The sequence below is a fragment of the Psittacula echo genome, assembly GCF_963264785.1.
Source record: "Psittacula echo genome assembly, chromosome: 2".
In the NCBI taxonomy this organism is placed as follows: domain Eukaryota; kingdom Metazoa; phylum Chordata; class Aves; order Psittaciformes; family Psittacidae; genus Psittacula; species Psittacula echo.
In genome coordinates, this window is record NC_137737.1 from 132804950 (window position 1) to 133093307 (window position 288358).

General features: G+C 38.2%; 1 protein-coding gene across 1 annotated transcript; it reads left to right on the forward strand.

The window, feature by feature from the left end:
- Positions 1–47276: 47276 nt before the first annotated feature.
- RALYL (RALY RNA binding protein like) lies at positions 47277–229150 on the forward strand (the record flags this gene model as incomplete). Its single annotated transcript, XM_080610904.1, has 6 exons — positions 47277–47532; positions 167948–168023; positions 196984–197016; positions 216266–216313; positions 219384–219547; positions 228430–229150. The coding sequence occupies 6 exons, from the start codon at positions 47277–47279 to the stop codon at positions 228549–228551; spliced, it is 699 nt and encodes a 232-aa protein (XP_080467030.1). The 3' UTR covers positions 228552–229150.
- Positions 229151–288358: the final 59208 nt, after the last annotated feature.

Consider the following 288358-nt stretch of genomic DNA (forward strand, 5'->3'; position numbering starts at 1 on the left):
CAGAAGAAACCTACCTGCTGAAGTATGGATACCAATGATGCCCTTCACCTGAGCTCATTGTACTAAGACAAACAGGGCAAAGCTGGGCCTTTACTGTTGCCAACTTCAAGTCTAGTGGATTTCCATTCTGAAATATGTTAGAAGATTGTTGTTAGACACTTTTTATTTAATCATTGGCCAATTAATTTAATGTCTGAAAACTGTGAAAGGAGACTTTTTTCATTTAATCTCATTGATGGTCAGCGTTTCTGCCATCCAATTTTCAAAACCTTATGGCTTTGATACAGGATTAAGTATTGCTCTGAGGCCATGACTGAATTTTAAATAATGATAACTCTCAACAGCCTCCAGGGAAGGAGTTTGAATGTCTACTTCTTCCCACTAGTGACCAATTAGGGAGGCAAAGTACAGTGGTGGAATCTGTGCCTGGGAAAGTTTTGGCATACTTTGTTTTTTTCATTCACGTTAAAAGAAAATGCTACCCCCTTCAAAGGCGACATATAGGAACGGATTCACTTACCAAATGTCTCGCTGCAAGAATGCAGAATTTTGCCTATATAGGTGCATTTAATTAATCTTTTATTTCTGAAGGTCTTAAAAGAGCAGAATTTAATTTCTGCAAATACATTCCCAAAGCAAAGACATGAAGAGAGCTTGCTTCTTAGAATATTCCGCACACTTCTATTCACCTCAACATATTGATATAAAAGTATCTGAAAAATGTAGGCACACCATTAAAGAAAAGAAGGGTAGTCATAGTGGGGGACTCGCTTCTAAGGGGAACAGAGGGTCCCATATGCTGACAGGACCCAATCCACAGGGAGGTCTGCTGCCTCCCTGGGGCCCGGATACGGGAGATCACCGAGAGACTTTCTGGGTTGATTAGGCCCTCTGATTATTATCCACTGCTGATACTCCAGGCTGGCAGTGAGGAGATTGAAAGGAGGAGTGTTAAGGCAATTAAAAGGGACTTTAGGGCACTGAGTCAAGTGGTTGATAGGGCAGGAGCCCAAGTGATCTTTTCCTCGATCCCTTTGGTGGTAGAAAAATTTAATGGAAGGAACAGGAGAGCCCACATTATTAACAAGTGACTCAAGGGTTGACCATGGGACAACCTTTACGGCACCTGGCTACTGGACATGGGTGGGTTGCATCTCTCTGTTAAGGGTAGAAGAATTTTTGCTCATGAATTGGCAGAACTCATTGAAAGGGCTTTAAACTAGGTTTGAAGGGGGAAGGGGATGCAGCTGGGCTGACTGGAAGCAGGTCCAAGGGTAATCAGCCTGCGTCGGTGGTGAAATCGGTGGACCAGATGAGGTGCATGTATACTAATGCATGTAGTATGAGGAATAAACAAGAAGAGCTGGAAGCCATGGTGCAACAATATAGCTACGATGTAGTCGCCATCACAGAATTGTGGTGGGACGAGTCAAATAGCTGGAACATCGTATTGGATGGCTATAAGCTCTTCAGAAGAGATAGAAAAGGGAGAAGGGGTGGAGGGGTGGCCCTTTACATTAGGGAGGTCTTAGATGTTATAGGTATTGAAATTAATGATGATGAAGTTGAATGTTTATGGGTAAGAATCAAGGGGAAGGCCGGTAAGGCTGATATCCTATTGGGGGTCTGTTATCGTCCACCCAACCAGAAAGAAGAAGTGGACAACTTGTTTTATAAGCAACTGGAGAACGTTTCTGGATCTTCAGCCCTTGTTCTTGTAGGCGACTTCAACCTACCAGATATATGTTGGGAATTTCATACAGCTCAAAAAAGGCAGTCCAGAAAGTTTTTAGAGTGTGTGGAGGATAACTTTCTGTCACAGCTGATGAGCGAGACTACTAGGGAAGGGTCTATGTTAGACCTGTTGTTCACTAATAGAGATGGACTGGTGGGTGAGGTGGAGGTTGGAGGTTGCCTGGGGCACAGTGATCATGAAATTGTAGAATTCTCAATACTCAGGGAAATCAGGAGGAACATCAATAAGACCTATACCTTGGACTTCCGGAGGGCAGATTTTGGCCTGTTTAAGAGACTCATTCGGAGAGTTCCTTGGAAAACTGCCCTTGAAAACAAAGGAGTTCAGGAAAGATGGGTGTGCCTCAAAACAGAGATCTTGAGGGCGCAGGAAAAGTCTGTTCCTGTGTGCCGTAAGATGAGTCGACGAGGCAAGCGTCCAGCCTGGATGGGTACTGAGGTTATGAAGGAACTTAGAAATAAAAAGAAGGTGTATTATCTTTGGAAGGAGGGTAGGGTTTCTCAGGGAGTGTTTAAGGAGGCTGGTGGGGCATGTAGAAAGAAAATTAGGGAGGCCAAAGCTCAGTTTGAACTTGAATTGGCAACTTCCGTAAAGAATAATAAAAAAAGTTTTTATAAATATATCAATGGTAAAAGGAAGGGTAAGACTGATCTTTGCTACTTATTGGATGAGGCAGGAAACTCAGTAACTAAAGATGAGGAGAAAGCAGAAGTGCTTAATGCCTTTTTTGCCTCAGTTTTCAGTAGGAAGACACCTTGCCCTCAAGATAACTGTACTTTGGGGTTGGTAGGTGGTGTTAGGGAGCAGAATGGTCCTCTTGTTATTCAAGAAGAGGAAGCTAGAGAATTGTTGAGGCACCTGAACATTTACAAATCAATGGGACCAGATGGGATCCACCCCAGGGTGATGAGGGAGATGGCCCATGAGCTTGCAAAGCTGCTCTCCATCATTTACCAACAGTCGTGGCTCACTGGCGAAGTTCCAGATGATTGAAAGCTGGCCAATGTGACGCCCATCTATAAAAAGGGTAGGAGGAGGATCCTGGTAATTACAGGCCAGTTAGTCTGACCTCAGTGCCGGGAAAGTTAATGGAAAAGTTCATACTGAGTGCTATTAAGCAGCACTTAAGAAATGGCCAGGGTATTAGACCCAGCCAGCATGGGTTTATGAAGAGTAGGTCATGCTTGACCAACCTGATTTCCTTTTATAATCAGGTGACCTGCCTGGTGGATGTGGGAAGGGCTGTGGATGTTGTCTATTTGGATTTCAGCAATGCTTTTGATACTGTCCCCCATAACATACTCCTGGAAAAGCTAGCAGCTCACGGCTTGGACAGGAGCACTCTTTGCTGGGTCAGTAACTGGCTGGATGGCCGGGCCCAGAGGGTGATGGTGAACGGTGTTGCATCCACCTGGCAACCAGTCACCAGTGGTGTCCCTCAGGGGTCTGTGCTGGGACCGGTGTTGTTCAATATTTTTATTGATTACATGGATGAGGGTATTGAGTCATTCATCAATAAGTTTGCAGATGACACTAAGCTGGGAGCTTGTGTCAATCTTTTGGAAGGAAGGAGGGCTCTGCAGAGAGACCTGGATAGGTGGGATAGATAGGCAGAATCCAATAAGATGAAATTTAATAAGTCTAAGTGCCAAGTCCTACACTTTGGCCATAAAAACCCTTTGCAATGTTACAAGCTGGGGACAGTGTGGCTGGATAGTATCCAGGCAGAAAGGGATCTGGGGGTATTGGTGGATGGCCAGCTGAATATGAGCCGGCAGTGTGCCCTGGTGGCCAAGAAAGCCAATGGCATCCTAGCCTGCATTAGGAATGGTGTGGCCAGCAGAAACAGGGAGGTTATTCTTCCCCTGTACTCAGCACTGGTGAGGCCGCACCTTGAGTACTGTGTCCAGTTCTGGGCTCCTCAGTTTAAGAAGGACATGGAAATGATTGAGCGCATCCAAAGGAAGGCAATGAGGCTGGTGAGGGGCTTGGACCACAAGCCCTGTGAGGAGCGATTGAGAGAGTTGGAGTTGTTTAGCCTGGAGAAAAGGAGACTCAGAGGTGACCTTATCACTCTCTACAACTTCCTGAAAGGAGGTTGTAGACAGGTGGGGGTTGGTCTCTTTCACCAGGCAGCAACTGACAGAACGAGAGGACACAGTCTCAAACTGCGCCAAGGAAGGTACAGGTTGGATATTAGGAAGAAATTTTTCACAGAAAGAATAATAAAATATTGGAACGGTCTGCCCAGGGTGGTGGTGGAGTCACCATCCCTGGATGTGTTTAAAAAGAGATTGGATGTGGCACTTGGTGACATGGTTTAGTCAAGGTGTAGGGCATGGGTTGGACTCGATGATCTTGAAGGTCCCTTCCAACCTGGTAATTCTGATTCTGATTCTGATTTGTAACAAGGGTCTACTTTGGACATTGATTACTGCACATTAACTGCCAGTTTCTAAGCCAGTAACAATGGGATGTTTACAGTGTAAACTTAAACCAGTATGGAGTTTAACTGAAGGCTTTAAGATGAACATTGTATGAAAAAAGATACATGGGAGAAAATGTTAATTGATTGTTCCTAATAGAGTTATTCCTAGTATTTGAGAGGTGTTCAACTACATCACCTCTTCCCATATGAAAGCTGTAAGTTATAGATCTTCTAACTCTGTGGTTTTGTCCTAATTTAATACAGAATTTCAGGCAGAATTTGCCCTTCTTATTGCTTTTGGATACGACTGTTTGGATACTAAATGAAAAGTATGTCAGACTTTGTCAAAGACATTTGCAGTTAATGCTTCTAATATGATAATCTTCTCTAATTTTCTAATACACCTTCTGATTGATTGTTTTATGTATCTATACATATATATGCACACAATATGCACACACATGCCCATATGGCTTACTGCGTGATTCATTAGAATTTAACCTTCTATTTAAAACAAGCCAATGCAAAAATAAAAACTGCTCTCTCAACATTTTATGTTCAGAAAAACTGACCTTGAGCACATTACCTGTGACCCAATATGGTGAGCAAATAAAATAAATGTCCTAAAACAGTACTGGAGTTTTTTTATCACTTGTATAATTTATAATTTCTATGGTTTGACTTCTGATTTTTTAACTATTTTGTGGTGAACTTGGTATTTTAACTGTATCCTTGAGACAGAATTCTGGAGAAAATGATCAAAAGTCTTGATTAACCTCTTTGAAGATTATTGTTACTTCCACCTTAAAACAAAGATTTCTTTGAAGTTAATTTTAAAATATACATTAAATTAGTAGCAAATGTATGTATTTCTGCTGGTAATAACACAGAATATTTTCCTCCACTGTGATATTTAAACAAAGTTTTTCTGGAGAGTTTGAAGCTTGACTCCTGATTAACACTACATACAGTTGCAGTGATAGCAATACTATTGTATGTCTGTCATTGAGGTTGGGCAGCATGTCATCCTCCTGCTTGTATAGGTCCATTACACAAAATGTTAGCCTGGGACTTGGGTTGTATCTTGTTCCATGCAAGTTTATAAACCGCTGAATCTTCCTGAGTGGAGCGATTTTCTTTTTATCTCATTTTTTTTTAAAGAACCTGTTTAGGGGTGATCATCTTTACCAAAATGGAAAATAAAATATGTCAAATATTATCTGCAACTCACAATTGCAATTTTCTCACTGTTTTCTCTAGACACTCAGATATGGCGATAATGAGTAATATTGAAAATAAAATATACCAGTTTTGTTCCTTTAAAAGAATTTTCCTTCTTTCATATTGCTTAAACTTTTCTAAGGCATCTAACTTGTCAAAAAGTATGAATGTAGAATATCAATAACAGTCTTCAAACAGGTCCTACCATAAATTATGGGAACTCCAGAGATACAAATATGTAAGCATTTTTCTTCCTTTCCTACATTGAAAAAAGATATTCTTCTGCCAAATGCACATGTAGACATTGTTCTGAATGAATTAAGGAAAAATTATGTCCAGTCCACTCAACTCTGTATCCTTGATTGGAAAATGAATATGGATTGTCTTTGCTCTAAATAGATTAATAAAAACTCCATTCGAAAGTAAAGATTTTAATGTTAATTGCTATAATTTTTATTTTCAAATCAATTTCATAGTTTATTAATACAGGTTATACATACCTACTTTGAACTGATAAATCTCTTTTCCGGCTTTGGACCAAACAAATCCAAATATCTTTAAATACAAATTCAAATAGTCCACATCTATAAGTTACATATATTAAAGTTATAGATCCATCTTGCAATTTATACTGCATTATTAAAATTATTAAAAATAATTGTGTTCTTATCTGCTGGATGTTATTCTTTTACAGAATTTGACAATAATGAAATCAATTGATCCCTGTAAACTTGATAGCTATATCTGAGCAAATGATAGCACTCTATAAAAATACAATTTGAAGTCTGGGACAAACCAGCTTTTATACAGAAGAGAAACTAAGAGTCAAAGTATCTGGCAAACTTAGGTTACAAAAACGTTGTTGGTTATAGCATTTTAGTTCGAGTGTAGATTTATATGTATAACCAAATGTATTTAACATATATATATTAACTCTGTGTGTGTGTATATATATGTATAACCAAATAGTTAGTTATAGTTTCTTAGTTGCAGTAATTCAGGAAAGCCTTTTTACTTGGAAAACACCTTTTGAAAAGGGTAACATTTAAGCATGGCAGCTTTACAGACTTCATAATACCAGGACTCCACAGTGAAATGCAAATTGAAAATCTCTCATATTTTAATGGAAATAGGACTTGCCCTTGTCTACCCACCTGGTCTGGTGACCCAGGTGAAGCTCCATTATGTAGCAAGGTGTTAGAAAGGCAGAATACTTTTCCATCTCTGTCACATGTTCATGGTTCTCTCTTCTTGGCAGCTTTTGCAGCTTTTCTTTGATTCCTCCATGCAATTCAAATAAATAGACAAGCAGTTTTCTCGTTCACCCCATAGGAGTACCATTATTTTTATGCTCAAAGACATTTTCTTTCTGAGTTTGCCTGTCCTCAGAGACAATCTGAATTATCTCATATAATTTTAATTCTAATCCAGGCATTTTTTGAATGTGTACATCAACATGAAACACTTTGTAAGCCACTTCTACCCAGTCTAACGACAAGGATAATACTGCTCTGACAGAAGATTTCTGACAGGGTTGTCTACAGTACCGGGCAACATCTCATGGCTTGCTAGTGGTCCCTAGTTCTCCTGTCAAACATACAGAGCTTGGTGGGGTCCTGATCAGTGACTCAGAACTGCAACAGCCATGCAACAAATGTGAGCATGACTAGAAAAAACATTCATCAAAAAATTGAGTTTTCATCTCTCTTTTTTAAACAGTATTTAAAATCCCTGTTTTCTTGACACCTTTGTACTGCTACCGTTTGAAGTGTGATGGTGGTTCTGGAGTATTGCATATGATTCTTACAGAGTAATTATAAACAGAAAGAATAATAGAAACAGAATATAGAAATAGAATAGAAAGAATAAATAGAAAGCCTACTGAAGATGAACAGTGCATCTCAGGGCCTCTACAGGGATCAGAGTTGCTGAGATACCAACATGTCAGCTACCAGAGAGATTGTGAAAAAGCAAATATTTTTCATATGTTAGTAAAAATGTCTTAGTCATACCAATGGATGAAAGGAGATAAAGACAACCTCCTAGTTCCACTGTGTTAATTCTATAAATGAATGAGTCTTATCAATTGAACAAAGCTTTGGATTTTAAAAAGTTAGGTAGCTGTCAGATATGTAAAGTTAGCTTATTTCGTGTGCTTTGCATTTCAAAATCAACTTTCATAACAGTTGCCACACATAAATTCAGGCTAATACTATGTGCCCCCAAGACAAGGGTGCTGCAAATTTTCTGTCCTACCACTGGAGATAAATATCAGCAAAATTGCATAGGTAGCTATTCCAAGATAAGGGACACAGGTGATGATCTGATGTATTTATTTCAGAAAACGTGGAATGTTTGTGGTTTTTTTTGATGTTAGTTTATATGTTGTGGGAAACTACTGTCTTAGGGTCAGTGTTTTTGTAACTTAAAAAAAAGAGAAAATACTACTAATAAAAATAATAGCAGCTGCTCAGAGGTTTAACTCCCTTTCCTGAAGTTAATAAATATTCTAAATAAAGCTTTGTATTTGGAGCTACGAGTATGAAGAGGAGAGTGTTGATCCAGCAAGAGACACTAAGGGGAAACAAAAAAAAAGAAAAAGGAAATTGAAAAGTATTTCTTTCTCCACAGGCTGTTAGAGAAGCAGGGAGTGATGGAGTGGATGTTCAAGAAAAGCATCAAATTGGCAGGATAGCAGCTAATCAGGCAGGAAGATTATGGATGATTAGGGACCTAGGCAAAAGCTGCTTATGGAGAAGGAGACTGGAGACCAGACGTGACATATAAATGGCCACTTCTTTAAACCTCCTGTATAACAAAGCAGCCAGACTGTAGGGGAACTGGATGGGAGAGCGAGTCATGATGGCATGGGTGTGGAATGATTATGGGAGGGAAGGAAGCTGAATGCTGCTGGAAGGAGCAGTGACGGGGGATGCTCCAGATCTGTTTGGAGCAAGGAGCTGCATTGAGTATCTGCAAAAAGCAGCAGCTCTAGCCAAGCTGTCTGTTTCACCTCTGGCAGAACCATGCAGAGGCAGCCTGGTAACAGTTTTTCCCAAAGGCAGGAAATACAGAGGTTGCAAATTACAGAATCATAGAATGGTTTGGGTTGGACAAGACCCCAAAGATCATCTCGTTCCAAAACCCCTGCCATGGGCAGGGACACCCTTTGGGAGAGAGATTACTCCCTGTCCCACCTACTTTGCTAGCAATGGCTGCAGCAAACCAGGGTCCACATCCCACACCATACTTTTCTGCCTTGCTGCATCTTCAGCTTCTTTTATTTCTCAGAATAGCAGCAGCAAGGTCTGTCCCTCAGGCAGCAAAATTCAATGTTGCCTTGATATCTCGCAGAATGAAAGGAGGTGGAGTGGAAACAGATTTGGCGCAAGATATAGAATGAGAAAAGGTTGAAAAGGGAGCTGTAGAGACTCAAGACAGAATCATTGTCAAATGAACAATAGCCTGACTTTGAAATTAAGAAGAAATGCATGCTTCAGGCTATTTTCACTCTCTTAGGCTAAATATTCCACTCTTTTCCTTAAAACTTTCAACTACTATTTGACTACACGGCTTGCTTTGAAAGCTCAGAAGGAAATTGATAAACATATTTTACTAGTCCTTTTATGATTCCATATCACAATTTGTGTGTGGTGTGAGCTCAGTTATAGGCTACTTGTCACAAAGGAGTAGAAAGTATTAACAATTATGAGATATTGACATCTGTTTCTTAAACATTCTTTAAGCAGATGAGTAGTGTGTTAATTTAATAATTAATTTTTGCTGTCTAATATCTTTCAAAAAACACGCCTTTGTGTCTTCACTGTTAGCAAGCCTAATTTTCTGCTGAGACTTTGCTTTTTGGCCGTTAGTATTCGTCTTCCTCCTTTCTCAACAAAATTAACCTGGACCTAAAAATTTCAATGGAACTTTATATAGTTTTTAAGCTTTGCTTCCTATAGCTTTAGATTGAGTTGAAAGTGAAGGCAAAAGCACATCTGTTGTGAGTAGGCACAAGTGGCACTGTTGTTCAACACTTAGCAATCAGCAAAAGAAATAAGGCATGAAGAAAAGTAAATTTTTTTCTGTAGAATCATAAAATCATAGAATAGTTAGGGTTGGAAAGGACCTTAAGATCATCTAGTTCCAACCCGCCTGCCATGGCCAGGGACACCTCACACTAAACCATGCTGCCCAAGGCCTCATCCAACCTGGCCTTGAACACCGCCAGGGATGGAGCATTCACAACCTCCCTGGGCAACCCATTCCAGTGCCTCACCACCCTCTCAGGAAAGAATTTCTTCCTTATATCCAATCTAAACTTCCCCTGTTTAAGTTTCAACCCGTTACCCCTTGTCCTATCACTACAGTTCCTAATGAACAGTCCATTTCCAGCATCCCTACAGCCCACCTTCAGATACTGCTATGAAGGTTGCTACGAGGTCTCCACGCAGCCTTCTCTTCTCCAGGCTGAACAGCCCCAACTAGCAGTTCACAGCTCTGTTGTAAAATCAAATGTTTATGGTGGTTTTTTTCTGAAATTATACACTGCTTGTCTGCCTGTTTAATGTAAGTTATGTTCCTGTCACATTCCTCATTTTTTCCCAGTAACTCTTGAGATTGTGTAAGTTATGTTCCTGTCACATTCCTCATTTTTTCCCAGTAACTCTTGACATTGTCATTTCCTTTGATCTTTTTATAGTATTTCAGCAATATTACAATGAATCACAGTTCTTACCAATCATCTCACCTTTGGCTTGTGTTCAATAGCCTGATTTTCCAAGTCTGAAAGTTATTTTGTGTTCTTTTTTTTTTTTTTTTTTGTTTCCAATTCAACACACATTGTGTTTAATTGCAGGGTAGAGTGATGATTACTCTTCAAAGAATTACAATCAAACTTGCCTTGTTAGTGTATAAAGCTCTGGCTGTTAATCACAATCATTTAAGCAGTAGCTAACCCTCACTAAAACACAGATGGCATGTTGTTAGCATTTCAAGCTACCCAACTCAGTCATTTTTGATATATCCCTGAGAGGACTTTGTTATGATTTTCAATACTGCTTCTCTTCTGTAACACTGAACAGTATCTGCTGGGTTTGATACCCTCTCAGACACTTAGAATGAACACATAATACTGTACAGCTGTAGCAGCTCATGCAAATAAAAATGCATATTTTTTTTCCACTGAAAATGAAGAATTTAACCATACAATTCAGAATTAATATAAAAAGGAAGTCTATGAAAGAAAAAAAATATAAACAGGAAGTTGTCTTGATTAAAACTAGCAAGTGAGTTTAAATATGTACATACGTGACTTTGTGACTTCAGAAAACCTCAGCAAGCTTGATTGGTATTGGCAATTTGAGAAAGTCCACTGTTCACTGGCTGAGTCCTAAGGTCTGGTAATTTCCAACAAGCCATAAAATAAATAGATAACTAATTTTTCAAGTGCTACCGGCCAAAATAAAACCTGAAATACTGTGTATCAAAGAGTAGAACAAATAATACTATCAATGCCAAGCCCCTAAGCAAGGATTTTTAATAAGAGTGATTAAATGCTTAATACGATATGACAATCCACTTTATAAAATCGTGTATTTCTTAAAAAACATGTGTTTTGCAAAGGTTTTAAATGACTCCATGCAAAAAAGTTGAATTCTTACATTGTAGAAAAGAATTCTCTGATAGGCCAGGATGCACTGATGTAAGCAAAAGAGAAGACAAAGATTCTTGCTACTGCACAGACTCAGTACATGTTTGTCTGTCATTCTATCTCCTTTCAGAAGTTTCACTACCAGTAAAATAAAATTGCCTTACTCAGAAGTTACCTTTGGGAATTGAATTAGTGTTTTGAAAAAAAATAAATTTGTTGTTGTAGATAAACTCTGAGGAAAAGGAAAAAAGAACAGTTCTCAAATGAAGAATTTATTATTTAACTGGCACTAACTGTGCATGACTTTTCACGAGTATGCATTAAGTTATGAGCTCAGAGGACTGGGCATGTGTATTCCAGTACATGAGCATTTTGACCCTGTACCTCCCAGGGTGCAGTGAAAGGGGTAGGGTTCACAGAGGAGCATAATCAGTGAGACATCCCTATTTGAAGATTCAGCAATGTATTAGGTCTGGGAGTTTTGTTTGTGAAATGAATAAGACTTTTCTCCTCATCTTGTACCAAGTTTGTTACTGTTTTATCTGCATAGGTGCCATTCCATGGTGAAAAATATGCACATCAAATCAGAATGTCGGAAAACGAAGTGTGATTCTTATCTTCTCTTTGACATGCAGTTTGCTAAGAGGCAATTAGTCTCTGGCCATGCTCAATTTCCTTCTACCACCACCATCATTTGTATATACTCCCTAGAGACTAGTGCTTGAGCAGGCAGAGGAGAGATCTGAACTGGCATCAAGACATAGATGGATCTTTTTGTCATCGACCAGACACATTTTCTAGTAAGCAATATCTCTGCTACAAGAATGGGAGAATTTAAATTTTCATTCTAGAATCATAGAATCGTAGAATAGTTAGGGTTGGAAAGGACCTTAAGATCATCTAGTTCCAATCCCCCTGCCATGGGCAGGGACACCTCACACTAAACCATGTCCTTGAACACCGCCAAGGATGGAGCATTCACAGCCTCCCTGGGCAACCCATTCCAGTGCCTCACCACCCTAACAGTAAAGAATTTCTTCCTTATATCCGATCTAAACTTCCCCTGTTTAAGTTTTAACCCATTACCCCTTGTCCTGTCACTACAGTCCCTAATGAATAGTCCAGCTCTAGCATCCCTATCGCCCACCTTCAGATACTGGAAGGCTGCTATGAGGTGTCCATGCAGCCTTCCAGTATCTGAACTCCTTTTAACTCCTTTAGCACTTACAATTTCAAAGATATCATTCACTTAGCACAAAATGTTGAGAAGCCTAAGGGAAATTGGATTTCTAGAGCAGTAATTCTTTCTTATTAGCCATTCTCCAAAACACTGTTCATATCAATGAAATTCTTTACCAATTTTTAATTAAAGTATTTTATAAAGAGCCATCTAAGTCATTTCTTTGCAAAGATGTCAAGGCCAAATGCCATCTTCCACTTCTCTTTCATCCTTAAGGTTTGGGTAAAAGTGAATTGTCCCTATTGAAATAAAAGCACTGAAAGTAACGTCTGTCAACCCTGCTTTGTTAGCTGGGTTTGCTGCAGACACAAAAACTTGTTCTCTTTTTGTTCTGGAGTACTATGTGTGCAGAAGAAAATCACATTTACTAAGAAGCTGTGGTTCCTGGTCCTGTATTGTATGATTCTTAGCTGTGTAATAGGTTAAAAGTAGTCACGGATGTTTTACTTGTGGAATTCACACTCAAGCCACGTTACATATATGGGTTGGAGAATTTTTTCCCAATACAGTGGCACAGTGCAATGAACATAAACATCTTCCTGTTCTTTCCCAGAGATAATCTGGGAATTTATAATATATTTTGAGATTATTCCTTATAGCATTAAACACCAGAAGTACCCCTTCATTTAATTTCAGATAAAGTATAGGACCCACATAGTTGTCTACAAAGAATATACTCCATATCATATATAGATGCTTTTCCACTTGCAATAGGAATGTAATTTCTCTATTGTACTCAATGTTTGTCTTGATTTCTTTGATCTGAAATAAGAGGTGATTTGAATATAATATTATTTTAATCCAGCATCCTCATACCACTTAAAACAAAGGTATGGCTTTTGTTACCTCAGCAATGAAGGAACTGAAGTTTTAAGACAAATTCTGACCTTCTTGTAATGAGGGTTTCTACATCATACACCTTGAAATTGAGTTTATTTGTACAGCAACAAGTTTAATGTCAAGTGCTCAAATGAAAATTGAATTAATTTATTGCTTTCATTAATTGACCTCTTTTAATTTTCAAACTTTACATGTTTGTTTAATCTTAATAACTTTTGTTTTATTCATAAAATGTTGCTCTTCTGTGCTTATAATTGTCTCTGTTGATTCAAGCATTTTCTGTGTGATATTCTCCTTTGCAAGTTTTTAATGAAATTTTTGAAATAAATATCATGGACTTTTACATATATATAAACTGAAAAGATATATATTGACTGCATATTAGAAACCATGTATAGTTAGGAAAATCTCATCAATTTAAGGTTCCAGAATAGGTCAGCAAGTGTCATTCCAATAAAAATGAAATTCGCATGCAATGCTTTTTTTTGCAAGGAGTGTTTGTTTATCTTCTCTGGCATTTATTACAGTGATCAAGGAACTGAAATAATCTGCATATTATGCAAACCAGTCCTTTTCCCAGGAAAGTTTTCAGGCTTTTTATATTAGGAAAAAAATTAATGCAAAGGCTTCTTGTAAGATAGCATGAGAAAAGTATTTGATCTTGTCACTAGAAATTCTTGTTACTGTCATTGCAGGTGACTAACCTATTTTGGGAAGTTAGAGCTTCTAATATTATGGGTTACATCATTGAAATGTTGTATTATGAGTGTTCTTAGCAGCTTGAAGGACTGCTCTATTTGCTTCCTGGCTAATTGGATTATTGTCCATTCTACCAGTGTAACCACAAAGATGACTAAAAGAATTGAAGCTTTAGAAAACGGAGATTTAACAATGAAGTGAGTTCTTTGCCAAAGAGGATTGCAGCTGAAAAGGTTAGATCAGCTGGGAAACGAAAGCTAACAGTACCTGTTTCTTCACAGTCAAGAGTGTGAATATACTAAAGGAGGAAAAGATTTGTGGCAATTTATAGAAAATCACTGTCTATAAACTTTTAAAAGGCTCTTTAAATCTTGATTTGGAGACATCTTTCGAAAAAGCTTTTCTTACCAAAATTATTATTTTTAGCTTTATAAAAGCAAAACTTACTACTCTATTAGAAGTAAGTAAACTCTTCTCAAATTATATGTCTTGATGTGCATGTTTGGTGGAAAGCATTTGGGGCAAGTGCTGCAGAATCTGGCTGCTTTTTGTTCAGTACTTGCTGCAGAATTCTTTCTAACTCATGATAACAAGTCTTATGTAAAAAAAGGAAACTTTGCAAAGGAACAGACCTCCATTAAGTAAAAATATACTTCTTAGCAAAAGGCAAAGTTCATGTGGCTTTAACTACAACCTGGGAAAGAACGACCTTCTTGAACTGAAACTTTAACAAATACAATAAACCACGTTTCCATTCTCTTAGTTTACCCACTTAGTCTCCCTGACTTCAGTATGGAGAAGTTGTGGCAGTCCGGTGAAGTTCCCACTCATTAGAAAAGGGAAAACATAGCCACCATTTTGTAAAAAGTAAAAAAGGAAGACCCAAGGAACTACAGGCTGGTCAGTCTCACCTCAGTGCCAGGAAAGATCATGGAGCAGTACCTCCTGGAAACTATGCCTACAAGAGGCCAGTGACTCCTTTACTGCTGGAAAGGGACTTTTTATAAGAGGAGGTAGTGATAGAACAAGAGAGAATAGCTTTAAACTGGAGAAGGGTAGATTTAGATAAGAGATTATGAAGAAATTATTTGTAGTAAGGTTGGTGATACACTGGAACAGATTTCCCAGAGAAGCTGTGGATGCCCCATCCCTGGATGTGTTCAAGGCCAGATTGGACGGGGCTTTGAGCAAGTGGAAGGTGTGCCTGCATGTGGCAGGGGCATTGGAACTAGACGGACTTAAAGTTCTTTCCAACTTTAACCATTCTATGAATCTATGATATTACAACGGAGACTGAATGGAAATTATTCCCCGTGGTGATCCACACTCCTCAAGCTAATGGGACTATTTGTCAGAATAAACAGTAGTTACATGGATTTTGCTAGAGTAACCCATCACTCAGAGCTATATGGTTGGCAGATCAATGGTCATCTCTTTCATGAAACCATCTTTTTTTAAGAGCTTTTACATGATTGAAAGCACAAATTGCACTTTGAAAATAGAATGTAAAGTTATTGTCTGTCACTGTTGTGCCATCTGCCATTCCTTCAACTGCTCTAACCTCTCCTTGTATCATATCTGAAATGAGATCATAAATTATCCAAGAAAGGAATTGTCTCTTAAAATAGCATTTGTACAGCAATTAGCACTTTAGGTTGCTGAACTTTAATGGAGTTTTCTGATCTTGCCATAACATCGCAAATAGTCACTGAAGTATGGAAAATAGATCCAGAAGGGTTTTTTGAGACTATATAATCTGTTCTCTACTCTGAAACAAGGTTAAAATATATGTCAAGAATTGTACTGATATATGTCCAACCTTAAACACTTTCGTTGATGGAGATCCCACAGCCTCGTACAAGGTTGGTTCAGGATTCAGTGGTTTCAGTGTACATTTACATAGTCTTTACTATAGACATTTTGCTACTGTTTTTACTGCATTCCTTGTTGTATGTTATTTACCTTAGCATTCTTTTTCTTTTCCATCAGGGCTATGGAGAGTACATTATTTTTTCTACAGCAGAAACCCTTTATGTATTTGAAGTCTGACCATCTTCCTACTTGACTGTCTTCAATTGACTGAATTAAGTGCAACTAGCAAATAAAAAAACCCCATGATACTTAAAAAAAAAAAAAAAAAAAAAAAATAAAAGAAAGTCTTATTAGGACAGGTAGAGATTGGGCTAGGCAGTATAAAGATAGCAGATAAGACAATGAATTCTTCCTTCTAACCCAGCGAACTCCAGAGGCGCAAACTGCACAAACTGTGTGGGTAATTGTTTCACTTGCACAGTTGCAATAGAAGGTGCCTGACAGTGCTTTGTGGACTACAGAGGATATCACAGGCACGGTCTCAAGGGCTTTAGAACTAATGTGGATGTTTCCACTTCATTACTTTCAAAGGACCACGGTCTTATCTGTCTGCATTAATGAATGGTTACCCCTCTGGAAGACGTGTTACCTGTTATATTCTAACGATGACATAATTAGGAAGCGGAAATAGATCTCGATGAGAAGACTGCCTGTAGTCATGACCCATGGGCTCCTTGGTTTGATTGGGCACAAATCCAGGATTACTGAAGCATGGAAAGATAAACTGTATGATGTTAGAGCAAGTGTCAGAGCAATAAAAATTATTATCTGTATTTTTTTGGAATACTTTTTGTACTGCAGTTTTGGAAGGAATACAGAGTTTTGGATGCTGATTTTTCAAGAACAATTTCATTTTAAGATTATGTCTGGAAGGTATGTTGGAGATCACTGCAGCAAGCTGCATTAGTACCTTTAGCATTAGGAACATTTCCTTAGGTTATTCCAAATTATATTTAAAAGAGCAATTTAATTAATATGTTTTAATAATAGAAAAATAATGAATTACAGTATCATATAAAGAAGAGTGGGTGTTTTTTTCTGGGAATGAAGTTATGAATAGAAAGCCAGCATAAGCTGAAGGAGGGTAGATTTAGATTGGATATTAGGAAAGAAATCTTCACTATGAGGGTGGTGAGGCACTGGCACAGGTTGCCCAGAGTAGCTATAGATGCCTTATCCCTGGAAGTGTTCAAGGCCAGGCTGGATGGGGCTTTGAGCAACTTGGTCTAGTGGAAGGTGTCCCTGCGTGTGGCAGGGCAGTTGGAACTACATGATCTTTAAAGTCCCTTCAAACCCAAACCGTTTTGTGACTCTATGATCTCTGGATAGTAAAAATGGAGCTGAAAACTGAACATTGGTTTGAATAGGGCTTACCAATAAGCATTAGAATAATGCTGTGGTTAATAGAACAAATCAGATAACAGGAATAATACATGAAATATACACTGGCTTTTAAGAATTTGTCCAGAAAAAAACAAAACAAAACAAAACAAAACAAAACAAAACAAAACAAAACAAAAAAAAAAAACAACAAAAAAAAAAAAAAAAAAAAAAAAAAAAAAAAAAAAAAAAAAAAAAAACGTAAAGCAACTGTACAGGCCACACCATATCTCATGTCTTTTTCTTTGCATGGCTGCGCCAACCTGCTTGCAGTTATTACTCTTTATGAAAAAATAAACCCTCAAACCAGAAAATGTGCCCAGTGCTGAACTATGAGATTCAAATGCCCTTCTGTGTAGTATCATCTTACTTTCATATGTCACAGCTCATAGCTTATAAATTTATCAGATTATACATTTCATATTTTATTGTTCTTCAATGAAGGAATACAACAGCAATTTAACTGGCACTATGAGAAGTCTAAAATATGCTAATACAGTAAACTAGCCATTCTAAGACTTTTTTTTTTATTATTATTTCTATTATGGTAACAAATTTTAGATACTTGCAACTAGAACTGTCTGAACACACATTAGTCTTTCTTCTCTTCAGACACTTTGATTTTTATGCTGCCTATGGGAGTGAGATATTTTTCTCCAATTTTTGTGAGTTCTGGGAACCAAAGAATTGAGCTGCTTATTTGATAAGATGTGTTAATTAGCACTGCTAGTCATATAATTATGATTAAATGTAATTTAAATGTCTGTTTAAAAGTAAGCAACAGAAGTTTCCTACCATAAGTACCCATATAATAAAAGCAGCACAGAACATAATGTTATGCCAAATTGCCAGTTCTTACCAGATCCATGTGTAAACTAAATGTCCTGACTAGCTATCCCTGTTTTTTCAAATAACATATTTGCTTTGGATTTGAAGCTTTTATTTTCATATATATAGAACCAATATCATTAGTTGAATAATGCCAGTAGAATAAATTTAATTATTTCATCTCTCCCTTTTGAAGTTATCAATGTCAAAAGTACCATTTTGATTTTTGCTGTGATCTCTGTGTTCACATATTCTACAGAACTGTCCTAATTATTTATTGCGGTTTATGAATTACCACAGAAGTCTTCTCTCTGCAACTTGGTTTGCTGTTTGTAACTATTTGCTTTTTGATTTGGTTACTGTAGTCTTATCATGTTGCATTTGCTCCTGGCTATCCCCCACATCCCAGAGCAGTTTCCAAGCAGGGTGCTGTACACTGTCAGCCCAGATCCTCAGACCAGTGCACATCCATATGTATATTTATGAAGTTTTTTTAGTGGAATGACCACAAAAAATAAAACTGTTTTACATCCAATTTTGAAAAAAAAAAAAAAATAAAAAAAAAAAAAAAATTAATACCTCTTTGTGAAAGAACAACTTTATTTTTGTAAAGTTCTTGAAATTCTGAGATGTCTTTATGTTGTCACTGTTTTGTATCTTCTGTTACCATATCTCTGTATATGCCTTAGGAACTTGTATGTGAAATATTATGATATATATATATAATGAATATATTATATGAAATATTCCTGAACTCAGGACATATCTTCATCTTCCTTTTGCCCTCTGCTACTCAGACCGAGTCTTTAGAAGTAATTTAACTAAATCCTGCAGTTTGTACCCGGTGTAAGTACTGTCATACTCCATAGTTCCCTTGAAATAATAGGGAATACTTGCACAGGAAGCTTTTATTCAGCTTGACTGAAGGTAGCAGAAATGATCTCCTAGTTTTTATGGAAAAGGTAAATTCATCTATGGTATATCAGATTTAGTGGTATCCTGTAGAAGTTATTAATATCCCTAGCTACTTGCAGGTAGAATTTGATACTTGCAATACACATTTAAAACACTTAACCTGAGACTTGAAGCAGTGTTTAAAGTAGGGGAGGGTGTCATTGCCATCACCCAGGATAAAAAAGTGCTCAGGGCACTGTGCAACTATTCTGGCACTAAGTAAGTGACCTGCAAACAGAAGAGAGACTAGAAACTAGATCGCTTGGAAGAGCACTTTAATCCATATTCTGTTGCTCAAAGGACTGGTGGCAACAGTCAAACCATGTCAGCTGGTTTCACTCATTATCCCATTGCAGCTTCCCTGTGGTCATGACATGAGATAAATAGGCTCTCATCTCTTCAGAGCAGGTACTACTGGCAGGCCAAGGAGGTTATGTTTGTGACTACTTAGCTGTGGTTTTGTAACTTGTCTCCAGTCTTTTTTTTATAAAAGTATTGTAATAGCTTTTCTGCAGATTTGCAGGTGTCATTCTGTTTACTACATACATATATGTATCAATTACTTCACGTTCTTAACACTCTAAACCAAAATTATTTCTATTTATATTTCCCCTGTTATTCTGATACAAGAAATGAAGCTGAGGGAAGGGAATTTCACACCCTTCATTTTGGAGTATAATATTAGTACAGATGAAAGGCAAAGTAAGCACTTTCTTTGATGGCTTCTATGATTTTGGGGAATACCTAAATTATGTATGTGTAAATTTGGCATAATTTCAGATACAGAAGATAAAGCACATTAAGAATAAGTGAAATTTCTTCCAATTTCAGGTGAGTAGCTCTGTTCAGTTCCTACAAATGCTAGAGAGAGTATATGTGCTTTATACTTTCCCAGTTCCCACTTTGCCTTACTTCCAGGGTAATTTTCCCAATAGCAGGGGTTATTCTGAAATAGGGATCTTTAATTTTTTGTTACTTTTATTACAAAAATGAGAAATTCATTAATATTCATGCCTGAAATCTAAATCTATCTATATTTAAACAGAATTGAATGCAATTCTGTTATCACTAAAAATGCAATGATCACCAAAGCTGTGAAATCAGGAAGAATTATTGTGCAAGTGATTTTTATGTGACTGAGAATATGACTATAACTGACCTGGGTCTAAAGTCAAATTGTGGACTGTTTTCAACTTTCCATAAGGTGCAGCTTGAAAGTGTGTACTGAAATAGAATGTAAGCTGCATTCTAATTCAGGATACGAAAGTACAGTTTTTGAAGAAGCAGTCGCCTGTGCTAAACTAGACTAGAAGCCCAAGCTGCCTGCTTTACTAGTTGACTTCAGATGCCTCTGAACTCACTGGACTGGCAGGGCACACACTATGCCCAGCTCCAAGTAACCAGGCTGGGCCTCATTTCAATATCAACAAAGGATATTTCATACTGTCATATACATTTCAATGTAATCAGTCATTTTAGTCTTGATTGAACTTTTCTGAATTAGACTTTATTCATTATTTCTAATTTATAAATGTAATAAGCTGTTTGATGCCTTTTGAAAGCAACAGATGTAAAAGGCATATTGTAGATTATTCTCTGGTTGTGCTTTGCTTCTATTGGCCATTCTCAGTAGAATAAACTTTAGAGCTAGATATGCTTTTTGTACAGATTTAAACAATTATTTCTGTAGTTTGCTGCTCTTTCAATGATTCAACATATAGAAGCTGGAGTCTAGAGCACAAATCAAGGATGCTTTTTTTTTCAGGAGAGAGGAATTTTGAGTAATAAAAGGATTTGAGGGAACTTATTTAGGACCTATATTCAAAAAGCACCCTCAAAGGTTTGGGTTAAACATCTATGAGATAACCACATGATATCTACCCCAAGCTGATTTTTTTTTCTGATAATTTCATGAACATATCCTTGTTCCTCATGCACTTACATATGATATCTTAAAAGTATCTTTCTAGCTCAGTCTTATTTTCCAGTGCTAGAAGACTAGAAGTATTGAAGTATTTCAGGGACACTGCTTTGTAAGTGCTAGACAGATTTCTAATATATGTTTTGCTTTATTTCTCTGTGGAGCAAGAGGTAGGAAAAGGTAGAAACATGTAAGGAGTTATAGACTGAGGGTCTGAAAGAAGTCTCGGGGAGGTTTAGATAGACAAATAAAGATTGAAACTAATTCTTTTACTGTGTAACTTGATTCCCCAAATCTTCGATTTGCCACAGTGCAGCTTTTCTGTCCTCTGTGAAAGCATTATTAAATTTGAAGATTTTCTGTTTGACATCTCTCATGGACACTAAATTTTAATAATTAACAGGGAAAGGTCAAAGTCCACTACATAGCTTTTTCTAACTACCAAGGTTTATTTTGACAATATTTAACATATATAAGCCATGACCTGGAAGAATTACTGTAGATCTATTTATGCTTTTCTCCTATTGCTGAGAAATACAAGTTTTATGAAAAGTTTAAAAAATATGTTCTTTAAAACTTCTTTTTCTCTGTGCCTCAGCTTACAATATGGTATGATAATGTGGAAATACTGGGGGGTTTCCTTTTTTTATTTTTTTTTCCGCTTAATCAAGTTTTAAGTCCTACATATTTTGTTAAAAAACAAAACAAAAGAATCAAAAGCAACCAAGATTTAAATTGGAAATTGTAAAGTTTCAAACTCTGGGAGGCACATGCAGGGGATTCTAAAAGATTTAAAGAAACTTTCATATTTAAACAATTTCATATTAACAAAAATCTCAGAAAACTTTGATTTTTTGGGTTTTCATACCTTTTAAACCCTGTTGGAATAAGCTATTTCATCTGAACCCATTAATAACACAAATAAATACAACAAATTAATACATAAAAAATACTTCAGAAATGGAGTGGTTTTTGTAGGGATGTTTTACTTTAAATATTGGTTAAGATCTGTGGATGTAAAATGTGTTTATATTATTCTTCTTTGGGTACCAGAGATGGTGGTATCCAGGCAAAGGTTTAAACTTTTAATAAATTCTGCCCAACTTTAGTCTTAAGAAAAATTTTAAAAAATATGTGTTTGCAAATCATATACAACTACAGAAAAATGCCTAGAAGAAATTAAGTGCAGCTGCCAGTGAGAAGCTTTGAAATCATATCTATTTTGTGGAGAATTGGTATCAGTGCTTCAGTGCTATTTCTTGAAGTAAGTGTGCCTTCAGAGATCTACCAAAGAGGACCATGCCCCACAATGTTTCTGGCATATGTGATGGATTTATACTTGTTGAGTATTCATAAGGGTGACATAGTGATGAATAGCTTTGGAAGTCTGGGATGTGTGTGTGTGATGAGAGGAACAGGGCGAGTGTGTATTGATTTGTTTCTTTGGCGTTTCTTTGTCAAACTAAAGTTTGTTTATTTGGTTGTTTGGGCTTTTGTTTTTGATTTTATTTTCTTTTTTTTTTTTGGTTAAAATGCAAAGTCAACCTCAGAAGTTTGGAAATTACAGCTTTTATCTCTCTACTCTTTTAATTCTCATTTGCCCTACTTTGGGCTATGTGACATCAGGTAGACTTTGGATTAAATGATTACATACAGGCTTTATTCCACAGGATAACTGCTTCATTCAGTTCCCAGGACAGATGACAGCATTCAGTTAATTATTGGTGGTCAATAGCTTTTTCTAATTTGTTGAAAAAGTGGTTCTTTTGCATTCAAACTGTGTCTTCCATATGGAATTTCTCATTTGCTCATCCACTTTCCTATGGCACTAGCCACTATATTAACTGAGTTCTCATGCATATTGCTGGGGGAAGACATTCTATTTTCCTAGGGGAACAGAATTCCAGAAATACTAGAGATCAGAACCATCTCTGATTTAGAGTTAAAATTCGAGGCATTTAGGTCTGGATTTTTCAGAATATGTAATATTATCCAGAGTTTTGTATGTTCTAAGAGTTGTTGATTTTGCCAATGTGTTTGTCCTGGACAAGGAGGAAAAGCTATTCAACACAAAAGCCCAGCAGGTCACCAGCAAGTCAGGACAAGCCTAAACTTCACTGAATTTGAGATGAGAAGCAGAGAAATAGAGATTATGTTCCAAGAGAAATTTGGCTTAAGTACCACATTTTTCATCACAATGGAACAGGAGGAGGCAGAAGAAACAGATTTTCTGAAGTGGCATTATTTTTATTCTGAGTGTCCACATTCATACTGCAGCCTCTTATTTACTTTGCCACTTCCAGCCAAGGAGAAAAGAATCACAAAAGCAATAATTTTTGTTGTAAAACCTGATTCACTAAACTACAGATGCATATACAACACACTCTGTTATGTAAAATGATAGGTTTAATATCTTTATTGCTTTTCTAACTTAGGATTTTGTTTGCACATGATGAATGTTTGCAAATGGGTAACAGTTCTTACCATAGTTATAAAGCTTTTGAATCTATTAAAATAACTTTTCTTGGGCAGGGAGAGACCACCTAAGAAGCTTGTTGTGAGAGACATTTTTTGTTTTCGCATTCCTGAGAGAAAAATTACTCCATCCATAAATGCTTTTTTCCTGGATTCAACTTGTTTTTCCATTGTGCTTTTTAACCATTTTGATACTCCCTGTGTTGAGCATTCTGTTTCTTTTCAAAGTTAGACCCCTAGTGTTTCAGAGTTTGAATTCAGTATATTATGTTTTTACTGTCAGTTACTTGCTTGAAGTCCAGAGCTTTTGCTGGTTACATTACACAATGGAAAACACAAAGGTTTCTGATGGGGTCTTCTGAGTCTCAGGCTGCTTTCATAGTCTTGTAGATGAAATAGTGACATCTTTTACTATTTAGTAATAATAGTTCCTGGGCTGCACAAATTCCCCTGCTTGTTAAATACTTTGTTTCCTTTGGTCTTAAGGTGTCAGTCAACTGAGAGGGAAAACATCTTTAAATAAAGAGGTTCTGCCTGATTCAAAGAGACAACAGAGATCATAAAGGAAAATTAAGCAAAGAAGTTATTACATCTGTTAAAAACATGAGGAGGGAAAAGATCAAGAAGTTTAAACTTATTTAACTTCTAGAAATCCTGTTAAACCAAGTATTTTTTCAAATATGGTTATGTTTCTCTGTTTTTATCTTAATTATTTTATACTTGCCAGGTGGCATCATAACTCCCCACCAGAAATCAATAGAAATGTGATGTAAGGAGACTGTCCCACCATGATTTTAAAGAATAACCTTTTTCCTTTGGATGGCCATGGTTGACACCGTGTTCTTAGGGTGTCAAAAAAAGCTCCTGCCCCTCTCTTCTCTGTCAGGACTTTCAAGTGTAAAGAAAAGGGGGAATGAGAAGTCAAAATATCAATGGTGAGAGCCCATAGAGCAGTTATGCTAGAGGTTCCTTCTGCGCTGTAGGTGCAAGTTCCAGAGAAGTCATTTTTGGGTTTGTCTCCATCTCATATCTCCTAAATAACATATTTGCAATACCAGCCTCATGCAATCACAAACATCCTCTGAAAACATTAGCAGAAACATTAGTTGGAAACTGGGACAGGCTGGACAATGAGGAAAGTCATGTAGATATGTTTTCTACTTTTTAGTTTTTCTAAGGAAAAGGTTGTGATGGGGAACAGGAAAGCTGTTTGCTGTACTGAATGCTGTTAGAAAGAAAAAAGAATACTGAAATAAGCAGTGGGTACAATTCATTGCACTATTTCAGTCAGAAATTGCTGCCACATGGACTCAGACTTTCTAATGGCTCTTCACAATCAACCATCTATAAGCCTCCAATTAGTATGGTGCCTGCAGTTTTGAAATTTTGAAATGCTATATAAACTCTCAGCATCTGGAAAAACCCACACTACATAATGTACCACCATAAACTACGTAAATATTGGAGAGGACTCTTCTATAAGTTTTATCCAAGTGTAGGTGACATTGTATTCATCCTTATAAAGTTGCCTTATCATTGTGGACAGTCTCATTCTTTGATAAATAATCATAACAAATGTTGGTAACAACTTTAGCTAACAGATATTAAAATGGAATAAACCAAAATATTCATGAGAGGTTTTGTGAAATGTGACAGAATGTTATTATAGTGTTCTCCATTCTCATTTAAATCTTTTTGTTAACCACTTTGGCTATATTTCAAATGGAATTACATGTTTGTACAAATACTTAAGGCTGAGTACATATGTCACAGTATCACAGTATCACAGTATGTTAGAGATTGGAAGGGACCTCAAAAGATCATCTAGTCCAATCCCCCTGCCAGAGCAGGAACACCTAGATAAGATTACACAGGAATGTGTCCAGGTGGGTTTTGAATGTCTCCAGAGAAGGAGACTCCACAACCATGTCTATAAAGATATTTTGAGAAAATTTTTTCAATTCTAGAACTTTGCTAGTTTGTGGTTATGCTGGGATAGGGAACCTCATTCCCAGCAGGAGACATCATGAAAGCAACTTCGTTAGTATTTGCGAGGTGATGCCACTTGACAAATGTGGAATGATCACTGAAAAACTGCAAAATTTTCAAGCAGCTGTACTTAATGTTATGTCAAATTTATTGTATTATTTCAGTGTGAAAAATGGAGAAAAAAAATCAAAGCATTTTATATGGACACTTCCTAAAGTAGCTTTGAATTTCCCATACACTTACGTTTAAAAATGTCTGTCTTCCAGTCTTGTTTTGTCTTCTAGCTTTTATCCAAGACAGTGTATTTGCCACAGATTCTCACTTTGGTTTGAGAGGGGGGAAATGTTTTTGTTTTAAATTGACCTGAAACAATTCTTTTTTCATTTCAATCAGAAGCAAATTGAAAAGTCTATGCTCCACAGCTTTTTCCTGGAGCAGAGTCTGTTAAGAACAGGTGGAACAGGTATTCTCTGGCACACTTTATGTTATTTAGTTGTACCTGTAATTAAAGATATATTAAAAATATATGTCAATTTGCAAACTGCTAGTTTCTAAAGATTCTTCAGGTCTTAGTAGCTGGAAAAATTTTTTTTATGCATTTTGCAACATCCATATATTAGACTTTTTAAACTGTATATGTTTGACTTCATAAACTATATATTGAGAGAAAGAAGGAGGATGTATATTTGAATTTAGAGGATCATTAACTAAGCCCATAGCAGTTGCTTTATAATCCTTACAGCTGAGTTGTCTGAGCGAATGCTAATATTTTCATATTCTCAGCATATTTTTTTCTGCTATTTATCTTAGATATTTACTGAATTTGTAGCTGTTGTGGTTTAAGCCCCGGCTGTAAATTAGAACCATGCAGTCTACTTCCCCCCACCACCCCCCTAGAGGGATGGGGAGGAGAATCTAGAGAATGTAACTCCCACGGGTTGAGAACAGTCCAGTAACTAAGGTATAACACAAATCACTACTGCTGCCACCAATAATAATAATGGTAAGAGAAATAACAAGGGAAGAGAATACGATACCGCCCGCCGGAAAAGAGAGCCCGACAGAAAAGAGGACGTGCCCTTCCGGGTAGCTCCCAGTTACATCCCCAGGCATGACGTGCTGTGGTATGGAATACCTCTTTGGCTAGTTTGGGTCAGGTGTCCTGTCCCCGCTCCCTCCCGGCCCCTCCTCCTCCCTGGCAGAGCATGAGACTCACAAAGTCCTTGGTCAGTCTAAACATCGGTGTTATCAGCTCTGTTCCCAGGCCGAAAGTCAAAACCACAGTGCTGCAACAGCTACTAAGAAGGAGAAAAACTGACTGCTACTGACCCAGGACAGTAGCACAGAGAAGGAAAAAGATTCTTGAGTTTTTCTGAAAAGATAACTAGATAGTTACTGAAAAAGGTAGCATGCAAATATGCTTTTCTATTTTGGGGCAAAGTTTGTATTACAGAAAATTATGACTGCATGTGGATTTATTTCTTTATTCTTTACTCACTGAAGTGTAAGATGAAGGCAAAAGCCATGAAAGTATTTATGTTGGCACATACACCAAGAATCAGGAGATGATTTTTATACATATATGGCATGCTTTTGTTGATGGTACTTTGTGAAATGGTTCACTACATATCCATAACAAATTCTGCCATCAAACATAAGAACATATGAAGAGATTGATAATGTTATGATAGATATTTTCCCATTTTTCTATGGAAAATTTTTGGAGGGATTGTCTTGGTAGCCAGAGACTGAATTGTGCAGGAACACTTCTAAATGTTCATGCTTTGCAAAGCAATTGTTCTGGACAACATTATTTCAAATCTCTGCTTTAGCTACTGCAACTAGGCTGTCTGTATTGTTCACACTTTCATGTGGCCCCAGGAGTGGGGAGGAAGAAGAGGAGGGAAGGAGTGAGCTGCTGCGTGGTTCTGAGTTACCGACAGAATGGGGAGGAGAATCACAAGAATGTAAACCCCGCAGGTTGAGATAAGAACAGTCCAATAACTAAAGTGTAATATAAAACTACTACTACTTCTACCACCAATACTGATGATAAGGGAAACAAGGGAAGAGAACATGAAACTAAAAAGGGAAGGGAAAAAAATCCCAAACAATAAACAGCAGTGATGCACAATACAATTGCTTACCACTCACCAACTGGTACCCAGCCTAACTCAAATAGCATTCTGGGCTTTCTGGGTGACTCCCGTCAGTTTATATACCAGGCATGACGTGCTGTGGTATGGAATACCCCTTTGGTTAGTTTGGGTCAGGTGTCCTGTCTCTGCTCCCTCCCAGTTTCTTGTATGCCTCCTCATTGGCAGAGCTTGAGACTGAGAAGTCCTTCATCAGAGTAATCATTCTTCATTCATTCAAAACACTGGCTGTGTAGTTCTGAGTTTCTGTCTGGGCTTAAACCATGACACTTAGCAACAACTAAAACATTGGTGTGTTATCAGCATTGTTCTCAGACTAAAGCCAAAGCGCAGCACTGCACCAGCTACTAGGAAGGAGAAAAATCACTGTTACAGATGAACCCAGACACCCTTCAAGCAGTCCAAATGTGCAGGTTACGCACCTAAGGATTTATAGGTCAGACAATGACAAACAAGAGAAGAAAACTTTTTATTTTGTCAGACATTTTGGCTGTCCTTAGATCATACTTTACCTTTCATTTCACAGGTCTCTGGTATATTGCTGCAGTAAGGAAAGCAGAATTTGTGCAGGTCTACATAATTTGTTGCTGTTTTGTAGATGCATGTACACACAGAACTCCTAATTCATCTTGGACTGGTAGTAAAGACCTCAATTTCCAAAAGAACTTCAGCATTTTGGAATGGCTGGCTTGTTCAGAACATTTTCCAAATATTCATAAGACAGGAAAATACATCAAATAGTAAGTTGTTATCTTTAGATTACAAGTATATAAAACACAGAGACTGCTGCAATTTTCCGCTCTCTTAAATGCGTTTCTTTAAGCTCTTTTTATTATCTCTTTCAGAGGAGTTGACAGACAGAAAAAGGAATAGCTCAATAAAAACTACCAGAAACATCTAAGGAAATCGCTTTTGAGAAATACTTATGTGGTGAAATTTTATCCAGATTCTTCTCCTAGCCATGACAAACATGTAACTTGTGAAGGTACTTTTCCTTTTAGAGAAGCTGATAGCACTTGACTTGCCTTTATGTAAATATTAAAGATAGGGGTGAAAGTCACATATTGATTAAAAAGAAAGCAAAAGAGACTAGTAATCATTTCATCAAATACCTTTTCTTCTTAAGGTTCCTAGCTTTTTCTACAATGAAAAATAAAAAAAATTGAACAGTAAAAAAGTGTTAAATCATTACCTTTTTGCTGTAAATATACAGATAATTTTAAAAGCAAATTCTTATATAATTGAAGGCAGGCTAGTTTAAAAGATTTTATTTACAGAAGTAGATGCATTCCAATTTCTCTTCCAAATGTACCTATTGATCTGCCGTTCTGTTTTCTTATTCCACAACAGCTGGTAAATTTTCCCAGTTATCAGGAGCTGAATAACTTATCAGAATAGCTGTAATCAACTTATAATCAGTTTTAAAGAAAACATGGCAAGGATGGATAAAAATAGTAAAAGGCTATTTTAAATGGTACAGTTTAATGCTGATGACTGAAGTTACTCAGCTACAGATTACTCTTAGAATTTAAAAAAATTCCTTTTTTTTTTCAAAGAGTTCGATGTAGCATGTTTAAGAGCTGACAAGCAGTTTCTTCCTTACATGACAGATTTCATCACTTACTTACACAAATGAGATACATAGGAATTGGTGTTGTACTGCTAACAAAGCAGCTATACAGTTTTGAAAAAGAGTAAGATGATCTTTAGTAGGATTTTTTTTTTTTCAAAAGGAATATAAGAATACATAATCACATTACAAGAATAACTAATACTAGAGGAAATCAAAGACTGTATGTTGAATGCAATGTGTTTGGGTAGCTAAGACTTGCATGTTAAAAGACCAGTGTGGTCCCTGCTGGGTATATTTTGGTTTCAAAATAATTATCTCTGTCAAATAATTAATATTTATTGACAAGACTAAGTTAAGCACATGCAGCATCACACGTGTTATAATTAAGTGGGATAAGAAGATAATATGGACTGAAAATAATCAATTTGAGTGCCAAAGCTGATCACTTAAGCCAAGTGAAAAAAACACAAGCAACTTTCCTCCACAGCTTCAATACACACAGGTTTTCCTGCTTCTGCGGTCTCTTTATGTTTCAGCTACGAGTAGCCAGATTTCATTGGTGTGAATATTTTTGAACATTTATTTGAGTTTCCTGAGCAAACTTGGTGGAAGAAACACTAAAATTAATTGGAAGCAAATGATAATGTTGGGCATACTAAATCAAATTCAATCTAGGTAAACTACATAAAATTAAAGAATATTTGGAATATTTAATATTGAAATTTGAGTGCTATCAAAAAACTGTTTGCAACTGATCTGTATTTACAAGGAAAAAGATCCTTAGTCATTGCAAGCTGTGGAATGACAAAACGTAAAGTACATCTATTCAGATTAACTTGCAAGGATAACACAAAAACAACAGCAAAACCCCTCTCCTTTCAATTTATGCCCTTTCCTGTCCCAGTTAAGTAATCATAGAATCATAGAGTCATAAAGTCATAGAATCATAGAGTGGTTTGGGTTTGACAGGACCTTAAAGATAATTTGGTTCCAACACCCCTACCACAGGCAGGCACACCTTCCACTAGGTCAGGTTACTCAAAGCCCCATCCAGCCTGGCCTTGAACACATCCAGGGATGGAGCATCCACAAGTTCTATGGGCAACTTCTTTCACTGTCTCACCACCCTTACTGTAAAGAATTTCTTCACAATATTTAATCTACATCTACCCTTTTTCAGTTTAAATACATTCTCCTTTGTCCTACTTCCTCTTATAAAAATTTCCACTCCAGCACTCTTGTAGTCCCCCTTTAGGTACTGGAATGCTGCTGTAAGGTCTCCCTGGAGCCTTTTCTTCTCCAGGCTGAACAAGCCCACCTATTTCAGCCTGTCTTCATAGGAGAGGTGCTCCAGCACCGTGAACATCTTCATGGCCCTCTTCTGGACTCGTTCTGATACTTCCACATCCTTCTTATGTTGGGGGCCCTAGAGCTGAACACAGTACTAGAGGTGGGGCTTCATGAGAACATAGTAGAGGAGGAAAATCATCTCTCTCAACCTGCTGATCACAATACTTTTGATGCAGCCCAGCATATGATTGGCTTTCTTGGCTGCAAGCACACGCTGTTTGCTCATATTGAGCTTCTCATTGATCAATGCCCCCCAAGATTTCTACTCAAGGCTACTCTCAATCCACTCTCTGCTCAGCCTGTATTTGTGCTTGGCTAGTGAAACCTATGCTGAGGTTTAAAGCAGATTTACCTTAGTAATAAATCCGTCTAATAATATCACCTTTTAGAGCAGAGGTTAGATATGGATAGATAAGGTTAAATATGGACAGATATGGTTAGATAAGGATGCTGGGGAGGGACTCTTCATCAGGGACTGTAGTGATAGGACAAGGGGTAACGGGTTGAAACTTAAACAGGGGAAGTTTAGATTGGATATAAGGAAGAAATTCTTTCCTGAGAGGGTGGTGAGGCACTGGAATGGGTTGCCCAGGGAGGTTGTGAATGCTCCATCCTTGGCGGTGTTCAAGGCCAGGTTGGATGAAGCCTTGGGCAGCATGGTTTAGTGTGAGGTGTCCCTGGCCATGGCAGGCAGGTTGGAACTAGATGATCTTAAGGTCCTTTCCAACCCTAACTATTCTATGATTCTATGATGTTTCTACGATTATGACAGCAAGAGCTATAGAAAAATCTTTACAGAGTGGAAAATTTCAGGGATAAATTATTCATTGTAAATCATTTGTTCTAACCAGTTTTTACTCCACTCTCATCAGATGCTTTACAGCTCTACATGATGATGTCAGAGATAGGATATAGTCAATAGAATAAAGTATCTAAATAAAATATAGAATAAAATTAACCTCCTCATATGGAGGTTTCTCTAGAAACAAATTTTTTCAATCTCCTGTGGTACAGGGGAGATAATAGGAAGTATATTTATGTTAAATATTCTGGATTTTAATGATTTCTACAGAAGTTTTATAAAAAAATATTTGTAGGCTTTTGTTTTTTTGACCTAAAAATAAATCATAGCCCATTTTTTATTTTGAAAGTTTAGTGGAAATATTTTCCTTTCTCCTTTCATTTCATCTTGTCCCATATGTATCTAAGATGCGTAAAGAGGAAAAGTAATGTACTGCGTACTCAGTGTTACTGGAATAATTCTTTTATAGTTTAAAATGCACTGGAACTGAAAATTTTAGTGGTGTCCCTTCTGAAGGACATTAAGTGGCAAAAATTCAGTTTCATTTTGCTTAAAATTCTGATACTGATAGAGAATGACTGATTACATTCGCTTCAGGTGTTGCTGGTCCCAGTGCTTACAAGACCACGCTCTTTTAGGTACAATATAGAGTAATAGTAATAAAAAAGAATAGCTGCTGATACAAATAAATTAGTTACTGGACAGGTCCATATGAAGCAGAAGCAAAAGCAGTGCGACAAATTTCATGTTGGTATTGCTCTTCTAAGGTTGAGATGGAGGAAAATCTGTAGGAAGGACTCAGCATAATGGAAGAAACAAAGTGGACTTGAGTAAGAAATAGTGTGAATGGACTTGGGCAGAGTAAGGTAGGCATGGGAAGAAAGAAAGAATATATGAGACAGGTGATATAGAGGTCAGGAAATTAAAATATGACATTTATGATACAAGAAGTCATTACAAGAAAAGAGAATGACACTTTATACTTACCTGAAGATAAACAGAATTTTTATTGAGCTCTTTGCAAAGGGTTAACCAAAACCAGGAATATGCAGCCAGGACCAAATTCTGCAGCATTCAGCTGTACACAGATTTGGATTCCAGAGGCCAAAGTACCTGCTGACATTAAATTATTAGGTGCTATCCTGGAAAATCACCATTTGCTCAAATAACACACTGCTAGAAAAGGTAAATTGACAACAGGTTTTGTATGGTTTGCATAAAAAAATCTGTAGTAATGTGTTTGATTAATGTTCAGGTCAATGGTTTTAGAAAAATATTTTTGGCATATTCTTGTTTCATTGTGTTTGCTTAAATAAATCTCTAAATGAGCATTAAGTAAATAAAACAGTCATCTGAGTAGGTACTTTTATCATTGGGCTTGGGCATCAGATGTCTGCTAGAGTAAAATCACAGCTTCACCAAGATTTACTAGTATTCTAAACTAAATTAAAATCTCACTTGTATCTACTACCTGCAGCAAAAAGTTACTGCTGAAACTTGAAAGTTGGATAAATATTGGAAAAAAATTCTGATCCAATCTCTGCTTGGCTTTTCGTGAAATGGATAAAGAGGGAACAGATAAGACTTTTTGTGTATATATATGATGGATATTAAAGAGAAAAAATAGCTTATTGTTTCAGGGATTCTCAATGATGCACACTGTAATTGAACACATTTCTTTCAACACATTTCCTAAACTACCAAGTAGGTCTTTTTATATGGTATGTGGTATTGTGTAGGCAGGCTTTGTGATCTGTCAGTAACAATGAAAATGTTACTGTCCTAAGTTTCATTGAATTCCCATGTCTTAGTGCAGAACTGAGAAACAAATGGCCTGATATTAAAATTATATGTGTTTTAAAATTTAAGTGCCTAGTAAGATTTGGGCATGAAAATTTCCATGGATTTAATTGCAAAGTAAATGTCAAATGCTTTTAATGTTAATAAAGAAAGAGTGGTGTAGGTGCAAGACCTCAAAGCAGCCACCCCACAAGGATTGCTAACAGACCCAAGGCACACGCTCAGAAACAAAGAATGCACATTCTAATTTTCAGCAGCAGAGAACTGAATGAAGCTTTCCATTGTCCCAGATAATGTCCTAAGTGTTGAACTGTCAGTTAAAACACTGTGAAAGGCACTGGGTTTTGTGTCCTTGATAGTCATGGCAGAGAAAAATTACTGAAATAGTTTCTGCAGGCAAGATAGGTCAATGAATTAATTTGGATAGATTTAACATGCTATCAAACCACACAGTCCTGAAAAATTTTGAAGATACTTCTGCAGACATTAGACTACTTGTAAGCTTCAGTGTTAGAAACTGAAGTGCAATTAAGCTTCAGATGCCTTCAAGATGAGATGATAGAGGAAGAAGAGTTCCACGGGTATCTCTGTGTTTATGAAATGGTAGGAATCCAGGACAGTCTATGGATCTAGTTCATAAGGGCCCTATTCATGGTTGCATGACTGTGGTGGAAAAGGACCTGAAGTCAGATCCAAATATAAGACTAACTTTAAGACTCCAACATCATCATTACATCCATATTCAGATTTTCTTCAAGTTTTTATTCATCATGTGCCTATATACCATATATATGCATAGTCCCATATATAGTCCCATGCAGAGTCACATACAGAAAATTCCATTGTCACATTGTGGACACAATAAATTCTAAGGTTTATGGAAGAAAGGAATTTCAGATATCTTGTTGCATATACTCAGTGGTGAGAGCATCTTTTTTTCTTGACTACTTTTGTAATCTCAAACTTTGATATATGGATAAGAGATTCAGTGTATGAAAAGATAGGCTAGATTTTCTAGATAAAAAAATCATTCAGGTGTTTTGTGGTAAATAAACCTTGGGTTCCTGACTCAGGGTGTACTGTACAGGCTAAAGAATAAAACCAAGAGTCTGAAGAGATATAGCAGTCTACTGCGTGTTGCCTCCAGATGTGCTTGGATTTTAAAAACGCAGTACATGCATGACAAATACAAAGACCTAGCCAGGCTGAATGAACAAGGTAAATGAATGAAATAGATAAAACAGAAACACAATATGCCAGATATGCTGGAATATTTTTCCAGATATTTCCATCATGCTGGAAAGTTACCGGCAGACCTAAAGTCTGATATCAGAAATTCTTGGTTGTCAATACTAGCTTTTTTTCTTCTATGTCAGATACACAATATGGTCATCTGACATAAATCCCAAGGACAGACTTCTGAGAAAGACATTATGGAGTGAATGTGTTAGCAAATGTGATTCTAATTTGCCTCTGATTATGAAAGTCAAGTACTCTTAAATACCTCTCTCCAATATGAAAAAGCAAATAATTATTTTGATCAACTTATTTGGGAGATAAATTGTAAAAAAATACCCAGGAACATAAAATACAGAAAAATACTTGGAAATAGACAGGTATAAGTGGTATAGACAGGAAAAACAAAGATATCACTAATCCTCAAAACAAAGTCCTATGTTTCCAATTGAACTGAGTATTTTCTATTAAACATCAAGGGCCACAGCATTTCAACTGTTTTGCATCTTTTCATTTCATTCATGCAACAATGTACTGAAATGGACTATTATTAGTATTATTGCCAGGTTTTGAAGAAAGAGGACAAGGTGGAGATATTAAGAGACTTGTATAAGGCCTTTTAACAAGTCTGTACAAGAGTTAGGATTACAATTTGGAAGCTCTTGACTTCCTGTTTGATATTCAGTAGTCTAGACCATGGCATTCTTCAAATCCGATTTCAAACTCTTATAAAATAATAGAGGAAACAAAAGGGAGCAAAATTCTAGTCAAAATAATGCTACCAGAAGTTTTCTTGGAGTATTCACCCGACAGACTACTACCTGCTGCTGGTCTTCCAGAGCGGGGGGGGGGGGAAGCTGCTTCCCGCAGTCTGAGGGGGATGAAGAAAGACTACAGGGCCTTGGGGCAGATGGTGAAAGAGTCTGGGGCTCAAGTGATCTTCTCCTCAGTTCTTCCATCTTCCAGTGATGATGTGGGACTGAATGGGAAAATTCAGTCCGTAAACAATTGGCTACGAGACTGGTGCTGCAGGCAGGGCTTTGGATTCTTTGATAACGGCTGGTTTTATAAGGCTCCAGTCTGGATAATGGCACGTGGGAAAGGTTTATCTCACCGAGGCAAAAGGATGCTGGGGCATGAATTAGCAGGGCTCATTTGGAGAGCTTTAAACTAGATTCGAAGGGGGATGGGGTTGTAACTGGGCTTGCCCCAGTGGGGCAGCACTCTAGAATTGATGAAGACTGGGAGGCCTCCTATAATCCTAGGGTGGAATCTGTGAGCTCAGCTAGCTCCTTGAAATGCCTGTACACCAATGCGTGCAGTATGGGAAATAAGCAGGAGGAGTTGGAGACCTGTGTTAAGTCAGGAGATTATGATCTGGTGGCAATTACAGAGACGTGGTGGGACAGCTCGCATGACTGGAATATACTCATGGAGGGCTATGTCCTTTTCAGGAAAGACAGGCCAGCCAGGCAGGGTGGTGGGGTTGCTCTTTATGTGCGAGAGCAGCTGCAATGTACTGAGTTCTGTCCAGGGACAGGGGACGAGCGAGTTGAGAGTCTGTGGGTGAGAATTAAGGGGCAGGCTGGCAGGGGTAATACTGTTGTGGGTGTCTGTTACAGGCCACCAGATCAGGGTGAGGAAGTTGATGAGGCCTTCTACAGGCAGCTGAGAGTGGCCTCACAGTCACAGGCCATGGTTGTCGTGGGGGATTTTAACTTCCCTGATGTTTGCTGGAAGGACTACTCAGCAACCCAGCCACAGTCCAGGAGGTTCCTCCAGTGTATGGATGATAACTTCCTCATGCAAATGGTGGATCAGCCAACCAGGAGAGGAGCACTGCTGGATCTCATCCTCACCAACAAGGAGGGTCTGGTCGAAGCAGTAAAGGTTGAGGGCTGCCTTGGTTGCAGCAACCATGAGATGGTTGAATTCAGGATCCTGTGTGGTAGGACCAGTAGAATAGCAAGTAGAATTGCAACCCTGGACTTTAGCAGGGCAAACTTTGGCCTTTTCAAGCAATTGCTAGGGGAAATCCCATGGGCAAGGCTGCTTAAAGGTAAAGGGGCCCAAGATAGTTGGTTGGCATTCAAGGATTGCTTATTCCGAGCTCAAGATCAGAGCATCCCGACACGTAGGAAGTTAAGGAAGAGGGCCAGGAGACCTGCGCAGCTAAATAAGGAACTACCGAGTATGCTCAAGTGGAAGAGTAGAGTTTACAGGTCATGGAAGGAGGGGCTGGCCACGTGGGAGGAATATAAGGCTGCTGCTAGAGGATGTAGGAAGGCAGCTAGGATGGCTAAGGCCTCCTTAGAATTAAATCTGGCAAGAGGGGTCAAGGACAGCAGAAAGAGCTTTTTCAAATACATAGCTGATAAAACTACACCAGAGGCAAGGTTGGCCCACTGGTGAATGGGATGGGTGCCCTGGTGACAGAAGATACAGAGATGGCAGAGTTATTGAATGCCTTCTTTGTCTCTTGTCTACTCTGCCGGAGGCAGTCCTGAAGAGCCCTGTACTCCTGCGACCTCAGATGAAGTCAGATCAACGGAGCAGTTTGTCTTAGTCGATGAGGAATGGGTTAGGGACCAGTTGATCAATCTGGACATCCATAAATCCATGGGTCCAGATGGGATGCACCCGCCGTGCTGAGGGAACTGGCGGAAGTCATTGCTAGACCACTCTCCATCATCTTTACCAAGTCTTGGGAAACGGGAGAGGTGCCTGAGGACTGGAGGAAAGCAAATGTCACTCCAGTCTTCAAAAAGGGCAAGAAGGAGGACCCGGGTAACTATAGACCGGTCAGCCTCACCTCCATCCCTGGGAAAGTGATGGAACACCTTATCCTTGGTGCCATCTTAAGGCATATCAAGGATAAGAGGGTTATGAGGGGCAGTCAACATGGCTTTACCAAGGGGAAGTCATGCTTGACCAACCTCATAGCCTTATATGAGTAAATAACACCGTGGATGGATGATGGCAGAGCAGTGGATGTGGTCTACCTTGACTTCAGCAAAGCATTTGACACAGTCTCCCACAGCATCCTCATAGCTAAACTGAGGAAGTGTGGTCTGAATGATCAGGTGGTGAGGTGGACTGCGAACTGGCTGAAGGAGAGAAGCCAGAGAGTTGTAGTCTATGGGGCGGAGTCTAGTTGGAGGCCTGTATCTAGTGGAGTGCCTCAAGGGTCAGTACTGGGACCAGTATTATTTAATATATTCATCAACGACTTAGATGAGGGAATTGAGTGTACTATCAGCAAGTTTGCTGATGACACTAAGCTGGGAGGAGTGGCTGACACGCCAGAAGGCTGTGCTGCCATCCAGCAGGACCTGGACAGGCTGGAGAGTTGGGCAGGGAGAAACTTGATGAAATATAACAAGGGAAAGTGTAGAGTCCTGCATCTGGGCAGGAGCAACCCCAGGTTCCAGTATAGGTTGGGGAACGACCTGTTAGAGAGTAGTGTAGGGGAGAGGGACCTGGGGGTCCTAGTGGATGGCAGGATGACCATGAGCCAACAATGTGCCCTTGTGGCCAGGAAGGCCAATGACATCCTGGGGTGTATTAGAAGGGGGATGGTCAGTAGGTCGAGAGAGGTCCTCCTTCCCCTCTACTCTGCCCTGGTGAGACCGCATCTGGAATATTGTGTCCAGTTCTGGGCCCCTCAGTTCAAGAAGGACAGGGACCTGCTGGAGAGAGTCCAGCTCAGGGCAACTAAGATGATTAAGGGAGTGGAGCATCTCCCTTATGAGGAGATGAGGCTGAGGGAGCTGGGTCTCTATAGCTTGGAGGAGACTGAGAGGTGACCTTATTAGTGTATATAAATGTATAAAGGGGGAGTGTCACGAGGATGGAGCCAGGCTCTTCTCAGTGGCAAACAATGATAAGACAAGGGGTAATGGGTACAAACTGGAGCACAAGAGGTTCCACTTAAACTTGAGAAGAAACTTCTTCTCAGTGAGGGTGACGGAACACTGGAACAGGCTGCCCAAGGGGGTTGTGGAGTCTCCTTCTCTGGAGACATTCAAAACCCGCCTGGACACATTCCTGTGTAACCTTATCTAGGTGTTCCTGCTCCTGCAGGGGGATTGGACTAGATGATCTTTTGAGGTCCCTTCCAATCTCTAGCATACTGTGGTACTGTGATACTGTGATTCAGTAGAATAAAGCTGGCTGAAATTATCCATCTATGAGTCAACTGTAGCTATTCCATGAGCAATAATGATTGGATGCTACTCTTAAAAAGACATGACAAATTTACCAAAATAATCTTTTTACCTTAAGAATCATTTGAAAAAATAATTCCTATCAGCCTAGTTGTGTTTAATGTCATGTGTTCCCAAAACCTGTATGTAATAGAGGTTTGGAACAAGAACTGTTTTGTAGGAGAAACATCTGATCATGCCATGGGTATCCTTATTAGACCTGGTTTTAAAAAAATGGCTTTAAATTCTAAAGCATTAAAACAATTCACTAGTTAAATTTCAGATGTTGTACTTTGGGACTGTAAACTCCCTTGAAAGCAGAGAAAATTGATGTCTGTTAGAAAGGTTGGAAATATAAAAATTATAGTAGGAGACTCTTACTTGCCAAGGCTCATTTAATCCTTGCAGTGATATGAAGCTGAAGAGAAAGCAAAAACACAGAGAAAGCAACACTGCCAAATAAGACCAAGCAATCCCAGTGAACATGAGATTAGCTTGAAATGTCATATGACAGCAAATATAGCTATGATATTTTTAGACAATCCATAGTATCACTATGTCACCAAATGAAAAGAAAAACCGAAGTCTTCCAACTTTTACTTTCACTATATCTAAAAGTGAAGGTTGAAAATGTTTAAGCCACAGAAACTGTAGAAAGTCAGAAATGCATTAACATTATTAAAAAGCCAGCTGGAATGACTGATGAGGAAAGATGAATATATCTTTCTATATGAATGGTAAATGATGACTCAGAGGAGATGATATAGATCTGAAATAGATCTGATCAAAATATTGGAAGTGAAGGGAAAAGTCACCAACTTTTGTTCGACTTTTTTCTTAAAAAAAAATTAAAACAAATTTTAAAATCTTGTTCAGCTCTACCTCCAAGAGCCTGACTGACAGCACAGAAAAGCAGCACTTCCCAAGATGAAAAGTTTCCGTCAATAGTTTGGATAGACATATTCAAAGCATAGCTTGCAACCAAGACATGTTAAGGAAAAGTATAAAAGTTAACCCTTTATTTGTTTGCTTTTCATAATGTCAAAATATCCTGGTTATACTGTCTCTCCTGGAGACATTTTAAAAGGTGAGGCATTACCTGAGAGATAATATTGAAGGTCCCATTCTGGAATTTGCTAAGTGGTCTCAATGTCCACGTCTCCCAGGTATTCCCTGTAAGAGCATACCTCTTCATAGGGTTAGATAGTTCAGTAATGAAGCTTCTTTATTCTATTTCAAAATCCTTTTTACTTTAAATCCCAAATAAGTTTATTTATTTAATTAACTATTTATTTATTTGGTTGGTTGGTTTTAATGTTTTTCTCCTGAATTTGATGTATTATTCATGCAGCTATACTGGTATGCACTATCATAAGTATTTTTTTCATCCTAGCCAACAGATGGTTTGATTTTACAATTGATAAATATAGAAAGTGTTGTATTTAACATGGGTTAAATATAGAGGGGGACACCCATATGGGAGTCCCCATGACTGAGTGCTCATCAAAAAATTATATTAGGGAAATATGTTTCTTCACAAAACTATGTAGGGTTATTTTCTATATCCTGAGAACAAAGAGCATGTGAATGGCAGGAAAAATCCCTATAACTCTTCAGACAGGTTTAATTTTCTTCTACCCATTTGGGTAGGAAAAGATACCAGCATCATGAACTAGTGCAGGGCAATAAGAATCTGTAGCTTCTGTCAACATGAACAGACCTCAGACCTTCTCCTCTTTTCTCTCCCTCCTTGGGGTTTTGGATAACATTTTATTCACCCTTCTCAAAAGGAGAGTATTTGCCTCTTTGAGAAGAGTGACAACAGGAGACAAAGTGTGATCTCCTACATCATTTTAATTTTTATTCCTTCATATTCTACAAGATGTGGCATAGCAAGTATTGATGTATTTTGTCATTTATACAGCTCCAGAAATGCTACCTTGGAGGGAACATTGTGTTATAGACATGATGTGTCAACCTCTTCTTCAAAATAATTGAAAGGAAAATTTAAAGCTAAACCATACAAAATAAAAATAAAAAGGCAGATTATCTTGGGGAGAGAGAGAAGAAGCAGATTCTTTGACTTTAATGAGGACTGGAAAAGCCCAGAGTATTTTGATGTGGATTTAACTAACAAACTTATGAATAACTTTTTTCTTTATTTTTGTGACCTAGGTATACTAATTCATTAAAAAATAATTTAAAATAAAAAAAAAAGCATTTTCCAAGGCAAAATAAATTTTATGTGATAGCTTCCTGTTTTCCTCTCTCTTCTCTCCCTCTGTCCATCCCCCTACCACGAAATATCCAATATTCTTATTTCCGACTGGTATGTAAAATTTTATAGGGGTTTTTCAAGGACTGATTTAGTAGAAATAAAATAGTTTTTAATGAAAGCTTATTAAAGGAATTTACATGAATATTGAATTTTCTCCTTAAAATATTAGTAGCAATGCAAGATAAATCTATGCTGTAAAAGATTTAACCTACAAAATGACACTTCTAGTTTTTAAATGTCTTAAATTTGTCTGCAACACTACAGAAGTATTAATGTTGTCACTGCTGCTAAAAAGTAATTTGAAAATATATTATGGCATTATCTTTTTTTCTCAATGAACATTTTAATATTTATCAATTCTTAACATTTAAGGATGCTAAGTCACAGACAAGCTCAACTATTAAAGCAACAATTGAATCTTGACATTTACAAAAGTTCAGCCATTAACTGAGGCTGAATAATAGAATGGCAAAGAGAAATTGCTTGGAAATGATGAAGAGAGCAAAACCCCATGTGTTTTTGATCAGAGACTAACCATATGTTATGGTGCTCCCTTTTGTCCATCTAAGGACCAATACCATAATGTTTGATGTTTTTCAGGATGCCCATGTTTAGCTTGACCCCCAAATGTCCTAGCAATTAATTTCTTGCAGGCTGTACTTTTTTCACTGTGGATTTCATTGTGGAGACATCACTGTCCAACCACACATCTGTTTAGGTCTTTCTCTGTCTTTCTTGGAAGGATTTGTAATTGTCAGACATGTACTATGCATCTTACTGTGCAAGCTTTATTAATGTAAATAGTAAAATTAAGATCTGAAATTTAAGGGTGCTTAGAATAAGCTGCCAGTGATGAGAATTTTCATATCTAAAAATCTTTCTCCACAGAATTAGTCTTCTGATTTCACACAGATCTAATAAAGAGTGTTGATTATTTTCTAGCTAGCTCTACACATGATCTCAAACTGAATTTTTCTGCGGGGGGGGATGAAAGCATGTTTCATTTTCTTGTAAATATAAATACTTGTAAGTTTGATATTAAATCTCTCTATATTTAAATATTACGGTTCTAATCTCTTTACAGAAAACATTAAAAATTATTTTTAAAGATTTTCAATTTTCTTGTTTCAGTTTTTCCTCAGCAGAACCTTTTGCCTAAAGTCACTGCAAGTAATATTTAGTTTATTCAAATACATAGACTTTTTCTATTTGCTTTAAAGAAGCAAACATTTTATTTACAAAAGAAAACAAAATAGCTCTAGAATAAAAGCACATAAATATGTAGAAGCTTCTGAAAGAACCACAAAACTTTTTGAAGGCAAAATTTTATCAGAGATTTTAATTCTACCAGAATTGTTACAGGTTGGCTTCATTGTTCTATTCAGCATAGCAAAATTAATAAGGATAACTTTAGAGACAAATTTTCAGTATTCAGTAGAAATTTAACTGGGCTGATGAGTTCCAATCAGTCTTCTAAGATGAGAAATGGTTGTACAACTAGGAAGATAGTGAAGTGAATCAATCACTCTCAAAATCCCTTGAAACAGCTTAAGTCCTCAAGTATCCATATGTCCCAAATTGTTTTGCAGTTTGTCCAAAATGCTGTCTCTTCAAAGAGAAATTTTGTATTGTACAGTTGAAAGTCATCAGTAAAATGCATAAGCGGTAAAGGGAGCAGAGGTCCAATACCATCATGGTCCTTTCTTGCCCCTACCCTCCAAAGAAATGCGTGGGAGTTACTGGGATGTAGAATCTGAGAACTTGCTCCTGTTCCCTTAGCTTCAAGTCCTGTGCCCTTTCCTGCACTGAGACACAGCAAAACTGTAAAAGGGATCATTGTCATCACTATTCTGGAGTTATACACAGCACCATAGGAAGAACACCTGTGAAATGGGAGATGTGGGTTCAAAAGTTCATCTTACGAAATGAAGACGAGTTTCACAGCCATAAAGCAATGCTGGTGGTTAACTGAACTTCATCAGAAAACCCTGTAAAAGTGAAGGAAGCTGGGGCTTAAAATTTGCCCCAATTTTCAGCACTTCAAATTGACTGGTTTAGACTTCTCACATGTGTGCGCTGGATAATAGGAATCTCATTTGGTCATTTGCATTTTTATACTTGTTTAACATGTTAGAAATTTTAATGTTTAAAACAAGCTTGCAAACCTTATTCTTTGAATTGAAGATTCTATGTAATAATAGAAATGGTCTAATTTATAACTTTATAACTTCTATATTCCAGTATACTAAGACTTAAACTAGTTGGTTCTGGGTAGAATAATTAAATCAGCTACAGCACAAAATAGTGCTGTATATCATGAGATGTATTGAATAAATAAGTATGATGAAGTGTATAGACAGCAAGATGTTATTTGTAAAACATTTAAGCATTTTTTAAGATATGTTTGGCATATAGAGGATTTTTTTTACTAGAAAGGATCACTGCAGAATAGGAAATTAGCAAGATACCTTATTAAAGGCTGCAAGGAAATGAAATGATTTCAGATATGTTTCTTTCACTATTTCATTTATTCTGTGGTTGTATGAGTTACAATGTTTGTGATTTTACTGAGAGCTGAGAGAAGATCGGTATAATTCAGTATTCACAGATGCATATTTTAAGTGAGGAGTAAAACTTACCAGAAGGTCTTTATCATTTTAATGAGGATTCCATATATCTTTGATTTTTTATGAAATATTCACAATAGTATTATCCATTGACCAGCAAGGCAATCAAATCTCAATTATTTACATTACTATTGTTCTCACCCTTCAAATTTCTTCAGCACGTTTTTCTGATTGCTCATTTCAATATGAGCGAACCCACCAGACAACTTTGTGTTATAAAAATATTGCAAATTTGCATTGCAAAGAACAACTACAAGACAGAAACACTCAATGTCCTATTCAAAGTCTATTTAAATTAGTGCATAGCAAAACTGGGCAAAAATAAAATAAGGGCTTTTGTGAATGTCATGGTTTAAGCCTGTCCTGTTTAATACTGTCCTGGGTTCAGCAGTAGCAGTCAGTTTTTCTCCTTCTTAGTAGCTGTTGCAGCACTGTGGTTTTGACTTTTGGCCTAGAAACAAAGCTGATAACAGCGATGTTTAGACTGACCAAGGACTTTGTGAGTCTCATGCTCTGCCAGGGAGGAGGAGGGGCCGGGAGGGAGCGGGGACAGGACACCTGACCCAAACTAGCCAAAGAGGTACTCCATACCACAGCACGTCATGCCCGGGGATGTAACTGGGAGCTACCCGGAAGGGCACGTCCTCTTTCTGTCGGGCTCTCTTTTCCGGCGGGCGGTATCGTATTCTCTTCCCTTGTTATTTCTCTTATCATTATTATTATTGGTGGCAGCAGTAGTGATTTGTGTTATACCTCAGTTATTAAACTGTTCTTATCTCAACCCGTGGGAGTTACATTCTTTTGATTCTCCTCGCCGTCCCTCCAGGTGCGGACGGAAGAAAGGTGGGGGGGGAAGTGGACTTCGTGGCTCTGATTTACGGCCTGGGCTTAAACCATGACAGTTCATTTTTGGCGCCCAACGTGGGAAGAGAATACGATACCGCCCGCCGGAAAAGAGAGCCCGACAGAAAGAGGACGTGCCCTTCCGGGTAGCTCCCAGTTACATCCCCAGGCATGACGTGCTGTGGTATGGAATACCTCTTTGGCTAGTTTGGGTCAGGTGTCCTGTCCCCGCTCCCTCCCGGCCCCTCCTCCTCCCTGACAGAGCATGAGACTCACAAAGTCCTTGGTCAGTCTAAACATCACTGTTATCAGCTTTGTTTCTAGGCCAAAAGTCAAAAACACAGTGCTGCAACAGCTACTAAGAAGGAGAAAAACTGACTGCTACTGCTGAACCCAGGACAGTGAAATAGAGAAAGGAATACTTCACAAAATCCCTTGTTAAATGGCTAAACAATAGAGGAAATACAGAATGTATTACTCTGGTGTTTGGAAAACAGTTGTGATGGTAATAGTTGAAGAGTTTTGTTGTATGTAATTTTCATGCAAATTTTGTCTGGCAGAAGATTTTCTGTAGATTTTGTCCCCTCGTTTTTAATATTGGTGTGTTGGTTATGCTCAAACATACCAACTGAGGTTACATCATTGTGTTAGGAGGTTTACAAAAATACATTAAGAGACAGATCTTAGTCAAAAAAAGCAAGTCTGAAGTCTAAAAAATGGAAACAGAGGCACAAAAATATCTTTCTAAGAGTCGTACAGAAGGGTAGTGGAAGAGAAAGTTCTACCAGCCAAGTCTACTGCTTTTTAGACCAGTGTTCTTACTTGTGAGACACTACCTCTGTGAGTTTATAAAATCATTTGAGCTACACAGCTGATAAACATACACAGACAACATTAAAAAGATGCTAAGAATTATTTAAGGACAGATGTAGCTTTTTTGCTGGATCTTCACAAAGGTGGACACAGTACTGTTCCATGCTAAGTTTTCCCAACAGAAATGGTATTTGCACACTGTGGATCTTGGCAGCACAGGAGACGCCAATGATTCCCTGTTCACCAGTTATTTGACTGTATTAACTTTTATCTTTATTCCTAGCTCCTCTGCTATGTTAACTTTTCAGTTTGGGTCATTAGGCTTTTTAGCTAACATCGTGATGCTATTGCCACTTTAACTCCTGTGTAAATACAGGTATATGTAAGATTATAGAATCGGAGAATGGTTAGGGTGAAAAGGGTCCTTAAAGATAATTTCATTCCAACACCCCTGACACAAGCAAGGTCACCTTCTACTAGACCAGGTTACTCAAATTCCCATCCAGTCTGGCCTTGAGCACTCCCAGGAATGGGGCAGCCACAACTTCTCTAAGCAACTTCTTCCAGGGCCTCACAACACTCACAGTTTAGAATTTTTTCATTATATCTAATCTAAATCTACCCTCTTTCAGTTTAAAGCCATTATCACTTCTCCTATTACTACTTCTTCTTGTAAAAATTTCCTCTTCAGCACTCTTGTAGTCCCCCTTTAGGTACTGGGAGGCTGCTATAAGGTCTTTTTGATGCCTTCTCCCCAGGCTGAACAAGCCCAATTCTTCCAGTCTGTCTTCATAGGAGAGGTGCTCCAGCCCTCTGATCATCTTTGTGGTCTCCTCTGAACTTGCTCAAGCAGGTCCACATCCTGCATAAAGCAGACTGTTTGCTAGGACTCAAGAGGACTGCCCACACATCTCCATGGTGCATTCTTAACTGAAATGTGGGGCTTGGATTCTGTGTGAGAGAGATGGTCAAAGTGCTGATGATTGTGGCTGTGGCCATTTTGTTCTGGAATTGTGCAGAGTTAAGTAACAATGGTTTCTTTTTTTTTTTTTTTTTTTTTGTCAGTCTAGCTTGATATATTGTAACAGTTGATTTTAAATATGAAAATTCTGATAGTTAGTGTCAAGCTTTAGGTATCCAGAATAGAGGTCATTATTCCTTTTCGTCCTGAGAAATTAACTGAGCTTTAACTGTGAGCATTATTTAACTGGATCCTCTTCTTGCCTGAGCTGTTACTGTGAGGTAATCAAAAGTATGAATAGGTTAAAAAATAGTAACATTATTCTTAGCTGTAAGACATGGCCTATATTTGACTGCTATCTAAATGACCTCCTCCTTACAAAATAAGTTTTCACTATTTAGAGGTATGCATATTTTTGACATTTCTGTTGTCTCATGCAGCTAAAGAGAAAGTAGCAGCAACATATGACAACTTCTTCCATCTCCTATAGCAGGAGGGACCTGCTGGCAGGTGGAATTTGCAAACGTTTTAAGAAAATTATGTTCATTTCAGAAGCGTGAGGCTAGATGAACACAAAATTGGTTTGCTTTGTTTCTTTCTTTTGCCAAATCTTTCCCAGGAATAATGGGGATATTTCTATTTGAGATATGCTAGGATGTATTTAGACTTGTGACATCAAAGGAAAGCAGCAAGCAAATTTGTGTTCCTATAATTGAGGAAGTTTGTTTTCATACTTTTTAATTCTAGGAACATAAGGCACTCTTCTTTCTTTCTTGCACTGAATTAATAGGGAAAATTGTTCTGATAGAACATGTTGATTGCAGTAAAGAACTATACGTTACCTGCCCTGCACTTTTCACAATGGTCAGTTATATTTAGATGGTGAGAAATGTGCTCTGGCTGACACCAAACAAAAGAAGATTGTCTTTCATTTTTAAAGTTTGTTCTCTATATGGCCTTGAATGTTCATTTATTTGACATAAGATAAATGATTCATTGTCTTGTTTTGCAGTTTCTAGGTGGCTAGATGTTTGAAAAGTCAGTACTGAATTTCTAAGCAGAAATCCACATATATGATTACAATAAAGCTTCACTATTACAGCATTGTATTAAGAGACCTATTGGTATGTTTTACATTTATAAAAATAAGAAGTTTGATTTTGACTTATGAACAGTATTTTAAAATTCTCTACCTTGGTTTTTATTGATAATAATTTTTAGAAATCATAAATCTTCTGTTTCTAGATACACCCTAACTGAAAAATGAAAAGTGAATTATTGCTGGAAAAAATCATCTAAAGTCAAGGTTGGCTGTATGCTTTGAAACATAATTCTCTTTGTTCTTTATTTAAGGGTTAAAGTCAAGTGATCCAACCATGACCGGCAAAACACAGACCAGCAACGTCACCAATAAGAATGACCCAAAGTCCATCAACTCCAGAGTCTTCATTGGCAATCTGAACACAGCCATTGTCAAAAAAGGCGACATTGAAGCAATTTTTGCAAAGTATGGAAAAATAGTTGGTTGCTCAGTGCACAAAGGTTATGCATTCGTACAGTACATGAGCGAGAGGCATGCAAGGGCTGCAGTGGCAGGAGAAAATGCCAGGATCATCGCAGGGCAGCCACTAGGTAAGAGTTTGTCCCTATTGTTGAAATATTGCTTTTTCTTTCCTTTCTATTTGAAAAATGATCTGCTGGTGGTGCCTTTGGGACTAGTAAGTTTGTTTTGCCGTTGCTCAATCTAAGCATATGTCCAGGGTCTTGGATCTGGCACAATTTTCAGAGTATTAGAAGTTGCATAAATATTGCAAAATGTTTAGTGCTAAAAACTTCTGATTTATTAAATAGATCACTTCCGGCTGCTCTGTGTAATCCCTTTGCAGTGAACATGATTACTCATGTGAAGAAAATATAAGCATTTTTTCTTAGACTCTAATAAGTTAATTTATTGTAATATAACAAGACTTGTCTAATAGATGTCATTATCTTGCATTTAATGAATCTAAAATAATATCCAGCCCGGTGGTGTGTCAGATGCTATACAGAAGCATAAGAATGAGTTTTGTTAGTCCTTGAAATTGTACTAATCAAATTGTAACACTGTTATTCATCTAAAGAATTTTATTATTATAAACTTAGGTTGAACTTATTCCCAAATAATGTTGTGGATTACTGTTCATCTGAACTTCAAATTAAAAAAAAATAAGAAAAGAAAAAGAAAAGCATAACTTCTTTTTTTCTAGGGCTTTGTCATGAATGCTTATATAAGATATGGTTGTTACTTATTGCAGGTGTTACCCCTGAAACCTATTTGCAATTGTATATGGAGGCTGGCAATGATAAAATCATCTGGAGTACAGTACTAACCCTATTTGTCATAATGATGGACAGTACAGCAAGATGTTTGGTAGGAGCCAGAGATCTTTCACTAGACCTCTGAACTACACTGCTGAGATCCAAACCCGTGTGTGTAATGGCTGTGTCAGGAAAAGGTGAAGGGTAGCTAGTACTTTGGCTGTAACAAGTCATAAAGAATGGATATGGCTTATTCATTTTCAATTTTTCAGGCTGTGGAAATGTATTTTTCTGTTTATTTGCAGAAATTGAAGTATTTGTGTTAGATGGGTTGTTGTTCTGTCACAGTTGTTCAACAGTAATTTTAAGTTTTATAACCCCTGTATTTTGGGTTCAGAGGAAAAACAGATTAAAGAATTTCAATTACATTTTAGAGGAGATTGCAACTTTTTTAGGAAAAGTTTTATATATATAAGTGAAATAAAAGAACTCAAGTGATAAAGACAAGGCGGCAAAGTCAGTCTGTGGGATGGCATTATTAGAATATATTTCCTGGAGCAGTGGTCTCTGAGCAATAGGCCATGTAATGCCATCAGTGCATTATTTACAGCTCCTTGCACACTGCTCTGACCAGATTTTTTAAACTGTATTTTCCTAAGGCAATAGATCTGTTATTACTATGACTACTGTTGCTAGTCTCTTTTAATATTTCTTGTGGTGTCTATAATATGCCAAGTGCTATGCACATGGAGATGCCTTTGCTCTATTCAGAGTATGTTTGTACTCTATATAAACAGTAAGTGAAATTGTTGTAAAAGAAATTAAGGGACCAACAAATACTTGAATTGTTCATATTTTTTTTTATTTTATTATTAATAATAACGGGAAGTTCATTCAGTACTAAGTTTCAACTGTGTAATCTTAAAATACATTGATTATTCTGCATAGTCTTATGATGGAATATTTCATGGTTCAATTGTTGATGTATCAGGGAATATAAAGAATAAGAAAGGTGAAATTTGGTTTTAGCTGTTCCAAATCTCATTTAGTCTTTCTGTATATGAAATAGAGTTGTCATCGGTATTGTCTGATAAATATAAAGAAAACAATTTTGTAAAACTGGTACTTCTCATTAGATAAACTTTCTATGAATTCTTTTTATTAGCAGTAGACATTAACAGTTGCCTCAAAATAACGAGCTGATAGATAAAATTTGCTTGACATTGCAACCCAGAAGAATAACTTATGTGAAAACTGTGCATTTGAATGGAAAGAAGTAATGGGTAGACTCACTACTGTGAAACTACTCAATGAAAAATGGCTCTGTTTTCTGTCCTGAGAGCCTTGTATTCTGACATAAACAGAACACATGATTTATATAAACAGTCAAGGTACTGAAAGTGGACAAGAAAAATCTACAGGTGTGCAAATAAACTTGGTTAACATAGCTGAATTTTCTTTTAAATTAAATTAGAATATATTAATGATATAATGGGAGCTGAGTGGTATTCAGTTACGGAAAGCTGTTTGAACAAAGGAATGTTTGAAAAAGATTGTCCCATAGGAGATGTCTGATACTACCATTAACTCTAGTACTCAGTACCTCACAAAAGAAGGAATCATTTAAGACTGCATTATTAATCTACACTAGGTTTTTTGTGGTTTTGGTAAACTGATCATTTATGCTGGCTCCTATCTTCTACAGAGTTCTGCTATTCAAAATTATGGTATCCTGTTCCTCATCTTTACAGATAAGTCAGAAACTGTTCACATGTATGTAACTGAAATTAAAAATTGAACCTGTAAATTTCTATAGCTATATACAGTGTTGCACAATTCACTGAAGATCCTGTCTTAATGTCCTCAGACAACTCTCAACCTCCTACCAATAGGTTTGGTGGCCAATGATGTGTAAAGGCTATGCTGTGCATAATTACAGGGAAGTGGATTTCATGAGCTCTGAGATTAATTCCAAGTTTTCTGTTCCATGAAGTACAACATGTTCTGAAAAGTTGTGAGGAAGAGATCATTAAGAAACACAAAAAAAATGCATAAAAATTTTACTGATATTGTTGTGAAGTTCAGTGTAGTTTCTTGAAGTATTATTATCTCTTTCTGGGAATAGTATGAATAATTCCTGACAAAAGGGCAAGAACAGGTCAGTACTGGGCACAGGAGTCTGCTTCACAATGATTGTTTTGTGAATTGCTTCATGCCAAAGCCAAGAAAATGTTCAAGTTGGCCTAGGACAAAGCTGCAAGTTATGTTCCCAAGTTGTGGAATACTTCTACATAATCTCCTCTTCTGTATCACTTCAAAAGTTTTTCATCCACTTTAACACATTTACAGATCAGGGAACATTTGCATATTTGCCTCTTTGCCACATAGGGCAAAGAGACAGGGTGAAGAGGAATCATTCTAAGGAAATATCAAGTCTGCCTACAAGCTTTATGAAGGGTGATTTCACCCCTCTGTGGTGAAAGGAGGACTAGAAACCTGCTTGCTTCAAAGCAAATTGTGCAAGTCCCTCATTGCAGCAGTGGGCTGAGGATGAAGCTTCAGCAAGAATGAAACCTTTAGGTATGTGATGAACAATACAGTACTTCAACTGATGTTTACTCCTGCCTTTGTAATTCTTCACAAGAGTTACAGCAATGCTATTTAACTTTTTTATCCATCCCACCATACATGAGTTCTGTGAAGCCAAATACCATGTAAAAGGCATTTAATGTTCCATAACTTTATATTACCATTTACCTTACTCATTTAGCAAATATATTTTTCCATCCACGATTTCCACTTAAAATTCTGGTACAGCTATCATAGCAACTTCTAGAACATAATGCCCCTTTAATTTGCTTGATTTATAGTTCATAGTCTTATATTTTATAATCATATGACCTTTTGTTTTTTCCTCTTTCACACACATTTTTAAACAGCATAATTCCTTTAACCTCAGAATATGTTTTGATCTGCACCTGAATGAGACCCAAGCCACTTCACAGGCACCTTGAAAATGCAAATTAAATGTGGCAAGGCTGGTACTTTTGTTCTCTTCTGTTGCTTTCTTTTAAGTTACCATGGAATTTTTTTCTTGGATACTGAGAAAAATGGAAAAATATCACAGTACCAATATCACGAAAGACACTAGTCCTTCTGTTGATGCCCTTTTTAACTAACAAATTAGTTCCACTGTAGCTTGAATCCGGTTTTGCTGCTGTAAGTATTATTCATGTATTTTTGCCTTCAGGTCCAAATTAGATGGAGTCTCTGAGTACCAAGTGAGTGCATATTGACATGTAGCTTAAAGTAAGATGGTGGTTGCAGATAATTATTTTGGGTGACATACTCTATTGCACATCTTTTTGAGAAGCACCAAAGCCCTTCAAGGGCTTTCTAAATTATGGCTATCCAGTAGAAAATATCCAAGGAGAAAAGCAGGTTATAAAGAGAACCTTTAGAGATACTCAGCATACATCTTTGTTGTAAATTGAATTGATTTGGCACTAGGGCTGTTTTTAATTTTGTTTCCCTTGCTTCTACTCAAAACAGATCTTCTATATTTTATATCTGTAATGTCTAGCAACACTGACAGACTTACCTACATATTTTCAGATCTAGGATTATCCAGAGCGAATCAGTTTTTCACCTCAATCTGAAATTCAGCCAACAGTATTTATTTAAAAGAATAAATGCTATTTTAGTGAACTCGTTTGTGAAAAATGCAGTTTGTCTTGAAAAATGACATATTTATCCGAATTTTCTTGTGACTAAGCTGTCTTAAACCATTGTACACTAAGGAAGGAGATTCAAAACTGAATTAGTTATTATTCAGTTTTGACTTTGCCATCAGACTTCAGTCAATAGTGCACAAGTACAACAATCATTTGTATTAATGTAACTCATGACTTACTGAAGCAATCTTGTAACTCTTGCTCACCTACCTCCAGCTACCATAATGACAGGATATTCCTGTGCAGGATAACAGGAAAGCAATGCTAGCTTGTTTTAAAATGTATAGTAGAAAAGCAACTTGAAAAGTTTACTTTTTTCTCCTGGAAAGTATGTAGTCTTGTGTTTTAATGTACATCAAAACATTCTAGGCAAGGACAATGGCTTTTAAAGAAACTCTAGAGTTTATACTGATGCAATGAAAAAGTGGGAATGGTTTGGTATTTTAACATGTATCTTAATAAGAAATTAAAAATAGAAAATATTATATACATATAATAATTGATTATATAGTCAAACTATATTTTAAGTCTCATACTTTTAAAAGACTGAATATTGCATGTTCACATTACTAGCCCAGAAAGGAAAATACACTTCAGAGAAAATTCTTTGGCTGTTGTAACTTTTACAGATGCACCTTCTAATGTTTTGTAGTTTTCAATATTACACCATGAGTAAATAATCTGAGAACTGTAACTCAGTATTATGCATGTAATTGTCTATCCATGTGAGACTCGGGCAGCAAGATATTTAATTTTTTATAAGCCATAATAACTATGTATTACATGGTTTCCAACACTTAATTGTTGTACCTCAAAGAATATTGTATTTTTCTGGTATAATAATGCACTTTTTCCTGAATAGTTATTAAGCAAAAGCAAAAATACACTTGTGAAATGCTATATAAACCACAACAGGAATTATGATTATTATGTAAGTTTAAACAAACAAGCAAAATATTTAAATAAGCAAATACTTGAATCAGCAGAAAATATTTATCCAAAAACCTATCCAAAAACCTAGAAAGCCTGTGAGATGTCACTGATGTTGGCTTATTCTGGAGATGACTTTACATTTGATGAATTCAAAGAACTATTTTCTGAATGCTTCCCCAAATGAGATCAGTTACTATTGTCAACATCAGGGCCAGGTTTTGAGAAATTTTGTTTTAATCAATATTTTTTTCTGTTGAAGAAAACATAATGATAAAGAATAAAATTAAATACCAAGTGTTTTTCTTGCAAAAGCGAACAAACAAGCAAAATCTGAAAAAATTGTGCTTATGTAGTCATGATGAAAGTAATGCATTCGATGTCTCTAGAATCTAGAATGAAACTATGGATAGACCTGTGTTGTCTTCATTGAAGTTTTTCCCACTAAATCACATCTTGGTCAATGTCCTCATCAACCAGTCTTCAGGCACAAACAGAATATTACAGAACTTCTGAAAAATTGTTGATTAACCTTCCACAGCTTAGTTCAGAGGTTGATAAATACCCACTGGAACACTCTCTTTAACTCTTTTTCAGTCTGTTCGTATATTTGGGAACCAGTGTAATCTTGTTTCAGCCTATTCATGCAGGAACATGGACTCTGTCTAAATCTATCTCCACCTTTTTGATGACCATGCATGCTTTTGTGGTCCTAGTGCAGCCTGTCTAACAGCAGACACTGGTGTCAAGTCTCACTGTAGGGGACCTTAGATACAACCACTGATCATTGCTCATAGGAGTCTCCTGATATTGGATATTGGATGAAAACTGAAACTACATTTTATAGCTGACTTTCTGGCAGATACAGAAAAGTATCAAGTGCATACCAAGAAATTAGTTTAGCTATGAGATAAGCTCATGCATGGCGCAAGGTTTTGTACTCTGAACAGCCTGATGTCAGTTCATGGAAATGTGAAGTATTTCCTCCATCATAATGCCAAAAATAATGATCTGGTTTCTTGCCATCAGCAGGTTTTATTGTAAGAAAAACTTCAAGGCTGTATACAGATGCATATTAGAATTCACTTAGTCTTCTGCATGGCCCGCTTATCTTTGAAATCATGGACAAGATGTTATTGTGGGATCTTTCTGTGTCCCTCTCTGCCACTTGACATCTTTATATATAGCACAGGGTCTCACCTGCACAAAGTGCTACCAGTTTTAATCATGTCACCCTTGGGTTTCATAACATGCAACACTTTAAATCCCTCAAAACTGCAACATATATTTACCTGTCATGGGTCTGATATATCTATTGTAATTTCATAAGTGCTTTTCAAAATCTTCAGACAATGTCAGTACTTCAGCCTTTACTCCATGCATGTATTGATGAGATTTTTTTTTTCTAGCCAACAATATCCAGTAGTTCCTTCTTGATTTGAATGTAACTCTCTTTTATCCCTGTTACAACTCTATAAGAAGTTACAAAAATTGTTTTCCTTTGTGGCAGACAAAATCTTATACCTTTCCTTAAGTATACTTGCTTTGATTATCGACTGCTGGGGTCATTAAAATTTGTACAGCTATTCTATGTTTCATTCTGAACTGTCATAACATCATGCAGCGATAAAAACACTGTCATGATAGGTTCTCTCATTACATTTGTCTCAGTGTTTCATGTGGGATGTACTGTATAAAAAGAAGAATTATCTCTAGGATGCTCTGCAATTTTTGATTTTGTTCTAGGAGGTCTCGTGTTGTCTACAGCTTCACTCTTTTGCTTGATCTAGCTTAATTCAATTGGATTCTATTTTCCATGCATTTGGCTTCTTTCATTTCAAATGGGACCTCACCTGGACTGAGTCTGATATTTTCTTCTTGATCATTTCACAATACTTTCTTCAGTATTTCATTACATACTGATGAACTCAGTGCTGCTAATATCATGTCACCTGATTTTATATGTGTGCCTGCCATATCCCCATGTTTTCCCATTCTTTAGTTAACTGCTGGCCTTGTTCCAAAAAGCATATTGAGAAATTCATGTCGGCTCCAGGGTATACAGAAAGGGCACAGGTCAGATGATTTTTAGTCTAAACCTGACTTGCCAATATTTATCTTTCTAATCTGCAGTTGGAAGTATGGGGCTTTTTTCGCCAGGTATTCAGCACTGAATGGGTGACAGGACACAGTAATGCTGTTTTAGTGTGCTGTGGAATCCAGGCAAATCCCAGCCCTGTTATTTGTCTTTTGGATTATGACCGTTAAACCCACAAAATTGTTTTTCCTCCCAAGACATCACTCAGCTGTTTGAAGGAAAAAGTATAGTAAATATTCCTTCTACCAGAATACTGATGTAGCAGACAAAAATCCTTCACCTGATCACAGTCTCAGATCATGGAGGCAGATTTTTAACATAATGAACTTTCAGGCTGACTTCCCCCCTTTTTCCTTTTCTTGATAGCAAACTAAAATGCAGATGTTCTTTTTCTGTTTAGCTTAGCTGAGATAAGAAATGCTAGTGATGGCATATTTTCTATCTTAGATTTGATTTTATGTCTTAAGCATATTTTTATTTCACACATAAGGAAATCTGGAGGAAATCTATTTCATTCTCATTGAAGGTTTACCTCAGGTTTCACACTTAATCCTACAATTCCTTCAATGATAGACAGCTTCACCAGCAAAACTGTGTAAATCATGTAAATTTGTGGAAAAAATATACTAACACTTTATTAATAGCTCAATTATTTTTTTGTACTTCTTACTGGCAAAGTGAAATTCACAGGCAAAAAAAAAGGAGATTTGGTAGGTGACGTGCTCAGATTCTATACTACTGCTCCTCCCTCCCCAGAAGAAATTTGATTATTGCTAATTATATTAGTATATTAATTTAATATATTAGTATATTACTGATTTAATATATATATTACTAACTATATTACCTACTATACTTTAGTGCATGTGTTGAACAAATTATCATTCTAGGGTGATAAGGAGTCAACCATAGCTGATACATCTAGTGTGAAAATTGCTATTTGCCTTTGTCCAACTTTGAAAATCATTTGTTGCTCAATGACCTTCCTGCAGATTTAGCAGTTCTGACTGTCAAAGTCTGAAAGCACCTAGTTATGTCTTGACTTAGAACAATGAAATTTGATAAGTGTAAATAAAACCAGATCTATTTCTTAAGCGAATTATTGTTGTATAGAGTGTATCAAGTTATTTTTGTTTGGAGTATTTTTTTGAAGGTGATCCTGCCCCTCTACTCTGCTCTCATGAGACCTCATTTGGAGTATTGTGTACAGTTCTGGTATCCTAAACATAAAAAGAACATGGAGCTGTTGGAGCGAGTTCAGAGGAGGGCCACAACGATGATCTGGAGCTGGAGCACCTCCCGTATGAAGACAGGCTTAGAAAGTTAGGGCTGTTCATCGTGGAGAAGAGAAGGCTGCGCAGAGATGTCATAGCAGCCTTCCAGTATCTGAAGGGGGCCTATAAGGATGCTGGGGAGGGACTCTTCATTAGGGACTGTAGTGATAGGACAAGGGGTAACAGGTTAAAACTTAAGCAAGGGAAGTTTAGGTTGGATATAAGGAGGAAGTTCTTTACTGTAAGGGTGGTGAGGCACTGGAATGGGTTGCCCAAGGAAGTTGTGAATGCTCCATCCCTGGCAGTGTTCAAGACCAGGTTGGATGGTGTCTTGGGTGACATGGTTTAATGTGAGTTGGAACTTGATGATCTGAAGTTCCTTTCCAACCCTGACTATTCTATGATTCTATGATTTTTAATGACAACAAAAAGAAGACAACCTAATTTTGGGGTAAGAGGGTGGTTGCTCTTCTAGGATTTTTGCTTTCTGAGGGTTCAGGGTTTTTTTGGTCAGGTTTTGTTCAAAATTATTAGAGAAAATTAAATGCAAAGAATCAGATTAAAGCAAGATAAAATCAACACTCACACTAACACTGCAACAGCTGGAAAAACAGTTGTGAATGTTTACAGCCTGACTTTAGAGGTCTTTATTTTCTGTCAATTGGCACTTACTGCTGCTTTATTTGTTTCCTAGTCTAAAATTTTGGTTTCAATATATTTAAGTCCACAGGCAGACAAGGAAGAAAGGGCAGAAAAAATTAGGAATTTTTAGATGTAAATAATCAAAGTAGTTATAATTTTTTTTCTTCCGTCTAGTGTGCAAAATGAGGTGGCAATTTCAATCTAATCTGCTGGAATTTTAATACTATTTTGATTCTAGACAAAGTCTTTGTGTATAAAAATGTCTTCAAAATAAAAAAAAAAAAAAAGAAAAGAAGAAAGAAAGAGAGAGAGAGAGAGAGAAAGAAAGAAAGAAGGAAAGAAAGAAAGAAAGAAAGAAAGAAAGAAAGAAAGAAAGAAAGAAAGAAAGAAAGAAAGAAAGAAAGAAAGAAAGAAAGAAAGAAAGAAAGAAAGAAAGAAAGAAAGAAAGAAAGAAAGAAAGAAAGAAAGAAGGAAAGAAAGAAGGAAGGAAGGAAAGAAAGAAAGAAAGAAAGAAAGAAAGAAAGAAAGAAAGAAAGAAAGAAAGAAAGAAAGAAAGAAAGAAAGAAAGAAAGAAAGAAAGAAAGAAAGAAAGAGAAAGAAAGGAAGAAAGAAAGAAAAAAAAAAAGAAAGGAAGAAAGAAAGAAAAAGACACTATTTCCGTAAGGAACATATTGACCATAACGCAGTGGACAATAACAATACCAGCTTCACCACAAAATCCTACTCTTTTTTTTACTACCAACAGTAGAACATGTATTAATGCAACAAGTCTAATTTTTGGACAAAATGTTCACATTAGATCACGTTTCCTCTTTTTTCCTTTGCTTTTCATCTTGGCATTCTCAATTTTTATAATACTTACCGTACTTCTGAAGACTAACTTCTTTTTCCTTATGTTGATTATCATCACTTTGCACATCATTATACATTCACTCATTCCAAAGCATATTTTGACCATTTTAATAACATTCCTCCATTTCCAGGTTTTTATTTACCTCTCCCAGAAAAATCTTTCTTCTTTTGTTTACCCTAGTAAGTATCTATCTAATTAACAGCTCTTGCTCCCTTGCTATTTGCCTTGCTCCTGACAGCTGTTCGCTTCAGCTTCTAATAGGGACCTTTGGCAATTCTGTGCACTTTCTTCCCACTGTGGAATCAGCATCCTGGTAAGGAAGGAAGTACAGGACTGCATGGTCATACCAGGTATGGCAAGAGCTCTGATGCAGGTTCTTATGGTACTTTTTGATGAGAGACAAAAAAATGATTGGCAGTTCCTCATTGACTTGCTGACCCAAAACATGAAAAATGACACATGAAATCCAGTGTTATTATAGTAACAGATTCATAAGTGCTATCACTTTACAAAAGCAAGAAGGAGATTTGTTCAGTTGTGTTTGGACAAAAGCACATAAACTATTGGGCAGAAATGTTTTGTAAAAAGCCAAAACACAAGAGTTTATCTCACCATAATTCATTTTCATTTAACTGGAATAGTGCACAGAGCAGAAAGGTAAAGCATCATAATTTACTGTCACTTCATTTCTTATCTCTCTGAAACTGTGCATTGCCTTGGAAGCAATGCTTGAAAGGGAGATGAGTTCAGGGTCTGTCTTGTTGTTACAGGTTACTAATGGATTTAACCCCAGCCTCAGGAGCAAGGCAGGAGCTCTAGCTCCTGCAAAGGTAAAGTCCTGGTCCATGTGGTCCATAAATTCTGTGAAAAGGCAGTTCAGGGAGAGTAATTCGCAGGGAATTTAATACATTTATTTATTTCTTTTTAGTGATTATATCAAATTACCAATCCTTAGTCTTCTAAGTCTTCTGTTTTAAATTTTAATGGTATGCAGTATATCTATAGTGAGATACTTTGACAGTGAACTGCATCACCACTGTACACAATGTATTTATTCCAGTAAAAGTTCATTAGTATTCACAGGAATCCTCTGGCTCTGCGATACTTGCAGAAAATGTCAAATTGTTCTTAGAATTTATAAGAAGGTATAAAATTCATGAGCTGAGACAATGAAAATCCCAAAGAAATTATGGCCACCATATATTGTACTCATTTTGGCATATGATTTCTTTATGTCTACAAAAATGAAGGCTAGTCATCTAACCTTTCATCTAGTCAGCATTTTCTGAAATACAAAGACATGAAAAGCGCTTACTAGTGATTGTTTGGCACACATCCTAATATATCTAGAATGAGAACAGCAAGGGAAAAAGATACAGCAAGTTCTATAGTACTCCAGTTTATTCACTTCAATAAAGTTTCCTTCCCTTTACGTGCCATTACGTTCTTGACATCTTGGTAAGAATAGAATGTCTTAGTGTCCTTCAAGAATGTAGACATTTAACTGGAACTTTTTTTTTTATTTTTTTAAATAAAGTAGATAAAGTAATGGGAAAGAGAGAAGGATACCAAATCTGTTTTAAAAGACAGAAAATAGATATTTCACTGAGACCCACTGTGCTTAATTTCAACTCAAGTCAAATGCCTATGTATTACACAATGCAATTTCCTAATTCCAGAATCTGATGCAGAAAAAATCAGTATTGATAGAGAAAAACCAGTTATGGAACAAAAATGTGCTGGTTGTTAAGGTACTAATGGTCACAAGCTACTCTTATTTAGTATACTTGCTGCTCATAAAGGCCAATTTTATGAACCTTGCAAGCAGACATAAGCAAGCTCAATTTGGAGAAAGAGATGGAAATATAAATATGACCAGGAATTATTAAAATGTTTTAATTGTTTCCAGAACAGAAATAATAATGAAAGAAGCAGGTCTGCTTAAAAACACACCATAAAAAACCTCACAATCTGAGAAACCTGTAGCTAACTGAAACAACAGAGTATGTTGAAAAATGAAATTGGGTTAGATTTATGAGTATTTAAAGTAAAAATAACAAAGAGAATTTGAAAGAAGGGTATCAACGGATAGCTAGGAAGAAACATGGGGTGTTTGTTGTTTTAGTTTCAATATACATGTATTACTAAGGGGTTTTCTCCTCTATTTGGAAATTGCCAGACACATTCAGATCACATAATGATAATGGCATGGTTTCCATTTGAGATTTCATGACAGAGCTATAAAATAAGTTATATTTAAAATCTGAAAATTCATTTTCATCCCAGAATTTCTAAGGAACTAACAATGATGTTCTCCAAGGAAGGTCCTGAGCTGCTAACATTTGGAGAGTTATCGTCAGAAAATCTTGAACTGGAGTCAGAGTTTTAGAATAGTAGCATTTTCACAGGCATAAATTGTTCAGTTCCATAGTTTAAACCAAATCAAGATTGAAGTGGTTTATTGATTTAACAAGACAAAGTTAATTGGATCTTGTGACCCATATCAATACCAAGAGATCAACCTGAATACTAGGCACTTACAATGTTTTAAGAACTTATCCCAGATTTTATAAATCCTCCTCTAGAACTAATCCCAAACAGAGCACATCCCTGCTCTGACAGATGCATGCCTCATCTTCCTTCAACCCCATCCCCCAGGAGTGGGTGGCAGCCTTTTGGAGGTGATTATGAGCTCCCAGGGTACCCCAATGCTGGCTGTGAGCAAGCTGGAGGCATCAGCTGGGGGTGCCCATTAGGGTGCTGTGCTGCCAGGCCCAGGCAGAGCCCCTGGGCCATGGGGCTGCATCTGGCAGGGTCACAACTACCCTGCTGCTGCTCTGATCTCCTGTTCTCCTCCCAGTACAAATCTGTATTTCACTTGCATTACTGTTTAGCTGACTGCTTGTTCTGTTTTGTTCTGCTTTGTTTTCAAAATTCTTCTGGTAGTTCCCCAGTTACGGTTTAATCCAGTTGGTGGTTGTTTTCCTACTTGCCTATATCAGTTTTGGGCAAATGCCATTTCAAGAAGTTTGGACATCACTCAACCATATCCTTAAACTCCTGTCTTGTTGACTGCTGTTATCCTGATCTATTTGCTAAGTGTGGGCTTTGTGAACACACCCACTAGAAACAAAAATGAACATTACATAAATCATATGAAATGGTAATGTCATAATTGATTTAAATTACAGAAAAAAATAATAAAATTGCTGGTGACTGAGAATGAACATGTGGATAATATTACAAATGTCAGAATTACTTTACTGTAAATAGGGCTTGAGAAATCAAATATGTATCCTTTTTTATATTTTAACACCATATCATAAGGTTAAACTGATGTAAGATGCTGCTGCAAGGATCTTGTTTAATTTCAAATGGAACTTGGATTAAGAAAGTCTCTTATAACACAGGTATGGTGCATACCAAATGGATTAAAAACTAATCTCAAGAGACTGCTAAATAGGAAGCAATCATACAGATGTGAGTCTTTTGTGCAGTTCATGGTAGCATCAGATTTTTAATCATTTTTTTACCTAGTAGGAAAGACAACAAAAATCACTGTTAAATTCTATAGATGACACAAAGATGCCTGGGCTCATGAATTATGAGGAAAACAGGACATTGATCTCAAAATAGAAAATAAATACCAAAATAGGAGCTAAAGTGTGACTGCTCTAAATATAACATCTAACACGTTGATAATCAGGTCTTCAGGGTGGGAGAGAAAGGTGTAACAAAGCCTGAAGGCTGGAAGATAAAGCGGCAAAAAGCAAACCTCAAAATTGAACACATTTTTAACAGTGAGGCCATTAGGAACAGCTTACCAAAATTTTCAGTAAAACTTTCTAAAGTAAGTATTGGATGTTATTGTAAAGGATAGGTCATAGTTCACCTCAGAATTAATTAGAGTTCTGTGATCTGTTATACCAAACCAGACTGGAATTTCTGTCTGGAACAGCACTGGAAAACTCTACAGACAGAGATTCTGTATTCTCCTTGGATAAACACAGGAAATCAAGGAAATAAAAAAAAAAAAAAAAAAAAAAAAAAAAAGCTTTTAATTTTATTACAGGTGCTGTTGGTTTATGCCTGATATTAATAATAATCTATAGAAATTGCACAAATGGTCTTGTTGTGTCAGCAGCTCTGGAAATTAGATTAGTAATATCCATCCAACAACAAGCTTGGCTTAATTTAACCTGAGTGCCAGGCTGGGCTTCAACCACAACACTATACCACAGAATGTCTTTTTTTTTTTTTTTTTCCATATATTTGTTACAAGGTCTTTTTTACCTTTAGGTAGTATTAATCTGGTAATAATCTGTAAGAAAATGCAAAAAATGTGAACAAGATCAGTCTTGTTTTAGCTTTCTTTGATACAGAAGCAAAAGATTCCCCATCTGTCCTATAACTTCTCTTTTATTGCAATCTACTTTTTCATTCCAGACAAGCAGAGACATATTTGCACCCAACTTTCTGACAATCATAGCCATAAAGTAATTTGTCCTTAGGGAAAAAAAGTCAGACATAATAATGCCATTAGCTTAATACAGTCTTAATGTCCTAAGTGTTCTTTTTTCTTAGGATGAAATTAACCTCAGTGCAAAGAGCTACAATCACATTTGTTTTGAGAAAGTGCACTGTTCTTGCTAGAATCACTGCTTCTTGAAACTTCGATTAGTGCTCTCCTTCTTCTTCAGCAATGTTCTACTTTAAATTACTCCAGTACGTCAAATGATAATCACACATTCACCACATTCCCAAATCTTCTTCTCTTTAGAGGTCTTGCAAAATTTAGCAGAGGATGCGATAACTATTCTCTGATTTCTTCCTCAAATGATTAATCCCTGATGGTTCTTTATTGTGTGTCTGGGCAGATACAAGGTCAGAAAATATTAGGGTTTTACTGCCCTCATATTTCAGTTCCTTATTTTAGTAGCTGCAGCCAGGATTCTTTCTCTCTCTCTTATATCAGAGTGTAGCAATTACAGTCCTTTCACATTACACTGAAATGCTGTTCCCCTCATGGGCATCCTGTAATTTCTCTTCCCAAGCAGCACATCTTGGTGGATGAGAGCTCAGCCACACAGAGGTCTTAGAATAATTTGAAAAGTTTCATTACTGTGTTTTTTACAGTTCATTATATGTAGCCCATTACATGTTTATAAAAGCGTATGTGGAAAACAAGATGCTTTTGCATGCATCTGACTAAAAAGTATTTTTAACATGCAATTTTACAAACAGTAGAATGTTTGAAAATACGTAATTTTTACTTTCTTCACCCAATTCTAGGCTGTAGCTCCAGAGGGAATTTGTTTTACAGTGCAGGCACATCTCTGCCAATATCTTATGGCACAAAAACCCCAGTACATTTTTAATTTGCACAACGTTACACATATTTGCATAAAATATTGCCCAGTGGTACTAAGAGCACCAGTTTTTCCCTAAGCCCCAATTAATTAATCTGTGTCCCTCCAGAATTACAGCAATTTATTATTCATCCTTAGTATAGCAACATCAACTAATTATATGCCTCCCAGACCCACATCAATCGTTTTGTGCCCTTCAGACAACTTTGCACCTTTCCCAGCCCCACATCTGGCTGAAAACGCACCTTTTTCCATAGCTGAAGATGCCTCTCAGCAATTTTGCCAGTAGCCCACTAAGGTCTGAAGTTTTGGGGATGGTATGATAACACCTCAGCAGCCATACTGCAGCCTATCCGAGAACTGGAAGATGAAAGTAGCACAATACATTTTTTCTCGCCTTTCCTTTTCTCCCATCCCTTTCTGCGAATTGAATAGAATTGCTTCCACATTGCTGGTATTGACCCATATTCATTTGATTTTGGTGTTGTTTTGCTCCTGTTCCTTACACATTTGATCCAAAAGTTTGGGATCTGGTCATGCTGTGTACTGAAGGCGGTGTTAGAGTAGCCCATTGACTTCGTTCATACACAGAAAAGGCGAGAGAATTTTAACTTTTTAATTTAAACCTTCCCACATTTCATAGGCCCAGCTGCAGTCACACTTGGGAGTGAGAACTTCAGTCAGCTTCCAATGACCCAAACATTCAAATGACCATCCAGACATTGGTTCAGGCTTTTTAAGTATAGGGAATGAAAATGTGACAAGGGAATGAAAAGACATATGCAAAATATAAGTGGTGGCTGGAGAAAAATGGTGCATAAGGAACTCCTGACTATTTTGCATCAACCTCTTTATATAACTGCCTAGTTTGTTTGTTTGCTTGCTTATTTGTTTGTTTATTTATTTGTGGTCTATGTGAAACTACAACCTTTGTACTTGGAGGGAAACAGAAGTTCATGTCACATGTTCATCAGAATATTCTTGGACTAGATTACAAATTTTATCTGGCAATCAATCTTATTCTATGAAGTTTTCAGGAAAGCTGAGGCTTTACAATTATTTTCTTTTTTCCTTTACTGTCCTTTACTTTACAAAGGTCAAGCTTGTGGTTCCAAGAGAGGAGTTGAAGGGAACTGAAACTGTGGTTTCTTTCCTAGGACACCCCTTGGCTGAATAACATCAATACCCCAAGAAGCAGCACACAGACCTGATCAAAATATTTAGCATTTTAATCTGTCCTTTGTTTTTACTTAGTTTCTAGAACAACTTTAAATCCTTCTATACAGCATTCATTACTTGTACAGCATTTCTAGGCCCTTTTAAGTGCTCTCTACATCAATCATTGCTTCTGTTCATTAAATTTCAAATGTGCTTGCCATAAAGTAGTTATGGATTTTAAGTTTACAGGGGGAATACACCTACTTTTTTCCCTGTGACAGTCTTTATATGTTGAACTTTTATATCCATTTGTGTTTGTTATGACGCAAGAAGGATAAGCCTGGCAAGGGTCCTCTTGTGACTATAAACTCAGGCTTTAGAAAAAGTAGCTTAGCTAAGTCTTTTATTAACTGCCACCCACCACCATTGTATTGACCTTATGTCCCCAGGGCTGAATCAGCACTTTCAAAGCATTTCTCCATCCCTCACTAAAATACATATTTCTTCCACTGATCCTGATGCATCACAGCAGGGACAGGGCAGTGTTTGGCCATGACTTGCACAGCCAGAGCAGGTCATGGAGTTATTTTTAAAAAGCAGTGAAAGTATACATTAAAAAGTATCTAAAAGACTATTTGATGACAATGGGAGAGAACAGACTTTTTTCTGCATTAGCTTGATACTCTGCCTCTTCTTTAGCTCTATTTACTCTTTACATACTGTCATAAAAACAGAGACCTGAAATATATACCATGAAAATTCAGGTGTTCAGCTCCATTAATATTATGCAGCTCAGTAACTGATTTTGCTAAATTTGCACCTTTCACAGAAAATTGTTTTTTTTCATTTTCATAAAAATAATACTATTTTTTTTTTGATTCATCAAGTACAGTTCATGGTTTTGTTACTAGTTAGCATTCATTAAGAGCTGTATTAAGAATCTGTTTCCCCTTTTCTTTTGAGTGTAGTCTACTCCAGCATCAGTGGTGGTCATTCTTATTTCAAAAGTGAAAAATAACTTCAGTCATAGCTATCCTTGAATCTCAACAATATAAACTGATTTTTATATTTCCCCTAGATTCCCCTCCAGGAAACTTATTTCACTTAAGTGGGGGAGAGTTCTCTAGAGTACGTTTTTCCCTATAAACAATATTTAAATCTGGCTTGTTCAGTGTGTGGCTTCCAGATCACGTTCAATCCATGATGCTGAAATAGATGACTGACCAACTGAGACACAGTACAAAAAAAGAAAATATTTCTAGCTGAAGAGGCCTGCCATCTGTCTTGTAAGTTAGAAGCAGAGGAAGCCTTGCTGACTTCTGGAGACTACCTTGAGACTAGTGCTTTTTGTGGGAAGCCAGATATGGGTTGCAAGGAAAGCAATAAGAGACCAGATACAGTGTGGAGTGCTGCTGGCAGATCATACCTGAAAACTAGTCCTTTCCCTCCCATTGTGGCATCTTGGGGAAGCTGGAGGGAAGCCAGGAAGGCAGCAAGGTCTCAGGCAGTCTGGGAGGTGGTGAAGAGGTGAGAAGTGTGCAGGTAGCAGGGACATGAGGTGTGTGAGCTGGGGAGAATGGGCAGTCCTGCTTGGAGAAGAGTGGAGCAATGAGAAACTGGGGAAAATGGAAGCCTGGGGTGCTCAGAAAGATATGTGAATGCAGCTGGGGCAAAAGCACAGGGATCTCAAATCTTGGCTTCTTTCCAGAATGGGAAATAGAGAAAAGCAAAACTGTCTGCAAATAAGCTGCGGGATTTCGTGGATCACTGAGAGATAGCTGCAAAAGGAACCAGAGTTTATTGTTGAAAACAGGGCACGAAATTGCAAATATTGGATCTGTGATGAAAATGAGGGAGAAATAATTTGGAAACAGTATGCTTTAGAAAAGCTAATTGAAGAGCTGGCAGACACTAACTACATCTCAATAGTGTTGTTATCTGCCCTTCCTTGCTGAGTTTCAGGCAGTTGTGGAGATACAGGACAAGAGATGTAAAGCTGAATGATGATAGACAACTCTTAAACCCTTTCAGTCTAGGAATACTTTGCTCTCTGAGAGATATTAAGAATTCAGAAGCTTGCTAAGACTCATTCAAACACTTTCTGTCATATTAAAACATGATAACTTCTTCCAAAAACTCTCTGCTTTCACAGTCGAACCTGTCTTTCTTCTCTATTCCTTATAAAGTCCAGTGATACAGTTGAAGGAGATTACCACCAAAAATATATGTCCAGTGTCAGCTGAAGGAGATTACCACCAAAAATATATGTCCAGACATTTACTGCACTCAATGTTGCTCTCAAATTTCTCTAAATAATATTTCTCAGTTCAAGGTCTTATGAGAGATCAGCAAGTGAGTGAGGATGAACTTTTTTAACAGTGAACAGAAGGTTGATGTGGGCAAAAACGAAAGACTTAAAAATTCATAACCTTGAGATTTCATTCTCCACTGAACACATCCGCTTTGAGATGATAGAGACAGTTGGCAGACTCTCTGTTTTATTGAACTGCTGCTGCTTTGAGAGTTACTGTTGCTTTTGGACACTGAAATAGGCAGAGATCCAAAAAGCACTTATTTCCCACTGTGCTTGGAAGGGTGCTCTACCTTGTCACATTAGATTTAAACTTGTCCACAGCGATGTACACCTCTCTGACCTGCAGGCACGATTACATGCTGCACCTAGGGATGAAATCACCATGCAAAAAATAAATGTTCTAGATGGTGCAGAGTTCACGAAGAGCACATCACAGTGTGACTCTGCTCTCTCTGCATTCTCCTCACAAAGAGAGGAAGCTTTGTCCTCATCAGGGCCTTCTTTTAGCACCATTTTATTTTTTTAAGTAGCTGGATCCGTCTGTAAATGTTTGTCAGGGTGGAACCGCATCTCAGCTTCTCATACCAATCTTTGAGATGATGGTAGAGTCTGATTTCAGTTCAGTCTCACAGTGTTTACTGAAGCAACATAATGACTAGTTCAAGAGATGTGCATATGTTTAGGAGGCTGGTGCTTCAAAGATTGGCTGAGGAGCCTAGTTGGAGAGGAGGTCTGCATGGTAGTGTTTCTCTGACAGAAAAGAATGTAAATATCACTTCTTGGTGAGAGTATCCCGTTGAATTAGAGGATCATACTATTTTTTTGACATCATCTAGTTTAACTCCCCTCATCTAGAATACCTTCAAATAATTGCTTTTGTGCTAGGTGCTACAATTCTGGTTTATTGTTGATATTTATTATTTACTTGCAATTATGCTTAAAAATCTACTGTATATTAAATAAGTGGGATTTATTCCATTCTTATCAGTAAGTGAGGCTTTTTCTTTTCCTGAATCATAAAAAAAAAAAATGTGCAGGGTAGGCTGCAAAGTGGTTTTTGTGGTGCTTGAATTTTTGTAGTCACCTGTTTAAGAGTGTCAATGATATTTAGAGTCCTATTAATTATCTCTCTATGCCGTAATACAAGTAACGTAGTCATTATCTGTTCTTCCAATAGTGACAAATAATGTAGAAAATTAAACATGTTTTCTGAATATTTTGAACATCTCAGCTATTGCCTCTGGTTAAAGAATAGTCCAGAGTTTCCTTTAAAATTTAATATAAGTTCAGTTCTTGTTTGAAACACAGGAATCAAAGCAAAGGAATTTGTACTATTATTTGACTGGTGAATCATTTCAACTAGGAAAAAAATCCCTACAAAATCTACTACTTGCTCTAGAAAATGAATTTTCTCCTTTAAACTATAGCCAGAGCTGGTGTTTATTTTCTACATTTCAGTACATGTGGTTGCTTAAAAAAGATTTTTGTAATAGAAGGCATCTCTGGATTAATCATTCACATGATGATCAATCTTCCTTTTATGTCTGCAGAATCTGTGAATGTGTTTTAGCATTATCAAGTCAATCTCCCTGGCAAAATCACATTCGATTTCAGGAAGTTCAAGAACGAACCTGATTATGCCAAACACTCTGGGACATTGCATCACTTTAGCAGACAAATGAAAGAAACAAGAAGTGTTTAAAATCACACAGGAGCTATAATCTCTTTTGCACACCTTTGTGGTTTTTCTGCTTTGTAATAGTTACAAATTCTACCTCTTTAAGCTGGCAGTAAGGACAGTCATACAAAAACCAAAATATATATATCCTTGAAACTTCCCTGAACAATGTCTGGAGCCAGGAGCCAAGCTGCTGTGCACAGCCTTGACTTTCCTGTAATGTGAAATGATGCCACCATCAGATTGAGGTAATCTTGCAGGATGCAATTGCAGTTAAATAGAGAAATTTAACTTTTAAGAGTTATTCTGATGTGATTAGTCCAAAATAAGTCTAATCAGGCCATCCATAAGAGTAAAAATGAATATTTTCCAAGGTGATTCCTGGTGAGATACCTTAATGCACCTGCACTGCCAGCTGTGTCGTTTGGCTGTACTCTATTCAGATCTTTATTTAGATAGAAGCAGCTTTAGACTTTTTTCTTTCTTTGTGACCTTTATATCTCATTTGGCCTAAAAATTGACTACTGCTTAACATATTTCTTCTGTCCTAAAAGCTGTAACTCTGCAGGGCTCATATTTAAGAGGTGCTAAAGAGCTTTTTCCTGGGAAGCAGAAAAAAAGGGTCACCAATCAAGCTACTTAAAGGCTGGTTTTACTGTAGCAGTTGATTTGAAAATTTTCAAACATGTTAGTAGACAACTTGTTTGTGTGTTTATGGGGTTGAACAGGGAGAATTTACAGGTATAACTGTGTTTGTCTAGAGTACTACTATTTAATACAGCTTTTCAAACATCAGTTTACAGAATATGTATTTTTGCATTGCCACATGTTTACACAGAAGTGGTTTTCACCTGTGCAACAACCTTGCTTGAACAAAAAGGTAGTATATGCGGACTCAGTGTGCTTTATACTAAAATCTGTAATGGTTCTAATATCATGCTATTTTTTTAGGTTATACCTCCACACAATCATTGACCCAGAAGACACTGCAGAAAGCTTCCCCTGAGAACAGAAGTTAACATGAAAATGTTTTTTTTTGTGGGATTTTAAATTGCAAAATGCTGTCATTGAAGCTGAGGCTTTTCTGCAATGAAACATTCCACTTAGATCTAGACAGGTTCTCTGCTACCATCACCCCCCATTCTCTCTGAAGTAGGAGCCATACTCATTTTGGGGAAGAAAGAGTTATGATGCAAAGCAACAGAATCTTCTATTTAGGACACTGATCTGGATTGAAGTACCTGATCAGGATGGTACAATAGAGACCTGAATCTGGCTGTCTCAATTTTCAAGTGAATGCCCTAATTACAAGACTGCTAGCTTCTCTGCCTTTAGAATGACTCCTTTTCATTAGAGAAAATGTCTAATTCCCATTATGGATTTTGAAATGTAGGCTTTTTTTTTTTTTCAGTATTAAAATTGCAAGTTTTTTTCCAGTCAATGAAAAAACAAAACAGAAAGAAACACACCACAACCTCAAATATAACAGAAAAGTAGAGTACTTGGTTATCCTTTCTACCATGACATTTCAATATAATTCATCAGAAGGTTAAGAGCTGGTTTTGGTTTGTTTTGCCTTTTTTTGCATGTGTGTTTGTTTTATATTTCAATTAAGCATTTAAAACAAGGATGATTAAAATACTATCCTATTTTGAACTTGCATTTCTTGCAATAGATTAGTCAGCTTCTTGAGAATTTAGAGTATCACAAAAAGATAAAGAATGAAAAATGGAATTATATTTTACTGCAATTCTAGTAAACTACACTACTATTTTAACTTTATCTATTTGTTCTTGAGATCAAAATGCCTTTACCTTCTGTTACTTATGATAGAGTTCTGAAAGAGTGAGTTGCACCCTCACTGTTCCCTTGCCCTGATATGCCAGAACTTCCATGTTTAAAGATGCCTAATTTCTGAAACAAGAAAAAAAAAAAAAAAAAGGCAAAAAACAAAAAACACTTACAAATATGTATCTGCTAAGTTAATTAGTAAGTACAGAAATCTGGATGTTAAAGAAAATATTTGTTCAGGATTAGAATATTTCTGGACAGCAAATTACAGAACCAGATTGAGAACATATTAAGAGTGAAGAAATAAATTCTACTTTTCACATATTTTAAAGAGGAAAGGGTCCACTGCAATAACTTAGGCAGATCTTTAAATAATGCAGACTATAAGAGTTCCTAGAAAAAAATCCTGCCATAAAGCCTGACAGCTCTGATCAGCCACAGAGCCCATATTTTTTAAAAAACATTTATCTTCAATTAAAAATAAAACAAACTTGAGCTTAAACACTTAGTCATTGAAACAATAAGTTCTACAATGTTCTCTTCAAATAAAATGCGTTTCTTAAGCCTGAGTCTTGTGCACTGTCAACTTCCAGACGCTCGATCATGTTATGCTTTTGTTTGCAATGACCTCTTGTCATATTGTTATTTTCTTATCATTATGCAAGGTGGGAGAGACTCCATTCAGAAATTTAAGGTGAAGAAACCAAATGCTCTGCTACAGAAACTTTGTCTGGTTCAAGTGCACCTACTGACTTCTGTTTGGGTACCTCCAGTGCTATATTCTACACCTTATTCGTTCTTTATGAATGATTGAAATGAGTTTAAATGAGTTAGATAATAAAATAAATAGCATGAGATACACATCATTAGTTTTTCTGTTGAATTCAATAGGACCTGGTGATGAACTATTATATCAAGATGGCATCTATGTATTTGAGGATTTCATGTCTCCAGGCTGATTTGCATACTGATACTGAGACCCATGAGCACTTGTTTTTACACTAAGGGGCACTCTTGGAAAAAAAATCACCATCCTTTACTGATTTGTAATAACAAACTGCAGTAGTGGGACAGGAGAAAATCTTGCAAATGGGGTATTTTGCCGTAATCATAGAAGGTGAAAAACGTCTATATAGACAGTTACAGTAGCACCTCAAGACCACTGGAATTCCTATTTACATTTCTCCTGGAAAAGGATGAAAAATTCACCTGAGTCCAGAGGGATTTTTAAATACTCATGCCTTGTATTTGGATGATACTATGCTCTTTTAGCTCTCTAAAAAAATAGCTTATAAAGGCTTAGGGTAGAAATATTTTGCTACTTAATACTTAGTTATGCATTTGACTTTGGTGAGACCATCTTCTTACCTGCTTTTCAAACAGGGACTTTATCTGTTCCCATAGGGAACAATCCAAAGGGGACTGTTCTGTCTTCTTTATTCCACCCCAGTTGTTCATCCAGTATATAGTTTTTGATAATAACCTATTCAATATTCGTGACCAGTGATAGTACTATCAGTATAGAACTATACACAATCACAATTTAAAGTGAATTACTAATTTTAAGTAGAATTTGCTTACAAACCAGATGTTTAAGAGTCTTTTGTATATGGAGGAATTTATTTTTTTATGAGGCACAGAACTAAGTTCTGTGCTGAGAGTAATGTAGGCTAAAGACATGTTAATATTCCTTTGGCAGGTGAGGAGGGACAGCATTTCTTTCTGTCATTAATGTATAGGCATGTATGAGTCCATCCTATTACATGTTTTATAAAAAGAAACTGCAGCCCTGAGGGAAAGAAAATAAGTTCTGTTGGGGTACTAATAGCAATAGCTGTCACCAGGAAATTAGGCATTACTGGTCTCACTAGCTGTCTCAGTTTTGTCTCTTATTTCATCAATGAACAAGTTGCTTTCCATGTTTTCTTTGTTGTTAGATGCAGAGTGCAACATCGCTTAAAAAACCAAAACGCCTATCTCTTCCTTGTTATGAAATAAGTTGTGCTAAAATTCCTTCATATCATGTTACTGTTCTGTGTTCCTTAAGATGTCATATCTAAATGTGAAGATAACCAAATTACACAGGTATACAATGCATAAGTATTAGTATATGAATTGTCTGAGTGTGTATATATTACTTTCACAATTCTCTTGGTTCTTATTCCATTACTTCTATTGTAAACTTAGGTGGCTGGAGGTAAGACCCATGAAGAATAAATGTGTGAAAGCAAATAAAAAAAATGTCCCACCCAGAATCTGTTAGTATATAGGATATTCATTTAGATCATGTTTTAAGTTGTGTTAGTAATTTATTTTTGTTAAGATGCAATGGTAGGTTGGTAGAAATGAATACAGACAGGACTTTAACACACATAGAATTAATCAAAAGCTTCATATTTAACTTAATATTAACTAAATATTTTGCAATAAATGTTTTGGTACATCTTCAGTTGTATGTTGTTCCCACCTTCCTTCTGCACCCCAGAATAGCAGGACTGTATGATGGAAAACATATGCTAATGGTGCATCAGATGAGCATTATAGGTGGAATAGTTTTCTTAAATGTTTTTATACTTGCATGACTGCTGAGTTGTCTTTGTGAAAGTATTTCCCTGGCTGCTGCTCTTAGAACCTGATTAGCATTCCCTAGCACAAGTGCTTCTGCTTATATGGCATTTTAAACTAAGAACTTTGCTGATCTCTCTATATTTATGCAAAAAAAATATACTAAAGTTTAAAAAAGTAGAGATTAAATATTAGATAACATTTTAAGATAATGGCATTTTAATTGCAAAATCACTGAGCAACTATTATAAATTAAGTTACACATCACACATAACTGTAAAGTGAATTAATTTATCATGATTAATGTTATAGTGAAAACCACATGAATTAATGATGACTAGCCATCTACTTTACAATGTTTCCAAACTAAGGTAATATCATTGTGCCTATTAACTAAGTCTAAATTACACTGTAACTTCTAAAGAAGAGTAGACTCATTAAAAAGTGACTGAAAGCCAAATGAAATAGATATTAGATGTCTGACTAAATAAGCTGCAAATCAATTTGCTGAGAAGGGTCCCTTTAAAAACTCAGTTACTGCTTTCAGGCCTCATCAACAACATATGTATCATAGGTGTTCTTATAATCTGTTGCATTAAATATTTCACATGCACTATATTCCTGCAATAGAGCTGGATCAGTGTTTTTCTTTTTCTGACAAGAGGCAGTTCTGCTGCTCAGGTCATCTCACTGCTCCTGATATGGCCAGGGAACTTCTTGACTCTAACATCACTAAGTCTTTTCTTAAAAATCCTATAGCACTGCTCTGCTGTCTTCATGATAGCATAGTTTTACAGCATGTAGTATAAAACATGTAGTATAAAACATAAGGTGTCTTAGCACTGGGAAGTAATGGGGAAAGTATGCCCAACAGAGCAAAAGAGACTTTCTGGGTCAAACTTACAATACCTGACAACACAGGCTTTTACACAAATTGACATGTCCTATATTTTGGGTCAAGGGTGTAACAGCAAGCAAAGCTATGTCTGCCTCATCCAATTCCTCTGGTTAACTGAAACTCCTCCCTAAATATATTGAAACACAGGGTAAAATAGTCTTCTGCATTTCCTGATTTAGAAAAAACAAGTAAACAAATCAGCATCCTTTTAACTATCAGAAAGATTCATACAGTTGGAAGTATTTTTTCTGTAACACAACAGATTACCCATAGTTTGTCAGAATTGAGAAACTATTAATTAGTAAACTTTAAGCTGTTTTTCCAAATGCTGAACTGTTTCTTCTCAAGTCGCCCAGCAAGCTACATCTTCACCACTGGATTATGCTACAACAATTAGTTATAGTTATTAGCAAAATATAGAATCTAATGAGACAGTGTTAACTAGCCTAGGGATATCATAAGGTCAGAGAGCATAATAAAAGCTTGTCTAGTCACCCTTTCAGTCCTAAGGCAAGATCTGTAGTGCTGGATAATCCAGGATAGTTACTTTTACATCAGTCTAAGATAGTCTTAAACATCTTTAATGATTTGACAGTTAAGGGTGGGCATGCTGGTTATGCTGCTGTAGCCAGAAGACTATTGTGCTAGCAACTTACCAGTGAGTTCAGCTAACCCACTAGAGTCTGAACCCAAGTATAAGTATCTCAAATCATCATGCAGGTTTATTGGTTCTGTGCATATAACTAAGAAGCCTGCTGTCATGATTTAGGTCCAGTCAGTAACTCAGCATCATGCAGCCATTCATTCACTCTCTCAATCTTCCCCCCATCCCCAGCTGGGATGGGGAGAAGAATCAAAGGAATGTAAACTCCACAGATTGAGATAAGAAGTCCAAAAAACTGAAGTACAATATAAAACTACTATTACAACTACTAATAATAAGGGAAATAACAAGGGAAGATAATATAAAAAGGGAAAGGAAACAAACAAACAAGCAAACAAAACTAATAAGCAGCAGTGATGCACAATGCGATTTTCAGTGTTCACTGATACTCAGCCCAACCCAAGCAGCAATTGATCCCTTCCAGGTAATTCCCCCCAGTTTCTGTACTGGGCATGGTGTGCTGTGGTATGGAATACCCCTTTGGCTAGTTTGGGCCGGGTGTCCTGTCTCTGCTTCCTCCAGGCTTCTTGTGCCCCTTTTCACTGGCAGAGCATGAGACTGAAAAGTCCTTGATCAGGGTAAGTGCTACAACTAAAACATCAATGTATTATCAGCATTGTTCTCAGACTAAAGCCAAAACACAGCACTTCACCAGCTACTAGGAAGGACAAAAATAACTGCTACAGCTGAAACCAGCACAGTTGCTCAAATTTTTTTAATCTATCAAAAACAAACAAACAAAAAACCAAACAGATTGCAAAAATAGATTGAACTAGCATTCACTTGTTAAAATTAAATACATATTTGGTAGCCTAGGTGTAAACATTCCTTACCAACAGCTTTACCACAAGCTTCAGACTAGAATTCAACAGAAGACAATTACAGTTCTGATGCCAGGTATAAAATTATACATTTGTTCAGTACATAGGTTTATAACTTTCAGTATAAAAGATACTGGCAGATTCTAGTTCAAATCTCCACATCTGCAGGCTCTTAAGTTTTGGTCATTAATCAGTCTAAATGAGACTCATAGAAAACTGTAGACCAGTCCTTGAATGTTTCCGCTCTACAGATGCACTTTGTCTGAGAACATGTGAATAAAAACTCCTTTAAAATAAATCACATGAAATATTTTTAAGAAAAAAACATATTTGGATTAAATAAGGCTTTATACAGGAGCGCTTATCTTATTTGAGTGCAGCAGTTACTTGACGCACTTGTTTTTATGCTAGCAGGAGTTGTCCTTATTTGCTTGATAACAACAAAATCTTAAAAACAAGCTCTCCAGACATTTTTATTGTTAAGTATTTTCCAGACATTATTGAAACAGAGCACTTACACCAATTAGAACTAGATGAATACCTTGTCTTCAATATCTTCTGAGCTCTGTTGACCCTGAGTAGTCAGAAAAGCAAAGGGCAAAAACTGATTTCTGCCAACAGTCACTGCAAGCAAACGATTAGAACTTGCGGAAGCATAATCCAACACTTCTGTTTTCACTGTATCATTTTCTTCATTTTGCTTTCCTCTCTTCAAGCTGTAAATGGTTGCTACTGCTGCTTTTTCTCCATATCTACTCTCACAAATTTACAGTAAATTTTCAGTTTTGGAATGTTCAAAGGCCTGTGGAAATGATGTACAAATAGAAGGGACTTCCTGCTCAATTTAGATTGGAACACATGTAAATATCTACCAAAGATATATAGTATTTCTGAAGAAAAAAGAAAACTTGAACTTCTTTCCACAAGAGCCCATCATTCTTTATCACAGTGACAGTTTTTCTGTACTGTTCCAGGCACTAGCACCAGTCTATAATTAGTTACTTCCTTGCAGCTGCAGCAATGGATGTGCATTTTCAGTATGCAGATGTAGGCAGACGGCTCAGTCAATACCAGGCTCTTCCTTCTAGTGTTGGACTCTCCAGCATGAGGAAGGGCCACACTTGTCACACAGGTAAATAACAGAGAGAGCTGTCTACCATGATAGATACAGACTTGGACATCTGCTCCTTCTCATTTATCAGTCATGGGGACTGATAGGGAAATTTGTGACAGGCTAGAACAAGCTGATGATTGAGGGAGGTGAGAATAGGTTTTGCAGCCAGAAATATGCTGACTCTGTTTCAGCCAGAGAGGGAGATAGAGAAATAACACCAAATTCTTTAATAGATGCAGGAAAAGAAAACACAGGGATATCTTCAAATATTTCCAGTTCCAAGGTTGTTCAGCAACTTCTGATAGCTCCATTTGGATATAAGGGTGTTCCCCAAGGCAAATACCAGTGTTGTCTAGGGAGGAGAGAGTCAAAGTCACTTACAATTGACTTTCCTTACTTGCCAAAGTTTCTCATAGTTATTTTCTTACAGTGCATTGTGTAAAGCATGTTTATTTGGTGTACTTTAAAGGGAAGTATGTTGCAGTATAAACTCCTAGCAGTCCTCAGATAGCAAAGCCTCCTGAATTTAAAGACCTCAGTAGCCTGTGAGCGTTCTCCCATTTATGGACACATTCCCACCAGGGGTGGGAAGAATGTTGGTTTTTAACTTGGTTGACAACAGTACGCAGCCTGAAGTGCTACTTTTGTAGTACTAGCGCTGATACTTCTGAAGAAGTACATACAGAGAAATGGTCTGCCGCAAGGGTCTGAGACCTACAGATACTTAGGGTGCTGTGAAATTGTTTGTACAGCCTTGTTTATGGGTAAAAATTACATACATCTTTGTTTATGAAGCCAAGAACTTATTATTAGTACAATTGAATGGAAATCTCAACAGTATAATCATAGAATCCTTTTTCTTTTCACTTTGAGTCATTTTTATGTTCATTAAACCACTTCTAAATACTTCTACACTTTTGCTGTTTTTTCATTGATCTTCAACTCCATGTTACATCTAATGTACTACTGTCCTGGTTTAGCAGTAGCAGTCATTTTTTCTCCCTCTTAGTAGCTGGTGCAGTGCTGTGTTTTGACTTTCGGCCTGGGGATAATACTGATAAAGCCGATGTTTTCAGTTGCTGGTCAGAATGTTTACTCTGACCAAGGACTTTGTGAGTCTCATGCTCTGCCAGGGAGGAGGGGAAGCTGGGAGGAAGCAGGGACAGGACACCTGACCCAAACTAGCCAAAGAGGTATTCCATACCACAGCACGTCATGCCCAGGATGTGAACGGAGAGTTCCCGGAAGGGCTGGATCACTGTTGGGTGGGGGGCAAGGTACCAGTCTGTGAGGTGTTGTATTTTCTTCCCTTGTTATTTCCTTTATCATTATTATTATTGGTGGCAGCAGTAGTGATTTGTGTTATACCATAGTTACTGGACTGTTCTTATCTCAACCCGTGGGAGTTGCATTCTTTCGATTCTCCTCCCCGTCCCTCCAGGAGCGGGGGGAAGAAAAGGTGGGGGGGGGAAGTAGACTGGGTGGTTCTAATTTACGGCCTGGGCTTAAACCATGACAACTACATAGGGTGCATTTCAAACATATTAAACACTATTTCACTGTTCTCTTTTATCCCCCCAAAATCAGATTTGTCCAGCTTCAGATAAAACATTTCTTTATCTGAGCATTGGTGAGCCTATGCCCCATTTCTTATCATCCTATGTCTATACTCCTCTGCATAGCTTCCTATGTCCCCACTTCTTAAAGCCTCTCCTATCATATGAAGTCGGCATTTACCAATGCTGCATCGTTTCATTAGTCTTAGGTATCTCATCCTACACACAGTAACTATTTCATACTTAGAACTGTATAAAGCTGTAATAGTGCCATACAAATATAACAAAAGGGAAAAAAAATAAAAGATATAGCCATGTGTCAGGAATAAAACCTAATGTTAAAACTAGGCCAGGTGAAAACAAAGTGCAGACAGGTTGAAACAACTACAGAGAGTAAGCCAGACAGCCTCAGTTCTCAGGCCTTTTAAACTCAGTATCTTCTTTGTTAAGTTTTTATTACATATCATGTTGTATTTAGGAATATATAGAAATGCTACCTTTGCTTTTCTTTCTCTGTCAAGGAGGTTGTAATTTACTGTCCGCTTTCCTTTGTTACTGTCTAGAGTCAAAAAGACAAACACTACAATTGAAGGTTCAAAGAATGGGGTTTCATTCACTCTTTTATAAAATCTGCATTTGGAATAGAGGGAGAGATATATCCATGCTAGAACCAAAACTCTTTCAGAGCATGACTATGCACAAACCACAACATAAATATGTGCATGGACAAGAAATCTCAAAGTATTACTTAAGTTAAATAGCCTTTCTGTATGCTGATGCTCTAAAGGATTCTACTAAGAACTTAACTACGTACTCACTTTTCATCATAATAAGCTCCCTCTTGGCAGAGGTAGGAAGCTACCCTGCCCAAAATAACCTTAGGCCTGGAAGCTGCAGGAGGTTTTTTTTTGCCCAGAGAAGCAAACTCATTTGTGTATATTGCTGCTGGGCAAATGTTAAAATGAATCTAAGCTATGCACAGAAAGCTTCTCATAGGCACAAGTAACTGCATGGCCTATAAATGCACATAAAGTGCCAAACATAAAACTTATGTATTTATGAAACTTTAATGCAATATTTAAGGAAATGACAACCAATACCATTTTGCTAATGGCATTTGTATGGAGGTCTTATTTTGGTCAGCAAGAGGAAAAACACTTCCAGAATTTCAGAGGGATTTTCCATACCATGCTACTGTGCACCGGTGTCTCTTACCTCTGGCACAAAAATTTAGAAGACTTTAGAAAAGGATCTTTTTTTGCATATTGAATTTTTGCCTACATTAGGAAGCAATTTGTCAAAACAGAAATAGACCAGTAATCAAAGCAGTTGGCAATGTAATTCTTGCATTTTCCCTGTACAAGTTTCAGGGACTTACTGTAGCCAAAATATAGTCTGGCATTGACAACACATGATTGAAGCTGTCTGAAGTACCTCTCTTTGGTTCAGTCTCTGTCCTCATTAGGTACAAAAGAACATTTGGTGCATGCTTGGAGCAGAGCTCCTATTTTCACTTTCTCCAAAAAAGGCTGGTTATCATGAACAAGAAAGCAGTCTGTGAGCTGAGCCAGGACATGGTAAGTGGGGGCAATCAGGAGTTTCATTCTGAAACCATATCAACTGTACCAAATGTACCTGTAGCCAGAAATATTCTGCACTGTAGAAGATAAGAAAACATAAATTTTAAAGCGGAAACAAATGCTTGTTTTCACCATCCTAAGGTTTGGTCACTGGAACCTTTTTGTGAAGACAGAGCATTGAAGAAGGATGTTGGTGCTCCCCAAGCATCACCCTGTACTGTTGTAGAGCACTCAGGGTACCTCAACATTCAGTTCAAGAAAGCTTCACCTGCTGCAAGCTTACTGCTTCCTAATAGCTCATTTGTCAGAAAAGCTCATCCTCAGCTTATTAGCAGCCCATTTTTACGGTCATTATCCATGCTTCCATAACATCTGGCTAAGTGTTGTACTCCAGATTGTGGCTGTTCTGGGAAGTAGTTTTAGCGACTTGAAAAGGCTGTTTAAGTCATGTTTATAATCCTCTGTCTGCCTCTTATCAGTGGGGTGATTCTGGGGAAGCAGGCAGTCTCTCTTCTACCTTTTGTATGCCCTTAATAGACCCTGAACTACTCTGAGTAAGGACCATCATCTTATTTGTTCCTGTAGTCTAGCTAAGTGGGTAGTCAACCTCAGATGAAAATTGACTTTTGCAAGAATTACTCAGCATTATAGTTGTCCCTTTCTGAGCTATTGTCTCTGTGTAAGTGGTTTTGTGGTTGCTTAGATGGTCTGTAATGAACTGGAAAGGTTTTATTCATCAGTGTGTGTTCTTCATGCATGCCATGGTTAGCAAATAACATTTGCTTGTAAAAAATCTTCTGCATAAATAGGACTATGTCAAAGTTTAATTCCAGAAAAAAAGCTTTCCAGAATTCCTGGATATCAATTATACACCATTGATTTGGGTTTATCTTTTTAATGAAAATTATATAAAATGATTGTTTAAATTTTGAATATTTGTTTTTTTCATCCCAGGAAAAGAGTATCTTAATTTTCTGGATTCTATCAATATGGAGCTTTTCTTATTCTATTTACTATAATTTAACCTGACCTTTTTTTTTTCCCCTCTCATTTAAAGCCTTTTTTTTTTTTAGAAAAAAAAAAAAAAAGCAGATAGAGTATTCAGTTATGGAGATAGTAAAATACCCATCTGCTCATTAGGATTTCCAGACTGCCCAGTAATGCTTTGTCATTTCTCACCCATCCATTCTTGGAAACAGCATTTCTGCAAATCAGAGTACAACAGCAGAAATGTGGCTGAAGACACTTGACTCACAGAACATATCCCAGTGTACCAGGAAGATGCATCTGAAAAGTCCAAACACTAAACAACTCACTGCCAATTGAGACACTGATTGGCACAGCTAGCAGTGATTTTTGACCACCATTCTTCAGACAGCCACAAACTAGTTTTCTTCTCTTGATTCTATTACCTTCCTTGTCATCTTGCTTACTGAACTTTGGGCTGTACATAACAGGTGACAGGTGTTTTCCCAGGGGTGATACAAATGTCCTGCCTCAGCCATTTTCTGACAGTTTTCAGGTCGTCCAGTACCAAGCCAGTGATACAAAGGCTATAAAGACAAGTAGACAAACAGTTACACTTGCACAATTGCAGGCTTTCTGGAGGGAAAGAAACAGTCAATCGCAGGATTGCAGTTTGCCTGACACTACCTAACTATTTGCAAAGTGTATTCTGAGAGTTGAGACAAGGAATAGGGTTGACTGACAAAACCTAAAGAGAAAAGGGTAAATGTCAGACTCTGGCAGCTCTGTAAAAGCCTGGCAGATGAAGTGAAGTCTGGAATGCAGAATGGCAGGAGAATGGTGAGCGGCAGAAAGCAGGATGGTGGTAGTGCTACAAAGGGTTATTTAAAAAAAAAAAATATACTAGCTTTAATCAGTTCTGCTTTAAGCCACCTATTAAAATGACTTCTATTATTAATTGTTGAATTTTTTTAAAAGCAGTAAGAAAAAAGTAAGCTTTTGGGATTGCTGCAGAATGGAACCTATACAGTTGGTTCTCTCCTAGTGACCATTTTCAGCCTTTTTAAAGTAAGGAAAGGTGGTTTCACAAGCAGTTCAGTGTTAGAAGAAAAATGACTGTATGAGTGGGCCACATTTTATAGCAGTTTGCAGGAAAATGCACAAGGGATGTGACATATTCACAAGTCTTACAGCACAATCTCCCAAAGTATGCTAACATATCCAAATTGATGACATCTGCATAAATGAAGTATAAAGCATGTAGAAAATTGTCTAAACTGCCAAGCTCAAAGGATTGTGAACAGTGATACATAATCCAGCTGGTGCTTGGTTACTAGTGATATATCTCAGGAATCAATAGTATTCATGCTTCTATTTTTGACCCAAATGATGGAGTGCCCTCTTAGCAAGCTTACAGATGGCACTACACTGATGATCTGGGGTGGCTGATACACTGGAGGCCAAGGCTGCTATTGTGGTGAACCTGGACAGCATGGAAAGCAGGAACCTCATGAAGCTCAACAAAAGGGACAATGAAATCCTGTATCCTGTACATGTATATACTCACACTACAGTACAGGCCAGCTGGAGAAGCTTCCTGAGAAATGATCCGAAGGTCCTCATAACTAAATTGTGCTTTTGTGGCAAAGGCTGCTGGTGGCATATTGGCACACCAGGCTATATTAGGGAAAGTGTAGGCAGCAGGCAGAAAAAAAAAATGTTTTTTCCTTTCTATCTGTCATTTATGAGATGGCATTTGGAGTTGAGGAATCCCTGGTGCAAGAAAGATATTGATACACCAGGGAGTGCTTAGTGAAGGGCCACCAGGAAAGGTGTGGGCACATAGCATATATGACAGCAGACATGTACCTAGGAAATTGTCTTGTGGCAAGCCCTCTGCTTTCCTACTGCTTGTATTTGGTGGGTATTTGGGAAGGAGAAAAGAGTAAGGTTAATCTCTGGATACTTTCTCCTTATTACTTGGAGAAGTATAATGGCATCATGGATATTTAATTGACATGATCAACACTGAAATGGTAATCTGAAATAGTAATCTGTTTTCTCTTCATTTCAATAGAAAGACAAACACATCAGGGGACTGACTTCCCTCATGCGCTATATGCGCATTTTCAAACATTTTCATGTAATTTATAGAGCTATTCTTTAAGCTGCAAGAGTGTTCATACTAAACATCAGACTAAGAAAAAGACTAAAATTTAGAATAAGAATTTAACTCTTGTATGATTAATAATTTAGAGATTTGCCCCTAAGAGAATAAACCCTACTCACTAAAATAATTTCATGAACTTCAGAGACTAACTAGGAGCAGGAGAGGGTAGTATCAAACCTTGAGAAGATGGTATAATCCTACAATTTGAGGTAAGACACAATTTGAAAACCTTCAAATTGGTAGTCTGGTTTCTGGGGTAGAGGACATAATAATATAGTGTGAATACCTAATACTTGTTTCACTACTGAAGGTTTAGCCAAGAGTGAGGAACTCCACTGGTTTTCATTCCCCCAAAGAGGTTGCATTTGCAGTTGGAATTTAAAATTAATTTTCTGAGAAGACACAGGTTTACTCGTTAATTTTGTAAGATGTGCTTTTTTAGAAATTCAGCTTTGGTTTTAGCTTTTTCATTATTTCATTATGTACTAACTAAAACTCTTTAAACTCCCACAAAGCTTAAATTCTATATACAGAAAGTGAACTTTCCTTATTATGCTAAATACTATTCATGGCTGCATCTAACTAAAGATAGAAATGGTCTGAATTATTGTCTTGTACCTAATTTTTATATTACGGGTAGCATTGCTTATCTGAAGTTCAGGATTTTTTTGTTTAACCTAAAATTATGTATGTTTTTGAATGTGGCCCAAGTTCTATATAACATCCAGTATTTTGCATTGTAAACTGATGGAATAAAGAAGGAATTCCCAGCACTTAACCTATATGAAAAAATGTACAGAAGATAATGGAAGACCTTAAGAAAGATCATCAGTTATTAATTTAACAGCTCCAATTAGAAATAATACTGAATTATGAAACTGAGTATTCAGAGGCTCAAGCAGAAGATAAAAAGCTTGTGTTAGTAGTTATTAAATAACAGAGTTCTGAAGAAAATTTAAATGTTATATATATTAAAATTATAATTGAATTAAATATCTAATCTCAGCTGAGAATGGACAGTATGCATAGGTTAATGAATTATCTCAAACCATGGTAAAAGGTGAAATACATTTATTGTAATTGTCACTTATCTTGGGTCGAGTAGGAAACACTTCTATCTCACTAATATTAATAAATTGTTTTTTGAGCCATAATATTTAAATATTTTTCAGTTTCATGACCTGAAGTTCACAGAATAAAATTATCACTACACACATTTCTGCATATTTTACCTTCTTTTAGTTTGGTCAGAGTAATAGTTACTTTTCATTTATGATGAATATCAAGAAGATGGAGTATGTGGGGAAGATACAGGAGGAAGGTGACAGGATTCTGTAATGTTATTGACTTAGAAGGGCAAACTAATTTTTCCCTGACAGATAGATCTTTTAGCAGGCTTTAAATGATTACAAATATGCTGTTAGTATATCATTAATTAATGATTTATTTATTTAGGCTATAAAGAAGATAAATTGTGCATTTACCTGAATCAATCAGTAATACTTTAAGTCATTAAATGGTCTGAGTTAGAATTTTTTTTTTTTTGATCAATGTTTGTAACAAAATTTTTTAGGCATCTTCCAAACAAGAGTTTTTGATCTTAGTAAGACTTCCAGGTACATTATAACACTAGCAGAACATGAGCTAGGTCCGTCCTTACCCCAGTTTTAATTCCCTTAATGTTATTTCCCTCTTTCAACTCCTGGTCTTGTTTTTCAATACCTTGGTGATGCTGCTGTCTTCTGTCCCCCGTGCACAGGGACCAAAATAAGCAACTGTGCCTCAACTGTAGGTTTGTGAATCTGGAGTCCAGCCTTTCCTCACTGTCCTCAGGATTTTGCTGTCTTCATGTAGGATCCTGTAGTTTCACCTCATTTCAGTAATTCATACCTTACATTGTGCTGCCACCCTCACTATAATTATTTTTATGAGTTCAGAGCTGGCAGTTAGAAAAAGATATGCCAATTAATGCTCAGTATTCTAAAAAATTTATTCTAAGAAACACTAACTTATCTATATGTGTTATAAACATATTTCTTGCAAAAGGGAAAAAATACTGCTCTTCTAGTGAGCAGAAAACTCATGCAATGGAAGTAAATAATGGAATCATAGAATCATAGAATAGCTAGGGTTGGAAAGAACCTTACGATCATCTAATTCCAAGCCTCCTGCCATGGGCAGGGACACCTCTCAGTAGACTGTTGCACCCAAGGCCGTGTCCAGCCTGGCCTTGAATACTGCTGTTTGTGATTTTATATCATAAACTAGTGAAAAGACTTTGCTAAGAAAAGCTATCCTGAAATCAGATTCATTGGTAGTGATGCCTCTATAAAAAATTAGGGTTTGTACAATGCTTTGCCTTCGGATGCAGCATATTTTACAACAAAAGCTGCATCTCTGGTTTATATTGAAAAAAAAAAAAAGAGAAAACACACTTCCTGTTACTCCCCAATAAGTCAGTCTGCTTAGTAGAGCACCATCTCATCAGTATTATTTCAGTGTACCATCCTTCAGGCAACACGTGCTGAATTATTATACAGATGTTTCACCTCTTAAGCCTCGATTTGAAGGATAAAGGGCCTTTGCTGTATCCTCTAAAATATCAGGGTAAAGTAACATCCTTATTTACAGATGTTTCAGTTCAAATTAAAAAAAAAAAAAACAAACCAAACATGAAAGAGTTGATGTTTTGTTATTTTATTTCTTATTTCATTAGTTGGTTGGTTGATTGATTGGGGGTTTTTTGTTTGGTTGGTTGGGGTTTTTGTTTAGTTTTTTGGTTGTTTTTTTGTTGGTTTTTTTTTGTTGTTTTGTTTTGTTTGGAGGGGTGGATTTTGTTTGTTTGCTTGGTTTTGTTTGGGTTTTAGTAAGAATATATCCAGTCATTTGTTCTTATAAGGAAAAGGGAGAATAAACAATGAAATTCTGATGACCTGCTAAGACTATAGATCATAATGCTAAGTAAAATATAAAATTTTGCAAAATTGTATAAATTGACCACCACTATTACAAGGTCAATGAGAAGAAGAAGAAGTGTATAAAGATGTAACACTGCTGTTCTTGTTTTCAGAATGACACAATCTAGTACAATATCAGGGTAGAAGGAGTGTTTAAATGATGTAATTCCCAGACTGTAAGAAATGTGTTATACAGAATACATGCTAATTTTGAAAGTTAAGGGGATGTGTAGAGCAGCTTTTCCTTGCAACACAGACAAACCAGTTGCTGAACATAATCCAGAACAAATTACTAGTTAAAATGTTCAACCTTAAGGTATTTTGTCTGTTCTTGAGGTGTTGGTATTTTTTGTTGTTGTTGTTGCTTGTTTGGAGGGTTTTTTGGTTGGTTGTTTTTTTCCCAAAAAGGAGAGGTTACCCTTTCTAAGAAAAAGACATAGTATTAAATATTATGTCTTCCCTACATGGAGAGCAAACCACACATAAGCCTTCAGCAAGAGACCCTGCAAACCATTGTAGAAAATCTGAATCATAAACACAGTAATTGCAGAAAAAGGATAGGGGAACGACAGCTCTGCAATGTCACTATCCTGATAGTGATACATAGACATGATACCTGGGAAAGCATAAAAATAGTCTATTTTTGCAGTCCTCTTGGTTTTTACTGTCTACTTTTTTTCATCTTGTCCAGACATTAGCAGATCAATAGTGTTGGTGAGAGATAAGAAGGGATCTGGACACAGGTAAGTGTCCAAGGTCACAGGCCCAGGTGTGCAGAACCTCAGCTGAGCTGCAGGATGCAGGACCAGCTGACCATTTTACAGGCATGCTAGCCGTCCACCACAATCTTCACAGAGTATGCAGTGCCAATGAATAATCCTATGATATCAAAGCCATTCATTGCACACATGCAGGGACTAAGTGCTCAGGGATGAAAAGAGCCATCTCAACCCCATCTCTGGAACAGGCATATCCCTGCCTAGCCTTTTAAGAGAAGGCTTCAGTCTCTCCCCATCTGGAGGACTCTGAGTAATAACTTTTCAAATGGTTGGCTGTATGTAGCTGTATTGCCACTGGGTGGCAATGGATAAAATGGTCTTAAGCATACTATTTTCCAGTCTCTTCAGCATGTTGTCTGACAGAAGCAACAGGGGATGTGAGGCAGATATTTTTCTGAGGCCACAACTGACAGTTTCGAAAGTTGTATTCATACTGAATTGAAAGAATTTGAAGGTGTTCTTGTAGAACATATACATTTGGGAATATATTTGTGTCAAAATATCATTTCAAGTAGATCTTGCTTTAGTGAGGGAACACAGGCCTTTGAGAATGCTCTGTCACATGGGAGCCTCACCAGCCCCTTGCTCCCTTGTAACTGCAAGTCTCTAACTATCACAAGAAATGGGTGCTCTAGAAAATGCCACAGTGAAGTTTACGCTATCAATCAGTGGCAAAATGTCCAACTTTTTAAAAAGCAGGGCTCAAACTCTTGTAGGAGAGACTACTATTTCCCTCTTAGAATGACAGAAGTCATGAAGAAGTCCTTGGAGAAAAGGAGAGTCTATAAACCTTAAAAATAGAGAATCTTGAAGGTTAAATGGGAGGTCTGCAGTAATCTTCAGTAAAATTGGTCTATACAACTCTTGTTATTTCCACAAAACAAAATCACTTTGATCGTGCATATCAGGTGCTGCTGAGTTTGAATTAAAAAAAAAAAAAATAGGAGGAAGAAAAGAGGGGAAATGAATAATTGATCAACAGCCATGTTTACATCTAATTTACAGTGATAATTTGTTTCCTCTTCATTTTGTCTTGATACATCTTGAAGTGCCATGCTAGGTAAAATGGGAAGAAACCAGCATGAATATCCTCACTTCTTTCTCCAAAGATGAAGGTCTGCTAAGCTATGGATCATGTTTTTGTCTGTCATAAGAGGCATTTCCTCATGACTAGATCATTTGTCTCTGGGACTCCTTTATTGGACCTCAAAGATGTGACAAATGTGAAAGACAGATCTCCAGTTTTTTTACCTTCTTGTTTTCTTGCCTGTTTCTGAACTACATGAAAATCATTGTGTTCCTTAGGTGACAGGCTCTATAAAATCATCCTCCTCTTCCTTCCATTCTTCAGAATGAAGCATGCATTATCTATAGCCCTTCCCTGATCTGAGGGATAGTGGCTGGCTCTCACAAGCTGCAGACTTCACTTCACTGGCTCCATACAGTCTTTGCATCTGTTCATTACATTGCTATAGGTGGTAGAAACAAGCAGGAAAAGTAAGGTGATAAGGAAATGTAACATCTCCCCTACCTGATGACAGGATTTTTTTAATTTTTAATAAATGTAAATATGTAGGGTCTTAATAACATGGAACATTTTAATGAACCTACTCATAGCAAAGATGATGTTCTGCATCTGACAAAATAATTTTGCATTTGACAAAATAATTATATTTATGGAACTGCTATCCAACTGTACTAGGAAAATGCCAACAGAAAAAAAAAAAAAGCTTTATGCTGGATTGTTATTGAAATCATGTCTATTTTGATAAGAGAGGGTCCAGTGGCCCTTCTGTGTTAATGTTACATGGTATGTTTATAATGTGAGTGTTAAAGGGATTAAAACAACCATGCATGCATGCTGTGTTTCATAAAATACTAAAAAGCCACATATTTGCATATTATACAGCTGGTTGCAAAGCCATCAATCATCATATTATCTGTACATTGAGGATGATGAATGGTTTTCATTCTAATGAGAGAATCTAATCAAATGAAGAAATGAAGAGGGCATGCAGCATAAAAGCTTTGGCTCCAAAAGCTATAGATTATTATTAGTATTATACATTTTTCTCTGATTTGGAAACTTCTGCTTTTCATTTGTACACATGCCTCTCTGCATTCATGACTTTGAGAAAAGGTCAGGTCATTAATATTTTATTCTTAATAAAACGGCACTGGAAAAAGAAGAAAAGGTTAAAAATATTAAGCAACTTGGAATCAACTTATGTGAATTTCTCTAAATTACCCAGGACAGACCATTTATTTTTCATCCCTAATACTGTGGCAGCAGAAAGGCAGTCACAGGTTAAAAATAAGAAGGTAGAACCCCCTTACCAAGGTATTTTTGTAAACTATCTAACACAGCTCTGTAGCAACTATCTATGCACTATATTGCTTGCCCATCAAATGAGAAAGTGAGCTATGTCTAAAAATGTTACAAAATGCAAACTCTTTCACATGTCAGTAGTTATAACAAAATAATTATTTTTATTAAAATAATTCCAATTGTTCTGTTTACGATTTTGAATTTTAGTATTCTGACTCTTAGAGTCCACTTGAGTGGACATATCACATTATACCATATGAAGGAAAAAAGGACTAATTTTCTAATGGCATGCAGTGGGTAGAGACACTTGTGTGAATGGAGAGGAAGGAGGCAGTGTAACAGAGATACAACTGTTTGCACACTGGACAGCTGCATGAGGAAGCAATCAAGAAAAAACCCCAGAAGTGCTTTACAAAATACTTGTAATTCTATATGTATTTTCGAACTATTTTGTGACTTTACATTGGTCCTCAATGTATTTAATGCTGTACTGAATTCAGAAATCTAGAAAAAATTAGGTAAACAACCTTAATAAGAAGACCATACTAAATTACCTGTTTTAGAAGCTTTCACTTAGATGTGAAAAGCTTAGAGTACAGACTAGACTGAAGTGTGCCTTTCAGTGGCAGGTTAATTAAATTTTTTATGTTTAACTTTTTAACTAGAAATAAACATGTACACTCCAACATGTTTTTTGAAAAGAAAATTTCTGAAGCTCTTGCTTGTTGCCATTAGGAACTGATGCTGTGCAATGATCTTTATTGATTGCTGCTCATTAGCTTTTTGCCCAATAATGTCATTTCCTCAAATGTTTTAAATGTGACAGATTTGGAAAAGTCATCTACAAATAGGAGAATTTACATCCAAGAACTGAGTTTAATGGTGAACCGGCAATGGTCTGATATTTAATACTTTATGAGTTTTGTGAGCTACATCCTCAATGGGATATGGAGAATATTTATTTTCTAGGAATAAGTGTGAGGTTGAGAGAAGGGATAAGAGAAAAAAGATAAAGTCTCTGGAAAGACTTCATAAAGCACAAACAAACACTGGTTTTGATCAGCCTGTAGCACTTAGATGCGACCTGTCATGAAAAGTCATGTGGCAGCTTTCCTGAGGGACCACCAGATGCCCTTGTGTCAGGTGAGGGATGCAACTGTACACACTGTGTCAGAGGATGGTGCTGTATGCGTCACTCGTTCTGATGTGGACAAGATAGTTTTTGAACATGATTCTGAACTGCCTCAGCTGGAGCCAAGGATGGCACTCCAGAAGGATGCCTCTAGGACAGTATTTGCAATTACAGATGGCAGACTGGACATGTTGTTGTCACGGTTGCCTCAGTTCCCAGGTTACATGCAATTTTCTCTCCATCATATCTTTGGGACAAACCAGTTGAATTTTCTTTAAGACTGATTCCAGTGATTTTTCCTCTACAAACTTATTTTTCCAGAGAAGTAACACTAAAAGAAAACCTTTAAAGTATATGCATTGGCCTCACTTTGATCAAGACTGACGCTAAGCAAGAACATGGGCCTAAGCACCTGGGCCAGACATAATCTGGGTCTTGAAGAACCTGGTAAGCCTCATATACTCTTATTTTCACCTGAGAATTTGTATGTTGGTCATAATAGCCTGCCATCACTCTCCTTTTTATTCTTTCTCCTCCCACCCCAAGTCCTGTCATTCAGTACAGATTCAAGTCTTCTGACATTTTACACCCTGACTTGAAAAAAAGAAGTAAGTTCAGGAGAGTGGAAATTAAAATACACCATCAAATAAGCAGCTGTTATCTGACCACTATTTCAGGTTGGCCTCTAAATTTGGAGAGAATCTATTTTTTTTAGACCTTCATTCATGTATGGATGTTTTAAAAGATATTTAGACTATAAGTAATGCAATTTGAATATCCTCTTGTTTCTGTCTCAACTTCCTCAAAAAATGTATATATTAGGTATAGGAGAACTGGATCCTCATATAGCTAAATGTCTCCTTACAGAGACATCATTATTCAACCATGTGTTTTTCTAAAGTACTTCTTGCCTCTTCAGTTACACTACTGCAGCTGTGAAACATTCATCAGCATACTGATGTTTTGCTGATGTGTTACTTTCAAAATGTAAATGTTGCAATGTATCCACAGTATTTCTTTTTCAACTGCAAAGCTCAGCAATATTCAGTTGAAAGTACATGAAGAAACACTCACTTCTGTTTTCTAGCCCCAAATACAGTTTTACCTGATATACTTAGAGAATTCTGTGGTTCAGAGTCTTTATTAAAGATTATGGTCATTGTTCAAGTGTCACATGAGAGAATAAAGACTTATAGAAGATTATAGTTCGCGAATAACTACACTATAGAGATTATTTTAAAATAGCACCTGTTTTCTGATATGGAAGTTTGTGCAAGGAGAGAAGAGCCACTACCCCATGAGATAAAAAATCCTGCACTCATTTGCTTTTTACAGAAACAAAATTACTGTGATGAATCCTCCTGTTTAAACAAAAGATTACAAAAAAGTGACATAGCTCCCCACTGCTAAAAATGGATTTGCACTGCTCCTTTTTATTCTTAAAAGAACCTAGTGGTTGACTTTTTTGATCGACTTGAGCCTAGTGAGAAGGCCAGGTATACAATAATGCATCCTGTTTGAGAACTAAAAAAAAAAAAAAAATAAAAAAAAAAAAATTAAAACCTATTTGCCTTGGACTTAAAGTATTTTTTTTTTTAAGAGGATCTGCATAGACTTTCCTATGTGACTTGTCCTGGGAAGAGTATGAAACTTAAAATGAAATTTAAAAGAAACAGCCACAAACAACATACGTTGCTGAAGGATTCCTTTCAGAAATCTGTTACTCTCAATTCAAACAGAAGCTTCAGTATTAAGGTTTTTATCCAGGAGTCATCCCAGTCACCATTTACACTGACTTTCAGTACTTAATCTTTTTATTTCCACAGTTACACAAAAAGTTTCTGAACAAGAGTTTGTTTAGTTTACAAAAAGGATTAATGGATGCCACCACCCAGCGTAACAAGGGACCCTTTCAGGGGACATGTTTCTCCAAGCACATACGAAAGTGCTTCTCTGCATGAAATGTGAATCTGTAAATGATGACACATCTGGACAGTTAGAAGAGTTTCAATGTAATCAAGAGCTGAGAATTTGGAATAAGATCTGAAACCTTGTCACTTAAAAATGCTTGTTACTTTTTAATATTGTTTGCACAAAACGTGTATGTTGTTTAAGCCTGTAATGCTGTCTGTTGAATTAGTCAGTACATCTCAAAATCAGTTTTGTTCAAAAGGAAAAAAATAGAGAAAAAATGAAAAAAAGGCAGGGAACCATTTAATATCAGTGGTTTGACCATGGCTGGCTAACAATTGTTGGTTATAAAACAAAATTTTTTTTCTTTTTCAAGAATAATAAAGAGCTCAGCTATAGCAATGTAATATTACAATGTAATGAATACTTAAAACTGTTTGCATTATTGTTAAGAAAAAATGTGTAATCTTAACTAACCTTTATTTTTCTGATTCAGTCTTTAAATCTGCAATTATATTACCTTCAGTATACATCTATCCAAGGTTATCCAAAACATATAAATCATGTAATCCTCTATTATGTACTTCACAAATACAGGCTTGCATAATATGCATAGGTATTTGTATGCAGTAAACAGATTGATAGACATTTTAGTCATATCATAGCCAAATGGCTGAAGCTTTGCATTAAACTTAATCTGTATATGAAGTCTTGGCTTTTCAGAGCAGCAGTTTTTATTTGTTATTGAATTACCTACTGCCTTCAAGATCTATTTTTTATGCCTATTTATCACATGGCAATGTACATTAGCAGCAGAAATCAATCGGCAAAATGGAATAGAGTTTGAAAGTGAAGACAATAAAAACAGTGTGACCAAAACCACACATCTCCTGGCCTGTCAGAGATACCAATTTAATCAAGAAAATGTGGTACAAATAGGGCTTCCAGGTCACACTAAAGAATTATCCTTCTGGCTTTATTACTTGCTCCTATAACCTTTTTTATGCAGGTTTCCAGTGTATTTGATTCCAGATCCAAAACTACAGACTGTAACCAATGTACTTCATTCACGCAGAAGTAAATCATTAAAACTAGCTTTCCAAATAGGATGAAATGTCTTTGGAATGTGACAAGCACAGTTTTTTATTAATCCTGGTATTTACAAGTAGATGACAATGCTGGAAGGCTGGGCAATAATCTTTATGCTATCTGGTTCTGTATGTATGTTAACATACATAGCTGTAGGAGAGAGATGGTGAAAATGTTTTCAGTCTCCCTGTGTTTGAAAAACTCTAAATTATTTCAGAGGGAAAAAAAAAAAAACCTGCTTGTGAAGAACAAAGTAATTGAAATAATGTTCACTTACAAATCCACAACGAGTTGAAAGATACAGTAATAACAAGACCATTACATTTTCTTTTCAGGGTCAAAACCAGGCAAATTCAGTTCTTGCGTGCTCAAGGCAATAACATCCAGATGATGAGGTTGTGTTAACGAGTATGTGAAAGAGAACTTTTCATTATATTTTTCCCGAAGTTCTTGTACATTTCAGTGTACCAAGTATGTAATTATTTCCTCATTGATTTAGGTATGAGGTTGTAGTTCTTAATAGAAAAGGTAATTTCTTCTAAAATGAGGATCTATCCTTTCCTGCTTCACAAAAGTCAACCTTTTCTAGTAGATGGCTAGTCCAGTAATTCCAGTTGAAATCAATAACAACTAAATCATCAGTACCTGTCACTTGAAAGTTTGGGCTCACTGCGAATGTTTCAATTTTAGCACTTATATTTAGCAGCACATCACAGAATCACAGAATCGTAGAATGGTTTGGGTTGGAAGGGACCTAAAAGATCATCTTATTTCAAACCCCTGCCACAGGCAGGGACACAGTATCACAGTATCACAGTATGTTAGAGATTGGAAGGGACCTCAAAAGATCATCTAGTCCAATCCCCCTGCCAGAGCAACACCTTCCACTATACCAGGTTGCTCAGTCACTGTACTGTTAAAGCACCTTCCAGTACAGCAGCAAGTATTGTGGCTAATTTGTGTTCCATGTCATCCTCTCTTTCTTATCTCACCTTTTTAAAGGAAATCTAAATGGTCAAGCATGGTACCATGCTTTGAGAGATGGTAGTTTATAAAAATACTGCCATATTTTGCTATTACTAAACCCAAGAGATTTCTGTACTTGAAATAGAAATCTATTAGGGTTGCTGCTGGCTATTCTTTCTTCTTCTCGATGACAGGAACCTTTCCAAGATGTTCTATTCCCATTAAAACTGAAATTTTGGCTCAAGGGATGGCCCCTTTTGTGATGCAAGGCAGACCCAGGCGTGCAGAGACCCCACTTCAGAACTGTCTATTGAGTACTGACAGTTGCTGCGATGGTTTCAGACTGTAGGACATTTTTTGAGCTGCCTAGTTATAAATTTAATACCAGGAAAGCAGAAAAGTAATTAAGCATTTGAGCACCAAGGTGGATACCTACCTACTGCAATTATGAGAGTCTCTTATTTCCTATTTTTCTAAAAGTCCTACTGAGACAAGTACATTGTTCTCAGTGGGAGGAAATTGCACTCCGAATTAATTACACACTAATTAGACTATCCCCTTGGTTTCTTGCCCCACACTTTCTCCTGCTGAATTGTTTAGCATAAAGCACTGCATATCTTAAAGCACATTCGACAGGTACTGTTTGCAGACGGAACTGGTTGCTTTTCCCTGCCTTTTCTTGCTTCCTAGCCAAAACATTTGCATGACCTTGTATTACACTGGCACTCAAATATTCAGCAATCTTTAGTGCATTTAATTTCTTATTTGGGGAAATGGCAATTCAGCTACCTTCAAAACTGGATGACACAGAGAGCATGGGAACCAGATTCACAGAGAGAGTGGGGGCAACAAGGAAAGTTTGTAATACCTGCATTTCAGCTGACTCTCATGGGGACTCTGTAGTGCTGACTTGGGCACCTAACATTTCTCTACAATTTACAGATAAAAATAAGTGCATACCAAAGAGATTTATAGCAGCTGGCATCCCATGCTGGAGAATGTCTAAGTTAATCCACTGTTAATATCAAGAAGAGGCGCGAATCTTAAATTTGCCCTTCCCAGGAAATTTGGTATGCATTTCCTCCAGCAAGAACCCTGTCTTTCTGCATCCTGGCTCTTTCTGTCTGAACCAGGTAAAGGTCAATGACTTTCTTAAAGCATTGCTGGAGGAAGGAATGTCCTTTCTTCCCACTTTACCTACAAGATCAAGGTTGTAGTATCCATGCTGTACAGGGGAGACTCATTTTCTGTGCCACCCTGGACTGTTTGCTATTCTGATAAGGACAGAGAGGTCTTATTAGTTCCCTGTGCAGAACCAAACTTGATTTAGTTTAAAGTCATGAAAAAACATTTCTCTGCAGAAACCTCTAGAGATTTATAAAAGTATAACAAACTTAACTGTGTAGCTTGTAGATGGCAGAAAATGACTTTATGTAAAGCATGGAAGACTGCTATAAGTTGCAGTGTTACTTACACTCATCCTGACAATAATGCTTCACTGAAAATAGTGCCTCATGAATGTCCCACTTATGGTTGACAAGTCAGTACTTGGTAGTCTTTCAGAGAGTAGGCAGAGAAGCCAAAATCCCTCTAGTCTCAGAGGAAAGAATACCGTTAATACAGCTCTGTGAATCATAAGTTATCACTTTGATTTGAAAACAACAGAGTCGTGTTCTGTTTCTTCACAACTCAAGTTTTAGTGTCTTTAGGATTTCCATTGCCAAACCTTCTTAGTATCTTTATAAGTTTACCTTGGCTGTAGCCACAAGACTTCTGAAGCTGTGGTTTAAAAAATTAGGTAATCAAATAGATAAATAATCTTGCCATTTGAACTTCAAGATACCAAGGTTAAGATTTTGTTAATAAAATAAGGAGGTTTTGAGGTGATTTTTTTTTTTTCTGATAAGAGCTAATGCCGAAGGTTGAAAGAAGTAGTGAGCATTTCAATGTCTTAGCAGGAAGCACCATGGAAGTTTCTCATTGCTTTAACAATTTCAATACTCTCTCCTTTAACAGTTCCAAAGTTTATTGATCAAATATATTTAATATACATTTGTCACTGAGGTAATTCAACTCAGGATTCCCTTACTTTGTACATCTATATGTACACTGTGTCAAAGAGAAAGAAATTATCACTGAGAACACATGACCTTGAAATTGTGCACAAGATTTGGTCTGTAATATTTCTGAGCTATGCACATTTTTCTCATTGCAGCTGTGAGAAATTTGCCACAGTTCTATTGCAGACTCTGCTCCTTGAATAAGAAAAATCTGAAATTTCCTTCAAATCTTCAAAAATAGAATGCTTATAATTATGCCACTTCACTGAGTTGTCTGCCTTTGCTCACAGAAAACAAATCTTTAGTTTCCTGTGTAAAAAAAACTTTCCATTCTTGCATTGTCTCTGCAATGATGCTAAGATCGAGAAGATGGAACATGCAGCACCAAGGGAAAAAAAAAGAAACAGCCATGTTTACTTAGAGCACAGCAGCTTTCAAAAATAATAAAAGGATACTGTTCTCTTCCTTCGTGACTCTTTCCTGTTGAGGGCAGCTTGAAATCATCCTGCATTCTTGAAAAGACTTTTTGTCCCTATTAGTCACTATCTGCAAAGGTTCTCAGCACTGGTTATTGCTGCAGAGTGTTTAATGACTCTCGGGTCATTCTCAGGTTGGAATTTAATTACTACCTTGCAAATCTTTGCCAATTTCTGTTGATAATTCCTAGTGGCATGCAGACTTGTATATTTTGTATGATGGTTTATGACCCGATTTAACCTAATTATTTCTAAAGCCATGAGGCCTAATTTAGGGACTCTAGATTGGTTCTGGTTTTAGGTATCTATAAGACTTTAAGCTTTCTGTTTCCCGCTGTCTCGGCTTCCCAGTACATAGAACAGCCAATACAGTAATGGGTTACACTGCATCATCCAGGAGCAAGACTTCAGAGTTCCCCAAATGCTACATTTTCCTAAACCACATAAAATTACATCGCTGGGGTCCATTACCTGTGGCTGTGTCCTGGAATTTCTCAGGGTTTCTGATGTGATTTAACTAGCTATCTGAAACACTTGGGTCCTTTTCTGAGCTGTTCCAGGTACTAACTGAATGGGCTACTAACTTCCATTTCTGGTTTCTGGCTATTATAATTTAATATTATTTTCTTTCTACAATATTTAAAAATACATGCATATTTTATTTTTAGTGCCATTTTATTTCATCTTAGCTCCTTTATATTTTTTTATTCTTTTTTCTTCTTCATGGCATGAACTATGAAGTGAGGGTAAACATGATGTAATTGGGAAGGGATATACACAACTTCTTGATTTATTAGGACATACTGTCTCAGTCATCCAGCTTCTTCTGCAGGACCCATGGGGATCTCACATGCTCCCCCTGAAGACCTGAATTCTCTGTGCCAGCCCATGTGTCCAGCCACAGGAAAGTCCATTGCAGAATCAGAGGGTTTTTTTTCTGAAATTTAAATCTAAATTTCACTCTCTCACCCAATAGGAATCCATCTAAACTCAGCTAATAGTAAACCAGTGATCTAGATAGCAACATTCAAAGGAAGGAACACTCAAAACCAGTCTGGTGCAAGTTAGTGTAGTATGATATTCAGTTTTCAGGCTAGCTAGCAGGTTTTGGTGCTGGCTTGCTTTTTTTTTTTTTTTTTGGCACCTTTCTATTAATTTTTCAACACTAATTTAATAGTATTTTTCTTTTGCTTTTCTCTTATCCTGCATCTGATTTAAAGTCTCTTCTAGGCAACATCTGACCTTGCTGTTAATTATTTGCCCACAGCTGTGGAGCTGAAGCATAACATAGAGCAATAGTACCAAACAGGGCCATCCATCTTGAGCCTCTTAAATGATGAAATCTCATCTACAAATAATGAAAATCTTCTGTGTCCTACAGGTTCTAGATTCAGATTTGATTCTTTACTTGCAGCTAAGCCCTATCAAGTGAAGAAAAAAACACCTGCCTGTTTTGTCAGTGTAATTATTTTTATGTCAGTGAGATTGAGAACAATGTTAAGAAAATAATACTTATTATGTCAGTCTATGTTAGAATTTCTTCTAATATCTAGGCAAAAATATCCAAGGAATATCTTGCTCTCTGGAGGATTACAGAGTTATATAATGGTGTTTTTTTTTATTTACTTGTGTGTTTCATTTGTTTTTATTTACCCATTTGGTTTTTTTTCTTCTATTTGACTGTGCTATGAGCGGTACATCCAATTTCAACAGTTTCTTTCTGAGAAACAAGCAATAAACCATATGCCTGCTATTTTTCCTCTTGCTGAAACAAATGCAGTGTAATGTTTACTCCTAATCATAGGTGGTACTTGAAAACAAAACAAAGGATAAGCAGGAAGTACGCTGGATGCACAACCGCTAAATCCCAACATTGGAAGTCCTTTGCTGCCACCATCTGACATAATCTTCAGTTACATTTGATCATACTGAGAACTTCAGGGGCTAAGAAAGCCCAATCTATGAAGGAATCTGCAGATGATCTCTTATTACAAACGTATCTGGAAGTAAGTTTCAAAAATTAATTTCTTGATAACATAATTCCCAAGTTCAATCCCTTCACAATGAATAGTCCAGTTTATTGAAAAAGGAGTCAAATACCCCCCAGTAGCCAAATGGATTATGAAGACTAACCAAGAAAAAACACTGGATGAAGGATTCCAATTTCCATCTTAGGAGCCACTCAAAGCTTAGGATTCAGACCCTCAGCAGATTCTGGATTGAGATGAGTCTGTGAGGAAGTGGTTGCCTCATGTTTTCTCTGAAATGGTTGGAGGAAATTAGAGATTTCCCAGAAGGTGGGACATGTGGGATCAGTTCCCTCTTCTCTGAGCAGCTTCAAAAACTATGCCTTCTCCTTTCAAGCATTACCAAATGCCTGAGACAGCCTGCAGACAGTTCTCCTCCCACTGAAGCTGTCAGGAAAGAATGAGGCATTCATGGGCCAAATTGCACCAGGCACTTTAGTGCAGTGGCTGAGACTATTTACTTAATTTGTGTTAATGCTTTAGGGACAAGCTTCAGGTACTCCATCACCCTGACAAGTCACTTTAATCTTTAATATAGTCTGTGATCTTTAAAAGTCAGGGTTAAAAGTAAGATCTTGAATTATTGTCTAGTTATGCAAAAAATTAATCAGTTTTTCAGATATATTGGACACCTAAGATGTTCCATGGTAAGAAGCAGCTATCCTCTGAGTTAAGTCTGCAGCAATCAAGTATATCACCCAAGGAATGGTCGTGAATTCCACAACAGTTTTCTTTTTAAGTTCCAAATGCAAATAATTATCTTTGTAACTTTAAAATATCAGCTTAGTCTTGCTATTATAGGCCAGACTACTTTACCCTTAAGTGATGCGTCGTTTCCTTACACTCTATGTGACATGGAAGCAGAAAGTTTATATTGATCTTCACTGGCTAAGCATCTCAGCCAGCTGCATTATGGCAGCTCCTCTATCCCCTGAACTGTGTAGCAGCCAAATTTGAACTTCTGGTTCTACTTGTGTTTGCTTACAAGATGGTATTTGTCCCTGCTCTTCTTTGAACCCTGTTTTTTTGTTGAAATAGTGAGAAGTTAAAGAGGAGATAAAATTCAAGCAGTAGATTCTGTGAAATAAAAAAAAAAACAAAGGAACTGAGAAAGTGACAGGATGAGGCAGAACACTGAAACAGATGTTTGGCATCTGGCCACGATGGAGTGAACTCTCTTCACACTAAATTCTGTATTTTTCTTACACTGAAAAATAATTAACTTGTAGAGCAGCAGGTCCAGAGAGCCCTGAGCTTGGTGATTGACACAATTAGCCCCTATCACAGCCATTGTTGGTGATTGAGGCAATTAGCCCCTATCACAGCCATTGTTTCAAGTTCTCTGAAAAGTCAACCAAGTATTATTAGTTAGCCCTTTGCAGTTAGATGAGCCAGACAACTTCTTTTCAAAAATGGAGTTGACTTCCTGGAGCACTTTTCTGTGACAGGGTGAACTCTGCAGCGAACTCCAGCCATGGCACATGTGCAGTCTTAATTGTTATATTTGCAAAGGCAGAAGAGAAAACGTACTTTTTCTTTTTTTGGGGGTTTGGGCTTTTTTTTCATGATTGAAGTCCTTCTATGCACTGCTGACAACCCTCTCCAGTCATCAGTTATTTGGGATCCTCCTTTTTTGCCAACTTTTCTCACATTGCTCCTAGTGTGACAGGGTTGCTGAGGCACATAGACACCCGGTAGCTATACTAGGGCTCCTTTGCCTTCTTTTCTCAGTCTTTTTAGCAATGAATACTGGCTGAACATGAGCCAGCAGTGTGCCCAGGTATCCAAGAAGGCCTATGGCCTGTATCAGAAATAGTGTGACCAGCAGGACTAAGGCAAAGATCATACCCCTGTACTTGGCACTGGTGAGGATGCACCTCGAATACTGAGTTCAGTTTTGGGCCCCTCACTACAAGAGAGATACTGAGTTTTTGGAGCAGGTCCAGAGAAAGGCAATTAGAAAAATGAAGGTGAAGGGTCTGGAGCACAAGCCTGATGAGAAACAGCTGAGGGAACTGGGGTTGTTTAGTCTGGAAAAGGGAAAGCTTAGGGGAGACCTTATTGCTCTCTACAACTTCCCGAAAGAAGGATGGAGAGAGAAGGTGGCTGGTTACTTCTGCCAAATAATATGTGATAGGACAAGAGGTAACGGCCTCAAGCTGTGCCAGGGGAGGTTTAGATTGGATATTAGGAAAATATCCCAAGGCAGTGGTGGAATCACCATCCCTGAAAGTGTTCAAAAACCATGCAGATGAGGCCCTTAGTGACATGGCAGTCCTGGGGTAACAGCTGGACTTCATTATCTTAAAGGTATTTTCCAACCTAGCTGATTCTATGATTCTTGATATGTAAAATGTATGTAGGATATCTCCTACAAGTCAAAACAGATTACTCAATTTCCATCAGCTCAGTAGATACAGCTCTGACACTGTCTGCCCACATGTAATCTACCGGTTCCATCCTTCAAAACATGATAAAACAAGCAGGCTTTTCCCTTTTTTCTGAATTTTTACCTCTTTCAGAGGCTTCACAGTAAAGGAAATATCTTTAGGAAGCATCATAGTTCAACTGCCATAAATGTCAAGAGAAAGTACTTCCATCATGGTGCCTTAGAATTGAAATCTTTCAGCTTTTTGTGTTGGTATGTGGTTACTCTTGCTGAGGCAAAGCTATTGGTTTACAGAAAATTGAATGGATGAAAACATGAGCATCTCAAAAGCATTTAAATAGTCCTACTTCTTGACTGTCTGACAGCTGAATCTCTTTCAGTCATGCAGTTTTACTCTCCTGACAGCCGCAGACATGATTATTTTGTACAGAAACCTGCAGTTCTGTGTGTTTAGTCTACCAATGTGCAATACCATGCAAAATGTTGATAGCAATACAAGACATTTACCCTGCTGCATTGCAGCAAGGGACTTGAATGCATTTTGGAGATCTGGGTACAGAAGAACCCTGAGGTGTACATAGACATGTACAAAAGCAAAATAGTTAAGGCTGCTATGAAGAAACAGGTGAATGAGGAATAAACTACTCATTCATTCTGAAACTGTATATTGCCCAATTGAGTTCTTGCAGATCAAATATCTTAACTGCGATATATGTTTACTTTATAGCAAGAACATACATATGCTTCATCAAAACAAGTTATTAGTCTTGTTTTGCTCAAATTTCATCTGCTACTGCACGATAGTGGGCTGCAAAGACTTTTTAAAATTCTGCTAGCATTCTGCAGTATATGCTATATGACAAGGGGTAAATAATTTTGCTACATATGTTTAATATTAATCAATGCGTATGTAATTTCTAATCAGTCTGAATTCAGCTTTATTTTCCCTGTGCTCAAGCAACTATATAATACTCAGGAGAACTTTCTGACCTTTAATACAGTGGAGACTCTCTTTTTGCAGCAAGCAAAACTCTTCCTAGCCTGAAAGACAGACATAATGATTCTGTTTAAAGAATTGTAAGTTATTCATGTGGTAGCATACATTTTGTTACTGAAACTGGTCTCTGAACAAAATTTTCTTAAAATCTGTTGTGACTACAGGAAATAAAGAGTTTTGCTTAATTTCTTGACAAGAGTAATTGTGCCCAGGTATGTAATCAACAGGCACCCTTAAGCCAGCTGTGAGTCTGTATTTGGACCATAGTCTAGACAAGATCAGTGGCTTGCTTGGAATTCCATGGTGATCACAGTATCACAGTATCACAGTATGTTAGAGATTGGAAGGGACCTCAAAAGATCATCTAGTCCAATCCCCCTGCCAGAGCAGGAACACCTAGATAAGGTTACACAGGAATGTGTCCAGGCGGGTTTTGAATGTCTCCAGAGAAGGAGACTCCACAACCCCCCTGGGCAGCCTGTTCCAGTGTTCTGTCACCCTCACTGAGAAGAAGTTTCTTCTCAAGTTTAAGTGGAACCTCTTGTGTTCCAGTTTGTACCCATTACCCCTTGTCTTATCATTGTTAGCCATTGAGAAGAGCCTGGCTCCATCCTCATGACACTCCCCCTTTATATATTTATATACACTAATAAGGTCCCCCCGCAGTCTCCTCTTCTCCAAACTATAGAGACCCAGCTCCCTCAGCCTTTCCTCATAAGGGAGATGCTCCACTCCCTTAATCATCTTTGTCGCCCTGCGCTGGACTCTCTCCAGCAGTTCCCTGTCCTTCTTGAACTGAGGGGCCCAGAACTGGACACAATATTCCAGATGCGGTCTCACCAGGGCCGAGTAGAGGGGAAGGAGGACCTCTCTCGACCTACTGACCACCCCCCTTCTAATACACCCCAGGATGCCATTGGCCTTCTTGGCCACAAGGGCACAGTGTTGGCTCATGGTCATCCTGCCATCCACTAGGACCCCCAGGTCCCTCTCCCCTACACTGCTCTCTAACAGGTCGTTCCCCAACCTATACTGGAACCTGGGGTTGTTCCTGCCCAGATGCAGGACTCTGCACTTTCCCTTGTTATATTTCATCAAGTTTCTCCCTGCCCAACTCTCCAGCCTGTCCAGGTCTCGCTGGATGGCAGCACAGCCTTCTGGCGTGTCAGCCACTCCTCCCAGCTTAGTGTCATCAGCAAACTTGCTGACAGTACACTCAATTCCCTCATCTAAATCATTGATGAATATATTAAATAATACTGGTCCCAGTACTGACCCTTGAGGCACTCCACTAGATACAGGCCTCCAACTGGACTCCGCCCCATAGACTACAACTCTCTGGCTTCTGTCCTTCAGCCAGTTTGCAGTCCACCTCACTACCTGATCATCCAGGCCACACTTCCTCAATTTAGCTATGAGGATGCTGTGGGAGACTGTGTCAAATGCTTTGCAGAAGTCAAGGTAGACCACATCCACCGCTCTGCCATCATCCATCCACAATGTTATTTCCTCATAAAAGGCTAGGAGGTTGGTCAAGCATGACTTCCCTTTGGTAAAGCCATGTTGACTGCCCCTCATAACCCTCTTATCCTTGACATGCCTTAAGATGGCATCAAGGATAAGGTGTTCCATCACTTTCCCAGGGATGGAGGTGAGGCTGACCGGTCTATAGTTACCCGGGTCCTCCTTCTTGCCCTTTTTGAAGACTGGAGTGACATTTGCTTTCCTCCAGTCCTCAGGCACCTCTCCCGTTTCCCAAGACTTGGTAAAGATGATGGAGAGTGGCCTAGCAATGACTTCTGCCAGTTCCCTCAGCACCCGCGGGTGCATCCCATCTGGACCCATGGATTTATGGATGTCCAGATTGCCCAACTGGTCCCTAACCCATTCCTCATGGACTAAGGCAAACTGCTCCAGTGACCTGACTTCATCTGAGGTCTCAGGAGTACAGGGCTCTTCAGGACTGCCTCCGGCAGAGTAGACTGAGACAAAGAAGGCATTCAATAACTCTGCCATCTCAGTATCTTCTGTCACCAGGGCACCCATCCCATTCACCAGTGGGCCAACCTTGCCTCTGGTGTTAGTTTTATCAGCTATGTATTTGAAAAAGCTCTTTCTGTTGTCCTTGACCCCTCTGGCCAGATTTAATTCTAAGGAGGCCTTAGCCATCCTAGCTGCCTTCCTACATCCTCTAGCAGCAGCCTTATATTCCTCCCGAGTGGCCAGCCCCTCCTTCCATGACCTATAAACTCTGCTCTTCCACTTGAGCATACCCATCAGTTCCTTATTCAGCCACGCAGGTCTCCTGGCCCTCTTCTTTGACTTCCTACGTGTTGGGATGCTCTGCTCTTGAGCTTGGAATAAGCAATCCTTGAATGCCAACCAACTATCTTGGGCCCCTTTACCTTCAAGCAGCCTTGCCCATGGGATTTCCCCTAGCAATTGCTTGAAAAGGCCAAAGTTTGCCCTGCTAAAGTCCAAGGTTGCAATTCTACTTGCTATTGTACTGGTCCTACCACACAAGATCCTGAATTCCACCATCTCGTGGTCGCTGCAACCAAGGCAGCCCTCAACCTTTACTGCTTCGACCAGCCCCTCCTTGTTAGTGAGGATGAGATCCAGCAGCGCTCCTCTCCTGGTTGGCTGATCCACCATTTGGATGAGGAAGTTATCATCCATACACTGGAGGAACCTCCTGGACTGTGGCTGGGTTGCTGAGTAGTCCTTCCAGCAAACATCAGGGAAGTTAAAATCCCCCACAACGACCATGGCCTGTGACTGTGAGGCCGCTCTCAGCTGCCTGTAGAAGGCCTCGTCAACTTCCTCACCCTGATCTGGTGGCCTGTAACAGACACCCACAACAGTATCGCCCCTGCCAGCCTGCCCCTTAATTCTCACCCACAGACTCTCAACTCGCTCGTCCCCTGTCCCTGGACAGAACTCAGTACATTGCAGCTGCTCTTGCACATAAAGAGCAACCCCACCACCCCGCCTGGCTGGCCTGTCTTTCCTGAAAAGGACATAGCCCTCCATGACTATATTCCAGTCATGCGAGCTGTCCCACCACGTCTCTGTAATTGCCACCAGATCATAATCTCCTGACTTAACACAGGTCTCCAACTCCTCCTGCTTATTTCCCATGCTGCACGCATTGGTGTACAGGCATTTCAAGGAGGGAGCTGGGCTCACCAATTTCACCCTAGGATTATAGGAGGCCTCCCAGTCTTCATCAATCCTAGAGTGCTGCCCCACTGGGGCAAGCCCAGTTACAACCCCATCCCCCTTCGAATCTAGTTTAAAGCTCTCCAAATGAGCCCTGCTAATTCATGCCCCAGCATCCTTTTGCCTCTGTGAGTTAAACCTTTCCCACGTGCCATCATCCGGACTGGAGCCTTATAAAACCAGCTGTTATCAAAGAACCCAAAGCCCTGCCTAAAGCACCAGTCTCGTAGCCAATCATTTACAGACTGAATTTTCCCATTCATTCCCACATCATCACCGGAAGATGGAAGAAGTGAGGAGAAGATCACTTGAGCCCCAGACTCTTTCACCATCCGCCCCAAGGCCCTGTAGTCTTTCTTCATCCCCCTCAGACTGCGGGAAGCAGCTTCCCCCCCACCTGTCTGGAAGACCAGCAGCGGGTAGTAGTCTGTCGGGTGCACCAGGCTGGGAAGCGCCCTGGTGATATCCCTGATCCGGGCTCCAGGCAAACTACACACTTCCCTATGATGAGGGTCAACTCTGCATATCGGGCCCTCTGTTCCTCTCAGAAGGGAATCGCCTACGACAATGACTTTTCTTTCTTTCTTGTCAGAGGCAGTCTTGAGGTGCGAAGTCCACCGCCTTTTCCTATGTGACCTTGTAGTCTGGCCTTGCACCACATCCTCACTTACCTCTCCATCAAGATCCAGGGCCTCAAACCTATTACGGAGGGGCACCTGGGGAAGCAGGGCAGGAAGGGAGGAAGGTTGCCCACGGTTCCGAACTGGAACTCGCTTCCAGCCCTCATCGTCTTTTTGGTCCCTTACCTCTGCGCGACAGCTACAGGGCAGGGGCTGTCTCGGGTCATCCCCCTCTGTCTGAGAGGACAGGGGGTCCATCCCCTTGTGGGGAGTATCTCCCTGGAACCGTTCCTGCTGGCACGCCAGGGAGTTACTCCACCAGTCGATCTCCCTTTCACAGTCCCTGATGGTCCTCAGCGTCTCGACCTCCTCCTTAAGTTCTGCCACCAATCTAAGCAGATCTTCTACCTGCTCACACCTCACACAGGTGGAATGCTGGCCTCCCTCCCTCGGCAGCAGCAGGCTCTGGCACTCCCTGCAGCCAGAGACCTGAACAGCCACGGTTTGGGGCAGGGTCTCTGTCTGAGTTGCTACAGTCTCCTTACTGCAAGCCCTCCTTCTGGAGGCGACCATATTGGTCAGCAGTCTGGGACACCAGCAACAGAGTCCGCAACACGACCTGCTTGTTCCTCCCTGCGCCCGGTGGGCAGTGACCAGTCGCTGCCCTCCCAAAGGCTCTTTCAAGGCAAGGGGCAGGGGTGCGGTCGCCGTTACCGCGGGAACGCCCCCTGCCACGTCAGCCGCTCTCTCGCAAGGGCTGCTGGGGCTTCGGGGATCGGGAGATGTCGGGAATCGCGATGTCTCTGCGCTGTCCCCTCTGCTTTTCCTAATCTCTTCTGACCCTCGTGGTCTCTGCAGCGTGCCGGCTCCGGCTCTAGCTGGGCTAGCTCCGATCAGCTGACTGACTGCTAGGATCGAGTTGCAGCCGCTTTTAAATCTCCCGCCGCCACCGCGGGAACGCCCCCTGCCACGTCAGCCGCTCTCTCGCAAGGGCTGCTGGGGCTTCGGGGGTCGGGAGATGTCGGGAATCGCGATGTCTCTGCGCTGTCCCCTCTGATTTTCCTAATCTCTTCTGACCCTCGTGGTCTCTGCAGCGTGCCGGCTCCGGCTCTAGCTGGGCTAGCTCCGATCAGCTGACTGATCCAAATCAAAGTTGATGGAATGTGTCAGGACTCATTTCTGCCATACAATTAGATTTTTTTCTTTTTTTTTCCAGATGAAAACTTGAGGACCTAAGCTTGTCTATGGTTAGAGTTAGGATCTTACAACACATGCCTTGAACTGAGATTTTGGATCCATACTACTGGAATAGAGCCATACCCTGTTGTTTTCTACTCCATCTATCCACCTCTGCTCCAAGCACAGCCTGCCATCTGCTTGTTCAATACTTCCCATGATTAAATTGTTTGTAGCCAAGATCACAGGGACATTGATGGCAGAGACTGTCTGTACCTTTTGGGCTGTTTTTTATATGCAGTCAACAATGGTTAAAAATGAGTCATAAGCAAGTATACTTCTGTTTGTGTTTCTTGGCAGGGTTGTTAGTATCTTCATTTATTTTTTTTTTAGAATGAAGATTCACAGTTCTTAAATAAATTCTTCAGATATGTCACCAGTGTGATACCAGCTGGAAAAGGTTTGAGGCCCAGATATTGCTGCCTAGGTTCAGACTACCTAAGTCTTAATATTCATGCAAAGAAGCTAAATGCTAGGATAAACATTAAATTAAATCCTCAAATCAAAAATAACCCATATCATCCTTACATGAGACTTGCTTCATTTTAACGACCGTTGCCTTTGATTGGGATTAAATTGCCCTTACTTCAGTTTCAATACTGTTCTCTTAATTTTGTAATAGAAATTTCAAATTTCCTTGGAATAAATCTGTTCTCTTGCCCTATGTACCATTGCATCCAGGCAGGGCAGAATGGATCTTGTTTTCATTTAAAAGTATTTGAACATTTTACTGGTAGTGTGACTTTTGTTTCGTTAATATAGAAGTCCTCTATGAACAAATAAGCACTCTTAATTTTTTTCTAATTCACATGAGCAGAACTGAAATTCAGCATACCATTTGCAGGATATCATGTCCTAATTTTAGCTGGAGTGCTATCATTGAATCATAGAGTGCTTTGGGTTGGAAGGAACTTTAAAGATCATGCAGTTCCAACCCCTTGCTATAGACAGGGACACTTTCCACTGGACCAGGTTGCTCAAAGCCCCATCCAACCTGGCCTTGAACACTGCCAAGGACTGGGCAGCTACAGCTTCTCTGGGCAACCTGTTCCAGTGCCTCACCACCCTCAGAATAAGGAACGTCTTCCTAATATCTAATCTAAATCTACCCTTTTTCAGTTTAAAGCTATTCTCCCTTGTTTTATTACTACATGCCCTTGTCAAAAAGTCCCTCTCCAGCTTTCCTGTAGGCCCCTTTTAGGTACTGGAAGCCTGCTATAAGGTTTTCCTGGAGCCTTTTCTTCTCTAGGCTGAACAAGGCCAACTTTCTCAGCCTGTCTTCGCAGGAGGGGTGCTCCAGCCCTCTGATCATTTTTGTGGCCCTACTCTGGACTCACTGCAGCAAGTCCACACCCTTCCTATGTTGGGTGCCTCAGAGGTGTGCACAGTACTTCAGGTGGGGTCCATGAGAGCGTAGTAGAGTGGGAGAATCACCTCCCTTGACCTGGTCAAGAAGCTGGTCATGCTTCTTTTTATGCAGTCCAGGATATCATAGGCTTTCTAAGCTGCAAGTGCACACTGCCGAGTCATGTTGAACTGATAGATATTAAGGCAATAGTAGGAAAAAAAAACCACTTTTCCAGCACTATTTAAGCCATACCACATATGAGTTTCTTTTCCTCATTCAGCAAAATTCCCTTAGCCTTTTTTCTCTTCTTCAAGTAGGTAACAGAGAGAATAAGGTAAAACAATATTGTTTGGAGATAGGAGCTTCATTACAATTTACGGGTATAATAACCTCTTTTCAAATAACAAGATCATTTATAACTCAGTTTTTACTTTCAGCATTCACAGCCAAATCCACTGCCATAATCTGGAGGTGAAAATATCTGGGTACACCTAATAGTCATTAAACTGAACCAGAGAATGTTCCCAGGCTCAGGACATCAACTATGCAGAATATAAATTGTTAGAACGGTTCCGGGGATAATTTTGGCTTGAGCTAACTATCACTTACCTGGCAATAGCAAGGCATGGTTTGGGAATTAGCTTGAGCCAAGGGCCATTTTAATAGGTATTCTGGATGCAGTCACCTTCTCTTGGAACAAAAGTATTTAATTATATAGACATAAACTATTCCATGATAGTTAGCCTTTGGTGCAAGAGAAAAGTCCTAGGTGGGTTTAATTTTCAAGTACCCTGTTTGGATTGTTGAGAGCTTTTTAATTTCCAGAAATTCTCAAGCACATATCACTACCAGTAAAGCATCAGGGGCTTACATGACAGCTTGTCATTTGAAGTTCACAAAAAAGAATGACTTTTTTTTTCTGTTGGAGAATTTTTCTTCCATATCAGAACAGTGACATTAACTGGTTCATGGGTTGGTATGCAAAAAACCCCACTGAATTAGCTGCAAAACTTGGGGAAAAAGTTACAAGATCATAGCAGTGAAGACAACCTGAACTTCTTTAAGGAAAAGAACAACTGTTTCTTCACATGGCACCAGTTGGTCAAGTCTTTGTATAAGCCAAAAGAATTTGAATCTGTCTCTTGTATTGTGGGAGGTCTGGTCAGGCAGTCAGAGGAGAATAAGGCTGGCTGCCTGCATAAATCAGAAAAAAAATTTTGACTGTTTTAGCAGCCACAAATCGCCCGAGCATAGATATGACCTTTTTATCTGTCCACCATGTAAAGTGAAAAGGTAGACAGAGGAGCTGCTTTGGCAAGTGTATACCACCTGGAGATTTTCTCTCCTTGGGAATCTTCCTTCAGGCAAGGAGGTGGCCACTGCCGCTTGTCCGCTCTTGTGAAAAGCTCCTGGCAACAAAATCTGCTGTCTTCTGTGTTCATTGTGAGAGTTGTAATTACTAAACATTTCACTTTTGGTGTCTTGAGCAATATGAAAACTGATACTTTGCTGATCCGTAACAGCCTTAAGAGTTTTTCACAGCTCACCTAAATCTAAATTTTTGATGAAAACATGTGAATTCGATTATAAATGTCAGCTTTTTGCCAAAAGAAAATATTCCTGGAGTCTCCAGTGATTAACAGTGTGTAGGCTGAATCCAATAATGTACAGTCCAACCTACTTAATTCTTTCTTACTTTGAGCCATTTCTATACTTGTTATCTATATAGCACGGGTAAAAGTGAATGATATTTTCTTTATAATTAAAAATTTTGTTATGTTCTGTTCTGTCCTTAAATTCACTAAAGTTGCAGCTCTCCACATGGTGACCATTATAGTACATGCAGCCTGTTTCATGTTTTTGTTTGATAGTATAACTACCGTTGACCACAAGATGGCAAGATTTTTTCACTTTCCATGAATGAAAAGGAAAGCGAAAATGGAAAAGGAAAATGAAAATGAAAAAGATGAAAGTGGAAAGAGGATCAAAGAGGGAAATACATGTAAGGACTCTGATTCTTCTTATTACATCTGACTTTCCAGTCTCATGAGTAAGCAAAGAAAAAATATGTTTATTATACAATTACATTTATTTTACTGACAACAATTTATGAACAACGCAAAAAATAGTACATGTTTATTTCTTTTAAGTAGTGCTAAATTTTCATATAAATTCAATCAGTTGTTAGAATAGAAATGCTAAGCCAAAAGCAACTGACTCCTGGGAGCTGTATGTATGTTAAGATTCTGCCCAAAATGTATTTCATTTTGACACCAAGAGTTCCTTTGATTTGCAAAGAAACAGCTAATCTATTGATTGCAAAACTGATGAAAGGAGGATGAAGGCTTTTGTACTGTGCAGTTTTGCAGAAATACTCTTTTTTAATTATTTTTACCTTAGAATGTGTGTGGGGGAGTGACAACTTCTTATTCCTTTTTTTCTGTTACATATCTATTTTTTATGAAGTTTTTTACTTTTTATTAGGTATTTTTTATTAAATATGCTTTTTATCAAAGTATATGATTTTTGAATCTAGCATGTTTTCTACAAAAGAAAATCATGAAGATTCAACTTTTTAAATGATTTTGAGCCCCTTTCATGATAAGACCATTAAGAAACACTTGAATCATTTCCAAAATGTATTTTTCTATTATAAGATTTTCAATTTGACTAGCAATTGACACAATGTTTCTCAAATTCTGTGTAGGTAGCACTCACTAAAGAGTTTATCTTGAATTTTCTCTTGCTATGTCACATTTACAGGGACCTTTGCAATTAATTTAAATTTAGTACTTCAGTTTTAAAATATATTCTCTCATGTATTGTCTGTGCTATTCATTGATTAGCTTTTTTTTTATTTATTTTTTTTTTCCCAAAATCCATAGCTGTAGGAAGTTATACTGAAATTCTGTTCACTAATTAATCCTGGAAGCAGACGGTTTTGCTGCCAGTAGAAGTCGGGCAGTTCTGTTCACTGCCTCCTTCTTCACAGATCCAGAGCCTCACTCACTACTATATGCTCTAAATACTGCATTGATATAGGTGTACACTGGTCTCATTTAATGCATTTAAAGAGATGGAGAAGATTCCATTTCAGTTCAGCTACTCCAGTGCACAGTACTATCGTGTAGGAGGAACATAAATCTCAAAGTCTGTGGCACTACAATAAGAATCCTGGGAAGTGATGAGAGCATAGAAGAACGATTTTAAATATGAAAATGATAAAAAAAAAAGAAAATGTAGCAGCAAAATAACTTTCCTCCATTTTTTATGAACATCTCTTTCAGCATGTTCCAGGTATCTGCTGTGTCTTGGGTCTGTTACATTGTGTGGCTAATGTAAGTTAGAAGGTGTACACTTATAAACTGGCTTTAGAACTGATGTTACCAAAAAAAATGCTGAAGGTTCAGATAAAATACCTGTAAAAGTAGAACTAAAGAATATTTAAACTTTCCCAGCTTATTAAGATATGTGTGCTGATTCCTTCAATTTTTAAAGCAAACTTCTGGTAAACAAGCTCTCATCAGGAGATATTTACCTTGAACTCCCTGCTAAATAGTTTAATGCGAAGCTCATTGAAGCTTATTCAAAAACTCTCACTTTTTTCCGTGGGATATGCATCTGCAGCTTAGTATAGAAAGCTGTTCTGTTCTTCCTGGCTTTTAATTTATTAATGCATTTGCCTCTTGCTGGTAACCCTGTATTCTTGAAAAAGAAAACTTACTCAAATGAGATATTTTTTTCTGGTCACCTGCTGTAAGTAAGATTGGTTGAATTCAGACTAATGGGCTCTGATTTCAATCAGTCATTTACAGATTCCATTGAAATCAACGTGTAACATGAGAGTGCAAATAAACTTCAATGTTTTAAAGATGGAATCTAAAATCTTGTCTTCAGAGCTGACTCATGCCTGTTTTTTCTGACTCCTTAGGAGGTAACTTCTGTACTGATCTCTCTCTTTCCCACCGTTGCAGCTTGTGAACATTTTTGAGCTTTCCCCACTTCAGCCATAGTCCCTTTCATGAAAATGCCTGGAATGCCCAATTGATCCCTTGGGTGTTTCTTGCTCATAACCAGGAAACTGCAGATCAGGAACAGATCTTATTGTCTTGAGATGCAGAATTGGTCTTTATAGGCAACAAGGATTTCACTTTACAGTTGTCCTGGGTTCAGCAGCAGCAGTCACTTTTTGTCCTTCTTAGTAGCTGGTGCAGTGCTGCGGTTTTGACTTTCGGCCTGGGAATAATACTGATAAAGCCGATGTTTTCAGTTGCTGGTCAGAATGTTTACCCTGACCAAGGACTTTGTGAGTCTCATGCTCTGCCAGGGAGGAGGAGAAACCGGGAGGAAGCAGGGACAGGACACCTGACCCAAACTAGCCAAAGAGGTATTCCATACCACAGCACGTCATGCCCGGGGATGTAACTGGGAGTTCCCCGGAAGGGCATGTCCTCTTCTCTGTCGGACTCATTTCCAGTGAGCGATATCATATTCTCTTCCCTTGTTATTTCTCTTATCATTATTATTGTTGGTGGCAGCAGTAGTGATTTGTGTTATACCTTAGTTACTGGACTGTTTTTATCTCAACCCGTGGGAGTTGCATTCTTTCAATTCTCCTCCCCATCCCTCTGAGGCGGGGGGGGGAGTAGAAACTGCGTGGTTCTAATTTACGGCCTGGGCTTAAACCAAGACAATAGTGAAAACACTCTTTAAAGACTTGCACTTGTGTTGACGCAGGAGTCACGGACAACGCAGAGACGATCAATGTGATCAAGCGATTGCCAAATTTATTCACACACACCGAGAGCTTTTATAGTTTACAGAACCAGCTGAAGCATCCAATACAGATTCTAATTGGCTCAAAAGTGCAATCCACACATTTTTTCTAAAGCAGATAACAAGCTAGCTAAAAGTGAAGCAGAGATAATAAGCAAGCTAAAATTATCCATTTGCTACCTTTCCCACATAACTTGCAGTTTCACCATTTCGCTCCCACAACCTGTTAACCTTGAGCGAATGCCAAGCTCCTTATTCTACTGCACATAACTGTCCTTTAGTAACCTAAGGCTAGGCCTTGCAGCCTGGATAACTTAAGTTCAGGCCTTGCAACTTAATTCAGAGTCTGGCATGTCCATAGTTCAGCTGTATTCTTTATGTCCACCATCTCCTAAGGCTAAGACGTCTGGGTCGGTCACAATATGTCCACCGTCCCTTAGCCAATCCACACACTTGTCACAAACTGCCCTTGCCTTTTCATTTGTTTCCTGGCAGACGTTCCAGGAAAGTGTACTTATGAGTGTAGTGGCTGTGATATCTCAGTCTCATTCAAGTCCCTCTGTGGACACAGTTCAGTTCAAAATATGACTCAGTTGCCTATTCATCTTGTCATCACCAGAATATTGAACTTATAAATCCCCAAATTATTTTTGTCCCCCTAAACGGGAAGTGCTCTGGGATACCAGTATAGCTGTTCTTCCCATGATTATCATGGAAAGTTACCATTATTATTAGACTCAATAGGTTTCCTACACCCATCATGCTAAATCTCTCATATGAGCTACCAATCTGAGCAATTTCAAGTATCTTCCACTGCTATTACTAAGCCCATAGTTGTCTGAAATTCTTCACTCCAATAATCAATTATTTTTTTCTTTACATTTAAGTGTTTCTATCACAAGTTCTTATTTCACTGCTTCTAACACTTCTTTTCAATTAAGACTTCTAAAGAAAAAGAGGCATGTAAACATACATTAGTAATGGCAATTATCCCTGTACTCTGTATGAGATGGGAAGAAGAGAAAGAACTATTTCTTGGGGCTCCTCTGAAATGATTGCATGAAGAACTGACTTCATCAGATCTGTGTAAAAATTCTGAGCTGCATCAGAGTTTGAACAAAAAAAACCCTTTTCTGTTTTTGTCCTAATGCTTGTCAGGCAAATGCTATCTGAACCTCTTTCTTCCAGTATGTGTTGCCCAGTATTTTTAGATGGGAAAATGCAGTGTTTGCATTTTATGCCTTGCCACCTGGAAGTGCCATCTTAAGATGATAGAACTCTTCAATTGCAGTGTGATAAAAAGCGAAGATCTTCATTCATGTAAAGAGTTTTCAGGTGGGCAAGAAGTACTTTGACTCAAAACCACCAGACAAGAGAAAACAACTGTAATATCAAATTACAACTCCAGTTCATCATTTGGTTATATTCATTCAAATTTAAGCAACCTAGTCATACTGAATACACAGCTGGCTACTACAGAGAATTACTTTGTCCCTACTATAAATTAAGCTCCTACTTTAGATTATAGTATAACTCCCAGATTTTCATATAGCAGCTTTCTTTTTTTTTTTTTTTCTTATTTAAATGCACTAAGAAGTTTCAGAATCTCCTAAGCATTTGTAATGTATGATGGCAATACAAACAAGTAGCTCTACTGAAAATCCCCACATGTCCTAAAAAAAAACCCCAAAAATTAAAAATGAGGTGGAATTAATCACAGTTATAATTCCGACAAGAAAATTCTGATTGCATTAACTACAGTTGGCACAAAGCGGAATGTCCTTCTGGAGGAACTTACTTTGGGAGTTGCAATGGAAGCTCGTGTCAGTAGATGGCACTCTAGACATAGCTGTAAGACAGCGGTCCTTGGAGCAAGAGTCCGGAGATTTAAGGATTTTATTCTTTTTAGGTTTTCCTTAGAGTAAAGTGTCACAGCTGATGGTTGCTGTCTCTGCCTTGTATTATAAACCTTTGTGATATCAGGTCTGTTCCGTCACTCCCTGTGTCACAGATGCAGTTTCGTGATGTCTTCTCCATAGGTGAAATTCAGGCTGGTAGCAAAAGTGCTGTGTTTTGTTAAGTTTTGATCTGTTGAAAGGTGCTGTTTGGGAAATAAAGACATTTCTTATTAAAAAATTAAGGTGTTTTATGAGGAGGAAGGAAAGGAATTCAGGAAGAAAGATCTCTGGAGACAGTGACATTTAACAAAGCCACACAAATGTCAAAGGGAAAGATCTAGTGTCTGGCTGGGGAATCTGCATAACCTGCTGAAAGACGAGTCGATTTTCTTGGAGATACTTGCGTGAGATGCTGTTTGTTATTTTTTTGAGCACCTTCAATCTCAGTTCTTAGCCTTCATTCATGTAATGTTTAGGTGCTCTGGGAAATCTGAGGTTCAGGCAGAATCTGGGAGTCCTTGCAGCTTCATGGGTTCAGAGAGGATAAGAAAAATAACTTCAAATGTAGGAAGACACCTGTCATGTTCCAGTGTTTGTGCGGGTTTTGTTTGTTTGTTTGTTTGTTTTTAAATGTGCCTTTGTAGTGAAATTCATATCTTTGTTTTAAATTGCTATATTTTAAAATTAGATTATTATGAAATGCTGCCAAGACTTCTAGTAAGGTGAGACATTAAAATGCAATGTCATTATTGTTTATGAAATAGACCAATCTCAATGTATAATAAGCTATGATGATAATGTCTCAGTATGTGTAATTTCTTTTAAAATGCTAAAAACTTTTTTTTAATGATCTATAACTTTGCAAAACAGCATAATATGCCTGCATTAAGAAAGGGATTATAGAGCTATATATGTCATTACAACAATTTAATTCTAATTTCCTTTGCATTATTTTATTTTGCTTAACATGTGATTCTCCACATTTGCTAGTATCTCAAGACAGATCCTAGATTACGGTTTAAGATTATAGTATTTTATAAGTGCAATTACTAAGACAGCTCCTAAAAGTTTCTTCATTTAAGTTTAGACATCTGTTTTTCAGCAGTTTTCTGAAGGGCTGTACATAAGTATACTCCAAAGGAATCATTCTTGGAAACACTGACCCCTCTGAAAATTTCAAGTCTACTTCCAATAAGATGCTTTTACCTAAAGAGAAAAGATTAGGCAGCAAAATGGCAGGAGTAGTCATATGCTTAGCCAGAGGTACTGTTTACAGATCAAATTCATCCCTCTATTTGAAAGATTAGGCTACTGAAGTCGCTGAATTGGAAAATTACAAATTGTGAACCAAATGTTCAGATAATATATATTAAAATAATTTTGATTATTTTCCTGGATTTATGCTGCATAAAGTAGAAACTCCCACATCATGAAACCTTGTCATCCACGAATGCAGGTAACTCAGTCATATAATAACTTCTAATTTACAACTGCTGAAAATTTTACTGTTTTTTTCATCTTGAACCCATCAACAAAAAATACTGCATTCTTGAACCTTACTGTATGTTTTCTGTATGACAGCTTGTAAGAAACTTAATCTTATTCCCCTTTCCTCAAATACAGGTGTTTTAAAGGTTATTAATTTGATGTTAGCCAGAAGCAATTCCTCTATTAACATTTGAAAAATTATTTCACGAACATTTAATAGTCTGAATGGGGGCTGCTGAATAAACCCATGTCTTGCTAGCCTCTTTAAAAAAATGTTAATCTGTTTAAAAATAATCATCACACGTTCAGCTGCTGCTAGAGCAGTGTGGAGTTTGTGACACCGTTCTGCAGGGGGGAATGTAACTGTGAGAAAATGTATCAAAAATATAGCTGACAGGACTACATTCCTACACCAGACCCTTCCATCCAATGTATGATTTCCAGCACTTCCCCTTCATATTTGGTCACATCTGCTACATTTTATTGCTGTTCAAAATACTCAGCTGCAGCATGTTGACAAAAGCCACATGAAACTCTGAGAAGAAATATTTCAGTGTATTTTGGTTTTCTGGTCCAAACTACATGTTGGAGAAAGTGTAATGTTTTCTGCAATAATTTCTGTATCAGTTAACCCTACCTCAGTCTTTCATGTGGATTTATTTTTACTCAAAGTTTCTGAAACTGTCAGTCAGTTTTCATTTTGTGTGGTTTAGATTCAAGTTGGACCAATTTGATTTCATCATATGTTTGACATGATCTTGCTTTTCTTCTGATTTGCCTTTTCCAAGAACATAGAAATGTTTGTCAGATAAATTCACTCTGCTCACTTCCTGGGAAAATCTGAAAGCGTAGTTGTTTTCATATTTAGTTATAGAATCATAGAAACCTTTAGATTAGAAAAGACCTTTAAGACCATGGAGTCCAACCATAAACTTAACACTGCCAAGTCCACCACTCAGATGAAGCCCTTAAAACTGCGATGAAACCATCAAACAATCAGAAATGTGACTAAGATCACTGCCAATCAGAAAAGCAAACCAAAATCTTCTCATGATCTTTTTTTCCCTAGCATTTGTTTCCAGCAGGACCTTCATTCTCCAAACCTCATTTTCTTAAATATCTAGGTCATAAGTATTGTATCTCTCCAGAACAAATAATGCTCAGGGGTCACCACCATGTTTTGCAAGTGGAATAGTCCAGGTCTTGGATTTATAAGATACCAAAATTGCATGATACTTTTTTTCATTTGACAAAAAAATTGAAAATTGAATCTGGAACGGCTTGAGTCTACATTCCTAACAATAATGTGTAGATGGCCTTAAATGAGAGATTTTGATTCATTGTAAAATGTGAACCATTAATAGCACTTACTATGTTAAAACAAAACAAAACAAAACAAATCCAAAACCTGCAGATTAAGGTTTTGACTGTTTTTAATTAGCCTCCCACAAAGTTTAATATTCTTGTCATATGGCAGAGCAAAGGTTCTTATTTCAGTGTATTTTAATTCCCCTTTCTGTAAATCATTGCTCTGAGGGAGGAAAGAAACCATTTATGAGAGGAGTTGCAACTTTTCTTATCTTTATCTTTTACAAAGCAATGTAGTCAACACTTATGACTTCTCTCTGAAGATTCTGAAGCTATCTTACCCTTTCAGTAATGGCAGGAAAGAGCTGTACATTCAGTGCGATATTAGTTAAACTGGATCTTATGAATATTACTCTCAAAATAATTTGATACATCTTTTATATTCTGAGACATGAGGAATTTCATTCTAGAGATAACTGGTGAATAGTAATACTGCATTTTTATGTCCTTCTTTTTCTTATTTTACTGCAGCATCACAGAGGGGTTCTCTTAATTGTAAAGCCAAAGTTCATTAAAAAATATAAGCATGTTTTGTCTGGTGTAGCTGAACCAAGAACAGACATTTTCAAGAATGGAAGTGGTCTGCGGATAGATTTTTCAAAAATTGCTTTGAATATCCCTGTGGTTTTGGTATCTTTTCTGAACAGACTATCTCCAGACTCTGCTATTCTCATGCTATCTGAAATAGCTTTACCCTTCCAAGGTGCCACAGAACAGGGAACAGAAGACTTGGCACCTAAATTCTTCAATGCCTGTGCTTTTAGGCTAGAGATTAATAAAGCAACTTGCATACCTTTGTTTCACATTTACACATGGTCTCTTAGCTATTTACCTCGATGAGAAAGTATTTTCCTGCTAAATCCACAAGGGGGTAAAAATGTTCTTTATCTATCTCCTCTACTGTACTGCACCGACATCTCTTTTCAATTTGCTTTCAGGTCATTAAGAACACACTTCTGTTTTTTGTTTTCATTATCCCAGTGTAAAGAGCTGCTGTGTGCATTTTTAAGCAGTTAATTCACACTGTGATCTGATATTTAGTAGCAGAACCTCAAGGTGAGAAATACTAGTCTTTCCAAGTTCCTCTTCCTGTGGTTTTGAAACATTCCTAACTAGGCAATGCATTTGATTTGGAAGTACATTATCATCTAAAAACCTATGCTGACGCCTTTTATTACTGACAGAATTTTTTAAATTAAAAATGCACTTCAAATGTTTGCTATCCTTTCCTCAAATGGACAAACAGTATGTTTAAAGCCTTCCAGTGAAAAAGTAGAGCTTTGGGCGTTAAATGTTACATAGCACTATTGTGCTGTAATAGCAGTCTTGATTAAAAATTTATTGGAGCTTAAAACAAAACCAAACAATTTGGCTTGCTATAGTCATGGAGAAAAGTTCCTGTTTCTATATAGGATACCATTGACTAAAAAACTGGCTTTAAATCAGTTATAATGTCTAGAGAATTTGCCATATAACTGGCATATCCTAAAAACTGAAATTATGAATTGAGGTGACTCAAAATATATGTAATCTGGCCATGGGCATGCAGCCTCATTCAGAATAGGGAAAAGTTGCTTCCTCCCCGGATGTCTACTCATCTAATTAAGACATTAAATTGGATGCATAAATAATTTTAATGTAATAACTTGTCAGCACATTTTGCACCCTGCCACCCCGTATAGACACATGCACAAGCCCTAAAAAAAAAAACAAACCAAAAATAGGAGAAGTTGTGAAGCTGAAGTAACATTGGTATTTTTTACCAAGTGAGCAGACCCCTCTAATTTAAAGGATGTTGTTGTATGTATGCCAATAGCGTTGCATCCTTTAGCACAGGTCACGTTGTGAATGTATACAATACAGCTTTTTCCATCACTCCAAAAATCAGTCTTCTTCTACTTTTGGTCTCTGTTAAAGGCCTTATTCTCCTTCTCAAGCCAGCCATTACACTGATGGATTATGACTAAAATTGTCTTTAGTCTTACACACTGAGAAAGAAAGATCCTATATGATAAGGAAAGAAATTGGAACATTTTCAGCTTTCTCTTCATTGTTATAAAAGCATTAGTATGAAATGAAAGGTTGAAGCAGTGGCTGTACATTGGCTGTATGTCATGGTTTAACCCAAGACACTGTATCATAAGACATCATCAGTTTGCTTTGCTGTGCACCCTACACTGACATTTTAAGTGCCTTATTTGATCACAAAAGGTTCTTTCTCAGGATTTCCCTGTTCTGTTTTGTAGACAAAGTGAGACAATGTTCATTAAGAGTGAAGAACTGAAAAGATTTAGAGTGTGTGTTGAAGCTGTTTCAATTAACATATAAAAAATTAAAAATAGGATATCATAGTGCAATGGTGACAATAGCAAATGGGTTCTTCAAATGGCTGCCTGAAAAACATGTCTGAAGTGTCCAGTTATTTCTGAGCCCTTAAGCAGAATTAAGATACATGAATCTGAGGTGTATTTTTGAAATGTTCTTGATCATGCAAGAATGGATTCAGTTCTGAAGGCTTGTCTCATTAAATTTAGCATGCCAAAGTGTCTCATGAGTGTGATAATTAAAACAAATACGAAAAGGAAAACAAGGCAATGTTGAATTGCATGTCACTCTAATCAAATTAAAATGGTTATAATTTGTTTGCAGAATATGACACAGTGGGTGTAAATCCCATTAAAAACAACTTTCTATATTGAAGTGGAATGATTTTGTTACTTAAGCAGAAGATAGATTGATTGAAAAAGCTGTCTTAAATCTCTCACAAACCCACCAATATTCAGCACTTTGTTTTAGTATAAATGATACGTATGAACTTTTTTTAATTAAATCCAAAACTGAGTCTATTAAAAACCTAAATATTTTTTAATTCAGCAGAGCTGCTTTTGCTCCACAGCTGGTATCTGTCCATCCTTTTGTATTTGCAGTATTTTGTAATATCTACCAGCTCTGAGATGATGGAAACTAGTGCCTGCTACAGGCATCATGACTCACTTCAGATTTAACAACAACAGGGAAGAAAAAAATTTATTACTTAATGACTTTCTGACTGTTTTGCACTAGGATTAACAATTTACCAACTGGATAAAAACTATTAAATTTTTAAATGCTAGTTCTAGACACATGAGTATTGTCTCAAGGATCTAGGATAACTAAAACCTTACTGTGCTACTAACTACCTCAGATAAAAATTGCTACTGAATCTGTTTTTTACTGAATCTGATAGCCATTTTTCTACCATTTTGTATTAAATGAATATGTTTCCAAGTACAGGATTGTGCCTGTGCTGTATTTAGGAAAATCTATGAAATGTAACTTCAGTATGTTGAGCAAAACATTAAAGATCATGATCACTGATATTACTGTAAGATGAAATATAAGGTAGCTTTTCTAGTAATATGGCTATAAATTGAATAACTAAGGAATAGTTTAATGATTAGAAAAATGCAGGCTACCTCTTTATACATCATCTACTTTCTAACTTATATTAATGTAAATCCTGAAAAAAAGACAGTTTTGAGCGGAATCTTGGTTCATGTTTGGAAAACAGTTTGGTACACAAATCTTCTTCTAACTCTTTTTAATGGAAGGGAAGTGTGTTTTAGTCCCATAATCTGAGAAGTCTGAAGGGGGCCTACAAGGATGCTGGGGAGGGACTCTTCATCAGGGACTGTAGTGATAGGACAAGGGGTAACGGGTTCAAACTTAAACAGGGGATGTTTAGATTGGATAGAAGGAAGAAATTCTTTACTGAGAGGGTGGTGAGGCACTGGAATGGGTTGCCCAGGGAGGTTGTGAATGCTCCATCCTTGGCGGTGTTCAAGGCCAGGTTGGATGAGGCCTTGGGTGGCATGGTTTAGTGTGGAGTGTCCCTGCCCATGGCAGGGGGGTTGGAACTAGATGATCTGAAGGTCCTTTCCAACCCTAACTATTCTATTCGAAGTTTGAAGCAGAACATCTCCTAAGACTGTCTCAATTGTTAAACAGATGCTTAGAAATTGCATGAAAGTAAGTAAAAGGTATTGTTGCTGAATGGTGACAACCTCATCACAGTGAAATGAAAGATGATGTAAAATCCCAGCCAAATCAGCAGCCAAAGCAGGTAGCAGAACAAGTGAAAACCTGTTAGCACTAGATAAAACCTGACTAAAATAAAATTAAAGATATGAATAAAAGAAGCCAGGACTTAGGACAAATAAACCCAAACCTATCATTAAAATTCCTCAAAATCAAAAGGAAACTAACCAAGAACAAGCTTGTGAAGAACTGAGATGGATTAGGAAAGAAAATTATCTGAGATAGGAGGAACAAACTTGGATTTTATGAAATGTGTAAAGCAAATTAAAGGAGTCTGAATGGCATTCACCTGAGATTGATTTACCATTTTTCCACTTGCCAAAGCAGAAGGGAAGATGTGCTTTTCCGCTGTAGAATCTATCATATACAGTATCTAATTCTAAGGCTTGAAGTTTACCTGTTTTTTCAGACATTTCAGAGAGGAATATTTTATTATACCTTGCTTAAAATAATAGCTTAATGTTCCTCAGATGGAGGAACAGATAGCCTGATGTCATCACTAGATCTAAAAGGACCTGTATTTATTGTGTACAGTACTTAAAAAAAAATAATAAAAAGAAGAGTTATCAGGCTTTCATAACTGCATTATTTGTTTTTGTAACTGGGAACTGCTAAGTTTCACTCAAGGGTTACACAAGACAATGTGAATAATGAGGAGGGAGCTAAAGCTGGGAAATTATCAAACCTATCTAGAGCCACTGTCAACCTTTGGGACTGGGAGAAAGCTGTAGAGCAGATTGTTGTGTAAAACCATCATTCTGAATTGCAAAGTGGAAGGTTCAGGCTTCTGGCATATCCATGTATTGTAGCTCCTCTGGTGGAAGTTCCCCAAATGTAATTGAGGAGACTGCAGTGCTGAAGGTTATTTGTAATGTGTCTCAATAGGTGCCTGAGTTAGCAGACCAGTGTCTGGAGCTGGAAAGATTTAGAGCAGGGCTCAACAACAGGTAAACTCATTCATTCTCAGCTACAGAAGCTGCTCCAGGATTCCCTAAAAGTATGTACAGAGCATTATACGGTTCATTATTGTTGATGTCCCCGTGTCATGCTAGTGTCATGCTCTCTGAAGTGTTTTATTTATATTAGGTAGGGTAAAGGACTAACATAGACTGAATCTGGGTTAATGCTCAATCTTAAAATTGCTGTTTTATCTGCACATGTAGGATGACAAGTAAGGCTTGGAAGAAACTACAAGATGTCAACTTATCCATCTCCTAGGCAGGCTTCTCTGAAACCTGTTCTAAAATCCTTTAGCAATTTTTAAGTAATGTATGGGTACCCTTGCCAATAACAAAGTTAGTTTCCAAATTACTAATTTAGATCTGTGTTGCTACAGTGATGTACATGACTTTTCTAACCTCCAGAGACACAGAAAATGGCTTATTTACTAAGTGTTTTGCTTTTTTCTTTTTCTTTTTTTGAGCGTGTCAACTTTTCATGTATTTAAGGACTGATACACAGTACCTCTGCTTAGTTGGTTTTGGTTTTTTGTTTGGCTTTTTTTTTTCCTCTAATCTTCTGTCATTCTTTGAAATTTCTATCTTTGTTAATAGATGAATATTTACTTTCAGACATGCAAATGTCAATTCCAACCTTACATTTGTAAGAAGGGACTTTGTAAGCTTTGGATATTGTTAGTCACGGAAAAATATCCAAATGCTTTCATAATGCTCTTGTTGAAGGAAAAAGAAAGTCCTGTGAAAAGGACAAGTGATGGGAGAAAGAGCTGGTATGGGCTCCTGAGAAAGGTGACAGGCTTTGTTTCATATTTCTGTGATCATATTGCTAAATGGCAATAGCAATATCTGATAAGAAGAGCTCAGTCTAATGAGGGAAGCCTGACAGTGAATTCCTAAAAAAAGAAATGCTAGTACAACAATGAGGCAAATGATATTCTACTGAAGAAGCATCACTGAAAAAGAGAAAATTGCCTATGGTAAAAGTAGGACCAGTACCTTGGGGGCTTTCTCCTGCTATCTAAAAAAGAATCGTTTGTGGTGAAGTGTCATTACTGTCTAATAGTGCTGAAAAAAAGAGGTCAGCAGACATGTAGAAAATAATAGAGACAAGAAACAGCCAAATAGTTTTCTAAAACTCAAACAGCTCCTCAAAAAGAATTTCTTCTGATGTTTCTTCCTAAATTAGTAGATTATGGAAATGCTGTGAGTGTAACAAATTGCATTATAATGCAGCTTTTGATGAATATGTGGAAGTTTTAATGAAATTTTGCAAACTCTGTATTCTGTATGTGAACACAGGCAGAGTAAAAATTGGCTGCAGGAAGACTATTAAAACATTTTGTCAGGCATTTTGGCTTTAGTAAAGGGAAATACTGTTGATTTGAAAGTATTGTGCATCTCTACATCTGTTTTATCACACATTTTTTTTAACCCCCACAATCACCTGCAGATTGTCTGCTAACAAATAGTGTCCTCTTTAAGGATATTTAAAAATTCTCAGTAATACATCTTACCTTTTTCTCTTTCTATACAATTCCTACTGCAATCAATCACAGGCTTGTGATGGCCAGGATTTTTTGTTGGTTTCCACCTGGATTTCAACAGATGTTCGTAAGGATTCTCTTCCACGTGTATCAACAAACTCTTGCAGGGCCGGGGCATAAGAGCTCATTTTGGGACCGCTTTCAAATAATGACCTTAAGTATAAGAAAAGCCAAACAATTATGCTAGTTATGAGACAGAGGTTAGAATATAAGCTCTTTGAGCTGTGTTCATTTGCTTAGTTGCCTAGAGACATTTATGATGGTCTTGGCTTCAGCAGCATGCTCCAGAAGTTGTAGGTTTTCCTACAGGTCCTGTGCCATATTTTCTCACAGTGTATGGATGTCTCAGATGCCATAAAACATCGAAGCAGTGGTAGACATGAATGTTTAGTCAGCTGAATTGAGCCCTTTAGTCTACAGGTAAACTTTTAATATTTTTTTTTTGTTTTGGCAACCTCATCAGTCTTTATTTCTGGTCTGCTTCAGCAGTGCTAGCCAGCTTTGTTGTCTCTTGAGAAGCATTTATGCATCTCCTTGATTCTAACTTATAGTTGTTAGCATAAGTACAAATTTTGCTCTATCTTATTCTGCTTGCCACAGCTTGTTCAGTATTGTACCAATTTCAGTCAGGCTTGTTGTTCGGCCAATGTTTTAAGTTCTGTCTTCATTACATCATAAAGAGAATATGTTTTCTAAACCATACCTCAATAGCTAAATGGCATTTCTTGGTAAATTGAATTTTATTTATCTAGTATTACATCAGGTTAAAAAGCAATATTGTCAGGTAATGTCCAAATTTTACCAGTAAAAAGTGCACACATGTCTAATGCATAATTTTAATACATCGATGATTGTGTCAGGGATTGTTTATTACTTGGAAGAAGTTAATTGGGGCTGTTCAGCCTGGAGAAGAAAAGGCTGTGTGGAGACCTCATAGCAGCCTTTCAGTGTGTGAAGGTGGGATATATGGATGCTGGGGAGGAGCTCTTCATTAGGGACTCTGCATTAGTGATAGGACAAGGGGTAATGGGTTAAATCTTAAACAGGGGAAGTTTAGATTGGATATAAGGAAGAAATTATTTACTGTGAGGGTGGTGAGGCACTGGAATGGGTTGCCCAGGGAGGCTGTGAATGCTCCATCCCTGGCGGTGTTCAAGGCTGGGTTGAACAGAGTCTTGGGTGACATGGTTTAGTGTGAGGTGTTCCTGCCCATGGCAGAGGAGCTGGAATGATCTTTGATGATCTTAAGGTCATTTCCAACTCTAACTAGTCTATGATTCTGTAATTCTAAATGTTGATCTCTACACATACCATTCATTTAAAGAAAAATGTAATTCATATTCATAGATGTGATATTTTCTTATTTGAAAATATCATCAAAATAACCATAGTGGAAGCTATAAAAAGATATTATCTAAGAAGACTCTTCGGGTGCATTGAAATAAACACTGAAAGACAGAACATACTTTAAGCCTCCTCCACCTTCGTTTTTTTTTTGCCTCAGATCTGTTCATTAAAAATAAAATTGAGGATGCAGCCCAGGCAGCATGTTTATCAATGAGTAATATGTGACAGTCAAGCCGGCAGTTATATTTGTAAAATATCCATATTTTTTCTTTTCCTCTGCTTACAAAACCTTTTGAAAAATTTATTGCAATATTCAGAGGATAACTCCTTATTGGAACCTGTAGGGTGGGGAGAAGAGAAAGGAGAGAGGTTATATGGGATGTGCAGATGTGGACATTGTTAATTCTTTTACTACCAGCAACAACGAATAATTAAAATTTAGTACTCAATTAAGAATATGTATCCTTGCAGAAAAATAATAAGCTTAATTTGACTAGGTGATTTTTGTTGCTGAGAAGTTCCATTCATTTCTTCCCACATCACTAAGCTTGATGCATTTAACCAGCGATATGCAAGATTCTGACTATTTTAAGGCTGTAATAGTGTGAAAATGAATTTTAAACTCTCCTAACAGAGAACAGTAACATGGAGAAACAGGAGCCTGCTGTGCCTACTCAAAGCTAGCCAGCGCATTAAGTGCCTTTTTTGCAATATTTTTTATGAGCAGACCTAGAACAATTCACAAAACAGTGTATTTACATTATTGTTAGCAAATGCATTTCCCTGTATTGAAGAAGTAATCAGAATTGCAATTAAAACAAATAACAATAAAGAATGTGTTTTTCAGGGATCATTGATTTAAAATAAATTAATTTCTATCTCATGAAATTTCTGTTTTGTTTATATTTTTATATTATACGTACTATTAGCAAGGTATTTTCATACAAATACATGGTTGTAATAGAATAATGCACAAAAGAACAATGAAAATATATACATGTGTTATATATGCTATGTATAGTATAATATGGAGAGGTAATAATATATGTCTAGGTTAAACACATAAAAAATATCAGAAAGTTGGCCATTAATGATAAGGAAAAGCAATGAGTTCTATACTTAAGATCTAATGAGGCCTGAAGAAAAAGGTTTAGGACATCTTACCAAATCAATGGAAGAAAGAAAGTTTATACTGAACAATATAGATAAGAACCTTTGGGTAGAAGAAAGAAAAGAGCAGGAAAAGTAAACAAAGATAGCTACAAGAAGCAGCAAATATAAAAGGAGACTCTGTAGTCTGAATCAGATCATGGACCTGATTCAGCTGGAAGTTAACCCAGAGGAAAAAATGTAGCAGGAAAACTGAGGAATTATCCTCAGCACATATAAATTGCTGCAAAAATGCTGACCAATGAATATAACAGCTGAGTATATGGCATGCAGGGTCTTTCTATGTGGTGCAAACATTTTGTCTGCTACTATGTGTAGCAATGACTAATTAGTCAATTCCTTTCCTTCCTGTCACTGTTGATGTGCTTTGCAATTTCCCACCTTTCTGCTGACCTAAACAATAGAGATGGTGTTATTTCAATCTTGGCACTTTAAGACAACTGTATCTGAAATACTAAATAAATCTAAAAAAATGCATCCATTGCTTTCACTTCAGGCTACACTTTATCCTCAACTATGCTGATACAAATCCAAAGCAAATAAAAAGATATGTGGTCAGATTTTGACAGGGGGAGAAAAAATAGATTAGTAGAGCCAATATAAAGCAAAGATTTCACTTCATTAGCTAGAGATGGGCCAGTGTGAAGATCTGTGAATAGTGAGCAACTGAAAGAAAATTAAATTATGCACAAACCTAAAAATGGTCATGTTGGAGATATTGAAAAAAAACTGAGAGGGTGAAGAAACAGATGAAAAATTTAGGGTAAGCTGTTTGAGAAAACAAGAAAGGCATCTCAAAACACAAGTTTCTTAAAACATCAAGAAATATCTTCACAGTTTAATTGAAGGCAGATTTATTGCTGAATGAACAGGAATTTTAACTTCTTTCCAGCTCCATAGCTGACACTGGCATGTTTTTTCTTTAATATTGTCATAACTCTTATTCCCCAATGTGGGAAGAATTTCTCCACCTTTCCCTTGCTCTCTTTAAGATGTCTAAATTCTTTGGAATGGTGACATATATAGGGAAGATCATATGATGCTGCCACTTTTTTCACATGACATTGTGATTCAACACAATAATGGACAATTAATCAGTTATAAAAATGAGCAATCATTAGAATGTTGCTTTAAAAGCTTCCCAAATATAAACATTGAAAGGTAATGCAGAAGTAAACATAAGCATGTTTACCTGCAGTCAGGATTTAATTGATCAACATGTGTTAATTTTTTTTTAACAGTAATTTTGCTTGAAAGTGTATCCCTAAATATTTTAATGTCCTCATATGCATGATTCTAAGAGCTCACAAAAAAAGTTAGTTGTTATTAGTTTATGAGGTCATTTATGCAATTTTGGTTATATCAGGGCTTTTTTGAGGAATCTTAATGTCAGACTATCAAATTGCACATTGCCCCACTTTGTCTGATTACATGATTTTATATGCTTTCAGGATTTTATTAGCTGGTATCAAACACCTTTGAAAAAATATGAAAATAAATGCATTTTGTCTCTGAGCTTTGTAATAGAGAAAATAGTAAGAGCCAGTTGCATCTCCCCTGGATTTTAGGAGAATGGTATTACCCTGCCTTTCTCTGAGAGATTGTCGGTTACCTTCTGTCAGTGAGCAACTGTCTCCCTGCAAAGCAGAAGCACGATTGCATCTCTTTTCTCTGTGTTCAAGGCAATTACTTTTTAAAAAGTGGAATTTCTTCAGAATGACTATGTACAAGAGCAAACGCAGAAACCAAAGATGTAAGTAAATTGTAAAGTATTTTTACTGTTCTTACAGAGGAGGGAAAATAAAATCTCGAGTTTCACTGAAAGCCATGCTTTACCCTGCTCTCGTTAAATAATACTGGGAAAGCAGGAACAGTATTCCATGTCAATTATCTCACTGTAAATGCATGTTAATTGCATGAAAGAGTTTTAAAATAAAAAAAAAACCAAAAAAACCTAGCTCAATTGTTACTATGGAAACCCTCAATAAGTGAATGCTTTATAATATCAACAAAAAAATAGAAATCAAATATAAATTTAGCTAAGAACAGCTAAGGCTAGCTTTAGCTAAGGCTAGCTATAGCCTTTGACTTGTCAGGGTTGACATGCTTTTCCTTGTTGGACTGCATGTGGTTAGTTTTAGGGAACGAGCAATACCAGAACTTTAGAGTCAGTCATTTTATTTTCCTTCACCATAACTTTCAAAAGAATTAAAAGAATTAACTAGTTTGTATAAACCACAGAAACAGAAACTGAGGGGAAGAAAGCATGCGTGGGTCTCTTGTGTGCATTTAAGACACTGCAGCACTGAAAATTCACTGGCTTCTAAATGCTTGAGTTTCCAGTCCAGCACCTGTTTGACTTTCTAAATTGCTATGGCATCAACCAAGGGAACTTCGTTATCAATACTGTCTGCTCCAGAACATTACGGAAAGGTGACTAAGGCAAGTAAAAATGAAGTGCTGTAAGTCAAGAAGTATGTGTTACTGTAAGGAAATCTAGGAAGAAGCCAAGTTATAAATGGAGAGCATGTCAGAGGCTGAGGAAAAAGACATTCCTCTAAGAAAAATGCCATGTAGGGATTGTGTGCTTTGAGGGAGAGAGCAGGAAGGAAGGAATATCAATTTGGAAGAAAGTAAGTTGGACTTTATTTGGACAGGATTTGTTACTGTTCAGAGTTGAAAGGATATGTACAGCTGTATCACTGACCTCAGTTTTTGGTCCTTAGATTTTAATTTGTATAGGTTTTCTCCAGTGTTTCTTGCCCAATACAAATGGATGTGCTGCATGTAGAAAGTTTGCAGGACAGATCTGTGCTGAAATACCTGCAATGGAAATAAATCATCTGCTTCCCATTCAATAAAATAAATTAACATAAATCTCATTCCTATAGCAGTAGTGAAAGAAAATTATATAGATACAGCCAGATTATAATTAATCTAGTTCATTTTTAACATACTACTTGCTCTTAGGGTTATCATGTGAACTAGGAGCTCCTTCTATAGCCAGCTACATTCATAGTCATTCATGAAAACTACACAAGGTGCTTTTAATACTGCTTTTATGAAGAGAACCTGCCCTTTTCCCCTTTCCCCTCTACCTCTGCTGACCCCGAGAAAATTTTGTGATTTTCTACAAGAGGGAAAAAAATAAAACAAAACAACAAAACCCAACATAGTCAAATTTTGAATTATGAAGGTGGCAATTGAAATGTGGGGTGGTGTTTTTTTGTTTTTTTTTTTTTAAACTGTCTCTAAATTTAAGATCCCAATCAATAAAATATCTCAATATAACTGTCTCTGCTACCTTAAATACCAATACTGTCTACATGGGTGTTTCATTAATACCTCTTAATTAGCAGCTGCAATAGACAAACAAAATAATTTGAGCAATTTTGATATTGCTCCTATTCATATCACTTCAAAGCTTTTTAAAAGATAGATTTCATCTAAGCAGTAGTTATCCTGAAATATAAAGGATAATGGTAGCAGCTGTGTTAAACCAGAAAAGTACTACGTTTTCTGTCCATTACATTTAACACATGATCTATTTCAAATATGAAGGCATTTTTGGTGGCCTTTAATAATATATTTAGTGTATAATTTCCATTATAGGTAGGATAAACCTTGGGGTTTACATCTCCTCTCTACTTTTCAAGCACTTGAATATGTGGCATAAAAAAAAAGTGAGCTTTGTGGCGTTTTATTCACTGAAGTTCTGCTTCTGGATTTAGTACACACTGAACAGTACCATAAGCCCTTTCCTAACCCATTGAAGAAGGTTGCAAAGGCATTCTGTACTTAATTTAAAAGCACATCAGATTAGAGAGAAGGATATTTAAAATAGAGACATGAAGACCTTTTTCTGACATAAAATATAAGGAAACCCCATTTCCAATTTCTGTTCCAGGTACAAAACTTTTGTTACAGGAGTAAATGCAAAAAACTGGCTCTACTTACCTGTTTGTGTGAATGGGATAACTGTTTCCTATTTTTTTTCAGCTGCAGCATCATACATAAGTCTTCTAAGTTCAAAACTAAGCTTAATGTTTCACTCTCATTGTACCTTTGGTTTTGATTCTAATCAAAGTGGCCCTCATACTAAGTAGGTAACATATTTTATTTATTCCATATGTGGTTTTGACTAATGAGAATTAAAAATAACTGTTACAGTAAATTGTGAAACTTGCATCACTAAAAGAAAACAGATTAAGGTTATTTCTGTATGAGTGTTCATGTATCTACACATACACACAATCTCCCTGCTTACATTTGTCTGCACATCCAGATTTATAGCATGCTTTATTGATGTATCAGGATGTTATCTAGCTGATAGGCTTGATTCTCATTTCATTGCATGGACCTAATGACTGAGTAAGGGAAAACCATTGTAACAAATGCAATCTTATCAACACTGAAAAAACAATAAATGTGTGATAAAGCTTTTCTGAAATAAAAGTTTTAAACATTAGACTGACCTGCTTTGAGGCAGAGCTGCTGAGGAGGATGGTCAGGACAAGGCTTGTGGTAGACTGCAGCGTACCTGTGGTTCTTCTCCACGAAGAAGCATTCACATTTTCTGAAAATGCCAAGCCTCTGAGCCTCTTGTCGTGAAGTGAGTAGCAGGCACCCATTTTTACCTGGGGTCTTCCTCGTCATTGTCATTTTATATACTGACATGCTACAAAGAGCAATTTCTTTAAAGTGTCATCCAGATCTTTTGAAGATTCTGCATCTTTTAAAACCAACAGATCATTAGTTATATTTCAGGAGTTCTTTTAAAAAGAGTAATGAGAGGGGAGACATCATGCCTCCTGTTCTTCTGATGATTTCTCTCTTCTCACAGGAGACATGTCAAATCTTTACCTGTAAATGTCAAATGGATTGTAATTCTTTATCCTCAATTGCTAATTTTGTTTGTCCAGTCCTAGGTTTCCCTGCATGCAGAGTGTTGTAGAAAGTAGCATGTACATTTAGTAAAGGGTTAAATAATTTATAGTAAATAAAAGTAAAATAAATTATTTTCAAAAGTTGCACAGATAGCTGCTGCAATGTAGAATGCGTGTGGCTGTTTTAAGAGGTAAATAATATTTTGGGCTTAAACTAGTTCTGTAGTTAGAGATGTGCTGTCCACAGGTGTCACCTGATGTGTCTTTTTCAAGTATTCTTGTCTTGCTGAAAATAGGATTTTGTATGTATTGATAACATCTGATTAGAAATTCTGTGAAATTCCTGTTTGAATGCGTATTTTGTCCTATCAGCATTATTTGATCTATTGCATTGCCTACTATATTTTCTTTAATTGATAAGGTCATACTTGTCATCTTTTCATCATGGATCTGCTGTTCACATCTTTGTCCTTTATATATGGCATAATGGCTTTCAGCCTTAAAAAATAGAGTTGGCATCTGTTGACTCTTGTTATATCACAGTTTGATCAGCCCATGATTAATTACATTTTCTTTTTGCCTCTTAGGGCAATAAAGAGTCCCCAGTACTGAGGCTGCTGCTGTTCAAAGAAAATAGCAGGCTTTAATAAAGTGTGTGCTAGGAGTTAAAGTGACTGGAAAACCAAATCTGATTGGGGAAAACAAGTGTAGTAACTGACCCAGATACATATGAGAAAACTCTGTCTTTTTAGTCAAAACATCAGAGACTGAAACAACAAGGGAATATCTCCTCAACTTCTTCATGTAAAGCTATCTTAGAATAGCCCCAGGACATTCCTATTGCTGCATACCTTTTGAGGAAGTAGAGTTCAGAGCAATTAAATTTATCAATAATAAGAATGAGCAAGAAGACACTAATGACCTGCAGGACTACAAATGTCATTGAATATTCACATCACATGGATAACATCTTTATACCAAAAAAAAAAAATAAATTAAAAAAAAAAATTGTTACTCAGCAAGTCAGGAGCTTCAGAGGTAGAAGCACTCTTCTCATAGCTTTGAAGGGAATTCATTGTGACCTGAGAAAGTTGGTTTGTATGAAATTATTCATTTCCCAATGTTACTAAACATTAAAACTCAAGACATAGGTCCCTCAGTGAAGTATGCAGGGTAAATAAGCTAGAATATTTTCTTTGATGCTTTTTCAAGTGTCTGTGTAGACTTCTGAAACAGGCATGTTTTTTCTGCTTCTAGACTGTACAAGTAAATCAAAAGTATTGAAAGATAGATGTTTCAGAAAACACCTTTTGAAAGATTAGTAGTCTGATCAAACCCTACATGCACAACTTGGATGATGCTTCCCACTGCAGAGTGGGAGTCTGCCTGAGGAAGAAAAGTGGAATTTTTGTCCTTGTGGAGTAAATGCTGAGAGGAAATACTAAAAGTGGGACAGAAAGCTTAGGCAGTCAAGAACTTGCAGACTGTCTTGAAAAGGTGAAATAAAGAAATAAATGGTGCAAGTACAGATTCAGAAATTACTTTAAAAATTATCTGAGAGCAGAAGTCAGAACTCCTGAAATGAAAGCGGAGAACATAACAAAGAATTTCAGCGAGTCATTCAGCTTTAGGTAGGAGAAATCTAAGGGGAAAAAAGACACTTTAATAATACCTTTGGCTTCATTAGAAAGATTACATTTTAATGCTGGGGAGGGGGGGTTCTTTATTTTGCATAAGTAAGATAGTAGATTAGTAGACAATATACAATGGTTCAACAAAAAGATAATTGGAAAGCTAGGGAGAACTCACAAAAATACATCAGCTGTTTTTAAGGATCATAAAAAGAGTATTATTAAAAAAGATGATCATATGCAAATAATGTAATTTGGATTATGTGATTTGAAGTCTATTAGGGGAATTAGCAAAGGAATGTACCACATGAATGAAAGTTGGTATTTAAAAGGTCATTTAAAACTAAGCAGGTATCAGAAATTTAAGCATAATACTGGTTTTTATGAACAGATAAAATTCGAGTTCTAAGCCCTTCTCAGGCTGGCAGCAAATGCTTTTATGTTCATCAGTAACACAATTTATCATTAGTGAAACAACACTTACTGTATGTTGGTTAGTTTTCTACAGGGAATCAGAATTTGCAAGTTCTGGAAGAGCACTCCAGTAAGGACCACAGATCTGGGAAAGCAAATAATAGTTTTAAAAAATGAAGTTTATTAAAATAACAATCAACAAGTTGAAGACGTTCCTAGTCTAAAACAATCTATATAAAAAGATAATTCTGGGTTTTAAATTGTGCAAACATAAGTCCAGTGATTAGAACCTAAGGTTAGATAACTGCAGCCTAATTTAAGATGTACATTTTCTGAGTGTAATCAGTCATAACTTACTAAAAGTACTTGCAATTTCTTCTCTCCATCATTTAGATTTTGAATCCATTTTTAAAAGTCTCTTTTAAACATGTACTATGGATCTGATTACAAAGTATTGATTCAAAACTTACAGTATATATGCAAGTAGAAAAGAGTATTATTTTCATAAAATCTCTAAAATCTATAAAATGCTGGAAATCTTGAAGGGACTCCAGCCTTAATCTATTAAAATCTCTGTATGCTGCTATAGCAATGCCATCTACTTGTTTACTCAGAAAAATAAGAAAAATCCTTTAGGGGTTCAGAACACAGAGAATCTCTTCTTAAGGGAAAAATCTTCTGTTGCTTATTTTCGTATGAAGTACCAACATATTTTAAGAAAAAAAACTTGCATGACAGAATATGTAAGGGGTACAAGACCTGGTTTTAAGCAGATTTTTGTTTTCTTTTCTTTTCATAGCTAACTTGATTTTTTTTCTGTTGCCTTTCATGTGCATTTTCTGTAGGAACAGAGCAATACCTCTATCCTACCTCCAGTACAGGTGTTAACTTCAGACAAAGCCTGTGATTCTGCCTCTTTCCATAATCTAAAATATTGACAGGCTGAAATCCCAGTCTTTCTGATATGTGCAATTTTTTTTCTCAGTAGATCTCGGAAAGATTTTATCACAAAAATTAGACACACAAAATTAAAAAAGCAGACCTCTAATAAATGTTTTCATGACATACATACAGCTTTAACCAGTGATAAGACCAAGCACATTTTTTGCCACAGCTTGAATGCTTCACTAGGAAAAAATCCCGTAAAGTTTAAAAAGCTACCTTTCAGGTCTCTCAAATGATTATCAAAAATCTGATATTTACTGGTTGAGCATCAGCCAAGACCTAAATGCTACCTGAAGTCCAACATTTTATCAGCAGTTTCATCTCTGAGATTCTTTGACAGTAAAATCCAGAAATGTTTCTGAATGTGACTTTGGAAACATTCTCCCTCTTCCCTCCATACACAGCCCAGAAGGGACAGAGATCTCAGATACATTGGACTGGCATCACAATGAAGACTGTAAATGCATATGACCAGTTTTGAGACTCCAGGTCCTACATATGAAGCATTTAGCATCACATTTTTAGTTTTGAAGAGCTCAATCTTTGGCCTTAAAATTATGTTTTTCTCTGTTCCACCTAATTTCTTCTGTATTTTCATTTGGTTTTGGTTGGAGTTTTGTTTTGGTTGGTTGTTTTGTTTTGTTTTGTTTTCCAGTTATTAGTGTGTTAAACATTCTGAAAAATAGGCTGCGTTGTCACTTCATAATGTGGATTATGGTTATAGATTTTTCTGTCCCTGTTTGAAAATTCTTCATTGTCCTTTGCAGAAGCCTGAGGTGATCTATACAAACTACTCTCTTTTTTCTTGAACTTCCCAAAAATACAGCATTCCCAGGGCTGCTTTCCACATTAGATAGATAGATAGATAGATAGATAGATAATGCATATTGTATCGTCTTTTTTTTTTTTTTTTGACCCTGATGAGTTAGAAATTGCCTTAGAAAATCATTCAACTGTAATTCTTTAAATAGAGCATCCATTGTTCTCCAAATTACTGATATCTGTCTTACTAATAGTTTCCAAAGTCAATTCTATTGCTGTTTTTGGTTCACCTCCAGGTCTGTCATAAAGCTGGGTTTAGGTGTGACCTTCTAGCCTGGTTTCACTGCTGGTGTTCAGATATAATTTCCTTAGGACTCACACTTAGGTTTTCACAGCTATTTGCAACAGTTTGGTTTTGCTATATTTTTATTGTATTACTGCAGGCAACATATGCTATCAGGGCAGAACTCAAACATAATGCCAAAGAGTCTCAGCACTCAACAGTCTTGCTTGTTAATCTGAAAATGGTCTTTCCATTTTATTGGTCATCTTTTTTTGAAGAGAAGATTTTTTTCTGAACTTAAAGTCTATAATTAAAAAAAAAATCAAGAGAAGTGGTAGGGTAAGGGAGGTACCTTCCTGCTTGCCCTCAGTGGCTGAACAGATAGCGAAAGAAAATCTCAGTGCTAAATCTCTAATGCAAAAGAGATCTGCACTGGTCAGTCACTGTCCACAAATACTGTTAGCTTGAAAAGGCAACTTGAAACAAGCAACCTGTCTACACAAAATTTTACTTTCAAAAAAGTTTAGGTATACAAAGTGAAATGCAGATTTAAAAAAAAAATTAAAATCCTGCATAGAATTTGTAGCCCAGGTACATCAGGAACAAGTATTCTGAGAATTTAAAATTAAAAGTGAAGTGGCTGATATATATTATTGCTTGAAAAGTCCAGCGCAGAGCCACAAAGATGATTAGGGGAGTGGAACATCTCCCTTATGAGGAGAGGCTGAGGGAGCTGGGTCTCTTTAGCTTGGAGAAGAGGAGACTGAGGGGTGACCTCATCAATGTTTACAAATATGTAAAGGGTGAGTGTCAGGATGATGGAGCTAGGCTTTTCTCAGTGATGTCCAGTGAGAGGACAAGGGGTAATGGGTGTAAACTGGAGCATAAGAGGTTCCATGTGAACATCAGGAAAAACTTCTTTACTGTGAGAGTGACAGAGCACTGGAACAGGTTGCCCAGGGGGGTTGTGGAGTCTCCTACGTTGGAGATATTCAAGGCCCGGCTGGACAAGTTCCTGTGTGATGTAGTCTAGGTTACCCTGCTCTTGCAGGGGGGTTGGGCTAGATGATCTTTTGAGGTCCCTTCCAACCCTCGGGATTCTGTGATTCTGTGACCCCTAGTTTGGTCTCTCTTCAGTTAAGAGAGAGAAAAGAAATTTGGCAAGTCAATTTTGTATGTCTTTTATCAGACAGGCATTGAGAAAAAGCAGAAAAGTGTGTATATGTATTTTCATTCTCTCAGTTCTGAAAAGCCACTAGCCAATTCACTTTAAAATAAATTTTATAAATGAAAAAGAAATGTGGGTTTTTTTAACAACCACATATTTGGCTGTGCTTCAAGCAAATGCAAATTAAGCAGCCAATTTATAAACCCTGCCATAAATGTGTTTTTTCAAGGGAATCTGTAACCCATTTGGAATACACTCATGCTGCTCACTGTTATATTATAAATTTCCCAAACATAAGTTATTCAGAAACATTAGCTTCATGTAATTTAACACTTCATGTGATAATGTATGAACGTAGTGCTCTGGCCTCTATAAAATATGAGATAAGGACAAAACAGTTTATCACAGGGTTCATGTCTGTATTGAAGTTCAAAGGATTTAATACCTTCCTGTCAAGGTGAAGCTTTAAAAAAAAGAGTATTTAGTGGTCTTTCGATGGATATGCTAAAGTCAAATGATAGTAGTGATCTTTCCACTTAATGCTGTCATGAAAGACTCAGTGTGATGTATTGAAGGATTTGTCCAGTGATGAATGAAGGTTCTAGAAATCAGAGAAATTCTTGTGCTGTCCTTACTTATTAAAAATAGCACCAGTAATAATACTAAAGCTCACTGAAATGTTCTATAGAGAGGCTGGAAGTTGTAGGCTATATAAATAAAATATTGTCCAAGTCTGTCATCTGTGGTCTTGAATTTAAGCTTTTAATAACCAAAGGTAACAGTAGAACAAACTAATTAAAGATCAGCCTCACAACCAGAGGAAGCCTTGTCCCAGCTCACTTCCCATGAACTGCGTCATACAAATATTTTATGACTCCAGTAAGATACAGGGCACATATCTCAAATGTGCTTTTATTTTACTCTCTGAAAAGCAATCTGTTTCTATTTATACTACAAAGCAACTATTTGTCACTTTGTCACTTATTTCTTCAAAGCTATTCTGTATAATAAAATGTGGTTTGATCTTTTATGCATTAATTTGCATTTCTTGTTATGTGCCTTACAATAACTAAGTCAGGTGCAGGGAAAAAGAGAGAATGGTGGAGAAGAGAGGAATGCAGCTCAGTTCCAATCTGCATTGAAAACATTATGCTATTGTGGCCAGAAACTTGTATTTTGAGAAGTAAGGGATCCCCTCTTGACTGTGAAAACAAAGTTGATTCCAGTCTTGGGAAAGGAAGCAGCATCCCTGCTTTTTCCTTGGAAGGATATTACACTCTTTCAGTTACATCAGTGTCCTCAATGAAAAGATTTGGGGATAACCTGCACAGTGTCTTCTTTTTTTCCTTTTGATGTTGCAAAAATTTTTCACAAAACTGGAACAGCACAAGCTGACTTACTGCAAGATTATAAATCTACATTACTTCTGCTATGTTCCTCTTCACCTTGAAGCTCTACCTACGAGGACCAGGGATTCTCCATCTGAAATATAGCTTAGAGAACTGTAAACTCACCAGGCTACAATGAACCCAGAAATACTAAATATAGCTATATTTTCTTTATATCTTTCATAAATTTTAATTAATTTCCTCAGTGGAACAATTTCAAAGCTACTTCAGTAGTTCAGGTGATATTTATAAGGTCTAAGAAAGTTGTACTTTGAAGGGATTCATTAATTATGGAGCATAACTTTGTTTTTTTCAGATGTGCAATAAACTCAAATTTTATCATGCACTTAATTTTATGGCATTTAAGGCTGTTACAGAGTCCTAAATAGTGTGTGTCTAATTGATGCTCCCAGATTTCATCAACGAGTTACTCCTTCTGGCACTTTTCATTATCAGTGCAATGATATTGTTCAGGTGTGGTACATAACAAGCATTATTTTTTTTTGCTTGGCACACAATGCATTGCCTTATCTTGTGATGTGCAACTGATGGCAAGGTCCTTAAATAAAAAATGAGACTGCAGTCCCATGACAAAAGACCACCAAGAATACATGTAGGTCACACCTGTTTCGTTTCCACAGCTGTATAAATTTGATTTGCCACAAAGCTGGTTATTTTGGTCATTGAATCAGTCCAGTCAGGAAAGTAGTGAGTATTAAACAAGGACATTGATAAGCTTGGAATCTGTGTGTATGAAAAAGTAATTAGCTTGATGCATGTTTTAATCAAAACCAAACGCATGTGGGTTTGGCCAGATGTTACTTTTGCTCATGCACAGAAGAGATAAGCATCTTCAAAGATTTTAATTTTAAACTCCTTTAAGAATGTAATTTTGGTGTTTACCATGATCCTGAAAAGTGTTGCTATTAAGTTTGTCACTGAAATGTAAATGTGAGTCCCCTGGATTTAGGAGTGCAAACATCTGACAGATCTTAAAACTCTCAGGCCCTGGATATATATGGTGAAGTCCATGAGTGTCAGCATGTTTAGCATGTGCTAAACCTGTCGACATTAGCCAAAAAAGCAAAAGGCTAATCTGGATTATAAACAGCCCATGAAAATGCATCTTAATCCTTCTTTGCTTATAAAAATGGTCATAGGTAATATTCTTTATATTTTTAATTTTTAAGTATAAAATTGCAGCAGCTTATTGGGGGCATACCCTGAGTATGTAGTGCTTAGTGCTAAACTGGCTGTTCAACAAACTGTCACCTCCAAGGTTAGATGAAAATGAAGTTTGAGAATAGCCACTGCAGATTACTAAAATATTTGGTTCCAGACTTCAAAAAAATCATATGAAATTCCAGGGTGGATTTTTTTTAAGCAAAACATGTGCTTTATGTCAATACAAAATAAGTTCAGAAATGTTCTTTTTATTGTATACATCTTCAGATGAATGAAGTTATATATAGCAATATATATCCATGTTTTGTGGCTGATTTATTATCCAGTTTGTGCCATTTCTAGTTACACTGGCTGGTACAAAATCCTGTGAATATATTAATCTCTCTGTACCAGAACTAAGCTGATTGCTAGCTGGGGCTTAAGAAGATAATGGCTTTGTGGCAGATATGTGCTTACAGTGTTTATCATCAGAATGCCTGTACAAGGTGTTTATCATGGACCATGTGCTTCCAGGGTAATGCAATTTTTCCTGTTTGAACATAGCCACCTGATAAACACACCCTATGCAGGAAACAAAATCCTTTATCACATCTCCAAGCAGATATGCTCAGATACTCTTTCTGAACAAATATTCTCCCTCTTGAGAGCTCCAATGAAGTTCTGAGGACAGAAGTTCTTTTGGGGGTATGCTGACAATTTCCATGGGGAGTTTATTTGAGGTAAAGGGGTCTCTGTTTGGGGCATAAAGTGTTTACCAGTTCACCAATGTTTACAGATTGGTGCTCTGGCTCAGATATGTATTAATCAGAGATGGTGTAGCAGCAAAAGCAAGGAATTTGCAATATATCTGTCCTTGGGTTTGGAAGACCATTCAATTCTTCCTTTGAGAACCTCATTGTACTATTGAGAAGTATTAGAGATGTGTAAGAGGAAGTAAAGGATGAGAAAGTAAGACCTCTGCATCACTTCATAACTCAAGCTGGGGAGGGGGAAGTGTTGTTCCCAGTTCATGGGTGGGAGTCGACAGAGTTTGTATCCCACAGATTAGAGCTCTCCTTTAGCCCTGAGCTCTGCTTTTAGTTGCATTAATGGTCCCAGAAGCTCCTTCTTGCTTGCTTAATCCTACCAGAAGAGATCCAAATTACTTAGAAGTAACACATTACAATAGTCATACAATTGGACACTAGCATGGGAGTTAAACCATGCTAAGGCTTTTTCCTGTCTGTACCATACAATTGTTATTTCTGTGATCAGAAGACAAATATCTCGTTTAGTGTAACAACTTGTGCTGAGAGATAATACTGCAACATTTTCAAATTTTTGAAATTAGCTACAATCAGTTTTGACTAAGAAATTAACTGTGATGTGGCCCTTTTCAGATTACTTACATTAGAAAGGTAGATGGCTGGTATATTGTAAATTGTTTGCCATCCTCATCAGTTACAGTGATTTTACAAAATAAAGTTTCCTGAGGGCAGAATCTATCAATAGAATATTTTCACGTGGTTTCAAGTTTCTGCCAGCTGACACTTCCCACAGCTGATTGGTTTTGGTTTTTTCTCAAAATCATGATTTTTGCAACTATGATGAATTCTTACTACTGGGTTTGTTTGTTTCTTTGTTTCCTTGTTTTAAAATTGTCTTAGAACAAGATAAAGAAAAAAAATTACAGATATTTGCTTTTATGATGGTTTTTGCAAATGCTAATACTGAAGAAAGGTACTGGAACAATAATATTCTAAGTGACTTATGGGTTTGGAAAACACTGTATATATTTAATATGTAAGCATAACAAGCTTGTATTTTTCAGAAAAAAAGATTCTTTCAGTGTTTGCCTCTTTTAAACTAAAGCAACTCAGTAGCAGCAACAGCAACAGCTTTGTGTAATACAATGGCTAAAAGGCTGAGTTCTGCCTATGTTACAACTTCTGCCATCACTACAACTAGTTTTGCATTAACCTGAATACCTAGGCCTTTTGTTTTAAAGTTGTAGCAATAAATTATAGTTTGGATCCTTTAAACTTGACATATATACTATGCCATTAATTGCTCCTGTTAATGAGGAGGACTTGAATATGCAAGCAATAAATGTTATAAAAAAGAACTTACTAGTCAAAGCCTTTTACATGGACAATCTTGGCAGTCCAAGTTTGTTGGCTCCTTATTTTCTGAGAGAAACTTTTTCTGACCATATGCACAAAATTGCCTGATATCATAGCTATGGGCAGGAATTCAGAGATGCAGAGATTGAGAAACAGGTTAAGATAAAACAAGTGGCATGAGGGACTTTTTACAAGGTCATGTAGTGATAGGACAAGGCGTAATGACTTTAAAGAGGAGAGATTTAGATTAGGTATTAGGAAAAAATTCTTTACTATGACGGTGATGAGTCATTGGAACAGGATGTCCAGAGTTGTGGATACCCCATCCTTGGAGTGTTCAAGGCTAGGCTGGACAGGGCTTTGAGCAACTTGGTCTAGTGGAAATTGCCCCTGTCTGTGGTGGGGGACTTGGAATCAGATGATCTTTACAGTTTCTTCAAAGCCAAACCATTCTATGATTCTATTAATAAGGCACCTGTTTTTAATTTTTTATAGCTAAAATCAGTTGATTCTATTTGCATTTTTTTAAAAAAGTAAACAATCTATTTACCAGTGAGGATCACATTCTCTTTCCCTCTTTTACAGGAGGCCACATCTATGAGTTTGCATGTGCTATGCCCTTTTTCTTGTTTCATATTTCTCCTTCCACTTTAATTCTGATTCAGCATCATTTTGTATGGTAAACAGACAAAAGAATTATCATCCTCTCAATCAAGGCTGTATCAACATCACAACCATATTACAGCTTATCTAAGATACTTTAAGTGTATCTGTGAATCCTCTGTCCTCTGTAGATCAGTTGTCCTCTCTTTCATTAAATATCCCCAGGGAGACTGATTAGCTCAGGCCTTTCCTTGTTTCCTCCTAAAACCTCTTATTTTAGGTTCTGTGATGTTTCTTGTATCTTAAATCTTTGAAAAATAATTTCCTGCAAAAGTAGTCAGAGCACTTTTTTATTCCAAATTTACGTACTTTGCTGGTGGTTTTGTTGGTGACAGGTGAAGGTAAGTGCTCACTCTGATGAACCTATTTTTAGAGAGACAAGAGACATAATTTTCCTACGTCATCTTAACTTCTTTTTTTCCTTATATTGAAAAGGAATCAGAGATGTACATACATTTTCTACATTTATAGATAGTGAAATGTGCACAAAAGTACATACTAAACTTGAGAAAATTAATTAACATATAAAGACTTTTAAAGCAAAATTGGAAAAAAAAATACAAACCAGGACCAGATAACAATTTAAATGTTATAATTGTTATGTACAAAATAAATTATGCAATTATTGAATGTATTTATGCAATTTTTTTTAAATCTTAGTATCTTCAGTAGTAACATGGTCAAGATTACCATAAGTAATTATTCATTTACTGCCAGAAAATTACAGGGCAATATATAATCTGTGACATTTCCCTTATGAGAACATAAGTCATGTTTGGTTTTTACATGTCAGTGGCTTTGTCTTGCAGGATACTAAAAGGAGGTCAGCTTGCAAATGTGCTAAGTAATAACACAAGGGGCATCCATGCAGTCAGGAGGAACATGCCCAGAGCTCATCCTCAATGCAATATAAGTGGGACTGGCAGGACTGGGTGCAGTGTGAAAGAGTGAAAAAAGCGACATTTAGATACAAATGACGCTGGTCAAGTACATTGTATTACTGATCACTAAGCTCAGACCTTCAAAATCCACACTGTAACACTTGTTGACAAATTAAAACATGTTTTTCTTATCTATGTTTTTGAGAATTTTTTGTAGGAGTTGGCAGGACAGACATGAGGTTGTGTTGGTTATTCGTAGCTCATCTTCTTGAGCAGTTGGATATAGCTCAATAATAAAAAAGAATATTCCTTTCCTCATTTGTGTGGTAGTTCTCATCCTCTGTGATTGTTTACTGATACTTCTTGTTTTCTGTTATGGAGTTCCTTGAGCATACGTGATAACTCACTGTATTTCTATTTCTTCCTGATACATCACTTTCCTCCTTTGCTGAGGTGATATGTATAATTACTCTGTGATTTAGCATAGTATTCACAAATTGCTTTGTCAAAGACTACAGATATGCAAAGCAAATAAAGACCATTTGTATGTTCATGAAGCATGATGTTTTAGACGGTGTAGGATTAGCTAAATGTGGACTTTTGATCAAAGTTTATAAGATATTTTCCATTATATTAATTATCTAGTGCATATAGTAGATGAGTTTGAACTTCAACTACTTCTGCCTCTAGATTACCTCTGTGTCTTCCCACCATCATGACAGCTTTTAGATCTTGTTACCAAAATATGGTGAGTGTTTTTTCTCTTTCTTGGTAGTTAAAGTGAAAATATTCTAAATTCTATGTCAGTTTTACAACCGCACACACAGTCATCCTTTAGTTGATTACTGTTGCTTTAAGCAGAAGTATTAACACAAGAACAAATGTCTAAACTTGATGAAACCAAACATCTGCAAAACTCTCTTAGCTAAATTTCAATTTCACAGGTTTAAGCATTGTAGATATTAGGAATAAATGAAGAACCAGTTCCCTTCTTTCGAACTAATTCTGTTTCTAGTATAACTAAATGACATGTTCCACTGCCCACATTTCCTATGCTAAATGGATTTTTCCCTTCAGCTTTTACAGCATTAATGTCTGTGATTTCTCAAATGCAGAACTGTAATTTGGGATTTTTGTTACTTTTGGGTGTCATTTAGGAAGACTCTGTCTCTTCCTTTGGTCACCATGTTAACAATTATTATCTGAAGTTATACATAAAGTGAAATATGTTCATGATGGAATTTAGAGACCAGTGGTATTAAGATGAGGAAAATAATTACTGCTAGCAACAAACTGCTCATGATTAGAAGGGAAAAAGTAAATCAGCAGTTCCATACCTTTATTTTTAATCTCCTGTTCACAAGGCCTTCTGTTTATTATCTTGTTTCTGTTTTTTTTATTTTCAGACTGGCAGGAAGATACATATATGTCATACATTAAGAGTCTGATATCCAAATAAAGACCAGCATTTAACTGCAGTGAGCTTTTCTTCAGAACCTTCCCAGAAGAAAGAAAACAAATTCTTACTTTGGGTCCTAGTTAAAATGGCAGATAGCATAAAATGTTCTTTCAAGAAATTGCATCTACATGAGAAATTTAAATAAGCTGCATAAAAAGATAGGACCCTCCTTGTTATTTAGTAAGGTCCTAATCTCAGTTGCCACTTTATTTCCAAACTGTTCATAAATTTGACTTTTTTTCTGAAATCTATTCTTGGTTCAATCACAATTTAAAAAAAATAAAAATTTAAGTAGCAACAATAATCTCTTTACTCTCCGTGGAGTTAGAGCTGAAAGAAAACCTGGTCTCTGTCTCTTTTACTGTGGGAGAACCTAAATCCAAAAGCACGAAATATGTCAATACAGTCAAGTGCTCAGACATAGTTGTAGGAATAAAGCGATATGTCATCTTTCACATATCCCAGAGAACTGAAGATAGGTGCTATGAGGTTCAGAAATGAACACTAGAAGTAGCTACACAGAAGCCCTCCTTCCTCCAAGTATGGACTGGAAGATGAGCTACAGCATCATTGGCTAGGCAGATTTCTTCCCTACACAGGGTTTAGATTATCCAGCTTCTACATGGTAGCACAGGCTCACTGCAGACACACCCCAGGAACAAAAGCCATCTTGAATTTTTCATAAATCTATGTTGACTGTATCTGTGCTATGTTATAGTGATGGGCATGATGATCAATTTTATTTCTCACATCCAAATTTTCAATTTCATATGAACCCACAAAGAAGACAACGAAGGAAAAGTTAGAATGGTGGTTTGTGGGCTTAGGGTTTTTTATTGTTTTTTAATGGCTCGACAATTTGCCTTTAGACTAATTAGTTTGGAGATGTGCTTACTTATCATATTAAATTATAGATCTTAGGGTTTTGTTGCTCACTTATCATATTAAATTATAGATCTTAGGGTTTTGTTGCTCAGTGCGTGAAGCTACTGGGGCAAAAAGAAATTGTGGCACTACCAAAAGTATTTTTAATTTTGACAAACAGCCTACTTGTAGAGATAACTCTAATGCTTTAATGTAAAATGGCTTACTGTTTCAACTCTTGATTTTGGATTGTTTTCGTATGACTATTTCAGTAAAAGAAAGCTGCTGCTGTTCTTGATTTATGAGAAAAATACTGGGTTTGTTACTGAACCATTTCATGCAGTGACAACTTCAGTAAGTCAGTATTTCAAATAGCAGTGCAGAAAACTGTATGAAATGCTCCTGGGTTTGTGGACATGCAGACACCACATTGTATATTTAACTTAATATATTATAATTATAATTAATATTAATATGTATTTTCTGGGACACATAAATGTAGTTTGTATTTGACCTTTGTATAGATTTCTTTCATTGCTGGCATGCCTACTGAAGTGACTATATGAGCAAAAAAGACTTGTGATTCAGTTCTCCCCCAGTATCATCTTATATCAGAATAGATGTGTATAGAATCATAGAATAGTTAGGGTTGGAAAGGACCTTAAGATCATCTAGTTCCAGCCCCCTTGCTTTGGGCAGGGACACCTCACACTAAACCATGTCACCCAAGACTCTGTCCAACCTGGCCTTGAACACCGCCAAGGATGGAGCATTCACAGACTTCCCTGGGTAGCCCATTCCAGTGCCTCACCACCCTTATAGTAAAAAACTTCCTCCTTATATCCAATCTAAACTTCCCCTGTTTAAGTTTTAACCCATTACCCCTTGTCCTATCACTAATGCAGAGTCCCTAATGAAGAGCTCCTCCCCAGCATCCATATATCCCACCTTCACACACTGAAAGGCTGCTATGAGGTCTCCATGCAGCCTTCTCTTTTCCAGGCTGAACAGCCCCAACTTTCTCAGCCTATTTTCATACAGGAGGTGCTCCAGTCCCCCGATTATCCTCGTGGTCCTCTTCTGGACTTGTTCCAACAGTTCCATATCCTTTTTACGTTGAGGACACCAGAATTGCACACAATACAAACAAGTGAGGTCTCACAAGGGCAGAGTAGAGGGGCAGAATCACCTCCTTCAACCTGCTGGTCACATTCCTTTTGATGCAGCTCAGGATACAATTGGCTTTCTGGGCTGCGAGCACACGCTGCTGGCTCATGTTAAGTTTCTCATTGACCAACACCCAAGATCCAAGACCCAAGGCCTTCTCCGCTGGGCTGCTCTGAATTTCTTCTCTGCCCAACCTGTAGCTGTGCCTGGGATTGCCCTGACCCAGGTGTAGGACGTTGCACTTCGCATGGTTAAACTTCATAAGGTTGGCATCAGCCCACCTCACAAGCGTGTCAAGGTCCTTCTGGATGGCATTCCTTCCCTCCAGCATATCAACCGAACAACACAGTTTGGTGTCATTGGCAAACTTGCTGAGGGCGCACTCAATCCCACTGTCTATGTCACCGACAAAGATGTTGAACAAGACTGGTCCCAGCGCCAATCCCTGAAAGACAACACTCATTACTGGTCTCCAGTTGGACACTGAGCCATTGACCACAACTCTTTGCGTGCGGCCATCCAGCCAGTCCTTTATCCACCGAGTGGTCCATTGTCCTGAGCTCAGCAGCAGCAGTCACTTTTTCTCCTTCTTAGTAGCTGGTGCAGCGCTGTGTTTTGACTTTTGGCCTGGGAATAATACTGATAAAACCGATGTTTTCAGTTGCTGGTCAGAATGTTTACTCTGACCAAGGACTTTGTGAGTCTCATGCTCTGCCAGGGAGGAGGGGAAGCTGGGAGGAAGCAGGAACAGGACACCTGACCCAAACTAGCCAAAGAGGTATTCCATTCCACAGCACGTCATGCCCAGGGTTGGCAACTGAGAATTTCCCGGAAGGGCATGCTCTCTGCTCTATCGGGCTTGTTTTTCAGCAGGTGAAATTATTACTATTATTACTAATAATATAATAGTAATTATTACTATTGGTGGTAGCGGTAGTGATTTGTGTTATACCTTAGTTACTGGACTGTTCTTATCTCAGCCTGTGGGAGTTGCATTCTTTCGATTCTCCTCCCCATCCCTCAGGGAGGGGGTGTTGTGGGGGGAGAGTATAAACTGCGTGCCTGACTTGCCGATTGGCTTAAACCATGACAGTTCTTTTCTGGCGCCCAACATGGGGCACGAAGGGTTGAGATAACGACAGATCTGACCGGAGTGTGCCTAATCGTATTTGTGATAAGCATTCAGTGTTTTGGATTAATAGTCACTCATCACAATGCTGATTTTTTGGCTCTCAAAGCTGTTTTTTTTAATCTCACAATTTCAATATGTTGTGGCTTACTTAGAGCTGGTATTTGCTGTGTTTGTGTGTTTCAAGTGTGGGGCTTGGGCTAAGGTTATTGTCTCATTGTATTTTATGGTAATGACTTGTAATACAATAGAATCATTGATCATGAAACTGATCTGGCTTATGTTCCCAGTGTGGTCACCACCTTTATACTTTGGGAAGTATATAATACAAGTGCTTAGCAATTACACATCTTTTTTTTCCTTCTCAGGTGGTCAACCTGTGAAGGAGACATTCAGTGTCCCCCGTCCCCCCCCCGACAGTTTACAGCGTCGTTTGAGAGTTTTGAAGTTTTTGAATGGCCTTTTAATACTGTTGAGACCTGTTTGCTGATCGTGATGGGGATCATCATGTGGGCAAGCATACTGAGTGTGTTTTGTCCACAACCATTATGTCTGGTCTTGTCTGGGGTTAGGCGATGATATAGGGGGACCGAGAGATTCTCCCTGAGGCTGGACAGCCATGAGTGGCAGGGTGTGTGGGATAGTATGGGCAAGTATCTAGGTCAGTGGGCCCCTCCAGTGCTTTGGAATTTCACCACTGAACAAGTGCAAACTCCAGAAGAATTAGTAAAACACTTAAATGAGGTGTGTTGTCATCCTGGTCATACCAGAGAGGGACAAATCATGTCAACGTGCTGGGGCTTGGCTTATGCTTACAGGGCCTTGTTCAACACTATCCAGCACCTTCAAAAGGAAAAAAATGTCCCTGGATCTGAGGGCAAAGCAGCAGACAACGCAGGTACTCCAGCTCTGAGCACAGCAGCTACACCAGCCTCAGCGACAAGTACAGTAGCTACTCAAACTTCGACTCCAACAGACAGCAAAGCTACCCTAGCAACAAGTACAGTTGCTCAAACCACAGTGATAATCACTGCAGCTAAACCAGAGGATCAATTCATACCAATATTGGTTGTCCCTGTACGCAAGAGAAAAAGCATAAAAGAGGCAAGAAGGGTGAGGCAAGATGAAGAAACAATGTATTCACCACCCGGGCCACCATCTGATCAGGAGTCATCATCACATGACGAAGAAGAAGAAGAGGTGACTTCTCGACCTCGGACCTCAACCGAGCTACGGAATATGCGAAAAGATTTTACCCGTCAACCAGGGGAGCACATCATCACCTGGTTGCTCCGATGCTGGGACAATGGGGCCGATGGTCACGAACTAGAAGGTACAGAAGCCAAGCAGCTGGGATCACCTGCTAGAGAAGGGGGAATTGACAAAGCAATTGCAAGAGAGAAGGTCCCTCAGTCTTTGGAGGCAGCTCTCGGCAGCTGTGAAAGAAAGGTTTCCATACAAGGACGATGTTATGAGTCGTTCAGCCAAGTGGACTACTTTAGACAAAGTCATCCAGTCTCTGAGGGAATCAGCCATCGTAGAGATGATCTATCACATCAAGCTGAATAACGGGGATATACCCATAGAACCAGATGAAGTCGAATGTACACAACCCATGTGGCAAAATCTTACACGGAATGCACCGTCATCATATGCTCATTCATTGGCAACAGTAACCTGGAATGACATAGTACCACTAACAGTGAATGAAATCATTCGTAAACTCCGAGAGTTCGAAGACAATCTCACCCCTTCCATCATCTCAGCTGTGGAAAAACTGTCCCAGGATCTCAAACAATTGAGGGACGATCTATCTGATCTATCCAGCTCCTCGCGTGTACCAACACACATCTCAGCTATTAACGAAAGATGTCCTATTGTTTGAGAGAGAAGATATAGAAGGCATACACCACGGGCCACCCTATGGTTTTACCTGCGGGATCATGGAGAAACATGACGAAGTGGGATGGAAAACCTACTTCAGCTTTGGAGGAACGGGTGCATGAATTGAAAATAGGAACAAGGGTCAAGGCTGATCATCCCATGAGAGCTGCGGCTTCAGTCTCTGGTGAGCAGGTTCCCAGATGGAGCGGAAGAGCTGATTTTACTCCAGCTCCTGTGATAACGAAGAATAATCCCTTTCAACACGACTTAGGTGTCCAATGCTGTGATGACTGTTAGAGGGGCCCTGCCTCCAGCCAGGTAGAGGTAGGGGGCAATCGTGTTTACTGGACTGTGTGGGTCAGATGGCCTGGCACATCAGTCCCACAGAAGTATAAGGCTCTAGTAGATACCAGTGCACAGTGTACCCTGATGCCATCAAGATGTCAAGGGATGGAACTCATCTATATTTCTGGAGTGACAGGAGGATCCCAAGAGTTGACTGTACTGGATGTTGAGATCAGCCTGACTGGGAGGAAATGGCAAAAGCACCCCATTGTAACTGGTCCAGAGGCTCCATGCATCCTCGACATAGATTACCTCAGGAGAGGGTACTTCAAAGACCCAAAAGGCTACTGATGGGCTTTTAGTATTGCTGACTTGCCGACTGGCTTAAACCACGACATCCATCTATCAAACTGACGTCTCTCCAATTTAGAGACAAGGATGTCAGGCGGAACAGTGTTAAGCGCTTTGCACGAGTGCAAGTCAATGACATCAAGTGCTCTACCCCTGTCCATCAGTTCTGTAGCCCTATCATCGTCATCATTATGGCTTGACTTCGCAAACAAAGGTTTGGGAAGGGCTTTACTCACGCTTACTACAAGCGCGCTGATCACTAAAAAGGCCAATGTGTGATAGGCAAATCTGGTTGCAAAAAAGCACAGTGAAGGTCTCCTTGGGTGGTATGGTATAGGTGGAGCGTGATTCTTTCGACGTTGTCTTTTCTCTTCGAGACTAATTCTGCATGTATTCTCAAAGGAGGCAACAGCGTTATGTATGGTGTGTCTCCAAGTCTCCCTATTGGAGGCCAGGGTGGACCACTGGTGGTAGTCAATATGGCCAAGGCTGAGGTATTGTTTCAAGAAGTCCTTATATCTCTTCTTTGGGGCACTTCTCCTGTGGTAAACGGTGGCAAGTTTACTGTAAAACACAATCTTAAGGAGGCGGTGATCCTTCATCCTAGAGATGTGCCCTGCCCAGCGCAGCTGCGATTTCAGCAATAAGGCCTTGATACTGGTGACCCCTGCCTGTTCAAGGACAGTAACATTTGACACATAGTCAGTCCAATGGATGTTTAGAATTGCACGGAGGCAGCTCTGATGAAAGCGTTCGAGGAGTCGCAGGTGATGGCGGTAGATAACCCATGATTCAGACCCATATAAAAGAGTAGACAGTACAATGGCTCTGTAGACACTAATCTTTGTACTTTTCTTCATGTGTTTATTGCACCAGACTCTTTTATGGAGTTTTCCGAAGGCTCTATATGCCTTTGCTATTCTGTTGTCTATCTCTTTGTCGATCATGGCATCCGAGGAAATAATGCTTCCCAGATAGCTGAACTGCTGAAGTGACTTAAGCTCTGACCCCCCAATGGTAATGTGGGGATGATGATAATCTTCTTGTGGTGCAGGCTGGTAGAGAACTTCTGTCTTCTTCAAACTGACTTCCAGCCCAAAAAGCTCAGCCTCCTCTGCAAAGCAAGATGTTAAGCCCCATCATAGGAGGCCACCAAATTGGTCAAGCAGGATTTCTCCTTAGTGAAGCCACGCTGGCTGTCACCAAGCACCTTGTTGTTTTTCACGTTCCTTAGCATGCCTTCCAGGAGAATCTGCTCCAAGATTTTGTAAGGCACAGAGGTGGGACTGACTGGTCTGTAGTTCCCTAGGTCATCCATTTTAACCTTGTTGAAAATGGGAGTTATATTTTCCTTTTTCCAGAAAAATGTGTTTCATACTTAACTTTCAGTAGAACCAGCAAAAGCAAAACCTAGTGAAAGTTCCCATACTATTCTGTAGGTAATGAATCCTGTTAAAATGCAAAATTTTGCTACAGATTTAAAATTTAAAATATTAATATTTAATATATTTTGGTACATTAAGCATATTTACAGGTCTAACATGATAGCTTTTCCAGTGCTTTATGGTTTTTGTACACTGATGGGGTTTTTTACTTTTTCTTCTCAGTTTAAACAGGATTCAATGAAATTAAATTCTCCTAAAGATGTGATATCTAGAGCATTTCCTAGATTAGTAAAACTTGGAACATGGTAATATGCAGATGCTCCAACAGTTAGCTCTCAATAGTGCATAAAAAATACATTTAAGTATCTGAAGATGCAAGATTACATGCATACACCATAAAACTTCATCATACTCCTCTGTGAAAATTATCTCCGTTTTGCCCTTAGAGTCCTAGGGGATGTCTGTGTCATGCTACATAATTTCTGCATCAACACTGCTGTAACATACTGTCACACATGCTGGAAAATATTTCACGGGCAACCCACAGATTTATATGTGAGCTGCCTGTGAAGCAATCAGAAGTATGGAGAAAGGCAGAAATAAAGCAGGATGCACCCAGTTTATGAATATTATGCAACCTGCGTGGGATATTTGTATTCTTAATGGGCTGGTCTAAATTCACTTACCTTCCTGTTCCCTCTCGACTATACAACAGGCTGTATACCTCTCTGACAGCTGAAGTCTATGTCAATGACAGTACTAATCCCTGTCTCATCTGCCCTCGCTTGTTGTTCTGCCATGGCACCAATATCTTTTGAGTTTTGGCTGGCGTCCTAGCAGAAAAAAAATATGCACTGTGCAACATCCATCATGGCCATCTTTGCCAGCATGTGTCACCGAGGTAGTGAATCATGAAGAACCTGTTGAACCCAGAAGTGAACCACTGTTATCTGCAAGTGGATTTTGTTTTCCTTTGGGGATAGTCCTTCATACTCAGCTGTATTACTCACCTTCCCAAAACTGCAACACATATCAGAGAAAAAAAACAACCACACACACACTTTTTAATTTAAAGAATACAGCCAGACATTAATTATTACATGTAATAACATGTGGGCATTCTTATTTTGCACATAGACTTTCAATATCTGAGCAGAATTTGGGGAGCTGTGATCTCACAACTGCTGTAGGTATGAGCAGTGTTTTCATTTAGGAGAGGTGTCAAATATTATTAGGATGTAAGTAAAACAAAGTAATTATAAACTAATTACAACAAAGTTGGACCTTTCTGGGTTATTTTCTGTGATCAGAACAATTAGAACAGCCTCTATTTCCAGACAAATCTAAATGAAAACATGCTGAAAGAAAACATGAATCCACTCCAAACAGTGATGCACCCTTCCCACACCAGAACTTGGAAATGTCTTGAAGTGAGCACTGGGATTCTGGTAGGTAACTGATGCTTGATCTTGGCCTGTATCCACGTACATGAGATGAAGCTGAGAACCATTTGCATGTTCTCATTCATTATTTTTTTCTATTAATCTTAGCCTTTAGAACCATTTAAAATCTGAAAGAGGGAAAAAAAAAAAAGACTTCTGAGGAATGAAATGACACCAAAATAAAGAACACAATGTGCACAAAAAAGGGGTTAATTGTCATAACTGATTCTGAAGCCATTATAGTAGTGACTCGGTATCCTAATGAATGGCATAAAGTGAAGTAATAAGCAATGAACTAATTTATTCCAATTTATTGTTTTCCAGTGTTATTTTTATTTCTTTGTGGATCACTGTAAAAAAGGAAAATGAACTGGGAATGGTGGGCATCTGCTGCTAAGACAGCAGTGAGGTCCTGCATGAAGCGTACTGACTGAACAGTACAGATAACACAGTGCCATGTGCTCAAGCACACACCCATTCCCTCTATAACAATTTTTCCACAAATACAGTTGCAAACGTTACATAATCATCTGTAATTTCTCATTGCCACTTCTGGAATACCTCCATACAAGATTACATGCCTTGACATCCTGAATCCCTGAGAGTCTTTGTTGCTGGATGTGCTCTTTCATTTTTCCCTAAAATAAAGCAGTTCAGGTTGACAGTGACCATGTGAATGACCAAGATGTAAAAAGCCACAATGTTCTTCCTTCTTACTGGAGTTTACTAAATTCCACCTCAGTACATCAGAAAAGAATAAGTAAATAAAATTAATTGTCATATGATATATGATTGAAGAGTGAAAAGTAACAACAATGACCTAAATCTGATTTTACCACAGACTTAAATGGAAAGTTACACTAACACAGAGAGCTTTGAAATTCTCATCCAAAGTTGTCTCTTTTCTTACATGAGCACTTCTTTGCCATTCTGGCCTAATTGCTTGGAAAATAGGTACAAGTATTTTTAAGTATGGAATTATAAATGCTTGTAAGATTAATAAGTAGTATAAAGCATTATGGGAAAGAATTTTAAGGTTGAGGTTACAGCAGAGTGAAGGTATACACAGCTAGCTGTAGGCTGTTGGGCCAGTGAATAGCAGGCCAACATAGATATTTTAGGGTTTAGCTGTATCTCTGGCTCTGCTTTCAAGAAAACATATGTCATGATGTTAACAGCAGTGTCTGATAAGGAGCTGAATATTAGGAAGTGAAAGACTAGAAGACAGTGCTCTGAAGAAGTGTTGTGTTAAACCACATTCATTTTTTACTCAGAGGAATCATTCCACACAGAGTTTTTTGCTGTTTATTGCAATATAAGATTTAGGGATCTTCTTTTAGTCTTAAAGTGAATTAAAATAACAATGCTAAAGCTTGAAAAAGTCTGCTTGCTTCTTCCCTTGTACTTTCTTCCTCATTTTAAATGACAGACATGAGATTAGTGGCTTATGCAGTATGTCCAGAAGATTAATGTTTCCAGGTGAGCTTAGAGAGCTGTTTCATTTGATGAGCTACTGGAATTTCATACTGCAGTAGGAAAAAAAAAAAATAAAAAAGAAAGAAAGAATCTAACAGTTCTAAAAGCTGTTGAGGTTCAAGATAGGCCTATAGCACCAGTCTTCCCTTAGTAATAATGATAGATAACAATTTCTGAGACTAAGGAATGTTTTGTTTGCTATATTAAAGCAATTGACTCCAGTATCCATAATAATTTAACTCCAGATTCAGGAATTCAATACTCTATTCCTTTGCAAACTTCTATTTTCAGAAACTGTGTGATAAAGATGGATTACAAAGCTTAACAAAAATTGTTCCAGTTGAAAATATATGCTTCTATATATGCTTCTATATTTCTTTATATATGCTTCTTATATATATGCTTTACATATATTTCTTTATATATGCTTCTATATATGCTTCTATATGTCTTTAAACTAGATGTGTTGGGGGAGGGGGGCATCGTTCCATCCCAACACTCCCAGTCAGTTGCCAGCAGCTACAATAAATGCTCGGAGCGATGCAGAGATATTCCAGCTGCTCCAGCCAATGTGCCGGCTTCATTTGGAGCTTGGCTCAGATGCCTCTATACAAACTTCAGTAGCATGGGGAACAAACAAGAGGAATTAGAGATGTGTGCATGACTACAGGAGTATGATATAGTAGGCATCACAGAAACATGGTGGGATGGCTCTTACGACTGGAGTGTTGGAATGGAAGGTTACAGGCTCTATAGAAAAGACAGGCCTAGCAGGTGGGGAGGGGGAGTTGCTATTTATGTTAGGGATAGGCTGGAGAGTATGGAACTCTGTCTGGGGACAGGTGAGCAGTCGACAGAGAGTTTGTGGGTCAAGGATAAAGGGAGAGCAGCGATGGGGGACATTACTGTGGGGATCTGTTACAGGCCGCCTGATCAAGAGGAATCTGTGGATGAAGCGCTCTACAGACAGATAGAAACAGCCTCACATTCACAGGCCCTTGTTCTCATGGGAGACTTCAACCACTCCGACATCTGTTGGAATGATGGTACGGCCCGGCACAAGCAATCCAGGAGGTTCCTTGATTGTGTGGAAGATAACTTCCTTCTGCAAGTAACAGAGGAGTTGACAAGGAGAGGTGCCATGCTTGACCTCATGCTCACCAACAGGGAAAGGCTGGTTGGAAATGTGACACTCCAGGGCAGCCTTGGATGCAGCGACCACGAGATGGTCGAATTTGAGATCCGCAGGACAGTGAGAAGAGCGTGCAGCAAGCTCACTGCCCTGGACTTCAAGAGAGCAGACTTTGGCCTCTTCAAGAACCTGCTTAGTAAGGTTCCATGGAATATAGCCCTAGAGGGCAGGGGGGCCCAAGACTGTTGGTTGATATTCAAGGATCACCTGCTACAAGCTCAGGAATGTTGCATCCCAACTAGAAGGAAGTGCAGCAGGAGGGCCAGGAGACCTCCTTGGATGGATAAGGAGCTGCTCAGGAAAATTCAAAGGAAAAAAGAGGCTTATAGAAGGTGGAAGCAGGGACAGGCGGCCTGGGAAGAATAGAGGGATGCTGTCTGGGAAGCTAGGGACCAGGTTAAGAAAGCTAAGGCCCAGTTAGAATTGAACTTGGCTAGGGATGTTAAGGATAATAGGAAGGGATTCTATAGGTACGTAGCGAGTAAAAGACAGACTAGGAACAACGTAGGCCCCCTTCGGAAGATATTGGGAGAACTGGCTACCCGGGATTTGGAGAAGGCTGAGGCTCTTAACGACTTCTTTGCCTCAGTCTTCACTGGCAAAAGCTCTGACCGCACCACCCAAGTCTTGGACGGCGAGCGCAGGGACTGTGAGAATGAAGACCCTAGGCCCACTGTAGGAGAGGATCTGGTTAGAGACCATCTTAAAAACCTAAACGTACACAAGTCCATGCGACCTGACGAAATCCATCCACGGGTCCTGAAGGAGCTGGCAAATGAAGTTGCTAAGCCACTGTCCATCATATTTGAAAAATCTTGGCAGTCAAGTGAAGTTCCCGACGACTGGAAAAAAGGAAATATAACCCTGATTTTCAAGAAGGGGAAAATGGATGACCCGGGGAATTACAGACCAGTCAGTCTCACCTCTGTGCCTGGCAAACTCTTGGAGCAGATTCTCCTGGAAGAAATGCTAAGGCACATGAAAAACAAGGAGGTGGTTGGTGACAGCCAGCATGGCTTCAGTAAAGGGAAATCCTGCCTGAACAATTGGGTGGCCTTCTATGATGGGGCTACGAAACTGATGGACAGGGGCAGAGCGGCTGACGTCATCTATCTGGACTTGTGCAAAGCGTTCAACACTGTCCCACATGACATCCTTGTCTCTAAATTGGAGAGACATCAATTTGATGGGTGGACCACTCGGTGGATAAAGAACTGGCTGGATGGCCGCACGCAAAGAGTTGTGGTCAATGGCTTGATGTCCGGCTGGAGACCGGTAATGAGTGGTGTCCCTCAGGGACTGGTGTTGGGACCGGTCTTGTTCAACATCTTTGTCGGCGACATGGACAGTGGGATTGAATGCACCATCAGCAAGTTTGCCAATGACACCAATGACACCAATGTTGTTCGGTTGATAAGCTGGAGGGAAGGGATGCCATCCAGAAGGACCTTGACACGCTTGTGAGGTGGGCTGATGCCAACCTTATGAAGTTTAACCATGCCAACTGCAAGGTCTTACACCTGGGTCGGAGCAATCCAAGGCACAGCTACACGTTGGGCAGAGAAGAGATTCAGAGCAGCCCTGCGGAGAAGGACTTGGGGGTGTTGGTCCATGAAAAAATTAACGTGAGCCAGCAGTGTGTGCTCGCAGCCGAGAAAGCCAACCGTATCCTGGGATGCATCAAAAGAAGCGTGACCAGCAGGTCCAAGGAGGCGATCCTGCCCCTCTACTCTGCTCTCATGAGACCTTACTTGGAGTATTGTGTACAGTTCTGGTGTCCTCAGCATAAAAAGGACATGGAACTGTTGGAACAAGTCCAGAGGAGGGCCATGAGGATGATCAGGGAACTAGAGCACATCCTGTATGGAGACAGGCTGAGAAGGTTGGGTCTGTTCAGCCTGGAGAAGAGAAGGCTGAGTGGAGACCTCATAGCAGCCTTCCAGTATCTGAAGGGGGCCTACAAGGATGCTGGGGAGGGACTCTTCATCAAGGACTGTAGTGGCAGGACAAGGGGTAACGGGTTCAGACTTAAACAGGGGAAGTTTAGATTGGATATAAGGAAAAAAGTCTTTACTGAGAGGGTGTTGAGGCACTGGAATGGGTTGCCCAGGGAGGTTGTGAATGCTCCATCCTTGGGGGTTTTCAAGGCCAGGTTGGATGAGGCCTTGGGTGGCATGGTTTAGTGTGGGGTGTCCCTGCCCATGGCAGGGGGGTTGGAACTAGATGATCTTAAGGTCCTTTCCAACCCTAACTATTCTATGATTCTATCATGAATATTTTCACACAAAAGTACACATGTACAAATATATGAAGGAAAAACAAAACACAGAAACCGTGGGTAAGGGTTGGCAACCTGCGTGAAAATTTTAATCTTAGGGGGTGCAATAGAGGTTGTGTAAGTTTAACGTCATGACCAAGTTGCAGAAGAAACACTATGGCTTCCAATGAGACTCAATACAAAAATAAGGAGTCTGGACTTCTTACAGGAATCTGACATAGGCCTGAAACGCCTTTGTGGAAGAGAATGTCCAATGGATGTCTATTGTCTTGTCTAGCTCTGAATATTTCTTATGCCAGCTACAGTAGAGGATAGTTTCTGAGGCCTTTTTTACAAACATTTGTGGTGTGTGTTTGTGTGGTTTGCTCAAAATAATCATATTCTGAACAAATAAATTGGAAATATCATGGTTCCACAGATGTCTGGAGAAAAGAATTAGCTCACTGTGGAGTTCTTGGTTCCTTTAAGTCTCTGAGCCAGAATGACACATTTGCTTTGTGGGTAGTAGAGATCTGCTTTTTGTATGGCAATCTAATGTAAACAGAAAATGTTACTGGGAAGCTTAGAAGAATGTGGATCCATAAGATGATGGATGACCAATTTGAGAGCTTCACTAGCACTGTATATTAATATGCATAGTAATTTATAATTCTTTAATATTAAACTGGAATGGGTCAGATGGTCCTTTTGGTAGTACCTTTGATATTCAAACTTGATTTAATGAATTCCAAAATAATTATTTCTTTTCCTAATATGATTTTTAGTAACCTATTACAATTTTTCCTGTTATTGATTCATGATATATGGAAATTAATGTCATTAATAATATGTAGTACATCTTCAACCACTTGTGAGAGAAACTCTGAAGCACCGTATAATTGCACCTGCATGCAAGACCACATGTAAATCTATAGGAGTAAATGGCAAATATCCAAGAAATTGCAGGGAGAAGGATGAGGTTGTATGCTTAGAGAAAGGGTTTCTGATATGAATTCTACGATTTTTGGTTATTACTGATGGCAAAATGAATAGTGATTGAAAAAGGTTTAGAGGGGATGAAGGGGGGGGATTGTAAGGCAAAAACAGAGCTCCTTTCTCATTCAGAAACATTCTTTTTTTTATTAAAAAAATACACTAATGTGATATATTAGTAAGAATAACAGAGCAATCAGACATTTGTGTAGTTAGCAAGGTTATTTGAAGCTGTAGTGAGTTCTAGTTCCAGTTGGTACCAGTTACATACTAACAAAATCAGTATAGGAGGAAAGATAAAACATCATACTTTAGGATCTAAAGTAATCCTAAACTACTTAGAATTTTAGGAGAATCATGCTGATATGATAAGAGAATGGAGGGAAAAATATCTTGTTTCTAACTAGTCTAAGGTTCTTGCATCTCCTTCCAAAGCATCTGGGGCAGTTGGAAGCAGAAAACTGCATTATACAAATCATTAGGCTGACAAGTTATTGGTTTTTCTCTATTCCCATCAACTATTTCTATATTTTCCTTGCAGAAACACCAAAGAAACCCAAATAAAACAACACTGCGTATTATTCATTTTGAAGCTTGTCAGTATTTCCAATTATTAAATGTCCTGCATCTGCAAAAGGCTTCTATGCTGTTGTAGTTTGGTTGTCAAATTGAATCCACTGGGGGACTTCATGCACTGGCAATGAGAAAGAGTTATTACATGTCTAAGACCTAAGCATTACTAATGCAGAAATGCCAGATTTGGCATATCATTTGTTTGTAAATCACCTCCACAATAACGTTTCCCCCCTCTATGCCAAATTCCAGTGAAATTAGCTCCGCTTCTGCCATCATTTTATTCAACCCACTCCTAGTCTGTTAATAAGAATAGTAGACTTTAGGTTAGTGTGTTTTACAGTGGTTGTGTTACAAAGGCAAAACTTTCCAGAACCATATATTGGATATAAGGAAAAAAATATTTACGATGAGCGTAGTGAGACATTTCACCTGGTTGTCCAGAGAAGTTGTGGCTGCCCATCTGTGGAAGTGTTCACAGTCAGGTTGGACAGGGCCTAGAGCAACCTGTTCTAGTGGAATGTGTCTCTGTCCATGGCAGGGGGAGTGGAACTAAATGATCTAACCCCTTCCAACCTAAACCATTCTGTGATTTTATAATTCTATATTTTGGGACACAAATATAAGTTATAAGACTTGTGCTATGCAATTCGAAAAGTATATTTGGAGCTTGAAAAGGTCATCTTCTATAGATCCCTTAATCCAAATAAACCTGGAACATGAAGATCATGAACAGAAAGAGGATATATAGAAAGGAGAATTTACCAGCTGGAAGTAGTTGAGATCAGTCGTTTCGGGCAGGGGGCTTGTTGAAGTGAGGTGGGGTTAAGATCACTGTGAAAAGAAGAACAAGAAAGAATAGGGACAGGCAAAGAGTAAGGATGAAATCAGGCATGTTTTGAAGAGGAATAGTATATAGTGGAAATATATACTAATAGTATATATACGGAACAGTATATGGAAATATATATAATAGTATATAGAGGAATTAGTATATAGTGGAAATAGGGGAAGGTGGTGGAAGTGCACTTGGGGCTGCAGAGGTCCATTCCTGTCCTTCCTGACAGCTTCCTTTAATATGTGGACATCATTTTTCAAGACTTGGTGAAATCTACGGCGTGATTTCTCTCTGATCTGTTGGCCTGGATGAAAACCTCTAGCTTGTGGGAATATCCCAAAGGTCAAACTTACCCTTGAAGGTTTTGACAGCAAAGTTCAGAATATTAAAAATATACTTACTTCTCACTTATAACTGTTATGCGAAAACCCCCAGGGGCAGAAGCAGCTACAGTAGCCAACCTTTCAGAGAAACACGCTTTGCCCTCCCACCTAACAGCACCTTAAAGGTGCACATCTGCATCTTCTGCTCCACACCATCCCCTGCTGCCTCTGCCCCATGCTCCTGGGGTGGCTGGTTTCTGCTGCCCAAACAAGACCCCAAGTCTGCTGCAACGTGCAGAATGATCTGTGCATTAAAAAGCATATCTGTGGGAAATATTCTGCTTATGCCACCCATAAAGACTTGGGAATATTCACTTTCCAGAATTATGAGAAAATGCATTTCAAATATAAGCAAATATTTTTAGAATAACCCAAAAATACGGCTAATAAATGCAGACAAAAAATTTGGGGCAAAATATTGTGATGATTATTTTAGGAATAATACATTTTGTTTGTGTTTACATTAATAAAGTTAACCATCTGCAGGAAGAAAACTGGGAAACACAAAAGTATTGAGGTAATGGGGATAGTGAATTGTTTTGTATAATGCAGATTTCAATTATCATGGAAAACTATAGCTTGGAGCATGAAGCTAACATTAGTAAGGAGAGCTAGATAAAAGGCTGTGGGGCAGAGAAAGTAGTAAAGTATAAGAGAGGGGGAAAAAAGAGTATTTTGAGAAAGAGTTGAAAATTACTGAGGTTCAGGGCGTGTTCCCTGGAATAAATCATAGTGAAATCTAAAAGAGCTAGATGAGAGACTTTCATACTGTATCCTCACTACACTGTTTAATGTTGCTGCTTGGGAATAACTGCAATGCTGAATATCTCAGACATATAGTCAACCTTAAGCTTTGTCTGATAAACCGTCTTTTATTACCAAAGAAAAGCAGCAGAGTTTGTTGGCTGCTGCCCTGTAATGACCGTGATTGATCTGAAAGAAGACAGGTGCTCTGTTTTCCTCTTGTAAACAACGTCTTCACTGTGATCAAGAGAAGGTTAAAAAGGAAACAAAGGTGCCCCTTGCACACCTCACTGTCTGAGAAAAGCTCTAACTCAAGGACCAGTTCTGTTTCCTGTTAATAGCAACAATGAGAAGGAACAGTGCAAGCAAGGATTGGGAATCCTTGCTTGAATTTCTTTTTTTCTTTTTGACTGGCTAAACTTACATTAAAGACAGTTGTCTGTTTTCCTGAAGGTAGAAGAAAGTTCCTGATGTACTTTTCAGTTGTTTTCCTATATCCTCATGGAAATGTTAATCTTCGGCATATGCAGAATTGCCCAGTCCACCTGTTACAAGTACCTCGCAAGTAGAAATCTTGTAGTCTGGCTGGGAAATACAGCAACTGAAAACTTGATTAAATTAAAAAGGTCTTATTACAAGAAGACTATATTTGCCTGCATCTATAGCTTGGCTCTGGTGTGGTGAATGCTCATGTGAGACAGCCAATTTCATGGCTGCCGTGGCACAAACCCAACTATGTATTTTCACAGTTAACACTGTGAAACTCGTGCAGATCTTACACCTGGTCTGCAAATGAGTGGCTATGGCCAGGTAGTCCCTTGTAGCTGAGTAGTGAATCTCTTACACCTGCAAAACAATGCTGTGGATCTTCCTGCAGAGGAACCTGCAAGCCTGGTGCTGAGCAGGAGGAGTGGGCAGGATTGCCAGCACAAGGCTTCCTCCCTTTTCTCTGTGCTGTTTCTTCACCTCCAGCCTTCCCCCAACGTGGCTCCTGCCCCATTACTGTAGTTGATCTGCAGGGATTCAAGCACCACCAGAGAAGCAGTTTGAGAGGTCTCAGCCACAGACTACAGTCATAATAGAGTCTTTAAGAGGTCACAAATTAGTGTTCTTCCCTTCCCCAGGCAAAAGTGGTGCCTCTCCCTAGCCACGACATGGACCAATGCTGGTCGCACACCCAGTGGGGCCAGGAAGGTCTGCACAGTGACTGTGCTGTTACTTGGGGCAGGAGGTGCAGGGAAGGCAACAAGCAGGTGAAAACCAAGGCAGGGCAATTCTCCACGTCAGCTGTGGAGCATCCATTCTGCAGCTAAGGGAGAGACTGCTGTCTCAAAGACCGTGAAGGAACTGTTTGTTATGGGTATATAGACAGGACAGGATTTCCCCTTTTAGTTGTCGCCTGTCCTCACATCAACTCAGTTCCCTAGGGAACAGAAAAAGACTTTCCTGTAAGACAATGCCTGGCACTTCCATAACTGAATGGTGTTAAGAATGATAGCTTATATAATCCTAGAGCCTTGTTTCATTTTAGCAGTATTTAATGAAGGAAGAGATGGTTGAACAAAGCAATTTCATATACTTTTCAACAAGCAGCTCTTTCTGTATAAAGCATTTACAATAGCTGTCATCTTTCTACAAAAAAAGGCTTCCAATTACTTCAACGCTAAGAGAAAATCCAAATGCAGCTCAGAGCCCCACAGGCAAATTATTTTTAATGCCATTATGGAAAAGGAAAATGTGTGATTGAAACCTTCATTTAATATTTTACTAGTCTTGAAAGTTAATTTGAGTTTGTGCTAAATTTTCTGGGGAGTTTCTTCTTTACAGCTGTGCAATTTGAGCACAGAGTTGAACAGAACTGAGAACTGTCCTTTCCTCTCTGCTTTTTTCACGTTAGAGATGAGAAAAGGGAGAAGATGCCATGTAATTAGTGTAATGTCTAAAGAAAAAAAATAAGTTTTTCATGTAAAAAATATCATATGACTTCATTAAAACCCCGTTACCATGCAGCAAGGGGATTTGTAAGACTGGTAGATGGAAGAATATAAAAGAAAGACAGATTAGCTTTAGTTTTTCTGGTGTTCACTTGTGCTATAAATCACATGACTAGATGCTATCTCTAAATTGCATCTGCTTCTTTGTTTTTCTCTTCTATCCCATATATTTTGGGTCATCTGAAAAAGAAGAAAATGCATCCTGATCACCCTGTGTCCCTGTCTCTGCCTGGATGTAGATTGTATGTTCATTGTCCAAACTATTTCTCTGTACATTAATTTTGATTACTGTATTTTCCATTAAAGGTTGGTCTAAAGCAGAGCTGGTCTGGAAGTACACAATGCCACCCTTTTTCACCCAAAACTTAAGGCAAGCAACTGTGGAATTTGTTAAGAAATATCTTTGTTTCTGCAACCATCCACAAGAATGGGTGGAAGAAATCTGATGAAACAAGTCTTAGAAAATTAGTTGCTGAGCTATTGAGGATGTAAGAGTTTCCAGTCTTTCTGACATGGAGCCCACACACATCAGTAGTATGCAATTATAGGTACTTGGAATCATTCTTTTTGACTAGGTCTTGCCCTACAAAGCAGGGTGGCCACAGCTAATTTGCCAATATTTCAAGGTCATGTCCATTCTCTACCTATGTCTAGAAACCGCATAAGAGAGTACTTGTTAATTGGCACTAAAAGTCATGCCAGAAGCCACTTTGACAATTAGTGCAAGAGTTAACTGAGTACTAGTGCCTGGGAATGGCACTATTTATTCAATAGCTGTAGTCTAAAACAGGTCTTGGATTTGTAGCATAAATCCTCAAAGTCACAGTTTTCATGGGTTGAGCTAATGCCCACTGAAGCTTCTAGTTTATGGCATTTATTTTTGTGAGACAAAATGATTGATTGATTGATTTTGTATCTTTGGGTTTTTTTTTTTTTTTCTTTTTCAATAAAACTTTTCAAAGAATCTGAAAGGCTGGTATGCTGAGAAGTACTGAAATACTTCTGGTGTATGAATACTCCTTAGGTATCATTGCTTGCACTTACAAAGCTTGTTTAAAGGCAACTGTTGTCTTCAAGACCCGATTCTCAGATTGCTTTGACAGCAAACCTATGAGCAAAGCCTCAAGGTTAGCTGATACTGCCTCTCAAAAAATGGGAGGGAGTCCAGAGTCTTTGTGGATATTACTGCCTAGAGTAGCTAGGCAGGCAGTGGTAGGAAACAGTGATAGGAGAAAGACAGATCATGTTTTGTTCAGTTGATCTTTCAGACAAATTTATGTAGCCACTGATACAATCACTGCTCTCTCTAAATGCTTTACATTTTTTTCACCTTCTTTAATTGCTAGGCACTTTTCAGTACAATCAGAAAGAAAAACACCTTGTTCAAAATTAGATATATCCTGCTGATGACACAAAACCTTGAATGAAATCTAGACCTCTTACCTTACCTAACCTCTGATGTGTTAACAGGAATAGATAGGCCTGAAGATGAATTTCTTTTAATAAAATAATCTCATTTGATTCTGAAAGCACAGAGGGAGCAGACTTCTGCATTACAATGTGCTGTTCTCTGCACAGTCACTTTTCTATTCATAGTGATTCCTTAATATTTTGAATTTCAGTGTTGAATTTATCTTAAAGTTGATGACTGAGTGAAAATTTGTAGTATATGAGTAAAGAAAATAATGTGAATCCCTAGGCTGCTCCATTCCCAAGTAGCAGCAATGTGAAAGCCTATGTTCTTTGTCAAGTTGTCTGGTTCATATTCATGTACAAGTAGTTAATCTTACAGCATAAGGAGTGATACCACTTTACATTCCTTCGGGTGGAATCATTAGAGTGCTACAGCCAACAAATTTGTTTGACACACAGTCTATGACCTAATAGATGTAAATGTCTGCTGTGAAGCTAATGATAGATGAAGCAAGAGAACAAGTTATCTCACAAGATTTCCACTTTGACTAGAAATAATCTATCCTGTGAAATGTTGACAAGTTCACTTCTAATTTTAGTTAGAAATTTGAGGTTGGAGTAGACAGTGGCAAAAAATAATGGGATGAAAATTTGTTCTAACTTTTCAAATAATTTCCTACATCCATTCTTAGCCTAACTACAAGATGTTTAGGGAGTTACAGAGCTGTTCAATCACTTTCATATTAACGGAAAAACCCCATGTGCACAGCTTTTCTATGAACTATTTCTTGTGTTAAAGAGAAATCCTAGCTATTGCTGTATAACATAGTTCACTGTTTTCTGCTGGTACATGTACAGATTTATTTGTCAGGGAATCTTAACTAATTCTGAGCAGTTTTGCAGCAGTGTTTTCTTACAGCATTATTCTTCTGACAGTGTTGATTAAAATAAAGGGAAAACACAACAAACAGCCCTTAGTCTTCTACACTACTTGTCTTTGTACTGATCTCTCCTGGAAGGATATGAAAAAGTCTTTAAAGTCATATGCCTAAGAATAATGATCTGGACTGTAGCTCTGAAAGACAAGCAGATGAGAGACATGAAAAATATGTGAAGATGAATCCCACAGCCTCATCTATATCCCAAGACAGAACTGAATTTTACTTTTTTCCTAAAATTTGAGCTAGTTGTTGTAAGTGTCAATATAGTCAATGACCTTAAATCTGACATATTAAAATAGTGTGAAAAGGTCTAATTATTGTAAAAGTCACAGGATAAAAAATTCATTCCAATTCTGTTATTTCAAAGAACCAACAGAAATGCAACAGAGCTGTCAAAATTTCTCAATGGCTTCCAGAAATGCTTGATGTTTATGTTGTGGTTTAAGGATGGGTCAACATTAATTATAAATTAGAATTTATATTTCTTTAAATAAGGGAAGCATAGCTGAATTTTTAAAAAACATCAAAAAAGAAGTTTAATATATACCTAATAAAGCACTTGCTTAAAATAAAGGGAGGGAAAGCATTTTGAGAAGGCATGAAAAGTGTCTTCAGTATTCATCCAACTTCAGAGAGATAAGTGAAACAAAAAATATTTTATGGAAAACTATGATTTCCAAGAATACAGCTCGTACAAAAAGAACTACAATCAAATTTAATTCCAAAATGCTTCATATGGAGAAAATTTTACCAAAAAGTATATTTTGTATGAAATAGCTCTACACCAAAACTTGTCATTTCAGGACATTGTATAATTTAAAATAAATGTTGGTTTAGCTCAAAATATCAAACTTAATTTGAAAATATGTTGGTATTTGGGGTTTTGGGTTTTTTTGTTTTTTTAATATTTGAAGCATGACATTTCCAATGAAAAAATCTTTTCTGTCGCACATTTTCTGGACACACATTTTCAATGTTTCTGATTACTTAAAAAAAAAAAATCAGCTGGATTTTTTTTTTTTTTTCCACCTTGTGTTAAATAAAAGTATCCAGTCACGAAGTTTCAGGCTTTTGTTGCAGCTTTTGGGGTCAAGAATATCTATCTTCCTCATTCTACACATCAGCTTTCTACTATTCTTTTCCCTCTACTACACTCAATTTCAGGTTAAACACAGATTTTACCAAGAATGTGTTTCCTTTAAAGCCTCGACCATGAGGTAATTCCATGGTAAATAGGATACATTGTTCTGTCCCAGAACTTTTACGCTGAAATAGCTCTTATTTTGTTGAATATTACTCTTTTATATATAGTGAAACTGAGGAAAAATTTAGCTGCAGCATCACTCGTCATGGAATTTGTTTCTTAAACAGAACTTTTACTTTATCCTTGTGATTTCTTGTAATGTCAACTTTGCAACATTCACTGCTTTCTAAAATAGGTTTTTGTTTATACAGGCAGCTTCCTAAGCTCAAGTAAGGTAATCTCCATGGAAGAGTCTGTGCTTCTTTCTCCATGGGTAACTGTTACAAGCAATCAGAATTATGAACGTGTATTTCCTTGTACATTTATGAGTATGATTCAGAAGAAAAGAGTAATTGGAGTACCTGCACAACTAATAGCTTGACATATTTTTAAATTTCTAGGATAAATACTTAGAAATAATGTAAGTGAACTTTTAAAAAGTGTGCATAAGATTTCTGGTGTTGTTGAGAATTATAAGTACCTGCCTAGGATAAAGCATGTCAAAACCTGAGTGTCTCTTTCTGCATACGATATTTAAAGCCAGTGTGTTTCTCTACTCACAACAAAACAACAGAAAAAAAATCTATTTTAGGGGTACAAAATATATACTCTCTTCTTTGTTTTTGAAAAGATTTTTTTTGGGTGAACAGTGAAGTAGCACTTAAAGATCAGTGTGCATTCCTCTAGAGCCTAAAGGGGAACTTGTTGGAACCATTATAGTCCTCCACAACACAATCTGACAGATCATAGTTTGTCTCAGCATCTAAGTTATGAATCAAGTCTCCTTCTGTAATAGAAATATGTTATTGGCTTTAGCTCCATGAGTGGAAACTCCTGTATGTTTAAAAAATGTCATTTTTCTCCATTACCATTAACTGACATTTTGCCTAAAATATCCATTACAGTAAGATTTTTTAAGGCGTGTTCTATAGAATCAATTCAGAAGTGATCAAAACTTGATAGGTGTTTTTAGGTATGCTGTCCATTTTCACTGTCTGTTTTTCATTTTCAGTGTCTTGAAAGTGCCTTTGCAAACTCAATCTAACTTCCAAGCATCTGACTTGCTAATATCAAACGTTTGCTTTCAGATATCAACATGGCAGGAGAGCCAAAACCATACAGACCAAAACCTGGCAACAAGCGGCCACTTTCAGCACTTTACAGGTGAGATTTCATCTTAACTTACTACAGTTCAATTTTATTAGGAAAAATATTGTAACCTGAAATATATCTCCCAATGTCACAGTGTAGTCCGTGAATGAGACCAATTTTTCCATTCATTCTTTGATGTCCGTACAAAATACAATCAAGTTCCTATATACACCGAAAAGTTTTGAGTATGAGACAGTATTGTAGTGTCTGACACTATGTGTATCTATCTGTTTACTCATTCTATATTCTAACTTTCAGACATAAAGACTGCCTGTCTTAAAAAACTAACTTAAATAGGAGTAAGCCCAACAAACAAAATTTCTGACTGATACTTAGGTGCAAAGATCACTATTCGCATAATGCCTCCTTTAGTTGAAAACAAACGCCAGAATTTGTGTTTGCTCTAAAAAAGTAAAATACTTAGGATAATTAGATGATAACACAGGCATGCAGAAGAATAGATAAAACTAAATCAGTTAGACCATAATTTTATTTCTTAGTGAAAATACCTTATGCTTTACTGAAGCTAAAATATGCTTTACTGGTCTTTGCCTTCTTAGTATTCACACCATGGATGTTATTTGCCAGTGCAAGAACAACCCAAAGGATTTGTTTAACACTGCAAGAGGTATTACACATTGAGTCTTGCTATACTAAAATGGTGTTTGAAAAGATGTTTGACAGTGACACTCCTTCAGGATGAAGTAGCAGAAGGCAAGTGCTTTGTGCAGGTTTTGTTCCAAGGATACTAAAGCCGCTGAGGTTCTGCTTGATGAATATTAAGTGCTGTAAGGCCCCACCCAAGTGCTCAGCCTTGAATTCAATCTTTGAATTTAAGCATGTGTTGCATTAAAAAGATGTTTGTTTACTTATTTACTTATGCACTGGAAATTTAAATTTCCATCTGTACCTCCTTTCACTTTTTCTAAATGGAAAATGAAAGTGCAGGAGAAGAGGAACAGACTTTGGGCCAATATCTTTTATATTTAACAAAATTATACTGAAATACACAATGAAATTATAACTCTGTCATTTACCAAACTTACTGTCAAAAGTCTGGTGTGGTTCATTAATGTTTCCACTTCTAATGCTACAATCAATGGGATTTTTTTGTTCTCTTCTTTTAGAGTTAACTAGGAGTAAGCCCAACAAGCAATATTTTGATGCTTATTAACTGATACTTAGATGCAATGATCACAGCATGCACATAAATTTTAAAACTTATGCTTTATTGCTTAGCTGTGTCCTCATTCTTGTGACTTTTTTGTTTGCAGAAATCAATGAAATCATTAATAATTTCAGAGCAACAGAGCTGGTTTCTCATTGATTTGTGTGTCAAGGGTGAGAACCAACTTCTAACAAGACTGGACTTCTTCTTGAGTGTTCAGGAGGGCAATTATAGCATCTCTCTCCTATTCCCAGATATCTTTCTTCATACAGCTTGTACAGACTTGAAGAAATCCTCTCCTTTTTTTTTTTCAAACGTAATTAAGCTTAGTGAAGGATTACAGATTGTTAAGGGGATTGTTAACAGGCAAACATGCACACATACCTTTGTGCTCAATAAACCTCACTTCTCATAAAGCTTAAGCTCCAGATCCATTAAAGGAGGCAGGGCTGACTTCTACAGTGGCTGAAATGCAGGTAGACTGGCTTTGAGATCAACAGCTCAGCAGTGAAATCAGACACACTTTGGCAGCACTTTTTCAAGTTTGGGTTAGTCTGAAAGCTTCACAGGTGTGATCTCAGAATGAGACAGCCAGGAGAATTTTAGATCTGAGCCTGCATGCTGCATAAAATTAATGTGAAGTTTTATCATATAGTTGCCTTTAGCTAAAATGATAGAAATATTATTTTTGGAGGAGAGAACATCTGTTTTATAATTGCTCTCAACTGCAAGCTGTTGAAGTATGTAGGTGTTCCTGGTATCAATGGTCAACGGTGTCCCCGTATCAGTATTTCAAAAGATTTTTATAATCATAGAATCATAGAATAGTTAGGGTTGGAAAGGACCTTAAGATCATCTAGTTCCAACCCCCCTGCCATGGGCAGGGACACCCCACACTAAACCATGCCACCCAAGGCTCTGTCCAACCTGGCCTTGAGCACCGCCAAGGATGGAGCATTCACAACCTCCCTGGGCAACCCATTCCAGTGCCTCAACACCTTCACAGTAAAGAATTTCTTTCTTATATCAAATCTAAACTTCCCCTGTTTAAGTCTGAACCCGTTACCCCTTGTCCTGTCACTACAGTCCCTGATGAAGAGTCCCTCCCCAGCATCCTTGTAGGCCCCCTTCAGATACTGGAAGGCTGCTATGAGGTCTCCACTCAGCCTTCTCTTCTCCAGGCTGAACAGCCACAATTCTCTCAGCCTATCTTCATAGGGGAGGTGCTCCAATCCCCTGATCATCCTTGTGGCCCTCCTCTGGACTTGTTCCAACAGTTCCATGTCCTTTTTATGCTGAGGACACCAGAACTGTACACAATACTCCAAGTGAGGTTTCAAGAGAGCAGAGTAGAGGGGCAGGATCGCCTCCTTGGACCTGCTGGTCACGCTTCTTTTGATGCAGCCCAGGATACGGTTGGCTTTCTCGGCTGCGAGCACACACTGCTGGCTCACGTTAATTTTTTCATGGATCAACACCCCCAAGTCCTTCTCCGCAGGGCTGCTCTGAATCTCTTCTCTGCCCAACGTGTAGCTGTGCCTTGGATTGCTCCGACCCAGGTGTAAGACCTTGCAGTTGGCATGGTTAAACTTCATAAGGTTGGCATCAGCCCACCTCACAAGCGTGTCAAGGTCCTTCTGGATGGCATCCCTTCCCTCCAGCTTATCAACCGAACAACATTGGTGTCATTGGTGTCATTGGCAAACTTGCTGATGGTGCATTCAATCCCACTGTCCATGTCGCCGACAAAGATGTTGAACAAGACCGGTCCCAACACCAGTCCCTGAGGGACACCACTCATTACCGGTCTCCAGCCGGACATCAAGCCATTGACCACAACTCTTTGCGTGCGGCCATCCAGCCAGTTCTTTATCCACCGAGTGGTCCACCCATCAAATTGATGTCTCTCCAATTTAGAGACAAGGATGTCATGTGGGACAGTGTTGAACGCTTTGCACAAGTCCAGATAGATGACGTCAGCCGCTCTGCCCCTGTCCATCAGTTTCGTAGCCCCATCATAGAAGGCCACCCAATTGTTCAGGCAGGATTTCCCTTTACTGAAGCCATGCTGGCTGTCACCAACCACCTCCTTGTTTTTCATGTGCCTTAGCATTTCTTCCAGGAGAATCTGCTCCAAGAGTTTGCCAGGCACAGAGGTGAGACTGACTGGTCTGTAATTCCCCGGGTCATCCATTTTCCCCTTCTTGAAAATCAGGGTTATATTTCCTTTTTTCCAGTCGTCGGGAACTTCACTTGACTGCCAAGATTTTTCAAATATGATGGACAGTGGCTTAGCAACTTCATTTGCCAGCTCCTTCAGGACCCGTGGATGGATTTCGTCAGGTCGCATGGACTTGTGTACGTTTAGGTTTTTAAGATGGTCTCTAACCAGATCCTCTCCTACAGTGGGCCTAGGGTCTTCATTCTCACAGTCCCTGCGCTCGCCGTCCAAGACTTGGGTGGTGCGGTCAGAGCTTTTGCCAGTGAAGACTGAGGCAAAGAAGTCGTTAAGAGCCTCAGCCTTCTCCAAATCCCGGGTAGCCAGTTCTCCCAATATCTTCCGAAGGGGGCCTACGTTGTTCCTAGTCTGTCTTTTACTCGCTACGTACCTATAGAATCCCTTCCTATTATCCTTAACATCCCTAGCCAAGTTCAATTCTAACTGGGCCTTAGCTTTCTTAACCTGGTCCCTAGCTTCCCAGACAGCATCCCTCTGTTCTTCCCAGGCCGCCTGTCCCTGCTTCCACCTTCTATAAGCCTCTTTTTTCCTTTGAATTTTCCTGAGCAGCTCCTTATCCATCCAAGGAGGTCTCCTGGCCCTCCTGCTGCACTTCCTTCTAGTTGGGATGCAACATTCCTGAGCTTGTAGCAGGTGATCCTTGAATATCAACCAACAGTCTTGGGCCCCCCTGCCCTCTAGGGCTATATTCCATGGAACCTTACTAAGCAGGTTCTTGAAGAGGCCAAAGTCTGCTCTCTTGAAGTCCAGGGCAGTGAGCTTGCTGCACGCTCTTCTCACTGTCCTGCGGATCTCAAATTCGACCATCTCGTGGTCGCTGCATCCAAGGCTGCCCTGGAGTGTCACATTTCCAACCAGCCCTTCCCTGTTGGTGAGCATGAGGTCAAGCATGGCACCTCTCCTTGTCAACTCCTCTGTTACTTGCAGAAGGAAGTTATCTTCCACACAATCAAGGAACCTCCTGGATTGCTTGTGCCGGGCCGTACCATCATTCCAACAGATGTCGGAGTGGTTGAAGTCTCCCATGAGAACAAGGGCCTGTGAATGTGAGGCTGTTTCTATCTGTCTGTAGAGCGCTTCATCCACAGATTCCTCTTGATCAGGTGGCCTGTAACAGATCCCCACAGTAATGTCCCCCATCGCTGCTCTCCCTTTATCCTTGACCCACAAACTCTCTGTCGACTGCTCACCTGTCCCCAGACAGAGTTCCATACTTTTGAAGTTGTTCTGTGGTTTCTAGCATTTATATGCACTTTTGCCTTTGAGGTTCTGAATGGTTTCTCATAAATACTTGTTCTACAGAGAAGATAGGGATAAGAGAAAGACCTGTTGTCCTCGGTTCAGCTGTAGCAGTTATTTTTATTCTTCTTAGTAGCTGGTGCAGTGCTGTTTTTTCGACTTTAGTCTGAGAATGATGCTGATAATACATCGATGTTTTAGTTGTTGCTAAGTAATGTTTACCCTGATCAAGGACTTTTCAGTCTCATGCTCTGCCAGTGAGAATGGGCACAAGAAGCCAGGAGGAAACAGATACAGGACACCTGACCCAAACTGTCCAAAGGAGTATTCCATACCACAGCACATCATGCCCAGTATAGAAACTGGCAGCATTTACCCCAGAGGCCAGATCACTGCTTGGGTTGGGCTGGGTATTGGTCAGCAGGTGGTGAGCAATCATATTGTGCATCACTAGTGTTTACTGTTTTCTTTTCTTTTTCACCTTTCATTTTTATATTCTCTCCACTTGTTATTCCCCTTATCATTATTATTATTGGTGGTAGCAGTAATGGTTTTGTGTTATACCTTAGTTAACAGATTGTTCTTATCTCAATGCAAGGGATTTGCATTCTTCCAATTCTCCTTCCCATCTCTCCAAGAGAGTTGGAGGGGGTGAGGTGTGTGCAGAAAGCTCATCAGCTTGCGGCTGCATGGTTCTGGGTTACCGTTTGGGCTTAAACCATGACACCTATGAAAATTTTTGAGGTAACTTTAAAAAGAAAAGGGATGGTAGGTTGTGTCCTTTCATGGATCTAGTACAGACTATTTCTCTAGAAGATTAAGAGGCTTTTTTGAGAAACTAACAGAAGCTTTCATCTGCTGGTAATGGAGAAATTTCAGTATCTGTTACCATAATAACATGTGAGGATATCAATGGCTTATAAAGTTCTTGACAAGGCTGGGAACATTTATGTATTTTAAAATGTTGCTCTGGGTCTGGCTGGGATGAAGTTAACTTTCTTCATAGGATCCCATATGGTGCTGTGTTTTGGATTTGTTACTAAAACACACCAATGTTTTGGCTGTTGCTGAATGGTGTTCGCACAGCCTTAAGACTTTCTCTTTTTCCTATTCTGCCTTCCCAGTGAACAGGCTGGGGAGGACAATAAGTTGAAAAGGAATACAGCTGAGATAGCTGACCCAAGATGACCAAAGGGATATTCCATGGCATATAAAATTATGCTCAGAAACAAAAACTGGGGAGGCTTTTCTTTCCAAAGTAGCTGTTGCTTGGAGACTGCCTGGGCTGCTGGTGGGAGGTGGAAAGTAATTGCCTTTGCAACACTTGTTTTTTTTCCTTCCTTCCCTCCCTTATTACACCACATTTATCTCAACCCATGAGGCTTTTTCAGTTTTGCTCTTCCTACTCTCTTCTTCATCCCAACAGGGAACAACAGTAGTGGAGTGCGATAGTGACTGTGTGGGTGCTTAGCTGCTGGCCAGATGTTGTGGTTTAAACCCAGGCCGTAAATCAGAACCACGCAGTCTACTTCCCCCCCCACCTTTTCTTCCCCCCGCTCCTGGAGGGACGGGGAGGAGAATCGAAAGAATGCAACTCCCACGGGTTGAGATAAGAACAGTTTAATAACTAAGGTATAACACAAATCACTACTGCTGCCACCAATAATAATAATGATAAAGGAAATAACATGGGAAGAAAATACAACCGCTCACTACCCACTGACCGATAACTCCCCCACCCAGCAGTGATCCAGCCCTTCCGGGCACTCTCAGTTCTACATCCTGGGCATGACGTGCTGTGGTATGGAATACCTCTTTGGCTAGTTTGGGTCAGGTGTCCTGTCCCTGCTTCCTCCCGGCTTCCCCTCCTCCCTGGCAGAGCATGAGACTCACAAAGTACTTGGTCAGGGTAAACATTCTGACCAACAACTGAAAACATTGGCTTTATCAGTATTATTCCCCGGCCGAAAGTCTAAACCACAGCGCTGCACCAGCTACTAAGAAGGAGGAAAAATGACTGCTACTGCTAAACCAGGACACCAGGTTCAGCCTACAAGATGGAGAAAGTTAAGAGGGTAACGGTTACTTTAGATTTGATTTTGACTAAGAGAGGAATTGGTTAGAAATTTAGTTATCACAAAATATACACTGTGAAAAGGGAGGACTGAGAGCAAAAAAAAAAATAGGATAATGGATTTCAGAAAGGATAGACTTCAGTGAGCTCAGACAACTAGTAAGTAGGATATCTTGGAAAGGAATTTTAGGGACAAAAGGAGTGCAGAACATCTTGCATTGACTGTGCTTAAGGTAGAGCAGAAAATTACCCTAAAGTAGAAGTAGAATAAAGGAATAATATAGCTTCCTGAAAAGTGAAAATTAATTTTACAAAATGTAGAATCAAAACCCCATGACTGAAAGTGAGTAGAAAAGAACAGCAGAGTCATCTAGCAGGATATCAGAAAGGCTAAGGCACATCACAGCATAAAAGGCAACAAAAAGATTGCAATTATAGTAACTTCCTTTGCTTTTTACACTGTTGTTACTTAGCAGGAAAGGAGAGAGATAGTAGATGATATAAAAAAGGCTTCTTTTGCTTTAGCAAAATAGGTTAGTTGACCAGCTATTTGAGAAAATCAATTTTAACCAGAGAGTATGGAATAAAAGAATTGGCTAACAATTATTTGAAGAAATCAATTCAATGGAAATGGTGTAATAAGATCACTTAGAGTGTTTAAATTACTAGCTGAATCTGTATATGGACTATTAGTTATTGTTTTCAAAAACCGATGGAGATCACATAAGTTAGAAAACGAGTGTGTATGGGCAGGTATTATACCTATTTTTAAGAAGAGGACAACCCAGGAAATTATCAGGTCAGCACAGTTTTGATTCCCAGAAATGTACTAGAGCAAAGTATTAAGCAATTAATTTATCAACACCTAACAGATACTAAGACGGTAACAAAAAAGGATCAAATTATGTTGAAGCCATATAGCTTCGTTCTCTGACAAGACAGCAGATTTAATGCATAAAGATGAAACAGTACATGTGCTATATGGTCATTTAAACAAGCTCTGACACTGTATGTGAAGTTTTCGTGGAATCATAGAATGGTTAGAGTTGGAAAGGACCTAAAGATCATCAAGTTCCAACCCCCCATGGGCAGAGACATCTCACGCTATAGAGCATGTGTCACCCAAGGCTCTGTCCAACCTGACCTTGAACACCGCCAAGGATGGACCATTTACCACTTCGGGAAACCTGTTCCAGTGCCTCATCACTCTCACAGTAAAGAACTTCTTTCTTATATCTAACTTAAACTTCCCCTGTTTAAGTTTAAACCTCTTGTACTATTGCTACAGTCCCGAATGAAGAGTCCCTCTCTGGCATCCATGTAGGCCCCCTTCAGATACTGGAAGGCTGCTATGACGTCTCCATGCAGCCTTCTCTTCTCCAGGCTGAACAGCCGCAACTTTCTCAGCCTATCTTCATACCGGAGGTGCTCCAGTCCCCTGATCATCCTCATGGCCCTCCTCTGGACTTGTTCCAAGAGTTCCATGTCCTTTTTATGTTGAGGACACCAGAACTGTACTCAATACTCCAAGTGAAGTCTCACGAGAGCAGAGGGGCAGGATCACCTCCTTTGACCTTCTGGTCACACTTCTTTTGGTGCAGCTCAGGATACAGTTGGCTTTCTGGGCTGTGAGCACACACTGCCGGCTCATGTTAAGTTTCTCATCAGCCAACATCCCCAAGTCCTTCTCTGCCCAACCTGTAGCTGTGCCTGATATAGGACCTTGCACTTGGCTTTGCTGAACCTCATGAGGTTGGCATTGGCCCACCTGTCAAGCATGTCAAGGTCCTTCTGGATGACATCCCCTACCTCCAGCATATCAACCAAACCCCATAACTTAGAGTCATCAGCAAACTTGCTGAGGGCGCATTCAATCCCACTGTCCATGTCACCGACAAAGATGTTGAACAGGACTGGTCCCAACACCGATCCCTGAGGGACACCACTCCTCATTGGTCTCCCTTTGGATATTGAGTCATTGACCACAACTCTTTGCGTGCAGCCATCCAGCCAATTCTTTATCCACCAAGTGCTCCACCCATCAAATTGATGTCTCTCCAGTTTAGAGACCAGGATGTCATGTGGGACGGTGTTAAACGCTTTGCACAAGTCCAGGTAAATGATCTCAACTGCCCTGCCCCTGTCCATCAGGTCCATAGACCCATCATAGAAGGCCACCAAATCGTTCAGGCAGGATTTCCCCTTAGTGAAGCCATGTTCACTAAGCTGTCACCAACCACCTCATTGTTTATCTTGTGCCCTGGCATGGCTTCTAGGAGAATCTGTTCTGTGATCCTGCCAGGCACAGAGGTGAGACTGACTGATCTGTAGCTCCCTGGGTCATTCATTTTCCCCTTCTTGAAAGTGGGGGTTATATTTCCCTTTTTCCAGTCATTGGGAGCTTCACCTGACTGCCTTGATTTTTCAAATATGATGGACAGTGGGTTAGCACCTTCATCCTCCAGCTTCCTCAGGACCCACAAATGGATTTCCTCAGGTCCCATGGACTTGTGCATATTCAGAGTCCTAAGATCAAACCTGATCCTTTTCCACAATGGGCCAAGGTCTTCAAACTCCCAGTTCCTGTTTTTGTCTTCCAAGACTTCAGCTGTGTGGCTAGAGCACTTAACTTGTGTCAATAATGTGTTATACCCACGGAATTTGCTTTTGTGTACAGGTCATTAGTCTCACTTTTGCCTGGAATGGTATAATACCTGATCATGCCTCAGTTCAGAATCTAAATTATAAAAAAAAACAAAAACCAAAAACCTCCTTTACAGTTTTATGATCTGTGTGGAAATAATCTCATTTAATTTCACCTGTGTGAAATTTAACATGAGCCTAAATGTGAGACACCATTTTTTTCAGCTATAGGAATAACTCAATGCAACACAGATAAACTTCTATCTGAGGAGAAGGACTTGGGGGTTTTGGCTGATGAGAAACTTAACATGAGCCGGCAGTGTGTGCTCGCAGCCCAGAAAGCCAACCATATCCTGAGCTGCACCAAAAGAAGTGTGACCAGCAGATCGAAGGACGTGATCCTGCCCCTCTACTCTGCTCTTGTGAGACCCTACTTGGAGTATTGTGTGCAGTTCTGGTGTCCTCGACATAAAAAAGACATGGAACTGTTGGAACAAGTCCAGAGGAGGGCCATGAGGATGATCAGAGGACTGGAGCACCTCCCGTATGAAGATAGGCTGAGAAAGTTGCGGCTGTTCAGCCTGGAGACGTGTTGTGGTTTAAGCCCAGGCCGTAAATCAGAACCATGCAGTCCACTTCCCCCCCCACCTTTCTTCCCTCCGCTCCTGGACGGACAGGGAGGAGAATCGAAAGAATGCAACTCCCACGGGTTGAGATAAGAACAGTTTAATAACTAAGGTATAACACAAATCACTACTGCTACCACCAATAATAATAATGATAAAGGAAATAACAAGGAATAAAATACAACTGCTCACCAACTAGTATCTCGCCCCCACCCCGCCGTGATCTAGCCCTTCCCGGAACTCTCCGTTCTACATCCTGGGCATGACGTGCTGTGGTATGGAATACCTCTTTGGCTAGTTTGGGTCAGGTGTCCTGTCCCTGCTTCCTCCCGGCTTCTCCTCCTCCCTGGCAGAGCATGAGACTCACAAAGTCCTTGGTCAGTCTAAACATCGCTGTTATCAGCTCCGTTCCCAGGCCGAAAGTCAAAAACACAGTGCTGCAACAGCTACTAAGAAGGAGAAAAACTGACTACTGCTACTGAACCCAGGACAAGACGTCATAGCAGCCTTCCAGTATCTGAAGGGGGTCTACATGGATGCCAGAGAGGGACTCTTCATTCGGGACTGTAGCAATAGTACAAGAGGTTTAAACTTAAACAGGGGAAGTTTAAGTTAGATATAAGAAAGAAGTTCTTTACTGTGAAGGTGGTGAGGCACTGGAATGGGTTGCCAAGGAAGTTGCGTATGCTCCATCCCTGGCAGTGTTCACGGGCCTTGGGTGACATGGTTTAGTGTGAAGTATCCATGCCCATGGCAGGGGGTTTGGAACTTGATGATCTTAAGGTCCTTTCCAACCCTGACTATTCTATGATTTCTTCTTTGAATTATGTGCAGTCATCCACACACCTAGCTTATTATTCCACTTATATTTCTTCTTCTCACATTTTTTTGATGCTAACATTCCTGTTACAGTTTGCAGAAAAAGAGGCCACAATTTAAAAGTAATACATAAAATTTGAAAGGCATTATGGACCTAGTCATGATGTCAGTCAGTCAGCATAAAGTTTTGCTACTCAGTGGACTAGAACTTACTTCCACGTCTTCTCTTGTAAATTTAATTTTATACCAGAATTCCTACCAGATGAAGATCCCGTTGGTCACAGTCCTTGACTGCTGGAGAGCAGGCTTGCACTGCTTTGATTAATCTCATGAGACACTGTCCCAGAGAGAAGAAGGGGCCAGGAGAGCTGGATGGTTTCCAAAAATCACCTCTTTCTATTTCAAGAATGGTTCATCCTGATGAACAGGAAATGAAGCAAAGGTAGAAGGTGGCCCGCAAGAAAGAACAAGGAGATCCTGAACAAAATTAAAACATAAAAAAGAGACATAAAAATTGGAAGTAACAACAAGTGGACTGGGAGGTATATGGAGCCATTGTCCAGGCCTGCAAGGATGGAGTTAGAGTGTTGTGGGAACAATGAGTCAATGTCATTGCGAGGCCACCTAATCCGTAATAAAATAATTTGCATTTTGGATTAGACCTTAAAAATACTTGGAGTACAGAAAGATTTAGTCTTTGCTTCAGAAAGCTGCTAAAGACATTATTAATTTTAAGCATACTCATTGAACAGCTGTAGATATGCTTAAGGTAGTGCTCAGGAATCAGCTTAAATTTACCATAGATGTTTGCTCCAGCAGCATCCTCTGTTTTGCATTGCTGTTCAGCATGCAAAGGGAGACCTAAATCCCAGAACATTCAAAATTGTTCTGAATTTTCTTTTCTTAGCACAATAATTCTGCGGAAAACCAAATGCTGGACAAATCTGCATCTTAAAATTATTTTACATGTAATTATTTGGTTCTAGCCTCAAGCAGAAGTTAATTTTACTTTGCTGATCCTCATATCTTTGAAACACAAGGTGAAGATTAAAGATGCTGACACAGATGTGTTAAAGCACTCTTAGCGAGCAATGTTGTAATAAAGTAAAGAATACACTTTCTTTTTTTAATTCAGTGATGTTTTGATCAGTATTTCACTAAAGCAATTCTGTGTCTTTGAACTAGAAGAATATAGATTTACATTAGTTATTAGTTAGAAATTCTTAACTATGAGAGTGGTGAGACAATGGTACAGGTTACCAGAGAAGCTGTGGCTGCCCCATCCCTGGCAGCATTCAAGGCCAGTTTGGGTAGGGCTTTGGGCAACCTGGTCTAGCAGAAGGTGTCCCTGCCCATGGCAGGGAGATTGAAACTAGATGAGCTTTAGGATCCCTTCCACCCCAAACCATACTACAGTTTTATGATTCTATGTGTCAGCATATGAAAGTCTATTTACTATTTTTTCATCTGAGTTTGTGCTCCAACATACCAAAGTAAAATCAACTGCAAATACTCGGATGTACAGGCATTCTGATTTTGTACATCATACAAGAATATTTTTACTATTTATTTTCATTTCAATACACCATGTTATAAGAGATGTTAAATGCATGACTGAAACCTTCTTCTCCATTTTGCAGACCTTTGCTGGGGTTATTAAAACAGGAAGAGGCTCTTCTAGTTCTTAACTCTGGAGGTTTCTAATGTTTCCATCCAGAGTCCTAGGCCAGGCAGAAGTGAGTAGCCAGCACATTTCTTGTGGCTTTCCTTGCCTCAAGAGCTTTGCCTCAGGACTGGCTTATCACAGAGTCATAGAATGGTTTGGGTTTGAAGGGACCTTTAAAGGTCATCTGGTCCAAATCTCCAGTCATGTTCCCTCTGTACAGCTGTTGGCATGGGGGTCAGCTAAAAGTCTTTTCTGGCACCCCTCTAGCAGTAACAAAAATGTGGGGATTTGAGGCGGGGTGGGGGGGAAGAAGGGGGCACCTATTTTTTAGTATCTTGAAATAATAAAAAAACTGTGCTACGGGCTAGGAGAATGGTAGAAATTTTAGTGGCGCAAAAATGAGTGCAGCTACTGCACTCATTTTGATTCACGTATGATCAAATTGTGGTGGAGTACCTACTGGAGACCATACCGGACATGGGAAGCCAAAACTAGTGCAGTCATACTGGTACAAGACGGAGAGAGCTGGGGGCAAACTGTTGCATATGAGTCTGCTTTCTGAGAAAACTAGTTTGTTTACCAAAGACAAACCCCCCCAGAAGTGAACTAATACTTGTATAATGTAGGAAAGCACAACATTTCCAAGACCAATTTAGCTAAGACTAACCCTCCCATGTGGGTTATTTTCACCTTTGCCAAACTCCCAGATTCCTTATAAGGCAACAGTAAGCAGAATTTACCTTGCCTCATTGTCACATCTTGAAGGCCCAGTGAGGAGTTATTCAAGCCTCACTCCTCTCAGTATTCTTACTGCTGTCTGGGTGTGAAGCTGCCCAGCCTGGGATCCATCCAGCTGAAGCATGTCCTGCAGTGAGACAAATAGCAGGATGGATTTAGTGGATGGATTAACAAGAACCAGTAAATACTGGGTGAAATCACCTCTCACCATGTTGCCTTGACTAGCTGGATCTCCTCTCAGTAGTGGCTGAGTTCCCGCAGCACTATAGTTCCCCCATCTATAGCACATGGTGGCCCTGGCAAAGGCATCCCTTGAGGACAAGTTCTTTCCAAGCTGGTCTCTGAAGTTTCAGGCTTAAAGTTCAGTGCTTTCTGAGTGGTATTAGCCGGTTCCCATTCTCAACCACTTATTCAGGTAATGCAATTGAAATATATATGTTCAGCGTGCTTGATTTAACATGCTACTAATTAGCCATATTAAACAAGCTTTAGTCTATAGTTTCATAAGTCCCATGGCCTCTGGAGGAAATTATTTTATTTAAATGTCTAATATTAATATATTGGAAAGAGATGCTCTCTTATTTACAGCACATGATTATGTTTTTATATCAAAGTTTTATTTTTCTTTATCAGTTTCCTCAGTACATTTTACTTTTATAATCTCTATCACAAAACTAATTGCATTATGTTACACATCTTGCATTTCCTTTGATTTTGTCAGTTCTATTTTAAAGCAGAGGATTAAAGAGTTGCTCACAGTCTTTCTCCACTTGCTCTCTGCTTCTCATATTTATTTTAAGATATCATTTCTAGAGTTTGGTGTTGTTTGGTTTGTCTCTCAGTTCACAGAGCCTTCCATTATTTTGAGTTGTTTTTCTGAGCACCGTGGCACCCTTCATTTCAGGGCAAAGTGTGAAAGGCACAGTGATGGGCAGCGTGACTGCTTTTTCCAAGGTAGGCTTCTTGGGATCATTCGTCCTATTTGAAAGCATCACATAAATTCAACAAATTCTGTGCCAAACAAGCATTACTATTCTATTTGAATACTGCAGTATTTTGCATAATTTCTGCTACAGTGTGCCATTGGCAGTGTAATAGCAATGTTTTAACTTACTAGCATATAATAAAAGTAACTGCAGTTATAAGGACCTTTCTTGACTGAATACTGTCCTAGATTTCCAAAACCTGTCCTGTTTTCTACTTCTTTTTCTTAATGTATTTGTGTGTCCGGTTTTGTCACTGGCCTACAAAAGCCTAAAGACAGAGTCTAGACAACAGAAATAAAACTTAACAATATTTTCTGATACCTTGCATTTGCATTAAATTGTGGTTATGCCACTTACTTTATTCTACATACTGAATAAAAAAAGTCACTTATGCTTATAGAATATAATCTTTTAATGACTACATCATGTTAAGATTACATAGTGTGATATCTCTTTGTTATCAAAGTGCTTCCTTTTTGCAGAAATGTATCTTCTTGATGCCTTTGATTACCTTCCTTCATGAAATAAGCTATTTTATTTCAGTGCAGTGGAAGATGAGTGTTGCTCTACAGCTCTTCTCCTGACAAAAGATCTGTCTGTCTTCCATAAAACAAACTTTCCAGGCATGCTTAAATGGAGATAAATTTAATTCCAGTAGGATATTACTTACATTAATGTCATCAAAGAATGTTCTCAGTGATCACATTTGAAGCAGTCAGAAAAAAACATTATTTAATATGAAATTCTTACTTAAAATTCACAACAAACAGTACAAATTTTACTTGTATGAAGGACTTAAGTAGCATTCTCAATTATATTAAAAATGTTAAAAGGCACAAATACAAAGCTACAGCAGATCCAATGATTCAGTTTGGTCTGAATTTTTATTTTCTTTCAAGGAAAAAGCCCCATGTAAAATAACTAATATCATAAGAATAAGAAAAAAATATCTGCTGATAGAAGGCAACACATGCAGCTCTGCATTTCTGAATTATGTGTTTGTAACTGCAATCAATTTGATCCCAGAGATGTTTAAAGAACAAATCCATGTGCTCAAAGCATTTGAGAGAGCCAGCCAAGGACATAAGTTTGCCCATTCTCATGATCCAGAGAATGAACCTGCAGCGCCTGATAAATTTAGAGAGGGGAAAATGGGTGGGGGTCTCATGTCCTTAGTAATAGCCAGGAAAACCTTTGCTTCTGGTGACAAATCACAGACAGAGAAAAAGTTCAAAAGACCAAAATATATCATCTTGTCATCTCCATTTGTTCATTCAGTCATATTATTCCTAATCTGTGTAATAACTCCAATAACAGTAGGGCAATAAAACAGTCTGGTTTTTTAATCTTCCCCTTCACTGTTTTAAAAATACCACTGACGTCCTTTTAGAATCTCTCCCTAGTGACTAGGGCAGATATTCCTTCTCAGAATATCAGTATATCCTAAATCTTACATTCTTCTCATGTTTGTTTGTATTCACCTTCACCACACTTTTTAAACTGTGGTCTTAGATCCATTTTGAAGTATGCCGTACATAAAGACTAGCACTTGCCTTTGTTCTCATCTCCCCTCAAGGTGTTCTTTAAACTTACACAGTCTTTCTTTTTTTTTTTCCTTTGTTAAGAGAAAGCCAGTGACACCAACTTTCACACATCTGCAGAGGATCTACAGCCATTTTCTTAGCTTAGTACTTTTGCTCTTGCAGAAGATGATATATAGTATCACATGACTGATGCTGTTTTCTTCCACAAAACCCCAGACATAATTGTCACACCCAGAGTTTAGCATCCTTGGAGAAGAATAGCCTGTTTTCTTACTATTGGTTTTGTTTTGTTTTGTTTTGGGTTTGGTTTTTTTTTTCTTACTGTTTAATCTCCTTTCTTACTTTTTTCATCTACTATGAAACGTGAAGCAGTATACTATAGTTAAAGTAACTAACTAGAAACCCATCTTATTAACTAACTGGAAACCCATCTTATTTTTTCTCATGTTTTTTAATCACTGCTTATACAACAGTGGAACAAAAAACGTTCACAGCTTTCTGATAGCATTAAAATTATTCTAACTCCTTTCTTATGCAAGAATTTGTGCTGCTAATGTGAATGAAAAGTCTGTGGTTTATAATTCAAAAAGTAAATTTCTAAAAGATTCAGTCTATTGATGGTTTCTGCCTCCAGGCAAACAGAAATAGTACTTTTAGTCATTCATTCAGTTTAAATCTTGATATTATGATCCATGTTCCTATCACTAATTACACGTGAGAATTCTACCTTTATTACTGCATGGCTTAGAATCATAGAATCATGGCTTCTTGCATTGGATTTAAAAAATAATCAGAATTTGGATTCAGTGTCCAGAATGATGCTGTCTTCTATAGATACTCAACTGTGTTTCAGTTAGCTTAAAAAGAAAAAGGATAGCTCCTACAGCATTAAAAAAATAATAAAAAATAAAAAATCAAAAGCAGACACCATGGTCATTCTTCTGTATTTGAGTTTTAGGCAGGAATCATAGTAATAGTGTTTGGTTTTGCAACCACTGCTTTTTGGTAACTGTCTTATTAACTTTATAGAGGTCTTAAAAGTAATGATATAGGGTTTATGACAGAGAACAGAGGAGGGCCTGTCCTAACAACCCAAGTGACCAGCAGGATTTTTCATTTTCAGGAATTTAGTAAAACCTTAATTGCAGCAGTAATCAGAGATGCGGGAGAAGGCTGTGGTTCAGAGCACCACATTATGGGCTCATAACTTGGCATTGGTTCTCACATAATGTAACACCTCTAATTGTATAGAAGGCTGTAATTCTGTCTGAGAGCCGCTGTGATATAGTACAAAGGCACCATTTAGGTGGCTTACAAACAGCAATAGAAATATGACGCTGGGTTATATATTTAATATTCTGTGAATAAATAAGGAAGACTGGCTAAATGAGAGACTACGTTATATATTTTAAAGTCTTATGAATAATGTCAAAAGAAGAGATTTAAAGTATACTTAGTTTAAGAGAAAATCATAGAATCACAGAGTAGTTAGGGTTGGAAAGGACCTTAAGATCATCAAGTTCCAACCCCCTTGCCATGGGCAGGGACACCTCACACTAAACCATGCCACCCAAGGCTCTGTCCAACCTGGCCTTCAACACTGCCGGGGATGGAGCATTTACCACTTCTTTGGGCAACCCATTCCAGTGCCTCACTACCCTCACAGTGAAAAACTTCTTCCTTATATCTAACCTGAACTTCCCCTGTTTAAGTTTAAAATGGATTGTTAAGTAAGATTACAGGTAGCACAGAAAGCTATGCTGTGTGCAACACAGAGGAACAATAGCAACATAATAATATGCAGTGAATTATTAGCAACCACATTACCCTGCAAGATTATATCCTGCTGAATTTTGCTAGTCGTGGGGTATACTATCTGAAAATGTTATCCAGCCTGCCAGAACCAATACTTAGATAGCACTGTTGGTGCATAATGTCAAATGTAACTTTATTTATTTTAAATAGGTTACAAATGTCATACATTTTTGGTAGGTTATGTGGCTGGTATTCCCAGAACTTCTGCCAAAAGTACTGGCTATTTTACTGGAAAGTAAAAAATGTGTGTAAATTTATTATGAGTCTTAAGAAATGAGCAATTTCTAATATCTATTGACATAAAAATGTATGCTGCATTTTTCAGTCTTGTGAGAGTGAGATTAGTCTAGGAAACAGCATGACAAATATGAATCACACATTGTCAGAGCAGTATCCCTCCTGTAACTACTTCTAAGTGTTAGTATTGTCATTGAGGGAAAAGGAGATTAAGCCTCTACCCTTGGGATCCTCAAAGGCAATGCCTACATTAACCTTCATCTACTTGTGACTACAAATAGCCATGCAGTAAAGTAGTATTGATTGTGTGATTGTGTAGTATTGATTAGATCAGTCAACACTCCTTTGTTCAGCCCACCCTGATGAAGTCATTCTAGATGGTTTTTGACCTGTACATATTGACCTGAATGTTCTTATTCTGATTTAGAGCACAAGAGAGTCAGGTGACATCAGCTTCATGCAAAGAATGATTAAAACGTCAGAAAGAGGACTTTAAGGTAGATAGTTAAGTAAAATTCTGTATGTTTTTCAAAATTCTTTCTTTTGATGGAAACATAGATTTTTTGCAAAATTTAGCAACTGCATACTGCAGGAAAAAGCAAACTATAATTGGCAGCAATGCCATGGAGCTGCTTTCATTCTCCAGAGTTTGTTTACTTTGCTTACTTGAACAAAGGTATCAAATTGAGCACATTTTCAATTTGGGAAGGAGATTAGAGTTAGGAGTGCTCATACCTGAAGGAAAAACATTTCTTATTCTTGATTATTGCAAGAATCTCATTTTGAATATTTGCATTAATTTCTTCATGACTGGAAACATGAAGTTTGTGGCAGTGTGTGCTTTCAGCCCAGAAAGCCAACTGTATCCTGGACTGCATCTAAATGAGCATGACTAGCAGGTCGAAGGAGGTGATCCTGCCCCTCTACACTGCTCTCGTGAGACCTCACTTGGAGTATTGTATGCAGTTCTGGTGTCCTCAACATAAAAAGGACATGGAACTGTTGGAACAAGTCCAGAGGAGGGCCACGAGAATGATCAGGGGATTGGAGCACCTCCCATATGAAGACAGGCTGAGAAAGTTGGGGCTGTTCAGCCTGGAGAAGAGAAGGCTGCGTGGAGACCTCATAGCAGCCTTCCAGTATCTGAAGGGGAGATATAGGGATGCTGGGGAGGGACCCTTCATCAGGGACTGTAATGATAGGACAAGGGGTAATAGGTTAAAACTTAAACAGGGGGAGTTTAGATTCACAGTATCACAGTATGCTAGAGATTGGAAGGGACCTCAAAACATTATCTAGTCCGATCCCCCTGCTGGAGCAGGAACACCTAGATGAGGTTACACAGGAATGTGTCCAGGCGGGTTTTGAATGTCTCCAGAGAAGGAGACTCCACAACCTCCCTGGGCAGCCTGTTCCAGTGTTCCGTCACCCTCACTGAGAAGAAGTTTCTTCTCAAGTTTAAGTGGAACCTCTTGTGCTCCAGTTTGTACCCATTACCCCTTGTCTTACCATTGTTTGCCACTGAGAAGAGCCTGGCTCCATCCTCGTGACACTCCCCCTTTATATATTTATATACACTAATAAGGTCACCCCTCAGTCTCCTCTTCTCCCAACTATAGGGACCCAGCTCCCTCAGCCTTTCCTCATAAGGGAGATGCTCCACTCCCTTAATCATCTTAGTTGCCCTGCGCTGGACTCTCTCCAGCAGGTCCCTGTCCTTAGTGAACTGAGGGGCCCAGAACTGGACACAATATTCCAGATGCGGTCTCACCAGGGCAGAGTAGAGGGGAAGGAGGACCTCTCTCGACCTACTAACCACCCCCCTTCTAATACACCCCAGGATGCCATTGGCCTTCTTGGCCACAAGGGCACAGTGCTGGCTCATGGTCATCCTGCCATCCACTAGGACCCCCAGGTCCCTCTCCCCTACACCGCTCTCTAACAGGTCGTTCCCCAACCTATACTGGAACCTGGGGTTGTTCCTGCCCAGATGCAGGACTCTACACTTCACCTTGTTATATTTCATCAAGTTATTCCCTGCCCAACTCTCCAGCCTGTCCAGGTCCCGCTGGATGGCAGCACAGCCTTCTGGCGTGTCAGCCACTCCTCCCAGTTTAGTGTCATCAGCAAACTTGCTGATAGTACACTCAATTCCCTCATCTAAATCATTGATGAATATATTAAATAATACTGCTCCCAGTACTGACCCTTGAGGCACTCCACTAGATACAGGCCTCCAACTAGACTCCGCCCCATAGACTACAACTCTCTGGCTTCTGTCGTTCAACCAGTTTGCAGTCCACCTCACTACCTGATCATCCAGACCACACTTCCTCAATTTAGCTATGAGGATGCTGTGGGAGACTGTGTCAAATGCTTTGCTGAAGTCAAGGTAGACCACATCCACTGCTCTGCCATCATCCATCCACAATGTTATTTCCTCATAAAAGGCTATGAGGTTGGTCAAGCATGACTTCCCCTTGGTAAAGCCATGTTGACCGCCCCTCATAACCCTCTTATCCTTGACATGCGTTAAGATGGCATCAAGGATAAGGTGCTCCATCACTTTCCCAGGGATGGAGGTGAGGCTGACCGGTCTATAGTTACCCGGGTCCTCCTTCTTGCCCTTTTTGAAGACTGGAGTGACATTTGCTTTCCTCCAGTCCTCAGGCACCTCTCCCGTTTCCCAAGACTTGGTAAAGATGATGGAGAGTGGTCTAGCAATGACTTCCGCCAGTTCCCTCAGCACCCGCGGGTGCATCCCATCTGGACCCATGGATTTATGGATGTCCAGATTGCTCAACTGGTCCCTAACCCATTCCTCATCGACTAAGGCAAACTGCTTCAGTGACCTGGCTTCATCTGAGGTCTCAGGAGTACAGGGCTCTTCAGGACTGCCTCCGGCAGAGTAGACAGAGACAAAGAAGGCATTCAATAACTCTGCCATCTCAGTATCTTCTGTCACCAGGGCACCCATCCCGTTCATCAGTGGGCCTACCTTGCCTCTGGTGTTAGTTTTATCAGCTATGTATTTGAAAAAGCTCTTTCTGTTGTCCTTGACCCCTCTGGCCAGATTTAATTCTAAGGAGGCCTTAGCCATCCTAGCTGCCTTCCTATATCCTCTAGCAGCAGCCTTATATTCCTCCCAAGTGGCCAGCCCCTCCTTCCATGACCTGTAAACTCTGCTCTTCCACTTGAGCATACCCAGCAGTTCCTTATTTAGCCACGCAGGTCTCCTGGCCCTCTTCCTTGACTTCCTACGTGTTGGGATGCTCTGATCTTGAGCTCGGAATGAGCAATCCTTGAATGCCAACCAGCTATCTTGGGCCCCTTTACCTTCAAGCAGCCTTGCCCATGGGATTTCCCCTAGCAATTGCTTGAAAAGGCCAAAGTTTGCCCTGCTGAAGCCCAGGGTTGCAATTCTACTTGCTATTGTACTGGTCCTACCACACAAAATCCTGAATTCCACCATCTCGTGGTCGCTGCAACCAAGGCAGCCCTCAACCTTTACTGCTTTGACCAGACCCTCCTTGTTAGTGAGGATGAGATCCAGCAGTGCTCCTCTCCTGGTTGGCTGATCCATCATTTGCATGAGGAAGTGATCATCCATACACTGGAGGAACCTCCTGGACTGTGGCTGGGTTGCTGAGTAGTCCTTCCAGCAAACATCAGGGAAGTTAAAATCCCCCACGACGACCAGGGCCTGTGACTGTGAGGCCGCTCTCAGCTGCCTGTAGAAGACCTCGTCAACTTCCTCACCCTGATCTGGTGGCCTGTAACAGACACCCACAACAGTATCACCCCTGCCAGCCTGCCCCTTAATTCTCACCCACAGACTCTCAACTCGCTCATCCTCTGTCCCTGGACAGAACTCAGTACATTGTAGCTGCTCTCGCACATAAAGAGCAACCCCACCACCCCGCCTGGCTGGCCTGTCTTTCCTGAAGAGGACATAGCCCTCCATGAGTATATTGCAGTCATGTGAGCTGTCCCACCACGTCTCTGTAATTGCCACCAGATCATAATCTCCTGACTTAACACAGGTCTCCAACTCCTCCTGCTTATTTCCCATGCTGCGCGCATTGGTGTATAGGCATTTCAAGGAGGGAGCTGAGCTCACCGATTAATATATTTCGATATAAGGAAGAAGTTTTTTACTGAGAGGATGGTGAGGCACTGGAATAGGTTGCCCAGGGAAGTTGTGAATGCTCCATCCCTGGTGGTGTTCAAGGCCAGGTTGGACAGAGCCTTGGCTGACATGGTTTAGTGTGAGGTGTCCCTGCCCATGGCAGGGGGGTTGGAACTAAATGATCTTAAGGTCCTTTCCAACCCTAACTATTCTATGATTCTATGATTCTAACATCACACAGATGTGATGTACAGATTAAACTCAAGTTAGCTTCCATTTGGCATCAAGAGAATTCTCTGGGGTGGTGCGGGAAGAAGCTGTAATCCATAACTATGAAGGTGTTCATATGCAGACTCTGAATTAATTTTGCAAGTCACAACAATATTCACCTCCGCTGTAAGAATCCATGCTTTTTGATTTATGGATTTATAAAGGAAAAATACAGTAAAGCCAAGTACAAACTAAAATCAGCTACTGAAACTCTCTTAGATGTACGGGATACTAACTTTTAGTTCTAGCTCTCTGATAATATTATATTAAACAATTCAAATGACTTGAAGCTTTTGTGTTTTCCTGTCTTTTTGCTGCTTAAAATTTAGGCAACACATTAATGAGGATTATTGGAAACTACTTCCTTTACTGTTCTTATCCATGCCTCCCTTTCCTACTACAACCCCCAAACCTTTCTATCCCATGTATTATAAGAGTAGTGCACCCAGTATCCAACATGACACTTTTACTGATATATCAAACCCAACTATTGCATATGCTGATTTATGTTTCATCTTATCCTCTTGCTGCTGTGAAAGTTATCACTGGCAAGAGGCAGTCTTTTTAAAGCACTTCCTCCCTGTATTATAAGCTATCATTTTATTCAGGTTTTCAACTGTAAATTTTTTCAGATAATTCTGAACAGATTATTCATTCATACTCTGCTAACTGATGGCTAAAGATTATTATAAATTATTATTAATTAAATTTATTGGCAAGTCAGGTTAGCCATAATCTGAATATTCTTTGACTTCACATATTTTTGCTAAATCTTTGGTTCCTAAAGCTGTATAGTGCAGAGATAGACACGCTTGACAGATAAATAAGTCAGCCACATCAATCATACAAAATACACAATAATAGTATAAAGCCAATTCATCAAGTGACTGAAGTCCAAAATGCTTTTTAATTGGTCTGCCTTTCCTACATGGCTTCAATGAAAAGTTTGAATGCTCTGGATACCTGTTAGAGGTATTAACTCTTCCAATCCCACTGGAAACTGCAGTCACTATTCATGGCTTTTACAGTCAGAAAGAAAATGAGTGACATTAGCAACACACTCAAGTTATCCTTGGGAATTCTGATTTGAAGATTGCAATCCAAAATGATGAGCCATCTAAAAAAAACCCTGACTCCTTACCATCACTTTCCCTGATTCAGGGTAGACAGTTTTATTATATTGAAAACTCAGAATAGGAAACCCAACAAATGCCTTGAATTCTACATTTTTCTTACTAACTCTTTAGAAATGAAATTGTATGATCACCACAAGAAAGAATATATTGAGTTACCTTAGAAAATACTTGGCTGAAATACATTTTTTTGTGTACCGTGCTGATATTGTTAGAAATGTTATCCATTTTGTCCTGTAAATATATTTTGGGAAGGAGAGGCAAGGACTCTTTACAAGAGATTATAATGTTTTATGTATGCTGGGTCAGGCCTCAGATATAAAAAGCCATCTTGCCTGTCATCTTAATAAGACAACTATGCAAGAAAAGTGGAGTTTACTTTGGAATCTTCCTGTCCTCAAATTATTTGTTTACAATTCAAAGAGGAATTCACATGCCTCTGATCTAGTCACATTTGCTTGCATGTTTGTCTGCAAACCTTGAAAAATTTGTCCACCAAATTTTCAGTCCATGTCAAAAATGGGATTGAGATAATTGGCATTAATATAAGTAAATTTAGCAGCAAAGAAAATCATGAAATACACAGTTATGTTAATCAGATCTTGTAAGATGTCTCTCCAAGGCAGATTACCAGGGCTAAAATACTAAATGGGAAATTTCTGGGGTCCTTATTTTAAACTCAGAGTTATGACAGTATTGAGGCATATCAATGGATATGAATCAATTTGCCTGTGCCGATTTGGTTTACAGTGACTGATTTTAATTGAGCAATTTACATTGTGTAAAAATCCTTTTTCTTCCTGCAAAAACTTACCCATTACATGTAGATAAGAAAGTCAGACCTTTCAGAAAATCTTAGCTCAGAATCAAAGTGAAGCACACTTCAGATTGCCCTGTTCCAGTCATGCTGCCTATTAGCCTGATTCCCTCCTATACAAACTTCTTTATTGCCTTGACATCTGACAAGCTGTAATTTTCTGATAGAAAAACAAGTTGAAGAAGAAAATAAAAATCCTGATCATTCCAGCTTCATTACCAGTCCTACATAGAATCATAGCATAGTTAGGATTGGAAAGGACCTTAAGATCATCTAGTTCCGTAATTAAAACATTATTCCCTTTGTTTATTGTCCAACCTAATATTTCTTATATGCTCAATAATTTTTTTCAAGAAAAAAAATTTCTGTTGTAACATTTTTTCTGAAGACATATGACAGCCCTTCTCACAGCTTATCAGGATTACTATTTTTGAGATATTATAGATAATTATGCGAGACTTCCTCAAAACTCTGGAGAATTTATTGTACTGCAGGCTAGAAAAGAAAGATTAAAAAATCTATAATATATAGATAAACATCATCAGTAAAGATAAAAGAGGATGCTATTTTATGTGGTGTTGCAGTTTTAAAACCTTTATATTAATTTGCCATATTCTGAATTACCAATTTAAATAAAAGGCCAACAGGTAATTGTATTCCTTTACTAGGAGGAACACTTGAACTAATTTAAAGTAATGCAGAAAATTATCTAAAACCATTTAGTCAAATATACTAAGAGGGGTCAAACCTAGGGCAGCACTTCTTAAATCGAATTGAATTCCATCTTGAGAATGGATTTCAAATAGATTTTTAATTGTGGTATTTTGTCCACAGGGCATTCTATCACATACTTTTCATTTGCGAGTAAAATCTACCAGAATGTTTTCCATCAGAATAGTGCCAAGTCTCTCTTTATTGCAAAATTTCTGTATTTTGAAGTATGTAAATATGTTCTGAGACTTTTATTATTTGCTTATTTTGCTTATAGTTAATCTCTTGAGCCAAACACTGAATACTTCACAGGTCTGGCTCATTTCAGTGAACAGAAAAGTAAGAAACAAAACAGTAGAGTTAGTTGGGCTTTTCCTCACACACTTGAAAGAATCTGCAAAGATGGTGCAGATGCTTTCCCGTAATCATGTGATCCACAACAGGGAAAGCTGGTCCATGAAGCTGGCATTGTGGCTGCACAGAACCTGCAGGAGGAGGATGCAACCCTGCACATGAAGGGCCCCATCACTTTATTGCTGTCTGTCAGTACTGCCTAGGCACAGAGAATGTCAAGCTAAGCATTTTCTTGGTACTGTGAGGGTTTTGGTGTATGGCATGGCATTCTGGGAGGGAAAGCGCTTGTGACAGTACTGGACCTGCCCTGGAGAAGCTTCCCCCTGAATGCAGGGCTACTGAACTTTCGGCTTCCACTGTGCTTCCAGCTGCATTCAAGGACATCAATGATCCCCTCTTCTATTATTTTACTTCTATGTGGATCACAACCCCAGAAAAAAATGAGAAGGTGAAGTATAGCCATGAAAACAACAGGAAAGTTAGTATGTTTTGGATACGTCTTGCCATTTCCTCAAGCCTTATGCTAGTTGTCCTTAATGCTGGAAATCTAACCCCAGAAAAATAGGTTTAAATTACATCAGAAGATAACACTGTAAATGAAGACAGGCTCCTAAATTATTTCCACTAATGATTCTGGAAAAGAAGTAAATGCTTTGCAAAAAGATGACGTGCAGTATTTTTGCCTTAGTCCATGAGGAATGGGTTAGGGACCAGTTGAGCAATCTGGACATCCATAAATCCATGGGTCCAGATGGGATGCACCCGCGGGTGCTGAGGGAACTGGCGGAAGTCATTGCTAGACCACTCTCCATCATCTTTACCAAGTCTTGGGAAACGGGAGAGGTGCCTGAGGACTGGAGGAAAGCAAATGTCACTCCAGTCTTCAAAAAAGGCAAGAAGGAGGACCCGGGTAACTATAGACCGGTCAGCCTCACCTCCATCCCTGGGAAAGTGATGGAACACCTTATCCTTGATGCCATCTTAAGGCATGTCAAGGATGAGAGGGTTATGAGGGGCAGTCAACATGGCTTTACCAAGGGGAAGTCATGCTTGACCAACCTCCTAGCCTTTTATGAGGAAATAACACGGTGGATGGATGATGGCAGAGCGGTGGATGTGGTCTACCTTGACTTCAGCAAAGCATTTGACACAGTCTCCCACAGCATCCTCATAGCTAAACTGAGGAAGTGTGGCCTGGATGATCAGGTAGTGAGGTGGACTGTGAACTGGCTGAAGGACAGAAGCCAGAGAGTTGTAGTCTATGGGGCGGAGTCCAGTTGGAGGCCTGTATCTAGTGGAGTGCCTCAAGGGTCAGTATTGGGACCAGTATTATTTAATATATTCATCAATGATTTAGATGAGGGAATTGAGTGTACTGTCAGCAAGTTTGCTGATGACACTAAGCTGGGAGGAGTGGCTGACACGCCAGAAGGCTGTGCTGCCATCCAGCGAGACCTGGACAGGCTGGAGAGTTGGGCAGGGAGAAACTTGATGAAATATAACAAGGGAAAGTGTAGAGTCCTGCATCTGGGCAGGAACAACCCCAGGTTCCAGTATAGGTTGGGGAACGACCTGTTAGAGAGTAGTGTAGGGGAGAGGGACCTGGGGGTCCTAGTGGACAGCAGGATGACCATGAGTCAACACTGTGCCCTTGTGGCCAAGAAGGCCAATGGCATCCTGAGGTGTATTAGAAGGGGGGTGGTCAGTAGGTCGAGAGAGGTCCTCCTTCCCCTCTACTCGGCCCTGGTGAGACCGCATCTGGAATATTGTGTCCAGTTCTGGGCCCCTCAGTTCAAGAAGGACAGGGACCTGCTGGAGAGAGTCCAGCGCAGGGCGACAAAGATGATTAGGGGAGTGGAGCATCTCCCTTATGAGGAAAGGCTGAGGGAGCTGGGTCTCTATAGTTTGGAGAAGAGGAGACTGCGGGGGGACCTTATTAGTGTATATAAATATATAAAGGGGGAGTGTCATGAGGATGGAGCCAGGCTCTTCTCAATGGCAAACTATGATAAGACAAGGGGTAATGGGTATAAACTGGAACACAAGAGGTTCCACTTAAACTTGAGAAGAAACTTCTTCTCAGTGAGGGTGACAGAACACTGGAACAGGCTGCCCAGGGAGGTTGTGGAGTCTCCTTCTCTGGAGACATTCAAAACCCGCCTGGACACATTCCTGTGTAATCTTATCTAGGTGTTCCTGCTCTGGCAGGGGGATTGGACTAGATGATCTTTTGAGGTCCCTTCCAATCTCTAACATACTGTGATACTGTGATACTGTGATATAATAATTTCAAAAGCTCAGGAACATGTTCACCTTTTCTAAATACCCTTTTGGATAGATGGCAATAACTAAACTGGTCTATTGGTTTGTGAGGCTTTTGGACAAAGGCTTTGCTAAATGAATAACTGTGATTGTACTTGTTAGTTTTCTACAAAGAAGACTTGCAGGAAAAGTTCATTCTTAAAACACTGGCAACTTATTTACAGTACTTTAAATACTTTAATTACTCTTGCTTACAGTTCTATTTCAGATATTTTGTCGTGGCACTGAATTGGTTTCAGATGAGAGGGGTTATAATAAATGAAGTGTTCCATTCTAGATATGACATACTTTGCTTTGTTAAAAACACCAGATAAGAGAGGTCATCATAAATGAAATGTTTCATTTTAGATATGACATACTTTGCTTTTTAGAAACACTTTTCTTTAAAGGCTACAAAGAGACATTAATTGCCTGGGAGTTTTATTCGATGTTCTTCCTAACACAGTGAAAATTAGCACAACAGAGAGCTCTTGCATCATTCTCATGTCATGTAACCTCTCAGAATAGAGTTGTAAATTTGCTTTATGTATGTTTATAAAGGACTCTAAAGTCACATGTTAATGGTCCAAACAGGCAGCTGCTAATACAAAAGTACAGCTGAAAATAGAAAAATGAGTAAACTGATTGCAGCCAGGGCACACTACAAAATTAGAACAGCTGGTTCTAGGTACTGGAGCAGAATTACAGTACAATAACATAGATAAGGATGTTGGAAATCTATCCTGGTTGGATGGAAATTACTCATAAAAGAGGCTTCTGCCAGTGTGAAAGCGGTGCAGCTCCTCACAAAGATAGGAACAGGAGTTGGAGACCAACACTTCAACAACTGAGTTTAGAGCTGGGCATGATTCTGCGTCTACCAAACCAGTAGCATCCTGCCCCAGCACAAGGCTGAATGTAGTGGATGTGCCAGAAGTTCTCATGACAAAATAACAGTGTCATACCAATAGAGGATGTTGTAAAGCAAGCAAGATGGGTGTGAAGGACCTCTAATCAAGAGAGTTCTTAAACCCATACTAAATTTTATGTTTAAAGTTAAAATAAATAAATATCTTCCCTAAATCACCTAAATCATGTCCATGGAAGGAAAAAAAAAATAATGAAAAATGAAAAAAAAAAGGGTCAAATTATTACTTATTTGCTCTAGCCTTTCCATATAAATACCTACACAACTAAATCTGTTAAATTTAAAGGGCCTAGATGTGCTGTTTTGTAAATACTTGATTTCTAAGCCAAAGTTCAGTTAAGTAAATGGGATTTTTTTCAAGACAAGCTCCTAGCATTATGGATCAGTCCCTTCAATTGTTGTTAATTTGTGTTTTGGTCACCAAGTAAACTTGATACTGAGAGTGGCTGTTTTAAATTAATCTTATAAATACTCTGAAATACAATAAATATGTGTGTGTGTATATATATTAAAACTTCTGTTATTTGCTTGACAGACTTGAATCAAAGGAGCCCTTCCTGTCCGTTGGGTAAGTAAGAATCTCTGTATTTCTGTGGATATTGATATATTCAGCTACCATACGATATAATATATGTTAAGCATAAGCATCCTGTTTCAGCATTATAATTATATACTATAGCTAAGATTAGAAAAGTAGTTGTTAGCCAATAAAGTCAGCAGTTGTAGATATCTCCCTTCTTAAAAAATAATAAGACATATGTTTTGCCTCTATTGACTAACCAAGATCTATACTAAAAAACATGTAGGAGTTAAATGTTGCATTGGAAGGTTTAGTATTTTGTTTTCAGTGATCATCCAGTCAGAAACCATTTTAAATATTGTCTATACATAACTGATTGTTTCTTTTAAAATAAAAATTTTCTGCTTCTTTAATAACAGAAATTAAAACAAATTCATAAAATAGAAAAATTTCACATTTTTAGCTTAATTATAAATCATTACTCTGACTGGTGCATGACAGCTATTGTCTCCATAGTCTTATAGCCACTTAGTTATTTGGTCCATATATTAAAATTATTAACTTTTAAAAAACTTATTTTGAAATGTGAGATATTCTGAAAAAAGCACGATTCTTTTATAAAATTTAGACCATTATACATATTAAAAGTATCTGACACTTCTGAATCCGAAGTTCACTTTTCATGCACCTTTTTCATTTTAGCTTCTGTCTTTCAAGATTTATGAAGTTTCCTAACATTCTCACTCCCTATTTTCCTTCAGAACTGTATATTCATTGCCTCTTCATTCTCTTTTTAATTTGCTCACAACAATATGCCATGCAAAATAGCCATTTAAGAGTTAATTTTACCATGTATTTTTTAGTAGTTTCCAAATTTTTGTATTAACTGCAAATCAAAAAGTACTTCAGGTCATGAAGTGCTAATTAAAGTTAGCAAAAAAAGAGTGTCAGTTACTAACAGAGAAGCTCAACAAATCAGAGTAAGCAGAATCAAGATGTCTGTTTCCATAGCATGACTGTAACTTTGGTGTGTTTCAGTATATTTTGAATGAATTGCTTGCCATTTCTACTTTCTACCAACTCAAAATTATAAAAAAATAAATGAATGCTGGTTAAATGCGGGGTACTCTTAGTCTGCATGCTTTGAAATGTACAAATTCATTATCAAATTTAGTCACTTCTGTTATTACTTCTGTTATTACCTTTAAGATTAAAAAAGGTGTCACATGCCATTGTGGTTAAGGAGCAAACTTGAAAGTGAAAAATCGAGGAAGCAAATTGAAGATTTTCAATTACATTAATTGCCACAGAATAAAATATCCTACTTTTGTAATTCTTGTAATGGTCTTAATAACTGTGCTAGCGATTTTACGATATTTGGGATGCCTGCTTAGGAGGAAGTGTTATGACTATGTTTTGGGTTTGGGTTTGTTTTTCCAGATGAGTGGATTTGTGACCACCATGTAAATCCATGTTACCTCCACATAACCACTGTATGTGTCCTTGTCACTAACCTGGATTCCTTTTGGAAAATCTAATCTGAGCAAATAGATTTAGCCTCTTCCCAAAAGTTTCCTTGTAATGTACTTGGATTATTTTTTTGCAAGTTTGTAATGATGACAATAGAAAACACAAAAATTAGTCCCCACCTCTGTGCTACTTTTGCCTTTTGCTGCAAAAAGCACCCCAAAGAAGGGATTTAGAGACAGGTTGGAGCACCATGTTCTGAGGAGAGGCCCAAGCCAACACGGCACTAAATCAGAGATGCTTCTTCTAGTCCTACAGTTACTGGGGATTCGTTTGTTCAGAGGATGAGCTGTTGTTCCAAGACCTGTATCTAAGGTTTTTAACCCAGACTGACAGCTGCAACCACCAGTCTTGTAAAATACAGTAAATGTTTCCAGAAAAAAGGCTGAATTATCCCCAGCTAGGTTAAGACATGGGTGCCCTTAATGTCTCTTGCAGCCAGAGCTGGCCAAGGCACCAATCTAAATTACTTCAAGTTGCCTACAGATGACTTGGTCCTGCACACCAGCTTTTCATTCTCTGCGGTTTTCAGCAGAGATTGCTTTCCACATTTTCTTTACACTGCCTGTAAGGACTAATTCTGCTTTTTGCTTTTATTGTGGCTAAGGCAATGACTTCTTTATGCTTTTCTATTAATTCTTTTAGTGGGGAAGGGAACATGAAGTGTGGCAACCTAAAAAGCTCAAGACTGCTACAGTTTGTTGAGCTCTGCATGTATAGGCAGGGCTGCAGCGTTCCTGTGAGACATCCCACAAAGGAAAAGTGGTTCTTACAGAGGTGCATTATTTTACCACTCAGAAGCTACAGAGAGAAGCAGACCCCAACTTTTGCTGTTGTAGCTTACATCTCAAATGCAGGGAGAGAATAGCTCCTGTACTCCCTTGGTAAAGGAAGTTCTGTTTATCTTTTTTTCTATGCAAAGTGCATAGCAATGGAAAAAATATTCATGCTCCTTTACTCCCTGTGCAAGACAGGGGAATAATTTGGCACTAAAGTAACAGTAACCTCTTTAATGCAAGTCTCTAACGGTAGCAATCAGGAGTAAAATTTCACCAAATATGTGATCTTTTCAGATAAGAGTATCTGAATTCATGTTATGATTTTGGGCTAGAATACAAAATTGAATTTGAAATACATATTGCCTTTGTCTCTTAGAAGTGAAAATAAAATTCTTAAGGAAGGTTGAAACATCTCTTAACACTGCTGAACGCTGAGTGTTAACCTGTAGAGGCACAGGATGCTTCTCCCCACAGGTGTTATTTCCATGATTCTGGGAATTTGTGTCCATATTCAACCTGAGCAAGAGAGTTGTCTGGACTTCCTCTTACGTGTTATGTAGATTTTATACTCATGTAGGGTTTGAATAAAATGAAGTCATGCAAACAGCCAAAATGCCTGGAAAACTTTACCATCAGATGCAACAGTTCTGGTAAAACTCCACCAAAGTGAAGACTACTGACAATGCATCAAATTATCCTCATGCAGAAGTCTTTGAAAGATTGAGACCTAGAAAGAACAGGCAGGTCAACAGATAGAAAAAACTGGATACTTAAAAAAGGGCAACCTAAGAGCCAGCTCATATTAAGTTCATCCCACTTTGTGACAAAATATGTATAATACTCAAAAAATATATATTTAAAATATCAACAACTTTTAATTATCCACATTTGCTCTCCATATTTGGCATTTTGTTCTTAATAATAATGATGCACAATTATTCCTTCAACAAAACTGCTATCATTATTGATAGATACTTGGATTGATAATCCAGTTACTAACCATTCATCCAGCTATTTCACAGCAGCTGATTCATGTTAACTGTCTGCATGTAAAAGTGGAGCCCTTGATAAATTCCAGATAATACTGCATGCAGATTTGCATTTGGTCATCAGTCTGAGCCCTAAAAGCCAAAACACGTTTTGTAGGACATGCATTGCAGCATCTTTTAAGACCTGTAATAGTGGTATATGGCCAACAGTGATCATAATTATTTTGCAACTGTTTGGCACAGTACAAATTCTTTGAACTAATTCTTGTTTGTATCTAACTGTAACTACATGTAACTTTCATAATAGCATCTCATCTTTAATGTATGCAGTGGTATAGAAAATCCATCATAGTAACTAATAAGTTATCAAACTTTTAAAAATACTTGTCTTCGTTGTTAGCCATCATTTAATAATATGTCCCATGTTGTTGAATTCAGAAGAGATGGGGAGAGAGAGTAAGAAACAGAGCTGAATTTTTCTGAGGCTAGTGAGACCTTAGACTCACCTATTGCCAGCTGCAGAGAAGGGGATTACCTCTAGATAAGCAGGCAATAACTTTTCAGTGAGATTGTCTTTGGAAACATGCGTTATATGCATCTGGTTGTCAGCTGAGATTCAATCTATTTCTCTTTCTTTTGTGTAGATGTTAAAAAAAACCCAAAGAACCAAAAAAAACCAAGCAAAACCAACCAACAATACAAACTGCTGACTTTCTAACTCTTTTTTCCTTTTTTTCAATATTGGTTGTTTGCTATAAACAGTATAAATTTAGGTGGAAAACCCAGAGAGAGACATAAGTGAAATGAATTCATTTTATGCATTTGTTACATGATGAATAGCTGTCTGTTGTGGGAGAAGGAAAAGAGATAAAAGTAAAATTGGCACTAATTGTTACATTTTCCTTACATTCTCAGTAGAAAGACTAGAGATTGGTATGAATTACCGTTTTCATCACTGACACCCTGCTCCTAGAAAGTATGTGACAATAGAAAATACTGAAAAGCCATGTTTTTCCAAATGACATTCTTAATTATAGCATCTTTTGAATCATGGGTACTTACTTCTAGAAAAGATGGAGCGATTTTGACGGGCTTAGCTTTAGGAAGTGGTTCCAAAATGCAAAAATTAAAATGTCTTACTTTTCTTCTGATAGAATTGTTTTGAGAAATATTTAACAACTGGAATTTGTCACCACATTTCTTTCTCTTGCTCAGTAGTGGTGGTTTGGTTTTTTTTTTTCCTCATAATGCCATGTTGAAAAAATGTAATCAGAAAATCCTGAACTCAAACACCAATTTAAGAGATTCTGTTCCGAAGAACTAAGATAGTTAAAAATAAAAAAAAAAAAAAAAAAGAAAAAGAAAAAAAAGAAGCCTAGTCCTTGAAGGCTCTGTTAGGATATCAGAGATTATAGGTTATAAGGCAGAGCAGACAATAGGTTAAAAGCACAAACCAGAACATAGCCATGTCATCTTCTGTATAACAAATGCTGTAACACTTGTCCCCCATCCTGATTATCAGATAGCACCAGTGGAAGAGGCAGACATTATTGCTACTGTTCCCATCCAGCATTTGAAGAGAGAAAACAGAGAAAATTATCTTACCTTAGAAGAGTAAAAATATAAAAGGAGATACTGGATGCATTTTGTTCTGCTAATATGAAACCAATAAAACTATCAACTCAACACAATCTTGTAACTCTCATTCACATTCATGCCAGGCATGCAGGAGATATGTTTTCATGAAAAGCATGAGAGGACTGAAGACACCTGACAATTATTTCAACTCATTGCTTAGAGACAGGCAGTAATTCCTTATGCTTAAAACCACTCAGGCTGTCTGACAGAGAGGCAGCAACAGGTCTTCTGCATTTGCAGAGAATTACCTCTAAAACATCCAACTCTTTAATTACATGTAAGGTTTAGCCTGGATACTAGAAGCAGAAATCTGGGAATTGCAAGGGTTTTGTGCATGGTGAGGCTTCCATGGTACGCCCCAGAGAGACAGGAGGGATGTCTGGGACGATACCACATATGGAAAGCTAGTTATCTTCATGTGGAAGATGCTGTATTACTTATACCTTTCTCTTCCAACAATTTATCAAAACCCACAAGGATTAAGCTTTTCTATAATTGCCTTCTTTCCATTATTATAAGACTCTGAAACAATGAATGAATATAACTGTTTTATAAATTTATAAAAAAAACCCATGTTTTTTTTGCTTGAAGATATCTCTGAAGAAGAGACTACAAAGCAACCACAATAATAACGTTTCAGTGCTGTCACTGCATTTGTCAGTGGTTTTGTGTCATTACTCAGTGTTTAAAGATCCTAGATTATGTTTTTTTCTACTCATCTGTAATCTAAATAATTACTTTATACTTCCTCTATTTTGCTGATCTTTTTAATTCTACACCACTTCCACTTTCACACACAGAGAAATATATGCAGTGCATAGAAAATAGACTAATATATTTGGCCAAAAAAGAAAAATATTTTTCTAATTCCTTTAACATTTATTAGCAACAAACTCAACAAGTATGCATCTTAATAAATTATTTTTCCCCTCTCTGACCTTAATAGCATCAATAACAATTTGTTTCATAATTGAGAAAGAAAACATAGCATGAGATCACCTTTTTTTTTTCTGGTTATTTGATTTGCCTTTCCCTTTTTTTTTACTCTCTGTTATTTCTGTAATCCAAGACTACCCTTCTATTAGTAATTCTATGAAAACAATACATATGTGAGTCATTTATGTTCTGGGTTCATGATGAACAACTACTGAATACAGTATTGACTACCTGGATGTTCTCTAGAGGAGGGAAAATGATGTGCAAGAGAATGTTTCTGAAGGAAAGTCAGGAGGCTGAAACATTCTAGAGATAGGGAAAAATGAAAGAAAATAAACCAGAATGCAGAATCATAAAAATAGAAAGTCTGGGGAAAAGGACTATACAAAGAAGCTAAAAGGGAGGCATTTTCTTGCAATAGAAAATGGAAGAAGGAAGAACAATATTGGCTGGTATGTAGCCTCAGTGTAGAACAACACTATTTATTTCCAGCTCACTGGGTTTTACCTGAACAGTAGTCACTGATCCAGGAGTTCTATAAAACAGTATTTGGACAGTCCCTGTTAACTCAGTATTCTTATTTCCTATTTCTGAAGTAAAATCTGATAGGCTGCTACAAGGTCTCTGTGGAGCCTTCTTTTCTTCAGGCTGAGGTGCTGCAGCCTCCTTGCCTCCTCTGGATACTCTCAAGCAGGTCCACATCCCTCTTGTGTTGGGGGACCCTGAGCTGGATGCAGTACTCTAAGTGGGGTCTCATCAGAGCAGAGTAGAGGGGCAGAATCACCTACTTCAGCCTGCTGGTCACACTCCTTTTGATGCAGCTCAGCATACAGCTGGCTTTCTGGTCTGCAAGCACGGACTGCCAGCTCATGTTGATCTTCTCAACAACCAACATCCTCATAACCTTCTCTTCAGGGCTGGTCTCAACCCAGTCTCTGTCCAGCCTGTATTCGTGCTTGGCATTTCCCCAACCCATGTGTAGGACTTTGCACTTCACCTTGTTGAAGTTCATGAGGTTTGCACTGGCCCACCCTTCAAATGTGTCAAGGTTCCTCTGCTTGGCTGTTATCTGAAGCAGTTACTCAAGGAAACGTATATACTAGGCATGGCCTTGTTTATTCTCTTCTTGTCTGAATCAGGGAGCAGAAACTACAGGTAAGTTTCCAGGCACGCTAGGAACAACAAACAGACAAAATGAAAAATTTCCAACTTTCAGACTGCATTTTTACTATGAACTATTTATTGAATACCTGAAAATAGTGAACACCACAGAAATCAGGATCAATACACCATGGAGTAAAACTGAAGCATTTCTGAGTTAGTGTAATTCATCCTGCAAATCTATCATTTTCAGGTGTACAAGAGGATATGGGATGGAAAGTTAGATCTTCTGGGACAGTGATCTGTGTGAAACAAAGTTGAAGACTTTCTACTAGTGAAAGTGAAAAGTTTCACTAGTAGAAACAAAGCTGAAGATAGCAGTATTATGCCCAACTGTTCACATTTTTTTAGTGGAGATGGAGGAACCTGAGAGGTATCAAATAAGCCCTTGTTTCTTCACAGAACTAATCTTTTTTATTCAGATACACAGGCAAGCAGATTAATCACAACTACACTTTAAGTCTGGAATCAAATATGATTTGGTTTCAAGCAGACCTTGTCTAGGTATCAGCAGTTAGGTATATTTCATGTTCCAACTGATACTTTATAGGCTATAAAGCTGTCTTGCTGTGTAGAGCATTCACAGAAAATAACGTTCCAGTCACGTAACTCATATAAAGGTGAGTAACAGTAATGCAGTTTTGCAAAAATTGTTTGAGGAGAGTTCAGCAAGAAGGTAAGGGAGAGGAGAGGAGGAGAGGGAGAGAGACCTTAAGAGTTTGAATTCCTTCACAGTCTTGTTGTTTGGGAAGAGATGCTGGAGGCAATTCTCAGCACTAAATTGTTATGGTAGATTAATTCAACAGACTATATAAAACCACATTTAGTCTAAGATGTGTCTGTATTGTTAACTTTGAATGTGCATTTCCCACAGAGATAAAAGAGTTGAAATGAAATTTTCTATAAATGCTTACTAGCCCTGATGCATACCAGTGCAAGCAAAGCACTAATCTGACAGGGAGTGCAACCACATGATCTGGGGACACATGTTACAGAAAATGACAATAATTGAAGCATAAAGCCCCTCAAGTCCTCTTTTGTGCAGTCATTTTCTTAATATCTAAAATGTTATGAAATTAATCTCCATAGAAGAGAAAAGATGGATATACGGATCATTGTCTAAGAACCATGATAGTTATTGTATCTTAGTTAAGAGTGATGAATGTCATTCTAAATAAAAGTCTGAATGCATTATTATTTAATTTTTACATACATGGAATTCTTTTTGCCATGCTTGATAAGACTAAAGAAACATTAGTAAATGTTCTCATCAAGCAGGATAAAAAATACTCTCAATTCTAGTGTTACAGCCAATGAATGTGGCATCTTATGCACAAATATTGGTATTATGTTCTTAACAGGTGATAACAAAAAGTGAATGAGACTTGCCCCATTGCTGTAAGCAAGATGTCAAAATGTGAATCTGTGCGTCTCTTTCATTGGAGCTTAATACACTGATACGAAGGAGTCCCCAAGAAGAGATGATGTAATATCCAAGGAAAAAATGAAGATCACATAAAATGCATACTGAAATTCCCATATTGATTGTGTTTTGTTTTGTTTTAATATAACAGTCAGACTGTGGACCATTAAGTTAATACCACTTATGCTACCAAAATGTTCAACCAAGATAGCAACACATGATTTACAAAATGGGACTACAGTCATTAAGGAGCTTAAAGTTGGGACAAACAAAAATGAAGCCAAAAATGTAACCTCATTAAACTCTATGACAGATATGCCCATCAGAAAGTCTTGAACGATGAAGAGAGGAAATTATTAACACCCCATACTGCTGGGTGCCCTGACAGTAAACCGGGGAGGGGAGTAAGCCTTTAGCGTGTGGATGTAGCCATAAAGAAATAACTCTTGATTTCAACAGCTTTACTCAGAGTTTACAGTGAGTTAGTTCAGAGTGGTGACTAATATTTCAGGAATTTGTTTTGTGGCTTTTTATTCCCTTTCAGAAATCTTATCTTCACTGTGTATACAGAAAGTGAATGGGCACAGGCCCTTCTAGGGCATTGACTAGGAGGCATAGATTTGTCAGAAACCAAGGCAAGTGTAGTCAGCAGAGTTAGCACTAGTCTAGAGGATACAAACTGGTTGTGTCATGCATAACTGCCCTTTCCACTCATCTCTGAGCAGACTGGACTTGAGTCTAGTCTTGTGTTCAGTTATAGAAGAATCTCCTTTGTACCAGATGCACTTCCCATATTCATTTACCATGGAAATTACTACACAGTGGGCCAGAAGTACAAGAATGCTTTCTTAGATTCACAGTATCTGGTGCTTCCATTTGTATTATAACTTCACTTGTAAATTGAACAATTGGAGAAACAAGCAGTATGTCTTGCCTTCACAAGCCCTACTGAGGACACTGGCAGTCATTGTCTGTTTCATATAGCCATTTCACTTGTCTAAACTTTAAGTTGCTCAATCTAAAATAATTAAATTGAAAACATAAACATAGCATAAATGAGAACAGAAAAAAATTAATTAAGCCTTCTGACAAGGGAATGCATATGTTTCAATTTTCTAGAAATATTTTTTCTTTACATAAATTTTGACATTGTCACATCATAACTGGTTAATATTTTGTGAACTGTGCTCTTCTGTTTCAGTAGTGCTTCTAAAACTTCATTTCTGAAGAGTACATAAATTTTTCAGAGATCTGGTTTTGTGATCATAAGCACCTAGTCTTTCAGCTCCAGTGCTACCACTGTGATTTTAATTTATCAATCTGCTGTTCAGTGAAATGCTGTAGAAATACTTTAGAACCTAAACCCATCACTTATTCCCACACCTATCAGTCAGCTTCTGCACTGCCAAACCAAGTTAAATGACACTCCTGCAATGTATACAGTATTACTAATAAATTGGATAATCAATCACGTGTATGGTTTGACAGTAGTACCTTGAATACTCTGAATTTAAAACACATTTTTAAGAGACAGGACTCATTACTCTTGTACTAAGAAAAAAGTACAGTATGGACATCAAGAATTTCCCAGTCACTCTATACAATTAAAGAACACCTTGGAAAATGGTTAGGCCGCTGGAAAGCTTTTTCATTACCTTACTATGAAAAGTTCGTATAGGAAACAAAAGTAACTGGAGATTAATTTCAATGACAGAAAAATATTTTAACAGTAGGAAGAGATAGGTCAGGGACACATTAAGTAGATTTACTCAGGTTTCTTTACATATAAAAACTACTATTTTGCTTCTAAAAAGCATCAGGCTAACAGTGTTAAGCATAGACTGTCCCTGCAGGCACAGTAAGTAGTTTTTATTAGATGTCATTCTAATATTTGGCACTTAGCTATATACAAAATTATTGGGCCTCAATTTCAAATTGAAATCCCTGCATCACTTGTGCCTGCCTGGCAGTCATAAACAGCTCTCAGACCAGCTGATCCCAGAGTCTGAATATTGACCTTGATGTCTTTGCTCTCCTCTGCTTCACAAGCTTTGCCTAATCCTCTACAGGAAAGTGTCTAAGTGACTTAATTACCTGGTTGGGTATATGCAACTTAGAATATTTGCCTAAGTTTTGCCTAAATTCAATTTGAAGAGTAAGTTCAACAGTTTTTCCAAAGCATATTTCATTGGGAAAATCGATCTTGGGAAGCAGAGTGAGGGTAAAAAAGGGATGTATCTGAACATATAAAAAAACCCAGACTAATCAAATTGCAAATAAATTCTGCTTAATGCCTGCAGAAAGATACTTTAATGGAAAATGGAGTACAGTACATCAGCTATTTTGTGTATACATGTCTTACTTGGGTAAAAGCAGGACATGTACACATATCTTCAGATTAGATTTGCCAAAACCTTTTCAGTTTTGAAGAAACAAAATCTTTATTTACAGTACTGCATTCCTTGCTGTACTTTTTAAAACTCCATACTTCTCCTCCACCTCAGGAAAAAAAAAAAAAATATATATATATATATCTTGCACTTATTAATGGAATGAACATATACAGTTAGAACAAAACCTTTATTAATTTATGGTTACAAAAATTATTAGGACAATTTATCAGTAATTGAAATATACAAAGAGTAGGTTATGTTCAATCATTTGTCATTTGGTGATGAGTAGTAGGAGATTTGTTATGGTGGTTATTTTTGGTTTTAACTGTATATCTATTTGCCTTCATAACTACATTATGGAAATGAATGTAAAATACTTTTCTGCAATTAGTTTTCCTCTCTGGTTCCATCATTTTTGCTGTAAACCTCCAAGAATACATTGGTTGAAGGAATTACTGGCAAAACTTGTCTTTTGAAAATAAGTATGTCAGCAAAAAGGAGGCTCTGAAGAATATTCTCTTTCTTTGCAGAACATGCAGCCTGAACTGCAAACAAAAGTCTTCCACTTCTATCATCATTCTCAGCCTTAACTAAAATCAAGTCATCTCTAAAGTAAAGGTGGGATTCAGCCCACCAATTTAATTCATGTCTTTAGAGACCATAGGTAACTGTTCACAGAAAAGTGGCCTGAAATCTCCACCTTTTTTTTTCCAATAGCTCATGAAAGTCATTGGCATCTGATTGATTTTCTAACAGGTTAAGTTTCCAGTTCCTGGTGTTTATTCTCTAAATCATGTAGTTACTCTCATCCACTCCTTTTTTTAACATCACATCAGCTTAGACTGTCTCTTTTGCACCCAACAGGAACAATTTGTAGCACTTTTTTTACACAAGAGAAATGATTTTACAAGTGACTGGAATACTAGTTTCAACCATTAGGTTGATACGTGCCTCCTAAAAGAGTTTGATTGAAGGAATATTGCTTTTGTATTTAATATTTTTACCCAGCCCTGGCAACAGAAAAGCAATTGACAGTATAAATGCTGATAGCACTGTCAATTGAGTTAAGATACATTATGCCTGGTTTGTCAGTATTTATGATTTACAAATACATCTTTGTACCCGTGGAAAGAAAGAGAGATTAGCTAAGGGTGACTCACATGCAAGTCAGAAATTCTTGTTGCCATGAAAATATCAAAAGCTTTTTCTGCTCTCTTCTGCATTAACTGTTCTAAAGTAGAATAAGTCCATTTCACTCATCAGTGTTTCGAGCTAAGTAAATTAAAACAAGATGTGATCATTAGTTTATTAAAATATTTTGTGGGCATAGAAAATGGAACACAAGAAAGACTATACTGTAAGAATATATTTTCAACATACAGTATCATCAGATATATAAAGACATAATAACATCCATAGGTTGATTTCAAAGATGCAGAAGCATAATTTTGCATTTGACTGACACATGTGCAACTGCTGTTGTACATAGGAAATTTTAATATGTACAGCATCATAACTCTGAAAATACATTGGGGAATCCTTTATTCTTCAGGCATACACAATTTAAAGCACATGTAGTGTTAAGTGCAACGGAAACACACAGTGCATACAAGATTGTCTTGATGATACTAAATCAGAAAAAGGAACCATGATTTTGGTTTAACAGAAACATACTTTGCTGATGATTTTTCTTTGCCTCAATGTGAACATTACAGTGTCTCTTACTGTTTTCTGTTTTAATAGCAGAATAATGCACAGAGTTCTGTTGTTAATGTTGCAGAGATAGCATATGTTTGTGGGTAAGTAATCTGCCTATTTACAGTGCCATTAAGAAACTGCTGACTCCACTAGTTCACACGCTCATTTAAACCTTTCTCTGCTTTTGACTTGCTGAGTATTTGCTATTCAACACTGTGCAAGTGATCTCCTGCAGCCTCTGTAACACAGGTTGTTGGGTAGCTAGGGGATAACACTCAAGAGGTTAAGAGTTCTGCAGTCACCTTCATCTCAGTGCCAGTTTTTATCTGTGCTAATTTTCTGCTTTGTGTTTTGTAGTGTGAACTATATAATATTGTGTTATATAGTGTGAACTTTTTTGTGGTTTAGGTGTAAAATTATGGCTGTAGATTGACAGTTGCAGTGGTCGCTTTTACAGTATAATCTCTTCAATATATTATTACAAATGAAACATCATCATTCAGCTTAAATAAAATAAAAAAGGATGAAAAATAAAAATGTCAAGTGAGATTGGTTGGAAAAAGATATTTATTTTTTTTCTTCTAGGTTATCCATTTGGGTTCTTTTCGCTGTTTTTGGTTCATAGCCATGTCAATACACATGTAGAACAACTGCTTCACAGCCAACAGAACTAGGAACTGCCTTTGTAAAACCTTACATCTCTAAGGGTCTCACATGACATGTTGCATCTGTGGACTGTTAACTCAGAAGTAATAGTGAAGGATGTGAAGGATGCTTAATCTGAGGAGTTGCGTGTTGCCTCTGTGTTGTCTGTGCTGCCATAACTGCAGGTGGAATAACAGAAAGAGAGAGAAAAAGAGACCCAGATCATGGATATAAAGAAGAATGAATGTTTTCCAAAGTTTTAACCCACCCTCTTTTACCTGTCTTATTCAATGAGGGTCAACACCTACACCTACGGTCCTACAGGACTATTCCTATTTTATGCTATTTTAATAGAATCATAGAATCGTAGAATAGTTAGGGTTGGAAAGGACCTTAAGATCATCTAGTTCAAACCCGCTGCCAAGGGAAGGGACACTCACACTAGACCATTTCACCCAAGGCTCTGTCCAACCTGACCTTGAACACCGCCAAGGATGGAGCATTTACCACTTCTTTGGGCAACCTGTTCCAGTTTGAACCCATTACCTGTTTTAGTTTGAACCCATTACTGCTTGTTCTATTGCTACAGTCACTGAAGAAGAGTCCCTCTCCAGCATCTTGGTAGGTTCCCTTCAGATACTGGAATGCTGCTGTGAGGTCTCCATGCAGCCTTCTCCTCTCCAGGCTGAACAGCCTCAACTTGCTCAGCCTGTCTTCCTATGTGAGGTTCTCCAGCCTCCTTATCATCCTTGTGGCCCTCCTCTGGACTTGCTCCAACAGTTCCATGCCCTTTTTATGCTCAGGACACCAGAACTGCACACAGTACTCTAGGTAGGGTACCATGAGAGCAGATTAGAGGGGCAGGATCAGCTCCTTTGACCTGCAATAGATAATAGATATAGCACAAAAGGTAAATGTTTTTCCTCCATGACCGACACTTAAATTCCATTAGCTTTCTTCAAGGCGACTAATAGTAAAGTGAAAAAGGAATTGAGCCCCCTAGTCTGTTAAGAGCCCATAACAGCCCATCCATTTCTGCTGCTTCGGGGTGCTGTTCCTACCTTAAGGGTCAAGTAGCTGTTGCTACATCTTTGCCAGTTGTCCCAAGTGAGGAGGCCCTATATGTGCAGAACTGGCTCTTTCCCACTCCATATCCATGGTACTTCCACATAGAGATCCCAAATGGTCTGCAGGGAAAGCAGATTCCCTTCCCACCTCCTGCTACAGTTCACAGCACCCATGTCGTAGGATATGGAACTTAACAGGGATGTCCTTGAATTTTGATGATTTCATTCAGAATAAACACAAACTAGAAATTTAAGCAAATGAACTCCTGTTATCTTATTAATTGTGCTATCAGGTTGCACTGTCAGAAGCTAGAATATGTTTGTATCTTGTATCTAGCCAGAGAGGTGGATAAGATGGAAAAGTTGGAAAATGTTTACTTCAGCTAAAGCCATGTGGATGCCCATTTTAGAGACTGTCATGCAACATATAGAATACCTGCAGTTACCTCTTATCACAGTAGCAATGTATCCTATTGAACTAAACAATGTAAAAATGCAAAGTACCTTAACTTTAAGATTAGAGGCAACATCTGTAGCAGAGCTGTTTAGATAGCTTCAGTTGTAAAACACTATATGAAAACCACTTGGGTTTATCCAGGTGAAAATTAAAGACATAATAACACTATCAGATGCTTCTGAAGCAATGAAATATTTTTAAAAGGTAATATAAGCAACTCATAAGAATTTAAAAATATTCACACATTGCACTGAAATGTAATAATCAGATTTCAAAATGTGTTTCTACTTATTTTGCTCTGGTCCACAGATAAACATTATACCATGTGGGTTGAAACTGCCATTTGCAAAGATGAAGGAACATAAAGAACTGAGTTTAGTTTCAAGACAGAAGTTACCTGAACAGGGAACAGAGCAAAATAAATTCTTAAGTAAGGAGAGAAACAATTAGTTGACACACCCAAAAACCTTTCCTGCATTTTCCCTACCCAAAACACCCAGTGCCTGTGATAATCCTCATCTGAGGAATCTATGACACTTTCTGAACCACTTGACCCTCTCTCAAGCCTACTGACTTTTTTCAATAGCACAACCAGATCTCTGCCTGAGACTTAGAATCACAGAATCATAGAAAAGTTAGGGTTGGAAAGGACCTTAAGATCATCTAGTTCCAACCCCCCTGCCATGGGCAGGGACACCTCACACTAAACCATGTCAGCCAAGTCTCTGTCCAACCTGGCCTTGAACACCACCAGGGATGGAGCATTCACAACTTCCCTGGGCAACCCATTCCAGTGCCTCACCACCCTCACAGTAAAGAATTTCTTCCTTATATCCAATCTAAACTTCTCCTGTTGAAGTTTGAACCCGTTACCCCTTGTGCTGTCACTACAGTCCCTGATGAAGAGTCCATCTGCAGCATCCTTCTAGACCCCCTTCAGATACTGGAAGGCTGCTGTGAGGTCTCCACGCAGCCTTCTCTTCTCCAGGCTGAACAGCTCCAACTCTCTCAGCCTATTTTCATATGGGAGGTACTCCAGCCCCCTGATCATCCTCATGGCCCTCCTCTGGACTTGTTCCGACAGCTCCATGTCCTTTTTATGTTGAGAACACCAGAACTGTACTCAATACTCCAAGTGAAGACTCACGAGAGCAGAGTGGAGGGGCAGGATCACCTCCTCCAACCTTCTGGTTACATTTCTTTTGATGCAGCCCAGGATGAGGTTGGCTTTCTGGGCTGCGAGCACACACTGCCGGCTCATGCTCATTTTCTCATTGACCATCACCCCCAAGTCCTATTCTGCAGGGCTGCTCTGAATCTCTTCTCTGCCCAAACTGTAGCTATGCGTGGTATAGGACCTTGCACTTCACTCTGTTGAACCTCATAAGGCTGCCATTGACCCACCCTTCAAGCATGTCAAGGTCCTTCTGGATGGCATCCCCTACCTCCAGCATGTCAACTGAACCCCGTAACTTAGTGTTGTCAGCAAACTTGCTGAGAGTGCACTCAATCCCATGTCGCCGACAAAGATGTTGAACAGGACTGGTCCCAACACTGACCCCTGAGGGACACCACTCCTCATCGGTCTCCCTTTGGATGTTGAGTCATTGACTGCAACTTTCTGCATGTGGCCATCCAGCCAATTCTTTATCCACCAAGTTGATGTATCCATCAAATTGATGTTTCTCCAGTTTAGAGACCAGGATGTCATGTGGGACGGTGTTGAATGTTTTACACAAGTCCAGGTAGATCAACTACCCTGTCCCCGTCCATCAGGTCCATAGACCCATCATAGAAGGCCACCAAATCGTTCAGGCAGGATTTCCCCTTAGTGAAGCCATGTTCACTAAGCTGTCACCAACCACCTCATTGTTTTTCTTGTGCCCTGGCATGGCTTCTAGGAGAATCTGTTCTGTGATCCTGCCAGGCACAGAGGTGAGACTGACTGATCTGTAGCTCCCCGGGTCATTCATTTTCCCCTTCTTGAAAGTGGGGGTTATATTTCCCTTTTTCCAGTCATTGGGAGCTTCACCTGACTGCCTTGATTTTTCAAATATGATGGACAGTGGGTTAGCACCTTCATCCTCCAGCTTCCTCAGGACCCACAAATGGATTTCCTCAGGTCCCATGGACTTGTGCATATTCAGAGTCCTAAAATGATCTCGAACTTGATCCTCTCCTTCAGTGGTGCTAAGGTCTTCATTCTCACAGCCCCTGCGTCTGCCTTCCAAGACCTGGGTGGTGTGGTCAGAGCATTTGCTAGTGAAGACTGAGGCAAATGAAGGGAGACTTCTCTCCCTTTCATGCCCCGTTAGTGCCTCTATTCCCAAGGATGGATTTGAGCTCTCTCTGTCACTGCATCTGTACATGAAAAATAAGTTCCATACTCTGAAAACCCAGTGAAGGGCCTGCAGTCCTTGTTGCATGGACCAGGGTTGATTTGCCACAGAAAATATAGCTGTCCTCCAGCCTTAATCTAGCTGGTGCAAAGTGAATTATTCTTCATCAGCATCATGATCTTCAACCTTGAGAAACTGAATTTATCTGGTCTTTATGCAAATTAAATTAATGTCACTCCAGGTGAAAGGTTGTATGTTCTAGGCTTTTAAATTTAATCTTTTTTCTTCAAATTGTCTGTTATCTTCTACTTATAAACTACTTATAAGTAAATGAATATTAATTATGGGCTTAGTGTATCTATTAATGGTTCAGCTAAATAAACCCACTAGCAAACTGTGAATAACTGTAAATAAAATAATAGCTTTGCTACATGCTACCTCTTAGTTCCATGTAGACTGGCTATAACAGACAAAACAAGAGCTCTTGCAAAGTGTAAGGAAAAATTTGCTAGTTTTGCATTAAGGCAAAGTACAGAAACATAATCACTATACAAGGTCTAATTATTATTGCTTGTTATTTTGCTTCCTCTAACATACACAGCTCGCTTGCTGCTGGGTTCTAGATTCTCAGGGCTGTTTTATTTAATAAGAATTTCACATAAAATGCATATAGGGTTTTATTTTCTCAAATAGATTACCAGCAGGAAAGTTGACATTCTCACCTGGTGAAGTTTAATGGTACTTACTGCTGATCCAGTATTATGTGGGTAGTCAGTACAACTTAAACTAACACTTGGGCACTGGCATCCAAAGCAGATGTGGCAGAGATGGAAATTGTCCCCTGACCTCCTTTGATGGATATTTTTTCCAGTTGCAGACAGGGGAAATTGCAAGCGTTCAAAATCAAAACACTGAGATGAAATGGTTATTGAAGTAATTTAAGCTTGTCAACTTTATTTTTTTCCCTTTTTTAGTGGTCAACCTCTGAAACATAACAAAGGGAAGAAAAGGGGGAAAAGGCATTATGTGATTAAGAAAAACAAAAAACTTGAGAATTCTTGACCCATTCTTCAAATTATGCACTTACACACAGTCCCCCCCCCCGTCCCCCCGTCCCCCCCGGAAGACATTTTGCTCAGTGTTCAAAAGCAGAAATTAGCCACAAGTCCATTCCCTGTGAAGACAAGCTTCCTTAATGTGTAGCTACCATCTCCCTTTACATTCAGTGAATGTTTTCCTCTTCCTCTCTCTCCTTTCTACCTTTCTGCTTTCTTACCGAAATCTCCTTTTTTGTGATACTTCTTAATGCCTCTTACCTTTACTATTCATAATTGCCCTTCTCAGGCAAGTGACTAACTTAGGATCTGTGTTACTGCTCCTTCATCAGGCAGAGTACAAAACCCTTGTGATTTATTAGCTCTTTGGTTCTATTTTCTTGAATATGTGAGACAGACAGACCACATTGCTATTTCTTCACCATAAAGGTAGAAAGATGCTAATGGATGCAAAACTAGGAAGATCAATCTAGGACTGACTTTGCAATTGACAGCTCAAAAATAGTTTTTCCTGGACCTCTGCAATTTCCTGCCTATATTTGTTTCCCTTGATGGTGCCTGTCTTTTCCCAGATTGGTCTATATTTTCCTTTCTGAGCCTGAGAGGAAAAGCATCTCTATAACACTATTGCTCACAGCATTCATTTTTTTCTAACTTTTTTCGTTTTCTATTTATAAGGAAAGAAGATTTGGTGAACTCAAGGACCAGCAGTCCAATCCTTTTCACGTTTCTCATAAATCAAATTCTTTGTCTTATGGCAGCTCACCTATTCACCCCTTTACCAATCTTTCATGAATTTAACTTTCTTACTTGTCTACTGATTATGCTATGTTACCCCAGCAAAGGGTTTCAGTATTAGAGTGCTCCCTTCATTTGATCACTCAGAGAATTCACTATAATGATCCTCTAATTACAGAGCTATCATGCTGTGTTAAATCCTTTCTATATGTGCTGTCAACTGTTTACACAGTTCTGCATGTCCTGGATTTCACATTTCCAAATATATTACAGTGATAGCTGACAACAGCATTGACAAACATAATGTGCAATGTATGGTCGTGGAAAAGAAGGGGAAGGACTTTTAAAAGGTCTCAGAAAGTGAGAGTAAGCCAATATTACCACAGAAGTTTTAATCAATGTGTATATTTCTATAAACCAGTTCATTCCTATTTTTCTGTGTTTTTCCACAGTGGTTATGTCTTTGATTATGATTACTACAGAGATGATTTCTACAATCGGTATGTGTGGTTATATTTTTGTACATCATACACCGTTTCTACTGTTTGTTTATAATGTAATCACATCATTTGGTTAGACAGGTATGTTCTGATTTTACATATTATTCATTTCATTACTTCTATTGTGTATCAGAATAAGACTATTTGAATATATCACAAACAGAGAAGATTACCACCAACAAATGCATGCATGCACATTAGACAGTTCTTTTGGTCTTATCCTTCTCTAAGAGTTTTTGGGGCATTTTCTGTGCAGAACATTTCAGTGGTAGTTTAATTGCTCAGTGCTTATCCCTACAGAATTCTTCCAGCGGAACATATAGCAGCTGTAAAATTCTTCAGCATAGCACTCATGTCTTTGTCTTTTCATCCATGTGTATGAAAAGATATGGAGTATATCCTGAAAAATATGTCTTCCAAGAATGTTTAGAAGGCTAAAAGGACCTTATATGAAAAAAAAAAAACCCTACAATATGAATAGCATATATGTTTCTAAAGGAGGAAAAGAAGTGTGGATACCTGAGCAACTGGAGACTAGTTCTTTGAGTATATACACAGTCTAGCTTAGCACTATGGGAATTTATTCACACAACACAGGGTTAACATGGATGACCATGGATAATCAACTCATGATCCAGCAGTGCTGTGTCTCTGCATTACAGCAGCCTGCCTTAGCATAGGCCAAGTGAGTTAGAGGGGAACAAAGTATTGCTTCACCAACCTCTTTTAATCTGAGATTTCTTTTATGTAAAGCAATGGATAATAGCAGGGGAGTGGTTTCTACCCTGAAGTTAAGGTATCAAGTGCTCTATATCTTTCTGCTTAGAAACACTAGGAAAAATGTAGAAATAATATCTTTTTTTTTCTTTTTTTTTTTTTTTTTTAGGGGGGTGTGTTTTGTTTTGTTTTGTTTTCCTGGAGCTGGTTTAATTTGAGCCATTAGTTTTGGTTTTGTATGTAAATGACCATGCTCCCTTTGGACAGAGCTAAAAATAGTGAGCTATAAACATATGGGGTAAAAGCCATCAGTGTAGTTTAATCCTGCTTAGTCTAGCCTTGACAGTAGGAACAGCTGTTGCCTATAAAAAGTTAACTTCCACAAGCTTATGTTTACTTTCCCCAAGGTTAATGCTCTGAATTTCATCAGTGGATTTTTATGTTTTTAACAGAGTACTGTTTCTGATCTATGCCACCTGAATATTAAAGCTATATGCCTCTAGTTTTTTTCCTAATTCTGTATATTATGGGTAGTACAAATGAACAACTATAATGGTCAAATTTCCACAATAAAATACTTATGAGATATTAAAGGTAGTTTCTGTAGAACTTGGTGTCTATTTGTCTTGATGATTGTCTTATTATGGAAAACTGCTGAGTGAAATGAGTCCATAAATCTATTCAATAGTGAAATTTTCTGATGTATAAATCTTTCAGGAGAGGAAGTTGTGGGGGGTAAGAGAGCAGCTACACGGTCCTGAGTTACCATCTGGGTTTAAACCAGAACAACATGAAATACTGGAAGATAGAAAAAATCACCTTTGGAATAATAATGATAAAATAATAAAATAAAAGTACTGAAACATTCTTTCCAGTAATGTCAAATAGAGGTTGTGGCTAACCTCAAGATCATCCAATGTGATGAATGATGAGTGACAACAAATAATAATATCTCTGTTAAAAGTCCCAAAAATATTTTAGTGTTCATCTTCATACGTAATTGTTTAGTTATGCTCACAATGGCTAGAAACTGTTTATTGAGCAAAAGTATTCAAGGCCACAGGGTTCAAGTTCGGGGGGGTGACATGGTCTCTGTGACACATTTTTTAGGCAGCTATGGAAAATGAAGGAGCTAGTTATATTGCCTGTAGGATTATGATACAGACAACAGTAAGGATCCTGGGATTTAAGCATTAGCATTACTTGCCAAAAAACAGGCTAGAAGAGACTTAAGTTTGGTTCTCCTTCCTGTTCAACATGCAGTTAGAGTGTGGTGAGCGAATTACTCCTTCTTGGGCATCTGTTTTCAAATGTGTATCTATATGCCCAGCTGGGCAATAGTAGTCAGAATTGTTAAAAGTAAACATGCAGTTATAAATTTCCATAGTTACTAGTTGCAAGTATCATTTAAAAGAAACTTAAGAACATTTCATGAGAATGTTGTTTGTTCCTCTGCTTCAGTCTCTGAACAGGAAATCTTAATTTTCTGAACTTTCTTCTCCTGACCTGCCGGATGGAAAGCCCATAGGTTTTTATTTTCTAAATATATATATGTAGTTTTAATCACATTTTTCTACTGCCTTTATTTTCTTCTATGCAGGTTAGTCACCTGGTGATAACTGTGGTTTTAGGATTGGGCATTCTGTTTGGGAACACTAATTCGTTTTGGTTCCAAGGTGTCTTTTATTGACTGTAGTAATTCTCTGAATATTTACTTGCTACAGTGGTGTTTGAGCAAGACTTCTTTCTATTAAGCATGCTTGGGTATTTTAGTCATCCTACATCAATTCGTTCTTCAATAAAGACAGCATATGCTGGGACCTCTTTTCTATGCGTTCAGAAGGACATACAGGTGCCTCACTATAAATACTCTTTTGCTATTTCAGCAACTGCAAGGTATTTCTTTATGGCAATGTTTGGCTTCAGAAAAGTTCAATTTTTTTTCTGTCTTTAAGGATGGGAGGTAGAAAACTAGAATTTAAGCCATGCATGTAATAAAGGAGCTGAAATGTCACCACAACAAAATGTATTGCTGCTAGCTGTGTGCAATGTAATGTTGTGGACCTGTAGAAAGCAGGTTATGGATTTTCCATACTGCAAATAACACAGTCCCATAACGCATCCCTCATTTAAATTATATAAAAAATATGAAGTATGCACTGGTCTGTGACTGAAATCTAAATATGGCACTTAATATGCATAGGTCCTTGAAATCTAATTTGACTGTGATCTAAAGTGATTACAGTTTCAAAGGGTAATTTTCTCAAAGATAACATGAAAATTTTGTTGACAGGGCTTCCATGACTTGAAATCATATAAGGCTTTATGGAGTCCAGCTGACTATTTTTTCTAGGTTGTTTGATTACCACGGCCGTGTCCCCCCACCACCTCGTGCAGTAATTCCACTGAAACGTCCTCGTGTGGCTGTGACAACAACTCGCAGAGGCAAAGGGGTTTTCTCCATGAAAGGAGCATCACGATCCACCTCAAGTGGGGCTTCTTCCTCAGGATCCAAATGTAAGTTGCTCATTTCAGTTGGATATTATTAAAACAATGATCTTAGTCATTTCTGCAAGCAGACAGCTTCCATTATATAGCTCTGTTGCAGTTTTTTCCTACCCTCAGCCTCTAGCTTGACAAGCTGGTTTGATTACTAAAGTTGACATGCCTTTCCTGCAAGTCAAAGAGCACACTGATGTAGGTTTTGAAGGAAATCCCATCAACATTTGACCCATTCCCTTGGCCTCATTAGAAGCCTGTCTAAAATCTTCTATCATCCTAACTGCTTATACACCATGAGGTCTTATGAAGAGCTGATAATAAAGCAAAGCTATTAATCTTGTTATAAACAAAGGCACACTGATTTCTGTGGAGACTTGAGGGTTGTATGTGAGCTGGTGGGAAGTGGGCTGGGGGCATGGGGGAGGTTGAGTTGCATGTCCTTTTTTTGCCAGATTCCTTTTAGCGTAGAAAGAGGCAAAGTGTCTTTGCCTGCTCTAAAGGGAATCCAAACCAGGATTGGCAATTTGGGGTTATTCACCCCTTCTTTAGTGAGTTGGCCTTAGAAGAGCTGATGAACAATAAGCATTCCCTCCTCCATGCTGACCAAGACCCCCACTCCATAGTATGTCCTGGGAACTTCATCTTCCTCTTCGTGCATCTTTCAGCACCCACCTGTCTTCCCCTGCCCCTTATGTGGAGTGATACTGTCCTTGGAAGCGTCACTGGAAGAGGAAGAGAAAGATCAGGTAGGGATCAGATATTAGAAAAATGAAGGGACTTCAATAAGACACTTGGAGTGCCAGACTGGCTAACAAAGCATCATGCTAACAAAGCACAATCATTAAATAAGTGAATCCACCAACAGTGCACCTTACTGCAACAGGGATTAATTATGGCATCAATGTGAGCCAATTATGTACTCTTAACATGCCCAAATCTCACACATTAGCATCTAACGAAGAAGATGGACCTCCAGTGAGCCCACTGATCTCCATTCTTGATCCTATTATATGAACTGATGGTATCAGAGACCTCAAAAGGAGAAATGTAATAAACATGCATGTGGCTGAAAGAATGTAAATGTGATAAACAGAGCTAATGTTGTACACTGTGACATAAGGAGCTCAAGCAATTCCTTAGAAAGGATGATGTTGTGGGAAAGAAAAGCTCTGTTGTCTGTAGAGTTGAATTGCACACGTCTCCAGAGCATGAACTGGCTATATGCCCATTACCAGCGGCTGGAGCTTTGATAGCTGGCACACAGGAAGACATTTCAATTTAGGTTCAATATTATGAAGATCACATGCACCCTAAGAGGATGCTTGGGAGCAGAAACACTTCCTTTGTTCTCTGGATGATAAACATGAGTCTAGACATTTTCATACACATCTTGAACTAATACACTGTCCATAGCTATTTTTTGTCTTTCCTCAATACTTTGAGTAATGAATTATGATTAATATTAATTATATTAATTTAAAAGAAAGCATGCAGCTCAAGATCTTCACTTTAGTAGACATAAAATTGAAATTATTTTGATAGTCTTTTCCAGCCCTTGGGGCTTTGGATTTTCACACAGTGAATCAAAGCTTTAGTAAGTATATATACTTGCAGATTCATTCATTAGATCTTCTTTTTTCATCCTTTACTGTTGTCATATCCATGTGAAAAGCTAGTAGTATCAGTGAATTTAGGAAAATTCACTAATTTTCCTAAAGCATAGTCTAATAACAATAGGCTTTTTGGACTCACTTTTCCCTGAGAATACAAATTATTTTTAGATAAGTTTTTTATATGCATGCTTCTCACTGTTCAGAATAACTCAAAAATTCTTCTAAAGATCTGAGGACCTTAGTATATCCCAATAGATGTCAAGGAAATCTCTCACCCAGAAATCTGGGTTTTCATTGTAGTGAATGGGACACAACATATTAGATTAGCACACAGATACCTGTTACTCATAATAATCACCATATTTGCTTTATTATTTATACTGCATTTTAGAAAAACTTTTGTAGTACCATGTGAGGATTTAAGTAATGCATAACGTAGATTAGAGGAATCATCCCTAGTCTGAGTACCCACAGCTACTTGATATAAGACCTCCAAAACACTGTTATCATAACATGGCAAATGTTTCAGAACCTGCAAATTTTTTAATTAAAGTGAATTCAGGAGTCTAGAGATCATAACAGACAGTGTTATGCCCAGTAAAAGTATCCTTCAAGTGTCATGTGAACTCTAAAAATGTCAGTCTTGGAGCACCAAGTGACAAGATCCAGCTCTTTATCACTGAAGGAAGAGCTACAAGATGTATTGCTAAAAACGTGGGCTGATGTTTTGACCTTTGTTGAGTTTCCACTCTCAGTTCTTTACAATGGCATTTGGCACACAACTGCAAAGACTATTTATCGTGTTGGAATAAACTACAGAAAATTTTCTTTCTGCACACAGCACACCTTTAAAAGGAGTCAGACACACAGTATATAGACTTTCATGCTTGAATTCCCCATAGAATTACTTCTCTTTTTGTCAAGTCCAACCAACCCATCATAAAAGTAGAAACACAATTTTGTTGACTTGGACAGGAATATAATCAGCTTAATGTAAGATGTTTATCAGAGAAATAACTGAACCAGTCCCTTGGGGGCTTCAAGTTGGAAAATAAAGAACATGGTTTGGGGCTTCTTTTGCTATTTTCTTGGAAAAGTTGGCTATATTGAAATATGGGGTGAAGCAATTTAATATTTTGTTGCCCATTACTCTACACTGCTAATCTGAACCCCTTGAACTAATGCACTGTTGATTCTACTTGTAATTTACTGCTGGTTAAATAAAGGATCTATTCAATAAGAAGAAACATAGTGGAAAAGAAGCTATTTTAGGGTTTAATGAATAAAAGAGCTTAATCACAGGTTCAGAATTAACTATATCAAAATGGTATTGCCTATGCTTGAAAGATTTCACCTCCAAATAGCAAAACTGTCATCAGATTACACCCCCTAATAGACTTTCAGGATTTAAGCAGAAATCTCATAGGCATAACTGTTCTCATAGCTGTTCTCCACTCAGATTGGATTCAGAAAATGAACCCATACATGAAGTGTTAAAGGTCAGAGAGACCCTCTCAATGAAATTACTAGGATTAGAGAGACTCACTTCTGAAAACCAGCAATCCAAAACCAGAAGTTTGTTGTGGCACAAAGCAAAGATGTAAAAACATAATGCCAAAAATGCCTTGCTTATTGATAACTACATCTGCAAAAATAATGTCTGCCAGTGCAGTAAATTCTTGTTCTACCAAAAAGTTGCAATGTGCTTGAAGTATGCTTCCAAAACACAAAATTACTTTATTTCTTTCCTGAATCTATAATTTTTCAAAGATCAGTTGACAACATTTTGTTTTTTTCTTAACTTCAAACACCGGAAAAAGAATTAATCAGCCTTTTCACATTTTTTAAAGTAACTCACAAAATGAAATATTTTGATGTGGAAACTACACATAGTAGTTCTTCACATTAATGGTATGAAGCAGCAGATGCAGATTACTGTTTAGAACTAGGAAAAAATCTGTCAATATGCAAACTGAAGCTCTTGGGATATGCAATTTATTCTACACATCTAAAACAGGAGGAAAACATTCATCAAATTTTTTATGCCCTGTGTGTTTGAGATTAAGGAGTAGATCCTTAAGATGTTACGATATGTCCTGAACTATGCCTTTAAATTGATTCATTTTGACTCATTTAAATTTAACTCCATTAGCTAACCCATTTTTCAGTGAAATCTAAAGTAATGCAATATGATAAAATATTTTACATTAAACATGAAGGTTTAGACAAAAATGCATGACATTTTCAAAAAAAAATCTAAATCATGCTTTGTGGATGAATCAATTTGTAGTTATGGCAAAAAACATTTCATAAATATAGCTGTAATTCAACACTAACCCTTTCATTTCTAAAAATGTGATTGACCTAAATTTTAAATCTCTTGTTTTGAGCTGGATGCAGTTTGTCTTCTTTGGTGCTACATGCTTCAATGAAGGATGCATTCTGGAAGGCCATTGCACTCCTGGCAGAGGGCTGGAAAGGGTCACTGATTCTAATTCATTACTGTTGCAAGTAGGCACATTGTCTAATCCTTTAAGCTCCAATTTAAAGCTAATTAAGGTTTGTTTTTTGTCTCTGTTTCTTTAATTTCCTGCTTAAATTTTCTTTGTTCATATCCATTTGTTGTGCCAACACTGCTTTAGCTTTAAAATTTTGTTTCCTTTTGCCTTCTTTTGTCTCAGGCAAACAAGCAAAACTCTTCTGTCACACTACAGGCTTTCCATTTTTATACTCATTTTCATGGCCCCACTCCCCACACACAACAGAATTCAGTGGTTCAACCTGTATGCATCATTCCAGGCGCAGATATCGCCACGTCTTTGTAAAATGTCATTGTACTTCTTCATCTTTAGCAATATATCATTTGAGACATCATAACACTACATTTTCTTTCTCATGGCTACATTATAGTGTAGCCTGTTGTCAACCTGAGATTACGGCTACACCCAAGAATAATTCGTCACTGTCTTTTTTTGCTGAGCAGCTTCAATGTTAAGAGTAGGAGTTCTGCTGCTAGTCAAGTGTGGGACTTTTTTTCAGTGCAATTACATTGCATCTTTTTTCAGTGGTAGCAAGCCTTAAAATCACCTGACCCCTCACAGTATCACAGTATCACAGTATGTTAGGGATTGGAAGCAGTTCACTTTGAGCAGATGACACCTTCCTTCATGTCATCAGCAAAATTAACCTGTTTATTTACTTTTTGGCATCAAAGTCAAAAATATTTATTGAAGATATTTAGCCATTTTGATGCCAGTGTTTGGGGAATTTCATTAGTAATTTCTTTCCTTTCCAACACATGCATTTCTGTCACCTGCTTACTTTTGCTTATCTGCTAATAGGAAAAAAAAAAGCAGTAAGCTACTTTTTTTTTTCAATTCTATTACTCAAAAGCAGATTAACAGATATTTGGACTCATACAGATTTGCTTTCATGTTTATCAATTCCTTTATTTCTTGCCTGAAGAAAAAAAACTCTGTGACATTTTAAAAGAGAATTTATATACTCAAAGGAGGACACTTGAAGTACAGTATATACAGTTTTTACATTTGACTTTCTCATAAATAGCCTAAAGTTCTTTCCAAGCTTTCTATCACAGAATCACAGAATGGTCGAGTTTGGAAGGGGCCTCTGGAGCTCACCTGGTCCAACTGCCCTGCCTAAGCAGGACCATCTACAGCAAGTTTACCAGGGTTGTACCCAGGCAGCTTTTGAATTCCTCTAAAGGTTGAAACTCCACAGCCTCTCTGGGTGACCTGTGCAAACATCTGATCACCCACACAGGAGAAAAAAAAAAGGGGAAAAAAAAAAAAAAAGAAAAAAAAAAGAAAAGAAAAAGAAGCAGCTTTTTCTTGTGTTTAGATGGAATATCACATGCTTTAATTTGTGCCAGTTATCTTTCATGTGGTAGTGGGCACTACTGAGAAAAGTCTGACTTTGTCTTCATTCCTTCTTGTACTAGAGAGCCCAGAACTGGACACAATGCTCCAGATGTCACTTCACAAGTGCTGTGTTGAGGGGTGTGCTGGTTTCAGTTGGGGTAGAATTAATATTCTTCATAGTAGTTAGTATGGGGCTATGTTTTGGATTCATACTGGAAAAAAAAGTGTTGATAACTCACAGGTATTTCAGTTATTGCTGAGCAGTGCTTACACAGAGTCAAGTCCTTCCTCTACTCCTCACAGCACCCTGCCAGTGAGCAGGCTGGGAGTGCACAAAATGTTGGGAAAGGGCACAGCCGGGACAGCTGACCCAGGCTAACCAAAGAAACATCCCATCCTGTATGACATCTTGCTCAACAATAAACTAGGGGGGAGGTTGGCTAGGGGCTGCTGCTCAGGAACTGGCTGGGCATTGATCAGTTGGTGGTGAGCAATATATTTCACTGGCATCAGTTGTTTTTCTTTGGGTTTATTTCTCTTTGTTGTTTTCCTTTTCATTACATTATTCTAATTAGTAATAGTAGTAATAGCAGTAGTAGTATATTTCAACTACTAAACTCTTCTTATCTCAACCCTCAAGTTTTCTCACTTTTCTCCTTCCAATTCTCTTCTCCCCATCCTGCTGGGGAGGGGGGGGTGTGAGTTTAGGGAGTGAGGAAGCAGCTGTGTGTTGCTTAAATGCCACCTAGGGTCTGCTGGCAACACTCTTCCTAATGCAGCCTAGGATGCTGACAGCCTTTTTTGTCACAAGGGTGTATTTTGCCCATCAGGACCCTTCATAATTTCTCTTTAGTAATTGCTGATTACTACAGAAAATACCTACAATATAACTGAGAGTGGAATTTCTCTAGAAGAATGATTTAGAAGATTTGTACAATTCCTGCAAATTAAGACAATGAGCAACTTAAAAAATTGCATGGCCACAATGTTGGAAACAGGATGAAAATTTTTAACTTTTGCAATTTGTTGGAATTTTTCCCTTTTTTTCTTTCATTTCCTTTTAGTATTAACTTGCAGTGACTGACTGTATGATGGAATCACCTCATTAAATGTGAATGATAAGTTACATGTTCAGTTGCCACAGCTTGAGGAAAAGGTTTTGGCATAGGGGAATTTTGCAAGGTAGCAATAAGGCTCCTCAGTCATTTACAGCATCTTTGTTATTGAATCCTCACTGTTGTGCGTGTGTTCCCTCTGGTACAGTCTTCTTTCTAAACTGATTCCTCACCGAGACACCACAGAGAAACCCTTGTGAAGCGGGTTTTTCACTATCAAACTCAGAAGTGCAAATGTTTTCTGCTTTGCTTTCTAGACTGGGAACAAATACCATTAGGTCCTTGCAGTGTTGCTTCTCACTTTTGATCTTTTACCCTTGGCAAGCCTGCTATTTGCCCTTCAAGGGAGCACCTCTAACAAAACAGCTTCGCCACACAGGACATGTTGCCCCCTGGCTTTATAGTGGATTGGAGCAAACACTTAGCATTCCCCATTGGACAGATTCATGCTATTTCACCCTGTTATCTTCACCGCCTTGCTAATCCAACATGGACCAGCCAGTGCCCCTGGGGAAGCAGTAACCTTCTAAATATACAGTTGTCAGAATCTTAGCATTTTGTTACAGATCTGGTGGATTGGACAGTGACCCGTTATTTCTCTAAGAACACTTTAAAGCCTTGCTTTATAAATATACAGAATAATAACATCAAATACTGTACAGCATATAAAGGTCTAGCACTAAGGTTACTTTTAAGCTTAGTTCTTTAAGTCCTACCATTCATTTAATATGCCAGAGGTTTCAGACTATGACAGTGTGAGATATACAGTTTCTTAATATAAGCACATAATTAAGCAAGTTCATTACCACATGTAGCAACCTACTGCTTTTAGCTGACTTGTTATAACTATAATGCACACAACCCAAACTCTAAGATAAAAAGCCTTGGTTTCAACCTCAGTGAATGTGCTCCAAGTTTGCAATAAGGCTGATTTTGATGCAAACACATACTTGTTTACTATCACTGAAGCATGAAGTAACTTGCCTGCACACTTCATCATAAGATTTTGACTATCTGATAAAAAATACCCATGAGACACCAAGATGAGACACGTGCCCAAGAATTAATAAACGGATTGATATGGCAAGTTACAGCCAGGAGACCCTTTGGGCAGAAAAGGAACATGTCCTTTTCTATGGCAGAACATCCCTTTTCCCAGGCTCTGGATATACACACCAAGTCAATGCACATACTCCTTCAGCAGTGGTAAGGATGGAGGAGTAATACTACCCAGTGCTCTTCCATTGCCAATCCCTCGCAGTTTAAGGTGATGGTCCAGTTCTTCCTAAAAGAGTTATAAGAGTGACAGTTGTGTTACCTACTCTTGACCTTTATAAATTACTTTAATCTCCCATGCTAGCACAGGTTTCCCATTTTCTCCCCAGGGCCTTTTCAACATTATATCTTAGCACAGACAGGGCAAGTGGATTTGTTTGGACTATCTTCTGAGCATAAAAATATATCTTGATCATGTCATAATAATAAGGTCATTCGTGAGGACTGCAGTGCTGTTTCTTCTAAAGCCAAAATACCGCCAAGTCAGGTCCTCCTTCTTGCTTAGACAATGAGAGAGCAATAATGAACATAAATTAAAGAGTAATGCAATGCAACACAGCACAGATTTGGAAACTTCAGCACTTCATTTATAGTCAATGCCTCCATGTTGCTGGACGTGATCATAAAAGTAAATATTTTTGTATGATATCCGTAGCTGGGAAAAGTACAAGAAATTACCCGAACTGAAAGCTTTTGGAGCAATAATACTTAAAACTATTGCAATGAAGCTGTTGACTGGAACATAACATTGCATTCCTGGCTGCCCTAGAATTTATGTTACCATTCACACTTGTTGAAAAATAACTACTACTACTGTGAGGGAACTTTTTATTATTGTCTCTGTTATTACAAAATAGTCCAGCAAAATAGCATTGCAAGATTGTGAACTGTCTGTCATATTTGAATCACTCTTTCATTATAGGCTGTTTTTCAGTAACAGCTACTTGGAAATACTAAGAATGCCCTTGAGACATTTTGCCTGAAATGCTTATTACAAAGCAATATACCTCACATAACCTCTTGCCATTAGGGCTTAGAACTCTGTGATTTCCTAGAATTCATCATTTTTAACTAACACTGTTCATTTTAAAAGTTAAATCTATAAACATACTGACAGAAATGAGACAGTAGATTTTGGGTACTACAGAGGAAAGAAAAGAAACATGTTTTGTTCTGGAGGGACTGCAAATATAGTTTATTTCATGTTTTACATCTTTGCTCTCTTTCCACAGTGAAATCAGATGAGTTGCAAACAATCAAGAAGGAATTAACCCAAATCAAAACAAAAATTGACTCCTTGCTAGGGAGACTGGAAAAGATTGAAAAGCAGCAAAAAGCTGAAGCAGGTAGGTGAAAGCAATTTGTAGTCAAATGAATTAATTTAGAGCCTAGTTATTAGTCAGACAGATCAGAGAGAACGGAATCCTTCCACAAATTTTGTTACATAATGGAGGTCTAAAGCAAGGTAAATTAACTCTCAGGTAGAACTATTGGGAGGATAAACTGATATTATTCACAGAGCATGCAACATCATTTCAATAATTGTTTTCTATTGTGCTGCAGGAAAATTTAAAAAAAAAAAAAAGAAGGAAATAAAAGATCTTAGTAGATGTTCTGGAAACAAAATATCGCTAAAACAAAATGACTGGACAGAATTACATTAAATGTCGTTGACTCTGGGGGTGTTGTGCTATCCACATTCAGAATTGTAAAATGGTCTGTATCAGGAATTATTGCCTGGGCAATAATCCCAAGTTGCAGGAAGCAAAATTCCTGTTTGATATAAGGAAAAGAAGCGCAATTAAGCAGTATGGCAGGTTTCCCAGAGAGAAAGTGGCTGTTCCATCCTTGGAAGCATTCAAAACTCCAAAACTCCATGGACTCGGACAAAACTTTGAGTTTGGACCTGCTTTGAAGAGCAGTTGAACTTGAAGACTCCACAGATCCTTTCCAACCCAAACTGTTGTGTGAAGCTGTGGCATCTCTATATAACCAGCAACACGTTGAGGTCAGCTTTTCTCTGGCTTGAAATGTTTCGTTTTGAGGCAAACCTTGGGAATGACAAAATCCAACACTACTTTTTAATTTAATCAATATCTATTTCTATCATTACAGTGGTCATTTTGTTAGATGAATGATCTCACCTGGCAGTGCTTTAAAGCTCTGCTGAGCACTTACAAGGGATTTATGAGTTTGTATTTTCACCACAGTATATATAGAAAACAATCTCAGTTCTTACCACTGTCTATGGTATTTCTTTAGTTATTTCCTTATAAATCACTGTATATCTCTGTACAGGAGCTGTGTACTAGCAAGCTGATTTTGATGAGAGTTAGCTGGGAAATGAAAGCCTTTTTTCATGAAAAATCTCAAAGTTTTTTTTTTTATTCCCTTCGTTCTGTGATGAAAACTTTTTCTGTATTTTGTGTGAAATATGTGAAGGAAATTCTACCTCATAATCCACAACTGCCTAGGTCTCTGAACATCAGATTTGTGTCCCTTGCATAACTCAAATCAGTTATGTGATAACTGATCACATAAGTTATGTGATATATGTTATATGTCATATCACACTGAATTATGTGATATGAAGCCAAAAAGACCCGACAGGACAGATAAAGAGACTTCCATCAAGACTATCTAAGACATTTGTGGGAATTAGCAGTTTAGGTTCTTCAACATGATGAAGGCAAAATAGATATTTAGATCTGAATCCCTCCTGTTCCCAAGTGCCTGCCCTATTTCCTTATCTATTGTGGGAGCACCTCTCTGAACCTTCTCTCACATTTAGAAGTAGCTCTAATGAACATCTTCCTAGGGCAGAACACTGCAGAAAAATATTTTGTGGTTAACAAATAAAAAAACCCAAACAAGCAAACAAGTAAAAAAAAATCACAAGTAAAACAAAACAGAAAACCAAAACCAGCTCTGAAAAACCCTCTGCCTTTTATTTACAATCATTTTCTAAGTTGATAGACAAGAACCAATACCTCAGCTGTTATAGTTTATCCCATAAAATAAATTGAGTGCTTTTTTGCAAGTCTAAGGTAAACCATTAGTACAGAATGTGATTATCTCTTTCAGGAAAACCATGCACAACATGTATGCATTATATTTTGTTTTGTACCTTATGTAAGTTAGATAAAAGTTGGTATAATCAGTGAAGATGTAATTGCAAGGCACTCCTTTGAATCACTTGCGTACTGAAATGCTTTGAGATGGTGCATCCCTACTTCAGGTAGCTTTTATATAAAATCCATTACTATGCAAAACAACCTGCATCTTATTGTACTTTGATATCCAATTTTCATTTTTGCTAAAGGACTGTATTGAACTCATTTAAATAGAAATCAGCTCAAAGTGGGAAAAGTTGATTTATATTGAATCATACTATTAACGCCTTTTGAAGACAAGCATTGAATAATATCCCTGGAGATTAAAAACTGGTTTCATATTGTTGATGTTTTAAAACATCAGGTGCAGAACCTGTCCCCCATATTTCTTTTCCCATCAGAGGGTATGAGGAATAAAAACACCTCAGAGAGACCAGTAAGCGTGGATCCCCATTTACATCTCTTGAGCTGATAAAGAGGGTTATGCAGCCTGGGTGATTAGCCTGCAGATGATTACTTCCTCAGCTTAAAGAGAAAGCTACATTAGTAGCTAAACTATTTCATTTACGGTGTCAGATGTGTGATGATTTTGTTCCTTTTCTATCATTTCAGAATATTATTTCTTACTTTGCTCTGCCAGAAGATGTGGCCTCATTAGACTGGGATCAGAGAGAGGATCTATGTCTCATTTACACACAACAAAAAACTGAGACATCATCTTGCCCTTTTGGTTTTTAAGTTTGCATCTCTTTCAGAAAGAATATCTAATTATTAATCTTAAAAGTTATGCATCTGGAAGAATGTGATACATTAAGCAGACAAGATGGACAAGTTCAGTGCTTACGTTGGTTACTGTTCTACAGCTGCATGAAAACTTCTTATAGCTGATGTTCTGTTTTTTACTGTTAAGTGACCACTGCAGTAGGGGGCTATAGCTAAAAGGATTTCCTCTATATAGGGAAACTTCAGGAATAGCTTCTTTGTAAAAATCTGAATTACGAAGCCAGGGGTAAGAAGGTGTTCTGATGTGGGAAAGAAAAAAAAAATTATTAAAGGAAAATATTCTCCCTGTAATATCAGAGCTGGATGCTGAAAGGTAGGATCACAGGGTTAGCTTCTCAGAAGAGCCCTAGAGTTAGATGCTGAGCCAGTATTTGATATTCTTCTGAAGAAGCCAGTGTGTGTTCTCATTCAGAAAATTAACTGAGTGACCTGATTTTTTAGGAGTTGTATCCTAAAAGTTTTCCCATTTGAAAGTATTAAGTCCATAATTTCAGGAACCTTTTTTGAAAGCTTTGACCAAAGTTGATTCAGTGTGTCACTGCCACAGCTGGGTTAATCTCAAAAGTGACTTGAAGCAGAAGGTAGTGTGGCAGGACATAGACTCAGCTGACTACATCCACATTTCCTTGTGCAGTAAGACAAGTAACACAATAATTTATAACTAGTATCATATTTTATAGACCACCTTACACATAGATTATGAGGCTTCACTGGCTGAATCTTCTACTACTGTGTGTGACTACAGTACTGTTGAAGCAGTTATCTAAGACTACTTTTATTCTTTAAGTCCAAGAATCTTTCTGAAGAAATTATGTGACTAAGGGATAAAAGCTCAATTGTTCTATGTCTTCAGCTAATGAATTTGAAAATGAGAGACTAGAGACTAACAAAGACTGAAGAAATGAAAGTAAGTTGCAAAATAAATGTGCACAGGCAGAAGGGAAAGCAAACTTCTTGGTTTAAGACTATGATAAAAAGAAGTATGAGCAGATTTGAATATTATGTGCAGTTAGTAATAATTCATAGTAAAATAATTATATATTCAAAGAGCTGAAAAATATAGAGATTCTCAGGGAATCTGCAGATTCATTGGCTGTCCAACAAGATAGGTGATGTACTACTAGCATTATAGAACAGTTAATCCAACAAAGAAATATATGGTTTTGTTCTAGAAATTTGATTACTGACGGATATTGTCACACTCAGACTGAAAAGTAGTTGGTATTTCAGCTACATGCAACCAGTTCTGTGGCCCATATTCACTTTGAGTACATAAAGCTCTCCATCTAGCTCCAGATGTGCATAAGAATAAGACTGATCCCTCAAACCATTCTTCTGGCCACTGTCTCTGTCATTCCTCCCTCAATCCTCCTCTGCATTTCTGCTGGCTGGCTGAAATCCCTCAGTGTATCCAGGAGTCTTACAATGCATATTCACAACAATGCAGCTATCTGAGCTAAACCAAGTGGAACAGATCCTCTGGGCCTCCATAGAAATGGTCTTCCTTTTCACTGCCTTGCAGAAATTATAGGAAGCCTACAGTTGAGTAATTGGAAGGGGCATTCTCCATTTACCTCAACACATTATACCAGTGAGGAGAAACAGCTACTTTAGTCCATATGTAAAATATAAAAAATATGTTCCATTGTCTAGAAGGATATGATTTGTGTGGTTGTTGAGATATATTCACAACAAATTTATGCAAATCTTTGTTCACTCATTGGAAATTAACAGCCTTCCACTTCTCAGAGCATAGAGATTTATGTACTTCTCACTGGCTGCAAATAAATAAATATATAGTGACTATGCCAATTGAATTCCCAAGGCAAAGTCCAGAAAATCAGAAAGCTGGATCCACTGGTAAATCACACCTTCAGCTACTGCATGGGACAGATGAGCATGTTTGCACTAGATTGGCTTATGCATTATTTTTTTTAAACAAGCAGATTTATCATGGTTGCCTGGTAGATACTAACACACTGAATTTGACAAAGCTAGCACATCTGGAGAGGGGAAGCTTAGGTTTCTTCCTCAGAGCACTTTTCTTTGCCACCAATAGGGAAGGTTACTGAATCTCTATAGAGTATGTTTTCCTTACAGAAGCTCAAAAGAAACAAATGGAAGATAATGCTGATTTGATTCAAGAGGAATGCATATCAGAGAATGCAGATAATTCTACGGAGGATCCAATTGAAGGAGGGCCAGATGCAGATGGGGATGGAGAAGATATGACTGATGGGATAGAGGAGGATTTTGATGAGGATGGCAGCAATGAGCTGGTAAGGAATAATGATGCCATGATTATATCTGTCTGCAGTTGCTACAAGTAACCACAGAGAAACAACAGTGTGGGTTAAATGAATAAGCTCACAATAGCACTGTGATTCACTAGAGCCAAATCCTTCATTCTTCATACACTGTAGCATCAATTAAGCATAGGGCCCTCTGATAATAAATAAGAAAAATATATTTTACCACACTTGGTGATTTTAGGAAGGAAATTGAATATACTTTAAATTGGTTTACATTTATTATTCTATATTTACTAAAATGTAAATAGAGAAAGGAAAACATACTGGTATTTTTTTATTCTAACTGGAGTATTTCAAAATTAAAGAAGATTCTAGAATGGAGAACTTTCTCATTAGAAAACATGTGCTCCCCCATAATTCCCAGTCCCTGTCTTTCATGTATATCTTCTGTAGGCTGTGTTGGCAGCTACAGATTTTTTTGATGGAAGGATTTTTCCTTAAGAAACATCTGGCAAAGAAATATTTGAGCTTTTAGCCTGAGACTGCACCTTTCATGAAATTCCCATCATGTTGACAAACTTCCAAGTTCTAGAGCAACACTAAAAAAATATTTAGAAAGTCAGATTTATACTTATTCATTCATTCCAAGTAAGCATGGGTCAGTCACATTGGTTTAGACTATAATACTCTCCCTCTCTTCCTTTCTTTCATATTCTGCTGTGAGCAGGAGTCACTTCTGTTGCTCAGTGTCATTGTTCCTGCTTGCCTTTTACCACACAGTTAATCATGTGTGCACTGTAAAAATCATTCAGTGAAGCCAACAGAAGTCAGTCAGTAATGGGCAAAGCTGAACCAACACCAAGTCTGGAGTAACAGGGCAGGTGAATAACCAGTGATTTATACCTCTTACTGCAAACGCATTTTAAATCTACAGCTAATTTGAGGGTTTGTGTCCCTTTAACCAGCACAAGGCCCTCTTGAATTTATAAATCCTGAATAGGATTATGACTAGAAGAAGCTAGTACAACCTGAATCCCCTCATCTTTTAACAGGCATGTAGAATGGATGACAGTATCATTTTTTCTCAAAGGAGCAGGTTCTGTGTACAGATATGAAGGACTTCTGTACGAAGCTGCCACTCTGATTTTGTAGGAATTTGAAATTTAGTAATGAATACATAGTTATAAATATAATGTCCCACCATGGCTAATACCTGCTGAAGTGATATTAGCAATAGAGGTTAAAGACAGTTTTACAAGACTGGTGGGTTTTGCACTAATTAGAATGTCAGACTCCATGCTGCAGACGACTAAGTGGGTAGGTTAACTAACAGTATTAGCCTCTGACTGTTCAGTACTGTCATTTTACCCTGTGGATATGACATATTCAGCATATATCTACAGAAGAAAATTTTCATCTAGCAAAGGCCTAAGCAGGAAAGTTTCTAAAAAGCAAGCAGAATGGGAAGACTTCGTTAGCAGTGAAAGTCTGGAATTGGCACAGCCACATTTGCACACCAATGCTTCCAAGTTAAAAAGCCTTTCCAACATTTATGTTATGGAATTAGTTGAAGTACAGTGTATTGCAGACACAGCTCCAAAGACAAAGAGGTCTGAGCCACATATCTAAGGCATGGAGGAGAACCAGCTCCAGTTTTCCTGCATGCCATTACTGAGCCCCTTGAGTTCTACAAGGAGGTGGGTCACTGCACATGGAGAGTGGTGTCCCCTGCCTTGCACCACAGCACTCATGAGTGTTACCTCCAACCCTGATATGGTGGTAGCAAGGAAAGGCTGAGGAAAAGCGCTTACATGCATTGTCTTGGTCAGGTGCAGCCCGTCCCAGTGCCAGGGCAGTAGAGCCTCATGCCTTCCACCTTCCCTGGTGGAAGGGACCCTCTAGCCAATAAGCTGGCAATATTGTAGACTTAAAAGCTCAGAACCAAGACTGTCACTGATGTAAATTCCTTATGCTTTTCATTCTCCCTTGCCATTTTCCTCAAGCTTTGGAAGCCACCACTTCACCTCATCCCTGCTATGATCGAATATTAACGCTTTCTTTCTTTTGCAAAGCCTAGGGAGATCAGTGAATGAAAACCAGCTATGGATGGGATAAAGGATTGCACTACAAAGGATTACTTCAAAGAAATCTCAGGCAATGGGTGTTTCCCACAGAGAGCAATTATAAATTGAACTATGCATCTTTGCTCTACAGTTTCTACCCAAACTCTTGGCAGCACTAGCCAGTACTGTTAAAATCAGAAGCTGGTATTTTGTGATGCATATTGTAATTTAGACTAGTTTTCACTTATACTTACATATATTTATGTAGATATAATGGCCAGTTCCTGTAAGTTTTACTTTCTACTCCAACCACTGATAGCTGTATGACTGGAAAGTTAACCAGAATACTGTCAAATATATAATGAATTCCAGTAGGAATACTTGGAATTTCAATCTACCTCTACCCATTTTGTGCCCTGCTATCTGGCATCACCCTCTGTTTTGTGAAAAGTAAAATAGATGATAGGTAAGCTTGCTATGAGACAAAAAAGTCTTAACAGGTGTTCTCCTGTTTTATGAAAATTAAGTTATTTAATAAAAAGAGCTTACTAATAGCAAATGTGCCAATTTGGAATGAAGCCACTTGCAACTCATTTGAGGAAAAAATGAATGTTTCACTTTTAACACTGTTCTTTTAAGCATGAAGAGTGTTAAATGTGAAACAATTAGGACAAACTTTCCATGTGTGAAATCATAACCAGAATATTCAGAATAAGAAATACCCCTCCAAAGTGCATTTTTTAATGAAATCTATAATCTTTTCCAAATGTGAAGCTTAAGGGATTTAGGGTAATGATGAAAAAAATCTTTTCTTTCACCCCTAAGAGCAGCAGAGCAAATAGAATACAATTTGTAGTCGGCACAGCTAATGTTCTGAAGTCACTTCAGCATCAAAATTAGTTGTGAGTCCACAAGTCTGAAAAATATTATTAGAAGGAGAGAGGAACATGACTTAAACTTAGAGCTTAATCTTTTTCTCAATGCTCCATATTTAGCTGTAAATCTTCTGCTTAGCCATTTGCCAAGAACCTGCTGCAGGACTTGTTTTGCTGAACACAATACTGTTATCTTTTTTTGTTTCCCCTGTGATGAGCCCTAAGGCTGTCAGTAAAGGGAAGGGTTCATTAAGGACAGACCCTCTGCCAGAGTCCAAATGCTGCCAGAATGGAGCCTCTGAATCTGTGTATGGGGGTCTGCATCTCTGGATCAGAGGACTCAAAAGTATATTTCTTGATATTTAATTCTAACTTGCAAAGGAAATGACTATGCAGGATGTATGCTGTGGGTTTAGGTGGTAGGAACAGTCCTCTAAGTCCATGTGCTGTCTATCTGGAGGAACAGGTTAACCGCGCATTAACAGAGCAACAGCAGCTGTCCGCATGCCTGCTTTCAGCCAAGACCAACTGTGAAGAAATGAGAAGTAGTTTAGCCTCCTGCCTGAGCTAAGTCAAGCGTGGATTTAAGGCTGCTTTAGCCTCTTCACTTACCTGCCTGGCTGCACACACAAAGCGATACCACATTCAACAGCTGCACACCTTCTTCATCCACCATTTAGATCAGGATGTTGTTTGTCCCTGCACTGTAATTTTCAAAGGACTACAGACATGCCCACAAATAGTCATTATGGCTCAGCTGAAATGTGAAAAAGTTTTATGTCACAATAACTTGATTGCTCATTGAACTCTAATTCAAAACATGCTGTATTTGAACTATCTGCTGCACTCCTCAAATTTCACCTCCTGGGTATCTTTTGTATCAACTGTTTGCTCACAAATGTGTCTCAGTAAGTATCTCCAGTGCTGCAGACACTCCAGCTTGAGGCTTTTTAGAAAAATACCCAAAGACTTTTGCTGCATTGACATACTGAAGAGTTCTTTAAATGGTAATTTCAGATATATGATCCAGACATGTACAGATTTGTCAAATAGCTGACCTCAACTTGTTCAGTCATGGGTGCCATCTGCTTCTCATCCACCTGGTCTTACATGTTGGCTTTCCGCTTCCCCTTGTACAAGGGCATGGAATAATATATTTAGAGATATATATATCACTAGCTTGGAATGTAGCTCCTGGGCTTACTCCTGTCACTTGACTGACCATCAGAAGTAGCTGGATTGGATGAAAACTTCAAATCTGTTTCCATTGCTCCTTCTAGATAAAAGAAAAACCAACCAAAAAAAACCAACACCCTCCCCCCCAAAAAAAAAACCCAAATAACAAACAAAAACACACACAAAAAAACCCCCAACAAACAAACAAAAAAACCCAACTAAGTAGCTGATTATCCCAGATTTTACTAGACCGGTATCCACTCCTCTCGCTGAATGGTTTCTAGCTGCAGTGAATTAAAAATCTTGTGTTCCTTCCTAGTGTGAGCGCATCCACTCATTGCTTAAGCTGTCCCCTAACAGTGCTGTGAAAAAACCAACACACCTACATAGCTTCCTTTCTTTCCTTCCAGGAAACAAGCTCCAGTGAAGAAAGATCTTAATGTTTACTAAATTTACCTCACACACAAATCACAAACAAGCCACAAATCATTGGAACTCAAGTCATCAGTTATATCAAGCAGTTTTCAGGTGGCTGTCATGGCTTTAAATTGAAAGGAGTGGGAAGGAAAGCAAATAACCTCATCTTATTCCTGTGGCTGCACAGTGGAGAGCAGAAAAATCACCTTTGCAGCACAGTCCAACACACGTTTTGATATTTAAAAAGCAACTTGACGTCAGCATCTCTAAAAATCTTCTCACTAAAAGTAGCATTAGCAGTGTGTGGTGTGGCTGAGAGCATGCAGACAAAGCATTTCAGAAATAAGGCATGTGGTGGTTTTCTTCTGCTGATTTAGCAGCTGGGCAACCTAGAGCATTTCATATAACTTCTATGAACTTGTTTCAGATGGCACTAATCAATCATTGAGGAAGCACTGGCTCAAAATTGACTGTAATTTATCATTGCAATCCTCTTGTAAATAACAAAGATGGCATCCAATTAATTAGCTGAAAACCTGAAGTATAGATTTGGAAAAAAAAAATCACTTTCGGCTAATGCTTAATAAAATGCCAACAAACTAATTAATTGGAGTGAGTTACACACAAGCACTCACATCTATGTTACATTGCCTGAGAATAATAGTTTCTACCAAGCTGTCAGCCTTTCATAATAAATATCTATAATAATAATAGCACAGCAGTGGTTTAGCATTCAGTAGAGCAAACTGTTTTCTGGTAGAGCATGTGATTCCACTGATTTAAAATACAATAGATTTACGGTGTCGTAACTCAGATCAGACTCTGGTTAGTGCTTGGCTGGAATTTGAAGTTTCAGCATTGTGATTTTATGCTGGTGTAGCTACACTAAAAATAATGAAGCCACACAAGCATTAGATGGGAGTTTCATTAATGAGATATCTTGAGAAGAATTTTTATTAAATTGTATCAAAAACAAAAGGTACAGTGACTGTACAAGGCCCAGTGCTGGTTGCAAGATAGATTTACAGCAGTTATTTTAACAGCTATTATAATTCCCTTTCTATTAAGTATATTTCTGTTAAATTTACCTCTCTGGGGTATTTAATTCCTTACTCTTGTCCTTTTCTCCACCTCTGCACTGCTTATTTTCAGTCTATCGTAGGATTTATTTCTAGCATCTGATAGAGAATCATGTTTCAAACACAAATACCAGAAACTGCCACAGACAAAAAATTATAGAATTCAGGATAATCCTCTTGGTGCACTGGATTTCATTATACAAAACTAAAACCACTATGATATAATAGCTATCTTTCTTGTAGGAACTGATGCAAGTACTATTTAAATCAATGGAACAAAGTTGTACTTTGGCTAAAACTATTAAAAGGCATCTTCTTTTTTTCATGAGTGGGTGATTTAGATCACTGTAAAGACCATTGTCAAAGGTATTATCAAAAGTGGCTTTAATATGATGTTGTAAAAGTGAGACCTAACAAAGTCCATTGGCAAGGTTCACTTTATTACTGTACAGCACAATCATTTGAACAATGATTTTAAACTACCAACATAAAATCAAAGTTACCAAGTCATAAATTAAAATTACCAAGTCAAAATCAAAGCTACCAAGTCACGAGATTCAGTACCAGACTACAAGATTATGCACAATATTGGTTGCTTACCAAAGATCTCGCTTTGGTAAAAGGTGTCTCTGCCTTGACAATGCCTTGAGATGTGTCCCAGCTCAAGGGGAGATTACTACCATACAACCAGGTTGCTTAGCCGGAAGAGCTCAAAGAAGGCTCACTTAGGCTGTCATATTTATGGAATAAAGTGCCTGGCTTGTAGTCAAACTACATTTGACAGAAAAGGTGTGCACAAGACTCCTTGTGCCCACAACTTTCCTTGTTTCTTGATAAACTTGTCTTGGAAAAGTCACTCTGTTCATTGCGTGATCAGTGTTCCAAACTCATATGCATCGATGCTTACTGTGTCACTCCTGTGTTCCTTTGTGGGTTTTCAGAGAACAGATGAAACTAAAGGAGTTCTTGGAATGGCTATGGCTCAGGCCTTTACCTCCTGTGGAGCCGGAACTAATAAGGGGTCAAGTGCATCTGTCACATCTCTGCTATATGTAGCTAAAGGGAAATTAAAGTAATTTAATAGCAAGTCTGCATGAAACATTGAAACTTCCTTTACTTACATTATTTTGCAAGAGAATTCAACAATGAAAATACTCAGCAGAGAACAAGATCTATAGAAAAGGAATAAAAATTTGTCTGATGAATTTCATGTAGTTTAAGCCCAATTGTGCTTATCTGAAAAAACAAGATTGATCAAATATGTGAATATGTGGTAGGATTAGTAGTACTTAATTCATTATTTTAACTAAACTGGATTTTTCATTGCCTTTTTGCATAAATTTTTTCCTGTCAATAGCATCAGGGCAGATCAGATTGACTCTTCTATCAGCAGAATTAGGCTGATTAGGCATGTCAAAAAGATCAATAGCTACTGTGACTATTTGCAGCTTACTGAGTGCACTTATACAGGGTACTACTTAGAAAAAATAAAGACAAAACTTCTAATTAATGGTAACGGCTGAAGCAACGTTTTGCCAGAAATCTTATTTAGATTACTTTAAATATCATTGAGGCAAAGCAAAATTTAGTCTTTCCAGGGCACTGAACATTTTGATCTTCATTGAAATCTTGCTTTCAGTGTCAGAGGAAACATAAAATTCTTCATTTCTAAGACAAATGAATTGATAAAAGATTGTGTTCACTTGATAAATATCAGTGTAAGGTGTTTGCACTTGAGCAAGCTAAGAAAGTCATTAGTGGCAGTACACCTGACAGATACTAATGTGTTGTACCTTCCAAAGCTGCAGTAAATCTAATAACCTGTGACTGAAAAAGTAGAGAAAATAGTTAAAGCATGTCATGATATCAAAAAATATAAGAAACTTCCTGACAGTTATATTTAATATATTCAATAGCACAGTAGACACATTTGTTGTTCACACACTGTTTTAGTTTAGATTGGATATAAGGAGGAAATTCTTTACTGTTAGGGTGGTGAGGCACTGGAATGGGTTGCCCAGGGAGGTTGTGAATGTTCCATCCTTGGCGGTGTTCAAGGCCAGGTTAGATGAGGCCTTGGGTGGCATGGTTTAGTGTGAGGTGTCCCTGCCCATGGCAGGCGGGTTGGAACTAGATGATCTTAAGGTCCTTTCCAACCCTAACTATTCTATTATTCTGTGATTCTATAAATATTAAATAGAGGCTTTTTTTTTTTTTTTTTTTTTTATTAATTTATTCTCAGGGAACCACTATAAGAACTGGTCACAGAAATTCTAGCATTTAGGCTACCCTAGACAACCTGAAACAAGTGCTCTTCATAGCCCAATGCTGCAATAGGCTAGTTCTAAGTACACTTATTTACCAGATACAGGGTACTGGCTTGTGTGTGGGATTTACAGCCTCATGAAAGTTTGGCAATATGTCTGTTTGGAAACACTACCATGGGTGACATCTTGGCTATATACCTGATACATAAAAGAAATTCTGATTACTGCTTAATATGTTTTAATGCTTTTTAGAAATTGTCTAAGCACTTAGTGTCAAGCTTATGCACTACCTTCATGTAGATCTGTGTTTTGAAAGAGTACTTTGGGTGCTTTCTCTGTTTTCGGTGTGAATAGGGACTCTACTGTTTGTTGACCCACTGTCAGTAGATTTATCATTATATAGTACTCATTATTCATTTGGGGTTTTTGTTTTTTTTTTTTTCTTTTTTAATCTTAAGGCAAGACTATGTGTTTATCTTAAGCTTTTAGGTACAAACAAGATAGTCATGGTGCTTGACATTTTTGAGATATTAAAATATTTCATTTTAATGACTCAGCTTCAACTGTCAAAAGCAACAGTTTTGTGTTCAATTAAAAAACAAACAAAACAAACAAAAAAACCCAAAAGCAAACAAAAAACACAAACAAAAAACCAAACAAAAACAAAGGAAAAAACCAACATACACACAAAAACCCAAAACAACAAAACATCAAAACCATCCACCTGTAAATTCATTCAAAAGCAAATAATGCTGTCAGATAAGGCCAAAAATTCTCTCAGACATGTAAACAAAATACCTGCCTAAATGAGATTAATTCCTCTCCAATATAATTGATCCTAATGGTCAGTACTAGTGGCCTATGTTTATTATGTTTATTCTACTTAAGTAAATCAGAATCAGCTCCACAGATTTTGCTAGCTTAAAATTTACGAGCATAGAGTCAACCTCTGAGTACAGTACAAGAAGGAGGGCAGCCAAACACCCAGAAGCAAACCTAAGTCTCTTTTCAGGAGCAGGTGAAGCTGGCTTATGAAAAAGATCACAAGTTTTGCTGTAACTTATGGTTGCTAAAGAAACATCAGATTTAACTGAAGTAACTCAACACTTTAAATATGAAGACTGATTTCAGCCTCTACCCGTGCATACTTTTGCCCATGTAATTTTCACTAATTCTGGTGAAGCAGGTCTTCTTTTACTCCCCTGTATTTTGGTTGACTCCAGCAGGCTTTGGATGGCTTGTGGAAGGTGCTGGATTGGGTTCACCCATTATTTGCAACCAACATTTCTCGGTTCTGTGCAGAGAGAACAGGCATCAGAATAGTAACCTAGCGCAGATACCAAAGCAACAGTAAAAGGTACAGTGAGAACAATGGTGAGAGAACAGAAAGGGCACACTGGTGTTTTCTAGGTTCTCACTGAGACACTAAAATCCTCTGTAATGACTCAGGCCAGCCATTGGGTCTCAGTTTGGCTATGGGTTTGAGCCTATCAGTTTAATCCTCGAATTCTTAGATTTAGCTGAAATTGAGCAATTGTCATGCATCACACATTTTTCCTGGTGTGTCCATCTTTGAAAGTAGATAGCTTTAGTTCACCTAGAAAACACTCATTTCACAGGCTTTATCAGTATGCCTGAGCCTCAAGAATGCTGAATAAAAAACCATCAGAGGAAACATTCTTCTGCTGAAATTCTTCATGGAAGTAAAGAGGGGTAAACACTGAAAAGCCAAAAGGTTTCTATTTTAACATATAAAGAGACACAAATTTTATTTATTTCTTTTTTAATACAAATCACAGAGCCACTGCAGTTAGTGACCCAATTATTCCAAAAGGTCTCATTTTTTGAAGAAAATATAAACGTGTTACTAAGAAGATTTTCTGCATCATTAATATCAAAACATGAAAGGCAGATTGAATTTATCTGTACCTAGGCATTTACAAGCCTCAGAAAAGGGAAGTTATTTAAAGGGTAATAGAACTGTAACTGGCATTTCAACAAAAAAGCAATCAGTGAGGAGTAAAACAAGCTCAGTCTGCCAAACTGAGGATTTGGAAGTTAATCAAATGCCATCCTAGCCAGCCTGTTATGCTGATATGTGTATCTGAAGTTTAAAAATTGTTGTTGCTATTGATTTCTAGAAGAATAGTACAGGTTTATAACGTCTTAAAAATTGACTAAGTTGTGTCCAGCCCCAACAAATAAAGAATCAGAAGACTAAATTATTTTCTGTTTCCTCTTTGCAGGGATCCCTTCTCAGCTATGAGGTGATTCTGCATCATTTTTAGACCACAATATATGCCCAAGTCCCCAGTTCTGCTTTGTAATTTTTATTTTTAAATGAATGATTTTGAAGTCATGAAAAAAAAAAAACAACACTACAATGCACTTATCAGTCAAATAAGTACTTTGCAGGAAAGTAACAAGCAAAACCTGTTTAAAATAGGTTCAGCTACCATTGTCATTTCCATCTGGATCACATTCCCAAACCAGGTGTTTCACAGGTAACAGTCTTTCACAGGTAACTCTACATCCTGTATGTTTAGTTGACTGTGTTAATTTAGTACACTATTGCTACCATTTAAATATATGTTGTGCATCACTGTTGGTCTCATCCCTCTCCTCCTTCCTATGGTTTACCCTGAGCTTTCCCAGTATCTCTGTCTTCTCATCATAAATATTTCCAACTGCTTCCTCTAGCAAGCCCTCCTGCCTATTTCTTCTCTATTACTTTGGTTTTTATCTCACTCCACCTAGTCTTTATGCCGAGTAAAACTTTTGCCTCCAAGAAACTGAAGAATCTTTTGTTGATTAGATACGACATTCCTGATCTCATTACCATCACTGCATACAATTTCTTTTTCCTGCATCAGTGCACTTTGGTTTTTGATACCTCTCTAAATTCTAATTTGGCAATACTGGGAAAGTTTAACAGGTGCTTTCTGTGTAATTAAAGTAGTTCTCCCAGTAAGCTTCTACTTTCTTATATTTTAAAAATACACTACTTAAATTGTAGACATAACGAGTGGCCTCAGGGTATAAGTTTTAGTAGTTCCTTTGTACATTAAGCTGTGTTTTCAAACCTGCACCCTTGTCATTGGTAGGTCAGGAATTATTCCCTTCAGCATTAATACTGATTGAACCTCACACTGGGGAATTCCTACTCCGCACATTGAGCAGAGGTTAATTCAATAGGAATTTTATTCTATGACTTTCTGACAGCACCCTGCATTCTAAAGCCATTTCCTTCATAGCATTCAGAATGATAAAGAACAATCCTTACCATGGATCCTGCTAGGACTCAGACTTTCTTCTCATGGAACAGACAATCCCAAAAAGCACAAAACACCTAGTCATCTCCAATGAGCGTCATATCTCTGGGAAATCACTGCAAATATCCACTCGTATTCAGGGTTAAAGGAAAGTGGGCCGTCTTCCGCTTTGCTATATTTGGCACTGGATCCCAAGAAGGTGATGAATTGCTCTCAAGGTATACTGGTACATGCTGAGGGAATTCCATGAGCAGCATCAGTGAGGCCTTACTGCATTTGGTTTGGCTTTATCAGCCAAGAGAGAGCATGAAATGGAGTACTGGTGGTAGTATGGCTTCACTGTGAGGCAGCCTTGTGAGTGAAATCTGGGTACAGGCTTCAGAGCAGCGAGTTCTGCAAAAGCACCACCTTCCCAATTTCCCACCTCTTCCACGTTCTCCCGCTTGAGATCCTGCAGCCCACTCTGCAGAAGCTCCAATGCCTCCAGCTTCAGATCCCTCCTACCATGAACAGAAAGTACACTACTGTTCCCTGAGTCTTCTACTGCTATGAAGGAACTTGTAGAGAAATATTTTGCTGTGAAAATCAGTCAAGTAGGAGGAAAACGCACAGGGTAAAGCAAGATGGGAAGATCCACATCTTTCCTGCCTCCTCTTTGCTGCTCTCATAGACCCTCTCAACAAAGCTCTCAAATGACCGTGGTGACTCTAAACCCAAAGTTGTTCCTTCAGCCTTACACCTGACCATCATCTCAACTGCAGCAACACAGGACTCTGAGAAAGGAAAGATCTGTTGGTCTAGGAACCAATCAACATGTTGATATGGATATCTCATTCTTCCTGCTGACATTTATCAGGCAAACAAGTGAAACAAAGCGGTTTAATACAAAGAAGATATATGTTTGTTTTCACTTATGAGTAAAACAGCCATTCTCACATGTACTCACAGAAGTACTAACACTTCAAAGTAATTAAACTGTTCACTGAACAGAAAAAAGATTCTGTAGTGTTTTCAGCAATTAAAGTATAATTGACAGTGTACAGTAGATAATGATTAGGGTTCATCATTTGAAAAAGGTTTAAAGAAGGTGCAACTGTTTCCTCTAATTATTCTTCATTAATATTTGCCAAACTCTACAATTCCTCCTATTTGTTCTGTGTGGTGAATATTCCATCACTAGCTCATTATAAAAAGTTTTGCTTTAAAGTCATAATTTTGTCTGTCGTGTTTTACAAGTGTTACAAATGACAGCGGCAGACCCATAATCACATTCGCATTCCACTGCTAACACCTACTGAACAGGGCATTTACATTTCATATGGGGTTATTATACTGAATCACCTATACAACTTGTTACTTTATCAGAGATTTCATGCCTTAAATCAAGGGACAAAGCACAGGGAGTATCTTAAATGAACACAGCTGTGAAGTCAATGCAATAGCTAATACAAACTTAAGGTTCCTTGGTAAGCCTTGTTCATTGCTTGTGGTTTTCCATTCCTGATGATGAATGCTGTGTAAAAGCCAATAGAAGCACATGCCCCCATGGTGCCTTACAAACATAAATTACTGGGGTTTGCACTCAGAGTGAGCTGCCTGCTTGAAAGAAAGGAAGGGTATTGTCTTGAGCTAGACAGAGAAAATAAACAGAATGGCAATTTGCACTACTACCTTCCTTAATTTATCCTGATTTTTTCTCATTTTAAGGAAATATCTGGATCAATAATAGCTAACAATGATTTGGTTTTCTTTTTTAAAAAAGTTAATTCTGCAATCAGACTAATTTTTTCACTTCTTTGGCTGTCCAGAAAGTACATTTCAAATCAGAAGAAATTATCACAAATGAAACAAAGTATGTCATCCTAGAGGACATGAGTGGCATCTGTGGACCTAGAGTCAGTATTCTCAGTTGTAGTGAAGGAGTCAGCATCAGAGGTAATCAAAGCAATCATGCTACAATTGCAGTTTGAGGTAGTGCAAGTATGAAGGCCAGTGTTTGGAGCAAAAGGACAGTGAATCAGCTGCATTTTAATGGGCTTGCACTTTTTTTGCAGAAAGTGACATATGGCATTCACATAACTCACTGCCAAAGCCTAGTCAGATACCAGCAGCAACCTGGGAAGGTGACAGGCATAAAACCTCCTACTCAATAGGACCCTGACAGAGGTAGAGATGCAATTTTACCTGAAACCAAGCTAATTGTGACCAATTAGCTTCAGATGCCTCCCTTATAGTTATTAAACTCAGGCCAGAGTCCAGAATTCCAGTGCTGAAGATGAGTTTGTCTGGCAAGGAAAAAGAGGCAGGAGATCAAAAGGAAGGACATTTGAGAGTTTGGGTTTCAAACTCGTGTATATGTGCATCGTCCTCTATCCATCCACTGCTTAGCTGCATTTTCTGGGAACTGCTAAGATTAATGTTATAAAAATTAAATATTCAGAGCAATCAGTTGTTTAAAACCAGATGCATTTTGTCAGATTACCATCTTCTATATATGTACTTACTGGATGCTCTTACTGCTTGTAATTATTGTGGGGTAAACCATACAGTAAATTCTGTAACATCCACAATCTATGGGACTTTTATCTAAATATTTTATTAATGTACTACAAGGGAAGATGTTAGTCATGTACTTCTTTTGTGTCATTTAGTCATGACGCATTCTGAATACTCCCTTCCAAGGACATACACTGAATTTACGTTCTCAGGCAGTAAGATTTATTTCTGTACACCCAGGTCTGGAAGATGAGCATGGTAAAGAACGTCAAGTAAACTTTTCCAATAAAGCCTGTGAGAAGGAAACTAGGAATTTATGGGGAGCAGGGAACATATCCTGTGGTTATGTACAATTCTTTTTCAGAATTGTAAGGGAGAATAAATAAACCAGAGCAGGGAAGAGGCTGAGCCCTGTTGGATTCAACTAGCAGAAATTAGAACTCATGCCTCCATGTCTTGGTTTTGGCTGGGATACACAGCTGATGTTTTAGTTCTTGCTAAGTCATGCTCACCTTAAGTCAAGGAGTTTTCAGTTTCCTGTGCTTTGCCACTGAGGAGGGACACATAACCATGACAAACTAGCCAAAGGGATGTTCCATAACATAGAACATCATGTTCAGTATATAAACTGGGGGGAGTTGACAGGAGCCACTGATCACTGCTCAGGGACAATTGTATTGAGCATCACCTGTGTTTCCTGAATTTCATTCCTCTTTCTCTCTTCTTCCTATTATTATTATTATTATTGTTACTTATTTTATCATTATATTGGACTTTATTTTAATTCTTGAACTCAATTTGCAGGTTTTACCTTCTTCCAATTCTCCTCCCCAACCCAAAGCAAGGTGGGATGAGCAAACGACTGTGTGGTACTTAGTTGCTGGCGGGGGAATATTGGACTTTATTTTAATTCTTAAACTCAATTTGCAGGTTTTACCTTCTTCCAATTCTCCTCCCCAACCCAAAGCAGGGTGGGATGAGCAAACGACTGTGTGGTACTTAGTTGCTGGCGGGGGTTAAACCATGGCAGTCCTTTCTAACACCCAAGCTGCGACATGAAGACTTGAGATAACAAGAGATCTGAGTAGAATGTGTTAAAACAATTTTGTTATAAGCATTCATTTTATTAGTGTGATACTCATTGGTCAGAATGTTGATTTGTTCACTCTCAGAGTTCATGCACATGTGCTCACAGGCACTATATGTAATACTGTTCCCTGGTATTACATAGACTCATAGAGACAAATATAGTCCACCTGAACAAGTTTAGAAATGCCAGCAGCATCCCACCTGCCACAGAAGCAGTCACTATTATAGCTTCCAGCTGCCTAGGGTGGCTGGGAAGTGGTTCATCCCGTTTGCAAATAATGGTGTCTTGCAGGTCTTTACCATACATTGGGCTTGCCTTCTCATAAAAGCCTTTTAGGAGAAATACACAACACAATTTATTCCTGTTGAGTCACGCTTGGTGACCAGAAGCACCAAGATTAAAGGAAATGGTCCCCTGGCAGGTGATCTGATGGCCAGGCTTTTCCACAAAAAAGTGTCCTTTACATGTAGGACATTCTTAAAGATCTGCAGATGTAAAGACTGGAATTATCTAGGCTTTGAGGGGAGGTAAGTGACATAACAGTTAAACCTCTAAAAGACAAGATGGAAAACTCCAGATCTTCACTGAATTTTATCTGATTAACACCATCATTTTTAGTGATTATAGTTTGAGGCCCATTAAGTAGAACTGCATTTCATTTAGTGAGGTGTTTAATATTTAATGTTGGCTTTCCAATGTTATATACTTGATAACAGTACAAAGTAAAAATTAATTTAGTATAATTTGAGTCTGGAAAAATGCTAGAAGGATCATATTGGAACTATAATAACAGTAGCAAGAGCATTTCTGGAAGACTGAAATGCAGTTTTATGTCTAAGAAGACTGTTTTCAGGAGCGCATGCTGAAAAAGCCGCCTAGGTAGGGAAAAAAAACCCAACAAAAATAATTTCAAGTGGAAAATGAACCAATAAATATTCCACAACCTATCTCCATCTTTTTTCAGAGATTATGATGGCAATTAGGACAGCTGTTTGTCTGATATTGTCTACGGCTGCCAAGACTGTATGCTCGGTTGGGATATTCAATTCTTAAAATGCATTATGTTCAAATCACGCATTCTAAAGTGGTTTTCTGTCAGAACTGGATCAAATAAAAGACATATAGCTGGCTTAAATGTAATTCAGTTCATCCTTGTTGTGTCAGGATATTTTTTATATATATATATATGGTGAAAGAGTCTGGGGCTCAAGTGATCTTCTCCTCAGTTCTTCCATCTTCCGGTGATGATGTGGGACTGAATGGGAAAATTCAGTCTGTAAACGATTGGCTACGAGACTGGTGCTTTAGGCAGGGCTTTGGGTTCTTTGATAACGGCTGGTTTTATAAGGCTCCAGTCCGAATGATGGCACATGGGAAAGGTTTAACTCACAGAGGCAAAAGGATGCTGGGGCATGAATTAGCAGGGCTCATTTGGAGAGCTTTAAACTAGATTCGAAGGGGGATGGGGTTGTAACTGGGCTTACCCCATTGGGGCAGCACTCTAGAATTGATGAAGACTGGGAGGCCTCCTATAATCCTAGGGTGAAATTGGTGAGCTCAGTTCCCTCCTTGAAATGCCTGTACACCAATGCGCGCAGCATGGGAAATAAGCAGGAGGAGTTGGAGACCTGTGTTAAGTCAGGAGATTATGATCTGGTGGCAATTACAGAGACGTGGTGGGACAGCTCACATGACTGCAATATACTCATGGAGGGCTATGTCCTCTTCAGGAAAGACAGGCCAGCCAGGCGGGGTGGTGGGGTTGCTCTTAATGTGCGAGAGCAGCTGCAATGTACTGAGTTCTGTCCAGGGACAGGGGACGAGCGAGTTGAGAGTCTGTGGGTGAGAATTAAGGGGCAGGCTGGCAGGGGCGATACTGTTGTGGGTGTCTGTTACAGGCCACCAGATCAGGGTGAGGAAGTTGACGAGGTCTTCTACAGGCAGCTGAGAGCGGCCTCACAGTCACAGGCCATGGTTGTCGTGGGGGATTTTAACTTCCCTGATGTTTGCTGGAAGGACTACTCAGCAACCCAGCCACAGTCCAGGAGGTTCCTCCAGTGTATAGATGATAACTTCCTCATCCAAATGGTGGATGAGCCAACCAGGAGAGGAGCGCTGCTGGATCTCATCCTCACTAACAAGGAGGGTCTGGTCGAAGCAGTAAAGGTTGAGGGCTGCCTTGGTTGCAGCGACCACGAGATGGTGGAATTCAGGATCTTGTGTGGTAGGACCAGTGGAATAGCAAGTAGAATTGCAACCCTGGGCTTCAGCAGGGCAAACTTTGGCCTTTTCAAGCAATTGCTAGGGGAAGTCCCATGGGCAAGGCTGCTTGAAGGTAAAGGGGCCCAAGATAGCTGGTTGGCATTCAAGGATTGCTTATTCCAAGCTCAAGAGCAGAGCATCCCGACACATAGGAAGTCAAGGAAGAGGGCCAAGAGACCTGCGTGGCTAAATAAGGAACTGCTGGGTATGCTCAAGTGGAAGAGCAGAGTTTATAGGTCATGGAAGGAGGGGCTGGCCACTTGGGAGGAATATAAGGCTGCTGCTAGAGGATGTAGGAAGGCAGCTAGGATGGCTAAGGCCTCCTTAGAATTAAATCTGGCAAGAGGGGTCAAGGACAACAGAAAGAGCTTTTTCAAATACATAGCTGATAAAACTAACACCAGAGGCAAGGTTGGCCCACTGGTGAACGGGATGGGTGCCCTGGTGACAGAAGATACAGAGATGGCAGAGTTATTGAATGCCTTCTTTGTCTCTGTCTACTCTGCCAGAGGCAGTCCTGAAGAGCCCTGTACTCCTGAGACCTCAGATGAAGCCAGGTCACTGAAGCAGTTTGCCTTAGTCGACGAGGAATGGGTTAGGGACCAGTTGATCAATCTGGACATCCATAAATCCATGGGTCCAGATGGGATGCACCCGCGGGTGCTGAGGGAACTGGCGGAAGTCATTGCTAGACCACTCTCCATCATCTTTACCAAGTCTTGGGAAACGGGAGAGGTGCCTGAGGACTGGAGGAAAGCAAATGTCACTCCAGTCTTCAAAAAGGGCAAGAAGGAGGACCCGGGTAACTATAGACCGGTCAGCCTCACCTCCATCCCTGGGAAAGTGATGGAACACCTTATCCTTGGTGCCATCTTAAGACATATCAAGGATAAGAGGGTTATGAGGGGCAGTCAACATGGCTTTACAAAGGGGAAGTCATGCTTGACCAACCTCATAGCCTTTTATGAGGAAATAACAAGGTGGATGGATGATGGCAGAGCGGTGGACGTGGTCTACCTTGACTTCAGCAAAGCATTTGACACAGTCTCCCACAGCATCCTCATAGCTAAATTGAGGAAGTGTGGTCTGGATGATCAGGTAGTGAGGTGGACTGCAAACTGGCTGAAGGACAGAAGCCAGAGAGTTGTAGTCTATGGGGCGGAGTCTAGTTGGAGGCCTGTATCTAGTGGAGTGCCTCAAGGGTCAGTATTGGGACCAGTATTGTTTAATATATTCATCAATGATTTAGATGAGGGAATTGAGTATACTGTCAGCAAGTTTGCTGATGACACTAAACTGGGAGGAGTGGCTGACACGCCAGAAGGCTGTGCTGCCATCCAGCGAGACCTGGACAGGCTGGAGAGTTGGGCAGGGAATAACTTGATGAAATATAACAAGGGAAAGTGTAGAGTCCTGCATCTGGGCAGGAACAACCCCAGGTTCCAATATAGGTTGGGGAACGAGCTGTTAGAGAGTAGTGTAGGGGAGAGGGACCTGGGGGTCCTAGTGGATGGCAGGATGACCATGAGCCAACACTGTGCCCTTGTGGCCAAGAAGGCCAATGGCATCCTGGGGTGTATTAGAAGGGGGGTGGTCAGTAGGTCGAGAGAGGTCCTCCTTCCCCTCTACTCTGCCCTGGTGAGACCGCATCTGGAATATTGTGTCCAGTTCTGGGCCCCTCAGTTCAAGAAGGACAGGGACCTGCTGGAGAGAGTCCAGCGCAGGGCAACTAAGATGATTAAGGGAGTGGAACATCTCCCTTATGAGGAAAGGCTGAGGGAGCTGGGTCTCTATAGCTTGGAGAAGAGGAGACTGCGGGGGGACCTTATTAGTGTATATAAATATATAAAGGGGGAGTGTCATGAGGATGGAGCCAGGCTCTTCTCAATGGCAAACAATGATAGGACAAGGGGTAATGGGTATAAACTGGAACACAAGAGGTTCCACTTAAACTTGAGAAGAAACTTCTTCTCAGTGAGGGTGACAGAACACTGGAACAGGCTGCCCAGGGGGGTTGTGGAGTCTCCTTCTCTGGAGACATTCAAAACCCGCCTGGACACATTCCTATGTAACCTTATTTAGGTGTTCCTGCTCTGGCAGGGGGATTGGACTAGATGATCTTTTGAGGTCCCTTCCAATCTCTAACATACTGTGATACTGTGATACTGTGATATATAACAAGAAGAAAATGAAAAGTTTAAAAAAAATACATTAGTCATCATGAGTTTTTTTAATATCAGCACTACCATAAAGCCAGCTGATAAATTGCACTCTGTTCAGAAGAAAGAAATAGAATAAAATTAGTACTGCATTACGCTAGATTAATCATAGCCCTGGGTTACTCTCATTCTATGGAAAATAAAAGCTTGACTATTTTGGATTTTAAAGTTTCTTGTCAGCCTTTAAAATTATTTGTCTTAAGAGGCAAATAACAAGCCCATATTCTGAAGGAAGAACACAAGATTTTGGACTGGTGGGGTTAGTAAATTTGTATAATTGTTTCTAAATGACAGCACTGATGAGTTGGATCCAGATAGTTAGCAGTGACACTTCATAATAGTAGCCTAATGAAGCTTTTTGGTGTTGGTGACAGGTAAATGCTTGAAATGTTTATGGCAGAGAAAAAGCTTCAATAAATACCTTGAAAATCTACCTCTCTTTTAGATGTATAATTATTGCTTTTTATAATGGCATAATGGAACACCAAAGCATAGGTGAAGAAAAGGCTAGAAAAGAGGAACCCTCTCTGGAGGTAATGGGATGTATAGTGGGATTTTTTTTTACTTCTTGTTACTTGAATAGCTACTTAAAAACCATTATGTATCTCTCAGACTTAAAGAGAGAATTTTAAAATCTTTTTCATATAGTTAAGCCAGTTCAGGTGTCAGGAGCTAAAAATATGGGAGAGAGAAGATTTTTGTCGTGCAAGTAGAGAATAATAGTTTCAGGATATTTTAACTGGAAGAAGAAAATCCTGGAGTCTCTTGCATGAGCATTTCTCCTTAATCCTGGTTACCCATGAAGAGTATGGCCAGCCATCTGGTGCTTCCTTTGCAACAGGGGGGAAGTCTGATGGCTGATTGCTTTGAAGGGCAGTGATTTTTCTGATAAAACCTTTTTCATTGGAAAATCAGGTTTTCAATAAACGGAAATTTTATCAGAAATTGTCTTTTTTTTTATTATTATTTTCTGAGAAACTAATGGCAGACTTAAAACTTACTGAAAAAAGAGGAAATTGGCTGAAAAGAACCTCTGGAAATATTTCAGGTTTTGATCAGAAGTGCAGCAGGTTTTGTCAGCTGTTTTCAGTTTCAGTCATAGAAAATGATACAAGCAGGAAAAAAAATGTGAAGAAGAAATTGGCAGAAATATATTTTTCAAAAGTAAGAAAAACGAACTTAGGTTGAAAATTTCACTTAAAAAAAGAAACCATCTACTTCTGTTAACATTTTCTACTGTCAGTCTTACAGACAGATGTGATTGGGAAACTGGTGTCAGTTTTCTTGTGGGTAGATGGAGCTGGCATATCTTATGCTCCCCTGCAGCATCACTGAATGCCTAGTTGAAGCTGGTAGCATGAATGGGTCACATAGCAGGACTCCTAGATTTTTAGATGCAACCTCCCTCCAGCCGCTACTGGAAGAATGACCCTCAAAAGTGTTGGCTGACACTGGATTTTTGCAGTTTCACACTGTGGCTGGTAAAACAACAAGAGAAATCAAAGTATTCACAATTAAAGCCTATGGCATGTACACAAGAACAATAAAATAGACTATGTCAAAGGGCAAGCCATTGAAGGAAGATCCATCAATCTGGTAACTATAAGTGCTGTTGAAAGCACACAGACAATGTAAATGGTCCAGAAAAGGTATAGAAATAGTGTGATGGGACCAAAGAAAAGAATTCTACACACACGTTATTTAGATTGAATGCTATCATGCAAATAGAGCATTTCATTGCAAAGCAGTTAAGATACATTTATCGCTGCTAAAGTAGAAATTATTCAGCAGTTGTTTGCATAGCATTATTGAGGGGAAGTATACCTCAGACTCAATAGCTCTTGCTTGATTCAGTGTGGTAATTTTGGGCCATGCAATCTAAAAGATCGTTGCAGAGTCCTGATTTTCTGCTGATGAAGGTACATAAAGTTTCTTTTAGCCCTATAAAGTTTAAGGTGGAAAAGTCTGATGGATATTGACATTTGATTGATTTGTGAAAGAGTCAAGTCATACTCTTCCCTCTTTTCCCCTGTTGTCTTGGCTTCCTTTTGAGGTTCTGCTGGAAGAAATTCTGTGCCTTCATACTAAAGTGAACATTTCATTTCTCAGTTTCTACAGATCAAGTGATGAGATATCTCATGTGAACCCCCTGAAGGCTGAGAAGAGAAACTCTGACTTCCCCACAGAAAATTGTGAACTGCAGTTTCTTACTGGCTAGCAACACCTTTGATTCAATTTGTATGAAAACTCAATTTACTTATTAAAATGGACGTTATTGTTCAAATATTAGAAACTCCATTTCTTATATGTTCTAAGCTGTACAATTGTCAGATTTTTATGGTTTAGATTGTAAATGTGTTTTTTCTCTGGCTAATTATTGGTATTATTTTTTTAATTTTGATGTCTTAAAGGCCAATGTACTGTATCATAATAATATGAAGGACATATTTAACAGGTGTGGGAAACACTGTATACAAATGTATATTTCTAAAAGATATTTTTATGATTAGCATGTTTTACTGTTTTACCATATTTAGAGTCAGGTGATATTGCACTTCTTTGTTTACAGATTAATTCAAACATTATGATCAGTGTCACAATTTAATACATTATATGGTATTTTCCATTATTTTATTTATTGTATGTGTCATTGGAAATAATTATGTTTACTAATAGGGATAGCTGCTAAAAAGTGAAAATAAGAGAGCAATCCTTGATAAACTGTAAATCGAATCCTTCTGTAAATCCCTTTCTCCAGATAAGCACTCTCTGTGATGCCATTCATCAGACAGTTGTAACAGCTGCTCCTGCAAGTCTTTTAAGCCAGTTTGTTGCTACCTTATGGCAAGTTTATATGAAAGTCAGTCTCCTGTCTAGCCAGGTAAATTAATTATAGACTGCCAATATCTATCGGCCTGAGTTAGCCTGGCAGTAGTATTTGCACTCACAGACCTCTAACACCCTCCTAAAAGCCTGCAGCTGGAATAATTATTACAGATGTTGTAGGGGGACTCTCAGTATAGAATTTCTTAATAAATCATGTTTCCTTTCAAATGGAATGGATGCATTATCTCTCTTGTGTTACTGAGATATTAAGGGTATCAAAGCATATATGATATTAGTATAAGATTGTCTTCTTTTAATGAAAGTACCCATTTGTTCACCATCCTAAAGCTAGACTTCAGCACTGCAGATGACAGAAAGCAAGAAATAGATGTTTATTTATCTATACGTTTACATGAGATATACTCCTATAGAAAGAGACATTTCTTTAAAACTGATTGCAGGGGAAAAAAGTTATTTAATAGATGCAGCCTGCAAAGATGGAGAGGTGTTAGTTTAAGAAGTACCTTAAGCAGTCAAATGGAGCTCAGACCCAGCTGTGTGCCAGAGAGAGCTCCTGCATCCACTAAAATCTGTGGCCTGGAGTATCTGGGATCATCCAGCACCATGAAGATGAACCCTTGCCTTGCCCTTTCAATCATTCCCTGTAGGCTGAAAGCCAGAGAAAAATAAAGGTACCATAGGGACTTTTTAATAGATCAGACTTTCAATTTCTATAAAAAAACCAGTAGTTTCTGAGATGGTAGGTTCACCTCAAACAGTGGGTGTATGAGGAGGTGAGAGCTCAAGGTCTCCGATCAGGTTTCTAGCATAGGGACCATCATCAAAGAAGGCTGATATTCTTCACACATTTGGAAGAAAAGCATGTATTTGAATTTAATTTTCTATTACTGAGTGGGAATTTTCTTCCATAGGAGATTATGTAACATAGCACTCACACTTCTGTTTGTGTATTTATATTTAGCTTATCTATTGTCTGTGGAGTTACATGGTTTACCTAAGTGCTGAGTAATATCTAACTACTTAATTAAGGAAAGAGTAGAATAAATTGCTATGCCTGAGCTTAAAAATTCACAGCTTCAGAATCCACCGATGCTGACTCTCCCAGAAAATTACAGCAAAAAATATGACTTCTGTTTAAGTGAAATGTCAGGTCAAATCAAAGGGTGAAATATTTTTCCACTATTTATATATTAATATAGTTTATGATCATTTCTAACTGTAAAAATGTAAAAGAAATTGCCATTTTGGGATCTCTATCTTTGGCTGACAGTTAAAAAAAAAGATCTCCAAACCTTAGCAGCTCAACAGGCATTTTGCCCATTTCAATTATGTAAACTGTTGGCTGACTTAAAAGATGAAGAATGTCATCCAAGGAGATCAGTTCTGATGTTGATGTTAATAAAACACATATGAGAAACAGCTAGGTATATTATCTTTTCAGCACCTCCATTCCAAATGAGCTACTAATCACAAAAAAGCACTCTATTGGATTTTTACAACTTCTTTCCAATCATTGCCCTTAGATTATATACTCACAGAAATGATTGCACCATCATGATGTCGACAGTTTCACATCACAGTTTAAGTCCTGAATATATTTTGAATGCAAAAAGACACCTCTGATAAGACCCTGAGGCACTACTTCATTTGCAAGCCAAAAGCTTGCTGTGCCTTGCAGTCAATTACTAGCAAGGTTTTTTAACGGCATGTTTGCTTCGAATCACTACAGAAGATGCTGGTAGCTTCAGCAGAGCTTGATAGTTCTCTACTTTTCACGTATGCAGTGCGCTCGGTGTTGTTTGCCATCACTACCTATACTTGTTTTACATGGGTTTTGTCAGTTGTGGGATTTCTTGATGTTGCTCATCCCTTGCAATATGGAAGAGTAAGAAACATAAAGGATCTTATCAATCAGTTTGAGTAGTCAACAGTCTTATAAAATCCTTTATGGACAGTCCTGAATTAAACCAACTCACTTTCTACACAGGCCTATATGCTCTGTGTAGTTCAGATATTTGTTTCAAACTTGTGCAGCTGCATAAATGGAGAATATTTGCTAAAAAGCTTTAAAGTTTGGATCAAGAAATATTTTTACTTTTGTAAACTCTTGTATGACATGCTGTGGTTCTTATTATTTTTCTCTGTAGATCCATTTTTAGTTCTGAAAAACGATTGTATTTAATCTATGTAGATAGCTACAATCTTGTAAGCAGTCATATTTTTAATAGGTGCCACTGCAAGTTAGAATTAAAACAGGGTTTGCCCATGTAGATCAGATTGTTGGCTCATTACAGTTTTCTTTAAAATATTGTAACATAATTTTTACATGTCTGTAAATAAATATTTTCTCTGATTTATGCCCTAATTCAGTTTTGTAATTTTTTCTGTTAAAATGTGACTTTAAAAAGCTTTCCAGGAAAAATGTATTTCTCTCATGGAAAAGTACCATCTAAAGCTCTGCAATACAACCATGCTTCACAAATTTTCCAAGCAGAACAAACAGAAACAGGAATCCATAATATGAATACTTATCTTGAGTAAGCAAGACGGAGAAAAATGTGGTAAATCTTGCTATCATCTTAACAGTTTGAGACATTTAAGGACCAGACATGTTAAAAGATGATTGAGAAGAAATGTGACAAGCTTCATGAAAAGAGGGGATTCTTCAGTGGGGCATGAGAGAGATGATCTCAGTGGTGATGTTTCGTCAACTTTGAGGAATGAATTTTCTTGATCTTGGAAGTTTCTAAGTTTCATGTATCACGAAGGCAGTATGAATATAAGTTATGAATTGTTATTGTTTTCTGTTTGGTATTCAAATACATTTTTTTATTCATAGCTTATTATTGCATTCACAAGGTGCTACTATACAAGCAAAGGCAAATTGGCCCACAAAGTCTATGAGAATGTGTTAAAATTATATTGGTATTATATAATATACCAGTATTATATTCAGAAAGAAGTCTATTTTGAAATGTGTGTGTAGTACATAATTTTCTACAATTTTTTTGTGTTGTCATTATTACAGCTATTTCAGATTTTGCACAAATTTGTGAAATTTAGAAACAACTTGCTTACATGCACAATACAGGGCTAATTTCTCACCCCAAAATAACCCTGTTACAGGTTAAATAGTAGCCAATTAAAATAGTTTCTAATTCCTTTTTAGTAAAGAAGGTAGTCTGAGAACATCAAAAATTTCAAATTTCCATGTTCAGAAGAATCCTCACTACTCTAGAAAATTTAAATAAGGAATATATCTGATTTGAGAGGAAAAGGTTAATAAAGTAAAATAATTTCATTTTCTTTACTTGTCTGTCAAGATCTTGCATAATAAACATTCTAAAAGAAATCACTTTGATAATCTGAAATTCTGTATTGGATCATACTGGGCATGAGGAAAATTATTACTGAAATAAAGGCATCAGTCAGCCAAGAATAAGCAGGAAGTACATCCTGCAGTCTTAGATGGATAAAATATCAAACAATCTAACACTTTACAGTCAAAGGAGTAATACATTACAAATATTTTTGGAACAGAGAAGTTCTTAACCCTTTGCATTAGTAATAAGAAATTATAGAAATATAATTAATGCAATTAAGTTGTAGTCAACATTATATTGCAGTATTTTTTTATTTTGATCATACGAAGATCCATCCTGAGCCTCATTAATTACCATTAGGGACAAAGACAAATGTTATTGAGTTTTGAACCTCTTGGGAAAATCATTATAAAAATAATGCAAAATTATTAGAGGAGTGGAGGAGTTTTTCACATTAGTAATGGAATCCTGTCTCTTTGCCTTAATAGTCCTAAAGGGTGTCTCCAAAGCAAACAATTGAATATACTTTTTTATCTCATAAATTCTTTATCCTGAGACAGCAATCTTGCTCCATGTCTACAAAACTTCAGGCTTTTATCCTCCCTGAAATAAACCTGTAGGACTTCTACATCGTAAGAACTCACCAAAGTTATCCTCTCAAATCCAGCAGCCACGGACCGAAAAAAACCACTTCTATATAGTGTCATGGTTTAACCTCAGCCAGCAACTAAGTATCATGCACAGCTGCTCACTCATCCCTTCCATGCCCTGGTGTGATGGGGAGGAGAACTGGAAAAAAGATAAAAACGTGCAGGTTCAGATAAGAGCAGTTTAATGATTGAAACAAAATAAATTAATAATAATAATAATAATAATAATGGTGATGACAAGCAACATAACAAAGAGAGAGAAAATTAAAAAAAAAAAACAATAATTGCTCACCACTGCCAATCAATACCCAGCCTTATCTGAGCAGCAATCTGGGCCTTCCAGGTAACTCCCCCCAGTTTGTATACTGGGCATGACATGCTGTGTTATGGAATACCCCTTTGGGTCAGGTGTCCTGTCTCTGCTTCCTCACAGCTCCCTGTGCCCCTACTTACTGACAAAACGTCAGAGACTGAAAAGTCCTTGACTTAGAGTAAGCACTGCTTTGCAACAGCTAAAGCATTGGTGTGTTATCAGCACTGTTCCCAGACTAAAGCCAAAACACAGCACTGCACCAGCTATAGGGAAGAAAATGAACTCTATCCCAGCTGAAACCAGGACATATGGTTAGGCTCCCACGTGCAAGGAAGGGCAGTATGTGTGCACACAAAAGCAGTTGGACAACCTGGACTATAAGAAAATATATTTCTTTTGGCCAGCAGCTGCTAGTCTTAACAGTCAGCAAAGGATAGCCTTGACTATAGATAGTCTATTCCTAGAGAAAGGAGGGTATGACTAAAGATGCAAGAATGATTTTGTACACTAACTAAAACCAGCACAACTTGACATGTTGATACTTAGCTGTGAGCATTCCTCACTAATGAAATTCTCTGGCCAGGAGAATGAGAGAGAAAGAGAGAAAGTGAAGGCAGCTGTGTACAGCACTTCCAGCCCTATTTTGGTGATCCATGCCCTTACAACAACCAGTTCTGGAAAACTGGTAAGAAAATCCTCTGAGAAACTGCCTAGGAAAATCATAGTGCTACTACAAAATAAATAGTTGTTAGGGTTTGGATGGTGGGGTTATTAACTCATTTGAGAAAAAAATAACAGCTAAAAGTTTTTCACTGATACAATTTTTTGGGTTTGCTTTGGTAAGTATTTATTTGATTAACCTCTCAAAGAAAGATTGCTGTTCCACACTTGTGTGAACAGAATTAATCCACAATTATCATAGTGTATTTGAACAGAAAACCTAGCTCCCATATCATCCATCCCATATTAATCCAACTAACCAAGCAAAATCGCTTCTAAAGATTTCATTACATCTTTCTGATACTATCCTGGGTACATATATTTAACAGTCTAAAGTAATGGAGAATAAACTTTGCATGACCACTTTGTGGTGTATTACTGTATGTGAAAATATCTATGATGTGTAGCTATGCATATATGGAAAAAAAAAAACTTCCATTGCTTTGTGTTTTAGAGAATTAGAAATGTTTCTCCTCAACTAGAGGCAACTAATGTTGTGGAAAATAAGAATCAAACTCATCCCTGGGGTAACTCTGCTGATGTAAGTCATTAAATGAATATCTTTGGTGTCTACTCCAGCTAGATTGTTCAGCAGAAACTGTGATCAGTGTTCACCCTATGAGGAGTTACAGCAGCATTTATCATGACACTTAAAGAAAAAAGGATTTATAACTCATATTGCTGTTGCTAGTATTGCTGCTGCAGCAGGAACACAGTGGATCGCAGTGGAGGAACAGAGGATATAAAACTTGGTGGGACTGCAACTTAACAGGGCACTGAAACTTGAATGGGCATTGAAAGGATCTTACCTGGGGATGACTGAGAATAGTACTGAAAGGGGATGTGCTGCGCTTGTACTGATTTTGCTTTTGAAGAAATTACATCACTACCAGTATAATATGATTCTGACTATTCTAGCAAGGGCTAAGCCTCCAAATTTCCAGGTGACTTTGGCTGAACTTACTGAGAATTCAACACTTACAATGTGTAGCCAATCACATGGAAAATTAACCCACTATTCAGAATTTTGGCTTTATTTAATCCACAAGGTGGGGGAGGGATTTAATAAATGCCTGTTTACTTGAGTGGCTGCATTAATTGTAAACCTATGCTTCTGTTGATGGGAAAACTAGATGAGAGAGCTACACTTCTGACACATCTAAATGCCAAACTACAAGAAAATGTACACTCGTCCTGTGAGAAGGGCTATGTAATCATAACAAGATGGCAGCTGGGCACTACCACTAGAAAAATTACCTTAGACAGCAACCCACGCTCGAATCACTTCTACTGAGCAGCTGATTGCTTGCCAGCAGCAATTGAACACTTCAGCTTATATTAGCCTTCCTCCAGACGTAGAGTGTTTTTATATGTTATGCTAATTTTATTGTGAAAATAGTTATAACAGCTCTCAGGTAAATGAGGTAGCACTGTCTTAAAACAGCAAAGGTTTTGGCTTAATGTTCTATGAAGTTAATTCAGCTTTAGTTATTTAAATCATTCCTGTACCGGGTAACCAATGTTCACTATCTCTGACAAGCAGGCTAAGACCACAAACATTTATTTTCAGAATATTCTTGAGCTTTTAAAGCACATTTTCTTAATTTAATTTCTTTTTAAAAAGCTCATTTTTCTCTCTCTCTGCTACATTATAAAAAGTAAACATTTAGCAAATACAACATTAAGAAAGTATCTGCAAAAAATACTTCATAAACATAAATAGGAAATAAGTTTAGTAGAAAGATGTCTTTTTAGACTAACAAGTAGAATTGATAAAAATAGGAAAGTTTTCAGGTGTACAAGCCTATCTGGGTATTTTTTCTAATTTACCCTTAGACCATCCTTATATGGCTTGATCAGCTTCTCTCACAAAAACACTGCTCTTAAAAACAGCAAATCAAAATGCAATAGACAATGCAATAACTCATATTTTCAGTCAGTCAAAATTCTGATTTATGTAATTGTTACACAACTCATTATGCACAAAACATAAATCAGCGTGATGAATATGGGTTGAGGGTGGGGTTCTTTCCCCAACACAGAGTCTTTTATATTCTGGTCTCCTCTGATACTTAACACGGAATGACAAAGTTTTACGCAATATGTGAAACCAAGCAAATAAGTGCCTAGACATTTCTTAGTTCTATACAGGAAAACTTTCCATGATATATGTCAGGAGTTATACTGTGTTTGTTATTACGTACCACGTTACTTTTAATCAATGTATCAGTGTTTGAAATGCTGTTTTACAAACCTATTCATTGAACACTATTATTTAAGGTAGCAGGCTTCAGAGAGCAAGAGTATCAGGTCATGTATCAGGAACACAAAAGTGGTTCTTGACAGCAAGCCACATAAAATCAATTGCGCTGATTTCAAGGATGAGTAACTTTTCAGATTTGGATTCTTCTCCATTTATGTGAGGATCATTTGTACGTGAATTGCAAGTTCTAAGTGTTTTTGTGCTACGCCAACAAGGTGGAAAAACAGTAAACATGACTCATTCTGGCCAATTTGTTCCACACTGGTTTTGGAGGATCCAGGGCATGTCACAAGATAACATGATAGTAACAGACAATCAATAATGGCAATAAGAAAAATGACAAAAATCACTGCCAGTGGAATTGCATTTGGGCAACTATGTGGACAAATGAGGTTGCTGACTGCTCTATCAGATGTAGACTTAACAAGAGAAGCTCTGTGAAATCCCACATCTGCTGCTGCTGCCTACTCAAGGGAAGAACCCAAGCAGATGTTAGGTTTCCAGCAGCTTCCTCAGATAGCAGTTGTCAAAGGTGTCTTTTTATAGGGGACAAGATCAAGTTTTTTACCCATCACCTTCATCCCTCTTTTGTGTGTGCTTTGTCTCATCTGTTAAATTACAAGGTTTTTCAAAGCAGAGAAATGAAGGGAAGTGGTGTCTTTCTAGGAATGAAGAGCATGAGTGAGTGGATATATGCACACTCACTCCTGCACAACCCAAGGAAGAGATCCCTTCCCATTTCCACTGGCCAGGAAAAACTTGAGGAGTGTGAACCTTCATTTTTTTTCAGTGAAGTCATAAGAGACTGCTTGGAGGACTAAAACACACAGACTTTATGATCTCCTCTTTAAAAATTATTGTATAGATTGTTTTTCATCTGCAGACCTCAAGCAGTGACAAAAGAAGAAGGTTGACTCCTTTCTTGGTTGTGGATGGGGAATCCAGAGCACGAGGAGGCCATTTAGATGTCTCACAGGCTTTTCCTATTGGTAACAGCAAGAATCTGAGAGGACTAAATAGGGTCCTGGCCTCAAAAAATCCCTGCAGACTGAATCAGACAAAGTCTTTACTTTGAACTTAATATGGATCCTTCCAAATAGAAGAAGCAGCAGCAGCCTCCTCCTAGGAAGGTTGCTTAATGAACACCTGGCTGAAAGATTAGGCACATTTACAGAGAATAACAGAGCATCAAGGAGAACTGTAAGCTATTAAAGATATGAGCCAATACATCTAACATTGTAGTCTGTGTTGATCCTTCAGCTGAGATGTAGAAGCAGTATAACCACACAGGTACTGTGTGGTAGCTATACACCTATACTGCTTTTTACAGAAGTAGGTCTGTTTGTGCCAGTTTATGCTTCACAGTGTGCCTCACAGCTCTCCTGGTGCTAGCATTAGCACGAGAGCTGACAGCTATGGTTTTTCAGCTTATCCATGGTGCAAAGAAAGGCCAAGATTTTCCCTGCACCTACTGGTGTAGTTGTGCCTCAGTGGCACATAATGTGGCTGGACAAGTTGATCTCCAGAGGTGCTTTCCTACCTCCACTATCTATGATGCCATGATTCTATGTTATAGCGAAATGACGTCCATAAAGTCTATATTAAAAAAGATACTTAAGATGCTCAGGAAGCATGCTAGAATCATCAAGTAACAGCCATCTTATATATATTCTTTATCATTAGAATCTCTTGTGAATATGCAAAACAGATTCTCACTATGATCATTTATTGAAACAGGAACATTCTTTTCCCAGTAGAGTCCTGCAGCTGCTGAAGTCATGCTCAGATTGCTTTCTTTCATCCTGTTCAGGATGAACTTCATAGTCAATGAATGCTTAGTTCACACAAAGAACAGTTTCAGATGGCAAGAATCAGAGTCCTATCAGAAAACTCTGCAGCTCTGCATCAGGGAGGTAGCAGTTGGAAACTCAGTCTGTGAGGCAATGAGGGGAGCTGGTTCTCCTATTCCATATCTGGGTTGTGTTTGGCCCAATGAGCATAGTACATGGGTAAGTATCTCAAGAAAGATTAATAAGGCTGTTGGAAGGCAGAGTGAAAGGTTATCTCATTGCCAAAATGTCACTGAATAAAAATCTATATTTTATGCAGGATCCAGAGTAGAACATCCAAAGACATATGTGAGATAGTCCTAACAAAAATATAAGTTCTTGTATGCACACAGATGAGCTGTGGGCATGAGCTGCATAAACAGGACACACAGAGTTACTAAGTCTAAGGCAATTTAGCCAAAGTCTAGAGTGACCATTTTCTTGCCTCCTGAAGCAAAGCAGCATGGATGGGACTACAGTTTAGAGCACATCTTGAGGACTGCAATGTTGAACTGAGGCATTTGTACACCACGTAAGTCTTTCAGTGCTTGTAGTCTTAATGGTTTTACTTGGAAAAGTACTGAGTGTCCTACTGGAGTCAACAGTAATACCATACACTTAACTGAAACATCCACCTGGGACTGGCAAGTATAGACAGGACTATGTGAGCCTTATGCCTTTGTGGAGAATCTAAAAGGGGGGGGGGGGGTACTAAAATAACTCCAGATGCTGTGTTTAGGCATGTACATTGCTTCCTTGGTGTGTCTGTTTTGGAGTTGTAACAAGGGATGTTTCAGTTACTCAGAACATTTGAAATGGTATAGATGTGGATGTTTAGGCTCTTGAATAGAGCCTCCAGTTTTTACTGTGGTGTTTTAATAGAATAACTAGATGAAGATGCTAGTAAAACTGGATGAAGAATGCAAAGAAAAGGTTTGACTGAGGGAGTAGATAGTTGGATAAGCTTATGAAAAGTTGACAGCAATAAAACTAGTGGTGAGTCCTATAATAGTTAACTAAAGTAGGAACTAAAACCCTGATCTTATGTTACCCACTGAAAAAAAATATTAGATATAGCATGTGCTAAATTATCCTTTTATCACCTATGAAAAGATGCCAGACTTTGGCACCTATCATTGCCATTAAATGGGCTATACTTTAGTCACACCTAGACTCAATTATTGCCACAGTGCTAGCTGCAGCTATTCCAAAATATACCCCAGCCTTTGCGGTCTTTGTACTGCTGGGCTCCCAATTAAAAGAAAATTACTGAAGGCTGATTTTCTCAGCTTAGCACTGTAGAAGCTTGAAAAATAAGAATGATTTCTCACCATGAACTGTGAAATGAACATAAAAGTGGTGTAGACTTCTTTTTTCCCTTTGAATTTTAAGTTCACCTCTGATTTAGAGTCAGAGACACTTTGTTTAGTAAAGCTACACCAAAGGAGCCCTGTAACCCAACCACAAACCTGGCTGAAAAGCAATCTGCACTGGCCAACAGAGTCATTTCCAGAGAAGGAAGGGCTGAGTCTTAGGGGCAATCCCTACCATGAGGGCTGTGGGATGCACCCCTACCAGAGCTTTATGAACCTTACAGACATCTTTCCTTGTCCTTCTGTCTTAGTGGGGGCAGAATAGTACAAAGGATATAACTACAGCCTCATATAAATTTGCTATGCATGAATTGTAATGAGTTTCTTTTTTTAATAGCAGTTAAATTCATTACAGAGATCTTGTACATTCTTGCTGCTGTGAGGTAATACTCTGGGCATTTGGCTGTCACAGGGACAGCCTTGTGGAAGAGCATAAAAAGGGGCAAGTAGGAGAAAGGTACAATATTTTTTATAAGACACTGGCCTTTTTTTGTGGGGATTTTTTTTTCAAAGGCCTACCTATTCATATATTAATAAAACCTTGATAATTAATAACCTGTACTGTTCTTGGTTTGCATATTGCTCTGTTAAACTTCTGTTGCACTATATATTCATGTTCACATGCTCACATATCTACTACAAAAGTTTCTGTTCAGACTCCTATCAGCTAAAACAGTATTAGAGGTAACAGTTTTCAGAAGGAAGTAACAGGTTTGTAACCATGCCCAGCTTTATAATTTGAGTAAAAAGCAATAATACTAATACAAAAATGAAGACGTTTTGCATTTCTTTAGAAACTGTTCCTCAGCTCTCAGTTCTTACTGTGTCCTTCTTAGTTAAAACAGAGGATGTCGAACTGCAGAATCTGGGCCAGCTTCACTGAACTATAAATGTAATTCTAATGCCATTTGTTTCTCCATGAGTTAGCTGACAAAAGGCGAGAGCTTGAATAGTATTCAGAAAGGGATTAGACATTCTGTGGATAATGAACACTTCTACAAGAGTATTTAAACAACAATAGTTGTTCTTTTAAAAAGGGCATAAGCTTTTTATTCTTTTTTTTCCCTTCAGTGCATAAACTAAACACTAACTGACAGCACAAAAGGAATGTGGAAACAGGTTGTTCCTTGACTACTTACCTGGGGTTTCTAGCACCTCTCTCTGCACCCTTGAAGTGCATGATCAACATGATCAGAGACTATATAATAGGACGTGATGGAGACAAGTTGAGGCTTAAAAGACATAAAGCAAAGTGTCATGGTTTAAGCCCAGGCCGTAAATCAGAACCACGAAGTCCACTTCCCCCCCCACCTTTCTTCCCTCCGCTTCTGGAGGGACGGGGAGGAGAATCAAAAGAATGCAACTCCCATGGGTTGAAATAAGAACAGTTTAATAACTAAGGTATAACACAAATCACTACTGCTACCACCAATAGTAATAATGATAAAGGAAATAACAAGGAAGAGAATACAACCGCTCACCAACCGGTACCTCACCCCCACCCTGCCATGATCCAGCCCTTCCGGGAACTCTCCGTTCTATATCCTGGGCATGACGTGCTGTGGTATGGAATACCTCTTTGGCGAGTTTGGGTCAGGTGTCCTGTCCCTACTTCCTCCCAGCTTCTCCTCCTCCCTGGCAGAGCATGAGACTCACAAAGTCCTTGGTCAGTCTAAACATCGGTGTTATCAGCTCCTTTCCCAGGCCGAAAGTCAAAAACACAGTGCTGCAACAGCTACTAAGAAGAAGAAAAAAATGACTGCTGCTGCTGAACCCAGGACACAAAGCTAGACACATTACAGCTGTATATTTCTAGTGTTACTGAGCAAAATTGTACTGTAATGACTCCTTCACAGCATAGGAGAGAATACTATTTTGTTTCATCTTACATTGCATTTCTCATGCTTCAGAGAAGTACAAATACACTGCTGGTAACTCAGGAGGAGAAGCAACAGCACAAGTCAGGTTGTCGAATTGAGCATTTCCTGCTTCCTTAGAAAACAAAAGGGCACAAGAGTAGCTCATGTGCTCAGGCTTTGCTACTAGACCGTGTTACCTATACTACAGCATTCCACTCTGCAGTTTCTTCTACACAAAATTAACCTAGAGACAATTCCTGTTCTGTATATTGCTATAAAACTGTGCACACAGGAGTCTTCTGGCCTGCTGTGATTAGGTGTAACGTCATACAGTCTTTATTTTTAGCATGAAAGTGAAATGTTTTTGGTTGAAACTGCATAGGTTTGCACTCAGTTTTGCAGTGATTCATCCTATTAATTATTTATAAAGAAAGGTAATTAATACCCCAAATTACTGCACTTACTCTTTGAGTAAAAAGTTCATTTTCTGAGAATTTTCAAGGGAAGCTCTTAATTACTTTATGAGTTAAATTTATTGAAAGATGAAACCTTTAATTTAGCAATCAGTGTCAGACCTTTTACCTGTCCCCAATGATCTTTGCATTGCCAAGCGTTCATACACAAGCCCCAGCAAAGGAAGGGATCTTGAGAAACTGGCTAGACTTCTTTATATTGTTTATTGATGGGTTTGAGGACTGTATATCACCAATTCAATTTTTTTTTTTTTAAAGGAAGTCTCTAAAATATTTTCCTTAAGAGAAGCTTGCAAAAATCTCTTGATCCACAAAACTGACACTAAACTATATCCTTGTTTAAGGTGTTAGACTAGGTGACCATCACCTAGTAAGAAGCACATGAAGGGACAAGACAGGCCCTCTTGATTTGCAGGTTTCTTGGATAGACTTTGCACCTGCACTGTAGGTTGCTTTGTCTCCAGCCACACCTGCCTTCCTTAAGGAGATCCCATGGCTCACCCCAGGCTTGACTCAATACCTCACTTTGCCTGGGACTGCTGATGAACCCTGTCCCTCTTGACAGCCTGCCCTGATTCAGTAGGGTTGTGCCTTTGTCAGGGAGGGCACTGCCCTGTCCGTGCCATGCCTGCTCTTACCTCCCATCTCATCCTCCTCGGTGGACCAGTTGGGGTCTTGCTGCTCCCTGATATGCACAGACAAAGTGACTGGTTGTCCTGGTTTAGCAGTAGCAGTCATTTTTTCTCCTTCTTAGTAGCTGGTGCAGCGCTGTGGTTTTGACTTTCGGCCAGGGAATAATACTGATAAAGCCGATGTTTTTGGTTGCTGGTCAGAATGTTTACCCTGACCAAGGACTTTGTGAGTCTCATGCTCTGCCAGGGAGGAGGGGAAGCCAGGAGGAAGCAGAGACAGAACACCTGACCCAAACTAGCCAAAGAGGTATTCCATACCACAGCACGTCATGCCCAGGATGTAGAACTGAGAGTTCCCGGAAGGGCTGGATCATGGCAGGGTGGGGATGAGGCACCAGTTGGTGAGCGGTTGTATTCTCTTCCCTTGTTATTTCCTTTATCATTATTATTATTGGTGGTAGCAGTAGTGATTTGTGTTATACCTTAGTTATTAAACTGTTCTTATCTCAACCTGTGGGAGTTGCATTCTTTCGATTCTCCTCCCCGTCCCTCCAGGAGTGGAGGGAAGAAAGGTGGGGGGGGAAGTAGACTGCGTGGTTCTAATTTATGGCCTGGGCTTAAACCACGACACTGCTGTGTGCATAGAATCTGGTAAGTTTATTGATTTACTGCAAAGATGCTGCTGAAGTAAGTGCTCTAATGAAATGGCATCAGGGTTATTAATTTAACTTTGCTATTAAATACAATATAGTGAAAACAGATTTTTTTTATTACATGGAGAAAAATAATTTTTAGCATAACGTTAATGTTTCAAAGAATTTTTTGTTAGCTTTAATATTTCTATAACTTAAGAGCAAGAATAGAAATATCTGTACTTCTCATGGAATGAAATGTTCTGAGAAAATTAAAAAATGTTGAGCATTTTAATTGAGCATTTGCTTTTTAAGAAAAAATGCATTCTTACATTTTCATAATTTATTTCAGATTATTTAACTAAAATATTTTGTTTCAAATCAGTTCAATTTAAAACTATATTTCCTTAGGTAGTTCACACAACCACAAAAGGTTATCATTTATATGGTAGTTCTTTGTTATTTTCCTACAAATTAGGTTCTACTCTATTTCTCATGCTTCAACAACTATGACCTGACCTATGGTGCATTACAGAGGTCAGTCATAGAAGAGATGCATCTATCACAGCAGATTATGTTTAGAGATGATTCATAGATACAAATGTCACATATATCTGTCTTGCACTGTAAGATCAGAGTCAACGGCTGTAAACAACTCAGATTTTGGTGAGATGCATTTTATGACAAAAAGCAGCTAAGATTTCATGATTTTTCATCAGAAAAATCATAAAATCTAGTTTATTTGTGAGCTCCAATGATTGGAAATATATTTAATTAATTATTCACAAATTTAATCAAGAAGAGAAACTGCACACTATTGAGAGCAGACCCAAAGAAGTAGATTGCAATTAATTATATAAAGGCAAGATACAGAATGGAAACAGCTGCTTTCATACTTGATCATAAAAGGAGCTACCAGGGCAGGCCAGACATTTTCTGGGAGACTTTGCAGTGGCCTTATGAGATTCCTGGAGGTTTTTGAGGTGTTCAGGTCAGGACAGTGTCAGCCACAAAGACTAGTGAGAAGGCAGCAGAATTGGAAATGGTTTACAGCTAGGACTGTTTAAAAGCTGCAAGTTTTCTCTTTTTTTTTTAGGGTAAAACCTACTAGTTTAAACTAGATCAGTCTGATACCTGCAAGTGAGGGGAAGTTCCCCAGCTGAGAACTACTCCAGGCAGTGGCAGTGTGCCCACTGCCTTGCATCCACAACATTTGATCTTGTAGAGTGGGTTGAATAAACTGCCTGAGATAATGGAAAGGGACTCATAATTTGAGGGAAGGATGGGAGGGTGAGGATGATGTCGTTATTGGTTTTTGCAAGGTCAGACTTCTAGCCTCCTCCCAGCTCAGCTGCACAGTCACAATGGATGATGAATGAAACAATGGGAATGTGATGCCTGGAAAGTGAATAAGAGCAGGAAAACCCCTTTGAAATTTGTCTGATCTTGCATCAGGTCAAGACGATCTGTCAGAGCTTTTCATTTCCTTCCAAGGATAATCCAAATAGGTTAGCTCAATCTGATGCAAACAACTCCCCAGTAGTTAGAGGTACAGCACAGCATGGAGCAGTGTTCAAGCTGCCAGGTTCTTCTGGGCTTACTATTCTGGACTTACCAGGGAGCTAGTACTTCAACGGCCAAGTAAATTTTTTTAAAGCTGTGTTCATATTCTTTATTTGTAATTTCAATTACTTGCTTTGCATTTGCATCATTTCTGTTCAGTGTAGAGTCTGTATTTTCACACTTCAATGTGGAAACAGTTTTGCCACAGTATTGACTATTTACAAAATTTTAATTTTCAAAAAACATAGATAAATGTGTATTTAAGGCCTTTTGGAAGACTTCTGATAATAAGACTTTGCAAGCTCTTCTGTTAGGGAGATAACTCCTAATTTTCGATCCTGAAACTTTCCAGGATCCTTTCTTTCTTGAATTGTGATTTAACATACCAAAATCTAGCATTTTCATAAAGAAAAATTAATTTCAAAAGAAGGAAATCAGACACAACTTCCACCACCTACTGTACCTCTCTAAAATGGGATTTTCAAGAAATCAGGGAAGCTTAATCCCTCTTGACATATCAGAGCAGCTGAGCATCTAATTCCTGTAGCTCCCTTTAGAAAAATCTCTGGTCTGAGACAGCTTGGGGCTACCCTTTGAAAAAATAAAAAAATAAATCAAACTTTCCTCTCAGTCACCTATTTACTTGCTAAAAGGAGTTTAATAAATGAAAAAGAAAAATCTTATGCAATCATAATGATTGCCTTGATATGAACTCTGGTACCTGTGAAGCATTTCTGGATTTCTGGGGACTAAATGTTGTTTATGAACAGCTTGATTTTTCAATATACAATTTCATTTTCTCTCACTTTTTTTAATTCTACTTGAAGTTTCTATATTTTCCATTACAGTAAAATTGACAGTCTTTAAAGCCACCAAATATAAAAACACTATTAAATGGCATTTATAAGCATCACTTTATGTGGAAAGAAATCATCAAAAGGTCTTTTCAGTTTATAACTGAGAAAGCAGAATAATTCTTTCTTTCCAACATAGAAAGACTTTTTTATCTAAGAAAAGACTTACAGCAAGTGTAAGTTCAATATCATGTCTTTGAGAATTACAATCTGTTTAGACCAAAGTAAATCTATTTGAAAGGAAGTATTAAATAGCTGTAAGTAGTTATGTGTGGTAATTTTCTAAAATATTTTTATTTCTCCTTTTAGTCCCAGCCACTTTTCGATCTGCAGTATCCTTCCTTCTCATACTAGTTCACTATTTAAAATCTGAAGCAGTCTTTGAAGTATGTTGTTTATAGTAAAAAGCACAGGAAGAATATTACCTACTTTTTTTTCCCCTGGTGCGCTTAAAAAAAAAAACATTGCAACACTGGATTGTGCACCTAGACCTACTTAGAAAAAGCACTGCCTAAATTCCTGCACTGAAGGAGTGATAAGCATATTTATTCAGTCACAAGTGGAGTTATATTTATGACTATTCTGCTTTTACTGCTGATACGGAGTCTTCAAGATATGACTAATTTGTCTTAATTGTACCATGTCAAGATACGGCATCTGAACAAATCTTATCTATATATTATGATAGGTGTTTTGTTAGGAAGACTGTTGACTTCACTTGGAAAAGTAAGGCAGCAAAGTGTGCTTCCCAAAGGTGCTATAAGGGAAAATGCATTCCTACTCCCTTTGCCCTCTACATAGCACTGCATATACATAAAAAAATCCGTGGTTATGTTTCATCTCTAGATAGGTTTCCACATTGCTAGCTTTCACTCCTTTCAAGGGTCTGACAGCTTCCCTAAAACAAACCAGATGAACCTAGTTGAAAATTTCTGAATTTAAGTAAAAGTGAGAAATGTATATACAGCACTATCACTAACCTGGATCAGAGCAAGACAGATATGTTAACCATGGCTAGTGTTACTGCAGCTGTACACAAATGGTGGTGGGTTTCTTCTTCAGAAAGGGTGGGTGATTTAATTTCCTTGCTCTGGCTGACATGGTTCCCTTGTAGTTGCCAGCACCTCTACCAACCTGCTTTCTGAGTTGGGTTCAGGTGATATGCTGCCTAAACAAGGCTGTCTGCAGGTAAATTTGGGCTGATGCAGAAGTTTGGGGAAGCAATCAGAGGACCTGACAGTCTGTGTCTTCTCCCACCATTGACTGTGCTGATTAGAGAATAACACCACCAGAATGATTATGCAAAAATATGGTATGGAAAACCTTGCAGTCACTTTCACAGCACAATGTACTTTGATAAGGCAGATTAATATTTGCACTTCTGTGGTACTTCTGTTTCTTCTTTCCTTGTAGCACTTAGTGGTAAAGTGAAATTATACAAATGATATCCAGGATGTTTTTTCCTGCCTTTTTCTCTGTATGTGTGATTATGTATTCTAGCTCCTCAGACCTGAAAAAGCATGTAAAAGCTACAAAATGACCTTTCCCACTTCGTTTAAAAGAAAAAAGAAAGAAGAAAGTAAAAAAACCCAAACATAAGTGATAGACGTAATTCACACCACAGAAAAAGGAAGGAAAACCATGCCAAGAGTGATATTTTTAAAGTCTGAATTTTCCAGCTTTTATGAAATGGCAAAGCTTCTCTAAGACCAAGAACTATAAACAAGTTTCAGTGGGTTTGTGTGATTTCAAGAGTAAGAAAACTGAATTGGACTATGTCAGTTATGCCAAAGAGTAGAGAGGGAAGTTTTGTTGATTGTTTTATTTTTGGATCCTGATAAATTTCTGCAACTTTACAACCACAATAAATGCAGTTCAAAAATACAGAATAATCTTTATTTTAAAAGGGCTGCCTCGGCAGGTGATGCAAACTTGGATTATTTCTTTATCAATCCATGCAAGAAAACATCTGGAAAGTGGAAACATCTGGAAAGTTCTCTCAGGGGAGAGACATTCACAGCTCCTTTCTTCAGAGTGTTGATTTGGGGATTTTAATGAAGTTCTACAGTGATATGTTAGCCAACATTTTCCTTATATTGTTGATCAGCCCATTTTAATGAGCATTTCCGTTTGTTATATCATCTGGTGTGCTGTATGCAGGTGGAGCAAAGAGTTCAAAACAAAGATGATGCTGAATCCTGACTGTTGCAAAGGTGGATCTGCAAATACTATGCTGAGGCAGGCCAGCAGCCTGTTTATTTAACATCTGGTTTCTAAGAGTGGCCAGAGCTGTGTATTTTAGAAAAGCTGCTTGTGACTTCAGCTTCTCTTTTTGCTTACATAGAGTTGTTATTGCTATAAGTGAGCAAGCTATCCTACACATGTATGACGATATCTGTGAGTAGGCCCTGACACAGAAGGCTATCCATAAGGATATATACAAAATCTGGGGATGGGAAAGTTCATAAACACATGGAAAATGAAGATAAATTGTTAGACTTTTTAAAAGGTTTAGAGTGACACTGAGTAAAAACTTATAATTCTTGACAATACCACGTTTATTGAGAAACAGGTCTAGGAATATTTTAATGTTGCTTTAAGAAGCTGCAAATGGTGAAGCATTTTAAACCACACCATATCAAAGTATAAAGTAATCAGATCCTTTCAATGTACTTAATAGTCTCTCATAATAATTAAGATTTTGAAGAATTTCATAATGAGGAGGATAAAAATGAAAATGTGGTTATTAAAAAAAAAGGTATTTAGTAATTTTATATTTAGCTGTCTTGTTGAACCATTACTACCTACTTATTATAATCACAATTCTTGTCCTTCAGAAGACACACATCTTCATCTAAATCTATTTTTCGTTTGTACTGCATTTTACTTCTTTCCAAACAATGAAACTTTCTTATTAAAATCTTTGTCTCAATAGGAATACATTTGCATCTGAGAGAGGTATTCATAGCATACACTGAAGTACAGATACTAATTTACTTATTTTGAATTATTCGGTCATAGTACTTGATTTTCTCTGAGGCAGGTTAACTATATATCGTAAAACAATCCTCTCTTAAGACACATCAACCTCAGATTTCTCTGTGTGAGAGATACAGCACAGAATGAAAATTATTTAGCCTTGCAGCAATTTATGACTTGAACAAGACAAAAAACAGGAGGATAATGGGGCTGGGCATGGAGGTAAGAATAAATTACTGGTCTTTTATAAATTTTGGAAGTGAAGTCTGATTGACTTTCACCAATTCTTTTTTGTCTCCTGTAAGAGACCGTGTCAGTGAAAACACCACCACCACAGCAGGATGTCTGTCTCCACATCTCTATGGCAGGGAAACCAACACCACAGCCACAGCAGAAGTTTGTGCAGGATATCTGTCTCCACCTAGCTCACTAGTTGACACCTTGAGCGCAGGATGTTTGCCTTAACATTGCTACACCTCGGAACCATGGCAGGGAGAGAAGACCCCCTAGTGACAGTATTGGGCATACGCACCACTGCCAGGGGGAGGATGTGGTTACAACTCTATAAAAGAACAGCACCAACCAGCACCTGAAGGAACATTTCCCCCACCAAACTTCAAACCAATCAAACTGTTGGGACGCCGCAGCTCTGGGGTGGTAGCTATTGCTATGAACTCTTTTACTCTTTCCTCTTACTTTCTTTCTTTTCTCTCTCTCATTTTGGAATTTGTTGGCAATTTTATTTGGCAAATAAAGTTCCTTGGTACTTGACTCCGTTTTGAGTCTTTATTCTGTTCCTGAGAATACGAGCAAAACAGCACTCCGGCCTTTGACAGGCATGAGACACCTCTGTATACACACAGGGAATTCTAGAGAGTTCACCTTTCCTGTGAGAGAAAGGCCAAGCACTGGGTTGGCAGAGATATTGCAGAACTGACACAGGTGCTGAAATTGTGCTATCTTGGGCAGTTTGCACTCTATTGTGTTCTACAATGCAGTCATCAGACTGAAAAATGTGTATGCACATAGGGACTGTAGTGATAGGACAAGGGGTAATGGGTTAAAACTTAAACAGGGGAAGTTTAGATTGGATATAAGGAAGAAATTCTTTACTGTTAGGGTGGTGAGGCATGGGAATGGGTTTCCCAGGGAGGTTGTGAATGCTCCATCCCTGGCAGTGTTCAAGGCCAGGTTGGATGAGGCCTTGGGTGGCATGGTTTAGTGTGAGGTGTCCCTGCCCATGGCAGGGGGGTTGGAACTAGATGATCTTAAGGTCCTTTCCAACCCTAACTACTCTATGATTCTATGATTCTATCTTGTGCCAGTTAGAAAATCACTTTCAGTTAGCGTTGGGAGTACACTGTGCAGTGCAGTGCACGGACGTGCAGAAAAATAATTCTAAACCCTGCTTGGCATGTTGGTTGGGCTGCCACATATTTTGAACAACTGGGGAGACATTTCTTCTAGGAATTTATTTTTATCCATAGCATTGTTTCAGATGCCACATAGAGACATTTTTGTTGAATTCATTTTTAGTCTGGACTTTGAGCCAGATCCTTAGATGTACTGGTTCTCCTGTTGCTTTACACTATCCCTACAGATCTCACATGAAGAAACAGTAATTGAAGATAAACCTCTGCTATGACACTAATGTTTCAGTTTGCTTTGAGGGATTTTTTGGGAAACAGAAAAAGGAAAAAGAAAAATGTTAAATCAGTCTGAGACTTGTGATTTTTGGCCATAAATTATGAGTCACAGAACAGTGAGGGGAAGGAATTGTTGTGACCTTGGCAAGATTAATCAAATGTGTTTGCACTCCACCAACAGCAAATTGCTATCTACACACATGTTTGTAGAACCTGAATTCCATTTCTTATTACCCACTTGAGAAAGCAAAGAATATAGCAGAGGTAGTAGCTGGTTTACTGCTGCATGACAACATGCCCATTCCCAGAAAGGTACATTTGGAGGACAACGCTGACCTTATTCCAAAGTTCTTTTCCTACTATTATATCATTTGATGCTGGATAATCTTATATCTATTTTTTCTTAAAGAAAAATTAGTATAAAATCAATAGGAGAAAATTAGAATACAATTCAACCATAATAATTTGTCTTGTAAAAGCAGTCATTTGATTCATGATCATTTGCCTAATATTTAATTTAAAGGTATGGATATGAACCAAAATTACAAAAAGTCTCTGTATTAGTGAAATGCTTTCATTTCCCTGAAGTCTGTTACTTTAACTGTACGAATCCAGGAACTTTACAAGTTATTTTAAAAGCCTATTGCTCCTTTTCTAGAAAGTATAATCAATGTGTTGCTGTTACTAACCTGCATCCAAAACACAAAAGTAGCAGAAATCTCTGGCTTTGGGTGCTCTTATTTCATTTATCAGTCTGAACTCCAGCCCCCAGGAACACCTGTATGCAATGTGGATAAAATTGCCTTGCTTGTGCAGATGAGAAGTCAGACTAGCTGACTTCAGTCACCTATGTACTTAAAATCTATGGTCTACAATAGTTTCTCCTTCTCTTTAATTATTTATAAAGCAGAATCCTTTTCCAGCTGTGAAAAACACAGAAGAAGGAGATGTGTAGGAAGAAATGCAGTTGAAATTCTCCAGTGTAAGCCTAACCTCACAAAGAAAGAGAGAGCATCAAACGTGTACAACCTGCTTTTTGGAGCTGAAATGCTGTCCAGCTGTGCCTGCAGAGAGAGGAAAAGCTAATAAGCTGGTGTCCTACTGTAGGAGTGTGTGCTGGGGATCTCTGAAATCTAGCGCAGAAGAGATTCTTCTCTCTGTTTTGGGGTGAATCATACCTCCCAGTGCATGTTTCTCATTTTTAATGTCTTCCAGTAGAGAAAGTAAACTGTGTGTATACACTGCTGTGAGATAGTTTCTCTGCTCCAGCAGAAAAAAATCTCTGTCGCAAACTGACATCATCCTCAAAGGCAGCAGATCAGACATGTATCGTAGGAAGAGAGGCACCCCCAAATGATCCTTCGGTGTTTCAAGGCAGCCACAAGATGCTTCAGCGTAAGCTGGAATAAAATCCTGATGGAGACAGTCTGCCTGGAGTCTTACCTGAAAATGTCTGGTTCTTGCTTTGAAACATATTTCCAATTTCCCTGCTATAACTGTCTAATCTTCTGAGAGGTCCTGCTAAGCTTCCCAAAAATGTAAGTTACTGAAGTTAATAATTATTTATTAAATGAGTAATTGAAGTTAATAAGTGAAGTTACTGAAGTCTTTCATTAGTTTCTTCTATATAAACTAAATACCTTAAGCATTATAAATCTTTTCTGGAATAGAATTAAGATTAGCAGCATATGCCCATTCACTGAGATGGGTTCTTCCTGTCTATTTTAAAGTTAGAGGCAGATTTGACACTGAAAACATTAAAAATTAATCATGCTGCTAATTTTCTTCTTGGACAGTATGAGAGGTTGAGAAAGATTGAATTTTATGGAGCTCTAGGTGTTATTCAAATAGTAAATCAATCAATTTGTTCTTTAGCATATGTATATACACCTATGAATGGGGAATGGAAGCAACCAGCAGATGTAGGTTGACCTGGAATCACTGGAATCAAGATGTATGTTGATTTACATCAGCTGAAGTTACAGCCTATAGTAGTTAAATTGTATGTAAGCAAATGGCCCATTCCTTGGATTTTTGCACATCCTGATGTATGACAATCTGCTTTATCAAGAAACCAAGGTCCTGATTAATAAAACACTCTTCTCAAGTGCTACTGACTTGAACATCTAAATAAAAAGAGACAGTGATACAGGCTTATTGAATAGTGTACTTTAAAGGAAAAAAACCTCTCTATTACAATTCTTCTTTCTCTAAATCCTCCTCAATCTGAACTGTAGATGAGAGAGTTAAAATAGGATTACATCAGGCTTTACCCCGCAAGGCCTCCAATTAGTTCCTAAGGCAATACTCATATTTTTACTGTATCAGGAGAAGCAGCAAAATTTATGGCTCTTTAGGCCAGTAAAGCTGAGAGGAAAGTAGTTGCAGTTACTTCATACAAGAAATGAATGCACCAATTTTTCTCAGATTTTTTTATGCGCTGGGTTTTTGCTATATGTCACTGCCTCCATAATTGTGAAAATTGGTATTTTTTATAATTTTATTTTTCCAGTTTTAAATCTCTAGCACTGCTTGAAGAGAATGATTTTTACAAGAGAGATAACAAATAAATGATTATCACATTGTTTGTCTGGATTCTTTTATTTTGGGATTTATTTGAGGCTCTCTGAAAGCTGCTACTACCTTTTAGGGAAGATTATAATAACACGTGCTCTGAAAATGTCTACATATCTGTTACCATAAAGTAATATTTTCTTCAGCATAATATGAAGCTAGAAATCATAACAGCTTTGACAGAAAACATTACACTAGCTTAATTAATTAAAAATAGTTTAAAAACATTGATTAGTCAAATAAAGAGTCCTAATTATATTATTATTCTGCTTAATTCTCTAAAATTGTATGTATGCTGTATGAAATGCCCCTGGGCTGCTGTACTCCAGACCAACCATGACCACAATATATGCCTCTGCTGAGCTGACTTCTGAGGTCAACACCATTATCCTGAGTAGTCCTTTGACATGAAGGGCACCAGGCTGAACATGTATAGACATGCTTGCATATTTATGCAAGAGTTTTGCAAAACTAAGGTGCTTCTTAGTAATGCTCAAGACTACCAGTTTTCACATGTAGTCTCTCATTCTGCAATTCATACGAAAGTTAGTAAGACATTTTCTAACAAGGTTCATGTACATTCACAAACCTCTGTGAGTAAAGAAGAGCAAAGTAGTTCTTAAAAATTCAAATTTCCAGTGCTATGATTTAGCATTCCTAAATTTTGTGATTTTTCTTTAGAAAATCAACACCATATACTTCTTTTCTTTTTTTTCCGTCTGACCTTCAAAAGAAGTCAATTTTATTTAAGTGACTTTCTCTTTCTCTGTAGTACTATTTTGACAGCCAATCCAATCCATTTAGTGCCAATACTGTTAGCTCTTTCTTTTATCTCAGCAAGTGTTGTCACCACTTTTGTAAAAGGATTTTCATTTTCACCTCATGAACCTCAGCATAAATAATATGAGATATCCCAGACACAATGTTGACAACTGAAACCTCTGGGAATTATTCCAATTACTGAAGAAAAAGAACAAAAAAACCTCAGCACTTCACTATGATGATATATAATTTTGTTGAAATTATATGCATTATAATGACAGTTCCACCATAGTGTGTGCATGCTTAATAAGTCAGAAGAATTTACTCCAAGACACCTGCCCCACGATTTATCAGGACTGCACACATTTCCACAAAAAATAAAAATAAAAATAAAAGCAAGAGTTTAATTTTAAAATGTGTTTTGTATGTGAACCCTCAGCATGTTTCCATTTTTGTAGATATTCATAAAAAGAACAGATAGCTTCCAGGCAAGAGGCAGTGTGGTGCTAATGCAGTAAGTCTGAGAGTAATTTGACCACATAATCTACAAATACGTTGAGTCATAGAATCATAATTTCTCTAGGAAATGCCCTAGAAAGGGAGCAAACTAAGCCAGGTTGCAACACACTGTTCAGGCTACCTACATTTCCTGCTCTGTGGGAAATTGAGAAGCATAAAGCAAAGCCAAATCCATCTCACTTTTGCCAGCACATATAGGAAAGAGACCTAGTGAAGTCAGACAATGTAAGCCAAAATTCTGTTTTCAAAAATGCAATCTGGTGCAAGGAAGAGTGGTTCTTTATGCTTATTTACTCCTTTGCATATCACAGGCACTGTTTAAAACTTTCATGCCTCTGCCATCCTTTGATCCCTCTCCCTCCAGTTTGTCATGAATCAGACAAAAAGGTATATTTTCTGAGAGTTACCCCCTTTAGCTTCTCGGAGCACAGATTAAATAGCAGTTTATTTGAAAGCATGATTAGCATGGCAGCAAAGGTGTCCAGCTGCATCCAGAGGCATTAGATGACACAGTGAAACTCATAGAGTCTTATTTCACTGATGCTCCAGGGAGGGAGCAAATTAAGCTAAGCTACAACTTGCACTCTTCTGTAAAACAGCTGTAAATAAGCTCTGGTTCATTTTGGTTTTTTAATATATGTTGTTTGACACAGTTCTTCAGTGAATGGCTAAAATACCAAACATAGGCCTCTGTTCTGCTCTGTGGATTAGTTATTCTGTCTTAACTTGCTGCTTACTCTTTAAAAATCACATAACCATGCTACCTTGTTTCCATTACCTGAAGGGATACTCCGAGGCTTCTGAGTCTCCCTTTTTGTTCATAAATTCTACAGGTAAGAGCAAGAACTAGGTTTACAGAAGAGAACCATAATGGCTTTCTACGCATGACACCACTCACAGTGATATTTCTTTCTTTCACTGACTGGCATCATAAATAAAGTTTAAAATACCCAAGCCCTCAATGAAGCACGCCCACAAGCTGTACTCTGAAGTTCTTCTGGATCTTTTCTATCCATATTTTCCCTGGAGTGATTATAGATTGTATTCAGAATGAGATATAGGAGAAATAAGTTAGCCTTCACTGTATATCTGAAGGGGGCTTATAAGGATGCTGGGGAGGGACTCTTCATTAGGGACTGCAGTGACAGGACAAGGGGTAACAGGTTCAAACTTAAACAGGGGAAGTTTAGACTGGATATAAGGAAGAAATTGTTTACTGTTAGGGTGGTGAGGCACTGGAATGGGTTGCCCAAGGAAGTTGTGAATGCTCCATCCCTGGTGGTGTTCAAGGCCAGGCTGGACAGAGTTTTGGGTGACATGATTTAGTGTGAGGTATCCCTGCCCATGGCAGGTGGGTTGGAACTTGATGATCTTAAGGTCCTTTCCAACCCTAACTATTCTATGATTCTATGATTCTATAAATTGAACCATGCTGATCACCGATGAACTGATGACACCCAAATGTTCTCCTTTGCTGCCCGCTCGTTATCCTAATGATCACAAGAAACAATGATAGGACAAGGGGTAATGGGTACAAACTGGAACACAAGAGGTTCCACTTAAACTTGAGAAGAAACTTCTTCTCAGTGAGGGTGACGGAACACTGGAACAGGCTGCCCAGGGGGGTTGTGGAGTCTCCTTCTCTGGAGACATTCAAAACCTGCCTGGACACATTCCTGTGTGACCTTATCCAGGTGTTCCTGCTCTGGCAGGGGGATTGGACTAGATGATCTTTTGAAGTCCCTTCCAATCTCTAACATACTGTGATACTGTGATACTGTGTGATACAAGGCATCTCATGGGCCAGTAAAAATCCACTTCAAGATGCATTTGATTCAGTTCCTTTTTCTTATACTTTCGCCTCCCCAGTTAGTTTTGGCAAATAGCAACAACCATAATTTCAAAATCATGGTAAATACAAAGCAAAACTTGGAGGAAAGACAATACTTTTAACTAATCAAAATAATCCTGAACTGGTATGTTAGTAGTCAACATATGGTCTCTGAAGTTTCATTACAGGTTTTAAAAAGGTTAGCTTAAAAAAAAGATAAAGATGCAGAAAGAGATGGGTCCCAGGTAGCACTCACAAAAGCAAAGTAACTTTGTGCTCAAAACATAGTGGAGCTAATTTTTCACAGGAGACCTGCTCTTCTTCTTAAGGACATGGACCAAGTTTCTCGATACAGGAGACTGCCCCAGCTCCTGAGCCCTAGGATTTTAGGAGGTGGAGTTAAATCTCAGTTTGCCCTGGATGCAGAAGACAAAGAACAAATTTGTAAGATACTAGCTGGAGGCTCTTATCTGATTTTTCCCTCAGCCCACAGAAGAGGTATTAATTACTTGGTTATATGGTATGAGGGCTTTGCCATAGTACTCGGAAGAACTTCTGCTGAATCACAGTCCTGATAAGTGCAGTGAGACAGCAAATATGCTTCAGGGGGGAAAAAGAAGAAAGAAAGAAAACGTATATATATATATATATATGTATATTGCCAAGCAACTATTTTAAGATGCTACCTGTAGAAATCATCCATCTTCCATTCATTGTAAACAGATCAGGTATTTCTTTGTTTGGTGAGAAGGAAAGGTGTATATACACATTTATATTTTATTCTGTCAAAGTTCAGAAAATGACGCCAGTTATGGAAGATAAAGGGCAAATAAGGAAGCACCAGTGGTCTGGGATATTTTACTACCTTGGCCTTTTCAAAGATGGAAAAGAAGTAAGTAATTACTTTTTTAAGCGCATTGGAAATGTAGGAACTTCTAACTAAAATAAGGCACCAAAAAGGACTGAATAAAAACTGCTCTGTGGCAACATCCAAGGATAGAAATCAAAATACAGTCAATTAGAGAAATTAAGCCAATGCTCTCACTTAGACAAAGACTATGTTTATGAAACTGGAAATGAAAGACAATTAAAAAAACAAGGAACAGGGACTTAGGTGTGAGGGGTTTCTTTTTCTTTGACATAAACTCTTTCCAACTTACGGTAACATTGTTTCCTCTTGGTTGACATGTCGGGTTTTTTTGCACTTAATATTTTGAAGTTCTTTTTCCCTATAGATATCAGGTTAAAAAATCTGTGCAGTCATAGTATCACAGTAAAAGCCCATTTATTCTTCTGCAGGTTGGGAAAGACTACGTAATGGCTCTAATTGCCTTTAAAATTGTAACAATAAATTTGAAGTGTAATCTTTCCTCTGCAGTTTTAAAGGAAAAGTCTTTGTAACACTGACTAGTTTGGCCTTTAGTTTTGATGTTGCTCTTCTTCAATACATGTGTTTTAATCATATAATCCAAAGAAAGCTTCAGCTAGGATACCTGTACTTGATAAGACTGCCAGACAGGCAGCTTTTTTTGTGTGCAGGGCCACTGACTGCAGTTCAAGGAACCATTCTACATTGGTAGAATGAATCAAACTAATTTTCAGAAAAATCTATGTGGTTTCTAGCTTTTTTTTGCAACTGTTACCACACCTTTCCCCAGATTTCTTCAAGAGCTCATTTCAGGCATGATGTGGCTTTTTGCAGTTCAGGCAAGCCCTGCCACCCACCTTTCAGATCACTTGCCTGCTCTTGAAAAGCAAACTGTATATTTTATCAGCTGAAATCTATTATCCATCACCGCAGTATTCTTCCTAGTATAAGATGCTAAAAGATATAAGTAAATAATAATAAAATATACTGTACACAGCTGAAATACAATAAACCCCTCAGATCTCATAGGTTTTTAATAAGAGAATAGTCTGAAAATAAACTATTTATTCATGAGGCCAGTGTATTAACTGCCATCATGCAGGTGCTTTAAAATAGATATTGAAATGATACAGAAATGGTGATGCAGAAAAGGTATTTAACTGCAGACAAATCCCAAGACAACACTGATAGTTTTAAAGGTATCTGACATATTTTATATCACTATAAAAACTGCTGCAGAGCATAAGGTATTTCTTTGGCTACAGTGAACCATGAATAATATTGAAGAAATACTTAATTTCATTTAATAGCATTGAGATGTGCATTTCTTACTGAAGACACCCTGACTGCTTCGAAAACAGCCTGACTGTTCACAGCAGTCCCCAGTGAAAATGGTGAAATAATCTATTGAAAATAAATCTGTTGTAAATTTGGCCATTCCTTATAGAATAATTACCCATTAATATCTTTTTTTATTATTCAGCCAGCTCTAGACCCCAGTATATTTATTTCTGAGGAAGGTACTAACTGATTTGAGAAAGTTTTGAGTGAAGAGTTGTACAGCTTCACCTAAACTTTGCACTCACTTAAGGATACTGCTGTGATCGAATACTGAATTGTGTCATATATAGCACACAGATAGAGAAAATCCCATAAATTTGATTATATTATTAAACTTCAAGAAATACCTTGTGCTTGAAAAGTTCACAAAAATTAAATTAATGATATTATAAGTGAACAGAAATTTTGGGCCAAACTCTATCATGGCAGCTGACAGCCCTCTGTCTACAAAATTTTGTATTGTGTAAACTGTCCAGTCATTAGATGTTGTGCTGTGTCCCTCCCTTTATGCTGCATTTCAAGTTTCATGAATATTTAATGGTGTAAACAAAAAAAGAAGAATTTTGGAGATAAAAAAATGCTTTTGTTCCACATTCAAATGCAGTCTATAAGAGCTGTTTGCAGAAGACCCTGACAGTGGCAAGCAACTTCATCTCTGCTTTTCCTGAGAATAAGCAAAGCTCTATGGCATTCAAAAATTAGCTGAATGGATATTAAGGTTTGACATGATTGCTAATCTGTTCCTGTACCCTGGCATGATGAACAGATGTGAGCTTCAGCACTGATTCCTTTGTCAAAGCATATAACCCACTGCAAAGGATATGTCCTGACTTCTATAGCCAGTAGAGACAGATAGGTGTGTTCAAGAGATGATTCACCCAAGAGAGTTATCAGAAAACATTTTTGTCTGTTTAGTAAAGCAGCTACATAAATGATTATTCTGTACTTCATTCTCAAGTTCCAGTTGTCTGAAAGTAGGCAAGACAATTGCTGACCTTGGTTAGTACATTTTTTTACTGAAGTGAGTAGACCAGTGCCCTACTGACCACAATATCGGAGACGTACTTTTCTGAGCTTCCTGTGTTAGAGCTGTTCTCTGTCATAAGAAAGTACCCAGTGACGCAGTAAATTAAATCTGACTCCTACACACACACTGAGTGCCATAGCCACCAAACCACTAGGTATTTAGGGGTTGGTGTTATTTTTTGTGTAAATCATTTTTTCAGGTTTGCTCTTTTGAAATACTTCAGGCCTAGATACTTTCTGACAAACATCAAAAGTAAGAAAAAATCTAACTCTGCTTTCTTCTAAATGTTTGCATTTAAGACACTGTGCTTACTAATGCATTCAGTCTGCAATCCCAGTTGTCTTTATTGCTTTTTACTAACAATATCTTTGTTTTTCAGTTGGACAGTCCTCCTGTTCCGTTCCAGTCTCATGGAAGACCTGTCTATCTATAAGCCTCTGCTTTATACCTCCCTGTCTTCTCTTCAGAATATGGATAAAGTTCTTAAACTTAGTACAGGGCCAGTACAGCTTTTGCCTCCTTCCAAAGCATTAAAACCCTTGGTTGCTTTATATCTAAGAGGTATGGGCTACTGCTGCAATGCGCTTATCTATGGATTACTGTAAGCCCACTTCTTTTATTTGAAAAAGGTATTTAGTTTTCCAACATAAGTCAGCAGCTAGAGTGAAAAGTGATTAGACATGAAAAGAATGTGCAAAAAAAACCCACATGTATTGATGTCTTAATCTTTTCAAACTACAGTATCAGAAAGCTGGTGATAAATGGCAGTTTTCAAACCATAAGAAAATTAACACTTCATAGTAAAATTTCATTTCATAGTAGATGAATATTCTCCCTGCTAGTTTCATAGTAGGAAAACTGGAAAGTCAAATTATTTAGAGACTGTTCTAAATATAGCAAGCAAGAAGCACATTCATATTTATAGAGATAATATTGTTCAGTTCTCACCTCTTGATAACAAATGTATTTTATCATAATGCTTATGACCACTACAGAATATTTATCAGGACATGTTCTATTCCCCTAATTATGTCTGCAAGGCACATATTTATAAGAACAAATGAAGAAAACATTTCTTCCTTCATTTATGGACTCAGAGTTGACACTTCAATTTGTGTGGAATGTTGTTAATACTGCACAATGCAACAGGGATTATTAGGACAAAGAAGATGAGATGAACTGGCAGAGGGTGGCAAACTGTCTGAAATTTTAACTGAATACTGCCTAAGTCTATTTACCACGTTCACTGAAGCCGTGGGGCTGTCTGCTGTTTTGCACAACACCATCTTGCGCTAAATGCACTAAAAAATTCAGTTCTTCACTAGATAAAGCTACTTATATGGTCTTTGATGTAATTGATAAAAGGAAACTAATGGTGTGTTGCTTAACTGTGAATTAGGGAACATAGCTGTTAAATTTACAAGTGCTTACAGACAATCTGCAGTTTCTCTGGGAAAATATCATGGGGTTCCTCCTGGATTCAATAATTTCATTGCAATCTAACTCTGAGGATGTTTATAATGTACTGAATATTTCCTGGGCTCATTACAAAAAACTGAAGGAGATTGGGAGTTACTGAAGGAATATAGTCATGCCATGTTTCCCCATAAAATACACATGAATAATGTATTTATGCATTTAGAACTATGTGTATACATAGGCTTAATGGAAGGACACACTCACTGAGGTGTCTGCTCTGTTTTACCTTATGTGTTGTCAAAAGTTTTTTTGGACTTTCTCTGAAACTTGCCTTCAGTTTTTTAAATAGTTTATAATATTTGTGTTCATAAAATTGTTCATAAGCTTGGGTTCTTGTGTTTCTTTTTAATGCTTTTCCCTATGCAGTAATATAGCAAAAAGTTGTTGCTTAGGGTTTGGATTTTCATGTTTATTTTCTTCTAATCTTTCTAGTTTCTTTTTTGTTCTACACACCAATAGAAGAAAAGGCTATTTTATTCTTTATTAGGCTGAGTGACGTATTCTTCCAAGATCCAACTGTCAGCAGTATTTTCAGCAAATTGTGCGTTGACCACAGTTTACAGGAAACCATAGAACAAGCAATTATAGAATACAATAGGTTCAATTACGAACATATTGACAAACTTTCCCTTCTGTTCACATGCCAGTCATAAAAAGACCTTGACTTCTGTGTACATATTTGTTGTTCATAAGTATTTACCAAATACCTTGGATAAATGAAACACTGATTGGCTGGTATCTATTTGTCCTGCATATTTACAATTGATCACCTAAGCAGAGTGTATTATTTCTACTTCCCATTTTGAGAAATGTTTTAACTGATGAAGAAAAACTAGTGCTAGTTCTTGCTCTTGAGTACATAGTGTTTTCAAATGCTTTTCAAAAAAACTTCTCCCTTTTAAATTTTATTTTAAATATTTTAAATAAATTCAAATATCATAGCACTTCTTGTGTTGCTCTACTCAGTGCAGAATCCTGCTATTAAAATTACAAGTAACAGTAAATTAAGTCCAACGAGGTAGTAAATATGACAAAATTTATGGATATCTCTTTTGAATTTCAAATAGCAAACTTCTGCATGGCAAAGTTGCTAAATATAAGGATTTGTTTTCTAAAAAACAAACTAGAACTCTATAGAGAGCTCTTTCTTAAAACAATTGCCAGTTACAGATCTCCTCAGTATGTCTTATAATTGCAAAGTACACTTCTGGTTTGACCATTTCAAAGCACACCGGGCAAAAGGGACTACCTTTACACATCACGGTGTGATCAAATGTTGTTTCTCTTACAGAAATGTTAAAACAATACCACCAAAAAACTTGGGGTAGTTTGGAAAGATTTTGGTTCAATATTTTGATAAATCACCCATGTGATTATACAACTGGCTGGTAGTTGGCTATGATGCAAAAGTTTCACTTGTAATCCCATAAAAATGGCCCA